The sequence below is a fragment of the Acipenser ruthenus genome, chromosome 35, assembly GCF_902713425.1.
Source record: "Acipenser ruthenus chromosome 35, fAciRut3.2 maternal haplotype, whole genome shotgun sequence".
NCBI classification, from domain to species: Eukaryota; Metazoa; Chordata; class Actinopteri; order Acipenseriformes; family Acipenseridae; genus Acipenser; species Acipenser ruthenus.
Genome location: NC_081223.1, coordinates 4711367 through 4974476, shown reverse-complemented (window position 1 = coordinate 4974476; position 263110 = coordinate 4711367). Strand labels below are relative to the sequence as shown.

At 41.9% G+C, this 263110-nt stretch overlaps 2 protein-coding genes, 2 long non-coding RNA genes and 86 other non-coding genes across 90 annotated transcripts; 23 read left to right on the top strand and 67 right to left on the bottom strand.

Annotated features, from left to right (window-relative positions):
• The first annotated feature begins 34443 nt into the window (after positions 1–34443).
• trnae-uuc (transfer RNA glutamic acid (anticodon UUC)) lies at positions 34444–34515 on the top strand. Its single transcript has one exon. It is a non-coding gene; the product is annotated as a tRNA-Glu (tRNA).
• A 15053-nt stretch (positions 34516–49568) lies between these two features.
• On the bottom strand, positions 49569–49640 carry trnae-uuc (transfer RNA glutamic acid (anticodon UUC)). Its single transcript has one exon. It is a non-coding gene; the product is annotated as a tRNA-Glu (tRNA).
• An 8917-nt stretch (positions 49641–58557) lies between these two features.
• trnaw-cca (transfer RNA tryptophan (anticodon CCA)) lies at positions 58558–58629 on the bottom strand. The gene has a single exon. It is a non-coding gene; the product is annotated as a tRNA-Trp (tRNA).
• A 400-nt stretch (positions 58630–59029) lies between these two features.
• trnae-uuc (transfer RNA glutamic acid (anticodon UUC)) lies at positions 59030–59101 on the bottom strand. Its single transcript has one exon. It is a non-coding gene; the product is annotated as a tRNA-Glu (tRNA).
• A 3165-nt stretch (positions 59102–62266) lies between these two features.
• trnae-uuc (transfer RNA glutamic acid (anticodon UUC)) lies at positions 62267–62338 on the top strand. The gene has a single exon. It is a non-coding gene; the product is annotated as a tRNA-Glu (tRNA).
• A 4012-nt stretch (positions 62339–66350) lies between these two features.
• On the bottom strand, positions 66351–66422 carry trnae-uuc (transfer RNA glutamic acid (anticodon UUC)). Its single transcript has one exon. It is a non-coding gene; the product is annotated as a tRNA-Glu (tRNA).
• A 5389-nt stretch (positions 66423–71811) lies between these two features.
• trnaw-cca (transfer RNA tryptophan (anticodon CCA)) lies at positions 71812–71883 on the bottom strand. The gene has a single exon. It is a non-coding gene; the product is annotated as a tRNA-Trp (tRNA).
• Positions 71884–72282: 399 nt separating this feature from the next.
• trnae-uuc (transfer RNA glutamic acid (anticodon UUC)) lies at positions 72283–72354 on the bottom strand. Its single transcript has one exon. It is a non-coding gene; the product is annotated as a tRNA-Glu (tRNA).
• A 3101-nt stretch (positions 72355–75455) lies between these two features.
• On the top strand, positions 75456–75528 carry trnak-uuu (transfer RNA lysine (anticodon UUU)). Its single transcript has one exon. It is a non-coding gene; the product is annotated as a tRNA-Lys (tRNA).
• Positions 75529–113588: 38060 nt separating this feature from the next.
• trnae-uuc (transfer RNA glutamic acid (anticodon UUC)) lies at positions 113589–113660 on the top strand. The gene has a single exon. It is a non-coding gene; the product is annotated as a tRNA-Glu (tRNA).
• Positions 113661–115766: 2106 nt separating this feature from the next.
• Positions 115767–115838, bottom strand: trnaw-cca (transfer RNA tryptophan (anticodon CCA)). Its single transcript has one exon. It is a non-coding gene; the product is annotated as a tRNA-Trp (tRNA).
• A 393-nt stretch (positions 115839–116231) lies between these two features.
• trnae-uuc (transfer RNA glutamic acid (anticodon UUC)) lies at positions 116232–116303 on the bottom strand. Its single transcript has one exon. It is a non-coding gene; the product is annotated as a tRNA-Glu (tRNA).
• Positions 116304–118490: 2187 nt separating this feature from the next.
• On the bottom strand, positions 118491–118564 carry trnan-guu (transfer RNA asparagine (anticodon GUU)). The gene has a single exon. It is a non-coding gene; the product is annotated as a tRNA-Asn (tRNA).
• A 1902-nt stretch (positions 118565–120466) lies between these two features.
• trnaw-cca (transfer RNA tryptophan (anticodon CCA)) lies at positions 120467–120538 on the bottom strand. Its single transcript has one exon. It is a non-coding gene; the product is annotated as a tRNA-Trp (tRNA).
• A 644-nt stretch (positions 120539–121182) lies between these two features.
• Positions 121183–121254, bottom strand: trnae-uuc (transfer RNA glutamic acid (anticodon UUC)). The gene has a single exon. It is a non-coding gene; the product is annotated as a tRNA-Glu (tRNA).
• A 1720-nt stretch (positions 121255–122974) lies between these two features.
• On the top strand, positions 122975–123046 carry trnae-uuc (transfer RNA glutamic acid (anticodon UUC)). Its single transcript has one exon. It is a non-coding gene; the product is annotated as a tRNA-Glu (tRNA).
• A 2194-nt stretch (positions 123047–125240) lies between these two features.
• Positions 125241–125312, bottom strand: trnaw-cca (transfer RNA tryptophan (anticodon CCA)). Its single transcript has one exon. It is a non-coding gene; the product is annotated as a tRNA-Trp (tRNA).
• Positions 125313–125965: 653 nt separating this feature from the next.
• trnae-uuc (transfer RNA glutamic acid (anticodon UUC)) lies at positions 125966–126037 on the bottom strand. The gene has a single exon. It is a non-coding gene; the product is annotated as a tRNA-Glu (tRNA).
• A 1730-nt stretch (positions 126038–127767) lies between these two features.
• On the top strand, positions 127768–127839 carry trnae-uuc (transfer RNA glutamic acid (anticodon UUC)). Its single transcript has one exon. It is a non-coding gene; the product is annotated as a tRNA-Glu (tRNA).
• Positions 127840–130536: 2697 nt separating this feature from the next.
• trnae-uuc (transfer RNA glutamic acid (anticodon UUC)) lies at positions 130537–130608 on the bottom strand. Its single transcript has one exon. It is a non-coding gene; the product is annotated as a tRNA-Glu (tRNA).
• Positions 130609–132100: 1492 nt separating this feature from the next.
• Positions 132101–132172, bottom strand: trnaw-cca (transfer RNA tryptophan (anticodon CCA)). The gene has a single exon. It is a non-coding gene; the product is annotated as a tRNA-Trp (tRNA).
• Positions 132173–134859: 2687 nt separating this feature from the next.
• Positions 134860–134970, bottom strand: trnas-cga (transfer RNA serine (anticodon CGA)). The gene is made up of 2 exons: positions 134933–134970; positions 134860–134898 (listed from the first exon to the last, which is right to left on the bottom strand). It is a non-coding gene; the product is annotated as a tRNA-Ser (tRNA).
• Positions 134971–136316: 1346 nt separating this feature from the next.
• trnam-cau (transfer RNA methionine (anticodon CAU)) lies at positions 136317–136388 on the bottom strand. The gene has a single exon. It is a non-coding gene; the product is annotated as a tRNA-Met (tRNA).
• A 1954-nt stretch (positions 136389–138342) lies between these two features.
• LOC131705327 (zinc finger protein 626-like) lies at positions 138343–142386 on the top strand. Its single transcript, XM_059007758.1, has 3 exons — positions 138343–138531; positions 140218–140538; positions 141593–142386. Exons 2-3 carry the CDS (start codon positions 140328–140330, stop codon positions 142090–142092), a joined length of 711 nt encoding a protein of 236 aa, XP_058863741.1. The 5' UTR covers positions 138343–138531; positions 140218–140327; the 3' UTR covers positions 142093–142386.
• Positions 142387–160576: 18190 nt separating this feature from the next.
• Positions 160577–162913, top strand: LOC131705148 (reticulon-4 receptor-like 2). Its single transcript, XM_059007396.1, has 3 exons — positions 160577–160709; positions 161144–161433; positions 162083–162913. Exons 1-3 carry the CDS (start codon positions 160577–160579, stop codon positions 162911–162913), a joined length of 1254 nt encoding a protein of 417 aa, XP_058863379.1.
• A 4613-nt stretch (positions 162914–167526) lies between these two features.
• On the bottom strand, positions 167527–167600 carry trnai-aau (transfer RNA isoleucine (anticodon AAU)). The gene has a single exon. It is a non-coding gene; the product is annotated as a tRNA-Ile (tRNA).
• A 163-nt stretch (positions 167601–167763) lies between these two features.
• trnal-cag (transfer RNA leucine (anticodon CAG)) lies at positions 167764–167845 on the bottom strand. The gene has a single exon. It is a non-coding gene; the product is annotated as a tRNA-Leu (tRNA).
• Positions 167846–168523: 678 nt separating this feature from the next.
• LOC131705380 (small nucleolar RNA U3) lies at positions 168524–168742 on the bottom strand. The gene has a single exon (XR_009310335.1). It is a non-coding gene; the product is annotated as a small nucleolar RNA U3 (small nucleolar RNA).
• A 2151-nt stretch (positions 168743–170893) lies between these two features.
• Positions 170894–170975, top strand: trnas-aga (transfer RNA serine (anticodon AGA)). The gene has a single exon. It is a non-coding gene; the product is annotated as a tRNA-Ser (tRNA).
• Positions 170976–171145: 170 nt separating this feature from the next.
• On the bottom strand, positions 171146–171219 carry trnai-aau (transfer RNA isoleucine (anticodon AAU)). The gene has a single exon. It is a non-coding gene; the product is annotated as a tRNA-Ile (tRNA).
• A 299-nt stretch (positions 171220–171518) lies between these two features.
• Positions 171519–171600, bottom strand: trnal-cag (transfer RNA leucine (anticodon CAG)). Its single transcript has one exon. It is a non-coding gene; the product is annotated as a tRNA-Leu (tRNA).
• Positions 171601–172278: 678 nt separating this feature from the next.
• Positions 172279–172493, bottom strand: LOC131705418 (small nucleolar RNA U3). Its single transcript, XR_009310375.1, has one exon. It is a non-coding gene; the product is annotated as a small nucleolar RNA U3 (small nucleolar RNA).
• A 2141-nt stretch (positions 172494–174634) lies between these two features.
• trnas-uga (transfer RNA serine (anticodon UGA)) lies at positions 174635–174716 on the top strand. The gene has a single exon. It is a non-coding gene; the product is annotated as a tRNA-Ser (tRNA).
• Positions 174717–174886: 170 nt separating this feature from the next.
• trnai-aau (transfer RNA isoleucine (anticodon AAU)) lies at positions 174887–174960 on the bottom strand. The gene has a single exon. It is a non-coding gene; the product is annotated as a tRNA-Ile (tRNA).
• Positions 174961–175259: 299 nt separating this feature from the next.
• Positions 175260–175341, bottom strand: trnal-cag (transfer RNA leucine (anticodon CAG)). The gene has a single exon. It is a non-coding gene; the product is annotated as a tRNA-Leu (tRNA).
• A 677-nt stretch (positions 175342–176018) lies between these two features.
• On the bottom strand, positions 176019–176238 carry LOC131705422 (small nucleolar RNA U3). Its single transcript, XR_009310379.1, has one exon. It is a non-coding gene; the product is annotated as a small nucleolar RNA U3 (small nucleolar RNA).
• Positions 176239–178392: 2154 nt separating this feature from the next.
• On the top strand, positions 178393–178474 carry trnas-uga (transfer RNA serine (anticodon UGA)). Its single transcript has one exon. It is a non-coding gene; the product is annotated as a tRNA-Ser (tRNA).
• A 170-nt stretch (positions 178475–178644) lies between these two features.
• trnai-aau (transfer RNA isoleucine (anticodon AAU)) lies at positions 178645–178718 on the bottom strand. The gene has a single exon. It is a non-coding gene; the product is annotated as a tRNA-Ile (tRNA).
• A 299-nt stretch (positions 178719–179017) lies between these two features.
• trnal-cag (transfer RNA leucine (anticodon CAG)) lies at positions 179018–179099 on the bottom strand. The gene has a single exon. It is a non-coding gene; the product is annotated as a tRNA-Leu (tRNA).
• Positions 179100–179777: 678 nt separating this feature from the next.
• Positions 179778–179998, bottom strand: LOC131705430 (small nucleolar RNA U3). The gene has a single exon (XR_009310386.1). It is a non-coding gene; the product is annotated as a small nucleolar RNA U3 (small nucleolar RNA).
• A 2154-nt stretch (positions 179999–182152) lies between these two features.
• Positions 182153–182234, top strand: trnas-uga (transfer RNA serine (anticodon UGA)). The gene has a single exon. It is a non-coding gene; the product is annotated as a tRNA-Ser (tRNA).
• A 170-nt stretch (positions 182235–182404) lies between these two features.
• Positions 182405–182478, bottom strand: trnai-aau (transfer RNA isoleucine (anticodon AAU)). Its single transcript has one exon. It is a non-coding gene; the product is annotated as a tRNA-Ile (tRNA).
• Positions 182479–182777: 299 nt separating this feature from the next.
• Positions 182778–182859, bottom strand: trnal-cag (transfer RNA leucine (anticodon CAG)). The gene has a single exon. It is a non-coding gene; the product is annotated as a tRNA-Leu (tRNA).
• A 677-nt stretch (positions 182860–183536) lies between these two features.
• LOC131705429 (small nucleolar RNA U3) lies at positions 183537–183757 on the bottom strand. Its single transcript, XR_009310385.1, has one exon. It is a non-coding gene; the product is annotated as a small nucleolar RNA U3 (small nucleolar RNA).
• Positions 183758–185898: 2141 nt separating this feature from the next.
• Positions 185899–185980, top strand: trnas-uga (transfer RNA serine (anticodon UGA)). Its single transcript has one exon. It is a non-coding gene; the product is annotated as a tRNA-Ser (tRNA).
• A 170-nt stretch (positions 185981–186150) lies between these two features.
• Positions 186151–186224, bottom strand: trnai-aau (transfer RNA isoleucine (anticodon AAU)). Its single transcript has one exon. It is a non-coding gene; the product is annotated as a tRNA-Ile (tRNA).
• Positions 186225–186523: 299 nt separating this feature from the next.
• On the bottom strand, positions 186524–186605 carry trnal-cag (transfer RNA leucine (anticodon CAG)). Its single transcript has one exon. It is a non-coding gene; the product is annotated as a tRNA-Leu (tRNA).
• A 677-nt stretch (positions 186606–187282) lies between these two features.
• Positions 187283–187503, bottom strand: LOC131705428 (small nucleolar RNA U3). The gene has a single exon (XR_009310384.1). It is a non-coding gene; the product is annotated as a small nucleolar RNA U3 (small nucleolar RNA).
• Positions 187504–189647: 2144 nt separating this feature from the next.
• trnas-uga (transfer RNA serine (anticodon UGA)) lies at positions 189648–189729 on the top strand. The gene has a single exon. It is a non-coding gene; the product is annotated as a tRNA-Ser (tRNA).
• Positions 189730–189899: 170 nt separating this feature from the next.
• Positions 189900–189973, bottom strand: trnai-aau (transfer RNA isoleucine (anticodon AAU)). Its single transcript has one exon. It is a non-coding gene; the product is annotated as a tRNA-Ile (tRNA).
• Positions 189974–190272: 299 nt separating this feature from the next.
• On the bottom strand, positions 190273–190354 carry trnal-cag (transfer RNA leucine (anticodon CAG)). The gene has a single exon. It is a non-coding gene; the product is annotated as a tRNA-Leu (tRNA).
• Positions 190355–191031: 677 nt separating this feature from the next.
• On the bottom strand, positions 191032–191251 carry LOC131705421 (small nucleolar RNA U3). The gene has a single exon (XR_009310378.1). It is a non-coding gene; the product is annotated as a small nucleolar RNA U3 (small nucleolar RNA).
• Positions 191252–193405: 2154 nt separating this feature from the next.
• trnas-uga (transfer RNA serine (anticodon UGA)) lies at positions 193406–193487 on the top strand. The gene has a single exon. It is a non-coding gene; the product is annotated as a tRNA-Ser (tRNA).
• Positions 193488–193657: 170 nt separating this feature from the next.
• On the bottom strand, positions 193658–193731 carry trnai-aau (transfer RNA isoleucine (anticodon AAU)). The gene has a single exon. It is a non-coding gene; the product is annotated as a tRNA-Ile (tRNA).
• Positions 193732–194030: 299 nt separating this feature from the next.
• Positions 194031–194112, bottom strand: trnal-cag (transfer RNA leucine (anticodon CAG)). Its single transcript has one exon. It is a non-coding gene; the product is annotated as a tRNA-Leu (tRNA).
• A 677-nt stretch (positions 194113–194789) lies between these two features.
• LOC131705406 (small nucleolar RNA U3) lies at positions 194790–195008 on the bottom strand. The gene has a single exon (XR_009310362.1). It is a non-coding gene; the product is annotated as a small nucleolar RNA U3 (small nucleolar RNA).
• Positions 195009–197148: 2140 nt separating this feature from the next.
• trnas-aga (transfer RNA serine (anticodon AGA)) lies at positions 197149–197230 on the top strand. The gene has a single exon. It is a non-coding gene; the product is annotated as a tRNA-Ser (tRNA).
• Positions 197231–197400: 170 nt separating this feature from the next.
• Positions 197401–197474, bottom strand: trnai-aau (transfer RNA isoleucine (anticodon AAU)). Its single transcript has one exon. It is a non-coding gene; the product is annotated as a tRNA-Ile (tRNA).
• Positions 197475–197772: 298 nt separating this feature from the next.
• Positions 197773–197854, bottom strand: trnal-cag (transfer RNA leucine (anticodon CAG)). Its single transcript has one exon. It is a non-coding gene; the product is annotated as a tRNA-Leu (tRNA).
• Positions 197855–198531: 677 nt separating this feature from the next.
• LOC131705602 (small nucleolar RNA U3) lies at positions 198532–198746 on the bottom strand. Its single transcript, XR_009310552.1, has one exon. It is a non-coding gene; the product is annotated as a small nucleolar RNA U3 (small nucleolar RNA).
• Positions 198747–206503: 7757 nt separating this feature from the next.
• Positions 206504–206575, top strand: trnae-uuc (transfer RNA glutamic acid (anticodon UUC)). Its single transcript has one exon. It is a non-coding gene; the product is annotated as a tRNA-Glu (tRNA).
• A 2129-nt stretch (positions 206576–208704) lies between these two features.
• Positions 208705–208776, bottom strand: trnaw-cca (transfer RNA tryptophan (anticodon CCA)). Its single transcript has one exon. It is a non-coding gene; the product is annotated as a tRNA-Trp (tRNA).
• A 399-nt stretch (positions 208777–209175) lies between these two features.
• On the bottom strand, positions 209176–209247 carry trnae-uuc (transfer RNA glutamic acid (anticodon UUC)). Its single transcript has one exon. It is a non-coding gene; the product is annotated as a tRNA-Glu (tRNA).
• A 1735-nt stretch (positions 209248–210982) lies between these two features.
• Positions 210983–211054, top strand: trnae-uuc (transfer RNA glutamic acid (anticodon UUC)). The gene has a single exon. It is a non-coding gene; the product is annotated as a tRNA-Glu (tRNA).
• A 2137-nt stretch (positions 211055–213191) lies between these two features.
• On the bottom strand, positions 213192–213263 carry trnaw-cca (transfer RNA tryptophan (anticodon CCA)). Its single transcript has one exon. It is a non-coding gene; the product is annotated as a tRNA-Trp (tRNA).
• A 396-nt stretch (positions 213264–213659) lies between these two features.
• On the bottom strand, positions 213660–213731 carry trnae-uuc (transfer RNA glutamic acid (anticodon UUC)). The gene has a single exon. It is a non-coding gene; the product is annotated as a tRNA-Glu (tRNA).
• A 2039-nt stretch (positions 213732–215770) lies between these two features.
• On the top strand, positions 215771–215842 carry trnae-uuc (transfer RNA glutamic acid (anticodon UUC)). The gene has a single exon. It is a non-coding gene; the product is annotated as a tRNA-Glu (tRNA).
• Positions 215843–218138: 2296 nt separating this feature from the next.
• trnam-cau (transfer RNA methionine (anticodon CAU)) lies at positions 218139–218210 on the bottom strand. Its single transcript has one exon. It is a non-coding gene; the product is annotated as a tRNA-Met (tRNA).
• Positions 218211–219706: 1496 nt separating this feature from the next.
• Positions 219707–219779, bottom strand: trnaf-gaa (transfer RNA phenylalanine (anticodon GAA)). Its single transcript has one exon. It is a non-coding gene; the product is annotated as a tRNA-Phe (tRNA).
• Positions 219780–220020: 241 nt separating this feature from the next.
• Positions 220021–220092, bottom strand: trnam-cau (transfer RNA methionine (anticodon CAU)). The gene has a single exon. It is a non-coding gene; the product is annotated as a tRNA-Met (tRNA).
• Positions 220093–221586: 1494 nt separating this feature from the next.
• On the bottom strand, positions 221587–221659 carry trnaf-gaa (transfer RNA phenylalanine (anticodon GAA)). Its single transcript has one exon. It is a non-coding gene; the product is annotated as a tRNA-Phe (tRNA).
• A 241-nt stretch (positions 221660–221900) lies between these two features.
• trnam-cau (transfer RNA methionine (anticodon CAU)) lies at positions 221901–221972 on the bottom strand. The gene has a single exon. It is a non-coding gene; the product is annotated as a tRNA-Met (tRNA).
• A 1493-nt stretch (positions 221973–223465) lies between these two features.
• On the bottom strand, positions 223466–223538 carry trnaf-gaa (transfer RNA phenylalanine (anticodon GAA)). The gene has a single exon. It is a non-coding gene; the product is annotated as a tRNA-Phe (tRNA).
• Positions 223539–223779: 241 nt separating this feature from the next.
• trnam-cau (transfer RNA methionine (anticodon CAU)) lies at positions 223780–223851 on the bottom strand. Its single transcript has one exon. It is a non-coding gene; the product is annotated as a tRNA-Met (tRNA).
• A 1490-nt stretch (positions 223852–225341) lies between these two features.
• trnaf-gaa (transfer RNA phenylalanine (anticodon GAA)) lies at positions 225342–225414 on the bottom strand. The gene has a single exon. It is a non-coding gene; the product is annotated as a tRNA-Phe (tRNA).
• A 241-nt stretch (positions 225415–225655) lies between these two features.
• On the bottom strand, positions 225656–225727 carry trnam-cau (transfer RNA methionine (anticodon CAU)). The gene has a single exon. It is a non-coding gene; the product is annotated as a tRNA-Met (tRNA).
• Positions 225728–227020: 1293 nt separating this feature from the next.
• trnan-guu (transfer RNA asparagine (anticodon GUU)) lies at positions 227021–227094 on the top strand. Its single transcript has one exon. It is a non-coding gene; the product is annotated as a tRNA-Asn (tRNA).
• Positions 227095–227229: 135 nt separating this feature from the next.
• On the bottom strand, positions 227230–227302 carry trnaf-gaa (transfer RNA phenylalanine (anticodon GAA)). Its single transcript has one exon. It is a non-coding gene; the product is annotated as a tRNA-Phe (tRNA).
• A 241-nt stretch (positions 227303–227543) lies between these two features.
• trnam-cau (transfer RNA methionine (anticodon CAU)) lies at positions 227544–227615 on the bottom strand. The gene has a single exon. It is a non-coding gene; the product is annotated as a tRNA-Met (tRNA).
• A 1493-nt stretch (positions 227616–229108) lies between these two features.
• On the bottom strand, positions 229109–229181 carry trnaf-gaa (transfer RNA phenylalanine (anticodon GAA)). The gene has a single exon. It is a non-coding gene; the product is annotated as a tRNA-Phe (tRNA).
• Positions 229182–229422: 241 nt separating this feature from the next.
• trnam-cau (transfer RNA methionine (anticodon CAU)) lies at positions 229423–229494 on the bottom strand. Its single transcript has one exon. It is a non-coding gene; the product is annotated as a tRNA-Met (tRNA).
• A 1494-nt stretch (positions 229495–230988) lies between these two features.
• trnaf-gaa (transfer RNA phenylalanine (anticodon GAA)) lies at positions 230989–231061 on the bottom strand. The gene has a single exon. It is a non-coding gene; the product is annotated as a tRNA-Phe (tRNA).
• Positions 231062–232866: 1805 nt separating this feature from the next.
• trnaf-gaa (transfer RNA phenylalanine (anticodon GAA)) lies at positions 232867–232939 on the bottom strand. The gene has a single exon. It is a non-coding gene; the product is annotated as a tRNA-Phe (tRNA).
• Positions 232940–233180: 241 nt separating this feature from the next.
• Positions 233181–233252, bottom strand: trnam-cau (transfer RNA methionine (anticodon CAU)). Its single transcript has one exon. It is a non-coding gene; the product is annotated as a tRNA-Met (tRNA).
• A 1494-nt stretch (positions 233253–234746) lies between these two features.
• trnaf-gaa (transfer RNA phenylalanine (anticodon GAA)) lies at positions 234747–234819 on the bottom strand. Its single transcript has one exon. It is a non-coding gene; the product is annotated as a tRNA-Phe (tRNA).
• Positions 234820–235060: 241 nt separating this feature from the next.
• trnam-cau (transfer RNA methionine (anticodon CAU)) lies at positions 235061–235132 on the bottom strand. Its single transcript has one exon. It is a non-coding gene; the product is annotated as a tRNA-Met (tRNA).
• A 1291-nt stretch (positions 235133–236423) lies between these two features.
• trnan-guu (transfer RNA asparagine (anticodon GUU)) lies at positions 236424–236497 on the top strand. Its single transcript has one exon. It is a non-coding gene; the product is annotated as a tRNA-Asn (tRNA).
• A 135-nt stretch (positions 236498–236632) lies between these two features.
• trnaf-gaa (transfer RNA phenylalanine (anticodon GAA)) lies at positions 236633–236705 on the bottom strand. The gene has a single exon. It is a non-coding gene; the product is annotated as a tRNA-Phe (tRNA).
• Positions 236706–238155: 1450 nt separating this feature from the next.
• LOC131705343 (uncharacterized) lies at positions 238156–243630 on the top strand. Its single transcript, XR_009310315.1, has 4 exons — positions 238156–238929; positions 240630–241164; positions 242465–242533; positions 242753–243630. It is a non-coding gene; the product is annotated as an uncharacterized LOC131705343 (long non-coding RNA).
• Positions 243631–244331: 701 nt separating this feature from the next.
• On the top strand, positions 244332–246758 carry LOC131705345 (uncharacterized). The gene is made up of 3 exons (XR_009310317.1): positions 244332–244346; positions 244962–245015; positions 246008–246758. It is a non-coding gene; the product is annotated as an uncharacterized LOC131705345 (long non-coding RNA).
• Positions 246759–263110: the final 16352 nt, after the last annotated feature.

The following is a 263110-nucleotide window of genomic DNA, read 5'->3' as shown; positions in this document are numbered from 1 at the left end:
AGAATTATTGCAGTATTGTTATACAAACTATATGACTACATGCAGTGAGTAACACATTGGATCTGTGAGTGGTCATAGAAAATAGAAGTAACTAAACAGTGACCAGCCAGCCCATAGAGCCGTCAATGAAACACTAACAATAAAACACAGTTACAGTAAAATACAGCTACAGTAAAATATAACATTCATATATACAAAATCCTCTTAATGTTCTGGAATCTGAACACGTGGTAAAGCAGAGTGTCCTGTGAGTGGAGAGAGTGCTCTGTTCCAAACATCTTAGTGTTTATATTATAAATAAAAATAAAATAGAAGTTTAAATTCATTATTTTCCTCAATCCCTGATTCCAGTGCAACATACAGGAGCAGACTACTTCTAAATGAGATTTGGCATCAGCAAGCAGCCACATTGCTCTCCCTAAGACAATATGCAGGGTGGTTATTATTAACTGCAACCAGGCCCTAGACTGATACCTACAGTAGTACTAACATTAGTTGTATTTTGCAAGCTTCTGTTAACCAGACAGTTTTTCACGCTTCTGTTTATGTCTCGAAATATGTGTTGTAAACTTCTACAACTACACGTCATTTGCTTGTGCTTGTAAGTCTTCTCGCTGATGACCCACGTTGCAGTCAGACAGGAGGGATCACTGGCTTCTTAGTAATAATAGTCAATCTGAAATGCAAAGTGCTGGATCACAGTTTTAGTGGGGCATGCAGAGTTTTAATTGTGTTGTTTGCAAAAAGTATATACAGCCCAAACTTTCACTACCTTCTGCTTCACTACAGATAAACAATTTCCTATAATATTCATTGTCCATTTACTTGCTCTCAGTTTGTCTTCTGGCTTGCAACCTATGTTTTGACATCTCTTTATATTTTCTTATTTTCTAAATACCGTATGTGTAAACCACACAGTCTAAGAACAGTCATACCCTTAGCAGCCTCGCGCCCTATAGGGTCACTGTGTGTTCAGATTTCCTATTCATAACAGACTATGGAAGATAGTTTATTTGTCTTTTTAAGTCTCTGATTAGTTCTTGGTGCCCTGGTGTCCACAGGGAGTGTCATATACAGAATACATCAATCTATTAACTGTGTTGTTACTACCCAGACTGAGACTTCCCAATGCAGTGTATCAACATGTTCTGATCATATAATAGGTTCAATTTGAAATGTAAAGTTAATTTCCCTTCTGAAGTGTAACAAAGGATAATTGCAAACTGAATGCACCGGCTGTTAAAATAGCTAATTGAATAAACCTGTGAAAGGATTGGGGCACGGGTTCAATAAAAGCTCACAGCTGTATGAACAAAACAGCTTTTATTTTTGAGTGGGATCGTGTAACAGGGCGACAAGCCCTGTACGTATTATTTTTTTTTGTTTTGTTTTCTTTATATATATATATATATATATATATATATATATATATACATATATTGTAATAAAGAGCGGTGTCGCCTTTAAGAAATGGCGACGCCATTTGAAAGATTACACAACCCAAGAACCTTAGCACTAATGGCAAGGCGGGGTTTCTGGGTATAAAAGGAAATGGAGCGGGACAGCAGGTGGTGATCGTGGGGAACACCGCCGCATGGTTCTGCTGAATAATACCCAGATAGTTAAAATGTGTTACGAGGAATTAGAAAAGGTAAAGTGAACGGTTTTGTTCTTTTGAATCATAAAGCTGTATTGTGTCTACCGCTAGCATTTTTCCTCTTGGTGAGGTAGTCTTTTGTTTTGATTAAGTTTTTCCTCTTGGTGAGGTATTCTTTGTTTTGGGGAAGTTTAATTTTATGATGATGAACTGTGAGCAAAAAGAAACTGCTGCGCGGTAGTTTAAAAACAGTTCCGCAGTTTCCGGGGCGGTTCAGGACTATTGTGGCTGATGTGTATATTAGACCCGGGACACAGAGGGGAACATTGCGCACTATTGCACTGCAGTAGCAGAGGCAGTAATACAGGGAACTGAGACAACAGACTGGTTTGCAGGACAGGGTTTATTGTGGAAAATACACAACAACAGTTTATGTGTGTGGTGCAAACCATTGGGATCTGGCACGTGAACTCTGTGACGCTCTTGGATTTTGGGGTCACCCGGGACATTAGCTGCAGGGGTCCGTCCCCACAGCTTGGATACAACTCTTTTATAATCCGTGAGCACGTCTTCAGCAGGTGCTTGGGTCCCGGGAGTGGTTTTCTTGGAGCTCTTCTGAAGAGGGCCCTCTCCACACTTAATGGTGTTTACTTGTGTTGCAGCAATACCCCAGCAAAGGGAGGCTGCAGCGTTCTTACCTGTGTTACAGAGACACTCCAGCAGAGGGTGTCTTCATTGTCCTTACCTGTGTTGCAGAGATACTCCAGCAGAGGGTGTCGTCGTTGTCCTTACCTGGGTTGCAGAGAATACTTCAGCAGAAGGTATCTTCTTGGCTTTTACCTGTGTTGCAGCAGTACCCCAGCAGAGGGAGCTGCGCCACTCTTTTCTGTGGTACCAAGGAATTCCAGCAGGGAGAGACTGTTCCATACGTACGAGTGGTGCAGAACCGTTCCAGCCGGGAAGGGCCTCATCTAATTATCGGGAATACAAAGCCACCACCGCAGGGAGGGCCTGCAGTGAACATACAAGCTTTTCGGGACTCACGCAGGCCTCGGCCTTCTGGATACTGTATTCTGGAATAGTTAGAGAGGGGCGAAAAAGTGAGCCAGTTAGTGACCCGTACAGGGCAACAATCTATACAACACAAGTATTGACGTGTGTGAATATTGTAAATAAAAATTACTTGTCTGAACGTTCCTCGTGTCTGTGCCAGTCGGTGGAAAAATAGTAGGGTAGCATGCAGGGCTACTCTACTGGTTTGTTACTATATAATTTCTAGTGAGTTGTTGGTCCCAAACTTAAATGAAGGTCTTTAATAAGGATGATAGCAGTAGACCATGTAGTTAAGGTATTAGCACTGGCCTGGTGCAATCTTGCTGTCGACCTCTCCATAAGTGAGATATCTAAGAGGAAGTGTAACCATGCGCAGTTATAGACTATACCAGGTTCCAACCAGCCCTTCAAAATAACCTTCTTTGCTGTCGTCAGCCCCGCAAGAAAGAGTCGACTTGTCTGTAAATTAAGCACAATTTGAGAATCATCTCACAGGAGCAGACCTGGACACAGAGGCACCTCTATATTAATAAGTTTAGAGGGAACTGTAACTACAAACTTCCAGACACTTTGGATACGTGGACATTCCCAAAACATATGGAGGTAAGTGCCGACTGCCCCTAGGGTGCACCCATGGCACAGATTATCAGTAGAGATATTAATTTGAAATCGACAATATGGGGTAGCATAAAATATGTGTACAAATTTAAAATTAATCAACTGGTGTGCTAAGTTTTTAGAAGATGTAAATATATTTTCCCAAATTCTATCCCAGACAGGGCTAACACCCAGCTTGTTGAGTTCCCTATCCCAAACAGAAGTTACAGCAAGATAACTGATATTGTGAGTTACAAAGTTATTCCACAAAAAAAAATATTGCACATAGAATTAATTTCTTCCAAATATTTGTGAGGGAGAGTGGCAATGTGCTCCGCCCCTGTGTATGTGTGTGTGTTATATGGTTTATGTTGTGTGTGTTAATGTTGGTGTATAGAGATTGGTACACAGGATATAAACGGGTCTGTGTTTCACATGTGATTTAAATTGTATAATTGTATTTAGGCACGAGGATGGCACAAATCACTTCACGGGCATTTAAAGTATGTAATATGTGAGCACGGGGTTGCACGTAATTCATTCACGTGCTGGGATTCAAGTGAATAATTAATTAGTAATTGAATTGCAGCACAACAGTATATATAGACACATTTTCATTCACTCGGGGTTGGGTGTTCAGAGCGAAAGAATGGGAGAGAGAAGGTAAAAAGAATAATAATAATAATTATGATAATAATAATAATAAGTGTTTCTCACCGTGTTTGTTCGTCCCTGTTTGTTAGTGTCTGTCCGTTTTGTTTGTCTCTTTTATTTTGGCGTGAAGTGCCGTGTCCTGTTTTGTGTTACAACCTGTGAATTCAGAAATTGCTTAATCCTATTCAAATCAGAAAAAGCTTCAGATTTGTAAAGCTGAGAGTAAAAAAATTGAAAAACTTTATTAACTTGGGATGAAATAAATGAATACAAAACTGGGGCGTGATCTGAAATAAGGATTGGAAATAATATAATGCAAAATACTAGGGGAGATAAATATATAATCAATGCGAGAGTATGTCTTGTGGCGATAGGAAAAGGAAGAAAAATCTTTTACATTCGGATTTCTAATGTGCCATGCGTCCCATACATTTAAATCCTGTATAAAGTTCTGGAAAGATTTTGAAACTGCTACACAAGGCTCTGTAGCACTGTGTGAGGTATCGAGCGTCGGGTTAAAAAACAAATTGAGGTCACCAGCTAAGAGAATTACAGCATCAGGAAATTCAGATAATTTGAGTCTAACGTTTTCTAAAAACTGAGAATCAAATACATTGGGTGCATATAAAGACCCAAGACACAATTTCCCATTGAAAGTAACAAAATCTACCTTCTGCATCGCCCCCAGAGATGCCCACAGCAATGTTGAGTTTCCTATCTACCAGGATCAAAACTCCCTTTGATTTCTTCCGGGCACATGAATAGGCAATAATTGTATAATGTTTGTTTTGGAATCTGTGTATGTCGGCAGCTTTAGTATGGGACTCCTTAATAAAAGCAATAGCAACACGCGTGTTCAAGCCACACACATTCCAAGATTAAATATTACAGTTATTCATTAAAGGAGGTCTAATATTTGCAATAGAAAGCCCATCCCCCAGGTGCTGCGCAACATCACATTTTATCGCACCAAAAACCAAAGGAGATCCAGATTACACATCTCAATCCAGATTACAATACAGCCCATAGAAGTCCAAACGCCCAGTTGTCCAGAGCAGAATTATCCTATAGTGGCGGCACTATTCCTCAGGCCAGGCATCCATTAAGTACAAGTAAGCGGCAGACCAGTCATCAAGTAAAGAACCGACTGATTGTAGAACAAGCTTGCAATAAATCAGCAGTCCCGTCCCGTAGGTTAGGCTTTCCACTTCAGCTCCAGAACAAACTGCTGGGCATCCTGGGGGGTGCTGTACACATTGGATTGGCCGTTTTGCACTATTTTAAGCTTCAATGGGTATAAAAGAAAGCTCTGGATGCCCATTTGTTTAAGAGACGATTGGATCGGTGCAAAGGCTTTAAATCCGAATTAAATCCATGTCATTGCGTATAGCTTTAACATCAACAGAGAGTTCGGACAGCGCACCTTTTATATCCTTGATGGAATTGGCGAAAAAGACCTTCAATTGCTCCACCTGAGAGTCAGGTAACCAAGGCAAGTCTTCTCCATGTGGCCCCGTGCTAGAGTCAGTCAATGTATCCGACGACAAGGTGAGCTGCTTTCTTGCTTTTTTACCCTTGTTTTTAATCAAAAGGGAGGGTGTATGGTGTTCCATTTCCAAAGATGTTCTCTTATCTGCGGTATTCATGAGCAGAAATATCCGTTGAAAAATGCCCACAGTAAATAGGAATAGTAAAATATTCAATAAATTGGGCTGTTAAGTGTGCGAGTCGAAAACTATGCGACCATCTTTCACACACCGACTTTTAAGACTGTCTTGTTTATTTTATTTTTAGAACAGGGTCTCCCCCTCCGCCCCTGTGCAGTCTATTTTATATTATTATTATTATGGTGAGACTGCAAAGCGCCTTTTGTTTTTGTTTTAAAATACCTTGTGGGAATGTGTGACTGTCAGCTAGTGATTATTGAATTAGCTGGCAGTCACACATAATAATTCAACTCATGCAGATTGTGGCCGAGGTGTAATAGAATAATTGCTAGCTAGTTAAACCCCTCGGCCACGGTATAAAAAGAGAGGAGTGAGAAAGAAACGAAACTTAAAAAAATTAGTAATACAGGAACAGTGACAGCAATTGCCCAGCCTGACCTGTGTTTTGTTTGTTTTATGTTCGAGACTTCTTATGTTTAAACCTTTTATTTTCAGTCTTTGAGCAAGTGTTTTGTGTTTAAACTTTTTATTTATTTTTTGTATTATTTAAATAAAAACAGCGGTGTCGCGTCTTTTTGTTTTGAATCTGCAGTACTTGGTGTCAGAGTTTTTTCCCTTCCTGCTTCTGGCCTAACGTCACAACTCAGCCACCGTGTCACAGAGCGTAACAAACAACAGGATCGTTATGGAGAAATGATACGGACTGAAACCGAGTATTCCCCTGCCAAGTACGTGAGACCTCCTCTGAATTTTAACTTGTGGCTGACCCTCTTTTTATCATTGTATATTCTAATAATTTTAATGTATTTAAAATTATAATTAAAAATAAATCAATAAATAAATAATTAAAAAAAGGTCAAAAAAGAAAATGCAGTTTAGATTGTAAAATAGGAATACTAAGATAAAAATAAGTGGTCAGTCATGATTTAATAAACAGTAAGAGTCCCAGCTTCCCTGACAAAAGAAGGCAGAGCATTCCATAATGTAAGAGCTTCACAAGAAAAGGCCCTACCTCCTGTGTGAATAACCAGCAGCCCTGCAATCTGTGATCTAAACGGCACACAGAGTCAGTGTAAAGAGGCCAACACAGGATTTGGTTTCAGTCACAATTCTAGCGGCAGTATTCTAAATGAGCTCTAAGCGAGTCACCACACGTTTTGTGATACTAGAGGAAAGTGCCCTACAATAAAGAAAAGTGCATTACAATAAGGAGGCCGAGGAGGAGGAGGAGTGAATTTTCAGACCCTGCAAACTCTCTTACACCTCACTGAGGTGGAGGAGGTTGGGAAGGTTCTCTGTGTGACTCTCAAATGAGAATTCTGAATGTGATCGTGCCCACAGCTGTTATATACGAAGAATATTGGGGAACAACTGTAGGTCCTTGTTTATGAAACTTGGGACCTGTGTGTGTGCCCTGCCTTTTATCTCCTGTCCATTTTGCAAAGCTCGATTTGTTAATGTTTTTTTTTTTATTATTATTTTTGTATTTGATGCTGGGATTTAATTTAAAAGCAAATAATCTAGTGTTTTTATGTTTCCAGGGTTTTAGATCCTACTACGACATCTGTTAGGCTATTTCATGTATTTCTAACTCTGTGTAAAAAAGTGCTTCCTAACTTCTGATCTAAACTCTACTCGGCTGCCATTCATGCCCTCTTGTTCTTCTCTCTGAGCTAAATGTGAAGTGGTGTCTTTGGTTTACTTCATCTATGTCAATTTAGATTTAAACAGGTTACTTTAATTGACCTGGTTCAACTTGCAATGAGGCAAAGTAAATTAGTCTCTTTAACCCATGTATTTCACACAGCCTGGCAACCAACACAATTCAGACATTTGCATAGATCACAAACACCTTGTATTTTGATTAATGGTGTATATTTTGACCCGAGCATCTAGACACTAGAAACTGGTTTTGCAGCTTCAGCATTCCTGTACAGCTAACGAGAGCTGGGTGTTCACGCTTCAAGGAAAAAAAACAGAGGGATTGCATAAGAAAGCAAATAACCCCTCTGTCATCACCTTGCAAAAAGTACATGAAAAACAGGCAGGGCACCAGAGAGGCACATGATACAAGAGAAATGCACATAAAGGAGGCTTGGTGGTCCAGTGGTTAAAGAAAGGGGCTTGTTACCAGGAGGTTTCAGGTTGAAACCCAGCTCAGCCACTAATTAACCCCCTAGTCTTTGTAAGTTGCTTTGGATAAAAGCGTCTGCTAAATGACTAATTAATAAAGGCTTCTGCACATTCTTATTTTTGGCTGACTACATGAAGAAAAAGCCACGTCATGCTTTATTATTATTATTATTTTTATTATTTAGTCATTTAGCAGACAATTTTATCCATAGCAACTTACAGAGACTTGGGGGCGAACTATGCATCACAATAGCTGCTGCAGAGTCACTTACAATAGGAGCACAAGGAGGTTAAGTAACTTGCTTGGGGTCACACACAGTGAGTCAGTGGCTGAGTTGGGAACCTCCTCATAACAAGCACCTTTCTTAACCACTGGGCCACCAAGCCTCCTGTTTTGTATAATGCTCTAGTGTTGTCTAGTCTCTGTTTTAATAAATAATCTATTGCATGAGTTTCCTGACTCAAATGGGGTAGTTGAAAAAGGTGGCTGTTGGGGCAGGTTGAGGGATGTAAAAAAATGGAATGAAAACAGGTGAATTGATATTTGTTACCATTGACAAAAACACAGTTTTGAGCTCTGTGTCTAAACTGAACAAACCAGGAAGTTATTTTTCCACATTGGGCTCAGTTGGGAGTCATTTTCTGGGGGTTTGAGAGGTTTTAATTCACGCCCCCACCCCACAGAAGAGGTATTACCACTGGAATTATTTTAGCCCTGTCATGGAGTTGTCAAGTGTTGCATAAATTAGATATTGGCCATTATTGACTTTCATGAAATTATTGTCAGAATTTTAAATAATTGTTAAAACTATAATGGTATCCAAAAGCAGAAGTAAAAAGCAGGAATGCATTCTTCATTTTTTTATTAATAATTCTAGAACTTAAAGCCATAGGGGGTATATATAAATAAGGGTTACATTTGCATTAAAAAAAATCTATGAAAGCTTTATTTATCTAGTCCAAACCAAAATATTCGTTTACATTTCTGAAGTGTCAAAATTTTGCTTAACACTATACAAGTAAACTTTGTTCACTGTTACTGTATGTGTGAGTTATTGTGGTAAAGGTTTTGTGAAGGAAACATGTTTTAAGAGATGATAATGTTCAAAACACTGTGAAGCATAGGAACAGTATCATTTATGAATATAGTGCCATGTTGATATTTTTCAGCTTTAGAGCCAGGTTGCCTAGTCACTTTCATCACACATGCTGACTTGCAGAAGAAGCATAAAACCCAGAAATTTCCTGTGTATCATCATTAGAGCAGCTAGACTAAAGTAGATTGCCTAAAAATGGCTTGTGGTAAAGGACCAGCAAGTCCACTAAAGCTATTAAGAAAAAGACAAAAACTGACTACAAGCTGGGAAAAATGTGTGTTCTGTCAGGGAGAAAGAGGTGAGAAATTGCACGGTCAAGAGCAACACAATCATAGCTAGCATTCAGCAAAGAAAGGATGGTGTCTACATGCATCTTATACATGACATGTCAGACATCTCTGAATTGAAGTATAAATATTCTCTACCATAGATCATGCTATCAGAGCTATACAAGTAAGTCAAATCTTCTTCACACTTCTGTTCAAGAACTCACCATGAAAGGAACCCCTGAAAGTGAAGTTCATAGCAGAGAAATAAGATCTAAAACAGACTGGAATGTTTGTATTTTTTGTTTGAAGCAGTCATATAAAAAAAGACAAAAATCTGTGTAAGGTGAAAACTTATACTGTCCAACAAAATATTGCAGAAGCGATTGGAACATCATTATGGTTCTGATATAATTATTCAAGACCAATATGGTCAGTCTAAGTCCAGCCTTGTTTTCAATAGCAAGATCACCCTTGCTGATGCTGTTAAGGCAGCTGCTGCACTGAAAGATGAAATCAATTAAATCAATGTGCTGAAGATACATGAAAATCTATGAGGCGGTTAAGAGCAAATGTCTGATGACTATAAAATATTGTACCATGCTGTATACATTTTACAAAAGGAACCTGATAAGAGAACCAAAATAATACCCAACTCCAGATGAGCTATCTCTCAACATTCGCTGAAATATGTGCTATCCCTTCTTTTTTTTAACATTTTTTTTTATTTGCTTTCCATAACAAGAAAGTAAAATAATTGGGCATAGTACACATGAATAAAAACTAACAATTGGGAGCTCTAAAACAAGTAAAACAATGACAGAGAGAAAAAAGGGGGGGAGGTTAGGGCCTAATTAAAATAAACTTCTGAGATAAGAAAAGGCATCTGCCGATGCCGTTACAGTTTTTGCACTGGCATGATGTAATCTAGCTGTATTTCTCTCCACCAGCCCAAAGTCAATTGTAGGATTGACTTTTTAGCTGCTGTTAGTGCTGCCAACAAGAGCCGTCGTGTCTTAAGGCTAACAATCATTTGGGAGTCATTGCTGAGAAGGAGCAGTCGGGGACTCAGTGGCACTTTAACACCAATCATGTCAGAAAGCACAGTGGCCACATATTTCCATAAACATTCAATTTCAGGACATTCCCAGAACATATGTAGATACGTTCCGGCCACACCCCAAGGTCATTTCAGTAGTTCGGGACAAACACCAATCACAAAATGTTTTAGTACAAATATTTATTGTAGAGAATGCGGAGTATGCGATTTAACAGAAAAGTATGCTGTATATACACATTCATTTGGCATCAAACCTAACTTGGTTTGAGGGTTCGCTGCCTGGCCAACTGGACGAGGCTGAGACCCCCATTTGATAAAACATAAAAACTGTTATTAAGAAAGGAGGAGATGGGGAGGTGGTGGGTTACGATGAAATCAAAACACAACTGAGAGATAAGTGAAGCGGGTATTTATAGTGCTAACAATTTAAATTAGCTAATGTGTAAATTGAATGATTCAATTTGGTGACGCAGAGATTGGTGTCTGACCCTCCTCCCGAACTTTAATTATAAATTTCATTTCAGTAGTTTGGGACAAACACCAATCACAAAATGTTTTAGTACAAATATTTATTGTAGAGAATGCGGAGTATGCGATTTAACAGAAAAGTATGCTGTATATACACATTCATTTGGCATCAAACCTAACTTGGTTTGAGGGTTCGCTGCCTGGCCAACTGGACGAGGCTGAGACCCCCAGAAAGAACAAGCCGGTCTCAATGCCACAATTAGAATTGAATATAGCCCACTTGAAGGTTTAGCCAACCTTTAACAAATGATCATCAGCACGCAGGAGAGGAAAACAAAACCCATTTTTGGGAAATAAACCTCTGGGAATCCATGGCTGATTCGATTGCCCTTCCTCCAGGCAGGCTACTAACACTTAAGAGCACATTTCTGTAAAGGCATTTTTAGGCTCCATAATATTTGTTATAATGTAAACTTGGTAAGCACTGGAGGACCAACAACCTAACCGTTTGATAAGAGAGTCTGGAACTCAGTGGAAAAAAGCTGCTACGATTCTGAAGGAAGGACCGGAAAACTGCTCAGCTGCGAATCCGGACCTGGAAATAAATCAGGTGAAAAGGTGAAAAAAGAACAAATGTTGAGTGACGATTGTTCAGTTTTCATTAATAAACAGCGGGCCTGAGGGTGATGCGCCCTGAGAAAGATGGAGATGGACAAGAGAGAAAGGGGTCATATTGGCTAACATGGGAGTTTAATTTATAAACAAATTGAAAAGCTTTCTCTAATCTTCCTGGTCCGTTTTACTTCTTTTGAGCAGGAAGGAAAGGGTATCAGATGAGGGGATTGCTAGGTCAGAGATTAAGGGGTGAATCTGGGGGTTGAATTTGAGAGCGATGTAGACTCCCAGCACCTATGGGAACCCAAGAAGGCTAAGAGAAAGAGCTGTAAGGTTTTATCTAAAAAAACAGACAGGAGTAGCTGGAGCAGATGAGAGGCACCAAGAGAGTACGTTGATGGCAATAGGTAGGCAAGCAGGAGGAGAAAGAGATTCTGATAGTTGAAGCCCTTTCAGGATTAGTGAAATTTGTGAGTTGCAGAGTGTAGAGCTGGGACACTGAAATTGAGTTGAGATTGTAGAAAAACTTGATGCCGGAAATTCAAATCTTATAGCTCTGTTCTTAAGGGACATAAAATAGGATGACGCTACGGGCACTGAAAATGATGGAAAGGAATGTTGAATACAAAGTGAAATTTTAAAGCAATTCCAGGATGACCAGTACATTTGCAGTGAGCGGGGAGTGATGCTGAGAAGAGTTGTTTCTTGAGCCTGCAGAAATCAGGGAATGCAGCAGGTGTCTCACATGAATGTCAGGTCTGAAAAATGAGGAATCTGAATTTGCAGGAGGTCGTCTTCGGAAGCCAATGCTCTGAATCTCTGCGTTTGGAAACAAGAAAGATAATCGATTATATTCAGGTGGCCGAGAATGTGTTGAGCTCTGAAAAGGAACTGATGAGTAACAGATAAACAGGTAATCCTTCTGAATATTCTCATTATATGGTGGGAGAATGAACGATCTTGTTAAAGATTTAGACTGTAGGTGAATTATGTAAGTGGAGAAGAATGGATTTTGAGCCCAGGAAGACCCCCAAAAGGAGTGTGGCTACAGCAAATGGACACATTTTGCGCAATGACGAGGCGTGATCGGTTATAGGAATAATGCTGAATTCGTTGGGCCATGGAGCAGAAAACCAATTTGTCCTTGTAGTATCCTCCAAAGCCAAGAGAGGGAGCTGCATCTTTGAACGGCTGAATGTCTTTGTGCAGCAGGAGACAGTTGTCGTAAAAGAAAGTACTGCCATTCCTTTCTTTTAGTAGGAGCTCCCACAGGCGGAGTTCCTTGCGAAAAAAAGGAACCAAACCATGAGTATGACATCATTGAGGGAATCGACAGAAAGGATCAAACAGAGAGAAGGTAGGAGATAAAAGCTCTGCCTCGAGGATTTATCCATATTGCAAAGCATATGACATGGTTTATTTAAATTTTCAGAAAGCTTTTGACAAAGTCCCACATAAAAGATTAATTTCTCATATTGAACGCAGTAGGGATTCGATGAAATGCATGCACGTGGATTAGGGAGTAGTTAACATGTAGAAAACGGAAGGCCTCCAGAGTATGCAGTATTGCGGCCCTGACTGATATTCAAAGAAATGGGAACGGTTTTGAAAGTGTTTGAATAAACTGCAGATAAGCTGAAAGAAGAAAAGCATCTCACAGAGAAGAGACCACTATGGGGTCATGTTGGACACCCACAGCGGCCAAGGAGGTCACTGCAGGGGCCTGCCGAATGCCTGCAGTGAGGGGAGGGTAACCTAAAAGGTTACATTTGGAAGACCGCGGAGGTAAGGAATAGAAGGGGGCTGTGGGGACCTGTTGAAGCTCACAGCTGGTAGAAAACCATTTGACAGAGAAGGGAGCACTATGGGGGCCTGCTGGACGCCCATAGTGGCCAGCGAGGTCACTGCAGGGGCCTGCAGCGATGGGGGGTGGGGAACGCGGGAGCAGCCACTCCCAACTGTAATTACTGATTAGAGGAGACATCAAAATGGAGCAAGGTAACCAGTGTTGTATCACAGGGATCAGTATTAGGTCCTCTGCTATTCCTAATCTACATAATGATTTAGATTATGGCATAGTAAGCAGACTTGATATATTTGCACACAACACAAAAATAGGTGGAGTGGCAAACACTGTTGCAGCAGCGAAGGTCATTCAAAATGATCTAGACAGCATTCAGAACTGGGCAAGCACATGGCAAATGACATTTAATAGAGAAGTGTAAAGTACTGCACACAGGCAAGAAAAATGTGCATTATAAATATCATATGGAAGATACTGAAATTGAAGGAATCTTTGAAAAAGACCTAGGAGTTTATGTTGACTCAGATATGTCTTCACCTAGACAATGTGGGTTAGCTGTAAAAAGTCCAACAAGATGCTCGGATATATTGTGAAAAGTTTTGAATTTAAAATCAAGGGAAGTAATGTTAAAAATGTACAATGCATTAGGAAGACCTCACCTAGAATATTGTGTTCAGTTCTGGTCACCTTGTTACAAAAAGGATATTGCTGCTCTAGAAAGAGTGCAAAGAAGAGCAACCTGAATTGTCCCAGATTTAAAAGGCATGTCGTATGCAGACAGGCCAAAAGAAATAAAGCTATTCAGACTTGAACAAAGACTACGCGGTGATCTGATTCAAGCATTCAAAATCCTAAAAGTTATTGACAAAGTCAACCCAGGAGACTTTTTGAACCAGGACCAGGGGTCATAAATGGAGATTAGATAAAGGGGCATTCAGAACAGAAAATAGGAGGCACTTTTTTACACAGAGAATTGTGAGGGCCTGGAACCAACTCCCCAGTAATGTTGTTGAAGCTGTCACCCTGGGATCCTTCAAGAAGCTTCGTGATGATTATTTTTTTTTTTTTTTTCTTAGCTGACGCCCTTAACCAGGGCGACTTACAATTGTTACAAGGTATCACATTATTTTTACATACAATTACCCATTTATACAGTTGGGTTTTTACTGGAGCAATCTAGGTAAAGTACCTTGCTCAAGGGTACAGCAGCAGTGTCCCCACTGGGGATTGAACCCACGACCCTCCGGTCAAGAGTCCAGAGCCCTAACCACTACTCCACACTCATTTCCGCTACTCCGAGATCAATAAGCTATTAACAACCAAACGAGCAAGATGGGCTGAATGGCCTCCTCTTGTTTGCAAATCCTCCCATGCTCCCATGTAGTTTAAATGGCCTAGGAGGGACAGAAGATTGCGTTTAGTGGGGGGGGGGTTGGGGGTTGGGGGTTGGGGGTTGGGGGTTGGGGGTTGGGGGTTGGGGGGGACCGGACAGAAAAGTGGAAATATAAAAAATACAATCCCCTAAGGACAGACTCAATGGGCATGATTTTAAATGTGTTTGATATATTGGCTTTAGCCAGTCATGCGTTTTTCCCAGCAATTTTGATTAAGAATATGGCGTGGTTGATTTGCATATTGCAGGGAGCAATCTTCATGTGGGACTGTTGATGCTGGGTGTGATGGAGTTACGGTGAGCGGAAATGAAGGAAGTTACAGGCGGAATAGCACAGGTTCCTTCAATGAAGTTATTACAAATCTGGCAAAACAATCTCTAGATACAAATGCTCAAAACTGCCGATGAGCAAAAAGAAAAGCATTTCACAGAGAAAGAATCACTATGAGGGCCTGCTGGACGCCCATAGTGGCCAAAGATGTCACTGCAGGGGCCTGCTGGACGCCTGCAGTGAGGGAAGGGTTCCAGAGAGGTTATAGTTAGAGGTGAAGGGAGCACTATGGGGGCCTGCTGGACGCCCATAGTGGCCAAAGAGATCACTGCAGGGGCCTGCTGGACGCCTGCAGTGAGGGAAGGGAACCAGAAAGGTTATAGTTGGAGGTGAAGGGAGCACTATGGGGGCCTGCTGGACGCCCATAGTGGCCAAAGAGATCACTGCAGGGGCCTGCTGGACGCCTGCAGTGATGAGGGGGTGTAATCAGAAAGGTTACAGATGCATATTATACAACAGTGGCGGGTGTCGAAACCCCAGGATAGATCGTGGGAGCAGCCGCTCCTAACTGTAAAAACAATCTCTGGATACAAATGCTCAAAACTGCTGAAGCGCAGAAAGAAAAGCATTTCACAGAGAAAGGATCACTATGAGGGCCTGCTGGACGCCCATAGTGGCCAAAGAGGTCACTGCAGGGGCCTGCTGGACGCCTGCAGTGAGGGGAGGTAACCTGAAAGGTTATAGTTGGAGCCAGAATGCTCAGGAACTGCTAAATGAGCCTTTGATTGACAGGTGCGATGGTCCTGCTCTCTGATTTTTCCGGTAGTAGAAGCGCTTCGTGGAGATGCAGTCGGTGCGGGCGAGGTGTTTCAAGTCCGCTTATAATACGCGGAAATTGGGCTTGTTTCTTGAGTCGCAGGTTGGAATTTGTAAAAACACCCATACTGACATGGGTTGGGCTTGTTTTGTCGTGAGACTTGGCAACACTGGGTAAAGCAACGATCAGTGCTGACGTCATAGCGCCTGCGACGGGAAGGATGAAATGAAGTAAACAAATTCATCTTACGTGCTGTAGATTTGAATGGGATGTTGTTGCGACGAAGATAAAGCTGGAGCCGGGAGATCGTCCAGTCTCTGATGTCAGGAGTTGCGGAGGAACGAGTGGCCAGGCAGGAGCCATGGCAGACAGGAGAAGCAGACATCTGGGAAGAGAAGTTTGGAGTGGTAATACCGCCGACCGAAGTTGTCGTGGGGAGGGCTGTTTGAACTGGTTGCGTGGATCTCAGCTCCGCTGAAACGGAATAATTCAGAATACTGACCATAATACGTGCATGTACGATGAAATCAAAACACAACTGAGAGATAAGTGAAGCGGGTATTTATTGTGCTAACAATTTAAATTAGCTAATGTGTAAATTGAATGATTCAATTTGGTGACGCGGAGATTGGTGTCTGACCCTCCTCCCGAACTTTAATTATCAATTTCATTTATAGCAGAGAGGATCTGAAACAATCTTCATCTGGAATCGTCGGTATGGTGTAGCATATATTCTATGTGCTAGTTTAAAGTGAATTAGCTGGTGTGCTAGATTTTTTGAGGACGAAAAGACATTGTCCCATACTGCTTCCCAATCAAGACTACCGCCCAGTTTATCAAGCTCTCTATCCCATATTAAGGTAACTGGAAGGGAGCTATTTTTAAAAGAAAGAAAAAAGTGATATAAAGAAGAAACTAAGCCTCTTGAGGTGACTGTTGAAGCAAATATATTAGGCACAGGGTGGATAGGTAACAGAGTCCAATGACACCCCATAGGCGCGAAGGGCTGAGCGGAGTCTGAGGTACATGAAATAGGTAAAACCAGGGAACAAGTGATTATCCTTAAGGTCCTGGAACGTGCGAAGACCATTATCATCAAAGATATCACTAAGAATATGAATATGTCTGGAGGACCAGGGTGGATGAGTAAAAGGCTGAGAGCCTGTCAGTAAAAAGGGATTGTTCCATATAGGTGAAAGCTTGTGAAGTTTTGGGGGGCTGCCAAGAAATCAGTTAACTTTCTTCCAAATATCTAATGAGTTTGCAATGATTGGACCCATTCGAAGAGAAATAGCCCTGTCCTTGGGGGCGGAAAATAAAAGATCCTGGAGTCTGATTGGCTTAACTAAGGCTTCCTCAATTGGCCGCCAAGAAGCTGTAGACCCTGAATCCAGCCTCGTTTTAAATACCCTTAGCTGAAAAGCCCAGTAGTAATATTTAAAATTGGGTACTGCCAGGCCGCCCAATGTTTTAGGGCGCTGCAAAGTAGTCAACCGAATCCTTGGTCGCCTATCCTTCCAAATAAAAACAGTTATAATAGAATTTATTTGTTCAAGGTACTTTTGTGGTAATGAAATGGGGATCATAGAAAATAAGAAATTAATACGAGGAAGTATATTCATTTTTATAACAGAAATCCTACCATGTAATGAAACCTGTAATGGAGACCATCTAGTCAGATCTGTTTTGATTTTATTTAGGACTTCAAGCATTTTCTTTACGAATCTGCTGGAAATTAGGGGATATCTTAATGCCCAAATATGTAAAGCCTGTGAGCTGCGGACAAATAGAGATATGAGGAGAAGAGGGGTTGTTGTGGCGATACGATTCAAAGGCATATAAACAGATTTAGATCAGTTTATTTTATATCCAGAGAGTTTACCAAAATTATCAATTAAATGCAGTGCGTTAGGGACGGAATCAGAAATATCAGATAGAAACAATAAAATGTCATCAGCATAGAGTGATATACGGTGTTTGGAGCCCTGTACAGTAATGGGAGCTATATTGTTACTTTGTCTAATAGCTTGCGCCAATGGTTCTAAGGAAAGAACAAATAATAATGGTGACAATGGGCAGCCCTGTCGGGTACCTCTGCCGAGTGCAAACTGAGGGAATAACATTGACCCAGTCTGCACACATGCAGTAGGATTGCTGTATAAAGTGCGGCTCATATTGATAAAAGAATGGCCGAAGCCAAAGCGTTCTAGAACTGCCCACAGATAGTTCCATTCCAGGCGATCAAATGCCTTCTCGGCATCCAGAGAAAATACAGCACAAGAGGTGGGTTGATGGGGGGCTTGGTCTATAATATGAAAAAGACGCCATATGTTGTCTGAAGCAAGGCGGCTCTTTAAAAACCCGGTCTGATCATGATGTATTAGGTTACACATATATTTTTCCAACCGCCTAGAAAGAGCTTATATCTGAATTTAAAAGTGAAAGGGGCCTGTAGCTGGCACAGTCTAAAGGGTCTTTTCCTTTTTTGATAAGCAACGAAATCAAAGCCGATTTCTGATCTGTTTGTAAAGAGCCAGTTTGCAATGAAAAATTTATAGAATGGAGTATTAATGAACCAGCTTGATCCCATACTCCCAGCAATAACTCAGGTGGAATGCCATCCAACCCAGGGGACTTTCACTTCTGCATGGATCGAGCTGCTGCCTCTAATTTTTGCAACGTTAAAGGAGTGTCCAAGTGTGCCGCCTGTTCAGCAGTTAATTTAGACAATTCCAATGGGTTTAAAAATCCTCAATTTTTCCAAGTCAGCACCAGCTTCAGAGGTGTAAAGTTGAGAATAAAAATCTTTGCTAACCTGCTCTAGTTTAGAAAGTACAACATTATTACTGTCCCTGATTGCCTCAATAGAAGCCAAGTGTTCTGATTGTTTTAATCGCAATGCAAGTAATCTGCTAGGTCGCTCTGCATACTCATAATAGAGCTGTCTTGTCTTGTGTACCAAGAATTCTGCTCTGTTGCTAGTAAGATTTTTGAATTCAGTCTTTAAGGTGGCTAATTGTTTTGCTTTACTTTTTAAGAAGTTACACTTCTGATCTTTTACTAACTGTGAAATAGTAGTTTCTAGCTGGAGAATGTTTTTGTTTCGTGTTTTTTTCAAGTTAGAAGAAAAGGCTGTACAGCAGCCCCTAATGAAGCATTTAGTAACCTCCCATAATGAATGTGGGCTGGCTGCAGTATTAGAGTTGATTTCTAGGAAATCTCTCAAACTCTCTGTGAGATGTTTTAAGAAAGCTTCATGCTGAAGTACAAATGAGTTAAAACTCCAGTGTTTAGCACGTTTTATTCCTGGGACCAAGTCAAATGAATACAAAACTGGAGCATGATCAGAAATAAGAATTGGCAATATATCTGTGGAAATAATATTATGCATAATTGGGGAGATAAATGTAGTCGATGTGAGAGTATATTTTGTGTCTATGCAAAAAGAATGTGAAATCTTTAACACCATTGTTTCTCAGACGCCAAGCATCATGTACATTTAAGTCTTGCGCAAAGTTTTGTAAGTATTTAGAGGCAGGGGTAAGAGACAGGGCAGTGCCCTGTGATGAAGTATCAAGAGCTGGGTTCAAAGTCAAATTAAAATCCGCCAATAGCTTAAACCTGATGTTCTCAAAAAATTGAGGATCAAAAACATTGGGTGCATAAACTGATGTTAACCACAGTTTAACACTGTTAAGTGTTGCTATTACTTGACAGAAACGGTCTTCAGTATCATTGCTTGAACTATTAATGGTAATATTTATCTTTCTGTTAATCACAATCAGTATCCCTTTTGTTTTATTCAAGGCGCAGTAGAGAGCAATTACTTTATAGTGTTTATTTTGAAATCTATTGACATTAGCAGATTTGAGATGGGTCTCCTGAATTAATGCAATTGTAACGTTTTTACGATGTAAAAAATCTAAACATTTGTCTCTTTTAATGGGTGAGTTAAGACCACGCACGTTCCTGGACATACAATTATAATTAGCCATTATGGAGGTTTAAAATAGGCAGTACGGGGCCACTCCTCCCATGTGTACTGAGCATGTATAACAGAGATTGCATAATGAACAGAATGAAAGAAGTAAACATATCTCCCTTATCCAGGGAGACTTACAATCGTAGGACAGGTCAAATAAAACGAAAGTAAAAAAATGTTTTAAATAGCTATTCACTGGTATAACAATGTGCTCCCAAGCGATTGCATAATAAATCTAATCTAATATACAAAAACAAACACAGAACTATTTTTACAAAACTGACTAGCTGAGAGAAGCAGCAGCCCATAGCGCCGCCGTGACACTCATTGCCAGAACAAAAACAAAAAATATTAGCTTCCATGGTTTCGAACCAAGATGCAAAACCCACACCCAAAAACCAAAACATAATGCACTTCAGGAAGGTAGAAATAAATAATAGGTTAATACAACGTAGAAAAGAAAATCAGGGTGTCTGTATTGCAGTACAATTAAATTAAATAATAGTGCATAAGTAACCCCATCCCGATATATAAATAGATATACTGTAATACAAAAACAATTACACCCCAACATACACTTCCATGTGGATGTAACTTACATACCGTCCTGATTAAGCAAATCCTGAGAAGCCAGTGATGAGTCTTGGGAGATGGTACGACTGGGATCTAAAGGACACAGTTCGTGTGGGAGAAGTTAGACAACAAGCAGTGGAAGGGTTGAAGAGCATAGACAGCAGCGCACTACCAGGCAAACTAAAACTCTGGTGCTTTCAGTTTGGTCTACTGCCGAGGTTGCTGTGGCCACTGACTGTGTACGAGGTTTCTTTGACAACAGTAGAGAAGCTGGAAGCTTTAATCAGTTCATACATCAGGAAATAGTTGGGAGTTCCACGCTGCCTCAGCAGAGTGGGACTTTATGGTAAAGGAATACTGCAGCTACCAGTCTCTGCTCTAACCGAGGAGTTTAAGTGCGCCAAGGTCCGACTGGAAATGACATTACTAGAGTCACGCGACAAATGCATAAGGGAGGCAGTACCTGTGTTGAAAACTGGAAGAAATTGGACGACAAAAGCTGCCTTTCAAATAAGTGATATCATGGGCAACTTCACCATGGAAGAGGTGGTCTTGGTCTCAGTTCAGCTCATCCTACATGGCACAAAGTAGCTCCAGCTCAACGGAGGAAGCTGGTAGTCAATGAGGTGCAAAAGCAGGAGGAGAGCATGAGGAGCGAAAAGGCTGTTTCCCGGGCCAAGCAAGGAGAATGGATGAGATGGGAGAGTGTGGAACAACAACATTAAGACACATTTTGACAGGATGTAAGGTGGGTCTTAACCAAGGATGGTTTATTTGGCGCCATGACCAGGTGCTGCGATGTTTGGCCTTAGCATTGGAAGACAAGCTTAACATGACCAATAAGTTGCCACCTGTTCCATCAAAACATTACACACAAAAGACAACATTCCTCTGCCCAGGAGAGCAACCGCCAAGAAAAGGTGTTAAAACCAATCCTCGCCCAGGACAACTGAAAGCTGCAAGAGACTGGAAATTTCTGGCAGATGTTGGGCAATGGCTTATTTTTCCACCTGAGATTGCCACCACTAACCTTCGACCAGATATTGTCTTGTGGTCTGGATCAGCACGCCTTGTTCACCTGGTAGAGTTAACAGTGCCATGGGAGGATGCTGTAGATGAGGCGTATGAGAGGAAGAAACTGCGGTATGCTCAACTAGCCACTGAAGTGGAACAGCGAGGATGGAGAGTCCGGGTTTACCCAGTGGAAGTGGGTTGTCGAGGATTTGTGGCACACTCTACAACCCGGTTTCTCAGAGACGTCAGATTCAGTGGCCAAGAGTTGCGTCGCACAGTTGAGAACTTGTCTGAAGCAGCAGAGAGGAGCAGCAACTGGCTGTGGTTGAGACGGAAAGATTCTGGCTGGGGATCTCAAGAACAATAGAAAGAAAGAAATGCTGATGTACAGGTAAGTAAGCTGTGCTGAGTTGAGTGGGGGACGGAGGGGGGTGATGCTGGGACGCCAGAATCACCATCGAGCCCTCTTGAGGTGTCGTGGGCTAGTCGATGAAACACTGAGGATGGAAGGTGCCCACTTGAAGACCCCAGAGATGTACCCTACTTAGCTCAATCCAGACGATTGTCATGTTGATGCGCTGGGGAGGCCACACTGTGGTTGATCCCCGGAGCCAGCATCGCAGCCGTTGTGTGTGCTGATGCGCCAGGGAGGCAAAATAAGCTGATCCCTGGAGCCAGCATTACACTTCAGCCATTAACACCAAACAGAAGGATATCTACATCATCATATGGAAGGAAACGTAAATGGATGGAGACACATATGGATCACATTAGTTTACTGTAAAGCTACGTCTTAGTTGGTGCTTATCTTGGCGAGAGCCGAGTTCAAATCAGCATGAAGTTTTAACATCTACTCTCGTGTAATGGAAATCTGTGCTGTTGGGTTCAGTTAACCATATTAGAGAAGTAGTGTTTTCCAAAAGCAAGAGAAGAAAAAAAAACAAAACAAAACACACATTTCTGGTGTCTGAGATAATGTGGCAGATTTAATCCATAGATTGAATATTAGATAATCCCAAAACAAATCTTTCCGCTTCCTTCGCCGAGTCAAACATACTGGGTTGGCCGCTGTGAATGATCTTCAGTTTTGCCGGGTACAACAAGAAGTTCTGGACTCCAAGCTGCCCCGAGAGATTTCTGAACTGGGGCAAAACATTTTCTTCGCTGGGCAGTAAAGGCGGAGTAATCAGGCAAGAAAAGTAGAGAGCTTCCATCTAGCCAGGGTGGTGTAGACACATTCCTGGCAGCCCTAAGAATGAGCTGCCGATCGGTATAGCGAAGTAATTTAAAAATGAAGGTGCGAGGCCTGTCCCTGCGAGCGCTAAATCCATCATAGATGCGATGGGCCCTCTCAATTTCAATAGGCCCAGTCAAAGATGGCAGCCACATTGGTAGGGATTTTTGCAGGAAGTAAATAGGGTTCCTCCATGGGTACCCTCTAGCAAGCCCACGATCCGCAAATTTGATTGGCGGTTTCTATCCTCTAACTCAGCCAGATGAGATTTAAGCAAGGCAATCTCCGTTTCAGATTCTTTAATGCTAGCCCAGTTTTGGCACTGGGCAGCCTGGAGAATATCTATGCGCTTATTCTGCTTGTCAACAGTGGAGAAAGTAACAGACATCTTCTCCTCGGTTTGCTGCAGCCGAGACTGGATGGACTTAATTTCTGTACAAACAGTTTTAATCTCAGCAGTGATTTCGCTTTTTAAACACTCCCTGATGCATTTCAAAATACAATCTCTCAGCAAATGAAGCTGGGACTATGTTAGCCAGGGCAGCGTCTGGCCCTGTGGATCCTCGCGGCTGGGCTCAGTCGCGTTCTGTGCTGCACACTCACACTCACTGCACACTGCTTTCTGGCTTTTTTACTCTTGGCTTTCATAGTTGGGGAAGGGGTATTCGGGTCCATGGCTGATGAATCCCTTTTCTCTGGTGTCTCCATTGTGTAATGGTAGTAGCAAAACGTGCCCTTCACTGAAATAATAAGTATATTTTTTAATAAATCGGCCAATGAGTGTGGGAGCTCTCACAACTAAGCCGCATATCTTGGGTGGAAGCCACCGGAAGTCCTCGTGCCATCACTTCTTTATCCAGCACTGCTGTGGCTTTTGCAGGAGTAAGTGATGACTATGAGCCTCGTCATGACTTATGAAGAAGAGCTTAGCTGTTTCTGAAAGCATTATCTACATTAGCCGAAAGATCTTAACTCGAATGGCAAAAGTTGAGTACATAAGAAAGTTTACAAACAAGAGGAGGCCATTCAGCCCATCTTGCTCGTTTGTAGCTTATTAGTATTTGTAAATTTATCAGATGCCTTTATCCAAGGCGACTTACAGAGACTAGGGTGTGTGAACTATGCATCAGCTGCAGAGTCACTTACAATTACGTCTTACCCGAAAGACGGAGCACAAGGAGGTTAAGTGACTTGCTCAGGGTCACACAATGAGTCAGTGGCTGAGGTGGGATTTGAACAGGGGTCCTCCTGGTTACAAGCCCTTTTCTTTAACCACTGGACCACACAACCTCCTCTCTTATTGAGCCTAGAATCTCATAAAGCAGCTTCTTGAAGGATCCGAGGGTGTCAGCTTCAACAACATTACTGGGGAGTTGCCTCCTATTTTCTGTTCTGAATGCCCCTTTACCTAATCTCCATTTGTGACCCCTCATCCTTGTTTCTTTTTTCAGGTCAAAAAAGTCCCCTGGGTTGACATTGTCTATACCTTTTAGGATTTTGGATGCTTGAATCAGATCACCGGGTAGTCTTCTTTGTTCAAGACTGAATAGATTCAATTATTTTAGCCTGTCTGCATACAACATGCCTAAGTTTTTACACTTATAACTCTGTTTCAAAGCTCTTTTCAAAATGTCCATTCTGTCTTCTAAATCACTGCAGGAAGAGCGATTTCTGTTCCGTACCACATCTGAATTGTTATTGCTGTGTTACCTGTTTGACAATGTGGGCAATAACCTGACACTAGTGTACTAGAGCAGACATTTATAAACCTGAAAGTTACTGTTTTTATAATGATTTTTTTTCAGATTTTTCCAATCGAATAAAATATGCTTTTAATACAGTCGTTTGTTTTACGACTCATCCGAAGGACGGAGCACAAGAAGGTTAAGTGATTTGCTCAGAGTCACTCACACACCTCCTGGTTTCAAGCTATTTTCTTTAATTACTGAACCACCAAGCCTCTTTAATTCATGCTTTTGTCATATAGGCTTCATTACTGCAGTGCTATTTTTGCTGATTTACCAGATCATACCTTTAACGGTTACAGCTTAACCTGGTAAAGAAGTGTGCGTGTTACCAGGAGCTTCCTCCCCAGTTCAATCCCAGCTTAGCCAGTGACTCATTGTGTGTGACCATGAGCAAGTCACCGAACCTCCTTTTGCACAGTCCTTCGGATGAGACGTCAAACAAACAAGGTCTTATTGGAAGTGACTCTGCAGCAGCAGTTGTGATGAAGCATAGTTCACCCCCTAGTCTCTGTAAGTCGCGTTGGATAAAAGTGTCTCCTAAATGACTCAACAACAACAATAATAATAATAATAATAATAATAATTATTATTATTATTATTATTATTATTATTATTATTATTATTATTATTATTATTATTATTATTATTGTTTGATTCCCCCTTTGCAGATATGATCTCAGTCAAGATAGCTGGCAAGAGCCGCCAGACATGAAGGAACCTTGCAATTACTGCTCTGCGATGATTCAGAACGAGCACATCTACATACTGGGAGGAGATATTGACATAGAACACAGTCTTGGCAGTGTGGAGTGTCACAACCCCACCACAAACTCTTAGCAGTAAGACGCTGTTACCAGGATAGCTGAAGGGTGTCACCAGACCCGGAAGTGAATGGAACACACAACAGGCGAGACACAAATGCACTAGTTTCTTTATTAAATAGGTTTCAACAAAACAGAAACACTTTACAAAACAAAATGGCACAGTAGCTAAAATAAACAGACAAAACAGACATGGAACAAACAAAGTACCATGCGGGTGTATACCCAGCACGTGTAGCAATGGTTTACTTTAAGTTTCACTTTAGGTTTCTCTCCTACTCACTACTCCCATTCCACCTCTGAACACACCAACCAAGTTCAGCCAAAGCTGCTTGTTTTTATATTGGCAGAGGGATTTAACTGGCTATCAATCACCTAGTTTATCCCCCAACCACATTCAGCACTGGTATTTCTCATATGCGTGGTCAACAGCCAGTTTATCAATAAGCACTCGCTGTTGACCACGCATTCTCACGATTATATTTGGATGGGGCATTTAACCCCATCCAGGCTGTCAAACAGTAATAACAGTAAAACAGTTTAACACACTAAAACTATACATTTTTAAATAATACAACAAATAATACAATACACACAGGGGCGGGGTGTACCCGTCACAGACGCGTTCTGCGGTAACTAAGACTTTTAAAGAACAAGTAGCAGGGTTCCCAAAAATATAGCGTTACCTATCCCCATGTGTTCCTACAACTGTTTAAATAACATACTTGTGACTTTTATTTTCATTGTTAACATCCTGACAACTTTTGACACATCTAACTTTAAAGTCTGTTTCAAAGCTCTTTTCAAAATTTCCGCTCTAATGCACTAACAGTGTAAGGGTTATTGCCCACCTTGTCAAACAAGTAACACAGCAATAATGACCACTCTTGCACTAGAGCAGATATTTAGAAAAGACCTTCGAAACAGACGTTAGTTATAATACAGGTATGATAATTAAACAGTTGCAGCAACGTGGGGACATGTACGCTATATTTGTCAGACCCCTGCTACTTACTCTTTAAAGCTGTAACGGGTTGCAACCACTTTGAAACTCTACGCACTGTATCATCAATCACCAAAGAACACAAGATTGCTTAATGGAGCTGTAGCCAGTCTTGAAATTTATTGGAATAATTGGTGACGTTTTAACTATTCACAGATTTTATAACAGCTATAATACAGTAAAGGCAGTTTGGAAAGATTATTATTATTATTATTATTATTATTATTATTATTATTATTATTATTATTATTATTATTATTATTATTATTATTATTAGTCATTTAGCAGATGCTTTTATCCAAAGTGACTTACAAAAACTAGGGGGTAAACTACTGCTGCTCCAGAGTCACGTACAATAGGACCTAATAAGTCTCATCTGAAGGACGAAGCACAAGGAGGTTAAGTGCTTATGGTCACATACAGTCGGTGGCTGGTAACAAGCCCATTTATTTAACCAGTGGACCGCCATATAGTTATGCTTTATTGTTTCTGCCCATCTAAAGCTCACAGCAGTATACCTACCCAATTTAACTCATTATATGTATGTATGTATTTGTCCTAGCCAGAATTTGGAGGTTTTAGGACCCTGGGGTTAGGAGAGGTGCACTCCCCATCTTGTTAAAGGTGAAGGTACCAGGAGGCGATGTTGGTGAAGGCCTCCTAAATTGTATAATTTATTGTTTAATTGATAATGGGTAAATGCTGATCAGTGGGGGTAATAAATGGCCACAGTTTGTTTATTTGGAGGTGGGGGTTGGAGAGAGATTAGTGGTACGAAGAGTGAGTGAGTGAGTTGTCAGGAGTTGTCAGGTTCTTTATATATGTGCTCTGAGCACACTCTTAAACTCAGGGGAGACGTTCACGAGGACATTAAGAAGTTTCAAACTCCTGTAAGCAGATAGTTCGTGCACTGGGCTTGCAACATATCCAGATGACTTAATAATCAAGAAATTCACACAGACTAATTCGATTTGAAGTTTTAACGAATCAGATTAGTATTAGTACCCCTTCGGTTTATCAAATGCTAAAAAATGGATTGAGTAGTTACAGACTATGTCAAATCCCAGCTGACAGGCAATCTGGGCAGTCCAGTGCCTTAACAGGTGTTAGCATTAATACTTAAAATGCATAAAACTAAAAAACCCCACCGCTGAGTCCTAAAACATTCAATATATCAATCTCATACACTAATAATAAGCCATATACCTTATAGCACTGCATCAATAAAGAGAGATATAGAGATATAGATTCCAAATAGTTCTTACCTCCCAAAAATATATATATGGAAGTGTAGAATATACTGCAAGGAAATGAACTGTCTTCAAAGGCAAATATTTCTGAACATGACACCAACAGCAATCAGCTCGATCAGAGCTTTTCAGAGCATGGATCACATCAGCTTGTAGTTAGCAAGAGGAGTGACACTTGACTAAGATTTTACCTCGTTTTTTATAGTTTTTTGCCTCGCTTCTTACGTCAGAAGTCTCAATTAAGTCTTAAACATTAATCAGCCTTAAAAGCTCCTGTCCTTTAAGTTAATAACATTTTCAAAACACCCAGAAGCTCCTTCCATAAAATTAATTAGCCATCATCCCCTAGTCCACCTCTCCTACATCTCCAAAATATGTAAGGTTAACTTTCTTGGTACCAGGGAGTTCCTGAACACAGCATGTATGTGAATACAGTACAAGTATATGAAGAATACAGAAAAAAGGATGTGTTTAATATGTAACACCTACTTTGGTGTAATTATTCCCAATCCTGTGTCAATTTATTATATATATATATATATATATATATATATATATATATATATATATATATATATATAATGTACAGTGCCTATAGAAAGTCTACACCCCCTTTCAAAATGTTCACCTTTTGTTGCCTTATAACCTGGAATTAAAATGCATTCAAATAGTTTTTTTTTTCATTTATCTACACATCCTACCCCACAACTTCCAAGTGGAAAAAATATTCTAGAAATTTGTAGAAAATTAATTAAAAATAAAAACTGAAATAGCTTGGTAGGATAAGTGTCCACCCCCCTTGTAATAGCAATCCTAAATTAGCTCAGGTGTAACCAGTCGCCTTCAAAATCATACACCAAGTTAAGTGGCCTCCTCCTATGTTAAATTGTAGTGATTCACATGATTTCAGGATAAATTCAGCAGTTCCTGTAGGTTCCCTCTGCTGGGTAGTGCATTTCAAAGCAAAGACTCAACCATGAGCACCAAGGCGCTTTCAAAAGAACTCCGGGACAAAGTTGTTGAAAGGCACAGATCAGGGGATAAGTATAAAAAATATCAAAGGCAATGAATATCCCTTGGAGCACGGTCAAGACGATTATTAAGAAGTGGAAGGTGTATGGCATCACCGGGACTCTGCCTAGATCAGGCCGTCCTTCCAACCTGGATGACTGAGCAAGGAGACTGATCAGAGAGGCTACCAAGTGGCCAGTGGCAACTTTGCAAGAGCTTTTATGGCCAAGACTGGTCAAAATGTGCATGTGACAACAATATCCTAAGCACTCCACAAATCTGGCCTGTATGGTAGAGTAGCAAGAAGGAAGCCATTATTCAAGAAATCCCACCTTAACCCATTTGAAGTATGCAAAAAAATACACACAGGAGATTCGGTAGTCATGTGACAAAAAGTTTTGTGGTCTGACGAAACTGAAATGGAACTTTTTGGCCTAAATGCAAAGCATTATATTTAGGGCAAACCCAACACAGCGCATCACCCAAAGAACACCATTCCTGCTGTGAAGCATGGTGGTGGCAGCATGATGTCCTTGAGGAAAACCTGCTGCCCTCTGCAAGAAAGCTGAAACTGGGACGGAAGTTCACCTTTCAGCATGACAACGACTCAAAGCACACAGCCAAAGCGACACTGGACTGGCTAAAGAACAAAAAGGTAAATGTCCTTGAGCGGCCCAGTCAGAGCCCCGTCCTAAATTCAATCAAAAATTTGTGGCACGACTTGAAGATTGCTGTCCATTAACGCTCCAAGGAACTTGACAGAGCTTGAACAGTTTTGTAAGAAGAATGGTCAAATATTGTCAAATCTAGGTGTGCAAAGTTGGTAGAGACCTATCCCAACAGACTCACAGCTGGAATTGCTGCCAAAGGTGCTTCCACCAAGTATTAACTCAGTGGGGTGGAGACTTATCCAATTATGATCTTTCAGTTTTTGTATTTAAAACATAATCTTTTTCTCAATAAATTTTTTTTCCCCTTAACAATGTGGAATATGGTGTGTAGATGAGTGGAAAAAAAATCATAATTTAAAATGCATGAAACTCTGAGGCACTGACACAACAAGATATGAAAAAAGTTCAAGGGGGTGTAGACTTTCTATAGACACTGAGATATATATATATATATATATATATATATATATATATATATATATATATATATATATATATATATATATATATATACTGTAGTTCCGTTGATCAGATGTAACTCAGTTCAGATAACACGTTGCAATTGAAAAGTTATGAAGTTCGTAGAAGTGTTCTCATTGTAGTTCTTCTGTACGGCTAGTACATGACCTTAGGCCCAGCTGCTGGCTATGCTTCTGTCCGTTTCGTGGAGCGACATGGAAACCAAGACCCGCTTTCAGATCAAGGCAGTGTCCCATTTACTGTTCCAGTCTCTCGTATGGCAAAGCTATGGCTCTCTTCAAAAGGTTATTTTAGTCATTCTTCAAAACATTGGTTCTTCCTTGCCTTCCGTGTATTCAAGAAATTATGCCCCCATGACTTCAAAAACTTTCTTCAGAACAGTTCAACTTCCATTTCTTCCTCAGCACTCCTGATTGTCAAAGTTCAGAGACTTGTTCCTTGTGTGGAGCCTTAGGTGCATTCACTGACACGGGAGACAGAAGGTTTTATTATTAATTTATTTGAGCCCACAGAGGGCGCTGTTGTCCGTGGTCTGTTTACTCTCGACAGTAAAACAGGTCCACGGGGTTACCAATACAGGTATACCATTCTGTGCATATACAAGTGCTCGAAAATAATAATGAAAACAGAAGGTGAAAGAAAGTGAAAATAAAACACAGTAATAAAACTACAAACAAGTGCTCCTTACGCAGTGCCCCCACACTTCCTGTAATAGCCCGCTAGTCCAAGAAAGAACGTACCTGGTTTTGTTCGTAGGGACCGGCCAGTCAGCCAAGGCTTTCACCTTAGCAATCAGCGGTCTGATCTGGCCGCTCCCTATTCGATACCCCAAATACTATGACTCACTCTTCCCAATGGCACATTTCTTTGGGTTAGCAGTGAGCCCAGCCTCCCGCAAGGATTGCAGGACTGCCGCTACCTTACACAGATGACTCGGCCATCCAGTGTCATCATAAAATGAGCCGTGCCAAGACGTACCCGGGGCATGGGATAAGCATCAAACTTCGATTTTTCATTAACTCGCCTGAAATCAATGCAAAATCGAGTTGACCTTTCCGGCTCATCCACTTAAACAATCGGACTGTTCCAGTCACTTTGGGACTCCTCTATTACTTCCAGTCTAAGCATCTCATCAATCTCTGCCTTTATTACCTGCCGTTTGCGCTCAGGTATGCTGTACGGCCTCTGGCGAACTAGCGGCCCCGGCTCAGTCTCAATGTAATGGTGGGCTACTCGAGTCTGCCCTGGGACGGGAGAAAACACATCAGGAAATTCCGCCACCAGCGCCCGTGCCTGACATTTCTGTGCTGGTGTCAGATTATCTGCAATCTGTACCGACCCTGTTTTCACCAACACAGAACGATCAGGTCCCAGGTCGGTGACGTCATCTGCTTGCGCCACTAACAAAGCCTCCCCAAGGCTTCAACATGTTACATGGTAAATATGCTTTTCTCTCTGTCGCTCCGGCTGGCAGATCTCATAATCCACGGTCCCAACCTGACATGTAATCTCAAAAGGTTCTTGCCACTATGCCAGAAGTTTGGACTCAGGGCTAGGTAACAATAGAAGCACCTTATCCCCCGGCTGAAACATGCACAACCGGGCCCCTCTGTTATATTGGGTCTCCTGTCTGTGCGGAGCCTGCTGCAAATTGTCATGCGCCCATTTTCCCACAGTCTCAAGACATTTGCGCTGGTCCAACACATACCGGACAGTATTGGTTGAATTGTCCTGCTGCTCCTCCCACATCTATCTGACCAGATCGAGCACACCCCGGGGTCTCCGCCCATACAGCAGCTCGAATGGTGAAAACCCAGTAGAAGCCTGAGGTACCTCTCTGATCGCAAAGAGAAGGGGCGGAATCAGTTGGTCGCAGTAGCGCATGTCACTGTTTATAAATCTGCGCAACATATTTTTGAGGGTCCTTTCTAGCGGTCCCACTATATCTACTCCAATACGCTCAAACAGAGCTTCCACTAGGGGCAATGGCACCAGTGGAGCTCGTGGGACGGCTCTAGGGCTAGCTTTCTGACATTCCACACAGTGTTCGCAAAACCACCTGACGTCACCATCCAACCCCAGCCAATAGAACCATGTCATGAGCCTCGCTTTAGTCTTGTCCCTTCGCAAATGACCAGACAGGGGAATAGCATGAGCCAGCTGCAACAAGTCCTCCTTAAAGGGCTGAGGAATGAGCAACTGGTGACACACTTCCCCCGTCTGGGGTAATTTTCCAACATGGTACAAAATGTCTCGATCAATTTCAAAGTGAGGGTACGTGGCGGCATGTCTGGGCTCGACCACCCGACCATTAACCACAGCTGCCTGGTCAAAGAGTCAGCTCAGCATGTCGTCACGCCCTTGCTCGAGTCAGAAGTCATGGGAATGAGCTAAAAAATCAGCTCCCATGGCTTCCAACTCGGGATCAGGTCGGTCCTGAGTGGAGGCAGCCGAGCCTGACCCCTGCGCTGACTCCTCGGCCTCCCCCTAGTCTCTTCACCAATCGCCCCCACCTGAAACCTCTCGGATTCCCTACATTGTCAGCCCTCATTCTTAGCGACCCGATGTTCCCATTTAGTTTTGCGGGGTCTAAATCTATGGCACTAGTAATCCGGGTCACGAAAGGGAAAGATCTTGCCAATTACTTCCTCTTTCTTAGCCAATAAGGAGGACGGGGCTGTCACAGCAGCAAACCAATCTTTAAACTGCTCGCAGTCCCATCCCAGAACTACCAGTACCGGCAATCAAGGACACAAACCCAATTGCACTCGCGTCACCTGCTGGCCAATTTTCAGATTGACATACATTTTGAGATAAGTGCGCACATCCCCATGAATACATTTTATATGCACCTGTCCCGTTATTTGCTTATGCCCTGGTGAGATTAAGCTCTCTTGTATCAGGGACTGACTACACTCTGAATCTAAGAGAGCCTGGGTTTGTGTATCATCCTGTGACAGGGTGGCTGAGTGGTGACGTCACGGCAGAAGCAGGCACGAAAACAAACTGACACCAGGGACGTACTGCAGGTAAAGGCGCTCGCGCCGTTTTTATTAAACAAAATAACAAAAATAAATAAAAGGTTTTAACAAAAACACTGCTCACAGAGCAAAAGAAAATATTTAAACAAAAAACAATTCTCGAACACAAAATAAATGCAACACAGGTCAGGCTGGGCAGATTGCCTTCACTGTTCCTATGTTTAATTTCTTTATCTCGTTTCTCCATCACTCCTCTCGCTCACTCTCTCCTTCTGACACACACCCCGAGTGCCGAGAGCTGCAGGCTTTTATTAAGGTGAACCATCTCCCAATTAGCAATAAAATTAATCCCGTAATTAATTCGGGAGATGGTTCACCTTCTGCACGAGACTACCCATCCACGCTAAACAAAATATAAAACAAAACACGGCAAATAAATAAAATAACACGGCGGTTCGCTGTTGTATAATAAATAACAAAACAACAATAACAATAATAATAATAATAATAATAATAATAATAATAATAATAATAATAATAATAATAATAATAATAATACAAAACAAATACAAAATAACACAGCACAGCACAGGGGCAGAGGGAAGAACCCCGTTCTAAAAATAAACAAATACACTTGTAATCAGCAAGGCTGACTAGCGCCCTGCTACATATCCAATGACACAGTGTGGCAATGTGCCCCGCCCCTGTGTGCAATTGTGTGTTATGTGTTGTATGTTGCGTGTGTAAATGTTGGTGTATAGTCATTGGTACACGGGATATAAACGGGTCTGTGTTTCACGTGTATTTAAAAAGTGTATATTTGTATTTAGGCACGGGATTGCACATCACGCACGTGCATTTAAAATGTAATATGTGAGCACGGGGTTGCACAGAATTAATTCACGTGCTGGGATTCAAGTGAATAATTAATTAGTAATTGAATCCCAGCACAACAGTATATATAGAGACACGTAGCACTCAGTCGGGGTTGGGTGTTCGGAAGAGGAGAACGGGTGAGAGAGAGAGGAGAGTTAAAATAAGTAAAATCGTAAACGTAAAGTGTTTTGTTTGTACTCACCGTGTTTGTTTGTCTCTCCGTGCACCGTTTGTTTAGTGTTAGTCCGTTTTGTCTACCTATTTATTTTGGCTACCAGTGCCGTGTCCTGTGTTTTTGTGCTGTTTACAACCCTTTTATTTGTTAATAAACGCTGAGTGCAGCCATTGCACTCAGCTCATCACCATCACCGTCTGTCTGTGTTTGAATTCCTTCCTGCTTCCGGTCTGACGCCACCCACTCTGGCCGTCTTTGTGACAGCATCCAAATGGCTGAATAATGTGTGTTGGTTTCCGAATGGAGGCGTGGGTTCAAATCTCAATTCTGACAGTTGACTTTTACTTATTTTTAAAATGAATAAATGTGTTCATTTTATATAAAAGATTTTCAAGGAAATCAACAACTGATACCAAACTCTTGTCAGCACTCAATACCATTTTAATTTCTGCCTCGTCAAACAAGCTCGAGCCACAGCACAGTGCTGCTGCATTGGGACAGAAGTGGATTTTAAAGCGACTGAATCAACGAGCTGAGACTACTTTTTAAAGAAATTGAAAACACCTCTAGTCGAAATATTTGCTATTTAGTTAATCCATTTATTTTTTGAATTTGCAAATGGCAGACTACATTGCCAAAAATCTGACAATCTGAATTGCTCATATCAAGCTGCGATGTAGCCTATGAGAATCACTGGCATAATTCGAGGGGAATTAGCTCAAATGGTAGAGCGCTCGCTTCGCATGCGAGAAGTAGCGGGATCGATGCCCGCATTCTCCAAATAGTTTTAATATATCTGCGTATTTAGTCCCAACGCATTATGGAGATACATACAGTGTGACGCTTCTTTGTAACAGAGTCGCCCGCCCTACATGTGTATTTTAAAGCAGTCTGCTAATTTGTAATATTCCCGCAGACTGAAAAACTGCAGTGCGCCCTCCATCGTATGCCTTCCGAGAAGCACAAAGGGAGATTTTTTATATTTTTTAGCAATTGAAGAGTTTGTGTTAATTGAGAATAAATATAAATGGCTTGAAGTTTGCTTTAATTTGTAACGTGTTTGTAATGAATGTTTTACTCATTGTACTGTATACTAGCTACTGTTGCATGTCCAGGAGCTTGTTAGACAGCTTCCCATATGGTCTAGCGGTTAGGATTCCTGGTTTTCACCCAGGTGGCCCGGGTTTGACTCCCGGTATGGGAACGTCATTGTTATTGTCATTTTGTTAGAGAACTGTGGTCATGTGTAATGTGTTTTCATTATGGTGATAAACCTACAGTTACTTGAAATTATATATATATATATATATATATATATATATATATATATATATATATATATATATATACACACAGAATGATGCAATGCATTTGACTCTAATCACATCACCTCACATTTAACTGGTTGCCTACGAGGGCTTGAGAGGGGTGACGTAAAAGTGAGAGAGAAAGAGCAAATTTTAAACACATAACGTACAACAATCTGACACTCGCTCCCGACGGGTCAGGCAGCATCCTCTGGCTGCTGATCATTTAGTGGAACAAGAGACAGGAAGGGGACCAACAGGACAAATGGACAGATCCTTCACAACTCAGTGCGGCATCCTCAGGCAGCTAAGCTGTCAGCTGGGCAGCGTGGAGAGCTTAGGAATTGTGTCTCGGGTCCGTTTAGGAGAGACAAAAACAGAGAACCCCCTCCGTTTTGGACAGACGGAAACAGAGAAACGATGGAATGCTGTCAGTAGTGTGCAGTGGCCTGCTGTAGAGAGCAAAGAGCTGCTGAATGCAGTGGAAATTGGTATTTGAGAGTTAAGGCGTTTAAGATGATGTCGGAGATGGGTCTGCCTTTGGGCAGAGATGAAGAATGCGTAGATCTGAGGCCTCTGCAGAACCTGAGAGGATGAGAATGCGTTGCTCGGAGGCTGCTGCAAAACCTATTGATTTGATCAGGAGCAGTCTAAGAGTGTATTGTCTATTGCGGTGTTGGAGGACTCTTGACTGAAATGTTGATAATCGTAGGACATAGTTTCCGTATGTGCCTGGAAGCTCAAATTGAATGAAATGGACTTTCAAAGTATTAAGTGCCTTGATGAAGTTGGGGGCAAATGAGGAAGTGCAAATCCGGGAGCAAGAAGGTTGCAGGAATGGCCTGATGCAAGGAAGCTGGAAAATTAATGTGACAGTGGATTCTTAACATCTCAGAAAGCAGATAAGCATGGCTTCATGACCAGATCCTCGAAGGGAGGGGTTTTGATTTGAAATAATCAAGTTAATATATGAAGCAAAAGAGGTTGAGGCAGGACGGGACTGAGAATCCCTCGGAAAGACAACGAACTGCAGGAATTGATAGAAAGTTTGGAGTGTGCGAGATTCGCAGCGATAGCAAATCAGTTTAAATTATGTAGTTTGTGGTGTTATGCTGCCATCTCGAGGTTGCGATTGGAATTGAAACTATTGGCTTCAGTGAAGCAGGGTAGCATATATTTGGTTATTGCGATTCAAATCCTTGTCTATGGATAAAACGTTTGCTTTAGAACAGTTAGTGATGATATAAGTAAGTTAACGTAGGTCTAGAAGAGGAGCCTGCAGTATTTAGATGTCATAATTCGGCGAGTTGAAGCTCTCATGTTGCAAAAGCGCAGCAGGAGGAGCCAGAAGATTGCAGTAGTGAGGCACAGGCTCGCATTGCCTGTTAAAGCTGCCTGGTCGCCATGGCAACTTACCACTCCCAGTAGTCACTCGATGAGGCGTTGCCGTGGTAACCATGGTCTGTGAGGCACCGGTGTCATGGCAAATTTCGCCCCCCTGCCAAATTTGTCCCCCCCTGAGTCATGTGACATATTAGCGTACGAGTCACGTGACGATTAAGTTTCGCGATGCGAAGAGAGGATAGGGTCAAACATCTAGGCATTTTACTTACTGAATATTACGTTTGCTTTTTTATTGGCATTTATTCGTATTATATATTTTTTTTATATTTATCAATGTTTTTTGTATCATAAATGGTTGTATTTAATTTGATTGCTTTTGTTTTACTTACTCAAAATTACGTTTGCGTGTTTTTTTACATTTATTCGTATTACTATTAGATTTATTTTTAATATTTAACAATGTTTTTTGTATCAATGGTTGTATTGCATTTGATTGCTCTTCACGTGATTACATAATAGCTTTTACAGTAAATATAAAATACATTAAATATTTTTTAATTACATATATATGCTAATAAATAATAATAATAAAGTAGAACAGCTTAAATGATCACAACTGTAACGCAAACGTTATATTAAAATTGTAACTTTTCAAATAAACAAAATGTTTATAACAAACAATAAGTTAGAAGTATAGTCTGGTAATAATTTCTACACATTTGTGGGTAGTCATGTTGATGTTTAGTCTTGCTATACTTATGGATCACAATCAGGGAGTTGTCATGATTACATACAGTTGCAGACAAAATTATTGACACCCTTAACTAAAGATCATTCAAGACTCTTTTTATTTTTTTTTTGAATTGTTGTCAAATCTGGTTACCATTAAGGTAGCGTATAAGCCTTTTGTGTTTAGATGACTTTGTATAGTTATTTCATACACTGCTATACCAGATATTTCTTTAAATCCTTGGCTGTTAATGGTGGATTTTTGCGAGCTGCTCGAACAATTCTTTATGCTATAGTCGTAATTTTCTTGGGACGTCCACTTCTTTCCATCGTTTCAGTTGAATTAGTCTTCAAATACTTCTTGATTATTGTGGATTTTTGTATTACGATTTTTTTTTATCCACAACACTTTATCGATTCCCCTGCTGCTGTAGTAGTTTCTGTAACAAGTGCTTTTCTCACATCTAGATCCAACTCCTTTGTTTTGACCATGCTGTGCTAAGTGGACAAACTATTTTGCTTCAGTTTCTGTGCATGTTTTACAGCTAATGTTTTTTTTTTTTGTTTTTTTTAATAATATTGCTAAATTGATAAGTAGCGGTTTCTAATTGATTAATAGTGACTAACTCAATTAAGACTAACCTTAACTTACAGACTTTAATTGAAAATGTGCCAATAAGTTTGTGATCAACAAATATTGTTATTTACTCCAATAAGGCAGTATGATTAATATATGTTATACAGTAGCTTCAGTGTATATTGTGAGAAATATTTAGGGAATGTTAAAAATTAAAGGAATTAACAGGTCAAAAGGTTTAATATTTAGCATTATTCATGCATGGTCTTGCAATAAATCTGCAAACAAATTTCTCTTAGTTTAACCATATAACTTGTCATAAAAAAATGAAGTAATACACCCTCATTGTATGTATTGCCACTTCCTACAGTGTTTGTCAGATCATTGGCATCATCCTAGAATGGAGCCTGTCATTTCTCAAAGCAGGTCTGCAGATTGGTTGTTGTTCCTTTGTTATCAGTAATACTGTATATGCATTTGTTAAATATGTATGAAGCCAAATTATATCATATGCTATAAAATAAGAATGTTTCTTCCATAACTTCGAACACTCAAAAGTACAAATTTGGAACTAGAAGCAATGTGATTGTTAACCACTACATATTTCCCTGACTTTAGTGTCTATAATTCAGGCTCTTAACTAATGAAGCATAGAGGATGTCAGATTTGTGTAAATGCTAGAGTAGAAGTCAATCTAGATCCAAGTTGTCCACTGAGAGCACTGCATGGCGAGCAGAAATCTGAACTCAATCATTTAGTGAGTTGTGTATCAGTTGTAGTAGTCAGAACCAGAAAGACATTCACAAAAAAGGCACAAGATGTTGAAAAATGTAACAAACTTTATTTTCTGTATTCTTCACAATAAAACATGATCAGTACATGATCAGATTGCATATTTCCATTGTAAAGTGCTATCCAGGACTTAATGCGTAAGCAGTGGTGAAAAAAAAAAAAAAAAAAAAGCTATACTGCAGGTCAGCTTTGGTAAAAAGCCCACTCACCACGTCAAGGTCTTGACCTATGGAGTGGGGTGTTAGGAGCAGGTTTAACAGAACTTTAAAATGCCTTCTCACATAACCCACAAAAAAAGAAGGACTTTAGAGGCTGCCTGTCTAAAAATGACATTTCATACTCTTAACTTGTATAGTATGTAATTGTCTAATATCATTTAATAGGAATGGAAATCGAATTTGAAATTTAAGCATTACATGTACTGTCTGAAACATGTACATGTAAAATGTGAAGTTGTTTATTACTTCAGAATTACATTTACTGTACTTTTATATCATGTTACACCCACCTTATTTGGCACAATTTCACTTCAATACAGTGAATCAACCCCTCCCCCAGCTGGTTCACAATAACTACATTAAACAAGGTGGGTGTTAGAACTGACATCCAGTTTACTTTGGATATCTCTGCCCTGGAAATACTCAAGTCAGGCAATAATTCAGTAGCTCAGAAACTAAGACTACCATACCAATTAAAAATGAAAGTGCAAAAGCATCTGCAATATTTCTCCAAATAAAAACGTCTCAATACAGAATCAAGGTCTCCTGAAAAAAAAAAGTCTTCAAAATAAGTAGTTGTGTGCTCATGAAAAATAAACACTGAAGACAATTAGCCTTATTAACAATGCCCTACTGTACATATGTAAATAGCTATAAATTATGGTAAAGTTGTTTGACAGGCATTACCAAATTTTAGTGTTAGTATAATATACTAAGCTGGAATGCTTAGTATAAAATGTTCAAAAAAACATATAGTAAAAAACAAAATAATAAATCTGTTTCACCTTTACTTACATGCTTACCCATGTGTGTAACTCTGCAAATGGAGCACATATACTCCTCCATACTTATGAGGTCATCTGGCTGTAGATCTTCACACTGGCCATGGAACCATTTGCCACACCTCCCGCATTCCACCATCAGCTCCAGTCCAATACTGTATGGTCTCCTGCATGTGCAGTAGACCTCCACATCACAGAAATGTACCTCTGGGAGGGGAGTTCTCTCACAGCTTGGGAAAGGAGTAAGAGATCCTGCTACAAAACAAAAAAAAGATGATCACGCATTTGCTTTTGATCATAACATAACTTACCTGGATCTTCACCCATGCAGAGTGTGAGGCTGTTTGCAATGGTAAACAGTCCACAGTCACTACATCCCTGCTGCTGCTGTACATGTGGCCACACGATCCAAACTGACTTTCCACTGTACTGCAGCAGTGATACGACCTGGGAACGGAAATCATGGTTATTATTAATTCCCAAAGAGTCAAACACATTTAAATGGGGCACCCTTTTTTTTTGGTCAGTCATTGTTGTCAATGGGTGTTGCATCTTTTTGTACTAGAAATTGTCCTGATGCACCTATCTGTACAAAACATAGCAGATTTCCACCCCCTGTGGATGACACATTAATCACATTACAGATGTATGTCATGTGACAATGTGACACTTGCTCTAATTAGTCTGTAAACTGCAACCTGTTGTCAAATGATGTTTTGTGAGCACATGCTTACAATCTGTTTAACTGGCTATCAAGAAAGTTTGTTACCAGATTAAGCTCTTAGTTTTCTACATATTACAGACTGTGTTTAAATTATGTATGTTCTTCCATTCTTTGTCTGACCTCACTATAAAAGTTTAATTATGTAATACTCACCGATCATGTACCATGGCTTCAGTTCTGGGGCAACAGTCTTCACCCTCTCAAATCTCTGGCATGCTTCACAATTCAGGATCTTAAGGGAAACAGTAATGATGAAACAAGTAATACTTAAATCATGAATGGAAAAGCGACAAAAAGCAAAAAAATTAGGTTTTTAAGAAATAAAAAAGTACCCATTGCTCCACGTCCTTTATAATCCCTTTCCAGTAAAATCGTTGAATGATTTTCACCATCATTCTCTTGATCCCAAAGTGTCCTGCGTGAACTTCATTGAGAATGGCAGTCTTCTCCTCTTCATTGGTCACAACCCTACAGAGACACTCTCCATTCTATATATATATATATATATATATATATATATATATATATATATATATATATATGTATTCTTTAATACAAATTCTGTTTTCTGGTACTCACATTTCTGCTACTAGTTATATATATAGAGATATTTTAATCTTTTAAACCTTTTCTTTCATATTATATATATATATATTGTAATAGATTCCGCAACTCACTTGATTCGTTGCCCCTTTAAAAATAGACCCAACACACTAGAATGGATTTTTAAGTGCGGTTGCACAATTTTTAATAAGCACAAAAATAAACAAACACAAAATAAACACCTAGCTCTTTACGAGCCCTAACTAAACAAACAGGTACACCCTGACTACCACGGGACAGCTAAGCTGTTTCCCCGTCCTTACACCAAAACACTGGTTAAATACCACACTTTTTATTTACTTTGGCTACTCTGAGACAGAGCACCTCTTCTGTCTCCTTCTCCTTAGCAGCCATGAGCAGACTAGCTGCCTCTCTTAAATACCCTGCACCTGGTTTTAATTTAACAATAGCTACCAGGTGCAGGGGATAATTAATAATAAAACAATTAACAAATCAATGAAACAATAAACCAAAACAATTAAACTAAACAAATGTGCATTCTGCACATGTTTTCCACTCAGGGAGGCTTTAACCCCCTCCCTGCTGTGTTACACTTCCCCCCCCTTGTCTTTTCAAGACACCGGCCACTCGACGGCCACCTCCCTCCACCCTTAAAAGACCACCCACCCTCAAGTCCAGCAATGTCAATTGTCGCCCTCTTCCACGGGCGGGCTTGAGGGTGGGTTGGTCCCTCCGGCGTTTCCAGGGAGGGACCTAGGACCGACGAGGAGGGACCCAGACGGCTTGTCCAGGGCGACCACAGCGCATGCCGGTGACCGGGAGCCAGGACTGGCAGGCAGAGGCGCGTGGCTGTGGACCGGCGCAGCGACGTCTTTAATCTCAGGGGGAGCAGAGCAGTAGGTATGTGGAATGGAGCAATCAGCAGGGGGAGCGCCAGCGACGTCTGCCTTTTGCGCAGTGACATCTTCCTCCTGCGCAGCGACGTCTGGGATTCCAGGGGGAGTGAAGCAAGGGACCAGGCAGACGACTGTGCCTGGCTGTACTGCGACTTGGGAGCCAGGTCAAGCGGAGGGAGGTCTGGGCATTCCGGCCAGGTGTCCACGCTGTCGGGACAAGGGACCTCCCTCGGCAACGCCGGACTGGCTTGCAGGGGAGGCGGCACATCCTCCCCCTTGACTTCCACCGGTGACTCTGGCAACAGTGGCTCCTCCCCTCTGGGCTCTGGAAGCGGCGGCTCCTCCCCTCTGGGCTCTGGAAGCGGCGGCTCCTCCCCTCTGGGCTCTGGAAGCGGCGGCTCCTCCCCTCTGGGCTCTGGAAGCGGCGGCTCCTCCCCTCTGGGCTCTGGAAGCGGCGGCTCCTCCCCTCTGGGCTCTGGAAGCGGCGGCTCCTCCCCACTGGGCTCTGAGGCTGGAGTCAGCGGGGCTCCTCTCGCTTGCTCCCACCTTTGGAACAACAGCTCCAGTTCGGTCGGCTCCCGCACTTGTCTCTTCAGCGGGGCCAACCCCAGCTCTCTCTCCCATCTCTCATTTTGCTCTTTTTGAGCGGCTGTATTTTTATTGATCTTCTCGATCAGTTCTTTAAAATCCATTTTCTGGGTCTCTAGGGGCGCCCACACACGCTGCCACCACATGTAATAGATTTGCAACTCACTTGATTCGTTGCCCCTTTAAAAATAGACCCAACACACTAGAATGGATTTTTAAGTGCGGTTGCACAATTTTTAATAAGCACAAAAATAAACAAACACAAAATAAACACCTAGCTCTTTACGAGCCCTAACTAAACAAACAGGTACACCCTGACTACCACGGGACAGCTAAGCTGTTTCCCCGTCCTTACACCAAAACACTGGTTAAATACCACACTTTTTATTTACTTTGGCTACTCTGAGACAGAGCACCTCTTCTGTCTCCTTCTCCTTAGCAGCCATGAGCAGACTAGCTGCCTCTCTTAAATACCCTGCACCTGGTTTTAATTTAACAATAGCTACCAGGTGCAGGGGATAATTAATAATAAAACAATTAACAAATCAATGAAACAATAAACCAAAACAATTAAACTAAACAAATGTGCATTCTGCACATGTTTTCCACTCAGGGAGGCTTTAACCCCCTCCCTGCTGTGTTACAATATATATATATATATATATATATATATATATATATATATATATATATATATATATATATATATATATATATATATATATATATATATATGCAAGATTGGCTGGCAAGACCTATGGTCAATGGAACAGAGCAGGATCAGTTTCCTCATCAGGTCAACATATGATGTTCTCCCATCACCACAGAACCTAAACCTCTGGGTAGGAGAGGATCCCTCATGTCCTTTGTGTTCAACACCTGCAACATTAAGGCACATTTTGACAGGATGTAAGGTGGCTCTTAGCCAAGGACGGTTTACTTGGCGCCATGACCAGGTGCTGCAATGTTTGGCCTTAGCATTGGAAGACAAGCGTAACATGACCAATAAGTTGCCACCTGTTCCATCAAAACATTACACACAAAAGACAACATTCCTCCGCCCAGGAGAGCAACCACCAAGAAAAGGTGTTAAAACCAATCCTCGCCCAGGACAACTGGAAGCTGCTAGAGACTGGAATATGCTGGCAGATGTTGGTCAACGGCTTATTTTTCCACCTGAGATTGCTACCACTAACCTTCGACCAGATATTGTCTTGTGGTCTGGATCAGCACGCCTTGTTCACCTGGTAGAGTTAACAGTGCCATGGGAGGATGCTGTAGATGAGGCGTATGAGAGGAAGAAACTGCGGTATGCTCAACTAGCCACTGAAGCGGAACAGCGAGGATGGAGAGTTCGGGTTTACCCAGTGGAAGTGGGTTGTCGAGGATTTGTGGCACACTCTACAACCCGGTTTCTCAGAGACGTCGGATTCAGTGGCCAAGAGTTGCGTCGCACAGTGAAGAACTTATCTGAAGCAGCAGAGAGGAGCAGCAACTGGCTGTGGTTGAGACGGAAAGATTCTGGCTGGGGACAGGTAAGTAAGCTGGGCTGAGTTGAGTGGGGGACGGAGGGGGGTGATGCTGGGACGCCAGAATCACCGTCGAGCCCTCTTGAGGTGTCGTGGGCTAGTCGACGAAACACTGAGGATGGAAGGTGCCCACTTGAAAACCCCAGAGATGTACCCTACTTAGCTCAATCCAGATGGTTGTCATGCTGATGCGCTGGGGAGGCCGCACTTTGGTTGATCCCCGGAGCCAGCATCGCAGCCGTTGTGTGTGCTGATGCGCCAGGGAGGCAAATAAGCTGATCCCTGGAGCCAGCATTACACTTCAGCCATTAACACCAGACAGAAGGATATCTACATCATCATATGGATGGAAACGTAAATGGATGGAGACGCATATGGATCACATTAGTTTACTGTAAAGCTACGTCTTAGTTGGTGCTTATCTTGGCGAGAGCCGAGTTCAAATCAGCATGAAGTTTTAACATCTACTCTCGTGTAATGGAAATCATGAAGATCTGGATACGTCCAGTGACTGCTGTGAATAGTGCAGCTGGCAACAAGGGAAAGACCTTGTGACAGCCTGGAGAGACAGCTGACAGGAGGAAAGAGACCCCATTGGGGCTGGTAAGGGTTAGCTACCCTTGTCGGCAGTATCCAGCTCTGTGTTTACAGGATGCTGGAGACACCCGCCCAAGGCTTCTAAGAAATTAAAGAGAAAAATACCCCTAGAGTCTGCGAGAGCGGGGGCGGAAGATGACTCAACGTTGGACAACACGGTTAACGACTTAGGAACGGAAACGGATATGAGTATGGAGAGTACTTCACAAAAGACTAGTTCAAGATCTGCAGTTAACAAAGACATGGAACTCCAGGTTTGTGTCTGCGGCTGGAGCAAGGCGACAATGGTCAGGGGTTTGAAGATTCATCAAGGGAGAATGAAATGCTTGAGGGAGAAGGGACAAGGGCCTCGCATTGATCAATACTTCTTACGAAGTCAGTCAAGTCAGTCGAATGAAATCCAGCGACAGGAAGCAAACCACAGTTCGCAGGATATCAGCACCCCTGTCATAGATGTGAGGAGGACTTGCATGGACACAGTTAGTGATGAACCTAATGATCCTTGTGAACCCGGTCAGACAAACCAGCATAAGAGAGAAAAGAACCTCAACGGGCACAAGCCTGGAGTTAAATGGCCAAGAGCTTGTGAGAAAACTGCATGGGACACAGTAAACACAGATCTCTGCGTTGCATTGGAAAGATTAAGTGGAACAGTTGAAAAGAAGCTGGATAAATTTGGGGACATCATCTACGCATATGGAAGTGAGAGGTTTGGAGTTGAAAAAAGGAAGGAAAAAGTACAAACTATTCCTGGAAAGTCTAGACGGCAGCAGGAGATTGAACGCTTAGTTAGAGAAAGGAGACAGCTGAGGAACCAATGGAGAAGAGCAGAACAAAGTCAGAAGGAGGGACTCAATCTCTTACAAAGGGTCATAAAAGATAAGCTTGCAACATTGCGCAGAGCTGAGCGCCTACGGAAACGCTACAAAAGAAGGAGCGTGCGAGAGGTAACTTTTATAAAGACCCATTCAAATTTGTAAAGAAGTTATTCACCAGTGAGAAGAATGGCACACTAAAAGCATCTAAGGTTGAGCTGGAGAGATATTTGGAGGAAACACATACAGATTCAAAAAGGCAGGAGCCTATGTCAATTCCGTCAGACATCCCACCTATCAATCCACCAGAATACCAAATGGAGGACTGTGCACCTAAGTGGAAAGAAATAGAGCAAGCTGTGAAAAAAGCAAGGGCTTCATCATCTCCAGGGCCTAATGGAGTTCCGTACAGAGTGTACAAGAGTGCTTCAGGAGTTCTACGAATTCTGTGGAAATTGATGAAAGTGGCATGGGAAAAACAGGTTGTACCAAGAGCATGGCGCCGAGCAGGTGGAGTCTTTATACCTAAAGAAAAAGATTCTACAAGCATCAGTCAGTTTCGTCCCATTTCCCTATTAAACGTAGAAGGCAAGATTTTCTTCAGCATTATTGCTCAGAGATTGTCAGCTTACCTATTAAAGAACTGCTTCATTGACACTTCAATACAAAAAGCAGGCATTCCAGGTTTCCCAGGTTGCTTAGAACACATCAATGTGATCTGGCAACAAATTCAATCAGCTAAAAAGGAGAGGAAGGAGCTCCATGTGACATTCCTGGATTTGGCTAATGCATATGGTTCAGTGCCACATGAACTACTTTGGGCAGCATTTGATTTTTTCAGTGTACCGATGACAATAACAAATTTAGTGAAAGCCTATTTTGGAGATTTGCAATTCAGTTTTTCGACTTCAGAATTCAGCACTACATGGCAATGCCTAGAGGTTGGAATAATGGCAGGATGCACCATTTCTCCACTGGCTTTTACCATGGCAATGGAAGTAATCATTAGGGCATCAAAATGGGTAGTAGGAGGAGAGCGCTTGGCTTCTGGAATGCGACTACCACCAATTCGAGCATACATGGATGACATGACAACCATGACTACAACAGTAGCCTGCACTAATCGATTATTGGGCAAATTAACCAATAACATTGAATGGGCACGAATGCAATTCAAGCCCACTAAATCAAGGAGCATCTCTATAATTAAAGGCAAAGTAGTAGTTAAAACATTCTTCATTAATGGTGAGGCAATACCAACAGTGTCTGAGAAGCCAGTGAAGAGTCTTGGGAGATGGTACGACGGGGATCTAAAGGACACAGTTCGTGTGGGAGAAGTTAGACAACAAGCAGTGGAAGGGTTGAAGAGCATAGACAGCTGCGCTCTACCAGGTAAACTAAAACTCTGGTGCTTTCAGTTTGGTCTACTGCCGAGGTTGCTGTGGCCACTGACTGTGTACGAGGTTTCTTTGACAACAGTAGAGAAGCTGGAAGCTTTAATCAGTTCATACATCAGGAAATGGTTGGGAGTTCCACACTGCCTCAGCAGAGTGGGACTTTATGGTAAAGGAATACTGCAGCTACCAGTCTCTGCTCTAACCGAGGAGTTTAAGTGCGCCAAGGTCAGACTGGAAATGACATTAGTAGAGTCACGCGATAAATGCGTAAGGGAGGCAGCACCTGTGTTGAAAACTGGAAGAAAGTGGGCGGCAAAGAAAGCTGTGGAAGATGCAAAGGCTGCCCTTCGAATTGGTGATATCATGGGGCAAGTTCAGCATGGAAGAGGGGGTCTTGGTTTCAGTTCAACTCCTCCTACATGGCACAAGGCGGCCCCAGCTCAAAGGAGGAAGCTGGTAGTCAACGAGGTGCAAAAGCAGGAGGAGAGGATGAGGTGTATAAAGGCCATTTCCCAGGCCAAACAGGGAGAATGGATGAGATGGGAGAGTGTGGAACAACGCAAGATTGGCTGGCAAGACCTATGGTCAATGGAACAGAGCAGGATCAGTTTCCTCATCAGGTCAACATATGATGTTCTCCCATCACCACAGAACCTAAACCTCTGGGTAGGAGAGGATCCCTCATGTCCTTTGTGTTCAACACCTGCAACATTAAGGCACATTTTGACAGGATGTAAGGTGGCTCTTAGCCAAGGACGGTTTACTTGGCGCCATGACCAGGTGCTGCAATGTTTGGCCTTAGCATTGGAAGACAAGCGTAACATGACCAATAAGTTGCCACCTGTTCCATCAAAACATTACACACAAAAGACAACATTCCTCCGCCCAGGAGAGCAACCACCAAGAAAAGGTGTTAAAACCAATCCTCGCCCAGGACAACTGGAAGCTGCTAGAGACTGGAATATGCTGGCAGATGTTGGTCAACGGCTTATTTTTCCACCTGAGATTGCCACCACTAACCTTCGACCAGATATTGTCTTGTGGTCTGGATCAGCACGCCTTGTTCACCTGGTAGAGTTAACAGTGCCATGGGAGGATGCTGTAGATGAGGCGTATGAGAGGAAGAAACTGCGGTATGCTCAACTAGCCACTGAAGCGGAACAGCGAGGATGGAGAGTTCGGGTTTACCCAGTGGAAGTGGGTTGTCGAGGATTTGTGGCACACTCTACAACCCGGTTTCTCAGAGACGTCGGATTCAGTGGCCAAGAGTTGCGTCGCACAGTGAAGAACTTATCTGAAGCAGCAGAGAGGAGCAGCAACTGGCTGTGGTTGAGACGGAAAGATTCTGGCTGGGGACAGGTAAGTAAGCTGGGCTGAGTTGAGTGGGGGACGGAGGGGGGTGATGCTGGGACGCCAGAATCACCGTCGAGCCCTCTTGAGGTGTCGTGGGCTAGTCGACGAAACACTGAGGATGGAAGGTGCCCACTTGAAAACCCCAGAGATGTACCCTACTTAGCTCAATCCAGACGGTTGTCATGCTGATGCGCTGGGGAGGCCGCACTTTGGTTGATCCCCGGAGCCAGCATCGCAGCCGTTGTGTGTGCTGATGCGCCAGGGAGGCAAATAAGCTGATCCCTGGAGCCAGCATTACACTTCAGCCATTAACACCAGACAGAAGGATATCTACATCATCATATGGATGGAAACGTAAATGGATGGAGACGCATATGGATCACATTAGTTTACTGTAAAGCTACGTCTTAGTTGGTGCTTATCTTGGCGAGAGCCGAGTTCAAATCAGCATGAAGTTTTAACATCTACTCTCGTGTAATGGAAATCATAATAATAACACACACACGTTTATCATTTATTTAAATGTCTATGTACATCTTCAAAAATACAGGACGGCTTCAATAACTTATAATGTATTAATATTAATTTTCGATATTTATTTATTTTTTTTACCTTTCAAAACGAATGTACTGGCTTTCTTTCTGATACCCCTCTCCTCTTCTTTGGTGGCTTTTTCAGGATACTCACCTGTGCTGAGGTAGCGATATACCGCTCTCAAGTGATCCATATCGATTGATAAATGTAGTTTTCTGAGGGGGAAAAAACACAGTATTACAAATTTGTACTGTAAAAAGAAAAATGATTTGCTTACAATTGTATGACGGCGCCAACGAACTCCAACTGTCAGTGTTAAGATCTGTGGAGCAAAAGCAGTGACGCGCATAGCAACAGAACGCTGACATGTCACATGACTCAGGGGGGGACAAATTTGGCAGGGGGGCAAAATTTGCCATGACACCGGTGTGAAAGAGTTGCAGTGCAGCGGTGACGTCGGAACAGTCTTTCTGATGAAAACGCAGAGCAAGCTGAGAATGACGCTGCGCTTTGAACGGCGCTGTAGCTGCGCTGGAGACTGGAGGGAGCAGAAAAGACTAACGATGGAGCTCCTGCTGAAAAATACAAAAGCTGAATGATGAAAAGAATCACCTGAGCAGGTAGGAAAATAGCTGATACTGTCTACCAGCGCTGAGCAGAGAAATGACCTGCAGTGAAAGGAGCGAACAACAAAAAAACAAACACAGACCAAAAACAAACACAGACGAAGGGCGGAAGCAGTGCTGGGTGTATAAATAGAAAAGAAGGAGAGATTGACATGCAAGCTACCTAACGGGATTGCCCATACCGCTCTGGTCACGCCCTTTTTACCTGACCAAACACAGCAGCGCAAGATAATGGCAGAGAGACTGGAACTTGATTGAAATTTGTTTGTCGCTATATAATCAATAAATTGTATAAATAAATGTCCGGAAACATTCAAATCCAGGCACGTTAAAAAATGAAATACAGTGGAATAGAAATAAAGACGGCTTTGACCTCGACGTGATTTGAACACGCAACCTTCTGATCTGGAATCAGACGCGCTACCGTTGTGCCATGAAGTCCTGTCGTACTGCATGCTTGTTATGCAATCCTAGAGTGCACAGCGTGACATGACAGAATGCAATAATGTGTTAATTTACCCAAAAAAAGAAACATAAATAAATGTGTAGGTATTTATTTGTGAATAAACTATCTTGTTTCTATGATGGGACCGGAGACCTTACATCCGCATTGTAATGATCGTCCCACCCCAGAGAGACTTTGTCTTGACCAGGGATTAATATAATTTAAAAACAAACTGCGATGGTTCCACGCGATGGGAATGTGAATAGAGTCAAATACATTTGCATCATTCTGTATATATATATATATATATATATATATATATATATATATATATATATATATATATATATATATATTCGAGTAACTGTAGCTTTATTATCATATTGAAGACACATTACACATTACCACAGTTCTGTAACAAATCGACAATAACAAGAACGTTCCCATACCGGGAGTCGAACACGGGCCGCCTGGGTGAAAACCAGGAATCCTAACCACTAGACCATATGGGAAGCTGAGGAACAAAATCATGGATATGCAATAGTAGCTAGTATACAGTACAATGATTGTTAAAAACACAAGAACCGATATTTCATTATAAACACGTTACAAATGAAAGCAAACTTCAAGCCATTTATTTTTATTCTCAATTAACACAAACTCTTTAATTGCTAATAAATAAATAAATAAATAAATAAATAAATAAATAAATAAATAATCTCCCTTTGTGCTTCTCGGAAGACATAAGATGGACGGCGCACTGCAGTTTTTCATATTACATATTAGGAGACTGTGCTTTAAAATACACATGTAGGGCGGGCGTCTCTGTTACAAAGAATTGTCACACTTTGTATTTATCTCCATAATGCGTTGGGACTAAATACGCAGATACGTTAAAACTATTTGGAGAATGCGGGCATCGATCCCGCTACTTCTCGCATGCAAAGCGAGCGCTCTACCATTTGAGCTAATTCCCCTCGAATTATGCCAGTGATTCTCATAGGCTACATCGCAGCTTGATATGAGCAAAAACTGAGTGTAGAGGGAGACTTACCCTCATCTAACAGCTTCTGCAGAAACTGTAATATCACTGCCATAGGGCAGGAGACCGGGTCATGGCCCTCAGCCAGACACCAACTCTGAAACAATTGCCACTTATACGCATATTGCGACCGAGTAGAGGGCGCTCTCGCACTCTGAATGGTGGATATAACCGCCGTCGAAAAGCCCTAAGGCTGACAGGCGCTCCCGCTCAGGGGCCAAGCCCATAGCTGCATGAGCTTGGGGTTCGGGTGCCATAGCCCTCCTTGGGCTTGGGACAACAGGTCCGCTCGCAGAAGGAGCTCCCTCAGGAACCATATCCTCCGAGGCCACCGAGGACCGATCAGGATCACTGTCGCTTGCTCTACCCTGACCTTCTCCAAGAAGGCGGGGAGCATCGGAATCGGTGGAAATGCGTACAGGAGCCCTGGCGGCCATTTGTGAGCCAGTGCATCGACTCCTATGGGGCTGTCGAGGTCCTTCACCGAGAACCATAGGGGGCAGTGCGTGGTCTCTCGCGAAGCGAAGAGATCGACTTGCGCTGTGCCGAACCAGTCCCAAATGCGCTCTACCACCCGAGGGTGAAGACGCCATTTGCCTGCAAGAGGACCTGCTCTGGACAGGAGATCCGCTGCGTAATTGACTCTGCCCGGTAGGTGAACCGCCCGCAGAGAGGCTAAACGCGGTTGAGCCCAAAGCAACAGCCGTGTTACCAACCGGTGAAGACCGGGGGACCGCAAGCCGCCCTGGCGGTTGATATACGCCACTACCGTGGTGTTGTCTGACCGCACTAACACGTGCTTGCCTAGAAGCACTGGCAAGAAGTGCCGAAGGGCGAGGTCCACCGCTCTGAGTTCCAGAGCATTGATGTGGGCCGACCTCCAGGGTCCTGACCACACTCCGCGAGTCCCCGACCCGTTCCAGACTGCTCCCCAACCTTGGTTGGAAGCGTCGGTCGTAATAACCTCCCTTCGGAAGATGGGACCCAAGCGTACGCCCTGGCGGATGTTCGACGGAACTTTCCACCAGCGCAGTGCTTCCCAGCAGGTTCGGGATACCCTCAACCTGTGGTGTTTGTCTCTCCGCGGATGCAACGCGAAGGCATTGAACCAGGCCTGCAGAGGTCTCTGGTGTAGTAAGCCCAAAGGAAGGGCTTGCGAGGCGGCAGCCATCAACCCCAGCATGCACTGACACAGCTCCATGCTGACTGTTTCTCTCAACCTGAATAGGGAGAGACACCGCTCCAGTGAGGCAACTCTTTGTGTCGACAGGGTCGCTTCCATGGACACAGAGTCCAGATGCAGACCCAAGGATTCGGTCTGTTGGCTCGGCACGAGGCGGCTCTTTTCTGAATTGACCTTCAGACCTAGCCGCTGAAGATGGTCTGTAACCATCACTGTGTGCTGTGCCAACTGCTCCTTTGACTGCGCGCAGACGAGCCAGTCGTCCAGATAGTTCAGCAGTCGGATGCCTTGAGCCCGCAAGGGGGCTAAAATGGCGTCCATACACTTCAAAAAGGTTCGAGGAGCTAGAGACAGGCCGAATGGCAGGACACAAAACTCGTAGACCCTGCTCTGAAATGCGAAACGTAGGTACTTCCTGTGACCCGGACAGATGGGAACGTGAAAGTATGCATCTGTGAGGTCTACGGTGGTAAACCAGTCGCCCTGCCGGACAGACTGGACAATGTGCCTGTGCGTAAGCATCTTGAACGACAACACCCGTAGGTATTTGTTCAGTAGTCGCAGATCTAAAATAGGGCAGAGCCCGCCGTCCTTTTTTGGCACTAGGAAGTACTTGGAGTAGAACCCCTGGTCGGTCAGAGCAGGGTCTACTAGTTGAATGGCACGCTTCTTGAGCAATGCCTGTATTTCTGCATTTAGAGCTGAGGACTGAACCGAGTCCTTCACTGCAGTTACCACCACTCCCCTGAAGGGGGGGGGGGGTTTAACCGGAATTGAAGCTTGTACCCGGTGAGTATAGTCTTGCGCACCCAGATGTCGTTGGTGCATTGTTGCCAGAACAGAAGCTGTGGAACAGTGTAGGGGTGGGTTAATGGCTGCCAGGGTTTCTCAGGGCTGCTTAGGCTGCGCTCGCTCACGAGGGGCCTGACCAGAGCCACGAGGGCGTGGTCTGCTACCTCCTCTGGGGCGCCACCCTCCGCGCTGCGGTCTTGCAAACGCGGGTTGGCTGCGTGCTGAAACCCCCAAAGGGGCGGTTTTACTGCCCTGTGAGTGCGCTTGCTGCTGCGGCGGCGCCCTGCGCCATTGGCGCTCCTGCGGCCGCCTTGGCTGGAAAGGCTTGCTTGGCCACATCTTAGCCAACTGCTGCGACGCCTCACGCACCTTGACGGAGCGTTGCAGCATCTCCTCCACCGCTGGGCCAAACGTGTGCCCCGGGGATATAGGAGCATCTAGCAACGGGGCCTTATCAGGCTCCTGTACCCTGGCCTGTGAGAGCCAGAGCTGCCTCCTTGCCACTACAAGGGAAGCAATGCTCCTGCCCTGTGCTCGCGCATTCAGCTGAGCCAGCTTAACCAAAAGCTGTGCAACTGCACCCAGCTCGGTTCTAAGTCCGACGGATGGGGACTCAGGCAGGTCGCGAATCAGCGCCGCCTGGTAGACTGTCAGGAGGCTGGCCACGTTAGACAGTCTAACTGCCTCTGTAGCCGCGGCATAACCCTTTTTTAGGTGGGCCTCCGTAATCCTACACTGCCTTTTAGGGCAGGAAGGGTCCTTAGCCAGCCCCGATAATGTCGGCGCCTTTACTAGCACGGCGAACGCGGCGCCCACTGGCGGAAAGGACGCTAATCCAGCTTCGCTCGCCCCGTGCATGGTAAAAGCCGAAGCCTTGTGAGAAGTCGCCGGGGCGGAGGCCGGGGCTCCCCAGGTGGACTGCACCTCCTTAATAAAATCCGGGAACGCCGGGAGCATCCTGGACTGAAGCGGCGGAGCCGATGGCAACTCAAATAAAGAGCGTCGTGTTGGCTCTGACGCAGGCCAGTCCACGCCTCAGTGACGGGCTGCCCTCTCCACCACTGACCAGATAGGGTCATTAGTATCCAGCACTTCAGGGTCGTCCTGCCCAGAGTGCTGGGATGCCACCTCAGGCTCTGTGTCTTCAAAGAGCGGGTCTGCATCAGATGCGTCCCTTGAGACAGCATCGGCGTCCCACTCTACTTCCTGGGGCACTGGTGGAGGAACCGTCAGCTGACTAGTGCTGGGTCCGGTTACTAGCTCTGGGGCCCGAGGCGCCACATTTGCTAGGGTCATAAGGAGGGATTGTTGTCCCATCATGAGCTCCATAAATTGTGACATCTTGGAGGTGAGCTCAGCCACCCCAGATGTGTCCTGGTAACGCCTACCCCTCCGAGGGGAGCGAGAGTGCCTTCTCCGGCAAGGCGATCGAGACCTGGATCGAGACTCCCGACGGGGGCATGCCCCGCGAGAGGAGGGACTAACGGGAACGTTCCCGAGCACGCCTGGCTGGAGATCTCTGACCAGCTGTAAGCTGGGAAGATGGGCTCAGAGGGAGCTGAGACGTCGCCGGCAGCGACACGATCGATGACGGTGGGGCCGAGACGGTGTGGGACGAGCCCAAGGATGGGGAACGACCTCCAACTGCCTTCCTCGCTCTCTGGCGAAGGGTGCGTGTCTGAAACCCTGCACATAGCTGGCAGTATGCCCAATCTACCAGGGCAGATGCGGCATGGTCCGGCCCCAAGCATGCGACGCAGTCTTCATGAGGGTCGCTGGCAGGCAACTTGGCCTGACAGGTCACGCAACGGTGGAACCCAGACATAGTAGAACGCCGAAGCGTCTAGTATTGACGTCAAGCACCAAAGAGTGTGCGTTGAGCACTGTCGCGTCAAACGCCGAGGTGCGCGCGTCGGACGCCTAAGCGTCGGACACCAAGCGTCGAGCACCTGAAGTGTGTGCGTCAAGCGCCGCCGCGTTGAGCGCCGAGGTGCGTGCGTCGAGCATCGAGGGTGCGTACGTCGAGCACCGAGTGCCGAAGCGTCGAGCACCGAGGTGCGTGCGTCGAGCGTCGAAGGTGCGCGCGTCGAGGCGTCGAAGCGTCGAGCGTCGAGCGCCGAAGCGTCGAGCACCGAGCGTCGAGCACCGAGCGTCGAGCGTCGAGGTGCGTGCGTCGAGCGTCGAGGGTGCGTGCGTCGAGGCGCCAAGCGCCGAGCACCGAGCGTCGAGCGCCGAAGCGTCGAGCGTCGAGCACCGAGCGTCGAGCACCGAGCACCAAGCGCTGATGGAACGTGCACCGAGCGTCGAGCACCGAGCGCCGAAGCGTCGAGCGTCGAGCACTGAGCCCCTAGTGCAGAAGCACTAAGCACCAAGCTCAGAAGCGCTGCACAAAGCGCCGAAGCGCTGCACCAAGCGCACAAGCGCTGACACCAAAAGCGCCGGAGCTCGAGCGCCGAAGCGCGAGTACCGAGCGTGGAACGCTAGCACAGACGCCTAAGCGTCAGCTGACCCGCCAAGCGGAGACGCAAAGTGCTGGTACAGTGTCTGATGCTGTGCAATACCTACCTGAAAGGTGCTGGGGATTTTGCACGTTGGTGGTTGTCTTCCTCTGTATATTGAAGGGAATTTTTTTTTTTTTTGTGGACGCTGCAGAAGGTAAGGGAGTGTAGTGCAATACCACGTGGAGGGAACGCGCCGCGGGGGGGAACACTGCAGAGCAGACTACCCGCACACACACACGGTCTAGCCTAAGCTAGACCGAGGATGCAAAATGCGCGTGGGCCAAGGCCAACGCAACACGCGTCCGAACACACAATATACAATATATATATAACAAAATATATATATACAATAAAATATAAATATATATACAAAATATATATATACAAAAAACCCACACAATAATAATTAAGAATAGAGGAAAGATGGAGACCACGAAGAACACGATGCCGAAGCAAAGCGAAAAGGAATATATAATGTTAAACAATATATAATCCTAAATAATAATACAATAACAATAATAATAAACAATAATAACTCCGGAGAGTATAACTGAAATAAACTCGGAGAAGGGGATAAACCATCTACTCAAGCCTAAGCTTTAGTGAGTACAATCAGTTAAATAGCTCTAAGTCCTACCGCTACTGATGCTGAAGGCAAAAGAGGAAGTGACTCTCCGCGCGCTGCGTATAGTAAGCTCCCAGGGGGGTGGGCTTACACGGCAGCTTGCGCGGAGGCCTATCGGCAGCTTTGACATAAAGCTCAGCCAATCCCTACTGCCTGAAGGCAATGTCCCATACCTTGATGGTTATTTTCGACTTGAAAGGGAACTAACTTGCTGCAGCACTCTAGCACAAGCAAGGACTTTGTAAAGAATTGTGTTTTTTGGTTTCCAAATGGAGGCGTGGGTGCAAATCTCACTTCTGACAGTTGACTTTTACTTATTTTTAAAATGAATAAATGTGTTCATTTTATTATAAAAGATTTTCAAGGAAATCAACAGCTGATACCAAACTCTTGTCAGCACTCAATACCATTTTAATTTCTGCCTCGTCAAACAAGCTCGAGCCACAGCACACAGTGCTGCTGCATTGGGACACAGAGGTGGATTTTAAAGCGACTGAATCAACGAGCTGAGACTACTTTTTGAAGAAATTGAAAACATACCTCTAGTCGAAATATTTGCTATTTAGTTAATCCATTTATTTTTTGAATTTGCAAATGGCAGACTACATTGCCAAAAATCTGACAATCTGATTTGCTCATATCAAGCTGCGATGTAGCCTATGAGAATCACTGGCATAATTCGAGGGGAATTAGCTCAAATGGTAGAGCGCTCGCTTCGCATGCGCGAAGTAGCGGGATCGATGCCCGCATTCTCCAAATAGTTTTAATATATCTGCGTATTTAGTCCCAACGCATTATGGAGATACATACAGTGTGACAATTCTTTGTAACAGAGTCGCCCGCCCTACATGTGTATTTTAAAGCAGTCTGCTAATTTGTAATATTCCCGCAGACTGAAAAACTGCAGTGCGCCCTCCATCGTATGCCTTGCGAGAAGCACAAAGGGAGATTTTTTATATTTTTTAGCAATTGAAGAGTTTGTGTTAATTGAGAATAAATATAAATGGCTTGAAGTTTGCTTTAATTTGTAACGTGTTTGTAATGAATTAGTAGTTTTTTACCATCATTGTACTGTATACTAGCTACTGTTGCATGTCCAGGAGCTCATTAATCAGCTTCCCATATGGTCTAGCGGTTAGGATTCCTGTTTTTCACCTAGGTGGCCTGGGTTTGACTCCCGGTATGGGAATGTCTTTGTTATTGTCATTTTGTTACAGAACTGTGGTCATGTGTAATGTGTTTTCATTATGATGATAAACCAACAGTTACTGCTGCAATGTTACTGCAGAATGATGCAATGTATTTGACTCTATTCACATCACCTCACATTTCACTGGTTGCCTACGAGGGCTTGAGAGGGGTGACGTAAAAGTGAGAGAGAAAGAGCAAAGTTTAAACACATAACATACAACAATCTGACACTCGCTCCCGACGGGTCAGGCAGCATCCTCTGGCTGCTGGGCATTTAGTGGAACAAGAGACAGGAAGGGGACCAACAGGACAAAAGGACAGATCCTTCGCAACTCAGTGCGGCATCCTCAGGCAGCTAAGCTGTCAGCTGGGCAGCGTGGAGAGCTTAGGAAATGTGTCTCGGGTCCGTTTAGGAGAGACAAAAACAGAGAACCCCCTCCGTTTAGGACAGACAGAAACAGAGAAACGATGGAATGCTGTCAGTAGTGTGCAGTGGCCTGCTATAGAGAGCAGAGAGCTGCTGAATGCAGTGGAAATTGGTATTTGAGAGTTAAGGCGTTTAAGATGATGTCGGAGATGGGTCTGCCTTTGGGCAGAGATGAAGAATGCGTAGATCTGAGGCCTCTGCAGAACCTGAGAGGATGAGAATGCGTTGCTCGGAGGCTGCTGCAAAACCTATTGATTTGATCAGGAGCAGTCTAAGAGTGTATTGTCTGTTGCGGTGTTGGAGGACTCTTGACTGAAATGTTGATAATCGTAGGACATAGTTTCCGTATGTGCCTGGAAGCTCAAATTGAATGAAATGGACTTTGAAAGTTGTATTAAGTGCCTTGATGAAGTTGGGGGCAAATGAGGAAGTGCAAATCCGGGAGCAAGAAGGTTGCAGGAATGGCCTGATGCAAGGAAGCTGGAAAATTAATGTGACAGTGGATTCTTAACATCTCAGAAAGCTGATAAGCATGGCTTCATGACCAGATCCTCGAAGGGAGGGGTTTTGATTTGAAATAATCAAGTTAATATATGAAGCAAAAGAGGTTGAGGCAGGAGGGGAATGAGAATCCCTCGGAAAGACAACGAACTGCAGGAATTGATAGAAAGTTTGGAGTGTGCGAGATTCGCAGCGATAGCAAATCAGTTTAAATTATGTAGTTTGTGGTGTTATGCTGCCATCTCGAGGTTGCGATTGGAATTGAAACTATTGGCTTCAGTGAAGCAGGGTAGCATATATTTGGTTATTGCGATTAAAATCCTTGTCTATGGATAAAACGTTTGCTTTAGAACAGTTAGTGATGATATAAGTAAGTTAACGTAGGTCTAGAAGAGGAGCCTGCAGTATTTAGATGTCATAATTCGGCGAGTTGAAGCTCTCATGTTGCAAAAGCGCAGCAGCAGGAGCCAGAAGATTGCAGTAGTGAGGCACAGGCTCGCATTGCCTGTTAAAGCTGCCTGGTCGCCATGGCAACTTACCACTCCCAGTAGTCACTCGATGAGGCGTTGCCATGGTAACCATGGTCTGTGAGGCACCTTTGTGAAAGAGTTGCAGTGCAGCGGTGATGTCGGAACAGTCTTTCTGATGAAAACGCAGAGCAAGCTGAGAATGACGCTGCGCTTTGAACGGCGCTGTAGCTGCGCTGGAGACTGGAGGGAGCAGAAAAGACTAACGATGGAGCTCCTGCTGAAAAATACAAAAGCTGAATGATGAAAAGAATCACCTGAGCAGGTAGGTAAATAGCTGATACTGTCTACCAGCGCTGAGCAGAGAAATGACCTGCAGTGAAAAGAGCGAACAACAAAAAAACAAACACAGACCAAAAACAAACACAGACGAAGGGCGGAAGCAGTGCTGGGTGTATAAATAGAAAAGAAGGAGAGATTGACATGCAAGCTACCTAACGGGATTGCCCATACCGCTCTGGTCACGCCCTTTTTACCTGACCAAACACAGCAGCGCAAGATAATGGCAGAGAGACTGGAACTTGATTGAAATTTGTTTGTCGCTATATAATCAATAAATTGTATAAATAAATGTCCGGAGACATTCAAATCCAGGCACGTTAAAAAATGAAATATAGTGGAATAGAAATAAAGACGGCTTTGACCTCGACGTGATTTGAACACGCAACCTTCTGATCTGGAGTCAGACGCGCTACCGTTGCGCCACGAAGTCCTGGCGTAGTGCATGCTTGTTATGCAATCCTAGAGTGCACAGCGTGACGTGACAGAATGCAATAATGTGTTAATTTACCCAAAAAAAGAAACATAAATAAATGTGTAGGTATTTATTTGTGAATAAACTATATTGCTTCTATGATGGGACCGGAGACCTTACATCCGCATTCTAATGATCGTCCCACCCCAGAGAGACTTTGTCTTGACCAGGGATTAATATAATTTAAAAACAAACTGCGATGGTTCCACGCGATGGGAATGTGAATAGAGTCAAATACATTTGCATCATTCTGTATATATATAATATATATATTTCGAGTAACTGTAGCTTTATTATCATATTGAAGACACATTACACATGACCACAGTTCTGTAACAAAATGACAATAACAAGAACGTTCCCATACCGGGAGTCGAACCCGGGCCGCCTGGGTGAAAACCAGGAATCCTAACCGCTAGACCATATGGGAAGCTGAGGAACAAACTCATGGACATGCAACAGTAGCTAGTATACAGTACAATGATTGGTAAAAACACAAGAACCGATATTTCATTATAAACACGTTACAAATGAAAGCAAACTTCAAGCCATTTATTTTTATTCTCAATTAACACAAACTCTTTAATTGCTAATAAATAAATAAATAAATAAATAAATAAATAAATAAATAATCTCCCTTTGTGCTTCTCGGAAGACATACGATGGACGGCGCACTGCAATTTTATCAGTCTAGTGAATATTACAAATTAGGAGACTGTGCTTTAAAATACACATGTAGGGCGGGCGTCTCTTTTACAAACAATTGTCACACTTTGTATTTATCTCCATAATGCGTTGGGACTAAATACGCAGATACGTTAAAACTCTTTGGAGAATGCGGGCATCGATCCCGCTACTTCTCGCATGCTAAGCGAGCGCTCTACCATTTGAGCTAATTCCCCTTTAATGGTACCAGCGATTCTCATAGGCTACATCGCAGCTTGATATGAGCAATTCAGATTGTCCTAATGTCTGCCATTTGCAAATTCAAAACATTTTTTTAATTAAATAGCAAATATTTCGACGAGAGGCATGTTTTCAATTTCTTCAAAAAGTAGTCTCAGCTCGTTGATTCAGTCGCTTTAAAATCCACCTCTGTGTCCCGATGCAGCAGCGGTGTGTGCTGTGGCTCAAGCTTGTTTGACGAGGCAGGCAATGCAAAAATGCCAAAACTTGCTTTTGTATCACATGACAAACTTAAGGTCTGCTTTAACGGCTTGGCTGTCTCAAGTTAGTTTGTATTGTTAATGTAACACCTCGTTGTTGCCCAGTCATTGTATCATATGAAGAAGAGCTTGCCAGGTGGGGGCGACGGTCTGCCAATAAAAGTTAAGACTATATTTGCAAGTATCATTTCTAGAGTGAAACATGTTTTGAATGGATTGGTCTCGGTATCCACCAGGAGGAGTGGGAGTGTTTTCTTCTCAGCACCGAGCTGACAATAAGTTCAGTTGTTTAAATCATTAAGCAAATTTCAAATGGATCACTGCTAATGTTAAAACAATTTAAGAACACTTTAAACAGTAATGTGATTTGCACTATGCAGGACTAGATTGAGCTTAAATAAAGACATTACATCTGAAAATAACTTGTGCTTACCCCCACTTACAAGGAAAGTGTCAAACTTTGTATTCGACAGCAGTTGGAGAATGCCGAAGTCGATCATCCTAGCATGTTAAACGAGGGCATTTCTCATGTAAGCTACTTCCACTAATTGATCGTTTATACTGTTCTCAATGGTCCGCATCCCAGCCTGAGACCATGATCCAGTGGTAGACGGAGATGTTTTTCAAAGTAATGTGTTATTTGGAATATTAAAACAATCAAGTTAAATAACACATGTTTGGACACAAAATATTTTTCAGTGACGTTAACAAGTAGTCTGTTTACAACAAAATGCAATCTGTGTTAGGAACACTATTTTAGTCAGATTTAAAATGGAAATTAAAATGGTATTGAGTGCTGAGAAGAGTGTGGTATCAGCTGTTGATTTCCTTGAAACAATCTTTTATAGTAAAATGAACACATTTATTCCTTTTAAAAATAAGTAAAATTGAACTGTCAGAAGTGGGATTTGAACCCACATCTCCACTCGGAGACCAGAACACACAATTCTTTGGAAAGACAGAGTTCTTGTAGATGCCTGTAGATGCCAGGCATTCCGGTTCAGATCTGAAATTCTGTGTCATACAAAAAATCATTTCAAGATCGCGGTGGTGGTGATCTCGATCAAAAACTATTACAATGTGAATCAAAAAGGATCTTCTATCTCCATAAATAAATTATAGCGCTTTGAGATTATATATGTTACTTGCGGATTGTTTAGAAATGTACTTAATTATATTAAAGCTGTTCTAAAAAAGAATGTTATCTCGAAAATGGAGTCTTGTCAAGCTGAAATAGCGTTAGACTGACAATCTAAAGGTCCCTGGTTTGATCCCAGGTTTCGGCAAACAGCAAGAATTTTTTTGTTTTGTATTATTTTGAACTAAAAAACAGAGCACATTTTTTTCTTCAGTGTAATTGGAAGAAATAACAACGTATCAGAGTGCCATTTACTAAAGTGATTAAGAAATGCAAAAAGCATCGTCCCTGGGTGGGCTTGAACCACCAACCTTTCGGTTAACAGCCGAACGCGCTAACCGATTGCGCCTCAGAGACCAACCTGTCAAACTACAAAAACTAACTTGCTGCAGCACTCTAGCACAAGCAAGGACTTTGTAAAGAATTGTGTGTTGGTTTCCAAATGGAGGCGTGGGTTCAAATCCCACTCTGACAGTTGACTTTTACTTATTTTTAAAATGAAAAAATGTGTTCATTTTATTATAAAAGATTTTCAAGGAAATCAACAGCTGATACCAAACTCTTGTCAGCACTCAATACCATTTTAATTTCTGCCTCGTCAAACAAGCTCGAGCCACAGCACACAGTGCTGCTGCATCGGGACAGAAGTGGATTTTAAAGCGACTGAATCAACAAGCTGAGACTACTTTTTGAAGAAATTGAAAACATACCTCTAGTCGAAATATTTGCTATTTAGTTAATCCATTTATTTTTTGAATTTGCAAATGGCAGACTACATTGCCAAAAATCTGACAATCTGAATTGCTCATATCAAGCTGTGATGTAGCCTATGAGAATCACAGGCATAATTCGAGGGGAATTAGCTCAAATGGTAGAGCGCTCGCTTAGCATGCGAGAAGTAGTAGGATCGATGCCCGCATTCTCCAAATAGTTTTAATATATCTGCGTATTTAGTCCCAACGCATTATGGAGATACATACAGTGTGACAATTCTTTGTAACAGAGTCGCCCGCCCTACATGTGTATTTTAAAGCAGTCTGCTAATTTGTAATATTCCCGCAGACTGAAAAACTGCAGTGCGCCCTCCATCGTATGCCTTCCGAGAAGCACAATGGGAGATTTTTTTTATATTTTTCAGCAATTGAAGAGTTTGTGTTAATTGAGAATAAATATAAATGGCTTGAAGTTTGCTTTAATTTGTAACGTGTTTGTAATGAATTAGTGGTTTTTTTTACCATCATTGTACTGTATACTAGCTACTGTTGCATGTCCAGGAGTTTGTTAATCAGCTTCCCATATGGTCTAGCGGTTAGGATTCCTGTTTTTCACCCAGGTGGCCCGGGTTCGACTCCCGGTATGGGAACGTCTTTGATATTGTCATTTTGTTACAGAACTGTGGTCATGTGTAGTGTGTTTTCTTTATGATGATAAACCTACAGTTACTTGAAATTATATATATATATATATATATATATATATATATATATATATATATATATATATATATACAGAATGATGCAATGTATTTGCCTCTATTCACATCACCTCACATTTCACTGGTTGCCTACGAGGGCTTGAGAGGGGTGACGTAAAAGTGAGAGAGAAAGATCAAAGTTTAAACACATAACATACAACAATCTGACACTCGCTCCCGACGGGTCAGGCAGCATCCTCTGGCTGCTGGCCATTTATTGGAACAAGAGACAGGAAGGGGACCAACAGGACAAAAGGACAGATCCTTCGCAACTCAGTGCGGCATCCTCAGGCAGCTAAGCTGTCAGCTGGGCAGCTTGGAGAGCTTAGGAAAAGTGTCTCGGGTCCATTTAGGAGGGATGAAAACAGAGAACCCCCTCCGTTTAGGACAGACGGAAACAGAGAAACGATGGAATGCTGTCAGTAGTGTGCAGTGGCCTGCTGTACAGAGCAGAGAGCTGCTGAATGCAGTGGAAATTGGTATTTGAGAGTTAAGGCGTTTAAGATGATGTCGGAGATGGGTCTGCCTTTGGGCAGAGATGAAGAATGCGTAGATCTGAGGCCTCTGCAGAACCTGAGAGGATGAGAATGTGTTGCTCGGAGGCTGCTGCAAAACCTATTGATTTGGTCAGGAGCAGTCTAAGAGTGTATTGTCTATTGCGGTGATGGAGGATGCTTGACTGAAATGTTGATAATCGTAGGACATAGTTTCCGTATGTGCCTGGAAGCTCAAATTGAATGAAATGGACTTTGAAAGTTGTATTAAGTGCCTTGATGAAGTTGGGGGCAAATGAGGAAGTGCAAATCAGGGAACAAGAAGGTTGCAGGAATGGCCTGATGCAGGGAAGCTGGAAAATTAATGTGACGGTGGATTCTTAACATTTCAGAAAGCTGATAAGCACGGCTTCATGACCAGATCCTCGAAGGGAGGGGTTTTGATTTGAAATAATCAAGTTAATATATGAAGCAAAAGAGGTTGAGGCAGGACGGGACTGAGAATCCCTCGGAAAGACAACGAACTGCAGGAATTGATATAAAGTTTGGAGTGTGCGAGATTCGCAGCGATAGCAAATCAGTTTAAATTATGTAGTTTGTGGTGTTATGCTGCCATCTCGAGGTTGCGATTGGAATTGAAACTATTGGCTTCAGTGAAGCAGGGTAGCATATATTTGGTTATTGCGATTAAAATCCTTGTCTATGTATAAAACATTTTCTTTTGAACAGTTAATGATGATATAAGTAAGTTAACGTAGGTCTAGAAGGAGAGCCTGCAGTATTTAGATGTCACAATTCGGCGAGTTGAAGCTCTCATGTTGCAAAAGCGCAGCAGCAGGAGCCAGAAGATTGCAGTAGTGAGGCACAGGCTCGCATTGCCTGTTAAAGCTGCCTGGTCGCCATGGCAACTTACCACTCCCAGTAGTCACTCGATGAGGCGTTGCCGTGGTAACCATGGTCTGTGAGGCGCCGGTGTGAAAGAGTTGCAGTGCAGCGGTGACGTCGGAACAGTCTTTCTGATGAGAACGCAGAGCAAGCTGAGAATGACGCTGCGCTTTGAACGGCGCTGTAGCTGCGCTGGAGACTGGAGGAGCAGAGAAGACTAACGATGGATCTCCTGCAGAAAAATACAAAAGCTGAATGATGAAAAGAATCACCTGAGCAGGTCGGAAAATAGCTGATACTGTCTACCAGTGCTGAGCAGAGAAATGACCTGCAGTGAAAGGAGCGAACAACAAAAAAACAAACACAGACCAAAAACAGACACAGACGAAGGGCAGAAGCAGTGCTGGGTGTATAAATAGAAAAGAAGGAGAGATTGACATGCAAGCTACCTAACGGGATTGCCCATACCGCTCTGGTCACGCCCTTTTTACCGGACCAAACACAGCAGCGCAAGATAATGGCAGAGAGACTGGAACTTGATTGAAACTGAACTGCCCCACCCCAGGAAGTAATTTGTTTGTCGCTTTTTAACACCGTGTAACAATTTTTTTTATTTTTTTTGGTTCCTGGGTAGTAAGTGTTATTTCCTAATTGCTTATGCCTCAAAAGTATAGAAAATGGCTATTATTCCCCACAAACTTTGCTTTTGTGACCAGGACAGTGATATTTTGAAATTTACCTATTTTCCAGAACATTCCAGATAGATTCATTGCTGAGTAAACTTGGAGTAACTTCTAGAACTTTCTAGAACTTTTCAGTAATATAAATAGTAGTATAAATACAGGGACCTTAAGCCCACCAGTTCAGTTTAGTTCCAGCTGCCTAAGTGGATACATATCTGCATTTTTATGAGATGGCATCAAGGTCATAGGAGACTTCAAAATGGTGGCATTCCTGATGGGTCTCCAAGGTGTTTTTACCAAGTTTCCCTGCTATCTTTGCCTTTGGGACAGCAGGGACACCAAGGCGCACTACCACAGGCGGGACTGGCCACAGCGGACCGAGTTCTCTGTGGGGAGGAACAACGTCAAGTGGGAGCCACTGGTGGACCCCCGGAAGGTGCTGATGCCACCACTGCACATCAAATTGGGCCTTATGAAACAATTTGTCAGAGCTCTAGGTAAGGAGTCGGCAGCCTTCAAGTACCTTCAAGACTTCTTCCCTAAGCTGTCTGAGGCAAAGGTCAAAGCCGGTGACTTCGTCAGACCACAGATAAAGAAGATCCTGGAGTGCAATGAATTCCCCAAGAAGCTCACTAGTAAGGAGAAAGCGGCTTGGAACAGCTTTGTCGCAGTGGTTCGGGGCTTCCTGGGCAATCACAAGGCTGAAAACTATGTGGAGCTGGATGAGACTGGTGAAGAACTACGGCACAATGGGCTGTAGGATGTCCCACATAGTCCATATCCTTGATGCTCATCTTGATAAATTCAAGGAGAACATGGTAGCGTACTCGGAGGAGCAAGGCCAGCGCTTCCACCAGGATATACTGGACTTTGAACGCCGCTACCAAGGACAGTATAACGAGAACATGATGGGAGACTACATTTGGGGGCTGATTCGTGAAAGTGATTTACAGTATAATCGTAAATCTCGAAAAACTACTCACTTCTAAATCTTTTGTAGTCATTTTTGTATTACTTTAGTATAAATACATGTTAATTTGGATTCATATGTTGTTTTTTTCTGACTTTATGTGAACGAAAAGACACAAATTTGCTTGTTTTCTCATTGGAAATAGGTAAATTTCAAAATATCACTGTCCTGGTCACAAAAGCAAAGTTTGTGGGGAATAAAGCCATTTTCTATACATTTGAGGCATAAGCAATTAGGAAATAACACCTACTACCCAGGAACAAAAATTGTGTTACATAGTGTAATCAATATGTTGTGTAGGCTAAATTGTATAAATAAATGTCCGGAGACATTTAAATCCAAACACGTTAAAAAATGAAATATAGTGGAATAGAAATAAAGACGGCTTTGACCTCAACGTGATTTGAACACGCAACCTACTGATCTGGAGTCAGACGCGCTACCGTTGCGCCACAAAGTCCTGGCGTAGTGCATGCTTGTTATGCAATCCTAGAGTGCACAGCGTGACATGACAGAATGCAATAATGTGTTAATTTACCAAAAAAAGGAACAAATAAATGTGTAGGTATTTATTTGTGAATAAACTATCTTGCTTCTATGTTGGGACCGGAGACCTTACATCCGCATTCTAATGATCGTCCCACCCCAGAGAGACTTTGTCTTGACCAGGGATTAATATAATTTAAAAACAAACTGCGATGGTTCCACGCGATGGGAATGTGAATAGAGTCAAATACATTTGCATCATTCTGTATATATATATATATATATATATATATATAATTTCAAGTAACTGTAGGTTTATCATCATAAAGAAAACACATTACACATTACCACAGTTCTGTAACAAAATGACAATAACAAGAACGTTCCCATACCGGGAGTCGAACCCGGGCCGCCTGGGTGAAAACCAGGAATCCTAACCGCTAGACCATATGGGAAGCTGATTAACAAGCTCCTGGACATGCAACAGTAGCTAGCATACAGTACAATGATTGGTAAAAACACAAGAACCGATATTTCATTATAAACACGTTACAAATGAAAGCAAACTTCAAGCCATTTATTTTTATTCTCAATTAACACAAACTCTTTAATTGCTAATAAATAAATAAATAAATAAATAAATAAATAAATAAATAATCTCCCTTTGTGCTTCTCGGAAGACATACGATGGACGGCGCACTGCAGTTTTTCAGTCTGGGGAATATTACAAATTAGGAGACTGTGCTTTAAAATACACATGTAGGGCGGGCGTCTCTGTTACAAAGAATTGTCACACTTTGTATTTATCTCCATAATGCGTTGGGACTAAATACGCAGATACGTTAAAACTATTTGGAGAATGCGGGCATCGATCCCGCTACTTCTCGCATGCTAAGCGAGCGCTCTACCATTTGAGCTAATTCCCCTCGTATTGTGTCAGCGATTCTCATAGGCTACATCGCAGCTTGATACGAGCAATTCAGATTGTCCTATTTTTTTTTTTTTTTTTTTGGGGGGGGGCAAGGCAATGTAGTCTGCCTTTTGCAAATTCAAAACATTTTTTTAATTAAATAGCAAATATTTCGACGAGAGGCATGTTTTCAATTTCTTCAAAAAGTAGTCTCAGCTCGTTGATTCAGTCGCTTTAAAATCCACCTCTGTGTCCCGATGCAGCAGCGCTGTGTGCTGTGGCTCGAGCTTGTTTGACGAGGCAGACAATGCAAAAATGCCAAAACTTGCTTTTGTATCACATGACAAACTTAAGGTATGCTTTAACGACTTGGCTGTCTCAAGTTAGTTTGTATTTTTAATGGAACACCTCGTTGTTGCCCAGTCATTGTATCATATGAAGTAGAGCTTGCCAGCTGGGGGTGACGGTCTGCCAATAAAAGATAAGACTATATTTGCAAGGATCATTTCTAGAGTGAAACTGTTTTGAAGGGATTGGTCTCGGTATCCACCAGGAGGAGTGGGAGTGTTTTCTTCTCAGCACCGAGCTGACAATAAGTTCAGTTGTTTAAATCATGAAGCAAATTTCAAATGGATCACTGCTAATGTTAAAACAATTTAAGAACACTTTAAACAGTAATGTGATTTGCACTACGCAGGACTAGATTGATCTTAAATAAAGACATTACATCTGAAAATAACTTGTGCTTACCCCCACTTACAAGGAAAGTGTCAAACTTTGTATTCGTCCTCATAACGTGTTAGAAAATGTAAACAGCAGTTGGAGAATGCCGAAGTCGATCTTCCCAGCATGTTAAACGAGGGCATTTCTCCTGTAAGCTACGTCTAGTAATAGATCGTTTATACTGTTCTCAATGGTCCGCATCCCAGCCTGAGACCACGATCCAGTTGTAGACGGAGATGTTTTTCAAAGTAATATGTTATTTGGAATATTAAAACAATCAAGTTAAATAACACATGTTTGGACACAAAATATTTTTCAGTGACGTTAACAAGTAGTCTGTTTACAACAAAATGCAATCTGTGTTAGGAACACTATTTTAGTCGGATTTAAAATGGAAATTAAAATGGTATTGAGTGCTGAGAAGAGTGTGGTATCAGCTGTTGATTTCCTTGAAACAATCTTTTATAGTAAAATGAACACATTTATTCCTTTTAAAAATAAGTAAAATTGAACTGTCAGAAGTGGGATTTGAACACACATCTCCACTCGGAGACCGGAACACACAATTCTTTGGAAAGACAGAGTTCTTGTAGATGCCTGTAGATGCCAGGCATTCCGGTTCAGATCTGAAATTCTGTGTCATTCAAAAAATCATTTCAAGATCGCGGTGGTGGTGATCTCGATCAAAAACTATTACAATGTGAATCAAAAAGGATCTTCTATCTCCATGAATAAATTACAGCGCTTTGAGATGATATATGTTACTAGCGGATTGTTTAGAAATGTACTTAATTATATTAAAGCTGTTCTAAAAAAGAATGTTATCTCGAAAATGGAGTCTTGTCAAGCCGAAATAGCGTTAGACTGAAAATCTAAAGGTCCCTGGTTTGATCCCAGGTTTTGGCAAACAGCAAGAATTTTTTTGTTTTGTATTATTTTGAACTAAAAAACAGAGCACTTTTTTTCTTCAGTGTAATTGGAAGAAATAACAACGTATCAGAGTGCCATTTTCTAATGTGATTAAGAAATGCAAAAAGCATCGTCCCTGGGTGGACCTGAACCACCAACCTTTCGGTTAACAGCCGAAAGCGCTAACCGATTGCGCCACAGAGACCAACCTGTCAAACTACAAAAACTAACTTGCTTCAGCATTCTAGCACAAGCAAGGACTTTGTAAAGAATTGTGTGTGTTGGTTTCCGAATGGAGGCGTGGGTTCAAATCCCACTTCTGACAGTTGACTTTTACTTATTTTTAAAATGAATAAATGTGTTCATTTTATTATAAAAGATTTTCAAGGAAATCAACAGCTGATACCAAACTCTTGTCAGCACTCAATACCATTTTAATTTCTGCCTCGTCAAACAAGCTCGAGCCACAGCACACAGTGCTGCTGCATCGGGACAGAGGTGGATTTTAAAGCGACTGAATCAACGAGCTAAGACTACTTTTTGAAGAAATTGAAAACATACCTCTAGTCGAAATATTTGCTATTTAGTTAATCCATTTATTTTTTGAATTTGCAAATGGTAGACTATTGCCAAAAATCTGACAATCTGAATTGCTCATATCAAGCTGCAATGTAGCCTATGAGAATCACTGGCATAATTCGAGGGGAATTAGCTCAAATGGTAGAGCGCTCGCTTAGCATGCGAGAAGTAGCGGGATCGATGCCCGCATTCTCCAAATAGTTTTAATATATCTGCGTATTTAGTCCCAACGCATTATGGAGATACATACAGTGTGACAATTCTTTGTAACAGTGTCGCCCGCCCTACATGTGTATTTTAAAGCAGTCTGCTAATTTGTAATATTCCCGCAGACTGAAAAACTGCAGTGCGCCCTCCATCGTATGCCTTCCGAGAAGCACAAAGGGAGATTTTTTTATATTTTTTAGCAATTGAAGAGTTTGTGTTAATTGAGAATAAATATAAATGGCTTGAAGTTTGCTTTAATTTGTAACGTGTTTGTAATGAATTAGTGGTTTTTTACTGGTTTTCACCCAGGCGGCCCGGGTTCGACTCCCGGTATGGGAACGTCTTTGTTATTGTCATTTTGTTACAGAACTGTGGTCATGTTTAGTGTGTTTTCTTTATGATGATAAACCTACAGTTACTTGAAATTATATATATATATGTATATATATATATATATATATATATATATATATATGTATATATATATATATATATATATATATATATATATATATATATATATATATATATATATATATATATATAAGAATGATGCAATGTATTTGCCTCTATTCACATCACCTCACATTTCACTGGTTGCCTACGAGGGCTTGAGAGGGGTGACGTAAAAGTGAGAGAGAAAGATCAAAGTTTAAACACATAACATACAACAATCTGACACTCGCTCCCGACGGGTCAGGCAGCATCCTCTGGCTGCTGGCCATTTAGTGGAACAAGAGACAGGAAGGGGACCAACAGGACAAAAGGACAGATCCTTCGCAACTCAGTGCGGCATCCTCAGGCAGCTAAGCTGTTAGCTGGGCAGCGTGGAGAGCTTAGGAAAAGTGTCTCGGGTCCGTTTAGGAGGGATGAAAACAGAGAACCCCCTCCGTTTAGGACAGACGGAAACAGAGAAACGATGGAATGCTGTCAGTAGTGTGCAGTGGCCTGCTGTAGAGAGCAGAGAGCTGCTGAATGCAGTGGAAATTTGTATTTGAGAGTTAAGGCGTTTAAGATGATGTCGGAGATGGGTCTGCCTTTGGGCAGAGATGAAGAATGCGTAGATCTGAGGCCTCTGCAGAACCTGAGAGGATGAGAATGTGTTGCTCGGAGGCTGCTGCAAAACCTATTGATTTGATCAGGAGCAGTCTAAGAGTGTATTGTCTGTTGCGGTGTTGGAGGACGCTTGACTGAAATGTTGATAATCGTAGGACATAGTTTCCGTATGTGCCTGGAAGCTCAAATTGAATGAAATGGACTTTGAAAGTTGTATTAAGTGCCTTGATGAAGTTGGGGGCAAATGAGGAAGTGCAAATCCGGGAGCAAGAAGGTTGCAGGAATGTGACAGTGGATTCTTAAAATCTCAGAAAGCTGATAAGCATGGCTTCATGACCAGATCCTCGAAGGGAGGGGTTTTGATTTGAAATAATCAAGTTAATATATGAAGCAAAAGAGGTTGAGGCAGGACGGGACTGAGAATCCCTCAGAAAGACAACGAACTGCAGGAATTGATAGAAAGTTTGGAGTGTGCGAGATTCGCAGCGATAGCAAATCAGTTTAAATTATGTAGTTTGTGGTGTTATGCTGCCATCTCGAGGGTGCGATTGGAATTGAAACTATTGGCTTCAGTGAAGCAGGGTAGCATATATTTGGTTATTGCGATTAAAATCCTTGTCTATGGATAAAATGTTTGCTTTAGAACAGTTAGTGATGATATAAGTAAGTTAACGTAGGTCTAGAAGAGGAGCCTGCAGTATTTAGATGTCATAATTCGGCGAGTTGAAGCTCTCATGTTGCAAAAGCGCAGCAGCAGGAGCCAGAAGATTGCAGTAGTGAGGCACAGGCTCGCATTGCCTGTTAAAGCTGCCTGGTCGCCATGGGAACCTACCACTCCCAGTAGTCACTCGATGAGGCGTTGCCATGGTAACCATGGTCTGTGAGGCGCCTTTGTGAAAGAGTTGCAGTGCAGCGGTGACGTCGGAACAGTCTTTCTGATGAAAACGCAGACCAAGTTGAGAATGACGCTGCGCTTTGAACGGCGCTGTAGCTGCGCTGGAGACTGGAGGGAGCAGAAAAGACTAACGATGGAGCTCCTGCAGAAAAATACAAAAGCTGAATGATGAAAAGAATCACCTGAGCAGGTAGGAAAATAGCTGATACTGTCTACCAGCGCTGAGCAGAGAAATGACCTGTAGTGAAAGGAGCGAACAACAAAAAAACAAACACAGACCAAAAACAAACACAGACGAAGGGCTGAAGCAGTGCTGGGTGTATAAATAGAAAAGAAGGAGAGATTGACATGCAAACTACCTAACGGGATTGCCCATACCGCTCTGGTCACGCCCTTTTTACCTGACCAAACAAAGCAGCGCAAGATAATGGCAGAGAGACTGGAACTTGATTGAAATTTGTTTGTCGCTATATAATCAATAAATTGTATAAATAAATGTCCGGAGACATTCAAATCCAGGCACGTTAAAAAATGAAATATAGTGGAATAGAAATAAAGACGTCTTTGACCTCGACGTGATTTGAACACGCAACCTTCTGATCTGGAGTCAGACGCGCTACCGTTGCGCCACGAAGTCCCGGCGTAGTGCATGCTTGTTATGCAATGCTAGAGTGCACAGCGTGACGTGACAGAATGCAATAATGTGTCAATTTACCAAAAAAAGAAACAAAAATAAATGTGTAGGTATTTATTTGTGAATAAACTATCTTGCTTCTATGACGGGACCGGAGACCTTACATCCGCATTCTAATGATCGTCCCACCCCAGAGAGACTTTGTCTTGACCAGGGATTAATATAATTTAAAAACAAACTGCGATGGTTCCACGCGATGGGAATGTGAATAGAGTCAAATACATTTGCATCATTCTGTATATATATAATATATATATTTCGAGTAACTGTAGCTTTATTATCATATTGAAGACACATTACACATGACCACAGTTCTGTAACAAAATGACAATAACAAGAACGTTCCCATACCGGGAGTCGAACCCGGGCCGCCTGGGTGAAAACCAGGAATCCTAACCGCTAGACCATATGGGAAGCTGAAGAACAAAATCATGGACATGCAACAGTAGCTAGTATACAGTACAATGATTGGTAAAAACACAAGAACCGATATTTCATTATAAACACGTTACAAATGAAAGCAAACTTCAAGCCATTTATTTTTATTCTCAATTAACACAAACTTTAATTGCTAATAAATAAATAAATAAATAAATAAATAAATAATCTCCCTTTGTGCTTCTCGGAAGACATACGATGGACGGCGCACTGCAGTTTTTCAGTCTGGGGAATATTACAAATTAGGAGACTGTGCTTTAAAATACACATGTAGGGCGGGCGTGTCTGTTACAAAGAATTGTCACACTGTATTTATCTCCATAATGCGTTGGGACTAAATACGGAGATACATTAAAACTATTTGGAGAATGCGGGCATCGATCCCGTTACTTCTTGCATGCTAAGCGAGCGCTCTACCATTTTAGCTAATTCCCCTCGAAATGTGTCAGCGATTCTCATAGGCTACATCGCAGCTTGATATGAGCAATTCAGATTGTCAGATTTTTGGCAATGTAGTCTGCCATTTGCAAATTCAAAAAATAAATGGATTAACTAAATAGCAAATATTTCGACTAGAGGTATGTTTTCAATTTCTTCAAAAAGTAGTCTTAGCTCGTTGATTCAGTCGCTTTAAAATCCACCTATGTCCCAATGCAGCAGCACTGTGTGCTGTGGCTCGAGCTTGTTTGACGAGGCAGAAATTAAAATGGTATTGAGTGCTGACAAGAGTTTGGTATCAGCTGTTGATTTCCTTGAAAATCTTTTATAATAAAATGAAAACATTTATTCATTTTAAAAATAAGTAAAAGTCAACTGTCAGAGTGGGATTTGAACCCACGCCTCCATTCGGAAACCAACACACACAATTCTTTACAAAGTCCTTGCTTGTGCTAGAATGCTGAAGCAAGTTAGTTTTTGTAGTTTGACAGGTTGGTCTCTGTGGCGCAATCGGTTAGCGCTTTCGGCTGTTAACCGAAAGGTTGGTGGTTCAGGTCCACCCAGGGACGATGCTTTTTGCATTTATTAATCACATTAGAAAATGGCACTCTGATACGTTGTTATTTCTTCCAATTACACTGAAGAAAAAAATGTGCTCTGTTTTGTAGTTCAAAATAATACAAAACAAAAAAATTCTTGCTGTTTGCCGAAACCTGGGATCAAACCAGGGACCTTTAGATTTTCAGTCTAACGCTATTTCGGCTTGACAAGACTCCATTTTCGAGATAACATTCTTTTTTAGAACAGCTTTAATATAATTAAGTACATTTCTAAACAATCCGCTAGTAACATATATCATCTCAAAGCGCTATAATTTATTTATGGAGATAGAAGATCCTTTTTGATTCACATTGTAATAGTTTTTGATCGAGATCACCACCACCGCGATCTTGAAATGATTTTTTGTATGACACAGAATTTCAGATCTGAACCAGAATGCCTGGCATCTACAGGCATCTACAAGAACTCTGTCTTTCCAAAGAATTGTGTGTTCCGTTCTCCGAGTGGAGATGTGGGTTCAAATCCCACTTCTGACAGTTCAATTTTACTTATTTTTAAAAGGAATAAATGTGTTCATTTTACTATAAAAGATTGTTTCAAGGAAATCAACAGCTGATATCAAACTCTTCTCAGCACTCAATACCATTTTAATTTCCATTTTAAATCCGACTAAAATAGTGTTCCTAACACAGATTGCATTTTGTTGTAAACAGACTACTTGTTAACGTCACTGAAAAATATTTTGTGTCCAAACATGTGTTATTTAACTTGATTGTTTTAATATTCCAAATAACATATTACTTTGAAAAACATCTCCGTCGACCACTGGATCGTGGTCTCAGGCTGGGATGCGGACCATTGAGAACAGTATAAACCATCTATTACTAGACGCAGCTTACATGAGAAATGCCCTCGTTTAACATGCTAGGATGATCGACATCGGCATTCTCCAACTGCTGTTTACATTTTCTAACACGTTATGAGGACGAATACAAAGTTTGACAGTTTCCTTGTAAGTGGGGGTAAGCACAAGTTATTTTCAGATGTAATGTCTTTATTTAAGCTCAATCTAGTCCTGCGTAGTGCAAATCACATTACTATTTAAAGTGTTCTTAAATTGTTTTAACATTAGCAGTGATCCATTTGAAATTTGCTTAATGATTTAAACAACTGAACTTATTGTCAGCTCGGTGCTGAGAAGAAAACACTCCCACTCCTCCTGGTGGATACCGAGACCAATCCCTTCAAAACAGTTTCACTCTAGAAATGATCCTTGCAAATATAGCCTTATCTTTTATTGGCAGACCATCGCCCCCAACTGGCAAGCTCTACTTCATATGATACAATGACTGGGCAACAACGAGGTGTTACATTAACAATACAAACTAACTTGAGACAGCCAAGTCATTAAATATTTCGACTAGAAGTCCCATGTGCAAACGATAACGATCCAATTCTGGCACGTAATTGGGCCAATATAGTCAAATTGGCCTGTCAGCATTGCACCATTACTGATGAAAAGGTTTGCCAATATTGGTCCAGTATTGACCCATTTCATACATGTTTACTGGGTACCAACTACCAGCTATTTATTTATTTATTTATTTATTTATTTATAATTTTGGCTTAGAATATCCTCCATAGGCTACAAGCCGTCTAACCTGTTCTTAAGAGCCTAAATATGTAAATGTGCCTGCGTTTGAAACAATGTCTCGCAGGAAGCCTGTCCCTGGACAGTGTGGTTCAGCACCTGTTACATAGAACAGCTCCAACGATAATAAACACATTGAAACCGTTTCAAATAAAAGCTGAATTGACGAGCATCCCTGCAATGAGGACCCTGTATGGGAGGTGCCGACTAGCGATTCAACACATGATCCAGAGAAGCGGCTCTGTGTGCTTTCCAAATATCTGTTTACAGAAGAACAGGAACATCGTCCTTCAGATGAACCAGGATATTTTTTCCCTCTGTTACAGCGTCATTCAATTGATTTTCATGTTCCTGTAAAATGTCCTCTCGGGTTGGATTTAACTTACTGAATGCTCTTGTGTTAAGAAAGCGCAGCAGCTGTGAAAGAGCCCGGATAGCTCAGTCGGTAGATCATCAGACTTTTAATCTGAGGGTCCAGGGTTCAAGCCCCTGTTCGGGCGATGTTTATTTTAGGACTATGGATACATATAGCATGACAATAAAACAATGACGTCACGATTTTAACACGCTGACGTGTTCCCGTGTCAGTCTTGTTCGCAGCTGATTTACAGTCAGCAGTTCTGCAGGCACACAGCATGCTGAGATGCAGGTCACTTTTTCTTTTTTGAAGCCCCCTTGCGCGCCGCGCTGCAGACCGGTGTTTATATTGCCAAATAAATTACAGGCGAGTTTGGATATTTACTTTTAAATTAGTATACGTTACCATTCAAGTATAAACGGTATGAATGTGTTTATCGATTGAGCGTTTAACCCATTACATCCCTAGAAGGAACATAGTATAATTAAAAAAATGCCATGTAATGCTTTTGCTAACCAGTAGCTTTTTCTTTCTCGTATATAAAAGCTGCACGTCACATTTTGTAGAAGCTTGTCGTTCCTTGCTAGTGCCGCTCTATAGAACCTCCGGACTTGACCACGTTTGATAAAAACATAGAAACACAATTTTGTTGGCCCAGCCAGCCCTAGCAGTGTGGGGCAGCAGTGTGGAGTAGTGGTTAGGGGTCTGGACTCTTGACCGGAGGGTCGTGGGTTCAATCCCAGTTGGGGGACACTGCTGCTGTACCCTTGAGCAAGGTACTTTACCTAGATTTCTCCAGTAAAAACCCAACTGTATAAATGGGTAATTGTATATAAAAATAATGTGTAAAAAAATAAATGTAATTGTATGTAAAAAAAAAAAATAATGTGGTGTCTTGTAACAATTGTAAGTTGCCCTGGATAAGGGCGTCTGCTAAAAAATAAATAATAATAATAATAAAAGCCCGGACGGCAGTGGAAACAAGGTATAAATCCTAACCACTAGAGCACCAGGGAAACTGATTACTGATGCGAACATCTGGAGTGGAATGAATTATTATTCACTGAGAAAAGAAGCAGGAATCCTGCTGAACAACATGAGCAGCATGCTGCTGGGATGTGGAATTACTCTCTCCCTCTTGTGGTCACAGAGTGTGGTGCAGTCCGTGCTGCTGGGATGTGGAATTACTCTCTCCCTCTTGTGGTCACAGAGTGTAGTGCAGTCAGTGCAAGGGGATAATCATTGTTTTTAAAATGCTGGTCTGCTGAAGGGACATTTTAACATTCTTTAATATTCACTGGCAGGGGTGGAAGTTGCAGATGTTGAGATATTAGAGTCAGTGTTTCCCAGAATGCATCACTGTGAGCAGCTCCTTCCTCCAGACACAGACCACACTGTAGTGTTTAGATGACTGGGTGTGAGGAGCCTTGTGTTAACAATGGGAGAACTGGGCTGACTGGGGAGGTAACTGCTGCCTATTTCCATTGTCATGTTACTGTACTGTTATAGTGTGGAGTAGTGGTTAGGGCTCTGGACTCTTGACCGGAGGGTTGTGGGTTCAATCCCAAGTGGGGGGATACAGCTGCTGTACCTTTGAGCAAGGTACTTTACCTAGATTGCTGCAGTGAAAACCCAACTGTATGAATGGGTAATTGTATGTAAAATAAACTTATAAAATATCTTATAAGAATTGTAAGTCACCCTGGATAAGGGTGTCTGCTAAGAAATAAATAAATAATAATATTACATTAATGACAGCAGTGGTGCTCTGGCTCCCTCGTGTGGTCAGTATTAATATATGCAGTGTGTCTCTCCGAGGTCACATTAATGAGTGCACTTTATTCACTTGAACACAGAGCAGCTCCTGTGTTAGCTGTCACTGAATCTCTTTATTCCATGATTTGCTGTATTGAGCTGGAGGCTCAGAGAGTGTTTCCTCTTTCCTATCAGCTGTGTGTTTTGTGTTTAAAGCTCAGAGCACTCTGGATATTTACTGACACCCTCCTCCCCTTTCCCAACTTGCTTTTTGCTCTTTCTTTTTGCATTAGGACTCTATAGAGTCCTTTTATGTAACTGTAACACCCGCTAGGCAGGGCTTACGCAGAATTGAAATACATAATCACATTTGGAGTCGGTCTACTCCAGATTAGTGTGTAAGACACTGGACAAATAAAACAGTTACAGGTTATTTTATTCTGAAAGCAAATCAAGGATGGGATCAGAAACACGGCCTCTTCCAATTAAAAAATAATCTTTTTTTATTGCAGATAAAAAGAAATGGAATGTTAGCAGCAGATTAATACACAGCAGGAAACGTTCAGCACCAGAAGCACACTAAAGTGCGCGGTGCAATAAATACCTGTGAAAAATGATTGATTTAACATTGCAATCATTACAAATAAATACAAATATAAACAACGACCGCTCTGAAAACAACACACAACACAAAACACAGCAGTGCGCGCAGGCAGGGGATGTCGGAGAGCTGCATGCATCATTTTCTGCTGCAGATCAATCTGTAACCCCATTCAACATCATCTCCTGCTTTACCAGACAAGGAGCAGACAAAAGCCTCACAAGACTTGACTAGCTCCTTGCTTACAGTATATCACTCTGTTACCCCAGTCTACTCGTTGACTGACAATGTCCTGTATGGTTGACAATGAAGTCAGAATGGTTTCTTCCTCTTTCAATGTGATGCATTGGTTGTATCAGCCTGTGAAAGCATGCATTCCACACAGAGCTTCACACTGATAGTGCCAAGTCCTTGCACATATAGCAGCTTCCACAGCTAAACATCTGGGTGTGTTCCTGTCAATGCTACACTTTATAGCAGGAAAACAAAACTGGTTAATTCACCATTGTGATATTTCAAACATTATACATTCATTTAAAAACAGAGACCAAAACTTCAAACAACAGACGATATTAAATTGCTTTGAATACATGTAAAAAAAAATCTTGTATATTAATATTGAAATATGTTAATATGTGTTTTAAACCATAGATTGCTTTAAAACTTGTAACGCAATAGAAATATGTTGGATTGTAATATGCTATGTATGTATGTATGAATGCATGTATATATTTATTTATTTCCTTTAAGAGGAGTAAAGTGTCTGATTTAGTTTATTTTCAGTTTGTATTTAATTATCAGAAAATTAACAATGCTCACCTTTATCTTTTCCTTACTAGACATAAATCAAGAATTATATTTTCATTTTTATTTTAAACTAAATTAGTAAATATAAATCCAATGACAGCCATTCAGCCTCTGCAATGTATTAGAATACAAGAATAATCAAGATATTTACCAGATTGATCTTGTCTTTTATTTTGAACCCTTGTTATTGAGCTCAGTGTGTTTGTGTGCAGTTGAGCTCCTCCACAGGCCGTGTCCCGTTTCATTGCCTTCACCCTCAGCACCTGCAGTAGGTCCCAGCTGCAGCAGTGCAGTCACTGTGGAGTCCTGCTGAGGGAGGTTTTTGTACGGGTGTGTAGCACTGTGTGAACACAGCTCTACTGCTGGTGTAGTGGAAACTCTGACAATAGTAATCTCCTGCATCTTCAGCCTGGACTCCAGTTGTCACGGGTGACCTCGAACCAGTTATTATGTGTAGTAAGAAATTGGATTCCTTTGCATGGAGAATTTCAGTGGCTAGAGTTCACGGCTCCTCGATTGATTCAGATTCAGTTGTATTAAGTCTGCCCACTAATAATGTAGAGCAAAATAGGTATTGTGGTGTTTGCAGAGCCGACCCGAGCTGAACCCAAGACAGAAGTGGAGTCCTGCTGGGAACGAGCTGAAACATTGGACATGGACTGGATGATTTAAAAATGAAATGTATTAATGAGATGATATGTGCTGTAACCATTTGTAATGTTTGAATAATCTTTAGTCTGTAACAAATACTGTAAAGTGCTCTCTCTGTAAGACCGTATAACAGATTCTGGTACAACTTGATACACTGGCCCGCCTTGAGCAGTCTCTTATTAAAATTGGCATGATTCCCAGAATTTAGTGCTGAAATCTCTGTTAAGACTTTTCAGCTTGACTACAGAATAATGCTGTACTAATAGATGTATGTTAATATGCTTGTTTTAAATGGTATAGATTGTTGTGGTAACATATAATCATAGGTAGTGATAATTATTGTTAGTATGAAATACTATGAACAATTTTTATGTATAAGATCATATGATTCACTTTGCTTAATATGATAGCATACCTGAAGCTGTTTTCTATCAAGATGAGCATAGTTAAAAACTGAGTCCTAATTCAATGAAAAGAATTACTGTGTGCTTACACTCAAGAATTATAACTTCTGAATATAAAGGGAAAAGGAGTTAGGAGTATTCTTAAGGGAAAGAGAAAAACAGAAAAGGATTAAAAGACCTCGCTTTGAGTAGGTTTCTGCTTGTAATTCAGTTTTAAAATAAGTAGGTGAGTAAGAACAACCTAGAGTAAAAGCAGACTATAACTTAAGAAAAATAAGCATTGTCAGAAGATACACCACAAATAGAGAGCAGAAAAATTGAATAAAATCCTATTGTAATATTGCGGATATACTGCTGCTAGCAGAAAGTAATAAGGTTAGCAGCCATACACTATAAGAAGTAATGTACTAGTTTGACTCTGAAGTTAAAAGACGCAGCATAAAAAGATGTTGTGTTTAAAATACAAAATAAAAAGATTGAAAAAATATTGAAGAATAACTTTATAAGCAAAAGATAGGCTTTGGAAAAGTAAACTCTGTGTAACCTGCTTTATCGAACTTTCTACAAGCCTGCCCTTGGAGGGATCAGTGCTTGAGGCCAAGAGGTCTTCATTGGCAAGAGAAGCGGGGATTCTCTTATCAGGAATTTACGGTGTCAAGGCTAGAAGTATTTTTCAATTTAGAAGAAGGAAGGACAGAATAGAAATGGTCTAATTCCAAAATATATTAAGATAGTTAGTTGCCGGGTGGAACAAGCACGTAAGATACAGGTGTAAGGAAAGTTCTAGGGAACATTAATCACTATTAAACTTGGCAAGAAAAGAGGTGTCTCCAGCAAGCTGGTTTTAGCCAGTATGTGTATAGCTGAAAAATACAGGGTCATCTGGATGTAAATTAAGTTCAAGCTACCAGGGGCCCATAGGAGAAAAACATTACAGCTTTACAGCTCAGTAAAAGATTTAGGTTTTCCATAAGGAGAAAACTCTACATTAAAAAGATATAAGATGGAAGTTCCCTATAATACCTGCTAAACACACACCTGTAAGGAAAGAATGAAATTAATTTGAGAGTGAGATGACATGAGGGAATATATTTTTGAAAGCCAAGTTCATGTAATCAATTATAATCATTATAACTATAACTGCTATATTATGATATAATTATTGGTGTTGCATATATTCAAAAAACACCACTTTTCTTATATTGGTGTTGCATATATTTAAAACACCACTCCTTTTTATAATGCACCCATATTAAGTAGTGAATCAAGGTTGCAGGGATTTTGTGAACTCTGCTTCACCTAACTTTTCAGATGAAGGAGGGGGGCCAAGAATGAGTGGATGAGAACATGGGCTAGTGTTGATTTGTTGGCATATGACTTTAATTGAGTCTGAGGAGTTGGTTAACTTCTTTAGAGATTACTGTTTGCCAAGAGATAAGGAGTGTCCATATAGATTGATGACTGGATCTAATTGGGGCTTCCCATTGCTTTCAATGGGACGTAAATTGTATAAAAACCCTGGGCCGATCACACTGAGACCACCACAATCAAGCTTGGCAGAGCTATGTGGTCCATCCTTTGCAGATCTCTACAGAACAGTCCTTCTCTTTTGTTCACGCTACTCTTCCTTATAATAGGAGGTAAGCATATTAATGGTATTATTGTATCTCGCATTTATTGGTTATATTGCTATGAGGTTTTAAAACTATGTTTTAGAATTGAGAGTGTTATATTGAATGTGCTAAAATATAGCAGTGGGTGCTTGTAGGCTTTGTGCTTAACCAGCCTGAGGGCTGCACTGAATACATATAATTGTATTATGTTATTGAAGTATTAAATGCTGAAGCTTGTAATAAACTTAGGATTGCTAATTATTGTTACATGTTTTCGGGTTTTGGTAGTATGTGCAAACTACTAAACCAATATTAAAGGCATTTTAATAAAACGAAGGAGCGCTGATGTTGCTCTGATTCGTAAAACTTTGAATAAATGAGTCTGAGTGATTTTCTTGATTAAATAAAAAGGTTTTAAGGACACACCGCTCGTCCAGTGCTCGAACATAAACCACTAGGAGTTTTAAACATCTCTGTCCTCCTTAACGTCTCCCCTGAGTTAAGAGTGTGTGCAGAGCAAATAATATAATAAAAGAGAACGTGAAAAGTGAAAACGTGACACAGTGATGGTCAGAGTGAAGTCAGTCCCAGATCCACTGCCCCTGAAACGAGTTGGAATCCCAGACTGAAGTTTACTTGCTTCATAGATCAGGAGTTTGGGAGCTTCTCCAGATTTCTGTTGGTACCAGTGTAGGTAGCTGTTACCATGCACTGCGCTGCTGATTTTACAGCTCAGAGCGACTGTGTCTCCTGGGAGAACAGATTTCACTGATGGAGTCTGAGTCACAGTATACTGTCCACTGGATTCTGAAAATAATAAATAATAATATTAACATTTATAGTAAATGATTGAAATAAATGATGAAAGCAGATTATATTTCAAGACTTTTTCATTTGATTTCATTCAGTTTGCCTGTTTTACTTCTAATACTTATATATTAAGAATTGTCCCACAAATAGTGGAGTGCAGATGACAAGTGCCCAGATGAAGATGCTGATAAAAGTCATTGTTGTTGTGGATTCTGTTGCCATGAAGGGCAGCTCTCAATCATGAAGTGTTAAACTCACAGGGCTATAAACACTCCCAGAGCACTGAAGCATGTGCTGCCAATGCAAAGTGTCTTTTCTATGCAAATTGTCTTCCTTGGCACAGCAGCCACTTGTAGCCAAGCAGTGGTGTAAACACAGGCTTGGTGCTATGTGTTCTGACAGAGCAAGATTAGCAGTTTAGCACGAACACTCCCAGGACAGCAGGACTAGACAAAGAACAGCTTTAATAGGAGCATATGTGGAGAGCCAATCAGCCGAGCCCTTATTCCACTCAACACAGCTGGAATGGAGTCAAGTGTGGAGTGTGTTTTTAAAGCAGTACTTGCACTGTGTGCTCAGACAGAGCAAGATTAGTAACTGCCCTGGCATTAACACTCCCAGTACAGTAGGACTATACAATAGAGCCCAGCTATTAAGAGTAGCATTGGAACCTGATTAGCACAGTCCTTAATGCACTCATTAAAGTGTAATGCAGCAGTATTGCTTATTAAACAGCAGCACCGTCATGATTGAAGTGCAGTGAAGTTCTCACTGGCTTCAGTAACACTAGAAGACACTAAGCCTGCTGTAGTAGAGATTGCCAGTCCTTGTTTGGTTCTGTGTTGAGTGGCTCTTGCGATGCTGTAGGTAGTTCATCCACAATGTCAAACACTCCATCAGAAAGCCTTCAGGAACAGTAGAAGACACTGTGTCTGGAGTCCAAACTGTTCCTTCTAGTGTTACTGAAGAGCTCTCACTGGCACTGAGGGCAGCACTACTGCCCCACTGGCACCTTTGGGATGGGAAGGGTCAGAATGGCAGGAGAAACATAATGGCACTGGGATTCCTGTCAGTCTGGGGTTCTGCTGTAATGTCTTATTACTGTGTTATTACATTATAAAAAGGAGGGCTGTTCTGGCTTTCTCTTTTGGTCAGTGTAAATATTTGCAGTCTGTGTTGTGTGTCTGGTAGGATTGTGTCTGATGGTTTGATTTACTTTGTATAAAATGAAGTCAAATCCTAAAGGAGTTTCATGATAAGTAAAGGATCTGTTTCTATCCCTCACTGCCAGGGGTGGAATCAAGGGGAAATGAATTCCAAGTGTGGAGATATTAGAGTCAGTGTTTCCCAGCATGCATTACTGTGAGCAGCTCCTTCTTCCAGACACAGACCACACTGTAGTGTTTAGATGACTGGGTGTGAGGAGCCTTGTGTTAACAATGAGAGAACTGGGCTGACTGGGGAGGTAACTGATGCCTATTTCAATTGTCTTATTACTGTGTTATTACATTATGGACAGCAGTGGTCCCCAGCCTCTAAAGTGGTCATCGCATTGCATCACCTCAAACATGCCGCCAGGACCCAACTGTTGCTGTCCTTCGCCTGGTGACCACGCAAGCTGCCACACCTGGACCAGGTCAGTGCTTCCTGGGCCAGAAACTGCTGACAGGAGAAATATGCTTACTCGCGAGCAGAGAGAGAGAGAGAGCACACCTTTTATTTTAATTCGCAGGTGGTGCCACTCTATCTCACTCTAAAACAAACACACAGAGAACAGGGGGTCTTACACAATTATGAGTAAGGATGTTCCAATTGTATTTCACATTTGAAAGTCGCCCAGCTGTGCTTACACCACGTGACCGCTGTCTCCACATAAGGAAAACACTCCATGTGAGATTCTAGAGCTCCTTGCTGTGAGATTTTCTCTTGGAGTCGAAAGCAGTGCAACCAAGCTGGAAAGTGTGTTTCCCCCTCAGCTGCCATGGTAACGGACGACACGTCATCGTGTACAGCGTAAGGTAAAACAATGGCAGCGTCACCCTCATCATCAGCAGTCATCATTAACAAGGCCAGCAGGGGGCGTTAAAGGCACAGTCTGCACAGCATGGTACATTTCCTGTTGTGTGTTGTTCCTTTTTTATATATAGTATATTTGATTCAATTGTACTTTGTTTTTAAATGCAGTGGTGCATTTTGTCTTGAACTGTGAGCGGTGTATGTGGTACATTGCAAACTTAATATTGTATGGCTGCTCCCTTTGTATGGAGGATACTCTGCGTCAAAATAAAAATAAATAAATGAAGAAATAAACGCACAGACATGTATTTATGCATTCATTTATTTTAATATGTATTTATGTCACAATTTACGCAAACCTATTTTTCTGCTTTTTAGATTTCTATGCTTTTCTGTTTTGTTTTACATTTCACTGTGCAAAACTACTTCTGTCAATAAATATTTAAATAAATAAATATAGAAATAAATGAACGAATAAATAAATGTCTGTGAATGTATTTATTTATTTCGCTATATATTCATTTAGCAGTCTATTCGAATTATCCGTACTGCAACCCCTGAGTACCTGACTGAGCTTTTTAAAAAATAGAATATTCTCCTCCCCAACATTTGGTGCATAAATATTAATAAAATCAATTAAAAAAATACCAGCGTGTTTTATCTGTACTTTTAAAAGTCGACCTTGAATAATCTCAATATATAAAATCTCCGCCCAAATCCTGGAGAAAATAAAACAGCAACCCCAGCACTAAAATTAGAACTGTGTCTTAAAATACAGTCGCGCCTCCACTCAGACTGCCAGTGAGACTGATTACACCGTGTAACAATTATTTATTTATTTTTTTTTGTTCCTGGGTAGTAAGTGTTATTTCCTAATTGCTTATGCCTCAAAAGTATAGAAAATGGCTATTATTCCCCACAAACTTTGCTTTTGTGACCAGGACAGTCATATTTTGAAATTTACCTATTTTCCAGAACATTCCAGATAGATTCAGTGCTCAGTAAACTTGGAGTAACTTCTAGAACTTTCTAGAAATTTCCAGTAATATAAATAGTAGTATAAATACAGGAGCCTTAAGCCCACCAGTTCAGTTTAGTCCCAGCTGCCTAAGTGGATACATATCTGCATTTTTCTGAGATGGCATCAAGGTCATAGGAGACTTCAAAATGGTGGCATTCCTGATGGGTCAATGTGATGGGGTGCCAGCTCGCCCCTATAATTTGTGTTTTGTTGTTGTTGTTATTTTTACTGTTTTCATTATGTTTTTGTGATTCTTGGTTTGTTCTGGATTGGCAGGGAGGGGGTTAAATTCCTCCCTGTAAAAGTAACAACAACAACAAAACACAAATTATAGGGGCGAGCTGGCACCCATCACAGTCTCCAAGGCGGTTTTACCAAGTTTCCCTGCTATCTTTGCCTTTGGGACAGCAGGGACACCAAGGCGCACTACCACAGGCAGGACTGCCCACATCGGACCGAGTTCTCTGTGGGGAGGAACAACGTCAAGTGGGAGCCACTGGTGGGAGGCACTGGGCTCCATAATGGTAACAAGTACCCGTCTCTTCCCCTGGCTCACTCGGTGCACCTCAAAGAGGATTACAACAGCATCAAGACCTTGCTGGACGCCTTGAAGTATGATGAGTACGGCTGGGACCCCCGGAAGGTGCTGATGCCACCACTGCACATCAAATTGGGCCTTATGAAACAATTTGTCAGAGCTCTAGATAAGGAGTCGGCAGCCTTCAAGTACCTTCAAGACTTCTTCCCTAAGCTGTCTGAGGCAAAGGTCAAAGCCGGTGTCTTCGTTGGACCACAGATAAAGAAGATCCTGGAGTGCAATGAATTCCCCAAGAAGCTCACTAGTAAGGACAAAGCGGCTTGGAACAGCTTTGTCACAGTGGTTCGGGGCTTTCTGGGCAATCACAAGGCCGAAAACTATGTGGAGCTGGTTGAGACTCTGGTGAAGAACTACGGCACAATGGGCTGTAGGATGTCCCTCAAAGTCCATATCCTTGATGCTCATCTTGATAAATTCAAGGAGAACATGGGAGCGTACTCGGAGGAGCAAGGCGAGCACTTCCACCAGGATATACTGGACTTTGAACGCCACTACCAAGGACAGTATAACCAGAACATGATTGGAGACTACATTTTGGGGCTGATTCGTGAAAGTGATTTACAGTATAATCGTAAATCTCGAAAAACTACTCACTTCTAAATCTTTTGTAGTCATTTTTGTATTACTTTAGTATAAATACATGTTAATTTGGATTCATATGTTGTTTTTTTCTAACTTTATGTGAATGAAAAGACACAAATGTGCCCATTTTCTCATTGGAAATAGGTACATTTCAAAATATCACTGTCCTGGTCACAAAAGCAAAGTTTGTGGGGAATAATAGCCATTTTCTATACTTTTGAGGCATAAGCAATTAGGAAATAACACTTACTACCCAGGAACCAAAAAAAAATAAATAAAATTGTTACACGGTGTAATCTTTCCGTCTCAACCACAACCAGTTGCTGCTCCTCTCTGCTGCTTCAGATAAGATCTTCACTGTGAGACGCAACTCTTGGCCACTGAATATAAAGAATGCCGTGTTCAGAGCTAACTCTATGATTTAGCGTGTGGATATATTGAAACCACTGAAGTTGTTTAAAAAAAAGGAAAGGAAATGTAGGTGATCTCTAACTCGCTGTTTTTACAAACAAAAATTCAAAAATGAAAGCATGTGTGACACTTATTTCCCTACAGGTATGCAAAGCACCTTCCTTTATACAAATCCTGTCCCAGGCAGTTAGATGAGATCTGAGCCGTGAGCACCAGTGTGGCTTCATAGGGTTGGGCCACTTTTACTGTTTTCTTCTATTTTTACCCCAGTCAAAGCTCTCAGTATATCACTGCTGTCTAATCTGTGTGTCTGTCTAAACTGACAATAATGTTTGTGTTTGTGTCATTATTTCAATCCTATTGAGAATTAAAGTGTATGTAGTGCCCTACCCCTAACCCTAGTGTTATACCTTCCCATGTGTTGCTGCTGTACAAGTAATGGGCCTGTCATTTTTCTTTTCATTGTTCTCATTTTGACAGCTTCTTACTCTTCTAAATGGAACATCTATTTTGTTCTCATTTCTAGACATGCTCATTCTCTAATGTATTTGTAATCTCAAACAGCATTTCCTTGCTGTGTGTTACTCTGCAGTCCCAGTTCTTCCCCATGTCTGTGTCCTGCAGCCCCCGAATCACTGCTGCTCTTCATGAAGCCCCAGAGTGTGCAGTATGGGACAGGGGGTCAGTGTGAGGGGCAGTGCTGCACTGGGGGTGCTGGGGAGGGGCTGGGGGCACTTTTAGATTGTTTTGAAATCTGTTCATAAATATTGTGCTGTTCATAAAGGAAGGGTTGTGGCTGTGAAAGGCGCTATAAAATGAGCCGTGGTCACTGTGTGAAGCCACAGAATCCAGGTTTAAAAGAGCCCCCCTCTGTGAGGTTGGAGCAGTGCAGTGTCAGTGTGCAGAGCTGCTGTGTTTGCAGTGAGCTGTGTGATGTGTGGAGTCAGTGGAGCCCTTTAGATAGCTGGAATACTGGACTGACACTGAGAGAAGAGGGGCTCCACCGTGTACGACTGCTCTTCACTGCTGCTCTGTTCTTGTACAATAACTCTCCTCATGGCATTTATTTATTTATTTAGCATTTTTATATAGTGCCACTTGCAATTAGTATCAGAGCTCTGTGCAAAAAAAAAAAAACATTAAAATCATTTAACATAGTGATAAAAAACATGGTACATCATAAATAATCTAAAACACACAGAACAGTACAATCGAAATATATTGCACAAAATTATACCCTTTCAAATCATGTGTTACATTATTAAAACCATTCCAGCTCGCTAAAAATACCCAAATATTCTTTGATAAAGCCAAGTTTTTAATTGCTTTCCAAACTGAAGAAAGCTAGAAAAGGTTCTAATTTCCACTGGAAACAAATTCCATAGATAAGCTGCTCTGGCCTGAAAGGTGCGGCTTCCCAAATTAACTGGAGAGAAAAAAAGGAGGAGAACTATGGAGGGAACCATTCGAATGTAAATCCCTGGTATTGATTCGAAACAGGAAGAACATTGAAGATAGGCTGGTCCAACTCCATTTAATGCTTTAGAAACAGCACAAAGGGTCTTGAAATCCATTCTCCCACGGACTGGGAGTGAGTGTAGCTCCTCAGAACTGGAGCCGCCATGTTTTCAATCCTCTGAAGTCTATTACACTGGACCACAGAGGAGCCTGAATAAAGGGAGTTGCAGTAGTCCAGCTTTGGGCTTAACAGTGTTTGCACAAGTGTCAGAAAAACGGAACCTGATAAAAATGATTTTATAACTTTAAAATTATGCAAGAGAAAAGTAGAGGAACTAACCACCTTGTTAATTTGGGGATAAATGAAAGGTGGTTATCAATAATCACTCCCAGGTTCCTACCTTTAGGAACTACAATAGGTGTGGTCACATTAATAATCAGAGGGATAAAATTATTCTCGAGCTTCTTGAGAGTCGATCCCAATAGGGAAACCTCTGTTCGTGAAGGGTTTAGTTTCAACCATTTTAAATTAAGCCAGGTATCCACCTTTGACAGGCAGCACTGCAGACCAGCCCTGGACTCCTCAACATTGCCTGAGACATGCACATACAGCTGGGTGTCATCAGCATACTGGTGGTACTGGAGTCCACATGCCTCAGTGATCTCCCCCAGGGGCTCTATATAAAGACTGAATAAAATGGGAGAAGTTCGGAACTGACAATCTTTTATCAAGAGTTAAGGTCTTAAAAACAAAAGGCAAGATATTTGTGAAAATGCTTGTGTTTCCACAATCCACAAGGTTACCTGCAAAACATTCTTTCACAAAACATTCTCCATTCTCCCTCACTACTGCATCCCAGCTCCTGACTGAGGGCTGACTGGATTCAACTCATTCCTCTCCTGTGTCTTTAATCACACACACTGGCTCCCTTCAGTCGCTGCTCAATGTTGAGGAGCCACAGCAGATCCTGTACAGCAGAAATTACACTTTCTTTAGCTTTGAAAAAGGGACCTGTGGCTTTTTATATCAGAGCATTCATTCATTTCTTAACATCTTCCATATCCTTAATTAAAAGTTTAGGCATCACGATTCATGAACATCTTCATATGAGAATCAGATATAAAAAATGTGAGTACATAGTTTAAATTATTTGAATAATTGAATGATGTTTTGGAATTCTTGAATACATTTAGAATAGATGCTATCATCACTACATTACTAGATGACCCTGTAGTCACAACAAAATCAGTTTGTTTATGGATATTGAATCCATACCTTCATGTAACTGTGTGTTGTTATTGAGCTCAGTGTGTTTGTGTGCAGTTGAGCTCCTCCACAGGCTGTGTCCCATTTCATTGCCTTCACCCTCAGCACCTGCAGCAGTGCAGTCGATGTGCAGTCCAGCTGAGGGAGGTTTTTGTACGGGTGTGTAGCACTGTGTGAACACATGTATACTGCTGGTGTGGTGTAAACTCTGACAGTAGTAATCTCCTGCATCTTCAGCCTGGACTCCACTGATGGTCAGAGAGAAGTCAGTCCCAGATCCACTGCCACTGAAACGAGTTGGGATCACAGACTGAAGGGTACTTGCAGCATAGATCAGGAGTTTGGGAGCTTCTCCAGGTTTCTGTTGGTACCAGGCTTGGTAGTTGTTATTGTACACTGTGCTGCTGACTTTACAGCTCAGAGCGACTGTGTCTCCTGGGAGAACAGATTTCACTGCTGGAGTCTGAGTCACAGTATACTGTCCACTGGATTCTGAAAATAATAAATAATAATATTGACAATTACAGTAAATGATTGAAATAAATGATGAAAACAGATTACATTTCAAGACTTTTTCATTTGATTTTGTTCAGTTTGCCTGTTTTACTTTTAATACTTATATAATTGTCCCACAAATTAAAGTGTTTTCTAAATGGTTCTTACCCTGAGTGCAGATGACAAGTGCCCAGATGAAGATGCTGATAAAAGTCATTGTTGTTGTGGATTCTGTTGCCATGAAGGGCAGCTCTCAATCATGAAGTGTTAAACTCACAGGGCTATAAACACTCCCAGAGCACTGAAGCATGTGCTGCCAATGCAAAGTGTCTTTTCTATGCAAATTATCTTCCTTGGCACAGCAGCCACTTCTAGTCAAGCAGTGCTCTTAAATTTAAACTCATTTTCAGATGATGCAGTTTCTTTGCCTTTCAGAAAACAACCAGTTTTCTCTGGCAATCAAAAAGAAAAAAATAGCTTAGTTTTCTTTGTGTTGAGTTTGTACAAACACAACTATTTCTCTCTCTTCTCCCTTATCTCAAACAATTCATCTTAGCCACAGCTGTGATTATGTAGCTTTGTTACACAGTATAAATAATTATTAATTGTAAAATATTAAAATCAGAGCTGCAGGTTAATAGAAGTCCAATGCGCAACCCACTGCACCTCTGATGTTGGCTGCCATTTCTGCAAAATCTTCGGGGGTGGAGGGGGAGCTTTATATATAGACACACACACACACACACACACACACACACACACACACACACACACACACACACACAGAGCTGTGCAAAAGCCTCAGACACATTCAGGAGTTGCAATGTATATGGATGTTGTAGCATTGGCGGTTTACTCCGGGCCTCCGCTAGTGTTTGCTGCTGTTGTGCAGCTTTGAGTGTTGTTGATGCAGCTTGGCTTGGGTGGGGGAAATCAGGCTTGTTGTTTAGAGGTCTTTGTCTGTTGTTGATGCAGCTTGGTTTGGGTGGGGGAGGTCAGGCTTGTTGTTTAGCGGTCTTTGACTGTTGTTGATGCAGCTTGGTTTGGGTGGGGGAGGTCAGGCTTGTTGTTTAGAGGTCTTTGTCTGTTGTTGATGCAGCTTGGTTTGGGTGGGGGAGGTCAGGCTTGTTGTTTAGCGGTCTTTGTCTGTTGTTGATGCAGCTTGGTTTGGGTGTGGGGAGGTCAGGCTTGTTGTTTAGCGGTCTTTGACTGTTGTTGATGCAGCTTGGTTTGGGTGGGGGGAGTCCAGGCTTGTTGTTTAGCGGTCTTTGTCTGTTGTTGATGCAGCTTGGTTTGGGTGGGGGAGGTCAGGCTTGTTGTTTAGCAGTCTTTGAGTGTTGTTGATGCAGCTTGGTTTGGGTGTGGGGAGGTCAGGCTTGTTATTTAGCGGTCTTTGACTGTTGTTGATGCAGCTTGGTTTGGGTGGGGGAGGTCACGCTTGTTGTTTAGCGGTCTTTGAGTGTTGTTGATGCAGCTTGGTTTGGGTGGGGGGAGGTCAGGCTTGTTATTTAGCGGTCTTTGACTGTTGTTGATGCAGCTTGGTTTGGGTGGGGGGAGACCAGGCTTGTTGTTTAGCGGTCTTTGACTGTTGTTGATGCAGCTTGGTTTGGGTGGGGGGAGGCCAGGCTTGTTGTTTAGCGGTCTTTGGTTCGTGTTGATCAGGGTCTTCATGAACTTGTGATCATGGCAGCTCAGGGTGAAGTGTGCATGGCAGCTGGTGTGAGGTGTTGTGGTGGTGCGTCCATCACATGTACCCAGTGGTTCTCAATGGGCTTGTGACCAAGAGGTCCCCAGTTCAAATCCCACCTCAGCCACTGACTCATTGTGTGATCCTGAGCAAGTCACTTAACCTCCTTGTCCTCCGTCTTTCGGGTGAGACGTAGTTGTAAGTGACTCTGCAGCTGATGCATAGTTCACACACCCTAGTCTCTGTAAGTCACCTTGGATAAAGGCGTCTGCTAAATAAATTAATAATAAGGGGGGGGGGGGGCTAGCAGGGTGAGAAGCAATACAAGGGGAACTCAAGAAGCATCCAAATAATAAATAAAAAAGTAAAATTTAAAATGACCATTAAAAATCCTTTAAAATGCTAAACTGAAGCAGCTGAGTCCACCTGACAAAAAAAGCAGAGACTCTGTTGACAGGAGAGAGAGAGAGAGAGAGAGAGAGAGAGAGAGAGAGAGAGAGAGAGAGAGAGAGAGAGAGAGAGAGAGATTGTAAAATTTTAATTCTAGCTGGTGCCACTCTATCGCACTTTAACAGTAGGGCCAGCAGGGGGCGTTAAAGGCACAGTCTACACAGCGTGGTGCATTTCCTTTTGTGTGTTATTCCTTTTTTATATATTATATATACATGTGTATGTGTGTGAGTTAATTGTACTTTGTTTTTATTTATTTTATTATTTTTTTATTATTATTATTTTATAAATTTAGTCGTTGCCAATGATTTTTATTATTTTCTCCCCAATTTGGAAATGGCCAAATATTTTTAGGCTCAGCTCACCGCTACCACCCCTGTGCTGACTCGGGAGGGTGAAGTTGAACACACGCTGTCCTCCGAAGCGTGTGCTGTCAGCCTACTGCTTCTTTTTCACACTGCGGACTCACCACACAGCCAACCAAGGGCTACAGTGTCGGAGGACAACGCAGCTCTTGGGCAGCTTACAGGCAAGCCCGCAGGCGCTGGCCAGACCACAGGGGTCGCTAGTGTGCGGTGAGCCGAGGACACCCTGGCCGACCTAGCCCGCCCTCCGTCCCCCCTGTCGGTGCTCGGCCAATTGAGCGCCGCCCCCTGGGAGCTCCCGTCCTCGGTCGGCTGTTGAATAGCCTGGACTTGAACTCACGACGTCCAGACTATGGAGCGCATCCTGCACTCCACGTGGAGCGCCTTTACTGGGTACTTTGATTAAATGTGGTGCATTTTGTCTCGAACTGTGGAATAACAGCAGTGTATGTGGTATATTGAGAACTTAATATTGTATGGCTACTCCCTTTGTATGGAGGATATTCTACGTCAAATTTAAAATAAATAAATGAAGAAAAATAAATAAAGAAAGAAAGAAATAAACACACAGACATGTATTTATGCATTAATTTATTTCAAAATGTATTTATTTCACAATTTCCGCAAACCTATTTTTCTGCTTTTCTTTTTAGATTTCAATGCCTTTCTGTTTTGTTTTACATTTCACAAAACTACTTCTGTCAATAAATATCTAAATAAATACATCTAGAAATAAATGAATGAATAAATAAATGTTTGTGAATGTATTTATTTATTTCGCTATATATTAATTTAGGGGTCTTTTCACATTGTAGTGTTTAGATGACTGGGTGTGAGTAGCCTTGTGTTAACAATGGGAGAACTGGGCTGACTGGGGAGGTAACTGCTGCCTATTTCAATTGTCTTAATACTGTGTTATTACATTATGGACAACAGTGGTGCTCTGGCTCCCTCTTGTGGTCAGTGTGAATGATGGCAGTGTGTGCAGCTTGGCAGGGCACTGATTCCTGTTTCCAGGCTATACAAACACAGAGAGGGATTCAATCAAACACTAAGTTCACAGTTTAATAGAAGAGTGGATTAGTTCTATTTGTATATGTGTTCTAAGCACTGCACTTCTGTTTCAATAAGTGTCACAGACAGTTCTATGAGATCTGAGCTGTGAACACAGGTGGGACTTGATAGGGTTGGGTGACTCACAGTACAGTTAGATTATCCTTCCTGTAGTTTTATGTTTAGCCTCTCAGTGCTTTCCTGCTCTCTAGGAGGGGCATTAGAAATCTGCCTGTTCAGAATGAACTGGCCCATAAGTGTTGAGACATGTGTGCCAGGGAGCTGCTGCACACATAAGGAATGAAGGAGACCAGGTGGGTAACAAGGATGACACAGGAGGCAAGACAATGAAGAATAAACTGCCTTCAATAACACTGATGTGCTGCTCCTTAATAAAAAATAAGAATTCACTCAGGAATTTATTAATACTCCATTTATTTATTTTTATTTCAATTTAGATACATTGTTTTTTTAATGTAATAAGTTATAATCTGAGGTATATCAATAGAGTATTCATATCTTTTTCAGTAACTAAGAATAACGTGTAAAATTCTATTTCAAAAGAAGACATGGTTTGTTCATTGTAAGTAACAGTAATTTGTGTCTTGATTTTCATCTTAAGATATGTTAAAGTTCATTGTTATTCATTTATTTCATAGTAGTTTTGAAAATACATTTAATCACATCAGATTGACACAATGAGAAATATACAGCTGGACTCCACAGAGACAGAAAGTGTAACTACACATCACTGCAATACTGGGCTTTGCTGTTTGCTGGACTTATTTTTTAATATGTTGTCCAGTGGATCATAGATAAATCAATCTCAATATGCATACAGTTCAATTGCTTTAAAAAAATAAACATCATTCTGTTTGTATATAGAATGTGTTGCTGATGAAGTGGAATCATTAAAAGAGTAAAATGAAAAAAAAGGAAATAATACAATTTGAAGTTAAATATGCAATTTATTTATATATACATTTCCTGAAAGAGAAGTAAAATGTTTGGTTTACTTTATTTTCAGCTTGTATTTAAGTATCAGAAAATGTACAAAGTTCACCTGCAGTCCTGCTGAGGGAGGTTTTTGTACGGGTGTGTATCACTGTGTGAACACCCAGCTACTGCTGGGGATGTGTAAACTCTGACAGTAGTAATCTCCTGCATCGTCAGCCTGGACTCCACTGATGGTCAGAGTGAAATCAGTCCCAGATCCACTGCCACTGAAACGAGTTGGGATCCCAGACTGAAGGGTACTTGCCAAGTAGATCAGGAGTTTGGGAGCTTCTCCAGGTTTCTGTTGGTACCAGTGTAGGTAGCTATTACCATGCACTGCGCTGCTGACTTTACAGCTCAGAGCGACTGTGTCTCCTGGGAGAACAGATTTCACTGCTGGAGTCTGAGTCAAAGTATACTGTCCATTGGATTCTGGAAATAATAAATAATAATATAGGAAATTATAATAATGATTGAATTAATTATGAAAACACATTAAACGGCAAGACTTTTCCTTTTTTTGCCTGTTTTACTTTTGACACTTTTGTAAATTATTCAACAAACAGATATTTTTTGTAAATGCATTTTTCTAAATGATTCTTACCCTGAGTGCAGATGACAAGTGCCCAGATGAAGATGCTGATAAAAGTCATTGTTGTTGTGGATTCTGTTGCCATGAAGGGCAGCTCTCAATCATGAAGTGTTAAACTCACAGGGCTATAAACACTCCCAGAGCACTGAAGCATGCGCTGCCAATGCAAAGTGTCTTTTCTATGCAAATTGTCTTCCTTGGCACAGCAGCCACTTCTAGCCAAGCAGTGCTCTTAAGTTTAAACTCATTATCAACTGATGCAGTTTCTTTGCCTTTCAGAAAAAACAAGTTTTCTCTGGCAATCAAAAAGAAAAAAAAATTGCTTATAGTTTTGTTTATGTTGAGTTTGTACAAACACAGCTATTTCTCTCTCTTCTCCCTTCTCTCAAACAATTCATCTTAGCCACAGCTGTGATTATGTAGCTTTGTTACACAGTATAAATAATTATTAATTGTAAAATATTAAAATCAGAGCTGCAGGTTAACAGATCCATCATAAACTCTGTGAAATCAAATCCATTCAAGAAGCAAACATTTTGATTTTGCACATTGCTAATGTTGAGTGAAAAGTTTCCAGTATTTTCCTGTGATCCCCCTGGACTGTCTCTGAGGATGTTAAGAATAGGGGTTCTGATTTTAGGGTTTTACTCGATTTAAACAGATTTCTCCATCGAAAGCTTATCTCTGCATTAGGGTTAAACCTGAAACCTCCCTGAATAGGCAGGACTGTATATGCTCAGTTGTCTGTGATTCAAAAGCAGTGCATACAGAAAGAGCTGGCACTGGTGACGCTAAGTACATTTTTACCTGATTTCTACCTGAATATTTATTCTTTCTTAATTATTACAAAATCTACCTAATATCACCTTATTTATTCACTAAATAATAATAAAAAAAACATTCAACTGAATTAAAAAAATATATATTTCACCTGAAAATCAGAACCCCCCACTGCTCTGGATTAAAGAGCATCATTTTATTACTCTCTCTCCCTCTTGTGGTCACAGAGTGTAGTTCAGTGGGTGCTGCTTGCTGTGGAATTGCAATAGGAATCCCTTCCCATGCTGTTGGAATGACATGCTGTATCAAACCATCAATCAATCTTTATTTGATATAGCGCACTTCACAATACATCGTCTCAAGATAGTGTGTAACAAAGTGTAACAAAACAGTCATTTTTGTTTGGTAATAAATAAATAAATGAATAAATAAATAAAAACAGGCAATAATCATACAGGCAATAACAGATAATAAAAATATTCAATATAGAGATCAATTAAAATGCAGTACAGTACAGACAATAATTAATATTAAGATGTGAATGATAAATTATAAAAGTATGTCTTTAATCGGGTTTTAGAAACTGCAACAGTTGGAGCCTCCCTTATAGAAACAGGCCATCGATTCCATAGTTCGGGGGCCCTAAAACCAAATGCTCTCGCACCTGCGTTCTTTAAAAAATCTGAGGGACAGTCCTGGGATCGCAGTGGTCATCTAGGTATATATGGGATCAAAATATCATTTACATAGGAGGGAGCCAAACCGTTTAATGCTTTGTAAGTAACAAGAATGACCTTAAAATCCCCCCTGACCCTTACAGGAAGCCAGTGCAGGGCTGCCAATACCGGTGTAATGTGGTCATGTCTTCTACTTCCTGTTCAAACCCTGGCAGCAGCGTTTTGCACAAGCTGCAGTCGGGATAACACAGATCTGGGAATACCAGAGGAAAGAGCATTGCAATAATCTAGTCTGGATGTTATGAAAGTATGCATCACCCTCTCTGCATCTTCCATGGAATGAAAGCACCTTAGCTTAGCAATATTTCTCAAATGAAAAAAAGGACACTTCAGTTAATTTTTCTAATATGAGGTACAAACATATGTGGCATGTATAAGAGGCTTTGGGGGGCTAAGCCTCCTCAAAATAAATTGCCAAAACCCTCACAGGAAATTGTTCTGACTAACACAAAAATATTTGTGAGAGAAGAAGATCATTTTTTTTCCCTGCAAGCAGGTCTAACAAACATATTTCTCATTTTTCTACTGCGCAACCACCAGACCGCTAGGGCAGCTGGGATATCAAAATCAACACTGTAGTTGAGATACAGGATTTAGTTGCATTTCATGTCATTGGAGGAAACAGTGCTTGGCTGGTTAAATGTCAATTCTTCCTGCTGATCTGAGCCCCCCATACCACTGCAGGAGGCTGCCGATGAAAACTCTGAATCCTTTTCGCTCATTAACTTACCTGGAACATCCTCTTAGCAATTTCTACATTTATTCAAATTGTTGTTATCTATACACACAGCTTGAATCGAATATAATTTGTATTGTTGAATTGATTTTGTTATTCCAATAACATTACCTCTGTTTTATCAGAGTTCAACAACAGATAGTTCCTTGACATCCATTGCCCAATGTCGGCAAGACAGATAGTAAAGATATTTACAATTCAGGTGTCACCTTGTTTAAGGGATAAATATAATTGAGTATGATCTGAATAGCAATGAAAATTGACACCATGTCTACAGATAACTTCACCCAAATCTGTAACCTCTATGCTGACACACACTGATGTGAGTCTGCAGAAATAACTGGGGTGTGGGACAGACAGCTTACAGCAACTCTCAGAGAGGAGAGTAAGGGGAGAATCATTGTGTTTAAAATGCTGGCCTGCTAAAGGGGCATTTTAACATTCTTTAATATTCACTCTTGAGATATTAGAGTCAGTGTTTCCCAGCATGCATCACTGTGAGCAGCTCCTTCCTCCAGACACAGACCACACTGTAGTGTTTAGATGACTGGGTGTGAGGAGCCTTGTGTTAACAATGGGAGAACTGGGCTGAATGGGCTGTTACTGTGTTATTACATTATGGACAGCATTGGTGCTCTGGCTCCCTCTTGTGGTCAGTGTTAATATCTGCAGTGTTTCTCTCTGAGGTCATATTAATGGAAGCTATAGTGCTGCTGACAGTAGTAATCTCCTGCATCTTCAGCCTGGACTCCACTCATGGTCAGCATGAAGTTTGTTCTTGACCTGCTGTCAGTGAATGGAGCTGGAGCTCCAGAGACTCGGCTATTCAGTGAAGAGAAGAGGAGTTTAGGAGCTCCTCCGGGTTTCTGCAGATACCAGCCTAGACTGCTGGTAAAACCAGAGCTACTGGATCTGCAGTTCAGAGTGACACTCCCTCCTATAGAGACAGACTCCACTGTGGTGAGTCAGGACAATCTGACCGCTGGATTCTGAAAATAAAAACACAGAACATCAACCCACCGAGTCAACAGCCTCGTCCATTAACTGCATTCCACTGTGTGCTGAGGAAGCGCTGATATTAATAATAATTAATAATAATGAGGATTTCTTACCATGAGCACAGAGTGCCAGTGTGCAGAGGAGGAGCCCCAAGGAAGCCATGTTCTCTGTGTGTCTCAGTGACTGTGAAAGGGCTGAACTGTCAGCTTTAAAAACCCTGAGCAATGGAGCAGTGCAGTTATTGTAGCTGTTGTGTAGAGCAGTGAGGCAGGCACCGGTATGCAAAGCACCTTCCTTTATACAAATCCTGTCCCAGGCAGTTAGATGAGATCTGAGCCGTGAGCACCAGTGGGGCTTCATAGGGTTGGGCCACTTTTACTGTTTTCTTCTATTTTTACCCAAGTCAAAGCTCTCAGTATATCACTGCTGTCTAATCTGTTTGTCTGTCTAAACTGACAATAATGTTTGTGTTTGTGTCATTGTTTCAATCCTATTGGGAATTAAAGTGTATGTAGTGCCCTACCCCTAACCCTAGTGTTATACCTTCCCATGCATTGCTGCTGCTGTACAAGTAATGGACCTGTCATTTTTCTTTTCATTGTTCTCATTTTGACAGCTTCATACTCTTCTAAATGGAACATCTACTTCACTGTCTTTCACAGGCCTTACCTGGTGCAACTAGTGTCAATGTAGTAATGTGTCAAATTAAAGTTAGTAAGACTTATGCTATAGCTAAGCTAAGTAAGAACTTACACACATCTAGTGCAACCCTGCCCAGGATTCATGGACATCTTCATATGAGAATCAGATATATCAAAACATGAGTTACATTTTTACAATTCTTGGAATAACTGAATGATGTTTCAGAATTTAGAATAGATGGTATCATCACTACATTATTAGATGACCCTGTAGTCACAACAAAATCAGTTTGTTTAAATAGACTAATACTGAATCCATACCTCCATGTAACTGTGTGTTGTTATTCAGCTCAGTGTGTTTGTGTGCAGTTGAGCTCCTCCACAGGCCGTGTCCCATTTCATTGCCTTCACCCTCAGCACCTGCAGTAGGTCCCAGCTGCAGCAGTGCAGTCGCTGTGCAGTCCAGCTGGGGGAGGTTTTTGTACGAGTGTGTAGCACTGTGTGAACACAGGACCATTGTGTACACTTTGACAGTAATAATCTCCTGCATCTTCAGCCTGGACTCCACTGATGGTCAGAATGAAGTCAGTACCAGATCCACTGCCACTGAAACGAGTTGGGATCCCAGACTGAAGGGTACTTGCCCAATAGATCAGGAGTTTAGGAGCTTCTCCAGGTTTCTGTTGGTACCAGATTAGACAGGGTTTACTGCTGCAAGTGCCCACTGCGCTGCTGACTTTACAGCTCAGAGCGACTGTGTCTCCTGGGAGAACAGATTTCACTGCTGGAGTCTGAGTCACAGTATACTGTCCACTGGATTCTGAAAATAATAAATAATAACATAGACAATTATAGAACATTATTGATTTAAACAACAAAAACACATTACATATCAAGCCATTGTTATTTTGTTCATTTCCCCATTTTACTATTAAAAATTATTTATTAAGAATTGTCCCAGAAACAGATATTTTTTTAAACATGTATTTTCTAAATGATTCTTACCCTGAGTGCAGATGACAAGTGCCCAGATGAAGATGCTGATAAAAGTCATTGTTGTTGTGGATCCTGTTGCCATGAAGGGCAGCTCTCAATCATGAAGTGTTAAACTCACAGGGCTATAAACACTCCCAGAACACTGAAGCATGTGCTGCCAATGCAAAGTGTCTTTTTTATGCAAATTGTCTTCCTTGGCACATCAGTCACTTCTAGCCAAGCAGTGCTCTTAAGTTTAAACTCATTTTCAGATGATGCAGTTTTTTTGCCTTTCAGAAAACAACAAGTTTTCTCTGGCAATCAAAAAGAAAAAATAACTTAGTTTTCTTTGTGTTGAGTTTTTACAAACACAGCTATTTCTCTCTCTTCTCCCTTCTCTCAAACAATTCATCTTAGCCACAACTATGATTATGTAGCTTTGTTACACCGTATAAATAATTATAAAATCAGAGCTGCAGGTTAACAGATCCATCATAAACTTTGTGAAATCAAATCCATTCAAGAAGCAAACATTTTGATTTTGCACATTGCTAATGTTGAGTGAAAAGTTTCCAGTTTTTACCCTGTGGACCCCCTGGACTGTCCTGAGGACCCCAGGTTAAGAACCACTGCTCTGGATTAAAGAGCATCATTTTATTACTCTGTCTCTCTCCCTCTTGGGGTCATAGAGTGTAGTGCAGTATGTTCTGTTTGGTGTTTTCTCATTTTAAGGTTGTGGAGAGATATTCTCATGCCATAAGAGACAAGCTCAACTTACCGTGAATATTTTCAAAGTGTAAGGATCAGGAAAATTCCCCTAAAAGATGTATTGGCATCTTCATGAATTCAACGTTTTAATTGGCTGAGAGACTCCAATTGATTTATATTGTCCTTTGAGCCAATTTGTGTGATTCATTGACCTAATAAAAGTTTAGTCACCCCAGCAAGTTAAACCAGTTGCTTCCAGATTGTTTTAATACATGCACTCCTTTTCCAGTAGACTCCAGTGTGTGGAACTGTCACAAAGACGGCCAGAGTGGGTGGCGTCAGACCGGAAGCAGGAAGGAATTCAAACACAGACAGACGGTGATGGTGATGAGCTGAGTGCAATGGCTGCACTCAGCGTTTATTAACAAAATAAAAGGTTTCAAACAGCACAAAAACACGGGACACGGCACTACACGCCAAAATAAAAAGACAAACAAAACGTACTAAACACTTAACAAACGGTGCACGGAGAGACAAACAAACACGGTGAGTACAAACACGTCTAGATATTATTTTTACTTTACTACTTTATGTTCTCCTTCTCTCTCACCCGTTCTCCACTCTCGAACACCCAACCACGAGTGACTAACCGTGCATCTATTTATACTGTTTGTGCTGGGATTCAATTACTAATTAATTATTCACTTGAATCCCAGCACGTGAATTAATTACGTGAAACCCCGTGTTCACATATTATATTTTAAATGCACGTGCGTGATGTGCAATCCCGTGCCTAAATACAAATATACACTTTTTAAATACACGTGAAACACAGACCCGTTTATATCCCGTGTACCAATGACTATACACCAACATTTACACACGCAACACGCAACACATACAACATAGAACACACAAATGCACACAGGGGCGGGACACTTTGCCACAGGAACACTCTGTTTTTCACAGAACAGGACAGGTATAGAAGCCCCTAACCTGTTCTTAAGAACCTGATTATGCACGTGTGCTTGTAGTTTAAACAATGGCTCACAGGAAACCTGTCCCTGGAAGATGAACGGATGTGGTTTCAGCACCTGTTACATAGGACAGCTCCAGACATAATACATTGAAAATCTGAAGTACTGTAGCAGTCTCATATAATCAACAAAGCACCTTCACTTCACACGCGAGTAACAAAACACCAATACATCACCACACACAGTACATTAACAACAATAAATAATATACAGGAACCAGGGACTGAGGCAGATAGGCAAGTTCCTGCTTCAAGTAATTTTTAATTAACTACATTTGGTAACTTTGTAAGGTGGTGTTTGAATTAGCTGAGTTGGTGTGTGATTAGTACCAGGTGAGTGGTTTAATTGAATAGAAGTTGATTTGCTATCTGATTGGTTTCCACGCAGTTGTTTTTTTATATATTAAGCAGCCTATTTCTGCGCCAGCAAGAAGCGCCAGCAAACCGAAGAGCCTCAACAAAAGAGCCGGGAGTCTAGCTGTGGGAGTCCAGCAAGGGGAGGCCTGCACTGAGATGCTATTCCAATAGATCCAAACCTAACGGGGCTTTAGAACAAGCTATCTACTAGTCAGGTCTGTACCCTCCACCCTACTGCTCCTACTGTGTCTTTTGTCCTGCTTGCCCTGCTATGACTGTCTCTCACATCCCTGTTCTGTCCTCCCGTCCTCGTCCTCTGCCCTCCCTCCACTGCTGCTCCTCCAACCCCTCTAACCTCATTTCTCTGCCTCTCCCCCCCTCCCGCACACTCTCTGGTGCACTGTGGAACTGTCACTCTTCTGCTAACAAAGCTGATTTCATATCTGCCTTTGCCTCCCACCTCTCGCTCAATTGCCTTGCTCTCACTGAAACCTGGCTGTCCCCTGATAACACTGTTAATCCTGCTGCCCTGTCCTCTCTCTACGTCCTGTCCCATACCCCGCGTCTCACTGGACGGGGAGGTGGGACGGGTCTTCTCCTCTCTCCCTCCTTACTCTTTTCTGTCCCCTCCGATCTCATCTCACTCTCTGTCAATACCTTTGAATTTCATGCAGTCCAACTAACCTTTCCCTGTCAACTCCTGCTCATTGTTCTGTACCGCCCCCCTGGGCCTCTCACTCACTTTCTGGATGAACTCGACTATCTACTCTCCTCCCTCCCCTCTCTGTCTACCCCGACTGTCCTGTTGGGTGACTTCAACATCCATCTCTCCAACCCCAGCCACTCTGCTGGATTCCTCCCTCTCCTGCACTCCTTCGACTTCTGTCTCTCTCCGTCCCCTCCTACCCACAAAGCTGGCTGTCAACTGGACCTCACCTTCTCCAGGGCCTGCTGCCCCTCCACCCTCTCTGTCACCCCCTGGACCTCTCTGATCACTATTTCATCTCTTTTTCTCTGTCTCTTCCCCCTCTCCCTGCTCCTCCTACCCCCACTGTCACCTCTCGCCGTAACCTCCGCTCTCTCCCCCTCTGTCCTTGCCTCCACTGCTCTCTCTCACCTCCCTCCTATCGACTCCTTTTCACAACTCTCCGTAGACTCTGCTAACTCCACCCTCTTCTCCTCACTCACCTCCTCCCTCGACTCCCTCTGTCCCCTCACCTCCCGTCCTGCTCGCCCCTCCCCTCCCCATCCCTGGCTCTCCTCTGCGCTCCGCTCGGCAAGAATCACACTGCGATCTGCTGAAAAGAAATGGAAGAGAACCAAACTCCCTGCTGCCCTAGACCTTTACCGCACTCTCCTCTCCTCCTTCTCCTCTACTCTCTCCTCTGCTAAATGTGCTTATTTCCAATCTGTAATCCAAGCCTCCACTAACAACCCACGTAAACTATTCTCTACCTTCTCCTCCCTCCTAAACCCTCCCCCCTCCTCCTCCCTCCTCTATCTCCCCTGATGACTTTGCCTCCTTCTTATCTTCTAAAATCTCAGATATCCGCAAACTATTTAACACCTCTCCCTCCCCCGCACCCCCTCCTGCTCCAACCCCTACACCCACTGCAACCTCTACTAACTCACCCTCCTTCTCCACCTTCTTGCCCCTCTCAGACTCTGACTTCTCCTCCCTGCTCCATGGTCACAAACCCACCACGTGTGCCTTGGACCCCCTCCCCACTCACCTCTTTCAAGCTGCTGCTCCTGCTCTACTCCCCTTCATCTCCTCCCTCCTCAACACCTCTCTACTTTCTGGTATCTTTCCCTCTGCCTTCAAAAAAGCCTCTATCACTCCCCTCCTCAAAAAACCTACCCTTGACCCCACCTCCCTCCAGAGCTACCGTCCTGTCTCCCTTCTACCCTTCCTCTCCAAAACCCTCAAGCGGACTGTACACCGCCAGCTCTCTGCTTTCCTGTCCAACCACTCTCTGCTTGACCCTCTCCAATCTGGCTTCCGCTCTGCTCACTCCACTGAAACCGCCCTCCTGTCTGTCACCAACTCACTAAAGTGTGCCCGAGCTGCCTCTCTCTCCTCTGTCCTAATTCTCCTCGACCTCTCTGCTGCCTTTGACACTGTTGATCACTCTATTCTACTATCATCTCTTGCTGACCTGGGGATCTCTGGCACTGCTCTGGCCTGGTTCTCCTCCTACCTCTCCAACCGCACTTACTAGGTAACCTGGCGTGGAGCAACCTCCACACCTCACCCTCTCTTAACTGGAGTCCCCCAAGGGTCAGTCTTGGGTCCTCTCCTGTTCTCTCTCTACACCCGCTCCCTGGGCCCCCTCATCGCATCCTATGGTTTCTCATACCATTTCTATGCTGATGATGCTCAGATTTTCCTCTCTTTCCCCACCTCTGACTCCACCATCTCCTCCCGTACCTCTATCTGTCTGTCTGCTATTTCCTCCTGGATGCACTTGCATCACCTCAAACTCAACCTCTCTAAATCTGACCTCCTTTTCTTTCCCTCCTCCTCCGCTCCTCTGATCTCTCTATCTCTGTTCCTCTGGAATCTACCACACTCTCTCCCTCTTCCTCAGTTAAGAACCTTGGAGTCACCCTGGACCCCTGCCTCTCTTATTCCCAGCACATCTCCACTCTGGCACGCACTTGCCGATTCCTACTGAGCAACATCCGAAGAATCCGACCCTTCCTCACCAACTATGCTACCCAGCTCCAGGTCCAGGCCCTGGTACTCTCCCGCCTAGACTACTGCAACTCCCTCCTGGCTGGCCTCCCTGCGTCCACCACCCGTCCGCTCCAGCTCATCCAGAACTCTGCTGCCCGCCTGGTGTTCTCTCTGCCTCGCTTCGCCCACGCTACTCCACTACTCCGCTCGCTCCACTGGCTCCCGATCACCACTCGCATCCAGTTCAAGACTCTTGTACTAGCCTACAGATGCCTTGACCAGACTGCACCCAGCTACCTCCAGACCCTCATCTCTCCCTACACCCCCACTCGACCTCTCCGCTCTGCCTGCACTAGAAGACTAGCTCTACCTCCGCTATGCTCCCCTGCCTCCAGAGCCCGCTCCTTCTCCACCCTTGCTCCGCAGTGGTGGAATGACCTTCCTACAGATGTCAGGACTGCCCAGTCCCTGACCACATTCCGGCGCCTCCTCAAGACTCACCTCTTCAAAGAGCACCTGTAGAACTCCTCTGTTTGTATCCTGGGACACTGTCACCCTTCATGTAAATGTGCTTTATTTTGCTCTCATCTGCCGCTTATTTTACTGCATTTAATCCTGTACTTCAGAATACTGTAATCTGCCAAGTGTTTAACCTGTAGTACTTTGTATTTAATCATATCCTGATGTAACTATCACTACTTAATCATATCCTGATGTAACTATCACTATTATCTGCTGTATTATTGAATTGTGGTTTGTCACACTTGTACTTTGCTTGAACAAAAGTTATTGTATTTCTTGCTCTTATTGTATTACTTGTATTGTAACACTTGAAATGTATTTGCTTACGATTGTAAGTCGCCCGGGATAAGGGCGTCTGCTAAGAAATAAATAATAATAATAATAATATGTGCTTATTTCAATATTTATTTATTCCTTTATTTATTTGTTTGTTTTGATAATTATTTAGGTATCTATTTATTTCGATATTTATTTATTGATACATAAATTAATTAAATAAATATTGAAATAAACAAATAAATGCCTGTGTAGCTATTTATTTATTTGTTTATTTATTTGTTTTTAATTTTGGCATGGATTATCCTCCATAGTTGCTATGTGCGAGAATTTAAAAAAATCTAGTTGGAGATACAAGGATATTTTTAGAAATATGTGGGGAAATAGCGCCCCCTGCCGAGCTGCAGAAAGAAAAGCTCACAGCACCTGGTAATACATACATACTTACATACATACATACATACATACATACATACATACATACATACATACATTTTGAAATAAATGAATTAATAAGTGAATTATTGCATATACGGTTCAGGTCCGGTCTGGCCGACTTGCTGCAATTGTATTTCTCGTTTGAAAGTCGCCCAGCTGTGCTTACACCACGTGACCGCTGTCTCCACATAAGGAAGACACTCCATGTGAGATTCTAGAGCTCCTTGATGTTAGACTTTCTCTTGGAGTCGAAAGCAGTTCAATCAAGCTGGAAAGTGTGTTTCCCCCTCAGCTGCCATGGTCCTCGTGTACTGCGTGAGGTAAAACAATGACAGCGTCACCCTCATCATCAGCAGTCATCATTAACAAGGCCAGCAGGGGGCGTTAAAGACACAGTCTGCACAGCCTGGTACATTTCCTGTTGTGTGTTGTTCCTTTTTTATATATAGTATATGTGATTTAATTGTACTTTGTTTTTAAATGCAGTGGTGCATTTTGTCTCGACCTGTGGTATAACAGCGGTGTATGTGGTATAATGAGAACTTAATATTGTATGGCTGCTCCCTTTGTATGGAGGATATTCTACGTCAAAATTATAATAAATAAATAAATAATTGAACAAATAAATATTTGTCTGTGAGAGTATTCATTTATGTCGCTATATATTCATTTATGGGTCTATTCAAACTGTAGTGTTTAGAATACTGGGTGTGAAGAGCCTTGTGTTAATAATGTGAGAACTGGGCTGACTGGGGAGGTAACTGCTGTCTATTTCAATTGCCTTATTACTGTGTTATTACATTATGGACAGCAGTGGTGCTCTGGCTCCCTCTTGTGGTCAGTGTGAATGATGGCAGTGTGTGCAGCTTGGCAGGGCACTGATGCCTGTTTCCAGGCTATACAAACACAGAGAGGTATTCAATAAAACACTAAGTTCACAGTTTAATAGAAGAGTGGATTAGTTCTATTTGTATATGTGTTCTAAACGCTGCACTTGTGTTTCAATAAGTGTCACAGACAGTTCTATGAGATCTGAGCTGTGAACAAAGGTGGGACTTGATAGGGTTGGGTGACTCACAGTACAGTTAGATTATCCTTCCTGTAGTTTTATGTTTAGCCTCTCAGTGCTTTCCTGCTCTCTAGGAGGGGCATTAGAAATCTGCCTGTTCAGAATGAAATGGCCCATAAGTGTTGAGACATGTGTGCCAGGGAGCTGCTGCACACATAAGGAATGAAGGAGACCAGGTGGGTAACAAGGATGACACAGGAGGCAAGACAATGAAGAATAAACTGCCTTCAATAACGCTGATGTGCTGCTTCTTATTAAAAAATAAGAACTCACTCAGAAATGTATGAATTCCTCATTTAAAAAATGTGTCTTAAATTGAGATAACTTCATTTTTATTATTTTCAGTTATAACCTGAGTTAGATAAAGAAGCCTCACAAACTCAATCTTCAATCTATTTGAGGTGCATACCATGTTAATATATACAATTGAATTGAATCAGAAGTACTTTACTTTCGTTTTATTTCAAGCAAGATAAAAAGTCAGTTCTCTCAATCCAGTGTGTGAGAAGTGTGTGTTTCACAGTGGTTGAGACAGGCAGGCAGGCAGGTGAGAGGCACAGAGACACAGGCACTCAGGATTTATTCACACACACACTCACGTGACGCTACCAACTATGGGAACTCATGGAGGACATACAGCCCAGTGTACAAAAAGCAAAGCAAAACATCCAGAAACTCCAAATCAAAGTTCCAGTGAAGGCGGCGTGCGCTGCTCCTCTAAACGGAGGCCCCGCTCACAGAAGTCCTGTGGCTTTGCACAGTCAAAAATATAATGCCAGACTCCACACAGACACAAACAGCCTGATTTTAAAAGAGGCAAAATAAGAACTAGTTCCCGCAGTGATTTCCAAAAGCTGATGAGGGTCACTGAGTTTATGGCTTTCAATGGGTTTCTATTAAACGAGTCGTGTAAACACTTAGTGAACGTTCAACACATCGAAATAAAGAGATTTGGAAACATTGAAATCACTTTGTGATTTAATTATTAGTTTGCTGATTTTGAAACTCAGGCTGAAAGTGTATATAATACACATCTCTGCAATTTTGTGATTCAGGCTTTACTGTTCTTCTTGTTTAATATGCTGTCTAGAGGATCATAACATATACAACAACACTGCCATCAATACTGTATTAAACAAAGCATCAATCACCTTTCATTGGTTATCAATAACTCATTCTAAATGCATCACTATTAATGAAATAGATTATAAATAACTGAACAAAATATTACATATATTAATGAAAAAAACAACCAAATTATAAAGGATGCCAAATTCTAAATTATACAAAGCTGCCAAATCCTGTTCCTCGCTCATCCCAATTGGTGACAGTGTATTCAGGGGGTGTGTCCAAAAAGACTCCCATTGAACTCATTTTGTATGTAGGTCTCCACCTCTACGATTCAGAATCACTTTTTCAATGCCAATCCATCTGAAATCAGGTACGTTATGGCTTCTCTCCATGAAATGTTTTGCTGCAGCTGAAGTTTCATCTTTTTGTCTAATTGCACTCTTGTGCTCACTCAGATGAATTTTTAATTGTTGAAGTTTTCCCCACATATCCTTTCCCACACGGGCATGACAACAAGTAAAGCACATTAGTACTGGTGCATGTAATACGAGATTTAATCTTGAAACGTTTACCTGTAGTGGGATGAACGCAGAATCACATCGAGTCAAATTCTCTGCATTATTTATTTATTTATTTCCTTTAATGGAAATACATTGTGTGATTTTCTTTATTTTCACTTTGTATTTTAGTTTCAGTATCTTTTCTTTTCCTTACTGCAGAGTAATCAATAATTATATTTTCATTTTCATTTAGTAAAACTAAATTAGTAAATATAAATCCAATGACAGCCGTTCAGCCTCTGCAATGTATTAGAATACATGAATAATCAAGATATTTATCAGATTGATCTTGTCTTTTATTTTGAACCCTTGTTATTGAGCTCAGTGTGTTTGTGTGCAGATGAGCTCCTCCACAGGCCGGGTTCCGTTTCATTGCCTTCACCCTCAGCACCTGCAGTAGGTCCCAGCTGCAGCAGTGCAGTCGCTGTGCAGTCATGCTGAGGGAGGTTTTTGTATGGGTGTGTAGCACTGTGTGAACACCCAGCTACTGCTGGGATAGTGGAAACTCTGACAGTAGTAATCTCCTGCATCTTCAGCCTGGACTCCACTGATGGTCAGAGTGAAGTCAGTCCCAGATCCACTGCCACTGAAACGAGTTGGGATCCCAGACTGAAGGGTACTTGCCCTATAGATCAGGAGTTTGGGAGCTTCTCCAGGTTTCTGTTGGTACCAGGCTAGGTAGTTCCCATAGCTATCGCTTTACACTGCGCTGCTGACTTTACAGCTCAGAGCGACTGTGTCTCCTGGGAGAACAGATTTCATTGCAGGAGTCTGAGTCACAGTATACTGTCCACTGGATTCTGAAAATAATAAATAAAAATATAGAAGATTAGAATACATTAACCAACTAAATTATGACAACATATTCAATTTCAAGGCATTGTCATATTTTTTTTCAGTATATCCTGTTTTACTTGTAATAATTATATATTAACCCTTTGCGGTCCATTGTCGGACTGGGTCCGACATTGCAATTATTCCTCACAGGTCCTTTGTCGGACTGGGTCCGACATCATTATAGCAACGCAATAAACGGGTGTTTAGTCGTTTTTTCTCCGGAAAAAGCCGAGAAAACCATTCAATTGCCGAGTGGTAGCGACAGGAGCCGAGACAAGTCGGAAAAAAAAAAAAAAAAAAAAAAAAGGCGTATTTCATGAATAGTCATACATGGTATCAGGTATCAGATAATGGGCGTCCATAATAAACAAGCTGGCTAAGTGCGTCAGCGCACTGAGACTATCATGGATATTTGCAGAGCTTTTTTCAGATGTTATAGTAATAAAATAATGACTTTGATCGCATTATTGAGGAGTTTGGTGATAAAACGAGTGATCTGGAGATGATCGATCGGTATGTACGACTATTATTATTATTATTATTTATTTCTTACACAGCTGAACGCTATAGCAAACAAAAGGCTGGGGAGGGGCTGGAGATGCCTAGTGTGTGCTTTGTTGATATGCAGGGCCATTTAAACCCGTTTGACTGTGAAAAAAAATACTTTTAAACAGCGCGTATAAAATTAACTGCGCGTGTGAAAATTAATTATTCCTGGCGTGCCTGACGCGCGATTAATAAATGGACCGCAAAGGGTTAAGAGCTGTCACACATTTTTTAAAGTGTTTTTCTAAATGGTTCTTACCCTGAGTGCAGATGACAAGTGCCCAGATGAAGATGCTGATAAAAGTCATTGTTGTTGTGGATTCTGTTGCCATGAAGGGCAGCTCTCAATCATGAAGTGTTAAACTCACAGGGCTATAAACACTCCCAGAGCACTGAAGCATGTGCTGCCAATGCAAAGTGTCTTTTCTATGCAAATTGTCTTCCTTGGCACAGCAGCCACTTCTTGTCAAGCAGTGCTCTTAAGTTTAAACTCATTTGCAGCTGATGCAGTTTTTTTCTAAATCAGAAGAAAAAGTGGAAAACAGGAAAAAGTTTTATCTGGCCAACAAAAACAAATAGCTTATAGTTTTCTTTGTGTTGAGTTTGTTCAAACACAGCTATTTCTCACTCTTCTCCATTCTCTCAAGCAATCAATCTTAGCTACAGCTGTGATTAAGTAGGTTTGTTACACAGTATAAATAATTATTAATTGTAAAATATTAAAATCAGAGCTGCAGGTTAACAGATCCATCATAAACTTTGTGAAATCAAATCCATTCAAGAAGCAAACATTTTGATTTTGCACATTGCTAATGTTGAGTGAAAAGTTTCCAGTTTTTTTTCTTGTGGACCCCCTGGACTGTCTCTGAGGACCCCAGGTTAAGAACCACTGCTCTGGATTAAAGAGCATAATTTTATTACTCTCTGTCTCCCTCTTGTGGTCACAGAGTGCAGTGCAGTTTGTGCTGTTTTGTGTTTTCTCATTTTAAGGTTATGGAGAGATATTCTCATGCCATAAGAGACAGGCACAGCTGACTCAACTTACCGTGAATATTTTCAAAGAGTAAAGATCAGAAAAATTCTCCTAAAAGATGTATTGGCATCTTCATGAATTCAGCGTTTTAATTGTCTGAGAGACTCTAATTGATTTATATTGTCCTTTGAGCCACATTGTGTGACTCAATGACCTAATAAAAGTTTAGTCACCCCAGCAAGTTAAACCATTTGCTTCCAGATTGTTTTAATACATGCACTCCTTTTCCAGTAGACTCCAGAGTGTGGAACATTTCCTGTTTTTCACCGAACAGGACAGGTATAGAAGCCTCTAACCTGTTCCTAAGAGCGGGATTATGCACATTTGCTTCCAGTTTAAACAATGGCTCACAGGAAACCTGTCCCTGGAAGATGAACGGATGTGGTTTCAGCACCTGTTACATAGGATAACTCCAGATATAATACATTGAAACCGTTTCAAATAAAAGCAAAATTGATGAGAGTCCCTGCAACATGGGACCTGCATTGGTGGTTAGCACTCTGGACTCTGAATCCAGTGATCCTGGTTCATATCTCAGTGGAACCTGTTGTAATCATGTTGTAGTTGTCTTACAAAAACACCTTATAGTCTGGTTTTGTTTAAAAATAACTAAAGCTTTGAACTCTTACAGCTAGTCCAAATAAATGAGTGGTGGGACTGTGTCAAAGTGGCTGCTGAGTGAGAACAGGTGCAGAGGCGATGCAGTGCAGGAATAATCACAACCAGAATCTGGAATCTGTTTGGAAAAGGGCTCTTTTATTTGTAATCCCGGTCTGACGACCAAACAATAAAAATCTGGCAATACACAGCAATGTGTAAACCACGGAGGTAACAATAATAATGGGTTGCATCCCAAATAATAAACTGTATAGTGAACACGGTCACCAATCTGGGGGCTCCTGGAGGGTGATAACAATTAGAGTTCTAGAGTTCTCAAATTGCCACGTGATCGCTATGTCTACAGAAGTCGTCAGGAGGTGATTCTAGACAGCATTCAGAACTGGGCAGACACATGGCAAATTACATTTAATAGAGAAGTGTAAGGTACTGCACACAGGCAATGCATTTCTCCCCCCTTCCTTTCTATATTGGTTAAATGTGGGCTCTAGTCTTTTTTTAACATCACTGAGTCCCTTGTCCCTGTGCAACCACAATGTAGAAACATACAGAGAATGTATGGGATAATAAACATCACTGCTGTTTGTCTTAAAGCGTGTTTATTTATTTATAATACTGGAACCTGTCTTAATACTGTATTACATTCTGAATATGAATATAGCTGAATTATTAATTGTAGATAATACTTAGAATACCAGATATATATTTAGCATTAAAAAGCAATACATGTGATTTATTTAATAGTCGTTCATTATTTTGTGTATCAGCCGCCACACAAAGCTGAGCGCAGTGCGGTATACTGTAATGATGCTCCAGTCAGTCTGCCCGGACTGCACCTGAACCATCTTAAAAACACGAAGCCCCTAATAAGCTAATTTGTAAAAGTTAGTAAAGAATTGCGTTAATATAACGAAGCTAAATTTGAACTCTTAGCTGGAGCAACGAGAGAGGGCGAGAGGGCGGTGCAGAGAAGGAGGGGGAGACGCTGCTAGGCAACCGGCTCGTGAACATTCCACTCCGCTGAGCAGAGACCGTTAGAATTTAAAAATGCGAAAGTTCCGAGCGGCGTTAGGCGCTTCGTTAAATTAACACACCGTTGCTGGCATTTTAATTTTGAACAAAACCATATTTTAAATACTCAAATAGCACTGTATTTAAAAAATACTTTACTTCAGTTCCAGACCGTTTTCCAATAAATATTATTATTATTATTATTATTATTTATTTCTTAGCAGACGCCCTTATCCAGGGCGATTTACAGTCGTAAACAAATACATTTCAAGAATCACAGTACAATTAATAATACAATTAAGAGCAAGATAAAAAAATACAATGAGGCAGGAGGGGACTGAGAATCCCTCGGAAAGACAACGAACTGCAGGAATTGATAGAAAGTTTGGAGTGTGCGAGATTCGCAGCGATAGAAATCGCCTTAAATTATGTATGCCAAAAATCTGACAATCTGAATTGCTCATATCAAGCTGCGATGTTGCCTATGAGAATCACTGGCATAATTCGAGGGGAATTAGCTCAAATGGTAGAGCGCTCGCTTCGCATGCGAGAAGTGGCGGGATCGATGCCTGCATTCTCCAAATAGTTTTAATATATCTGCGTATTTAGTCCCAACGCATTATGGAGATACATACAGTGTGACAATTCTTTGTAACAGTCGCCCACCCTACATGTGTATTTTAAAGCAGTCTGCTAATTTGTAATATTCCCGCAGACTGAAAAACTGCAGTGCGCCCTCCATCGTATGCCTTGCGAGAAGCACAAAGGGAGATTTTTTATATTTTTTAGCAATTGAAGAGTTTGTGTTAATTGAGAATAAATATAAATGGCTTGAAGTTTGCTTTAATTTGTAACGTGTTTGTAATGAATTAGTGGTTTTTTACCATCATTGTACTGTATACTAGCTACTGTTGCATGTCCAGGGGCTCATTAATCAGCTTCCCATATGGTCTAGCGGTTAGGATTCCTGGATTTCACCTAGGTGGCCCAGGTTCGAATCCCGGTATGGGAACGTCTTTGTTATTGTCATTTTGTTACAGAACTGTGGTCATGTGTAATGTGTTTTCATTATGATGATAAACCTACAGTTACTGCTGCAATGTTACTGCAGAATGATGCAATGTATTTGACTCTATTCACATCACCTCACATTTCACTGGTTGCCTACGAGGGCTTGAGAGGGGTGATGTAAAAGTGAGAGAGAAAGAGCAAAGTTTAAACACATAACATACAACAATCTGACACTCGCTCCAGACGGGTCAGGCAGCATCCTCTGGCTTCTGGGCATTTAGTGGAACAAGAGACAGGAAGGGGACCAACAGGACAAAAGGACAGATCCTTCGCAACTCAGTGCGGCATCCTCAGGCAGCTAAGCTGTCAGCTGGGCAGCGTGGAGAGCTTAGGAAATGTGTCTCGGGTCTGTTTAGGAGAGACAAAAACAGAGAACCCCCTCCGTTTAGGACAGACGGAAACAGAGAAACGATGGAATGCTGTCAGTAGTGTGCAGTGGCCTGCTATAGAGAGCAGAGAGCTGCTGAATGCAGTGGAAATTGGTATTTGAGAGTTAAGGCGTTTAAGATGATGTCGGAGATGGGTCTGCCTTTTGGCAGAGATGAAGAATGCGTAGATCTGAGGCCTCTGCAGAACCTGAGAGGATGAGAATGCGTTGCTCGGAGGCTGCTGCAAAACCTATTGATTTGATCAGGAGCAGTCTAAGAGAGTATTGTCTATTGCGGTGTTGGAGAACTCTTGACTGAAATGTTGATAATCGTAGGACATAGTTTCCGTATGTGCCTGGAAGCTCAAATTGAATGAAATGGACTTTGAAAGTTGTATTAAGTGCCTTGATGAAGTTGGGGGCAAATGAGGAAGTGCAAATCCGGGAGCAAGAAGGCTGCAGGAATGGCCTGATGCAAGGAAGCAGGAAAATTAATGTGACAGTGGATTCTTAACATCTCAGAAAGCTGATAAGCATGGCTTCATGACCAGATCCTCGAAGGGAGGGGTTTTGATTTGAAATAATCAAGTTAATATATGAAGCAAAAGAGATTGAGGCAGGAGGGGACTGAGAATCCCTCGGAAAGACAACGAACTGCAGGAATTGATAGAAAGTTTGGAGTGTGCGAGATTCGCAGCGATAGCAAATCAGTTTAAATTATGTAGTTTGTGGTGTTATGCTGCCATCTCGAGGTTGTGATTGGAATTGAAACTATTGTCTTCAGTGAAGCAGGGTAGCATATATTTGGGTATTGCGATTAAAATCATTCTCTATGTATAAAACATTTGCTTTAGAACAGTTAGTGATGATATAAATAAGTTAACGTAGGTCTAGAAGAGGAGCCTGCTGTATTTAGATGTCACAATTCGGCGAGTTGAAGCTCTCATGTTGCAAAAGCGCAGCAGCAGGAGCCAGAAGATTGCAGTAGTGAGGCACAGGCTCGCATTGCCTGTTAAAGCTGCCTGGTCGCCATGGCAACTTACCACTCCCAGGAGTCACTCGATGAGGCGTTGCCGTGGTAACCATGGTCTGTGAGGCGCCGGTGTGAAAGAGTTGCAGTGCAGCGGTGACGTCGGAACAGTCTTTCTGATGAAAACGCAGACCAAGTTGAGAATGACGCTGCGCTTTGAACGGCGCTGTAGCTGCGCTGGAGACTGGAGGGAGCAGAGAAGACTAACGATGGAGCTTCTGCAGAAAAATACAAAAGCTGAATGATGAAAAGAATCACCTGAGCAGGTAGGAAAATAGCTGATACTGTCTACCAGCGCTGAGCAGAGAAATGACCTGCAGTGAAAGGAGCGAACAACAAAAAAACAAACACAGACCAAAAACAAACACAGACGAAGGGCGGAAGCAGTGCTGGGTGTATAAATAGAAAAGAAGGAGAGATTGACATGCAAGCTACCTAACGGGATTGCCCATACCGCTCTGGTCACGCCCTTTTTACCTGACCAAACACAGCAGCGCAAGATAATGGCAGAGAGACTTAAACTTGATTGGAATTTGTTTGTTGCTATATAATCAATAAATTGTATAAATTGTATAAATAAATGTCCGGAGACATTCAAATCCAGGCACGTTAAAAAATGAAATATAGTGGAATAGAAATAAAGACGGCTTTGACCTCGACGTGATTTGAACACGCAACCTTCTGATCTGGAGTCAGACGCGCTACCATTGCGCCACAAAGTCCTGGCGTAGTGCATGCTTGTTATGCAATCCTAGAGTGCACAGCGTGACGTGCAATAATGTGTCAATTTACCAAAAAAAGAAAGAAAAATAAATGTGTAGGTATTTATTTGTGAATAAACTATCTTGCTTCTATGATGGGACCGGAGACCTTACATCCGCATTCTAATGATCGTCCCACCCCAGAGAGACTTTGTCTTGACCAGGGATTAATATAATTTAAAAACAAACTGCGATGGTTCCACGCGATGGGAATGTGAATAGAGTCAAATACATTTGCATCATTCTGTATATATATATAATATATATATTTCGAGTAACTGTAGCTTTATTATCATATTGAAGACACATTACACATGACCACAGTTCTGTAACAAAATGACAATAACAAGAACGTTCCCATACCGGGAATCGAACCCGGGCCGCCTGCGTGAAAACCAGGAATCCTAACCGCTAGACCATATGGGAAGCTAAGGAACAAAATCATGGACGTGCAACAGTAGCTAGTAGTATACAGTACAATGATTGGTAAAAACACAAGAACCGATATTTCATTATAAACACGTTACAGATGAAAGCAAACTTAAAGCCATTTATTTTTATTCTCAATTAACACAAACTCTTTAATTGCTAATAAATAAATAAATAAATAAATAAATAAATAATCTCCCTTTGTGCTTCTCGGAAGACATACGATGGACGGCGCACTGCAGTTTTTCAGTCTGGGGAATATTACAAATTAGGAGACTGTGCTTTAAAATACACATGTAGGGCGGGCGTCTCACACTTTGTATTTATCTCCATAATGCGTTGGGACTAAATACGCAGATACTTTAAAATTATTTGGAGAATGCGGGCATCGATCCAGCTACTTCTCGCATGCTAAGCGAGCGCTCTACCATTTGAGCTAATTCCCCTTGAATTATGCCAGCGATTCTCATAGGCTACATCGCAGCTTGATATGAGCAATTCAGATTGTCTTTTTTTTTGTGGGGGGGGGGCAAGGCAATGTAGTCTGCCATTTGCAAATTCAAAACATTTTTTTAAATTAAATAGCAAGTATTTTGACGAGAGGCATGTTTTCAATTTCTTCAAAAAGTAGTCTCAGCTCGTTGATTCAGTCGCTTTAAAATCCACCTCTGTGTCCCGATGCAGCAGCGCTGTGTGCTGTGGCTCGAGCTTGTTTGACGAGGCAGGCAATGCAAAAATGCCAAAACTTGCTTTTGTATCACATGACAAACTTAAGGTCTGCTTTAACGGCTTGGCTGTCTCAAGTTAGTTTGTATTGTTAATGGAACACCTCGTTGTTGCCCAGTCATTGTATCATATGAAGAAGAGCTTGCCAGTTGGGTGCAACCGTCTGCCAATAAAAGATAAGACTATATTTGCAAGGATCATTTCTAGAGTGAAAATGTTTTGAAGGGATTGGTCTCGGTATCCACCAGGAGGAGTGGGAGTGTTTTCTTCTCAGCACCGAGCTGACAATAAGTTCAGTTGTTTAAATCATTAAGCAAATTTCAAATGGATCACTGCTAATGTTAAAACAATTTAAGAACACTTTAAACAGTAATGTGATTTGCACTACGCAGGACTAGACTGAGCTTAAATAAAGACATTACATCTGAAAATAACTTGTGCTTACCCCCACTTACAAGGAAAGTGTCAAACTTTGTATTCGTCCTCATAACGTGTTAGAAAATGTAAACAGCAGTTGGAGAATGCCGAAGTCGATCATCCCAGCATGTTAAACGAGGGCATTTCTCCTTTGAGCTACGTCTAGTAATAGATCGTTTATACTGTTCTCAATGGTCCGCATCCCAGCCTGAGACCACGATCCAGTGGTAGACGGAGATGTTTTCAAAGTAATATGTTATTTGGAATATTAAAACAATCATGTTAAATAACACATGTTTGGACACAAAATATTTTTCAGTGATGTTAACAAGTAGTCTGTTTACAAGAAAATGCAATCTGTGTTAGGAACACTATTTTAGTCGGATATAAAATGGAAATTAAAATGGTATTGAGTGCTCAGAAGAGTGTGGTATCAGCTGTTGATTTCCTTGAAACAATCTTTTATAGTAAAATGAACACATTTATTCCTTTTAAAAATAAGTAAAATTGAACTGTCAGAAGTGGGATTTGAACCCACATCTCCACTCGGAGACCAGAACACACAATTCTTTGGAAAGACAGAGTTCTTGTAGATGCCTGTAGATGCCAGGCATTCCGGTTCAGATCTGAAATTCTGTGTCATACAAAAAATCATTTCAAGATCGCGGTGGTGGTGATCTCGATCAAAATCTATTACAATGTGAATCAAAAAGGATCTTCTATCTCCATAAATAAATTATAGCGCTTTGAGATTATATATGTTACTAGCGGATTGTTTAGAAATGTACTTAATTATATTAAAGCTGTTCTAAAAAAGAATGTTATCTCGAAAATGGAGTCTTGTCAAGCCGAAATAGCGTTAGACTGAAAATCTAAAGGTCCCTGGTTTGATCCCAGGTTTCGGCAAACAGCAAGAATTTTTTTGTTTTCTATTATTTTGAACTAAAAAACAGAGCACATTTTTTTCTTCAGTGTAATTGGAAGAAATAACAACGTATCAGAGTGCCATTTTCTAATGTGATTAAGAAATGCAAAAAGCATCGTCCCTGGGTGGGCTTGAACCACCAACCTTTCGGTTAACAGCCGAACGCGCTAACCGATTGCGCCACAGAGACCAACCCGGCAAACTACAAAAACTAACTTGCTGCAGCACACTAGCACAAGCAAGGACTTTGTAAAGAATTGTGTGTTGGTTTCCAAATGGTTGTGTGGGTTCAAATCCCACTCTGACAGTTGACTTTTACTTATTTTTAAAATGAATAAATGTGTTCATTTTATTATAAAAGATTTTCAAGGAAATCAACAGCTGATACCAAACTCTTGTCAGCACTCAATACCATTTCAATTTCTGCCTCGTCAAACAAGCTCGAGCCGCAGCACACAGCGCTGCTGCATCGGGAAACAGAGGTGGATTTTAAAGCGACTGAAGCTGCTGAATGTAGTGGAAATTGGTATTTGAGAGTTAAGGCGTTTAAGATGATGTCGGAGATGGGTCTGCCTTTGGGCAGAGATGAAGAATGCGTAGATCTGAGGCCTCTGCAGAACCTGAGAGGATGAGAATGCGTTGCTCGGAGGCTGCTGCAAAACCTATTGATTTGATCAGGAGCAGTCTAAGAGTGTATTGTCTATTGCGGTGCTGGAGGACTCTTGACTGAAATGTTGATAATCGTAGGACATAGTTTCCGTATGTGCCTGGAAGCTCAAATTGAATGAAATGGACTTTGAAAGTTGTATAAAGTGCCTTGATGAAGTGGGGGGCAAATGAGGAAGTGCAAATCCGGGAGCAAGGAGGTTGCAGGAATGGCATGATGCAAGGAAGCTGGAAAATTAATGTGACGGTGGATTCTTAACATCTCAGAAAGCTGATAAGCATGGCTTCATGACCAGATCCTCGAAGGGAGGGGTTTTGATTTGAAATAATCAAGTTAATATATGAAGCAAAAGAGGTTGAGGCAGGACGGGACTGAGAATCCCTCGGAAAGACAACAAACTGCAGGAATTAATAGAAAGTTTGGAGTGTGCGAGATTCGCAGCGATAGCAAATCAGTTTAAATTATGTAGTTTGTGGTGTTATGCTGCCATCTCGAGGTTGCGATTGGAATTGAAACTATTGGCTTCAGTGAAGCAGGGTAGCATATATCTGGTTATTGCAAATTAAAATCCTTGTCTATGGATAAAACGTTTGCTTTAGAACAGTTAGTGATGATATAAGTAAGTTAACGTAGGTCTAGAAGAGGAGTCTGCAGTATTTAGATGTCATAATTCGGCGAGTTGAAGCTCTCATATTGCAAAAGCGCAGCAGCAGGAGCCAGAAGATTGCAGTAGTGAGGCACAGGCTCGCATTGCCTGTTAAAGCTGCCTGGTCGCCATGGCAACCTACCTCTCCCAGTAGTCACTCGATGAGGCGTTGCCGTGGTAACCATGGTCTGTGAGGCACCGGTGTGAAAGAGTTGCAGTGCAGCGGTGACGTCGGAACAGTCTTTCTGATGAAAACGCAGAGCAAGCTGGGAATGACGCTGCGCTTTGAACGGCGCTGTAGCTGCGCTGGAGACTGGAGGGAGCAGAGAAGACTAACGATGGAGCTCCTGCAGAAAAATACAAAAGCTGAATGATGAAAAGAATCACCTGAGCAGGTAGGAAAATAGCTGATACTGTCTACTAGCGCTGAGCAGAGAAATGACCTGCAGTGAAAGGAGCGAATAACAAAAAAACAAACACAGACCAAAAACAAACACAGACGAAGGGCGGAAGCAGTGCTGGGTGTATAAATAGAAAAGAAGGAGAGATTGACATGCAAGCTACCTAACGGGATTGCCAATACCGCTCTGGTCACGCCCTTTTTACCTGACCAAACACAGCAGCGCAAGATAATGGCAGAGAGACTGGAACTTGATTGAAATTTGTTTGTCGCTATATAATCAATAAATTGTATAAATTGTATAAATAAATGTCCGGAGACATTCAAATCCAGGCACGTTAAAAAATGAAATATAGTGGAATAGAAATAAAGACGGCTTTGACCTCGACGTGATTTGAACACGCAACCTTCTGATCTGGAGTCAGACGCGCTACCGTTGCGCCACGAAGTCCTGGCGTAGTGCATGCTTGTTATGCAATCCTAGAGTGCACAGCGTGACATGACAGAATGCAATAATGTGTCAATTTACCAAAAAAAGAAACACAAATAAATGTGTATTATTTGTGAATAAACTATCTTGCTTCTATGATGGGACCGGAGACCTTACATCCGCATTCTAATGATTTACTCACATCCTGATGTAACTATCACTATTTAATCATATCCTGATGTAACTATCACTATTACCTGCTGTATTATTGAATTGTGGTTTGTCAAACTTGTACTTTACTTGAACAAAAGTTATTGTATTTCTTGCTCTTATTGTATTACTTGTATTGTAACGCTTGAAATGTTTTTGCTTACGATTGTAAGTCGCCCTGGATAAGGGTGTCTGCTAAGTAATAAATAATAATAATAATAATAATAATGATCGTCCCACCCCAGAGAGACTTTGTCTTGACCAGGGATTAATATAATTTAAAAACAAACTGCGATGGTTCCACGCGATGGGAATGTGAATAGAGTCAAATACATTTGCATCATTCTGTATATATATATAATATATATATTTCGAGTAACTGTAGCTTTATTATCATATTGAAGACACATTACACATGACCACAGTTCTGTAACAAAATGACAATAACAAGAACGTTCCCATACCGGGAATCGAACCCGGGCCGCCAGGGTGAAAACCAGGAATCCTAACCGCTAGACCATATGGGAAGCTGAGGAACAAAATCATGGACATGCAACAGTAGCTAGTAGTATACAGTACAATGATTGGTAAAAACAAGAACCGATATTTCATTATAAACACGTTACAAATGAAAGCAAACTTAAAGCCATTTATTTTTATTCTCAATTAACACAAACTCTTTAATTGCTAATAAATAAATAAATAAATAAATAAATAAATAAATAATCTCCCTTTGTGCTTCTCGGAAGACATAGGATGGAGGGCGCACTGCAGTTTTTCAGTCTGGGGAATATTACAAATTAGGAGACTGTGCTTTAAAATACACATGTAGGGCGGGCATCTCACACTTTGTATTTATCTCCATAATGCGTTGGGACTAAATACGCAGATACGTTAAAACTATTTGGAGAATGCGGGCATCGATCCCGCTACTTCTCGCATGCTAAGTGAGCGCGCTACCATTTGGGCTAATTCCCCTTGAATTATGCCAGCGATTACCATAGGCTTCATCGCAGCTTGATATGAGCAATTCAGATTGTCTTTTTTTTGTGGGGGGGAGCGTTAGACTGAAAATCTAAAGGTCCCTGGTTTGATCCCAGGTTTCGGCAAACAGCAAGAATTTGTTTTGTATTATTTTGAACTAAAAAACAGAGCACATTTTTTTCTTCAGTGTAATTGGAAGAAATAACAACGTATCAGAGTGCTATTTTCTAATGTGATTAAGAAATGCAAAAAGCATCGTCCCTGGGTGGGCTTGAACCACCAACCATTCAATTAACAGCCAAACGCGCTCACCGATTGCACCACAGAGACCAACCTGTCAAACCTCAAAAACTAACTTGCTGCAGCACTCTAGCACAAGCAAGGACTTTGTAAAGAATTGTGTGTGTTGGTTTCCAAATGGAGGCGTGGGTTCAAATCTCACTTCTGACAGTTGACTTTTACTTATTTTTAAAATGAATAAATGTGTTCATTTTATTATAAAAGATTTTCAAGGAAATCAACAGCTGATACCAAACTCTTATCAGCACTCAATACCATTTTAATTTCTGCCTCGTCAAACAAGCTCGAGCCACAGCACACAGTGCTGCTGCATCGGGACAGAGGTGGATTTTAAAGCGACTGAATCAACGAGCTAAGACTACTTTTTGAAGAAATTGAAAACATACCTCTAGTCGAAATATTTGCTATTTAGTTAATCCATTTAATTTTTGAATTTGCAAATGGCAGACTACATTGCCAAAAATCTGACAATCTGAATTGCTCATATCAAGCTGCGATGTAGCCTATGAGAATCACTGGCATAATTCGAGGGGAATTAGCTCAAATGGTAGAGCGCTCGCTTCGCATGCGAGAAGTAGCGGGATCGATGCCCGCATTCTCCAAATAGTTTTAATATATCTGCGTATTTAGTCCCAACGCATTATGGAAATACATACAGTGTGACAATTCTTTGTAACAGAGTTGCCCGCCCTACATGTGTATTTTAAAGCAGTCTGCTAATTTGTAATATTCCTGCAGACTGAAAAACTGCAGTGCGCCCTCCATCGTATGCCTTCCGAGAAGCACAAAGGGAGATTTTTTATATTTTTTAGCAATTGAAGAGTTTGTGTTAATTGAGAATAAATATAAATGGCTTGAAGTTTGCTTTAATTTGTAACGTGTTTGTAATGAATTAGTGGTTTTTTACCATCATTGTACTGTATACTAGCTACTGTTGCATGTCCAGGAGTTTGTTAATCAGCTTCCCATATGGTCTAGCGGTTAGGATTCCTGGTTTTCACCCAGGTGGCACGGGTTCGACTCCCGGTATGGGAACGTCTTTGTTATTGTCATTTTGTTACAGAACTGTGGTCATGTGTAATGGAAATCATTATGATGATAAACCTACAGTTACTTGAAATTATATATATATATATATATATATATATATATATATATATATATATATATATATATATATATACACAGAATGATGCAATGTATTTGTCTCTATTCACATCACCTCACATTTCACTGGTTGCCTACGAGGGCTTGAGAGGGGTGACGTAAAAGTGAGAGAGAAAGAGCAAAGTTTAAACACATAACATACAACAATCTGTCACTCGCTCCCGACGGGTCAAGCAGCATCCTCTGGCTGCTGGGCATTTAGTGGAACAAGAGACAGGAAGGGGACCAACAGGACAAAAGGACAGATCCTTCGCAACTCAGTGCGGCATCCTCAGGCAGCTAAGCTGTCAGCTGGGCAGCGGGGAGAGCTTAGGAAATGTGTCTCGGGTCCGTTTAGGAGAGACAAAAACAGAGAACCCCCTCCGTTTAGGACAGACGGAAACAGAGAAACGATGGAATGCTGTCAGTAGTGTGCAGTGGCCTGCTGTAGAGAGCAGAGAGCTGCTGAATGTAGTGGAAATTGGTATTTGAGAGTTAAGGCGTTTAAGATGATGTCGGAGATGGGTCTGCCTTTGGGCAGAGATGAAGAATGCGTAGATCTGAGGCCTCTGCAGAACCTGAGAGGATGAGAATGCGTTGCTCGGAGGCTGCTGCAAAACCTATTGATTTGATCAGGAGCAGTCTAAGAGTGTATTGTCTATTGCGGTGCTGGAGGACTCTTGACTGAAATGTTGATAATCGTAGGACATAGTTTCCGTATGTGCCTGGAAGCTCAAATTGAATGAAATGGACTTTGAAAGTTGTATAAAGTGCCTTGATGAAGTGGGGGGCAAATGAGGAAGTGCAAATCCGGGAGCAAGGAGGTTGCAGGAATGGCATGATGCAAGGAAGCTGGAAAATTAATGTGACGGTGGATTCTTAACATCTCAGAAAGCTGATAAGCATGGCTTCATGACCAGATCCTCGAAGGGAGGGGTTTTGATTTGAAATAATCAAGTTAATATATGAAGCAAAAGAGGTTGAGGCAGGTTGGGACTGAGAATCCCTCGGAAAGACAACGAACTGCAGGAATTGATAGAAAGTTTGGAGTGTGCGAGATTCGCAGCGATAGCAAATCAGTTTAAATTATGTAGTTTGTGGTGTTATGCTGCCATCTCGAGGTTGCGATTGGAATTGAAACTATTGGCTTCAGTGAAGCAGGGTAGCATATATCTGGTTATTGCAAATTAAAATCCTTGTCTATGGATAAAACGTTTGCTTTAGAACAGTTAGTGATGATATAAGTAAGTTAACGTAGGTCTAGAAGAGGAGTCTGCAGTATTTAGATGTCATAATTCGGCGAGTTGAAGCTCTCATATTGCAAAAGCGCAGCAGCAGGAGCCAGAAGATTGCAGTAGTGAGGCACAGGCTCGCATTGCCTGTTAAAGCTGCCTGGTCGCCATGGCAACCTACCACTCCCAGTAGTCACTCGATGAGGCGTTGCCGTGGTAACCATGGTCTGTGAGGCGCCGGTGTAAAAGAGTTGCAGTGCAGCGGTGACGTCGGAACAGTCTTTCTGATGAAAACGCAGAGCAAGCTGAGAATGACGCTGCGCTTTGAACGGCGCTGTAGCTGCGCTGGAGACTGGAGGGAGCAGAGAAGACTAACGATGGAGCTCCTGCAGAAAAATACAAAAGCTGAATGATGAAAAGAATCACCTGAGCAGGTAGGAAAATAGCTGATACTGTCTACCAGCGCTGAGCAGAGAAATGACCTGCAGTGAAAGGAGCGAATAACAAAAAAACAAACACAGACCAAAAACAAACACAGACGAAGGGCGGAAGCAGTGCTGGGTGTATAAATAGAAAAGAAGGAGAGATTGACATGCAAGCTACCTAACGGGATTGCCCATACCGCTCTGGTCACGCCCTTTTTACCTGACCAAACACAGCAGCGCAAGATAATGGCAGATAGACTGGAACTTGATTGAAACTGAACTGCCCCCCCCCCCAGGAAGTAATTTGTTTGTCGCTTTATAATCAATATGTTGTGTAGGCTAAATTGTATAAATAAATGTCCGGAGACATTCAAATCCAGGCACGTTAAAAAATGAAATATAGTGGAATAGAAATAAAGACGGCTTTGACCTCGACGTGATTTGAACACGCAACCTTCTGATCTGGAGTCAGACGCGCTACCGTTGCGCCACGAAGTCCTGGCGTACTGCATGCTTGTTATGCAATCCTAGAGTGCACAGCGTGACATGACAGAATGCAATAATGTGTCAATTTACCAAAAAAAGAAACAAAAATAAATGTGTATTATTTGTGAATAAACTATCTTGCTTCTATGATGGGACCGGAGACCTTACATCCGCATTCTAATGATTTACTCACATCCTGATGTAACTATCACTATTTAATCATATCCTGATGTAACTATCACTATTACCTGCTGTATTATTGAATTGTGGTTTGTCAAACTTGTACTTTACTTGAACAAAAGTTATTGTATTTCTTGCTCTTATTGTATTACTTGTATTGTAACGCTTGAAATGTTTTTGCTTACGATTGTAAGTCGCCCTGGATAAGGGTGTCTGCTAAGTAATAAATAATAATAATAATAATAATAATAATAATAATGATCGTCCCACCCCAGAGAGACTTTGTCTTGACCAGGGATTAATATAATTTAAAAACAAACTGCGATGGTTCCACGCGATGGGAATGTGAATAGAGTCAAATACATTTGCATCATTCTGTATATATATATAATATATATATTTCGAGTAACTGTAGCTTTATTATCATATTGAAGACACATTACACATGACCACAGTTCTGTAACAAAATGACAATAACAAGAACGTTCCCATACCGGGAATCGAACCCGGGCCGCCTGGGTGAAAACCAGGAATCCTAACCGCTAGACCATATGGGAAGCTAAGGAACAAAATCATGGACATGCAACAGTAGCTAGTAGTATACAGTACAATGATTGGTAAAAACAAGAACCGATATTTCATTATAAACACGTTACAAATGAAAGCAAACTTAAAGCCATTTATTTTTATTCTCAATTAACACAAACTCTTTAATTGCTAATAAATAAATAAATAAATAAATAAATAAATAAATAATCTCCCTTTGTGCTTCTCGGAAGACATACGATGGAGGGCGCACTGCAGTTTTTCAGTCTGGGGAATATTACAAATTAGGAGACTGTGCTTTAAAATACACATGTAGGGCGGGCGTCTCACACTTTGTATTTATCTCCATAATGCGTTGGGACTAAATACGCAGATACGTTAAAACTATTTGGAGAATGCGGGCATCGATCCCGCTACTTCTCGCATGCTAAGCGAGCGCTCTACCATTTGAGCTAATTCCCCTTGAATTATGCCAGCGATTACCATAGGCTTCATCGCAGCTTGATATGAGCAATTCAGATTGTCTTTTTTTTTTTTTTTTGTGGGGGGGAGCGTTAGACTGAAAATCTAAAGGTCCCTGGTTTGATCCCAGGTTTCGGCAAACAGCAAAAATGTGTTTTGTATTATTTTGAACTAAAAAACAGAGCACATTTTTTTCTTCAGTGTAATTGGAAGAAATAACAACGTATCAGAGTGCCATTTTCTAATGTGATTAAGAAATGCAAAAAGCATCGTCCCTGGGTGGGCTTGAACCACCAACCATTCAATTAACAGCCGAACGCGCTAACCGATTGCACCACAGAGACCAACCTGTCAAACCTCAAAAACTAACTTGCTGCAGCACTCTAGCACAAGCACGGACTTTGTAAAGAATTGTGTGTGTTGGTTTCCAAATGGAGGCGTGGGTTCAAATCTCACTTCTGACAGTTGACTTTTACTTATTTTTAAAATGAATAAATGTGTTCATTTTATTATAAAAGATTTTCAAGGAAATCAACAGCTGATACCAAACTCTTATCAGCACTCAATACCATTTTAATTTCTGCCTCGTCAAACAAGCTCGAGCCACAGCACACAGTGCTGCTGCATCGGGACACAAAGGTGGATTTTAAAGCGACTGAATCAATGAGCTAAGACTACTTTCTGAAGAAATTGAAAACATACCTCTAGTCGAAATATTTGCTATTTAGTTAATCCATTTATTTTTTGAATTTGCAAATGGCAGACTACATTGCCAAAAATCTGACAATCTGAATTGCTCATATCAAGCTGCGATGTAGCCTATGAGAATCACTGGCATAATTCGAGGGGAATTAGCTCAAATGGTAGAGCGCTCGCTTCGCATGCGAGAAGTAGCGGGATCGATGCCCGCATTCTCCAAATAGTTTTAATATATCTGCGTATTTAGTCCCAACGCATTATGGAAATACATACAGTGTGACAATTCTTTGTAACAGAGTTGCCCGCCCTACATGTGTATTTTAAAGCAGTCTGCTAATTTGTAATATTCCTGCAGACTGAATAACTGCAGTGCGCCCTCCATCGTATGCCTTCCGAGAAGCACAAAGGGAGATTTTTTATATTTTTTAGCAATTGAAGAGTTTGTGTTAATTGAGAATAAATATAAATGGCTTGAAGTTTGCTTTAATTTGTAACGTGTTTGTAATGAATTAGTGGTTTTTTACCATCATTGTACTGAATACTAGCTACTGTTGCATGTCCAGGAGTTTGTTAATCAGCTTCCCATATGGTCTAGCGGTTAGGATTCCTGGTTTTCACCCAGGTGGCACGGGTTCGACTCCCGGTATGGGAACGTCTTTGTTATTGTCATTTTGTTACAGAACTGTGGTCATGTGTAATGGAAATCATTATGATGATAAACCTACAGTTACTTGAAATTATATATATATATATATATATATATATATATATATATATATATATATATATATATATATATATATATATATATATACACAGAATGATGCAATGTATTTGTCTCTATTCACATCACCTCACATTTCACTGGTTGCCTACGAGGGCTTGAGAGGGGTGATGTAAAAGTGAGAGAGAAAGAGCAAAGTTTAAACACATAACATACAACAATCTGACACTCGCTCCCGACGGGTCAAGCAGCATCCTCTGGCTGCTGGGCATTTAGTGGAACAAGAGACAGGAAGGGGACCAACAGGACAAAAGGACAGATCCTTCGCAACTCAGTGCGGCATCCTCAGGCAGCTAAGCTGTCAGCTGGGCAGCGGGGAGAGCTTAGGAAATGTGTCTCGGGTCCGTTTAGGAGAGACAAAAACAGAGAACCCCCTCCGTTTAGGACAGACGGAAACAGAGAAACGATGGAATGCTGTCAGTAGTGTGCAGTGGCCTGCTGTAGAGAGCAGAGAGCTGCTGAATGTAGTGGAAATTGGTATTTGAGAGTTAAGGCTTTTAAGATGATGTCGGAGATGGGTCTGCCTTTGGGCAGAGATGAAGAATGCGTAGATCTGAGGCCTCTGCAGAACCTGAGAGGATGAGAATGCGTTGCTCGGAGGCTGCTGCAAAACCTATTGATTTGATCAGGAGCAGTCTAAGAGTGTATTGTCTATTGCGGTGCTGGAGGACTCTTGATTGAAATGTTGATAATCGTAGGACATAGTTTCCGTATGTGCCTGGAAGCTCAAATTGAATGAAATGGACTTTGAAAGTTGTATTAAGTGCCTTGTTGAAGTTGGGGGCAAATGAGGAAGTGCAAATCCGGGAGCAAGAAGGTTGCAGGAATGGCCTGATGCAAGGAAGCTGGAAAATTAATGTGACAGTGGATTCTTAACATCTCAGAAAGCTGATAAGCATGGCTTCATGACCAGATCCTCGAATGGAGGGGTTTTGATTTGAAATAATCAAGTTAATATATGAAGCAAAAGAGGTTGAGGCAGGACGGGACTGAGAATCCCTCGGAAAGACAACGAACTGCAGGAATTGATAGAAGGTTTGGAGTGTGCGAGATTCGCAGCGATAGCAAATCAGTTTAAATTATGTAGTTTGTGGTGTTATGCTGCCATCTCGAGGTTGCGATTGGAATTGAAACTATTGGCTTCAGTGAAGCAGGGTAGCATATATTTGGTTATTGCGATTAAAATCCTTGTCTATGGATAAAACGTTTGCTTTAGAACAGTTAGTGATGATATAAGTAAGTTAACGTAGGTCTAGAAGAGGAGCCTGCAGTATTTAGATGTCATAATTCGGCGAGTTGAAGCTCTCATGTTGCAAAAGCGCAGCAGCAGGAGCCAGAAGATTGCAATAGTGAGGCACAGGCTCGCATTGCCTGTTAAAGCTGCCTGGTCGCCATGGCAACTTACCACTCCCAGTAGTCACTCGATGATGCGTTGCCATGGTAACCATGGTCTGTGAGGCGCTGCCATGGTAACCATGGTCTGTGAGGCGCCTTTGTGAAAGAGTTGCAGTGCAGCGGTGACCTCGGAACAGTCTTTCTGATGAAAACGCAGAGCAAGCTGAGAATGACGCTGCGCTTTGAACGGCGCTGTAGCTGCGCTGGAGACTGGAGGGAGCAGAAAAGACTAACGATGGAGCTCCTGCTGAAAAATACAAAAGCTGAATGATGAAAAGAATCACCTGAGCAGGTAGGAAAATAGCTGATACTGTCTACCAGCGCTGAGCAGAGAAATGATCTGCAGTGAAAGGAGCGAACAACAAAAAAACAAACACAAACCAAAAACAAACACAGACGAAGGGCGGAAGCAGTGCTGGGTGTATAAATTGAAAAGAAGGAGAGATTGACATGCAAACTACCTAACGGGATTGCCCATACCGCTCTGGTCACGCCCTTTTTACCTGACCAAACACAGCAGCGCAAGATAATGGCAGATAGACTGGAACTTGATTGAAACTGAACTGCCCCCCCCCCAGGAAGTAATTTGTTTGTCTCTTTATAATCAATATGTTGTGTAGGCTAAATTGTATAAATAAATGTCCGGAGACATTCAAATCCAAACACGTTAAAAAATGAAATATAGTGGAATAGAAATAAAGATGGCTTTGACGTCGAAGTGATTTGAACATGCAACCTTCTGATCTGGAGGCAGACGCGCTACCGTTGCGCCACGAAGTCCTGGCGTAGTGCATGCTTGTTATGCAATCCTAGAGAGCACAGCGTGACATGACAGAATGCAATAATGTGTTAATTTACCAACAAAAGAAACATAAATAAATGTGTAGGTATTTATTTGTGAATAAACTATCTTGCTTCTATGATGCGACCGGAGACCTTACATCCGCAATCTAATGATCGTCCCACCCCAGAGAGACTTTGTCTTGACCAGGGATTAATATAATTTAAAAACAAACTGCGATTGTTCCACGCGATGGGAATGTGAATAGAGTCAAATACATTTGCATCATTCTGTATATATATATATCGAGTAACTGTAGCTTTATTATCATATTGAAGACACATTACACATGACCACAGTTCTGTAACAAAATGACAATAACAAGAACGTTCCCATACCGAGAGTCGAACCCGGGCCGCCTGGGTGAAAACCAGGAATCCTAACCGCTAGACCATATGGGAAGCTGAGGAACAAAATCATGGACATGCAACAGTAGCTAGTATACAGTACAATGATTGGTAAAAACACAAGAACCAATATTTCATTATAAACACGTTACAAATGAAAGCAAACTTCAAGCCATTTATTTTTATTCTCAATTAACACAAACTCTTTAATTGCTAATAAATAAATAAATAAATCAATAAATAAATAAATAAATAAATAAATAATCAATCTCCCTTTGTGCTTCTCGGAAGACATACGATGGACGGTGCACTGCAGTTTTTCAGTCTTGGGAACATTACAAATTAGGAGAATGTGCTTTAAAATACACATGTAGGGCGGGCGTCTCTGTTACAAAGAATTGTCACACTTTGTATTTATCTTCATAATGCGTTGGGACTAAATACGCAGATACGTTAAAACTATTTGGAGAATGCGGGCATCGATCCCGCTACTTCTCGCATGCTAAGCAAGCGCTCTACCATTTGAGCTAATTCCCCTCAAATTCTGCTAGCGATTCTCATACGCTACATCGCAGCTTGATATGAGCAATTCAGATTGTCCTATTTTTTTTGTGGGGGGGGGCAAGGCAATGTAGTCTGCCATTTGCAAATTCAAAACATTTTTTTTAATTAAATAGCAAATATTTCGACAAGAGGCATGTTTTCAATTTCTTCAAAAAGTAGTCTCAGCTCGTTGATTTAGTTGTTTTAAAATCCACCTCTGTGTCCCGATGCAGCAGCACTGTGTGCTATGGCTCGAGCTTGTTTGACGAGGCAGGCAATGCAAAAATGCCAAAACTTGCTTTTGTTTCACATGACAAACTTAAGGTATGCTTTAACGGCTTGGCTGTCTCAAGTTAGTTTGTATTGTTAATGGAACACCTCGTTGTTGCCCAGTCATTGTATCATATGAAGAAGAGCTTGCCAGGTGGGGGCGACGGTCTGCCAATAAAAGATAAGACTATATTTGCAAGGATCATTTCTAGAGTGAAACTGTTTTGAAGGGATTGGTCTCGGTATCCACCAGGAGGAGTGGGAGTGTTTTCTTCTCAGCACCGAGCTGACAATAAGTTCAGTTGTTTAAATCATGAAGCAAATTTCAAATGGATCACTGCTAATGTTAAAACAATTTAAGAACACTTTAAACAGTAATGTGATTTGCACTACGCAGGACTAGATTGAGCTTAAATAAAGACATTACATCTGAAAATAACTTGTGCTTACCCCCACTTACAAGGAAAGTGTCAAACTTTGTATTCGTCCTCATAACGTGTTAGAAAATGTAAACAGCAGTTGGAGAATGCCGAAGTCGATCATCCCAGCATGTTAAACCAGGGCATTTCTCCTGTAAGCTACGTCTAGTAATAGATCGTTTATACTGTTCTCAATGGTCAACATATACAATCAATATGTTGTATAGGCTAAATTGTATAAATAAATGTCCGGAAACAGTCAAATTCAAACACGTTAAAAAATGAAATAGTGCGGAATAAAAAAAAGGCGGCTTTGACCTCGACGTGATTTGAACACGCAACCTTCTGATCTGGAGTCAGACGCGCTACCGTTGCGCCACGAAGTCCAGGTGAAATGGCAGCTTGTTATGCAATGCTAAAGTGTACAGCAAGCATGCCAAACACATGGTAATGCCGACTCTGATACTAGGAAAACACGCGGTATCACCAGGGTCATGGGAAACAGCCGACTCAATACTTGTTCGTAGCCAGCAGGGCTATGAAGTTGTCGGAAGTGTGTTTGATTCTCAGCTTTAAAAGTAAAGAAAACATAAAACAATACGATTTGCTTTTAGAAATTTCATTATTTGAAACGTGGGCATAAACACAGTTGTATTGGCTGGGAATCATATGCCTGTGTTTATTTATTTATTTTCTGCACGTATTAATTAGTATTGTGTGAATATTTTATTTAGATCGTGTGTGAACATTTTATTTAGATCGTTTTTTTTTTCTTTTCATAATTTTCATAATTTTCTGTTTGCTTTGCACTGTGTTTTTGCTGTGTTGATTATTATTTGTCTGTTTTGTTTGGTGCACGGGTGAAACGGAGTTCGTAATTAAAGTATTTTTTTGTTTTGTTTATCACAAGCACTGAGCACACGGACCTCAGGTCCCGCCCCAAACAATTGCTGGTACCTGTACACACCTGGAATTAGAAGGGCTTTGAGGTATAAAAAGAGTGAGGAACTAAGAGACTGGGAGCATGGAACTAGGAGATACCGGAATAGGAAAGAGAGAGAAGCTGAGGGAAGTAAACGAAAATAAAGAGGACGAGATTAGACAGCGAGTGGTTGGGGTTTTTTTTGTGCACGGACAGTGTCAGTTTCGTTTTGTTATTTTTTCTCGTAGACTCACTCTGGGAGGACTGCGGAATTTGGCGATTGAAGACATTTGAAAAGAGGTACTGACAAGAACCTTTGCGTTCGTGGTTTATGTCAGGATATCAGGATCTCTCCTGAGGACTTCAGCTGAAGCGCAGCACCCTATGGAGAGGGCTGCCCAAACAGGCGTCTGGACAGGAGCCCTAAGAGGAGGTCTGGACCAGAGAGTGGATGACGTATGGTTAAGTGAACAAATATACATTAAAATGCATCTAATGCTCAAAAATAAAACAATAATTCAAATAAACAAACTGTGCAAAAAAGGAAAACCAATCCAATTCAAATTCAAAAATCATATGTGATAACACTGAATAAAATAATAATCAACACATTCGTCACCCGTGACATTACCACCACTGCGATCTTGAAAATGTTTGTATGCCACAGAATTTAAGATCTGAAACGGAATGTTTGGCATCTACAAAATGTCTAGCTAGTGGTGGATGAATATATTTTCTCCTAATTGAACTTTTATGTTCGCTCATTAATGCGCAATTGTAACTGTCTAGTAGTTTTACCATCATATTGCAAATGGCTAGGACAAGAAATCACATTAATGACATGAGCTGAAGCACAATCACTTGTAAGATACTGTACTCTTTTTTTCGTTGTATGGCTTGTGCATTTTCTTAGTTTTAAATGTATTATCACAGGCGGTACACTTACGATTTGGAAAAAATCCAGTAGATTTGTCCAGTACACCTAGATCTCTCGAACATCTAAACGAGTCAGCCCTTAATAAAGACCGTCCGTGTTCATTTCGGCGTTTATGACATTGTCTATACACAACAGCTCTTATGTAATCCTATTGGTATCGAATCGATCGCAATAAATGTGTTCCATGTTTCCAGTCAGTTTGATAGTTTTAATACTGTATTACATTCTGAATACGAATATAGCTGAATTATTAATTGTTGGTAATACTTAGAATACCAGATACATATTTAGCATTAAAAAGCAATACATGTGATTTATTTAAACAGTCGTTCATTATTTTGTGTATCAGCGGCCACACAAAGCTGAGCGCAGTGCGGTATACTGTAATGATGCTCCAGTCAGTCTGTCCGGACTGCACCTGAACCATCTTAAAAACACGAAGCCCCTAATAAGCTAATTTGTAAAAGTTAGTAAAGAGTTGCGCTAATATAACGAAGCTAAATTTGAACTCCTAGCTGGTACAACGAGAGAGGACGAGAGGGCGGGGCAGAGAAGGAGGGGGAGACGCTGCTAGGCAACCGGCTCGTGAACATTCCGCTCAGCTGAGGAGCGACCGTTAGGATTTAAAAATGCGAACGTTCCGAGCGGCGTTCAGCGCTTCGTTAAATTAACACAGTGTTGCTGGCATGTGAATATAACCATATTTTAAATACTCAAATAGGACTGTATTAAAAAATATATATGTTTTTCAAAGTAATATGTTATTTGGAATATTAAAACAATCAATTTAAATAACACATGTTTGGACACCAAAATATTGTTTTTCCTTATAACGTGTTAGAAAATGTAATCAGCAGTTGGAGAATGCCGAAGTCGATCATCCTAGCATGTTAAACGAGGGCATTTCTCCTGTAAGCTGCGTTTAGTAATAGATGGTTTATACTGTTCTCAATGGTCCACATCCCAGCCTGAGACCACGATCCAGTGGTAGACGGAGATGTTTTTCAAAGTAATATGTTATTTGGAATTTTAAAACAATCAAGTTAAATAACATGTTTGGACACAAAATATTTTTCAGTGACGTTAACAAGTAGTCTGTTTACAACAAAAATGCAATCTGTGTTAGGAACACTATTTTAGTCCGATTTAAAATGGAAATTAAAATGGTATTGAGTGCTGAAATTTATTATTTTTAAAAATAAGTAAAAGTCAACTATCAGAAGTGGGATTTGAACCCACGCCTCCATTCAGAGAACAGAACACACAATTCTTTAGAACGACAGAGTCCTCGAGTCTGACGCCTTAGACCACTCGGCCATTGTGACAAGCTGCGTTTGTTAATGTAGAAAACCGCATTATTTATTTCAGCACACACTAGGGGGTCGTATCAAGGCCCGATTGGGTTTATTACGCACATACCAACTGATGCTCCATGAATGATGTTAAGACAATTCTAAAAAAAGAAACGGATTGAAGTCAACCCAAAAAAGTAAGATTATTTATTTCAATATCGTTATAGCTATAAACGATGCATGCTTTTTACAATAGCAATTGCTATTTGACAATGACCAATAAGTAATTTTGTTGCAATACTGTATAAAATGTGAACAGAATCAGACTTTGCTCCGTTGTCTCGAAGAAACATCTTCAATTTGTATTTAAAAAGGACGCCAAACGTGGGGCTCGAACCCACGACCCTGAGATTAAGAGTCTCATGCTCTACTGACTGAGCTAGCCGGGCTGACTTTTCGAGGTTTCTTTCACTGTAACCAACTGAGCTATTAATTTGTCATCTTATTTGAGAAGATAGTGAATGACAGAACCAAAGATTCCAAATATAATCCACTGAACTGTAGTTTTCTTATCATAATGAAAACAGATTACACATGACCACAGTTCTGTATCAAAATTAAGTCGTAAGTATATGGTTTCCATTGTAGCTATTTACACACACTGCTCTGTTGTCTCCCAGGGTGTTATCTAACAAAACGACATATGCTGTGCTGCCATAATTGATTACATAGACTTTCCTGCCCCGTGTTGCTTTCTTCTTAGATGTGATCTCAGGTTCTGATGAGTTCTGCTCCCTCGATCACGTTCTGCAGCATCTCGCCTTGCTCATCACTCCCGTATGCTTTGGCTGCTTAACAGGATGGTCTCTGTGGCGCAATCGGTTAGCGCGTTCGGCTGTTAACCGAAAGTTTGGTGGTTCAAGCCCATCCAGGGACGGTGCTTTATGCATTTCTTAATCACATTAGAAAATGGCACTCTGATACGCTGTTATTTCATCCAATTACTGAAGAATAAATGTGCTCTGTGTTTTTAGTTCAAAATAATACAAAACCAATATCGTCTTGTTGTTTGCCGAAACCCGGGATCGAACCAGGGACCTTTAGATCTTCAGTCTAACGCTCTCCCAGCTGAGCAATTTCGGATTGTCAAGCCTCCTTTTTCGAGATAACATTCTTTTTTAGAATAGTTGTAATATAATTACGTACATTTCTAAACAATCCGTTAGTAACATAATATCAAAGCGCTATAATTTATTTCAGCTCTTATGAGACAAGTATCTTTGCGCATTATATCATCCTTGATTACGATATGTAATATTAATTAATTGCTTCAGTTAATATTTAAAAAAAACTACTTTGCTAACAGAAGAAAAACAAGCTAGCAGAGGATGGTTTCGATCCATCGACCTCTGGGTTATGGGCCCAGCACGCTACCGCTGCGCCACTCTGCTACAGTTGTCTCATGACTGAATTACCAAGCAGCAGAAAAAAAAAAAAAACTGAACATCGTTTTAACCAGACACACGGCAGTGGCCGGGCCGAACCATGGAAACGTTGCAAATCAGAGATGATCCGTTTTCTTTTCTCCCAAATACGGTATGCAAAGTATGCAACTTTTCTGCCCACTTTGATCACAGGCAGTTTTATCCCCCAGTTTCGGCTGCCAATTCCAATATTCTGTCTCTCTAAAGCATCTTAAATCGTGGAAAGCGCTCTTTGTTTAAAATTACACTGAAGACTTATTTTGTTCGACCAGCCTTACAATTAGATATTTTGTTGTTTTTAAGTAGATTTTGTGAAGCGCATATCGGGCGCTATAGAAAATATATATGATTAATAGATAGATTGATTAATTGAATGTTAGCCTGCGTTCGATCTGGCAGGTTTAATTCTTCAAAAGACAACGCCGAAGGGTCTGATAAATGACACTGTAATTATCTGAGATGATGCATGTAGACAATAATGTAAAAATTATTATTATTTATTTATTTCTTAGCTGACGCCCTTATCCAGGGGGGACTTACAATTGTTACAAGATATCACATTATTTTTACATACAATTACCCATTTATAGAGTTGGGTTTCTACTGGAGCAATCTAGGTAAAGTACCTTGCTCAAGGGTACAGCAGCAGTGTCCCCACCGGGATTTGAACCAACGATCCTCCGGTCAAGAGTCCAGAGCCCTAACCTCTACTCCACAAATGGTTGTTTTCGAATTTGTATTATTTAATTTCATTTTTCTTTTTAAATGTAGAGCTGTTTTATAGTTGTTAATGTATTATTATTAGGTTTGTGGTATTAATATTATTTATAATGTTCATTATTAACGTCGGTATTGTCGGTATTAAACACAGACAGATATGAGGTTCAGTCCAAACAGAGCGCCGAACTCAGCGAGGTCCAGCAGGGGACAGTAACTTCACACGGGGGCCATTTCATCAACCATCACCTCACAAACACAAACAAGCAAATCATTATTATTCTCCATTTTTAAAAGTCGCTCAGCGCTCTCCTGTAGCAGAGCGTTAAGTCATTTAAATTCAGCTCCGTGTGCTTTCTGAGCGGCTCACTTACTTAACGCGCCTGAATGCATCGCATTGAACACAGCGCTGAAGAGCCAACATGGCGAACTCTGACATCCAGTTTCATAACCGCCCAGACAGGGAGGCCAGCCAATCAGGCTCACGTGCTGGGGATAGAGTGTTTCTACAGCAAATCAGGCTCACATGCTGGGGATAGAGTGTTTCTACAGCCAATAATACGCGATGGTTCCAACCAGACCCGCCTTCTGCTAGTGACGCTTCCATTTCAGTACAGGAAATAGAGAGGTTTGTTTTGTTCATGTGTGGAGAGGTGGTTGCAGTCAGTGATGATTTTACAACACGCTGTCTCCTGCTGTTTAAAGTATTTAGGCTGGGATGAAATGTTTTCTAATAATTAGTGATTTTTGTGTTTGTTTATTACCTGCACGGAGTTCCGTGAAAAGGAAAGCATCCCTTTTCTGTGTTGAATTTCTCACACAGAGCGGAGCGCGTCAGTCGCAGCTACAGACAAGTCGAGCTTTTCAATGAGATGAATTACTGAGAAACTAACGCGTTGAAGCTCCAGCAGAGCTCTGCGCGATTCTGAAAGACCAAAGTAAAGTTACTCCTTGCAAAGCATGTTGTTTGTGTTCTTTCTTTATCACACCAGAAGAAGTGATGAATATATTTGAATGGGAAGGCTACAGTAAAAAATAAATATTACTAAATACAAACCGCAGGCGGTGTTTCTGATTGAAAAGAGGATTCCGCTAGACCAGTGTGAAACTCAAACCAGTGAAGATGGACGCGTCAGTGTGTCCGTGTCGCTCAAGACGAGCTCGCCTCTACCATCGAGCACGCAGTGAAAGCGGCTCTACACACCGTCTTGTGTGCGATTACTAAAGCTGTCGGCAGCAAATTCACTGAATTCAGAGTGGAAATGGAACAAAAAGGAGAAAGAGAATGAAAGTCTGAAGCTGAGATTGGAAATATCAGAGAACGAGCTGAAAGCTGTGCGAGCGTGTATAAACGCTGCAGATGCAGACATTAAACAGCCTTTAATATTTCAAGGTAAGATTGATTTTATTGTGTGGTATTGCTTGGTCAATCCAGCACCTTAAACTACCTTCTGTTGGAAAGATCTTGGTTAGAATTTCTCTTCGGACACGTTTTAAAGTGTTTGATTATTATAAGCGTTGTTAATAACACAGTTCTGTCCTAATATTGGTTATAAGGAGTCTAATCAAGACATTGTATTATTTTATATGTTTAAATAGGTAGTCTAGAAATTAATAAAGTACTAGATTGGTAAATCTTAGCCAGTCTAATTTAAGAGCCTTCAATGGTATCCTTCTGGTAAAGTGATGTCTTGTATAGAGTCCCACTGAGACAGTCACAGACCATATTGCAGAGGGTTAGAATAATGATTTGTGATTTAATATCAACATACAGGCAGCAGCACATCGGGTTTCAGTGTTTGATTGAACTGTTTGACTGCGAATCTATTGTTAGATAAATGGTTTCATTGTATTCCGCTCCAGTGCTGTTGAGTTTGTCTTTGGTACAGTCGCGGCTCATTCGCTGCTCGTTCTTGTGCTTTAGTCCTGTTTCCTTCTTGTTCCACACACACACATTTACACGATCTTTCCAGACCTCACTGTGTGAATAAAGGGGGCGGCAGCAGCACCCTGCCTGCACCAATCCGCTGTAAGATTTTGGACCCGAGTGGTTCCACAAATTCAATTAAGGGTTGAAGTTGGAGGAAGTAAATACAACACAGTAAGGTGTCAACTGAATTGTATCATTTTATTGAGTCTCTAGATTGAGTCTCTAAATAAAGTACTTTGTTCAGCTGATGGTAAGCAGAATTAGGAAACGGTCGCTCATATTGCTTATAAACATTTACTAATCCAGGTTATTATTTAAGAGCAGAGATGAGTTTGCACAGGATACATACAATAGGGAGAGCCACACCATTACAAATGTATTTTAATACTACAAGGGATGTTATTGGATTTATATCTACAGGTCACCTGACATTGCACAAGTAAGCTTCCAGTGTTGTTGCTAATGATTATTACACAGGTGGAGTTTGTACAAAAAACATATTGCTGCACTTGAAAAAGTTTGAGTTGTGTAAATCACGTGTTTAAATGAAACTGCTTTGAGAATAAGCAGGTTATCCTGCTGCAGTCGCTTGTCTGCTCATCTTGCATCCTGCGTTGACCATTTCCTTCAAAACCGTTCTCACAATACAGTATCAGGTAACAAAAAGACATTCCTCAGACACTTTGCTAAGACTGCAAGTCTCCTGGCTTGGTTTCTAAGCATGTTTGCAGTAGAGAAATGGATGTTTGCATTAGAACAATGCAAAGGCAGAACTGTGGTCATGATGGTGATTGACAGGGAGGTAGAAGTGGATGCAATGCTCCAGTGTGAGGCTACAGGAGGTGAGAAAGCCCAGCAGCACTGAGGCTTGTTTTGTACAGGACGTAGAATAAAAAGATGTTCATATGAAAATGCCTTTTCCTTCACTTTGTTCATATTAACACAAACACAGCGTTAACCGATAATTGCAATGTAGAATAACAGGAATGGTATCAATGCCATCATGTACCTAAACCACCAAACTATTATACCGGCTCAACCCTATACGAAATAACTGAGGAACAGTAACTTTAAATCCCTGATCAAATCAACTAACAAACCTAGCTAGTAAGTAAGAGATCTAATTGTATACAATTTTGTTTCCCACAGATCCCAAAGAGACCCACGCTATCCCTGAATCTGAAGCACAGGAGGTGCCAAAGATAGAAGCAGATTACACACAAGAGGAGTCCTTTGAGCAGGAGTGGTGTGCAAGTCTAATGCAGGTTACAGAGCTGGCATGTGTTAAAGATGAAGAGGTCCCTCAACAGGAATGTGTTCCTATTAAAGAGGAATTCATAGAGCAGGAATGTGTCCCCATCGCAGAGGAACTTCCTCATGAAAATCATGTCTGTACACTTGAGGAGAACAACAAGCTAGGATCCAACCTGTGTGATGACTCTCCATCTGAATGTGAACTGGGATTTAGAGGTAATCCTACAAAACAAGCAGCATTGAGCTGCCTATTCATCCTGCAGAACCTGGTACTGAACACCAGCAGTGTGCTTGAGTTTCATATTTTAACCAAGGGGAGCTGCCCAATCACTATGTCAACAAGGACATCACTGTGCTTGCTTCTGAGGTACCTGCTAGATGTGCAGCCGCTGCCACGCCTCTTTAGAATGCTGTGAGATCAGCGGTGTCCAATCACGCTCCTGGAGGCCTTTCCACTCCACATTGAACAGGTTCAGTTATATAAAGTGATACTCCTGTGTCTGGATGGACACCCCTGTGTTAGATCTTTGCCTTTCCTCATTCCTGGTAGGCTGTTTGCAGTTCTGCTCCCACAGCTTTACAGAGCTGCAGGGATCACATGTCCCATCACTGGGTGATGCCAAATCCAGTCGGGTTGCTCAGCGTCACCAGAAGAAACATTTCAGTAGAGAATTTCTGTGGAGAATGTATGCAGCAGGATCACCAACATGAGTCTTATTTTATTTCTTACACTTTATGCAAATACAATATTATTTTTTTTTAACGCTCATCTCATGGCAGCTATCCCGAGGACTGTAATGTTTGCTCGCAACGCCACATTTCACTTTTGTGTGTCTCACAGTAAGCATTGCTGTGTTATTATTGTCACAGTACAGTAAATATGTGTGTGGAGGTGTTCTGTACAGCAGACCAGCTCAACAGATAATTTCTATATTAATTATTAATTATCAAAAAACAAATTAAATATTAGATACATTGCAGTACTATCAAAATGCAGGTACTAAATAGGATTTTTCATGATGCTCTGTTGGCTCGATTTAAAATATTCCATTTTAAACATTAAAAAAAGCATGTTTTTTCATTTTCCACTTGGCTGACATGTTGACATCATTTTTGCTGTGACTGAAACTTGCGGGACACTAACTGGTGAATGAATCCACCTCATCTCAAGCAACCAATCACTGAACTGCTCATTCACTTGTGTTCAGAACAGTGCATGTGGAAGAATGCTGTACAATAACCTTTGTCTCTCTTCTCTTTCTTTCTTTAGCTTCTAAAGTAGATGAAGGAGAACACGACTCCACTCTATCACCCCAGTGCAAAAACGCTTCTAGAGGCAAACCACAGTGTAAGAAACACAGAGAAACAACACCCCAAGAAGAAAATGTGAAGACATTGAGAACTCACTCAGTTACAATTCCTTCTTTACAAGACAGACACCCACTTACTGTGGAGAGTACAGAGACGGCACATTCTGTATGTTTTAACAATTCTGAAACCCAGGGCAACTTGAAGACCTTACCTCATACTATTAAAGGTGGGAAGAGTTCCTGTCAATTAGATGTTCCTAAAACTCACAACGGAAATCCCACAGGAGGGACTCCGTGTTCCTGGGCTGATTGTGGGAAGAGTTTCAATCATATATCACTGCTTAAAAGGCACCAGCGCATTCACACAGGAGAGAAACGTTATCACTGTGCTGTTTGTGGGAAGAGATTCAGTCAGTTAGGAAACCGCACAAGACACCATAACATTCACACATATGTGTAATCCTATCCCTGCACTTAGTGTGAAGAAGTTAAGTCAGTTGCAGGCTCTTACAGGACTTGAGAACATTCTCAGAAATGCAGACACTTGGGGACACCTAAACAACAGGAGTGCATTCGACTAAATACAGAAATATTAACTGAAAACAAAAGAATAAACTTGCTTGATAAATAGGGTCACCCCTAATCACAATCTGTTCAGATCAAAAACTCACCAAAATCTGTGTTCATCATGTTGTTGAGCATTCTGATTGTGTTACATCACATTAGTAATATATTAAATAGATTGTTATTATGAGTGCAAGTTTCTCTTTTTTTTCCTCCTGCATTGCTCAGCCTCTTGCAGTGTGTTGTGTGGAATCTTCCCTGATACCATGGTGAATCTGCGGTACCTCAAGACGCAGCACAGTATACCACAGTTATCATGCGGGCAGCTTGAAGTGTAAAATCAATACTGTTTCCAGCAGGGTGTGCCAGAGACCTTTTAGCACTTTAATGGGCTGCATACCATTGCTTCTTAACAAGGTGATTTCTGCTCCTGATGTGTTGAATACTCCCCTCTCTCTCTGGGGGACTCTATTAAACAAACAGGCACAAGGTATTTAGAAATCACAGCTTTATTACATCAGCTTAGATTCTCTCGTGTACCAGTTCTCTGTGCATGGAAACAACATTTTCATGAGCCATCTGTGAAAACAGCACAAGAACTTTACACATGGCTAATTTATATGGCAACCCCTACCTTTCCCCTTCATTTACATGACGTCTGATGAAAGCCAGGTTTTCTCAAGTAAAGTAAACTGAGCGAATGGGAACCCGAAAAAGCATTTTGCGCAAGATATTTTTATTAAGCAATTCCAGTGGTTTGCAGAAGTATTCACCCCCCTACAAAGTTTTCACATTTTGTTGGCACCTGAGCGTACTCCACGACGCTTTCAAATTAGACTTTACATGTAGAATCTACACAAACTACTCCACATTGATAAAGTTAAAGGTCACAAAATTAGTGAAATAGTTTTAGCCTGTATGTACTCAAAGTGGTTTAACTTGTAGATAATTACATTCAGGCATATAAAGACTTTCAAGCTGCAACTCACATAGTGAACCAACAAAGCAACCATGAAGACCAAGGAGCTTTTGATACAAGTCAGGGATAAAGTGGTAGAGAGGCACAGAGAAGGGTACAAGAACATTTCAAAGGCTCTGATTATCCCTCTCAGCACAGTGAAGGCCATCATTAAGAAGTGGAAGATGCATCATACCACCCAGACACTACCCAGATCAGGTCGCCCTCCCAAACTGAGCAGCTGGACAAGCAGGAAACTGGTTCGGGATGTCACTGAAGCCACCAATGACCTTGAGAAATCTGCAAAGTTCTGTGTCTAAGGTGGGAGTCAGCATTCACACATCAACAATAAGCCAGTCCCTACACAAAGCTGGCCTGTATGGATGGGTGGCAAGAAAGAAGCCATTACTCAAAAAGCAATTGAACTACTGGTGACACATTTGTTTTTTATATTTCCATATTTCAGCACATGCATCAGTGATGTGATATCCATCAAAGTTCCTTTGAAATGCACAATCAGGTGTTCAGTGGGAGCAGTGGTCACGCTTCATTTGAAGTGCTGCTTGTTTAGTCTAGTAACTGTTAGCAACGAGCTCATTAAAACTATCAAACATTGTTCATTGTGTTCTTAATGGTTGGTTAATTAAAAAGTAACCTATTTATGTACTAATAATGTCATATTATTGGAATTGGGAGAGGTTTGTTTAAAGGAATTATTGAAGCTAGTACTGTAGTAATGTTTAGCAATGAGATCAAGTTTAGTTTTATTACCGTATACTCACTAGGAATTGACACATGCGCTTATACTTGAGTATGTGCTGTTTTCTGTGCAGGTGCAGTTACTCCTTTGGTTTCATATAGAAGCTTATGCACCTGCATTTGAGTGTAATGCAAGGTGTGGAGGCTCACATGTTCATATATTGCACTACAAGTTAAACACCATATTTATTCTTTCTCTTTGAATTCCAAATGTTGTAAGACGGATAAGGGTGTCTGCTAAGAAATAAATAAATAATAATCTTTTTAGCTTGTAATAATATAATAATAATATCATTATTTTTATATAGCACCTTTCATAGTGGACCACCATCTCACAGTACTTTACAGAGGTAGGCTGTGAACTGTGCATTATATGCAGAGTCACTTACAATAGGGCATTGATTTAATAATATAAGAAAAGTTATGAACAAAATCAGGGAATTTAATGCGTCAATACTTTTCTAGTAGCTGACTGATCCCTGGCTTTCATCTAGTTGGCTTTTAAAGACATCCTAATGACTCTGCAGCAGCACCATTCTAGTGACCCATTTCAAACACTCCCAACTCTGTGAGAAGTGTCTCCTCTAATCCTTCTTTGTTCCAGGCTAAATAGATTCAGTTCTCTTGTCTGTTGATTGTCTGTTAACTCCACTGCAAGGGATGTTGCCCAGTCGGAGGAGCACGTCAACCCGAGCCCTTTTTGACTCTGGGTGTAATAATAAATGTGTCAATTAGCAGACGCTGTTATCCAAAGCAACTACACAGACTAGGGAATGAACTATACACCAACAATTTCTGCTGCAGAGTCACTTCCAATAGGACCTCGGTTTTACATCTCATCCGAAGGACGGAGAACAAGGAGGTTAAGTAACTTACTGTGAGAAGATGTGTCTCCTAACCTCTGTCCTAAGTCTGTCTCCACTCAGTTTATAACTGTGTACTCTAGTCCTGGTCTCTCTGCTGTGCTTAAAAGAGTGACTACAGTTAACTCCAACTTTTTAAAAGCTTTTTAGTCTCCTCTAGTCTTTTTTTGTTCCAGACTGAATTGATTTAGTTCCCTCAACTGTTCTCTCAACATATTTAGGATTGGTTGAGTGTACAAGGAAAACAACTGACTCTGGAGAGGAGTTACCAATCAATGCCAGCACACTGGAGATCCAGAATTCAGAACACAGAACCAGGGAGGACATTCGGCCCATCAGTGCAGCAGCTGATTGATCTCAAACCTGTTAAGTCGGGTCTTAAAGGATCCCAGCCCTAACAACATGACTTGGTAACCCATTCCATCCCCTCACCACACTCTGTGAGAAGGTGTCTCCTACCCTCCGTCCTATAGCTATCCACACTTAATTTCCAACAGTGCCCTCTGACCCTGGTGTCAGTGCTATGCTTGAGGTATTAGTTTGGGTTAACTTTGTCAACACCTTTCAAGTTTTTAAAGACTTCAGTCAAGTCCGCCTAATTGTTCTGTGTTCAAGCTAAACAAATTCAGTACCCTCTTCACAGCTCGTTCCTTTAAGCCCCGGGATTAGTCTTCACCTTTATGATTGCATCCCTGTTGCTGGTAGAAATGAGTCTATCACAACACCAAGGTCTTTCTCTCACACCCACTGTGTATTTCAATCCTACTTTTTTCCTTCTAAAAAGAGACTTGGTAATACATTTGTGAAATGTTTCAATAAGACACATGCACTCCACACTGTACAGCAGCTGATTGATTTGCTAATGAAAGAAGCAGCTCAACCACAACACCTGGTATAATGAACATGTTTGTGAGCCAGGTGTTTGCAGTACTGTGCTGTAGATATGAAATTCCAGAGAAGGCTTCATTTTGCATGACTGATAACTAATCATTCTATTGCCTTTAATACTGTATATGGGGCCACCTGTCTGCACCTGCTGATCCCAGCACTGATCCTGCTCTGTGTTAAGAGAACAATGAAGATCACTGACACTGTGTCAATAGATTTGGATCATAGGGTATAGAGGAAATAGTTTTCAAGTGAAGTATGGAAATTTGGAAGAGGAGGGCATCACACAGTATCACAGTGTAGAGAAAGAAAGGGTCCTTGATGAGGGTTTAGTGGTGAAGGAGTGCATTTGCCTGGGAGAGGGTATAAAACAGAGCAGGGTGGAGGGACCAGAGCAGCTGAAGAGTGGAAAAGCAGCATCAGCACCTTGTCAAGATGAAAGCCTGGACTACAAGAGCCATTCTCCTCTCGGTCCTGACAGCATGTCTTCTGTCAGGGGCTGGTAAGACTGCCTTTCTCCTGAGTAACATGGGGAGGGAGGGAGGGATTGCATTGATTGCCTTCAACCTAAAATAAATGGGGGAAGAGATGGCATTGACTGACTTTCATCAGAATAACAGAAGGGTAGGGAGATAGCAGACAGTCTTCCATGGGATAACATAGTGGAGAAGGCAGGCTTTTCCTCAATGCTGCATCATTGAATAATCAACTTACCATAAGAATATCCTTCTTTGTTCTTAATTTGTACATTGCCATTTAAAAGAATGATTCCACCCCCTCCATTTCCTATGTGTGCAGATGCAAGGAGCCTCCTTGAGGACTCTGAAGAGCTGGGAGATGATGGTTACCAGGCCAGCAAGAGAGAACTGGGTAAGATCCATTCTTCCAGAACTCAATCCTATATTCTCAACACAGAGGTTTGTCTACTTGTCTTGGGGATTGATTTGATGAGCCTGTACTCCACTAGAATAAGACACAGCATTTAAAGAACTTGAAAACTCCCATGTGTTGCATCAACCACCTCCCACCATGGGGACCCCTTATTAAGAGGCTGCTTCAGACCAGAAGGATTCCCTGGTATTGTAAAATGCAGCTGTGGCTTATCCACGTGAATAGCCAAATCAACTCGTCGTTTCTTATCATTTATAAGAACTTATTAGAAATGAAACAGTCATAAACAGTAAATATTTAAATATATTGGGGGGGGGGAAAAACAAATCAAGGTTTGCATTTGAAATTTCCCTTCGAGTCGATCTTGCCTCCTGCTCATCTCTTCTATAAACCATTGCAGGGTGTGAATAAAATACACTGAGATTTTAAAATGTTCATTCAGTTTGATTTACCTTTTTCACAAAATATACATATCCTTGAAACATATAGACCTGCTCTTTCATTTATTGTGCTAATATTCAAACCACTTTTTATACAGCAGATTTAATATAATAATTTATTTAAGAGATATTAAAAATGCAAACTGTTTACTGCAAGTTGATTTATTACAATTCTTTGCCTTATATAATATGTGGCACTTTAAAGTGGTTTATTTATATAATATTAATTCAACTATTCTACACTGTTGCAGTTATTAACAAAAGTGCAGAATTTTATGACCATAATTACATGTTTTCAATACAGATACAAAAATCTTAATACAATTTTAAAAAATCCCAGTTTTCCTAATCGGTCTGTTTGCATTCTCCATTCCATGCTGTCATTCCTTTCATAGCACTGGATACAACACAGGACTGCTCTCATTAAAAATGTAACCACAGCCTGTGTTTACAGATCTCAGCAACACTTTGGAAGACTCAGAGGAGCAGGAAGGAGCACTGGAGAACAAGAGAGCACTGGGTAAGGAAAGAAAGAAAGAAAGAAAGAAAGAAAGAAAGAAAGAAAGAAAGAAAGTTTCTTATTTGCAGGATTTAAGTTAAGCAATGACAAAAAAGCACAGTCCTGGACAGACCACACATTTGTTTAGAAACTTAACCTGACTAATCATCGCTTATCATGCATAACATCAAGGGCTACTGTATATCCAGAAATCTCCTGGTTAAACCTCACAGCTCTGCATTGCAATGTAATGGGGAACTCTCTGCCTCCCTGTGTTGAGTGTCCTATGAAGCTGTTCACTGCAGTCGAGGGAATCCTTCATTGCTTCATGAAGCTCTCTTCTCCCTGTTCCAGAGGCAGAGGATTCAGGTGACAGTGATGCTGAACTGGACAGTGATGGACTCAAAGGAGAGCGGGAGTTGGGTGAGTCCTTTGAAAAGCACGTCTGGGTAGTGTGTGGGTACAACGTTAAACCTTGTGAATTACAGATGATAGACTTAAGGCCAAACCCCAGTGAATCTGAGCATATTTAGCTGCTGTTTCTCTACTGGCACTAACACAAAGTGCCCAGATCTGTTTCCTAATGTACGTCTAACTGTATAAACCTATTTCTGTTTTACCTGATAGGAGACAATATGATGGAGAAAAGAGCTGACAGTGAGTACAGAAAGCCTGTAGCTTCTTCGGTTGAGTGTCTGTCTGTCTGTCTGTCTGTCTGTCTGTCTGTCTGTCTGTCTGTCTGTCTGTCTGTCTGTCTGTCTGTCACACTGATGCGGAAGAGGAAAACACAAAGCTTGAGGGATATACACTTTGAAAATATTTCACCTGTTTGCATTTAACATGTGCATTTAAATGTGTTGATGCAGCACCTTTAATAAGACGTATTGTATTAATTGATCACCTTAAATGTCAGTAAGAAGGATCGCCCAACTGAGATATAATAACTTGACTAAAAGGTTGTCCTGTTCCCTTACCTTTTTATCAATCAATATTTATTTTATATAGCACCTTTCATAGTTCACCACAGTTGTTTTGTGCATAAGTCTGTGTGATTCTTTTCATATGTAATGCAGACTGAAATATCTTTCTGTTAGTAAGTGCCATCACCATCTAGTGCATAGCAGTGAATTGAAAGCAGAAGGAAGCGTGATCCAGTCACTGGCTCTTCTATAAAGACACTTTGACTGATCCAGCCTACATTATGTACATATATCTAAGACAGGCAACTAGAACTGAAGAGCAGCTCCTGAACTCAGGTGAAAACATTGTAACACACACTCTAACAAAATGAAATCTGAAGCTCCTTACTGTTCAGCAATCTTCTTTAATGTACATTGAAATCCTAATCCAAATTTGGAGAGTTCCTCAACATGGTCTGTGTTTAAATAGAAGGGATGCAACCTACTGTTTGTTTAATGATCTTCACGTGCTTTCTGTCTCCTGAAGTGGATTCTGAAGTGGTCCTGACACAGTCCATGGTAGTGAAGAAGGATGCCCTGTCCAAAAGATACTACAGAAGTAAGTGTGTGTCTCTCTGGAGCTGGCTCCTGGTTTGGGTGAACTGCATGGATTGTAGACTGAAGGTCAATTGATTGAAGACATTGAGAAACACTTCAGTATTACAACATATTCTACCATGGAGTGGTTTCATAGTTTTGGACAGACTGGAGGAAACACTTTGAAATGTGCCCCTTGGTGTCTTCATTAAGCCTGTAACAGCTATCAAAATCAACTGATATTCTCAGAGGAACAGAAAACATTCCAGTAAATGGAACTCAAACATGAATATAAAGTGAACTATTAAAAATAACCACTGTTTCTGTTTTTCTTTTTCTTTGGAACAGCTTACTGTTGTAAGTATTTTATTTTATTATGGTACATTAATATGTAGAAATGAATTGTATATATATTTTTAAATTGTATTTAATGGTGTATGTTTATTTCATTTCCAGATTATAGCATCTGTGCTCGTGGTAAGTGTGAATCTGATATTTTAATAAAAATGTGACTGTACACTACAATACAATACACATGTACTGTGCGCGTCACAAGAAATGAATACATGTTAACAATGGGGCCTCCTACAGCTGATGTTGAGAATATGGAATGGGGTATTATTGTATAATAGTATGAATTAGCTGCTCTTAATATGAAATGCCATCTTTATTTAATACATACTCACATAGTGAGGTGTTCTGTATCCTGTGGGAGGGGATATAAAGAAGGAGCCCTGTCTTTGGATTTTGCCAATAATAGAAATGTACAAATAGAGAGACACTCCTTTGAATTATATAGCTCTCTAATACACTACTGAGGCCCCATTCTTGTACAAAGCAGCCACTGCAGTGACTTCAAATGGATTGAACTCAATATATCACTTGTATCTTTCACAGTAAGGTACAGATGCTACTATGGTAAGTAAATGGATTCTACTTTATTTTATGCAGCAATCAGTGGGTTTTATTTATTATTTTCAATCAGGGCATGAATTGTTTATCAGTGTAGCTTTGCTGAGAGGCTTCGGTGACACAGTGACTAGAGTGCAGAGCTGCAGTGTGGAAGGTAGTGGGTTTGAGCAGTTTAGTGGTTAGTGCTGGGCTGTAGTATAGGAGTTAATGGGTTTGATAGCTCAGTGTTTAGAGAAAGTGGTGCCCTGCAGAGTGGAAGGCAATGTGCATGCTTGTGGATCTGAGTATTACTTTTTTATTCATTAGTCTTTTAGCAGTCGCTTTTCTCCAAAGTGCCTTCGAGACTAGGGGGTGTACTATGCATCAACAACTGCTGCTGCAGTCACTTACAATAGGACTCCAGTTTTACGTTTTGACTTGCTCAGGGTCACACACAGTGAGTGAGTGGCTGAGCCGGGATGTGAACCTCCTGATAACAAGCCCTTTTCATTAACCACTGGGCCACTGTCCCTGGGTAGCTCAGGGGGTTGAGTTCTGGGCTACAGTGTGGAAGGCAGTGGGTTTAAGAAGCTCTGTGTTAAAAATAGACTGTTCCTAATTATCTTTTCTTTTTTTGTGTAGCTCATCACTATCACTACTATTTCTACTACCGTCATGGGTACCGCTGCGCTCGCTGTGAGTATGCCTTATTATTTCTGTATACATTGGTTGTGGGATATATTAGAACAATTTGAAATGGAAAACCAAGTGTCATTCCATAACAGTTTAGAACATGAGGTCGACCAGGTCAAATATGGATGGAACTCCAAGAGAGACACAGAATTGTTGGAATAAGTTTTATAACAGATGCCATCCATCATAATCCTTCAACTGGAAATATCAAGATGAGTTTATGATTCATCTTTCTACAGCATTGTCTCAAACTATTGATCGATTTGAGGCCATTCGTAACTTATTGGAAAGAGGAAAGTCTAACCTGTCTCCTGCAATCAAGAAATGTATACTTAAACTTATTACATGTGTGTGATCTCATGCTGGAGTAACCAACTCCACAAATAATCCCAGGAGATCTGATGAATGGGATTGCTGCTGTTTTATGGTGTGTGTACAGTAGTTCTCTGTGGGAGGTCATTATGTCAGGGTTGGCTTTGAGTTGAGAAGAAGGGTCCACTGACCTCAATCTCATGTGGAACTTTTGTCATTTCAGTGAAACAAAATATAAAAGCAGGGGACAAAACAGAGGAGCTTTGATCTAGGATTGCTCTGAATAAAACCTCAGAAGCATGTTTGGCATTTGAACTAGTATAGAGGGTTTCCGTGTTTTTTATTGATAGGATTGTATTGAGAGGTTGTGGTGGCTCCACAGTTTAGCAGTTGATTCCATACCCTTTGGGATTGTGAAATTGCATGCTGAATTACACAAAGCTTATTTTTCAAATTTGTAATTCAAAGGAGTGCAATACAAAGAGTGTGGAGGATGCTATCTACACATGGGAGGGAGTTCAATTCTGCAGCTCAGTGTGACACTGATTGTCTATATTATTAGACAATGCTGACCATTACCACCCCACAATCTCATTACCTAGCTGTGCAATGCTCTGTAGGGTATGGATCAGAACAATAGCTTTTCTGCCCAGGTTGCTGATAATGTCTTCAATTGGTTTCAGACCGGCGTACCTACCGCTGCAGGCGATGCCAGCACTACTGAGCTGCAGCAGCACCCAGGGATCACAGTGCTGGAGTTTACCTGACAGCAGACCTGCAAGCAAAGCTTAAACACACCAGCAACCTTCTTTTATAGCATCACTGTAACCTTTCTGTTCTGGTCCCTCTCCCCACACACAGCTACAGACCCATACTTATTTCTATCAGGCCATTCACAGCTTGTTTAAAACAGCTGCTCCCTGTTGTGCATTTGGTCAATCTCTTCAAGGATATATAATAGAGACAACATTATTTTTCTATTGGGTGATTCCCTGCCTCTCATGAAGCAGGTCTTTACATTGTATGGAATGGTGTCCTTATTTAACATGTAGTCTCAGATTCTCAGTGAGATCACATGCTCACACATGTTTGAATAGAAATACAACTCCACCTGGGCACATATACAAAGCGTTACTTGGAGAGCGTGCTTGATTGATTTGCCCCAGCTCATAATCACTGCACCGAGTCAGGTTTGACCAGTAGACTCCTTTCTTCTCCCAGCTCCTCACAGCCACCCTGTGATGTCACAAGTGACCCGTGACAGACCTTGTTCACAGACTGACAAAAACATTGTGTTTATGTAGAGATTATCTTCATCTCTCACTTATTTTAAAATCTCTTTATTTGCATTCATGACAACAAATGCTCCAACTGTTGACCAGTATAAATGCTGTCCTGCCAAAACAACACTATCTGCTGTTACATGAAACTGGGTAAAAGCCTGTCTCTTTCTGTAAAGCTTTTTAAGCAATAAAACTATTAGCATCAATGTCTCGTTTTGGACTGGTTTATTTCACATGACATGCATTCTTGTCAAACTGCCACCACTGAAAGCCCCGAACCACTGCGACAAAGCTGTTCCAAGCCGCTTTCTCCTTACTAGTGAGCTTCTTGGGGAATTCATTGCACTCCAGGATCTTCTTTATCTGTGGTCCGACGAAGACACCGGGTTTGAACTTTGCCTCAGACAGCTTAGGGAAGAAGTCTTGAAGGTACCTGAAAGACCCTTCTCTTTACTTCTAAAGACGGCTGCTCTCTCTCCGGAGGAGTGGGTACGGGGAGCTCATGGCAGTGTGGCACCGGGGCGATGGATGAAGGAAGGTCCGAATACGTGATAGCAGGTGCATTCTTGCCAGTCCGACATTTGGAAGGGTCCACCATGCAGATGTAGCAGTTGCTTGAGTGGTCAGTGGGTTCCCGCCAAATTCTTGTCATAGCAAACTTCATGGCTCTCTTTTCCCCTCTGTACCATCCTACAAAAATAGATTTATTTCACCCATGACTAATGTGTAAGAGATTCTCGCAACATTTTTCATATATGATATATTTATTCAATAACATTGAAAATTGTAAAACATTTTAAAATTAAAAACTTATACAATTTAAAAAATTTTAACAAATTTTATAACATAAAATTCAGAGCAACAATTGTCCATCTTACCTTCCAGAGTTTTTTTGCAGTGCTCGCAGGTGAAATGAGGTGCCCAGGGTTTGTCTTGATCCCCGACAGGCATGCCGAAATAGGCCTTGTAGGCCTCACACATCTTAGCAGATGCTTCCACGGAGTACGTTTTCACTCTTGTCTTGATAAATTGGCCGCAGACATAGCAAAATGCGTCTGCCGGATGCTTGCAGCCTCTTGATGCCATCTCAGAAAAATGCAGATATGTATCCACTTAGGCAGCTGGAACTAAACGTAACTGGTGGGCTTAAGGCCCCTGTATTTATACTACTATTTATATTACTGGAAAGTTCTAGAAAGTTCTAGAAGTTACTCCAAGTTTACTCAGCACTGAATCTATCTGGAATGTTCTGGAAAAAAGGTACATTTCAAAATATCACTGTCCTGGTCACAAAAGCAAAGTTTGTGGGGAATAATAGCCATTTTCTATACTTTTGAGGCATAAGCAATTAGAAAATAACACTTACTACCCAGGAACCAAAAAAAAAAAATAATAATTGTTACACGGTGATATCTGCCTCCCGTGGCTTCTTTGAGGATTGCGAACAAATTATGACTGAAAAAAGATCAAGAATGTACCAATCTGGCGAGAAGAAGCGTAAAAAGAAAAAAACTGAGGAAGAAAAACAACATGAGAAAGGTATTGTATTATTTGATTTAGCTCCGTTTTTATTGCTGTAGCTTGCTTGCATGCTGGCTGTGCCCAGGCGCGTAGTCACAGTGTACACATTGAGGCAGCCGAGGCCCTCGGTAAAAATCGACTCAATTCTTAATTTTGAAGACCAAAATAATAATAAAAAATGTACCCACTTTCTTTTTTAAGAATGTAAAATTTATATATATATATATATATATATATATATATATATATATATATATATATATATATATATATATATATATATATAAAATGTTATTTTTAATTTCTTCACATTACTATAATCTCGGGCTGTGTATTTGCATCTATAGCGACCCGGCCTGTGCGCCAGGCAGTACCGGGACCTCTGCGACCGGTTTCCCCCGCCTGAAGTACTATACTACTTCCTATCATCGATTTATACAGACAAAAGAATATTAGAATTGAGTGAGAAACTGTGTGCTAAACTCGTTCAAAGCACGAGTCACAGTGTCAGCACCAGTCCCAGCAGTATCAGCACCAGTCTTACCGGTCAGCAGCAGTTACCAGTCCCAGCAGTGTAAGGCAACTTAAGTAGCAGTGAACCAAATGCAAGTCAATAAAGGTATGAACCCATCTACTTATTAATACTGATGTTATATTCTTGTCCTTTTAAAATTACATATTTCTGACAGTGTGAATATGGTCATTGTAGATTGCTGTGGTTTTGCTGGGAGACAATTAGTTTTAATCTTTGAAATAATATGGGTCATCAAATTTTAACATTAACATCATCATCCAAGAGACTTAATATTGCTTTGCAGTTTACATGAACAGTCTCCAGGCTTTGTAAGATGATAACTTTTACCTTTGTAACATGAACAGGATCTGCAAGAGGTTTGTTCATTTTTTTTTTTTTTGCCTCAGTAAAAATCTAAATGTTTATTTGTACATTGTATGTTTGCTCGTACATATGTGTGCTCATACAAACGTTTCAAGAAAGACAGTAGTCTTAAGCCTATGTTGTTTTGATGTCGTGCCAAGTGGAGTGTGCTACTGGGGGGGGTGGGGGGGGGGGCAAACCAAATCCTGCTTAGGGCCCCCAAAAGGCTAGAAACAGTCCTGTCTATTACCAGTACAAAACACACACACACAAACACACCCCCCCACACACACACACACACACACACACAGAGGCAGCAGTTGTACAGTGTTATACAAGGAAAATAAAAAGATATACTCATGACACGTTAAGTGTTGAGATGACGATATCACATTATTTTTACATTAGTAGCCTATTATTTATTTTACAGTTGTCACACACAGCCTACATAAAATAATAATAATAATACACATTTCAAGAATCACAAATGTATACAAATTCTGCCACCCTTTTATACAGTTGGGTTTTTACTGGAACAATCTAGGAGGTAAAGTAGTTGCTTGCTAGCTGTCTGTCTGTCCATCCATCTAGTTCAGGAGTCGCTAACCCATGGTCCTAAAGAGAGCCTCAATCCTGCAGCGGCTCCCCTATAACTTTCCTGCCGTATCGGAGCGCCTGTCAGTCTGCGAGTGAACGGCGGTGTGAGCCGTGTCTTAGAGCGCAGAACCTTCAAAGTAAAAAAAATAAGATCCGTATTAATTTGGAATAGCATTAAAAAATTGACGCAGACGTCTTCTTTTCATCCTTTCTTCATTCATCCCTTCCTCTTTTCTTTTGATATTTAGCGGAGAAATTGATCTTTTTATAGACCTCCTCGGAGTCTCCTCCCCCCTCCCTCGCTTCTGAGCTCCGTCAGCGGGCACAGTGCCGGGTTTTGTCCCCCGCCTTTAGCGCACAATGCCCCGGCTTGGCCCGTGTGGGTTTCCCGTCGCAGCCCCCAAGTGCTTCGTAGGCAGTGGCCCTCTATAATAGGTGCAGTCGAGCCGAAAGAGAGCACCAGACTCCAGCGGAGAGATAGCAGCAGCAGCGCCGCACACGAATACACCCGGCACAGAGTAGAAATGGGGACTCGGTCGAATTTACGAAGCGGTTCCCGTACTCGAAATGTCAAAGGTAAGTAAAAATAAATACTTAATCTTATAGAAGTATGGATTTACATTGACAATGATGTGTTTTATTTATTTATTTATTGTCATTTATTTTAAGTCTTTGTTAAGTTTAACACGCAGTGAGGAGCAACTAATAACATAAATGAGCAGATAGACTTCGTTTGTTTATTTTTTTTTCATCTCTTTTCAAATATTCAGTTATGTACTTTGAAATGTTATATATTTGATCATTCACATATATATTCAACAAAATCTATATTATATTATTAAATATACGGGTTTGGTCTATGTATGTATTTCTTTGTATCGCTTGTTTTGAGTTTGCGAACATGGTCTTTTAGTATTCCTTATTTTTAGTCGTTTTTCCGTTTGATAGAAATGTCAGACATGCTCAATCAATATCAATATCTGCTGCTGTGTATTATAAAGAGATTTCAGACATGCTCAATCAATATCAGCATCTGCTGCTGTGTATTATAAAGAGATTTCAGACATGCTCAATCAATATCAGGGTCTGCTGCTGTGTATTATAAAGAGATTTCAGACATGCTCAATCAATATCAGGGTCTGCTGCTGTGTATTATAAAGAGATTTCAGACATGCTCAATCAATATCAGCATCTGCTGCTGTGTATTATAAAGAGATTTCAGACATGCTCAATCCATATCAGTATCTGCTGCTGTGTATTATAAAGAGATTTCAGACATGCTCAATCAATATCAGGGTCTGCTGCTGTGTATTATAAAGAGATTAAAGACATGCTCAATCAATATCAGGGTCTGCTGTTGTGTATTATAAAGAGATTTCAGACATGCTCAATCCATATCAATATCTGCTGCTGTGTATTATAAATAGATTTCAGACATGCTCAATCAATATCAGGGTCTGCTGCTGTGTATTATAAAGAGATTTCAGACATGCTCAATCAATATCAGGGTCTGCTGCTGTGTATTAAAGAGATTTCAGACATGCTCCATCCATATCAGGGTCTGCTGCTGTGTATTATAAAGAGATTTCAGACATGCTCAATCCATATCAATATCTGCTGCTGTGTATTATAAAGAGATTTCAGACATGCTCAATCAATATCAGTATCTGCTGCTGTGTATTATAAAGAGATTTCATACATGCTCAATCAATATCAGGGTCTGCTGCTGTGTATTATAAAGAGATTTCAGACATGCTCAATCAATATCAGGGTCTGCTGCTGTGTATTATAAAGAGATTTTAGTCATGCTCAATCCATATCAGTATCTGCTGCTGTGTATTATAAAGAGATTTCAGACATGCTCAATCAATATCAGGGTCTGCTGCTGTGTATTATAAAGAGATTTCAGACATGCTCAATCAATATCGGTCTGCTGCTGTGTATTATAAAGAGATTTCAGACATGCTCAATCAATATCCAGGTCTGCTGCTGTGTATTATAAAGAGATTTCAGACATGCTTAATCAATATCCGGGTCTGCTGCTGTGTATTTTAAAGAGATTTCAGACATGCTCAATCCATATCAGTATCTGCTGCTGTGTATTATAAAGAGATTTCAGACATGCTTAATCAATTTCATCGATTTCAGATGTCGCAATCAATATCTGGAGCAGCAGTGTGGAGTAGTGGTCAGGGGGGCTCTGTACTCTTGACCGGAGGCTCTTGTATGGGTTCAGTCCCAGGTGGGGACACACACACTGCTGCTGTACCCTTGAGCAAGCAGGTACTTTACCTAGATTGCTCCATTAAAAAATCCAACTGTATAAATGGGTAATTGTATGTAAATAATAATATCACAATTGTAAGTCACCCTGGATACGGGTGTCTGCTAAGAAATAAAATATCAGAGTCTGCTAAACAGTAGAATGTATGCTGTGCCATAGGAGTCTCAGTAAAACTGCTGTGCCATAGGAGTCTCATTGAAACTGCTGTGCCACAGGAGTCTCATTGAAACTACTGTGCCATAGGAGTCTCATTGAAACTGCTGTGCCATAGGGAGTCTCATTGAAACTGCTGTGCAATAGGGAGTCTTATTGAAACTGGCATAGTCTTTTTTTACTGAAGTTTATGCCATAGGGCTTCATCAGCAGGTTACAAGCTGACAAGCTAATTATTAAGTTGTATACCCTCTGTGTGTGTGTGTGTGTTCGTGTCTCAGTGAGTGTGTGTGTGTTTCCCTGTGTGTACGCGTGTTCATGTCTCTCTGTGTGTCAGTGTGCGTATTTCTCTGTGCATGAGTCACTGTGTGCGTGTTTCAGAATGTGCACCTGCGTCTCTGTGTTTGCGTGTCTATGATGTAAATCAATCATTTTGGTTTTCAAACAGCTTGCAGGGCAATAGTGAATCACTCAAATTGTGAATGAATGTGTAAATAAATAAATTAAACAAACTACTGAGAGAGTGGGAGGGAGAGGGAGGGAGGAAAAGGAAGTGAGAGAAAGAACAGCAAGAGGGAAAGCGAGAACGAGTGACTCGTTTGGAAGTGTAAAGGGATGAACTAATGAATGAATCAACAAATTAATCACTGGAATTCTGTAGACTAAAAGATAAATAGAAGTTTATAACCGTTTGTCTGAGGGATGCTGTGACAGGAAATGACCGAGGTTGAGACTCAGAGACATTTTCAACGTTCAAAAATAACGTTTTTAATAAACAAAAATACAAAATAAACCGACACAAGGGCCAAACAAAAAGGTTTTAAACATAAAATAAACACAAAACAAAAAAAGCAAAATTTACAAAAATAAAGGTTTCCAGGCTGGGCGTTGCCTTCACTGGATTCAAAAACAAACAAACAGAAAAACAGCACACACAAAACAGTCTTGTTTCTTCTCCTTCTAGAACACTCCCCCTAGCCAGGGCCTCTCCCCTGGCTTTTATCCCCTGTGGCTGGAGCCCAATTAATCAATAATTGCTGATTATTCAATTAGGGCTCCAGCCACATTCTCACATGTTTTCCTGGCACGGAGGAATTTAACCCCCTCCCTGCCAGTCCCAACCACGTTCATAAAGACGGGGCAGTCCCCCGTCGCAGATGCCTTTTCAAGCAGTCACCCCCTTAAATGTTAACATCAAAGCATATCAAAGTTTAGTTTCTTTTTCTTTTGGAATCGTCAATTATTTTTACCCCGTGATTTCTCCCCAATTTGGAATGCCCAATTGTTTTTAAGACAGCCCCTGTCTCACTGCTTCTACAACCCCCCACACCACCCCACCTCCACACCTCCCCCCCCCCCCCCCCACCCCCGCAGTGATGCCTCCTCGGCTGGGAGAGGCTGGAGACAGACAAGCGCACTCAAGCTTTAGTCCTCTGAAACAACACCGTACTTCAAGCTGTCAAGTCAAGCTGTCCACTTTCTTCTTTCTTTGTTTTTTTGTTTCTTTCTTTCACACTGCAAGCCCAGTGTAACACAGCCGGCTCACAGGCAGGCAGGCAGGCAGGCAGGCGGGCGTCTGGCCACCCACAGGAGTCACTGGTGTGCGGTGAGACCGTGATTACCCAGCTGACTTGAGCCCCCCTGCCTGGGTGGCACTCTGCTAATTGTGCACTGTCCCTGGGAGCCCCTTGGAAATCCTCTAGGAATCCCCTAGGTACCTCCTAGGAGCTCCTGGCCACAGCTGGCGATGGCATAGGCCCTGATTCGAAACAGTGCATTCTGCAGTCCAGGGTGTGCCTTTACAGGATGCACCACTCGGGAGTCCCCTATTATTGTTAAAGATAATAAAATATTATAATCAGATTTGTAGGTCAACAGATCCACCATAAATAAAGCGGCTTCTTGTTCCTGATGAAGTCATTTCCACCGTGCTGCTGATGTGCTGCTGTGTGAGAGTGCTAATCTGGAGTGAAATGTGTTCAGGCTTTCACACACGCACATTGAGAGAGACACACACATTGAGAGACACACATACGCACACTGGAGCACACACACACATTGAGAGAGACACACACTGAGACACACACACATTGAGAGACATACACTCACTGGAACACACACACATTGCAAGAGTAACACACTGAGACACACACACACATTGAGAGAGAAACACACTGAGACACACATTGAGAGAGAAACACACTGAGACACACACACACATTGAGAGAGAAACACACTGAGACACACATTGAGAGAGAGACACACACACACATTGAGAGAGACACACACCGAGACACACACACACACAATGAGACACACACACACATTGAAATAGACACACACACACATTGAGAGAGACACACACACACATTGAGAGAGACACACACTGAGACACACACACTGAAGCACACACACACACACACATTGAGATAGAAACACACCGAGACACAGACACACATTGAGAGACATACACACACACACACACACACACACACACACACACACACACACATTGACAGTGTTCTCCTCTATTCATTGTCTTCCCTGAATTATAGAAGGCGTTCCTGTTTTTCCGAGTATTCGGGTTCCTCTATAAATGTCACCAAAGTTTCCGAGCCTCTCTCTGAGTGACTGTTCGCCCAGTCAGTTCTGTTATGTGCTGAGAATATTATATCATTGGGTCACTCGGGGTCAGGGGTCACTCTTAGAGAGATCTATGACAGACAACTGAATAAATGTTCATTGAGACATGACTTCAAATCTGTCTGTATATTGGTTTATCTGCCTTTCTGTCTTGTCTGTCATTCTGTTTATCTATCAGTCTATCTCTCTCCCCTCCCTTCTCCTCTCTCACACTCTCTCCTCTCTCTCCCCACTCAGGCTCGGTGTCTGTCTGGCTGTTGCTCTGGCTGGCAGTCTGCTCTCCTAGCCCTGCCTATTCCTGCCCCAGGCTGTGAGTCTGTTACCCCTCCCCGATGACGGTCAGCTGCCAGTCTCAGAACTTCTCGGCGGTGCCGGCCGGCATTCCCTACGACAGCCAGAGAGTATTCCTCCAAAACAACCGCATCACAGAGCTGCGGGCGCAGTCCTTCAGCTTCGTCTTGCCCTGTTCACACTTCACAATTATTTGTAACCCCCTTTTCTCCCCCAATTTATAAATTGTTTTTAAGACTATGTCTGCCTCACCACTGCTGCTGCTGCTGCTGCGATCTCCCCCGCAGTGACTCCTTCTCGGCTGGGAGAGGCTGGAGATAGACAAACGCACTCAAGCTTTTGTCCTCCGAAACAACAACTTGCAAGCCCACACAATAATCTAAATGTAATTCAATTCCAGTACTTATTTTGTTCATATATGTAGTTTTTTACAGAGTTTTTTAAACATACATATATAATTACAGGAAGGTAGGATGTCGGAGACAAATAGAAAATGTATGGGGGGGTCCCTCTTTTAAGAGACACTATTTAACTGTCCCTTGAGTGCAGGTCTCTTAATCGAGATTTGACTGTAACTCGAAATTGAGCTTGAAAATGATCTTCCTCTCTCTCCCCCACCTCTCTCTCTACCTCTCATCAGGTCCTGTGGCTGTACTCCAACAACATCAGCTCCATCAAACCCGATTCCTTCAGCGACATGCGAGATCTGGAGGAGCTGGACCTGGGGGATAACCCCTCCCTGCGCACCCTCCATCCTGACTCCTTCCGGGGGCTGGACAAGCTGCAGAGCCTGCACATATACCGCTGCCAGCTGGGGACCCTGCCCGGAAACATCTTCAAAAAACTCTACAGCCTGCAGTTCCTTTACCTGCAGGACAACCTGCTGCAACACATCCAGGTGAGAGAGAGAGAGAGAGAGAGAGAGAGAGAGAGAGAGAGAGAGAGAGAGAGAGAGAGAGAGAGAGAGAGAGAGAGAGAGAGAGAGAGAGAGAGAGAGAGAGAGAGAGAGAGAGAGAGAGAGAGAGAGAGAGAGAGAACCTCCTATCTAATACAGTGCGCCTCCAACCCTGCTCCTGGAGCCCCCCCCATCCCCCCCCCATCCTATCTAATACAGTGTGTCTCCAACCCTGCTCCTGGAGAGCCCCCCATCCTATCTAATACAGTCTGTCTCAATCCTGCTCCTGGAGAGCCCCCCATCCTATCTAATACAGTGTGACTCCAACCCTGCTCCTGGAGCCCCCCCCCAATCCTATCTAATATAGAGTGTCTCCAACCCTGCTCCTGGATAGCCCCCTCTATCCTATCTAATACAGTGTGTCTCAATCCTGCTCCTGGATAGCCCCCTCTACCTATCTAATACAGTCTGTCTCAACCCTGCTCCTGGGGGGGAAGGGGTGACAGGAGGCAGATACATACAGGAGAGCTATAACACAAATAATTTTAATTTCATAATTTAACATACAACTTTTTGGTAGTACTGAATTTTCATGTGCCAAATATCAATCTCTGTCCCTCCCCTTCCCCCTCCCTCTCTCTCCCCCTCTCAGGACAATCTCTTCTCAGACCTGGTGAATCTCACTCACCTCTTCCTCCACGGCAACCAAATCCGAGTCCTGTCTGAAAATGTCTTCAGAGGGCTGGTCAACCTGGACAGGCTCCTCCTCCACGAGAACCGAGTGCGACAGGTCAACCACAAAGCCTTCAGGGACCTGGGTCACCTCACCACCCTCTTCCTCTTCAACAACGCCCTAACAGACCTCCCTGCTTCGGCCCTATCCGATCTCTCGTCCCTGCAGTTCCTCAGACTCAACGGAAACCCCTGGAGCTGCTCCTGCCAGGCCCGCCCTCTCTGGGAATGGTTCCGTCAGGTCTGGATCTCCAGCTCCGAGCTCCTCTGCGCCGGTCCCGAGGAGAGGAAAGGTCTAGATTTGAGGTTCTTGAGAGAAATCGATTTCGCTCCCTGCCCCATGATGCCTTACTATCCGAGAGCCCGCGTCACTTACACCTTCAGCACCAGAAAGAGATGGTGGTTCCCCAAATCGGGCAAGGCAAGCGGTGGGAATTCGGACAAATCTAAAGGCTTGGATGGAAAGAAAGGACAACAGCAAGACAACAGTTACATCAGTCCAGATAAAAGTCAAACCAAAAGTTACGAAGCTGAGTCCACATTGACGAAAGTTAAAGAGCAAGACTACTGGGAGAAATATGAAAACGAAGACTCCACTATTCGTTGTTACAAGTTGGATTGTTTGAAAGAAGCAAACGGGAAATCCAGAGGCGTTTGTCCAGACGCGTCCCTCTTTCTCCTCTCTCTCTCCCTCACTCTCACCCTCTCCCTCTCTCTCACCCTTCACTTTCTTATTCCTGAAACCATGTGAAGAGCATTTGTGAATTTCCCCTTAAAGTCTATATTGAAAAGATATTACGATTCAATCACTGCTCTGCAGTGTTGAGTTTCCTATAGACCAGCTCTGCTCTGAAACTGCTGTGCGATAATGAGTCTTATTGAAACTACTGTGCGATAATGAGTCTTATTAAAACTGCTGTGCGATAATGAGTCTTATTGAAACTGCTGTGTGATAGGGAGTCTCATTGAAACTGCTGTGTGATAGGGAGTCTTACTGAAACTGCTGTGCAATAGGGAGTCTCATTGAAACTGCTGTGCATTAGGGAGTCTTATTGAAACTGCTGTGCAATAGGGAGTCTTATTGAAACTGCTGTGCAATAGGGAGTCTTATTGAAACTGCTGTGCAATAGGGAGTCTCATTGAAACTGCTGTGCAATAGGGAGTCTCATTAAAACAGCTGTGCAAAAGGGAGTCTTATTGAAACTGCTGTGTGATAGGGAGTCTTATTGAAACTACTGTGCGATAGGGAGTCTTATTGAAACTGCTGTGTGATAGGGAGTCTTATTGAAACTGCTGTGCGATAGGGAGTCTCATTAAAACTGCTGTGTAATAGGGAGTCTTATTGAAACTGCTGTGCAATAGGGAGTCTTATTGAAACTGCTGTGCAATAGGGAGTCACATTGAAACTGCTGTGCAATAGGGAGTCACATTGAAACTGCTGTGCGATAGGGAGTCTTATTGAAACTGCTGTGCAATAGGGAGTCTTATTGAAACTGCTGTGTGATAGGGAGTCTCATTGAAACTGCTGTGCAATAGGGAGTCTTATTGAAACTGCTGTGCAATAGGGAGTCTTATTGAAACTGCTGTGCAATAGGGAGTCTTATTGAAACTGCTGTGCAATAGGGAGTCTTATTGAAACTGCTGTGAAATAGGATGAGTCTCATTGAAACTGCTGTGTGACAGGGAGTCTCATTGAAACTGCTGTGCGATAGGGAGTCTCATTGAAAGCGTTTGAGAGAGACCCAGGGAAAGCACTGTTTTAAAAGGAACTAATCGAAAAATGTATATAAAAAAATGAAATTTTGTCTTTCCTATAGACCTGCTCTGTGCAGCTCTGCAGTGTTGAGTTTCCTACAGACCTGCTCTGTGCATCTCTACAGCGTTGAGTTTCCTATAGACCTGCTCTGTACAGCTCTGCAGTGTTGATCTCTCTTTCCTTTTAACCTGCTCTGTGCAGCTCTGCAGTGTTAAGTTTCCTATAGACCTGCTCTGTGCAGCTCTGCAGTGTTGAGTTTCCTATAGACCTGCTCTGTGCAGCTCTGCAGTGTTGAGTTTATTATAGACCTGCTCTGTGCAGCTCTGCAGTGTTGAGTTTCCTATAGACCTGCTCTGTGCAGCTCTGCAGTGTTGAGTTTCCTATAGACCTGCTCTGTGCAGCTCTGCAGTGTTGAGTTTCCTATAGACCTGCGTTACTGTGTTACTTTGTACTTTTTTTTTAAAGGTGTTGGATTGACTGAATTTGTGTAATTTTAGGAATTTGTTTATAAAGTTGTGTATTGATTTTTTCATTTATGTATTTATTTGTTTATTTTGTTCATTCATTTTCATAAGTGTTAGATCTCAGGAATTTAAGATTTACAACATTTTATGGATTTTAAAAACAGCAGTCCAGTCTAATCTAACAGCACGGTACTGTACTGGTGATCTGAGAGCCAGCTAATTCAATACAGTCCAGTCTAATCTAACAGCACAGTACTGTACTGGAGATATGAGAGCCAGCTAATGCAATACAGTCCAGTTTATTCTAACAGCACGGTACTGTACTGGTGATCTGAGTGCCAGCTAATTCAATACAGTCCAGTCTAATCTAACAGCACGGTACTGTACTGGAGATATGAGAGCCAGCTAATGCAATACAGTCCAGTCTAATCTAACAGCACGGACATTTTGGTAGGGAATGTGTTCACATGCGACAATTGACAATCTCTTACCAAGATGGCAGCCCAACAACAAACAGAAAAAAAACGAAAAAATATTTTAACTTTTGTCATTATTTTAACAAAAAAGAAAACATTCTGTGTTGTATTGTGTTGTATTTTTATGTATTTTTGTAAAAAAAAACAAAAAAAAAAACATGTTGAATAAATGCTTTATTTAAAAAAGAAAAACCTAAAAAACACCTTTTGTGTTTCCTCTTTTCAAGCAAAATCCAATGGGACTTTATTTGATTTCATGCCAAACACACATACATCAAATATATTTCTGTCAATATAAACATAATTTTTAAAGGTTATTAAATTAGTTTTATCTTTTCTTAATGAATGTCTTTTAAATTTGTAAAATTATAACCCATTAAAATAGAACAAATCGACAGAAATTAATGCATTTGTCGCTCGTTACCCTTTTTCATTTTTTTATTATTATAAAGTCCAGCCACTGTAAAATATCAGAAATTATCTTGATCGCTAAAACCCAGCCCATCACAGATGCATCATGGGAACAAAGAACAGTCGTTTGAAATTGAATACGAATATATTCAATATTTGACCAAAAAAGAGACGATATGGCAGGAAGACAAGTAAGAGAATAATCTTTTTTTATTGTATTTTCTTAATTAAACAGAAAATAGGAAACTTTTTTTTTTCTCAGCGTCTTTTCTGTGTTTTCAACGTGTTGTGTTGTCAGGTTACCATACACACTTAACTCGCTCAGTCAAAAATAGATTTTTTGAAGCTTAACTATTTAATTTTTTTGTTGTAATATTTAAAAAAATCTCCCAATTTGGAATATCCAATTGTTTTGTTTATGGCGCTGCTGCAACTTCCCGTATCGACTCGGCAGAACGAAGACTCATCATGCGCATCCTCTGAAACAAACGCCGTCAGCCACCCTCCTCTTGTCACACTGCAACAGCAAAGACAACCGCACCTGGCTGTAGCGGTGTTGGAGGAAACGCAGTTCCGCCCACAACTCGCAGGCAACCGGTCGCCACAGGAGTTGCTGGAGCTTGTTGAGACAATGATTACCAAGCTGACCTAAGACAACCCAACCCGGGTAGCAGTCGGCCAACTGTGCGCCGCCCCCTCGGAGATGGCATAGTCTGGATTGGAACCAGCGATCTCCAGGCTATAGGGCACACCCTGCATTTCAGATGAAGCGCCTCAGCTGGATGCGCCATTCTCCCCCCAACAATTCAGCAATTCAGTAGGCTACATTTGACAAGTTCAGGTAATCAATGCAGTGTTTTTCACTAGTTTTCTGTTAGGTTCTCATCTGTTTTCTTTCTCAGTATTAGCCGTGATTTCCTGGAAAATGTGACAGTGGCGACCTGCAAGTTTGGTCCATCCATAATTAAATACTCTACTGCAGTTACTACTTCCTCTTAAATATAACTCTATTTAATGTATTGCAGCTGCTCTTATTTAAACTGCCTTTACATTGATTTCCGCATTCCATTTTGCACTTGTTATTCGTCCGATTTGATCTCCATTCTGCTTCCAAGCTGATGGCTGGGAAGCCTATTGTTTCTGTTAGGATTAATATTATAGACTAACTTTTTTGTAACAACTGTTCCTCTGGAAACTACCACACTCTCTCCCTCCTCCTCAGCTAAGATTCGGAGTCACCATGGACCCCTGCCTCTCTTATTCCCAGCACATCTCCACTCTGGCACGCACTTGACGATTCTTCCTGAGCAACATCCGAAGAATCCGACCCTTCCTCACCAACTATGCTTCCCAGCTCCTGGTCCAGGCCCTGGTACTCTCCTGCCTAGACTACTGCAACTCCCTCCTGGCTGGCCTCCCTGCGTCCGCCACCCGTCCGCTCCAGCTCATCCATAACTCTGCTGCCTGCCTGGTGTTCTCTCTGCCTCGCTTCGCCCACGCTAGTCCACTACTCCAATCGCTCCACTGGCTCCCGATCACCACTCGCATCCAGTTCAAGACTCTTGTACTAGCCTACAGATGCCTTGACCAGACTGCACCCAGCTACCTCCAGACCCTCATCTCTCCCTACACCCCCACTCGACCTCTCCGCTCCGCCTGCACTAGAAGACTAGCTCTACCACCGCTACGCTCCCCTGCCTCCAAAGCCCGCTCCTTCTTCACCCTTGCTCCGCAGTGGTGGAATGACCTTCCTACAGATGTCAGGACTGCCCAGTCCCTGACCACATTCCGGCGCCTCCTTAAGTCTCACCTCTTCAAAGAGCACCTGTAGAACTCCTCTGTTTGTATCCTGGGACACTATCACCCTTCATGTAAATGTGCTTTATTTTGCTCTTATCAGCCCCTATTTTACTGCATTTAATCCTGTACTTCAGAATACTGTAATCTGCCAAGTTTTTAACCTGTAGTACTTTGTATTTACTCACATCCTGATGTAACTATCACTATTTAATCATATCCTGATGTAACTGTCACTATTACCTGCTGTATTATTGAATTGTGGCTTGTCAAACTTGTACTTTACTTGAACAAAAGTTATTGTATTTCTTGCTCTTATTGTATTACTTGTATTGTAACGCTTGAAATGTTTTTGCTTACGATTGTAAGTCGCCCTGGATAAGGGCGTCTGCTAAGAAATAAATAATAATAATAATAATAATAATAGTAACACTCTGCTGTGTTTAAAGAAGAAAAGCCATGGCCCGTACGGGGATCGAACCCGCGACCTTGGCGTTATTAGCACCACACGCTAACCAACTGAGCTAACCAGCCACACACAAGACTTGATACTAGAACCCGAGGAAAATAAGTCCTGCGGACATTATGATTGTTCTACCAAGATGTTCTCATGTTAAACTGAACAATAACACAGAAAAACAAATCAAATTACCAAGCATTCGGTGGACGTTTTAAGAAATAAATAAACAAACAGATTTGTCAGAAGTGGGATTAGAACCCACGCCTCCAGAGAGACTGCGACCTGAACGCAGCGCCTTAGACCGCTCGGCCATCCTGACTTACACCGACGACTTTGCCCAACACTGCAGTACACTGCTGAACCTCCAATGTCTGACGCTGCAGTAAATCACCTGGGGTGTGTGTGAACTTATTCTTTATCTGTTTATATTAAGGAGGGCGACCTGTTTCGTCGCATTCTATATGGGATCACAAGGACACTCCTCTTACAGACAGAAAATATACGGCAAACAGAGCGATCGCTTCACGGTTAGAAACAAATCAGAACAGTCTGTTAGCAAATTAACTTCATGAAAAAACCACACAGGCATTACATAAATGTTACAGATATGTTTCGTAGACACAAAAGTTGTAACATAATTGAGTACATTTGTAAACTATCCGCCAGTAACAGACATTATCTCACATTATTTCTAGTTTCAAACGCATTATCACAGGCGGCACAATTACGACATGGAAAAAATCCAGTATATTTGTCCAGTACACCGAGATCTCTCGAACGTTTCAACGAGTCAGCCCTTAATAAACACTGTCCGTGTTCATTTCTGTGTATATGACATTGTCTATACACAATACCTGTCATGTAAGCCTATTGGTATCAAACCAATCACAATTAATGTGATCCGTTTTTCCGGTCAGATTGATAGTTTTAATCAATCGTCGAAAAAGCAGCAGTGCTTTGCAACTGTAGTTCGTCTTGCGTATCTTTTGGTAAGATACCCACTCAGAACGTGTCCGCTTCCTCCAGCCCCCTAAGGAACACTGGAGCGGTCATCAATAACAGGGAGCAGTTGGCCAAAAAAAAAAAACACTCGCTTTCTCCTTCACGCTCAAAAACGAACACTCTCACTCTTCCTCGTGGATAGCGAGTCCAAACACTATATAAACGCATTTCGCTGGCAAATCACTATAGAAATGATCCCGGAAAGTATTGTTTTATGGGCAAGTGGCCGACCGTCTCCCTCCAACTCTGAGTGGCACCGGTAGCTGTGCCGCTGACAAATAAACATGAGCTTTCATATAATCCAATTGCTGTTGCCCAGTGAGGTGTTACAACAACATTTCAAACTCATTCCACACTGCAGGCGGTTAAAAGCTTAATTGGGTTCAAGTTTCTCGTATGATTTAAAAAGTAGGAGCCAGTTGCCTCATTTGCATTGTCTGCCTTCCTCCTTTGCACTGTGAAGTCTATCAAATTTGTGCTTAAAATCTGAATACGATTCCCATTTGAATCGTATATATTTGGTTTCCATTTTAGCTCTATGCATACACACTGTTCTGTCGAGCTCCCAGGGTGTTATCTAATAAAACACGATAATCGGTTAGCACATTCGGCTGTTAATCGAAATTTTGGTGTTTCAAGCCCACGCAGAGATGAAGCTTTTTGCATTTCTTTATCGCATTAGAAAATGGCACTATAATACGTTTTTATTTCCTCCAATTACACTGAAGAAAAAATGTGCTGTTTTTTTAATTCAAAAAATTAATTACTAAAAAATAACCCTAGTCGTGCTGTTTACAAAACCCGCTATCGAAGCAGAGACCGTTAATAGTCTAATGCTCTCCCAAAAGAGCTATTTCAGCTTGACGCGATTTTGCTATCGAGACAGCATTCTTTTCGTCAATCGCCTTTTTGTCAAGCCAGTAAACCTGCATGTAATGAGAAACGTTCAACAGTTCGGAAACACCACAATAGAATCCAATGCCTTTGCAAATGTGTTTCCAAACTGTTAGTTTTTCTCCCAAATGCGGTTTCTCAAAAAATGGTTAATGCCTACTTTTTATTATTATTATTACTTTTTCCAGAGTAAGACCAAAAGGCAAACATCCAGGAAATATTTAAACACTGCTACAGCGCTTGAACTGTCTCAACAAACGTTTAGCTCTAAAACGTGTACATTAAAAATCTATTAACATCTTTAACACAATCATCTGTGTTCCAATAGCGGTTAATCCACATGGTGATCAATAAAGTGAATGCTGGCTTTGTTCACATATTGGCAAGATGTTTTCACGATTCACGCATATTCTGAACAAGCACACTAGAATATGGTAATGAAAGGACAGGAAAATAACTGCTTTATTGGCTCTGGTCTTGTAGCGTCACCTTGATTACTGTCCGTAAGAAACTGGCATTAATCAAAAACCTAATTATGTAAGGTTCCCAATGCGCAAATACGCAGCATATTTAAACTTCTTCACAATCTTAAATCTTCCCACATGAATGTCAAATACGTACTGACAAGTACGGCCCTTTCCCAATGTAACACTCTGCTGTGTTTGAACACCAACGTTGGCTTGGATATGATGTATTAAACCACGATACTATTGTTCCCACTTTCTTTATTACTACCAAATGTGCTTTTCGTGTCAGCCCTTGTGGCCTAATGGATAAGGCACTGGTTTTCTAAGCCATGGATTGTGGTTTCGAGTCCCACCTGGGGTGTGATTTTGTTATAGGAGGCTGTGTGTTCCAGTGGTTAAAGATAAAGGGCTTGTAACCAGGAGGTCCCCCGGCACAAATCTCACCTCAGCCACTGACTCATTGTGTGACCCTGAGCAAGTCACTTAACTTTCTTGTGCTCCGTTTTCGGGTGAGATGTAACTGTAAGTGACACTGCATCTGATGCATAGTTCACACACCATAGTCTCTGTAAGTCGACATGTATAATAAAAACGAACATAATTATGGTATGTTTTATTAGCATGTGATATTTTGTAGATCTTGTTATCTGCTAAGTCCGCTCACGCTAGCCAGAACGTGCTCGAGTGCTATGGCAACAGCCGTGAAGCAAGTCAATTTTTCAGTTGAAATAAAAACTACTTTGTTTTTGTGGATGGGGGTGTTTTTTGAAAAGATCAGTTAAATAGCTACGTATTTTGAAATAAAGATGTATTCATTATTATGAACGTTAACAAAAATTATATTGTATTTACATTTCCCACGTGTGCTTGCCTTGTACAAATCTGACAGTTTCAACAAAGGCATTTGACTTCGGTTCATTAGTTATCCTATACTGCCATCTACAGCATTACTGCGGGTTTCGTTTACTTCTTTTGGACATTTTCACAGATAATTGAGCGAGCATGTAGTCGTGGCCGAGTGGTTAAGGCGATGGACTAGAAATCCATTGGGGTTTCCCCGCGCAGGTTCGAATCCTGCCGACTACGTAAGCTTTGTTTTTAATTGATTGTATGTGTTCATTGTTAATACATGTTTAAAGCTCAGGAAGTCTGAAATATTACTGGTTGTACTTCATATCGCTTCGGTTAATTTTGTTAAAGATTGTTCATTTTGGCACCATTACAAATGCTGTGGTTTCTTTAAAAAAGAAAAGCCATGGCCCGTACGGGGATCGAACCCGCGACCTTGGCGTTATTAGCACCACGCTCTAACCAACTGAGCTAACCGGCCACACACGCAAAGCTTGTTACTAGAAGCCGAGGAAAATAAGTCCTGCGGACATTATGATTGTTCTACTAAGATGTTCTCATGTTAAACTCAACAATAACACATTCAAAGTATCGGAAAGGCATAATTAGAGGCCTCGTCATAATGAGGCAGTTTAACAGTGTGAAGGATGTGGTGAGGTGCAGGCTTGCGGTGACTTTCTCTCATTTAACGACCTTGTGATTTGAATACTAACAAGAAAAACAAATCAAATTACCAAGCATTCAGTGGACGTTTTAAGAAATAAATGAACAATAAAGATTTGTCAGAAGTGGGATTCGAACCCACGCCTCCAGAGAGACTGCGACCTGAACGCAGCGCCTTAGACCGCTCGGCCATCCTGACTGACACCGTCGACTTTGCCCAACACTGCAGTACACTGCTGAACCTCCAATGTCTGACGCTGCAGTAAATCACCTGGTGTGTGCGTGAACTTATTCTTTTTCTGTTTATATTAAGGAGGGCGACCTGTTTCGTCGCATTCTATATGGGATCACAAGGACACTCCTCTTACAGAAAGAAAATATACGGCAAACAGAGCGATCGCTTCACGGTTAGAAACAAATCAGAAGAGTCTGTTAGCAAATTAACTTCATGAAAAAACCACACAGGCATTACATAAATGTTACAGATATGTTTCGTAGACAAAAAAGTTGTAACATAATTGAGTACATTTGTAAACAATCCGCCAGTAACAGACATTGTCTCACATTATCTCTAGTTTCAAACGCATTATCACAGGCGGCACAATTACGACATGGAAAAAATCCAGTATATTTGTCCAGTACACCGAGATCTCTCGAACGTTTCAACGATTCAGCCCTTAATAAACACTGTCCGTGTTCATTTCTGTGTATATGACATTGTCTATACACAATACCTGTCATGTAAGCCTATTGGTATCAAACCGATCACAATTAATGTGATCCGTGTTTTCAGTCAGATTGATAGTTTTAATCAATCGTCGAAAAAGCAGCAGTGCTTTGCAACTGTAGTTCGTCTTGCGTACCTTTAGGCAAGATACCCACTCAGAACGTGTCCGCTTCCTCCAGCCCCCTAAGGAACACTGGAGGGGTAATCAATAACAGCGAGCAGTTGGCCAAAAACAACACTCACTGTCTCCTTCACACTCAAAAGCGAACACTCTCACTCTTCCTCGTGGATAGCGAGTCCAAACACTTTAAAAACGCATTTCGCTAGCAAATCGCTATAGAAATGATCCCTGAAAGTATTGTTTTATGGGCAAGTGGCCGACCGTCTCCCTCCAACTCTGAGTGGCACCGGTAGCTGTGCCGCTGACAAATTAACAGGAGCTTTCATATAATGCAATTGCTGTTGCCCAGTGAGGTGTTACAACAACATTTCAAACTCATTCCAGACTGCAGGCGGTTAAAAGCTTAATTGGGTTCAAGTTTCTCGTATGATTTAAAATGTAGGAGCCAGTTGCCTCATTTGCATTGTCTGCCTTCCTCCTTTGCACTGTGAAGTCTATCAAATTTGTGCTTAAAATCTGAATACGATTCCCAGTTGAATCGTGTATATTTGGTTTCCATTTTAGCGATATACATACACACTGTTCTGTCGAGCTCCCAGGGTGTTATCCAATAAAACACCATAATCGGTTAGCACGTTCGGCTGTTAATCGAAAGGTTGGTGTTTCAAGCCCACGCAGGGATGATGCTTTTTGCATTTCTTAATCGCATTAGAAAATTGCACTATAATACGTTTTTATTTCCTCCAATTACACTGAAGAAAAAATGTGCTGTTTTTTTTAATTCAAAAAATTAATTAAAAAAAAAACCCTAGTCGTGCTGTTTGCAAAAACCCAGCATCGAAGCAGGGACAGTTACAGTCTAACTCTGAGCTATTTCAGCTTGACGCGATTTTTCTATCGAGACAGCATTCTTTTCGTCAATCGCCTTTTTGTCAAGCCAGTAAACCTGCATGTAATGAGAATCGTTCAACAGTTCAGAAACACCACAATAGAATCCAATGCCTTTGCAAATGTGTTTCCAAACTGTTAGTTTTTCTCCCAAATGCGGTTTCTCAAAAAATGGTTTTGCCTACTTTTTAGTATTATTAATACTTTTTCTAGAGTAAGACCAAAAGGCAAACATCCAGGAAATAGTTAAACACTGCTACAGCGCCTGAACTGTCTCAACAAACGTTTAGCTCTAAAACGTGTACATTAAAAATCTATTAACATCTTTAACACAATCATCTGTTTTCCAATAGCGGTTAATCCACATGGTGATCAATAAAGTGAATGCTGGCTTTGTTCACATATTGGCAAGATGTTTTCACGATTCACGCATATTCTGAACAAGCACACTAGAATATGGTAATGAAAGGACAGGAAAATAACTGCTTTATTGGCTCTGGTCTTGTAGCGTCACCTTGATTACTGTCCGTAAGAAACTGGCATTAATCAAAAACCTAATTATGTAAGGTTCCCAATGCGCAAATACGCAGCATATTTAAACTTCTTCACAATCTTAAATCTTCCCACATGAATATCAAATACGTACTGACAAGTACGGCCCTTTCCCAATGTAACACTCTGCTGTGTTTGAACACCAACGATGGCTTGGATATGATGTAGTAAACCACGATACTATTGTTCCCTCTTTCTTTAGTACTACCAACTGTGTTTATCGTGTCAGCCCTTGTGGCCTAATGGATAAGGCACTGGGCTTCTATGCCAGGGATTGTGGGTGCGAGTCAAATCTGGGGTGTGATTTTGTTATAGGAGGCTGCGTGGTCCAGTGGTTAAAGATAAAGGGCTTGTAACCAGGAGGTCCCCCGATACATATCCCACCTCCACCACTGACTCATTGTGTGACCCTGAGCAAGTCACTTAACTTTCTTGTGCTCCGTTTTCGGGTGAGATGTAACTGTAAGTGACACTGCAGCTGATGCATAGTTCACACACCCTAGTCTCTGTAAGTCGCCATGTATAATAAAAACGAACATAATTATGGTATGTTTTATTAGCATGTGATATTTTGTAGATCTTGTTATCTGCTAAGTCCGCTCACGCTAGCCAGAACGTGCTCGAGTGCTCTGGCAACAGCCATGAAGCAAGTCAATTTTTCAGTTGAAATAAATAACTACTTTGTTTTTGAGGATGGGGGTGTTTTTTGAAAAGATCAGTTAAATAGCTACGTATTTTGAAATAAAGATGTATTCATTATTATGAACGTTAACAAAAATTATATTGTATTTACATTTCCCACGTGTGCTTGCCTTGTACAAATCTGACAGTTTCAACAAAGGCATTTGACTTCGGTTCATTAGTTAGCCTATACTGCCATCTACAGCATTACTGCGGGTTTCGTTTACTTCTTTTGGATATTTTCACAGATAACTGAGCGAGCATGTAGTCGTGGCCGAGTGGTTAAGGCGATGGACTTGAAATCCATTGGGGTTTCCCCGCGCAGGTTCGAATCCTGCCGACTACGTAAGCTTTGTTTTTAATTGATTGTATGTGTTCATTGTTAATACATGTTTAAAGCTCAGGAAGTCTGAAATATTACTGGTTGTACTTCATATCGCTTCGGTTAATTTTGTTAAAGATTGTTCATTTTGGCACCATTACAAATGCTGTGGTTTCTTTAAAAAAGAAAAGCCATGGCCCGTACGGGGATCAAACCCGCGACCTTGGCGTTATTAGCACCACGCGCTAACCAACTGAGCTAACCGGCCACACACTCAAAGCTTGTTACTAGAAGCCGAGGAAAATAAGTCCTGCGGACATTATGATTGTTCTACTAAGATGTTCTCATGTTAAACTGAACAATAACACATTCAAAGTATCGGAAAGGCATAATTAGAGGCCTCGTCATAATGAGGCAGTTTAACAGTGTGAAGGATGTGGTGAGGTGCAGGCTTGCGGTGACTTTCTCTCATTTAACGACCTTGTGATTTGAATACTAACAAGAAAAACAAATCAAATTACCAAGCATTCAGTGGACGTTTTAAGAAATAAATGAACAATAAAGATATGTCAGAAGTGGGATTCGAACCCACGCCTCCAGAGAGACTGCGACCTGAACGCAGCGCCTTAGACCGCTCGGCCATCCTGACTGACACCGTCGACTTTGCCCAACACTGCAGTACACTGCTGAACCTCCAATGTCTGACGCTGCAGTAAATCACCTGGTGTGTGCGTGAACTTATTCTTTTTCTGTTTATATTAAGGAGGGCGACCTGTTTCGTTGCATTCTATATGGGATCACAAGGACACTCCTCTACAGAAAGAAAATATATGGCAAACAGAGCGATCGCTTCACGGTTAGAAACAAATCAGAACAGTCTGTTAGCAAATTAACTTCATGAAAAAACCACACAGGCATTACATAAATGTTACAGATATGTTTCGTAGACAAAAAAGTTGTAACATAATTGAGTACATTTGTAAACAATCCGCCAGTAACAGACATTGTCTCACATTATCTCTAGTTTCAAACGCATTATCACAGGCGGCACAATTACGACATGGAAAAAATCCAGTATATTTGTCCAGTACACCGAGATCTCTCGAACGTTTCAATGAGTCAGCCCTTAATAAACACTGTCCGTGTTCATTTCTGTGTATATGACATTGTCTATACACAATACCTGTCATGTAAGCCTATTGGTATCAAACCGATCACAATTAATGTGATCCGTGTTTTCAGTCAGATTGATAGTTTTAATCAATCATCGAAAAAGCAGCAGTGCTTTGCAACTGTAGTTAGTCTTGCGTACCTTTTGGTAAGATACCCACTCAGAACGTGTCCGCTTCCTCCAGCCCCCTAAGGAACACTGGAGCGGTCATCAATAACTGGGAGCAGTTGGCCAAAAAAAAAAAAACACTCGCTTTCTCCTTCACGCTCAAAAACGAACACTCTCACTCTTCCTCGTGGATAGCGAGTCCAAACACTTTATAAACGCATTTCGCTGGCAAATCACTATAGAAATGATCCCGGAAAGTATTGTTTTATGGGCAAGTGGCCGACCGTCTCCCTCCAACTCTGAGTGGCACCGGTAGCTGTGCCGCTGACAAATAAACAGGGGCTTTCATATAATGCAATTGCTGTTGCCCAGTGAGGTGTTACAACAAGATTTCAAACTCATTCCAAACTGCAGGCGGTTAAAAGCTTAATTGGGTTCAAGTTTCTCGTATGATTTAAAATGTAGGAGCCAGTTGCCTCATTTGCATTGTCTGCCTTCCTCCTTTGCACTGTGAAGTCTATCAAATTTGTGCTTAAAATCTGAATACGATTCCCATTTGAATCGTGTATATTTGGTTTCCATTTTAGGAATATGCATACACACTGTTCTGTCGAGCTCCCAGGGTGTTATCCAATAAAACACCATAATCGGTTAGCACGTTCGGCTGTTAATCGAATGGTTGGTGTTTCAAGCCCACGCAGGGATGATGCTTTTTGCATTTCTTAATCGCATTAGAAAATGGCACTATAATACGTTTTTATTTCCTCCAATTACACTGAAGAAAAAATGTGCTGTTTTTTTTTAATTCAAAAAATTAATTTAAAAAAAAAACCCTAGTCGTGCTGTTTGCAAAAACCCCGGTATCGAAGCAGGAACCGTTACAGTCTAACGCTCGCCCAACTGAGCTATTTCAGCTGGACGCGATTTTTCTATCGAGACAGCATTCTTTTCGTCAATCGCCTTTTTGTCAAGCCAGTAAACCTGCATGTAATGAGAAACGTTCAACAGTTCGGAAACACCACAATAGAATCCAATGCCTTTGCAAATGCGTTTCCAAACTGTTAGTTTTTCTCCCAAATGTGGTTTCTCAAAAAATGGTTTTGCCTACTTTTTAGTATTATTATTACTTTTTCTAGAATAAGACCAAAAGGCAAACATCCAGAAAATAGTTAAACACTGCTACAGCGCCTGAACTGTCTCAACAAACGTTTAGCTCTAAAACGTGTACATTAAAAATCTATTAACATCTTTAACACAATCATCTGTTTTCCAATAGCGGTTAATCCACATGGTGATCAATAAAGTGAATGCTGGCTTTGTTCACATATTGGCATGATGTTTTCACGATTCACGCATATTCTGAACAAGCACACTAGAATATGGTAATGAAAGGACAGGAAAATAACTGCTTTATTGGCTCTGGTCTTGTAGCGTCACCTTGATTACTGTCCGTAAGAAACTGGCATTAATCAAAAACCTAATTATGTAAGGTTCCCAATGCGCAAATACGCAGCATATTTAAACTTCTTCACAATCTTAAATCTTCCCACATGAATATCAAATACGTACTGACAAGTACGGCCCTTTCCCAGTGTAACACTCTGCTGTGTTTGAACACCAACGATGGCTTGGATATGATGTATTAAACCACGATACTATTGTTCCCTCTTTCTTTAGTACTACCAACTTTGTTTATCGTGTCAGCCCTTGTGGCCTAATGGATAAGGCACTGGCCTTCTATGCCAGGGATTGTGGGTGCGAGTCAAATCTGTGGTGTGATTTTGTTATAGGAGGCTGTGTGGTCCAGTGGTTAAAGATAAAGGGCTTGTAACCAGGAGGTCCCCCGATACATATCCCACCTCCGCCACTGACTCATTGTGTGACCCTGAGCAAGTCACTTAACTTTCTTGTGCTCCGTTTTTCAGGTGAGATGTAAATGTAAGTGACTCTACAGCTGATGCATAGTTCACACACCCTAGTCTCTGTAAGTCGCCATGTATAATAAAAACGAACATAATTATGGTATGTTTTATTAGCATGTGATATTTTGTAGATCTTGTTATCTGCTAAGTCCGCTCACGCTAGCCAGAACGTGCTCGAGTGCTCTGGCAACAGCCATGAAGCAAGTCAATTCTTCAGTTGAAATAAATAACTACTTTGTTTTTGTGGATGGGGGTGTTTTTTGAAAAGATCAGTTAAATAGCTACGTATTTTGAAATAAAGATGTATTCATTATTATGAACGTTAACAAAAATTATATTGTATTTACATTTCCCACGTGTGCTTGCCTTGTACAAAGCTGACAGTTTCAACAAAGGCATTTGACTTCGGTTCATTAGTTAGCCTATACTGCCATCTACAGCATTACTGCGGGTTTCGTTTACTTCTTTTGGATATTTTCACAGATAACTGAGCGAGCATGTAGTCGTGGCCGAGTGGTTAAGGCGATGGACTTGAAATCCATTGGGGTTTCCCCGCGCAGGTTCGAATCCTGCCGACTACGTAAGCTTTGTTTTTAATTGATTGTATGTGTTCATTGTTAATACATGTTTAAAGCTCAGGAAGTCTGAAATATTACTGGTTGTACTTCATATCGCTTCGGTTAATTTTGTTAAAGATTGTTCATTTTGGCACCATTACAAATGCTGTGGTTTCTTTAAAAAAGAAAAGCCATGGCCCGTACGGGGATCAAACCCGCGACCTTGGCGTTATTAGCACCACGCGCTAACCAACTGAGCTAACCGGCCACACACTCAAAGCTTGTTACTAGAAGCCGAGGAAAATAAGTCCTGCGGACATTATGATTGTTCTACTAAGATGTTCTCATGTTAAACTGAACAATAACACATTCAAAGTATCGGAAAGGCATAATTAGAGGCCTCGTCATAATGAGGCAGTTTAACAGTGTGAAGGATGTGGTGAGGTGCAGGCTTGCGGTGACTTTCTCTCATTTAACGACCTTGTGATTTGAATACTAACAAGAAAAACAAATCAAATTACCAAGCATTCAGTGGACGTTTTAAGAAATAAATGAACAATAAAGATATGTCAGAAGTGGGATTCGAACCCACGCCTCCAGAGAGACTGCGACCTGAACGCAGCGCCTTAGACCGCTCGGCCATCCTGACTGACACCGTCGACTTTGCCCAACACTGCAGTACACTGCTGAACCTCCAATGTCTGACGCTGCAGTAAATCACCTGGTGTGTGCGTGAACTTATTCTTTTTCTGTTTATATTAAGGAGGGCGACCTGTTTCGTCGCATTCTATATGGGATCACAAGGACACTCCTCTTACAGACAGAAAATATACGGCAAACAGAGCGATCGCTTCACGGTTAGAAACAAATCAGAACAGTCTGTTAGCAAATTAACTTCATGAAAAAACCACACAGGCATTACATAAATGTTACAGATATGTTTCGTAGACAAAAAAGTTGTAACATAATTGAGTACATTTGTAAACAATCCGCCAGTAACAGACATTGTCTCACATTATCTCTAGTTTCAAACGCATTATCACAGGCGGCACAATTACGACATGGAAAAAATCCAGTATATTTGTCCAGTACACCGAGATCTCTCGAATGTTTCAATGAGTCAGCCCTTAATAAACACTGTCCGTGTTCATTTCTGTGTATATGACATTGTCTATACACAATACCTGTCATGTAAGCCTATTGGTATCAAACCGATCACAATTAATGTGATCCGTGTTTTCAGTCAGATTGATAGTTTTAATCAATCATCGAAAAAGCAGCAGTGCTTTGCAACTGTAGTTCGTCTTGCGTACCTTTTGGTAAGATACCCACTCAGAACGTGTCCGCTTCCTCCAGCCCCCTAAGGAACACTGGAGCGGTCATCAATAACTGGGAGCAGTTGGCCAAAAAAAAAAAAAACACTCGCTTTCTCCTTCACGCTCAAAAACGAACACTCTCACTCTTCCTCGTGGATAGCGAGTCCAAACACTTTATAAACGCATTTCGCTGGCAAATCACTATAGAAATGATCCCGGAAAGTATTGTTTTATGGGCAAGTGGCCGACCGTCTCCCTCCAACTCTGAGTGGCACCGGTAGCTGTGCCGCTGACAAATAAACAGGAGCTTTCATATAATGCAATTGCTGTTGCCCAGTGAGGTGTTACAACAAGATTTCAAACTCATTCCAAACTGCAGGCGGTTAAAAGCTTAATTGGGTTCAAGTTTCTCGTATGATTTAAAATGTAGGAGCCAGTTGCCTCATTTGCATTGTCTGCCTTCCTCCTTTGCACTGTGAAGTCTATCAAATTTGTGCTTAAAATCTGAATACGATTCCCATTTGAATCGTGTATATTTGGTTTCCATTTTAGGAATATGCATACACACTGTTCTGTCGAGCTCCCAGGGTGTTATCCAATAAAACACCATAATCGGTTAGCACGTTCGGCTGTTAATCGAATGGTTGGTGTTTCAAGCCCACGCAGGGATGATGCTTTTTGCATTTCTTAATCGCATTAGAAAATGGCACTATAATACGTTTTTATTTCCTCCAATTACACTGAAGAAAAAATGTGCTGTTTTTTTTTAATTCAAAAAATTAATTTAAAAAAAAAACCCTAGTCGTGCTGTTTGCAAAAACCCCGGTATCGAAGCAGGAACCGTTACAGTCTAACGCTCGCCCAACTGAGCTATTTCAGCTGGACGCGATTTTTCTATCGAGACAGCATTCTTTTCGTCAATCGCCTTTTTGTCAAGCCAGTAAACCTGCATGTAATGAGAAACGTTCAACAGTTCGGAAACACCACAATAGAATCCAATGCCTTTGCAAATGCGTTTCCAAACTGTTAGTTTTTCTCCCAAATGTGGTTTCTCAAAAAATGGTTTTGCCTACTTTTTAGTATTATTATTACTTTTTCTAGAATAAGACCAAAAGGCAAACATCCAGAAAATAGTTAAACACTGCTACAGCGCCTGAACTGTCTCAACAAACGTTTAGCTCTAAAACGTGTACATTAAAAATCTATTAACATCTTTAACACAATCATCTGTTTTCCAATAGCGGTTAATCCACATGGTGATCAATAAAGTGAATGCTGGCTTTGTTCACATATTGGCATGATGTTTTCACGATTCACGCATATTCTGAACAAGCACACTAGAATATGGTAATGAAAGGACAGGAAAATAACTGCTTTATTGGCTCTGGTCTTGTAGCGTCACCTTGATTACTGTCCGTAAGAAACTGGCATTAATCAAAAACCTAATTATGTAAGGTTCCCAATGCGCAAATACGCAGCATATTTAAACTTCTTCACAATCTTAAATCTTCCCACATGAATATCAAATACGTACTGACAAGTACGGCCCTTTCCCAGTGTAACACTCTGCTGTGTTTGAACACCAACGATGGCTTGGATATGATGTATTAAACCACGATACTATTGTTCCCTCTTTCTTTAGTACTACCAACTTTGTTTATCGTGTCAGCCCTTGTGGCCTAATGGATAAGGCACTGGCCTTCTATGCCAGGGATTGTGGGTGCGAGTCAAATCTGTGGTGTGATTTTGTTATAGGAGGCTGTGTGGTCCAGTGGTTAAAGATAAAGGGCTTGTAACCAGGAGGTCCCCCGATACATATCCCACCTCCGCCACTGACTCATTGTGTGACCCTGAGCAAGTCACTTAACTTTCTTGTGCTCCGTTTTTCAGGTGAGATGTAAATGTAAGTGACTCTACAGCTGATGCATAGTTCACACACCCTAGTCTCTGTAAGTCGCCATGTATAATAAAAACGAACATAATTATGGTATGTTTTATTAGCATGTGATATTTTGTAGATCTTGTTATCTGCTAAGTCCGCTCACGCTAGCCAGAACGTGCTCGAGTGCTCTGGCAACAGCCATGAAGCAAGTCAATTCTTCAGTTGAAATAAATAACTACTTTGTTTTTGTGGATGGGGGTGTTTTTTGAAAAGATCAGTTAAATAGCTACGTATTTTGAAATAAAGATGTATTCATTATTATGAACGTTAACAAAAATTATATTGTATTTACATTTCCCACGTGTGCTTGCCTTGTACAAAGCTGACAGTTTCAACAAAGGCATTTGACTTCGGTTCATTAGTTAGCCTATACTGCCATCTACAGCATTACTGCGGGTTTCGTTTACTTCTTTTGGATATTTTCACAGATAACTGAGCGAGCATGTAGTCGTGGCCGAGTGGTTAAGGCGATGGACTTGAAATCCATTGGGGTTTCCCCGCGCAGGTTCGAATCCTGCCGACTACGTAAGCTTTGTTTTTAATTGATTGTATGTGTTCATTGTTAATACATGTTTAAAGCTCAGGAAGTCTGAAATATTACTGGTTGTACTTCATATCGCTTCGGTTAATTTTGTTAAAGATTGTTCATTTTGGCACCATTACAAATGCTGTGGTTTCTTTAAAAAAGAAAAGCCATGGCCCGTACGGGGATCAAACCCGCGACCTTGGCGTTATTAGCACCACGCGCTAACCAACTGAGCTAACCGGCCACACACTCAAAGCTTGTTACTAGAAGCCGAGGAAAATAAGTCCTGCGGACATTATGATTGTTCTACTAAGATGTTCTCATGTTAAACTGAACAATAACACATTCAAAGTATCGGAAAGGCATAATTAGAGGCCTCGTCATAATGAGGCAGTTTAACAGTGTGAAGGATGTGGTGAGGTGCAGGCTTGCGGTGACTTTCTCTCATTTAACGACCTTGTGATTTGAATACTAACAAGAAAAACAAATCAAATTACCAAGCATTCAGTGGACGTTTTAAGAAATAAATGAACAATAAAGATATGTCAGAAGTGGGATTCGAACCCACGCCTCCAGAGAGACTGCGACCTGAACGCAGCGCCTTAGACCGCTCGGCCATCCTGACTGACACCGTCGACTTTGCCCAACACTGCAGTACACTGCTGAACCTCCAATGTCTGACGCTGCAGTAAATCACCTGGTGTGTGCGTGAACTTATTCTTTTTCTGTTTATATTAAGGAGGGCGACCTGTTTCGTTGCATTCTATATGGGATCACAAGGACACTCCTCTACAGAAAGAAAATATATGGCAAACAGAGCGATCGCTTCACGGTTAGAAACAAATCAGAACAGTCTGTTAGCAAATTAACTTCATGAAAAAACCACACAGGCATTACATAAATGTTACAGATATGTTTCGTAGACAAAAAAGTTGTAACATAATTGAGTACATTTGTAAACAATCCGCCAGTAACAGACATTGTCTCACATTATCTCTAGTTTCAAACGCATTATCACAGGCGGCACAATTACGACATGGAAAAAATCCAGTATATTTGTCCAGTACACCGAGATCTCTCGAACGTTTCAATGAGTCAGCCCTTAATAAACACTGTCCGTGTTCATTTCTGTGTATATGACATTGTCTATACACAATACCTGTCATGTAAGCCTATTGGTATCAAACCGATCACAATTAATGTGATCCGTGTTTTCAGTCAGATTGATAGTTTTAATCAATCATCGAAAAAGCAGCAGTGCTTTGCAACTGTAGTTCGTCTTGCGTACCTTTTGGTAAGATACCCACTCAGAACGTGTCCGCTTCCTCCAGCCCCCTAAGGAACACTGGAGCGGTCATCAATAACTGGGAGCAGTTGGCCAAAAAAAAAAAAAACACTCGCTTTCTCCTTCACGCTCAAAAACGAACACTCTCACTCTTCCTCGTGGATAGCGAGTCCAAACACTTTATAAACGCATTTCGCTGGCAAATCACTATAGAAATGATCCCGGAAAGTATTGTTTTATGGGCAAGTGGCCGACCGTCTCCCTCCAACTCTGAGTGGCACCGGTAGCTGTGCCGCTGACAAATAAACAGGAGCTTTCATATAATGCAATTGCTGTTGCCCAGTGAGGTGTTACAACAAGATTTCAAACTCATTCCAAACTGCAGGCGGTTAAAAGCTTAATTGGGTTCAAGTTTCTCGTATGATTTAAAATGTAGGAGCCAGTTGCCTCATTTGCATTGTCTGCCTTCCTCCTTTGCACTGTGAAGTCTATCAAATTTGTGCTTAAAATCTGAATACGATTCCCATTTGAATCGTGTATATTTGGTTTCCATTTTAGGAATATGCATACACACTGTTCTGTCGAGCTCCCAGGGTGTTATCCAATAAAACACCATAATCGGTTAGCACGTTCGGCTGTTAATCGAATGGTTGGTGTTTCAAGCCCACGCAGGGATGATGCTTTTTGCATTTCTTAATCGCATTAGAAAATGGCACTATAATACGTTTTTATTTCCTCCAATTACACTGAAGAAAAAATGTGCTGTTTTTTTTTAATTCAAAAAATTAATTAAAAAAAAAAAACCCTAGTCGTGCTGTTTGCAAAAACCCAGCATCGAAGCAGGGACAGTTACAGTCTAACTCTGAGCTATTTCAGCTTGACGCGATTTTTCTATCGAGACAGCATTCTTTTCGTCAATCGCCTTTTTGTCAAGCCAATAAACCTGCATGTAATGAGAAACGTTCAACAGTTCGGAAACACCACAATAGAATCCAATGCCTTTGCAAATGCGTTTCCAAACTGTTAGTTTTTCTCCCAAATGCGGTTTCTCAAAAAATGGTTTTGCCTACTTTTTAGTATTATTATTACTTTTTCTAGAGTAAGACCAAAAGGCAAACATCCAGGAAATAGTTTAACACTGCTACAGCGCCTGAACTGTCTCAACAAACGTTTAGCTCTAAAACGTGTACATTAAAAATCTATTAACATCTTTAACACAATCATCTGTTTTCCAATAGCGGTTAATACACATGGTGATCAATAAAGTGAATGCTGGCTTTGTTCACATATTGGCAAGATGTTTTCACGATTCACGCATATTCTGAACAAGCACACTAGAATATGGTAATGAAAGGACAGGAAAATAACTGCTTTATTGGCTCTGGTCTTGTAGCGTCACCTTGATTACTGTCCGTAAGAAAGTGGCATTAATCAAAAACCTAATTATGTAAGGTTCCCAATGCGCAAATACGCAGCATATTTAAACTTCTTCACAATCTTAAATCTTCCCACATGAATGTCAAATACGTACTGACAAGTACGGCCCTTTCCCAATGTAACACTCTGCTGTGTTTGAACACCAACGATGGCTTGGATATGTATTAAACCACGATACTATTGTTCCATCTTTCTTTAGTACTACCAACTGTGTTTATCGTGTCAGCCCTTGTGGCCTAATGGATAAGGCACTGGCCTTCTATGCCAGGGATTGTGGGTGGGAGCCAAATCTGGGGTGTGATTTTGTTATAGGAGGCTGCATGGTCCAGTGGTTAAAGATAAAGGGCTTGTAACCAGGAGGTCCCCCGATACATATCCCACCTCCGCCACTGACTCATTGTGTGACCCTGAGCAAGTCACTTAACTTTCTTGTGCCCCGTTTTCGGGTGAGATGTAACTGTAAGTGACACTGCAGCTGATGCATAGTTCACACACCCTAGTCTCTGTAAGTCACCATGTATAATAAAAACGAACATAATTATGGTATGTTTTATTAGCATGTGATATTTTGTAGATCTTGTTATCTGCTAAGTCCGCTCACGCTAGCCAGAACGTGCTCGAGTGCTCTGGCAACAGCCATGAAGCAAGTCAATTCTTCAGTTGAAATAAATAACTACTTTGTTTTTGTGGATGGGGGTGTTTTTTGAAAAGATCAGTTAAATAGCTACGTATTTTGAAATAAAGATGTATTCATTATTATGAACGTTAACAAAAATTATATTGTATTTACATTTCCCACGTGTGCTTGCCTTGTACAAAGCTGACAGTTTCAACAAAGGCATTTGACTTCGGTTCATTAGTTAGCCTATACTGCCATCTACAGCATTACTGCGGGTTTCGTTTACTTCTTTTGGATATTTTCACAGATAACTGAGCGAGCATGTAGTCGTGGCCGAGTGGTTAAGGCGATGGACTTGAAATCCATTGGGGTTTCCCCGCGCAGGTTCGAATCCTGCCGACTACGTAAGCTTTGTTTTTAATTGATTGTATGTGTTCATTGTTAATACATGTTTAAAGCTCAGGAAGTCTGAAATATTACTGGTTGTACTTCATATCGCTTCGGTTAATTTTGTTAAAGATTGTTCATTTTGGCACCATTACAAATGCTGTGGTTTCTTTAAAAAAGAAAAGCCATGGCCCGTACGGGGATCAAACCCGCGACCTTGGCGTTATTAGCACCACGCGCTAACCAACTGAGCTAACCGGCCACACACTCAAAGCTTGTTACTAGAAGCCGAGGAAAATAAGTCCTGCGGACATTATGATTGTTCTACTAAGATGTTCTCATGTTAAACTGAACAATAACACATTCAAAGTATCGGAAAGGCATAATTAGAGGCCTCGTCATAATGAGGCAGTTTAACAGTGTGAAGGATGTGGTGAGGTGCAGGCTTGCGGTGACTTTCTCTCATTTAACGACCTTGTGATTTGAATACTAACAAGAAAAACAAATCAAATTACCAAGCATTCAGTGGACGTTTTAAGAAATAAATGAACAATAAAGATATGTCAGAAGTGGGATTCGAACCCACGCCTCCAGAGAGACTGCGACCTGAACGCAGCGCCTTAGACCGCTCGGCCATCCTGACTGACACCGTCGACTTTGCCCAACACTGCAGTACACTGCTGAACCTCCAATGTCTGACGCTGCAGTAAATCACCTGGTGTGTGCGTGAACTTATTCTTTTTCTGTTTATATTAAGGAGGGCGACCTGTTTCGTTGCATTCTATATGGGATCACAAGGACACTCCTCTACAGAAAGAAAATATATGGCAAACAGAGCGATCGCTTCACGGTTAGAAACAAATCAGAACAGTCTGTTAGCAAATTAACTTCATGAAAAAACCACACAGGCATTACATAAATGTTACAGATATGTTTCGTAGACAAAAAAGTTGTAACATAATTGAGTACATTTGTAAACAATCCGCCAGTAACAGACATTGTCTCACATTATCTCTAGTTTCAAACGCATTATCACAGGCGGCACAATTACGACATGGAAAAAATCCAGTATATTTGTCCAGTACACCGAGATCTCTCGAACGTTTCAATGAGTCAGCCCTTAATAAACACTGTCCGTGTTCATTTCTGTGTATATGACATTGTCTATACACAATACCTGTCATGTAAGCCTATTGGTATCAAACCGATCACAATTAATGTGATCCGTGTTTTCAGTCAGATTGATAGTTTTAATCAATCATCGAAAAAGCAGCAGTGCTTTGCAACTGTAGTTCGTCTTGCGTACCTTTTGGTAAGATACCCACTCAGAACGTGTCCGCTTCCTCCAGCCCCCTAAGGAACACTGGAGCGGTCATCAATAACTGGGAGCAGTTGGCCAAAAAAAAAAAAAACACTCGCTTTCTCCTTCACGCTCAAAAACGAACACTCTCACTCTTCCTCGTGGATAGCGAGTCCAAACACTTTATAAACGCATTTCGCTGGCAAATCACTATAGAAATGATCCCGGAAAGTATTGTTTTATGGGCAAGTGGCCGACCGTCTCCCTCCAACTCTGAGTGGCACCGGTAGCTGTGCCGCTGACAAATAAACAGGAGCTTTCATATAATGCAATTGCTGTTGCCCAGTGAGGTGTTACAACAAGATTTCAAACTCATTCCAAACTGCAGGCGGTTAAAAGCTTAATTGGGTTCAAGTTTCTCGTATGATTTAAAATGTAGGAGCCAGTTGCCTCATTTGCATTGTCTGCCTTCCTCCTTTGCACTGTGAAGTCTATCAAATTTGTGCTTAAAATCTGAATACGATTCCCATTTGAATCGTGTATATTTGGTTTCCATTTTAGGAATATGCATACACACTGTTCTGTCGAGCTCCCAGGGTGTTATCCAATAAAACACCATAATCGGTTAGCACGTTCGGCTGTTAATCGAATGGTTGGTGTTTCAAGCCCACGCAGGGATGATGCTTTTTGCATTTCTTAATCGCATTAGAAAATGGCACTATAATACGTTTTTATTTCCTCCAATTACACTGAAGAAAAAATGTGCTGTTTTTTTTTAATTCAAAAAATTAATTAAAAAAAAAAAACCCTAGTCGTGCTGTTTGCAAAAACCCAGCATCGAAGCAGGGACAGTTACAGTCTAACTCTGAGCTATTTCAGCTTGACGCGATTTTTCTATCGAGACAGCATTCTTTTCGTCAATCGCCTTTTTGTCAAGCCAATAAACCTGCATGTAATGAGAAACGTTCAACAGTTCGGAAACACCACAATAGAATCCAATGCCTTTGCAAATGCGTTTCCAAACTGTTAGTTTTTCTCCCAAATGCGGTTTCTCAAAAAATGGTTTTGCCTACTTTTTAGTATTATTATTACTTTTTCTAGAGTAAGACCAAAAGGCAAACATCCAGGAAATAGTTTAACACTGCTACAGCGCCTGAACTGTCTCAACAAACGTTTAGCTCTAAAACGTGTACATTAAAAATCTATTAACATCTTTAACACAATCATCTGTTTTCCAATAGCGGTTAATACACATGGTGATCAATAAAGTGAATGCTGGCTTTGTTCACATATTGGCAAGATGTTTTCACGATTCACGCATATTCTGAACAAGCACACTAGAATATGGTAATGAAAGGACAGGAAAATAACTGCTTTATTGGCTCTGGTCTTGTAGCGTCACCTTGATTACTGTCCGTAAGAAACTGGCATTAATCAAAAACCTAATTATGTAAGGTTCCCAATGCGCAAATACGCAGCATATTTAAACTTCTTCACAATCTTAAATCTTCCCACATGAATATCAAATACGTACTGACAAGTACGGCCCTTTCCCAATGTAACACTCTGCTGTGTTTGAACACCAACGATGGCTTGGATATGATGTAGTAAACCACGATACTATTGTTCCCTCTTTCTTTAGTACTACCAACTGTGTTTATCGTGTCAGCCCTTGTGGCCTAATGGATAAGGCACTGGGCTTCTATGCCAGGGATTGTGGGTGCGAGTCAAATCTGGGGTGTGATTTTGTTATAGGAGGCTGCGTGGTCCAGTGGTTAAAGATAAAGGGCTTGTAACCAGGAGGTCCCCCGATACATATCCCACCTCCACCACTGACTCATTGTGTGACCCTGAGCAAGTCACTTAACTTTCTTGTGCTCCGTTTTCGGGTGAGATGTAACTGTAAGTGACACTGCAGCTGATGCATAGTTCACACACCCTAGTCTCTGTAAGTCGCCATGTATAATAAAAACGAACATAATTATGGTATGTTTTATTAGCATGTGATATTTTGTAGATCTTGTTATCTGCTAAGTCCGCTCACGCTAGCCAGAACGTGCTCGAGTGCTCTGGCAACAGCCATGAAGCAAGTCAATTTTTCAGTTGAAATAAATAACTACTTTGTTTTTGAGGATGGGGGTGTTTTTTGAAAAGATCAGTTAAATAGCTACGTATTTTGAAATAAAGATGTATTCATTATTATGAACGTTAACAAAAATTATATTGTATTTACATTTCCCACGTGTGCTTGCCTTGTACAAAGCTGACAGTTTCAACAAAGGCATTTGACTTCGGTTCATTAGTTAGCCTATACTGCCATCTACAGCATTACTGCGGGTTTCGTTTACTTCTTTTGGATATTTTCACAGATAACTGAGCGAGCATGTAGTCGTGGCCGAGTGGTTAAGGCGATGGACTTGAAATCCATTGGGGTTTCCCCGCGCAGGTTCGAATCCTGCCGACTACGTAAGCTTTGTTTTTAATTGATTGTATGTGTTCATTGTTAATACATGTTTAAAGCTCAGGAAGTCTGAAATATTACTGGTTGTACTTCATATCGCTTCGGTTAATTTTGTTAAAGATTGTTCATTTTGGCACCATTACAAATGCTGTGGTTTCTTTAAAAAAGAAAAGCCATGGCCCGTACGGGGATCAAACCCGCGACCTTGGCGTTATTAGCACCACGCGCTAACCAACTGAGCTAACCGGCCACACACTCAAAGCTTGTTACTAGAAGCCGAGGAAAATAAGTCCTGCGGACATTATGATTGTTCTACTAAGATGTTCTCATGTTAAACTGAACAATAACACATTCAAAGTATCGGAAAGGCATAATTAGAGGCCTCGTCATAATGAGGCAGTTTAACAGTGTGAAGGATGTGGTGAGGTGCAGGCTTGCGGTGACTTTCTCTCATTTAACGACCTTGTGATTTGAATACTAACAAGAAAAACAAATCAAATTACCAAGCATTCAGTGGACGTTTTAAGAAATAAATGAACAATAAAGATATGTCAGAAGTGGGATTCGAACCCACGCCTCCAGAGAGACTGCGACCTGAACGCAGCGCCTTAGACCGCTCGGCCATCCTGACTGACACCGTCGACTTTGCCCAACACTGCAGTACACTGCTGAACCTCCAATGTCTGACGCTGCAGTAAATCACCTGGTGTGTGCGTGAACTTATTCTTTTTCTGTTTATATTAAGGAGGGCGACCTGTTTCGTCGCATTCTATATGGGATCACAAGGACACTCCTCTACAGAAAGAAAATATATGGCAAACAGAGCGATCGCTTCACGGTTAGAAACAAATCAGAACAGTCTGTTAGCAAATTAACTTCATGAAAAAACCACACAGGCATTACATAAATGTTACAGATATGTTTCGTAGACAAAAAAGTTGTAACATAATTGAGTACATTTGTAAACAATCCGCCAGTAACAGACATTGTCTCACATTATCTCTAGTTTCAAACGCATTATCACAGGCGGCACAATTACGACATGGAAAAAATCCAGTATATTTGTCCAGTACACCGAGATCTCTCGAACGTTTCAATGAGTCAGCCCTTAATAAACACTGTCCGTGTTCATTTCTGTGTATATGACATTGTCTATACACAATACCTGTCATGTAAGCCTATTGGTATCAAACCGATCACAATTAATGTGATCCGTGTTTTCAGTCAGATTGATAGTTTTAATCAATCATCGAAAAAGCAGCAGTGCTTTGCAACTGTAGTTCGTCTTGCGTACCTTTTGGTAAGATACCCACTCAGAACGTGTCCGCTTCCTCCAGCCCCCTAAGGAACACTGGAGCGGTCATCAATAACTGGGAGCAGTTGGCCAAAAAAAAAAAAACACTCGCTTTCTCCTTCACGCTCAAAAACGAACACTCTCACTCTTCCTCGTGGATAGCGAGTCCAAACACTTTATAAACGCATTTCGCTGGCAAATCACTATAGAAATGATCCCGGAAAGTATTGTTTTATGGGCAAGTGGCCGACCGTCTCCCTCCAACTCTGAGTGGCACCGGTAGCTGTGCCGCTGACAAATAAACAGGAGCTTTCATATAATGCAATTGCTGTTGCCCAGTGAGGTGTTACAACAAGATTTCAAACTCATTCCAAACTGCAGGCGGTTAAAAGCTTAATTGGGTTCAAGTTTCTCGTATGATTTAAAATGTAGGAGCCAGTTGCCTCATTTGCATTGTCTGCCTTCCTCCTTTGCACTGTGAAGTCTATCAAATTTGTGCTTAAAATCTGAATACGATTCCCATTTGAATCGTGTATATTTGGTTTCCATTTTAGGAATATGCATACACACTGTTCTGTCGAGCTCCCAGGGTGTTATCCAATAAAACACCATAATCGGTTAGCACGTTCGGCTGTTAATCGAATGGTTGGTGTTTCAAGCCCACGCAGGGATGATGCTTTTTGCATTTCTTAATCGCATTAGAAAATGGCACTATAATACGTTTTTATTTCCTCCAATTACACTGAAGAAAAAATGTGCTGTTTTTTTTTAATTCAAAAAATTAATTTAAAAAAAAAACCCTAGTCGTGCTGTTTGCAAAAACCCCGGTATCGAAGCAGGAACCGTTACAGTCTAACGCTCGCCCAACTGAGCTATTTCAGCTGGACGCGATTTTTCTATCGAGACAGCATTCTTTTCGTCAATCGCCTTTTTGTCAAGCCAGTAAACCTGCATGTAATGAGAAACGTTCAACAGTTCGGAAACACCACAATAGAATCCAATGCCTTTGCAAATGCGTTTCCAAACTGTTAGTTTTTCTCCCAAATGTGGTTTCTCAAAAAATGGTTTTGCCTACTTTTTAGTATTATTATTACTTTTTCTAGAATAAGACCAAAAGGCAAACATCCAGAAAATAGTTAAACACTGCTACAGCGCCTGAACTGTCTCAACAAACGTTTAGCTCTAAAACGTGTACATTAAAAATCTATTAACATCTTTAACACAATCATCTGTTTTCCAATAGCGGTTAATCCACATGGTGATCAATAAAGTGAATGCTGGCTTTGTTCACATATTGGCATGATGTTTTCACGATTCACGCATATTCTGAACAAGCACACTAGAATATGGTAATGAAAGGACAGGAAAATAACTGCTTTATTGGCTCTGGTCTTGTAGCGTCACCTTGATTACTGTCCGTAAGAAACTGGCATTAATCAAAAACCTAATTATGTAAGGTTCCCAATGCGCAAATACGCAGCATATTTAAACTTCTTCACAATCTTAAATCTTCCCACATGAATATCAAATACGTACTGACAAGTACGGCCCTTTCCCAGTGTAACACTCTGCTGTGTTTGAACACCAACGATGGCTTGGATATGATGTATTAAACCACGATACTATTGTTCCCTCTTTCTTTAGTACTACCAACTTTGTTTATCGTGTCAGCCCTTGTGGCCTAATGGATAAGGCACTGGCCTTCTATGCCAGGGATTGTGGGTGCGAGTCAAATCTGTGGTGTGATTTTGTTATAGGAGGCTGTGTGGTCCAGTGGTTAAAGATAAAGGGCTTGTAACCAGGAGGTCCCCCGATACATATCCCACCTCCGCCACTGACTCATTGTGTGACCCTGAGCAAGTCACTTAACTTTCTTGTGCTCCGTTTTTCAGGTGAGATGTAAATGTAAGTGACTCTACAGCTGATGCATAGTTCACACACCCTAGTCTCTGTAAGTCGCCATGTATAATAAAAACGAACATAATTATGGTATGTTTTATTAGCATGTGATATTTTGTAGATCTTGTTATCTGCTAAGTCCGCTCACGCTAGCCAGAACGTGCTCGAGTGCTCTGGCAACAGCCATGAAGCAAGTCAATTCTTCAGTTGAAATAAATAACTACTTTGTTTTTGTGGATGGGGGTGTTTTTTGAAAAGATCAGTTAAATAGCTACGTATTTTGAAATAAAGATGTATTCATTATTATGAACGTTAACAAAAATTATATTGTATTTACATTTCCCACGTGTGCTTGCCTTGTACAAAGCTGACAGTTTCAACAAAGGCATTTGACTTCGGTTCATTAGTTAGCCTATACTGCCATCTACAGCATTACTGCGGGTTTCGTTTACTTCTTTTGGATATTTTCACAGATAACTGAGCGAGCATGTAGTCGTGGCCGAGTGGTTAAGGCGATGGACTTGAAATCCATTGGGGTTTCCCCGCGCAGGTTCGAATCCTGCCGACTACGTAAGCTTTGTTTTTAATTGATTGTATGTGTTCATTGTTAATACATGTTTAAAGCTCAGGAAGTCTGAAATATTACTGGTTGTACTTCATATCGCTTCGGTTAATTTTGTTAAAGATTGTTCATTTTGGCACCATTACAAATGCTGTGGTTTCTTTAAAAAAGAAAAGCCATGGCCCGTACGGGGATCAAACCCGCGACCTTGGCGTTATTAGCACCACGCGCTAACCAACTGAGCTAACCGGCCACACACTCAAAGCTTGTTACTAGAAGCCGAGGAAAATAAGTCCTGCGGACATTATGATTGTTCTACTAAGATGTTCTCATGTTAAACTGAACAATAACACATTCAAAGTATCGGAAAGGCATAATTAGAGGCCTCGTCATAATGAGGCAGTTTAACAGTGTGAAGGATGTGGTGAGGTGCAGGCTTGCGGTGACTTTCTCTCATTTAACGACCTTGTGATTTGAATACTAACAAGAAAAACAAATCAAATTACCAAGCATTCAGTGGACGTTTTAAGAAATAAATGAACAATAAAGATATGTCAGAAGTGGGATTCGAACCCACGCCTCCAGAGAGACTGCGACCTGAACGCAGCGCCTTAGACCGCTCGGCCATCCTGACTGACACCGTCGACTTTGCCCAACACTGCAGTACACTGCTGAACCTCCAATGTCTGACGCTGCAGTAAATCACCTGGTGTGTGCGTGAACTTATTCTTTTTCTGTTTATATTAAGGAGGGCGACCTGTTTCGTTGCATTCTATATGGGATCACAAGGACACTCCTCTACAGAAAGAAAATATATGGCAAACAGAGCGATCGCTTCACGGTTAGAAACAAATCAGAACAGTCTGTTAGCAAATTAACTTCATGAAAAAACCACACAGGCATTACATAAATGTTACAGATATGTTTCGTAGACAAAAAAGTTGTAACATAATTGAGTACATTTGTAAACAATCCGCCAGTAACAGACATTGTCTCACATTATCTCTAGTTTCAAACGCATTATCACAGGCGGCACAATTACGACATGGAAAAAATCCAGTATATTTGTCCAGTACACCGAGATCTCTCGAACGTTTCAATGAGTCAGCCCTTAATAAACACTGTCCGTGTTCATTTCTGTGTATATGACATTGTCTATACACAATACCTGTCATGTAAGCCTATTGGTATCAAACCGATCACAATTAATGTGATCCGTGTTTTCAGTCAGATTGATAGTTTTAATCAATCATCGAAAAAGCAGCAGTGCTTTGCAACTGTAGTTCGTCTTGCGTACCTTTTGGTAAGATACCCACTCAGAACGTGTCCGCTTCCTCCAGCCCCCTAAGGAACACTGGAGCGGTCATCAATAACTGGGAGCAGTTGGCCAAAAAAAAAAAACACTCGCTTTCTCCTTCACGCTCAAAAACGAACACTCTCACTCTTCCTCGTGGATAGCGAGTCCAAACACTTTATAAACGCATTTCGCTGGCAAATCACTATAGAAATGATCCCGGAAAGTATTGTTTTATGGGCAAGTGGCCGACCGTCTCCCTCCAACTCTGAGTGGCACCGGTAGCTGTGCCGCTGACAAATAAACAGGAGCTTTCATATAATGCAATTGCTGTTGCCCAGTGAGGTGTTACAACAAGATTTCAAACTCATTCCAAACTGCAGGCGGTTAAAAGCTTAATTGGGTTCAAGTTTCTCGTATGATTTAAAATGTAGGAGCCAGTTGCCTCATTTGCATTGTCTGCCTTCCTCCTTTGCACTGTGAAGTCTATCAAATTTGTGCTTAAAATCTGAATACGATTCCCATTTGAATCCTGTATATTTGGTTTCCATTTTAGGAATATGCATACACACTGTTCTGTCGAGCTCCCAGGGTGTTATCCAATAAAACACCATAATCGGTTAGCACGTTCGGCTGTTAATCGAATGGTTGGTGTTTCAAGCCCACGCAGGGATGATGCTTTTTGCATTTCTTAATCGCATTAGAAAATGGCACTATAATACGTTTTTATTTCCTCCAATTACACTGAAGAAAAAATGTGCTGTTTTTTTTTAATTCAAAAAATTAATTAAAAAAAAAAAACCCTAGTCGTGCTGTTTGCAAAAACCCAGCATCGAAGCAGGGACAGTTACAGTCTAACTCTGAGCTATTTCAGCTTGACGCGATTTTTCTATCGAGACAGCATTCTTTTCGTCAATCGCCTTTTTGTCAAGCCAATAAACCTGCATGTAATGAGAAACGTTCAACAGTTCGGAAACACCACAATAGAATCCAATGCCTTTGCAAATGCGTTTCCAAACTGTTAGTTTTTCTCCCAAATGCGGTTTCTCAAAAAATGGTTTTGCCTACTTTTTAGTATTATTATTACTTTTTCTAGAGTAAGACCAAAAGGCAAACATCCAGGAAATAGTTTAACACTGCTACAGCGCCTGAACTGTCTCAACAAACGTTTAGCTCTAAAACGTGTACATTAAAAATCTATTAACATCTTTAACACAATCATCTGTTTTCCAATAGCGGTTAATACACATGGTGATCAATAAAGTGAATGCTGGCTTTGTTCACATATTGGCAAGATGTTTTCACGATTCACGCATATTCTGAACAAGCACACTAGAATATGGTAATGAAAGGACAGGAAAATAACTGCTTTATTGGCTCTGGTCTTGTAGCGTCACCTTGATTACTGTCCGTAAGAAAGTGGCATTAATCAAAAACCTAATTATGTAAGGTTCCCAATGCGCAAATACGCAGCATATTTAAACTTCTTCACAATCTTAAATCTTCCCACATGAATGTCAAATACGTACTGACAAGTACGGCCCTTTCCCAATGTAACACTCTGCTGTGTTTGAACACCAACGATGGCTTGGATATGTATTAAACCACGATACTATTGTTCCATCTTTCTTTAGTACTACCAACTGTGTTTATCGTGTCAGCCCTTGTGGCCTAATGGATAAGGCACTGGCCTTCTATGCCAGGGATTGTGGGTGGGAGCCAAATCTGGGGTGTGATTTTGTTATAGGAGGCTGCATGGTCCAGTGGTTAAAGATAAAGGGCTTGTAACCAGGAGGTCCCCCGATACATATCCCACCTCCGCCACTGACTCATTGTGTGACCCTGAGCAAGTCACTTAACTTTCTTGTGCCCCGTTTTCGGGTGAGATGTAACTGTAAGTGACACTGCAGCTGATGCATAGTTCACACACCCTAGTCTCTGTAAGTCACCATGTATAATAAAAACGAACATAATTATGGTATGTTTTATTAGCATGTGATATTTTGTAGATCTTGTTATCTGCTAAGTCCGCTCACGCTAGCCAGAACGTGCTCGAGTGCTCTGGGAACAGCCATGAAGCAAGTCAATTTTTCAGTTGAAATAAATAACTACTTTGTTTTGTGGATGGGGGTGTTTTTTGAAAAGATCAGTTAAATAGCTACGTATTTTGAAATAAAGATGTATTCATTATTATGAACGTTAACAAAAATTATATTGTATTTACATTTCCCACGTGTGCTTGCCTTGTACAAATCTGACAGTTTCAACAAAGGCATTTGACTTCGGTTCATTAGTTAGCCTATACTGCCATCTACAGCATTACTGCGGGTTTCGTTTACTTCTTTTGGAGATTTTCACAAACAACCGAGCGAGCATGTAGTCGTGGCCGAGTGGTTAAGGCGATGGACTAGAAATCCATTGGGGTTTCCCCGCGCAGGTTCGAATCCTGCCCACTACGTAAGCTTTGTTTTTAATTGATTGTATGTGATCATTGGTAATACATGTTTAAAGCTCAGGAAGTCTGAAATATTACTGGTTGTACTTCATATCGCTTCGGTTCATTTTGTTAAAGATTGTTCATTTTGGCACCATTACAAATGCTGTGGTTTCTTTAAAGAAGAAAAGCCGTGGCCCGTACGGGGATCGAACCCACGACCTTGGCGTTATTAGCACCACGCTCTAACCAACTGAGCTAACCGGCCACACACTCAAAGCTTGTTACTAGAAGCCGAGGAAAATAAGTCCTGCGGACATTATGATTGTTCTACTAAGATGTTCTCATGTTAAACTCAACAATAACACATTCAAAGTATCGGAAAGGCATAATTAGAGGCCTCGTCATAATGAGGCAGTTTAACAGTGTGAAGGATGTGGTGAGGTGCAGGCTTGCGGTGACTTTCTCTCATTTAACGACCTTGTGATTCGAATACTAACAAGAAAAACAAATCAAATTACAAAGCATTCGGTGGACGTTTTAAGAAATAAATGAACAAAAAGGTTTGTCAGAAGTGGGATTCGAACCCACGCCTCCAGAGAGACTGCGACCTGAACGCAGCGCCTTAGACCGCTCGGCCATCCTGACTGACACCGTCGACTTTGCCCAACACTGCAGTACACTGCTGAACCTCCAATGTCTGACGCTGCAGTAAATCACCTGGTGTGTGCGTGAACTTATTCTTTTTCTGTTTATATTAAGGAGGGCGACCTGTTTCGTCGCATTCTATATGGGATCACAAGGACACTCCTCTACAGAAAGAAAATATATGGCAAACAGAGCGATCGCTTCACGGTTAGAAACAAATCAGAACAGTCTGTTAGCAAATTAACTTCATGAAAAAACCACACAGGCATTACATAAATGTTACAGATATGTTTCGTAGACAAAAAAGTTGTAACATAATTGAGTACATTTGTAAACAATCCGCCAGTAACAGACATTGTCTCACATTATCTCTAGTTTCAAACGCATTATCACAGGCGGCACAATTACGACATGGAAAAAATCCAGTATATTTGTCCAGTACACCGAGATCTCTCGAACGTTTCAACGAGTCAGCCCTTAATAAACACTGTCCGTGTTCATTTCTGTGTATATGACTTTGTCTATACACAATACCTGTCATGTAAGCCTATTGGTATCAAACCGATCACAATTAATGTGATCCGTGTTTTCAGTCAGATTGATAGTTTTAATCAATCGTCGAAAAAGCAGCAGTGCTTTGCAACTGTAGTTCGTCTTGAGTACCTTTAGGCAAGATACCCACTCAGAACGTGTCCGCTTCCTCCAGCCCCCTAAGGAACACTGGAGGGGTCATCAATAACAGGGAGCAGTTGGCCAAAAACAACACTCACTGTCTCCTTCACGCTCAAAAGCGAACACTCTCACTCTTCCTCGTGGATAGCGAGTCCAAACACTTTAAAAACGCATTTTGCTAGCAAATCGCTATAGAAATGATCCCTGAAAGTATTGTTTTATGGGCAAGTGGCCGACCGTCTCCCTCCAACTCTGAGTGGCACTGGTAGCTGTGCCGCTGACAAATAAACAGGAGCTTTCATATAATGCAATTGCTGTTGCCCAGTGAGGTGTTACAACAACATTTCAAACTCATTCCAGACTGCAGGCGGTTAAAAGCTTAATTGGGTTCAAGTTTCTCGTATGATTTAAAAAGTAGGAGCCAGTTGCCTCATTTGCATTGTCTGCCTTCCTCCTTTGCACTGTGAAGTCTATCTAATTTGTGCTTAAAATCTGAATACGATTCCCATTTGAATCGTGTATATTTGGTTTCCATTTTAGCAATATGCATACACACTGTTCTGTCGAGCTCCCAGGGTGTTATCCAATAAAACGATAGGTTGCGGATGCAACCCCGGTTCCCTGAAAGAGAAAATAACCATCAAGGTATGGGACATTGCCGTCAGGCAGTAGGGATTGGCTGAGCTTTATGTCAAAGCTGCCGATAGGCCTCCGCGCAAGCTGCCGTGTAAGCCCGCCCCCCTGGGAGCTTACTATACGCAGCGCGCGGAGACTCACTTCCTCTTTTGCCCTTCAGGCCGTGAAGGCCTCCAGAGCGACCTGGCGGCTTGATGGTTATTTTCTCTTTCAGGGAACCGGGGTTGCATCCGCAACCTATCGTTCCCTTTCAAGTCGAAAATAACCATCAAGGTATGGGAACAGTGTACCCAAGCCGTCGCGAGGGAGGATTCTCGGCAGTAGGACAGCCTTACGTCATAACGCAACTGCGTAGGCAGTACATCTACACATATGCGGAGCTGCGCCTCAGCGTCTATGCTCGCAATGACACCTGTCCCAAGGTGGAATTGTCACACCATATTGTCAACCACTCTAGACGTCCGCAACCTGAGGCGTCATAGAGTGCAACACAGATGCTCCAAATGACGGAGCAGAGGATTCCAGTACATTTAACCGGTAGAACCTCGTAAATGTATGCGTTGTAACCCAACTGGCTGCAGCGCCAATGTCAGACATCGGCACCCCTCTAAAGAGGGCCCAGGATGTTGCCATACCCCTAGTGGAATGTGCCTTCAACTGCCCTGGTGGCGGAAGGCCCATAGTATCATATGCTAACTGAATAGCATCCACTATCCAATGAGAAAGGCGTTGCTTAGACAGCGGCTGACCCAAAGTTTTAGAACCATGGCATATGAACAGCTGTTCTGTTTGCCTCACAGTCTTTGTGCGATCAATATAACACCTCAATGCCCGCACAGGGCAGAGCATGTGTAACCGCTCTTCCTCTGGGGAAGAAAAAGGAGGAGGATGGAACGCCATCAACTCGACTGTTTGGTTCATGTGAAACGGGGATATTGAGGCAGGACCTTGGGTAAAAAGGCCGGATTTGGACGCATGGAGACCTTAGAACCGTCTCCTGCGAAACGAGTACATGATGGATGCACCGAGAGTGCATGTAACTCGCCCACACGTTTTGCTGATACCACTGACAGCAAAAACGCAGTCTTAATAGACACGAACTTCATATCCACACTGTGGAGAGGATCGAACGGTGCCTTGGTAAGGGCTTCTAGCACCACATCAAGGCTCCAAGACGGTAAACTGGTCGACCTTGGAGGCCGCAAGCGTCTTGCGCCCTTTAGGAACTGAGATGCCAGGAAATGGCAACCAGGTGATAACCCGTCAATGCGTACATGGCAAGCCGAAATAGCGGCCAAATACACTTTAAGTGTAGAGGGAGACTTACCCTCATCTAACAGCTTCTGCAGAAACTGTAATATCACTGCCATAGGGCAGGAGACCGGGTCATGGCCCTCAGCCAGACACCAACTCTGAAACAATTGCCACTTATACGCATATTGCGACCGAGTAGAGGGCGCTCTCACACTCTGAATGGTGGATATAACCGCCGTCGAAAGCCCTAAGGCTGACAGGCGCTCCCGCTCAGGGGCCAAGCCCATAGCTGCATGAGCTTGGGGTTCGGGTGCCATAGCCCTCCTTGAGCTTGGGACAACAGGTCCGCTCGCAGAGGGAGCTCCCTCGGGCGACCGTGCAACAACTGCACTAGACTCGGGAACCATATCCTCCGAGGCCACCGAGGAGCGATCAGGATCACTGTCGCTTGCTCTACCCTGACCTTCTCCAAGAAGGCGGGGAGCATCGGAATCGGTGGAAATGCGTACAGGAGCCCTGGCGGCCATTCGTGAGCCAGTGCATCGACTCCTAGGGGGCTGTCGAGGTCCTTCACCGAGAACCATAGGGGGCAGTGCGTGGTCTCTCGCTCTACCACCCGAGGGTGAAGATGCCATTCGCCTGCAAGAGGACCTCCTCTGGACAGGAGATCCGCTGCGTAATTGACTCTGCCCGGTAGGTGAACCGCCCGCAGAGAGGCTAAACGCGGTTGAGCCCAAAGCAACAGCCGTGTTACCAACCGGTGAAGACCGGGGGACCGCAAGCCGCCCTGGCGGTTGATATACGCCACTACCGTGGTGTTGTCTGACCGCACTAACACGTGCTTGCCTAGAAGCACTGGCAAGAAGTGCCGCAGTTCAAGGTCCACCGCTCTGAGTTCCAGAGCATTGATGTGGGCCGACCTCCAGGGTCCTGACCACACTCCGCGAGTCCCCGACCCGTTCCAGACTGCTCCCCAACCTTGGTTGGAAGCGTCGGTCGTAATAACCTCCCTTCGGAAGATGGGACCCAAGCGTACACCCTGGCGGATGTTCGACGGAACTTTCCACCAGCGCAGTGCTTCCCAGCAGGTTCGGGATACCCTCAACCTGCGGTGTTTGTCTCTCCGCGGATGCAACGCGAAGGCATTGAACCAGGCCTGCAGAGGTCTCTGGTGTAGTAAGCCCAAAGGAAGGGCTTGCGAGGCAGCAGCCATCAACCCCAGCATGCACTGACACAGCTCCATGCTGACTGTTTCTCTCAACCTGAATAGGGAGAGACACCGCTCCAGTGAGGCAACTCTTTGTGTCGACAGGGTCGCTTCCATAGACACAGAGTCCAGATGCAGACCCAAGAATTCGGTCTGTTGGCTCGGCACGAGGCGGCTCTTTTCTGAATTGACCTTCAGACCTAGCCGCTGAAGATGGTCTGTAACCATCACTGTGTGCTGTGCCAACTGCTCCTTTGACTGCGCGCAGACGAGCCAGTCGTCCAGATAGTTCAGCAGTCGGATGCCTTGAGCCCGCAAGGGGGCTAAAATGGCGTCCATACACTTCAAAAAGGTTCGAGGAGCTAGAGACAGGCTGAATGGCAGGACACAAAACTCGTAGACCCTGCTCTGAAATGCGAAACGTAGGTACTTCCTGTGACCCGGACAGATGGGAACGTGAAAGTATGCATCTGTGAGGTCTACGGTGGTAAACCAGTCGCCCTGCCGGACAGACTGGACAATGTGCCTGTGCGTAAGAATCTTGAACGACAACACCCGTAGGTATTTGTTCAGTAGTCGCAGATCTAAAATAGGGCACTTTTTTGGCACTAGGAAGTACTTGGAGTAGAACCCCTGGTCGGTCAGAGCAGGGTCTACTAGTTGAATGGCACGCTTCTTGAGCAATGCTTGTATTTCTGCATTTAGAGCTGAGGACTGAACCGAGTCCTTCACTGCAGTTACCCCCACTCCCCTGAAGGGGGGGGGGGGTTAACCGGAATTGAAGGGTGTACCCGGTGAGTATAGTCTTGCGCACCCAGATGTCGTTGGTGCATTGTTGCCAGAACAGAAGCTGTGTAACAGTGTAGGGGTGGGTTAATGGCTGCCAGGGTTTCTCAGGGCTGCTTAGGCTGCACTCGCTCACGAGGGGCCTGACCAGAGCCACGAGGGCGTGGTCTGCTACCTCCTCTGGGGCGCCACCCTCCGCGCTGCGGTCTTGCAAACGCAGGTTGGCTGCGTGCTGAAACCCCCAAAGGGGCGGTTTTACTGCCCTGTGGGTGCACTTGCTGCTGCGGCGGCGCCCTGCGCCATTGGCGCTCCTGCGGCCGCCTTGGCTGGAAAGGCTTGCTTGGCCACATCTTAGCCAACTGCTGCGACGCCTCACGCGCCTTGACGGAGCGTTGCAGCATCTCCTCCACCGCTGGGCCAAACGTGTGCCCCGGGGATATAGGAGCATCTAGCAACGGGGCCTTATCAGGCTCCTGTACACTGGCCTGTGAGAGCCAGAGCTGCCTCCTTGCCACTACAAGGGAAGCAATGCACCTGCCCTGTGCTCGCACATTCAGCTGAGCCAGCTTAACCAAAAGCTGTGCAACTGCACCCAGCTCGGTTCTAAGTCCGACAGATGGGGACTCAGGCAGGTCGCGAATCAGCGCCGCCTGGTAGAGTGTCAGGAGGCTGGCCACGTTAGACAGTCTAACTGCCTCTGTAGCCGCGGCATAACCCTTTTTTAGGTGGGCCTCCGTAATCCTACACAGCCTGTTAGGGCAGGAATGGTCCTTAGCCAGCCCCGATAATGTCGGCGCCTTTACTAGCACGGCGAACGCGGCGCCCACTGGCGGAAAGGACGCTAATCCAGCTTCGCTCGCCCCGTGCATGGTAAAAGCCGAAGCCTTGCGAGAAGTCGCCGGGGCGGAGGCCGGGGCTCCCCAGGTGGACTGCACCTCCTTAATAAAATCCGGGAATGCCGGGAGCATCCTGGACTGAAGCGGCGGAGCCGATGGCAACTCAAATAAAGAGCGTCGTGTTGGCTCAGACGCAGGCCAATCCACGCCTAAGTGACGGGCTGCCCTCTCCACCACTGACCAGATAGGGTCATTAGTATCCAGCACTTCAGGGTCGTCCTGCCCAGAGTGCTGGGATGCCACCTCAGGCTCTGTGTCCTCAAAGAGCGGGTCTGCATCAGATGCATCCCTTGAGACAGCATCTGCGTCCCACTCTACTTCCTGGGGCACTGGTGGAGGAACCGTCAGCTGACTAGTGCTGGGTCCGGTTACTAGCTCTGGGGCCCGAGGCGCCACATTTGATAGGGTCATAAGGAGGGATTGTTGTCCCATCATGAGCTCCATAAATTGTGACATCTTGGAGGTGAGCTCAGCCACCCCAGATGTGTCCTGGTAACGCCTACCCCTCAGAGGGGAGCGAGAGTGCCTTCTCCGGCAAGGCGATCGAGACCTGGATCGAGACTCCCGACGGGGGCGTGCCCCGCGAGAGGAGGGACTAACGGGAACTTTCCCGAGCACGCCTGGCTGGAGATCTCTGACCAGCTGTAAGCTGGGAAGATGGGCTCAGAGGGAGCTGAGACGTCGCCGGCAGCGACACGATCGATGACGGTGGGGCCGAGACGGTGTGGGACGAGCCCAAGGATGGGGAACGACCTCCAACTGCCTTCCTCGCTCTCTGGCGAAGGATGCGTGTCTGAAACCCTGCACATAGCTGGCAGTATGCCCTATCTGCCAGGGCAGATGCGGCATGGTCCGGCCCCAAGCATGCGACGCAGTCTTCATGAGGGTCGCTGGCAGGCAACTTGGCCTGACAGGTCACGCAAAGGTGGAACCCAGACATAGTAGAACGCCGAAGCGTCTAGTATTGACGTCAAGCACCAAAGAGTGTGCGTCGAGCACTGTCACGTCAAACGCCGAGGTGCGCGCGTCGGACGCCTAAGCGTCAGACACCAAGCGTCGAGCACCTGAAGTGCGTGCGTCAAGCGCCGCCGTGTCGAGCGCCGAGGTGCGTGCGTCGAGGGTGCGTGCGTCGAGCACCAAGCGCCGAAGCGTCGAGCACCGAGGTGCGTGCGTCGAGCGTCGAGGGTGCGTGCGTCGAGGCGCCAAGCGTCGAGCACCGAGCGTCGAGCGCCGAAGCGTCGAGCATCGAGCACCGAGTGTCGAGCACCGAGCACCAAGAGCTGATGGAACGTGCACCGAGCGTCGAGCACCGAGCGCCGAAGCGTCGAGCGTCGAGCACTGAGCCCCAAGTGCAGAAGCACTAAGCACCAAGCGCAGAAGCGCTGCACAAAGCGCCGAAGCGCTGCACCAAGCGCACAAGCGCTGACACCAAAAGCGCCGGAGCGCGAGCGCCGATGCGCGAGTACCGAGCGTGGAACGCTAGCACAGACGCCTAAGCGTCAGCTGACCCGCCAAGCGGAGACGCTAAGTGCTGGTACAGTGTCTGATGCTGTGCAATACCTACCTGAAAGGTGCTGTGGATTTTGCACGTTGGTGGTTGTCTTCCTCTGTATAGTGAAGGGATTTTTTTTTTTGTGGACGCTGCAGAAGGTAAGGGAGTGTAGTGCAATACCACGTGGTGGGAACGCGCCGCGCGGGGGAAGACTGCAGAGCAGACTACCCGCACACACACACGGTCTAGCCTAAGTTAGACCGAGGATGCAAAATGCGCGTCGGCCAAGGCCAACGCAACACGCGTCCGAACACACAATATACAATATATATAACAATATATATATATACAATAAAATATAAATATATATACAAAATATATATATATACAAAAAACCAACACAATAATAATTAAGAACAGAGGAAAGATGGAGACCACGAAGAACGCGATGCCGAAGCAAAGCGAAAAGGAATATATAATGTTAAACAATATATAATCCTAAATAATAATACAATAACAATAATAATAAACAATAATAACTCCGGAGAGTATGACTGAAATAAACACGGAGAAGGGGATAAACCAGCTTCTCAAGCCTAAGCTTTAGTGAGTACAATCAGTTAAATAGCTCTAAGTCCTACCGCTACTGATGCTGAAGGCAAAAGAGGAAGTGACTCTCCGCGCGCTGCGTATAGTAAGCTCCCAGGGGGGTGGGCTTACACGGCAGCTTGCGCGGAGGCCTATCGGCAGCTTTAACATAAAGCTCAGCCAATCCCTATTGCCTGACGGCAATGTCCCATACCTTGATGGTTATTTTCGACTTGAAAGGGAACTAACTTGCTGCAGCACTCTAGCACAAGCAAGGACTTTGTAAAGAATTGTGTGTTCTGACAGTTGACTTTTACTTATTTTTAAAATGAATAAATGTGTTCATTTTATTATAAAAGATTTTCAAGGAAATCAACAGCTGATACCAAACTCTTGTCAGCACTCAATACCATTTTAATTTCTGCCTCGTCAAACAAGCTCGAGCCACAGCACACAGTGCTGCTGCATCGGGACAGAGGTGGATTTTAAAGCGACTGAATCAACGAGCTAAGACTACTTTTTGAAGAAATTGAAAACATACCTCTAGTTGAAATATTTGCTATTTAGTTAATCCATTTATTTTTTGAATTTGCAAATGGCAGACTACATTGCCAAAAATCTGACAATCTGAATTGCTCATATCAAGCTGCGATGTAGCCTATGAGAATCACTGGCACAATTCGAGGGGAATTAGCTCAAATGGTAGAGCGCTCGCTTCGCATGCGAGAAGTAGCGGGATCGATGCCCGCATTCTCCAAATAGTTTTAATATATCTGCGTATTTAGTCCCAACGCATTATGGAAATACATACAGTGTGACAATTCTTTGTAACAGAGTTGCCCGCCCTACATGTGTATTTTAAAGCAGTCTGCTAATTTGTAATATTCCTGCAGACTGAAAAACTGCAGTGCGCCCTCCATCGTATGCCTGCCGAGAAGCACAAAGGGAGATTTTTTATATTTTTTAGCAATTGAAGAGTTTGTGTTAATTGAGAATAAATATAAATGGCTTGAAGTTTGCTTTAATTTGTAACGTGTTTGTAATGAATTAGTGGTTTTTTACCATCATTGTACTGTATACTAGCTACTGTTGCATATCCAGGAGTTTGTTAATCAGCTTCCCATATGGTCTAGCGGTTAGGATTCCTGGTGTTCACCCAGGTGGCCCGGGTTCGACTCCCGGTATGGGAACGTCTTTGTTATTGTCATTTTGTTACAGGACTGTGGTCATGTGTAATGTGTTTTCATTATGATGATAAACCTACAGTTACTTGAAATTATATATATATATATATATATATATATATACACAGAATGATGCAATGTATTTGTCTCTATTTACATCACCTCACATTTCACTGGTTGCCTACGAGGGCTTGAGAGGGGTGACGTAAAAGTGAGAGAGAAAGAGCAAAGTTTAAACACATAACATACAACAATCTGACACTCGCTCCCGACGGGTCAAGCAGCATCCTCTGGCTGCTGGGCATTTAGTGGAACAAGAGACAGGAAGGGGACCAACAGGACAAAAGGACAGATCCTTCGCAACTCAGTGCGGCATCCTCAGGCAGCTAAGCTGTCAGCTGGGCAGCGGGGAGAGCTTAGGAAATGTGTCTCGGGTCCGTTTAGGAGAGACAAAAACAGAGAACCCCCTCCGTTTAGGACAGACGGAAACAGAGAAACGATGGAATGCTGTCAGTAGTGTGCAGTGGCCTGCTGTAGAGAGCAGAGAGCTGCTGAATGTAGTGGAAATTGGTATTTGAGAGTTAAGGCGTTTAAGATGATGTCGGAGATGGGTCTGCCTTTGGGCAGAGATGAAGAATGCGTAGATCTGAGGCCTCTGCAGAACCTGAGAGGATGAGAATGCGTTGCTCGGAGGCTGCTGCAAAACCTATTGATTTGATCAGGAGCAGTCTAAGAGTGTATTGTCTATTGCGGTGCTGGAGGACTCTTGACTGAAATGTTGATAATCGTAGGACATAGTTTCCGTATGTGCCTGGAAGCTCAATTTGAATGAAATGGACTTTGAAAGTTGTATAAAGTGCCTTGATGAAGTGGGGGGCAAATGAGGAAGTGCAAATCCGGGAGCAAGAAGGTTGCAGGAATGGCCTGATGCAAGGAAGCTGGAAAATTAATGTGACAGTGGATTCTTAACATCTCAGAAAGCTGATAAGCATGGCTTCATGACCAGATCCTCGAAGGGAGGGGTTTTGATTTGAAATAATCAAATTAATATATGAAGCAAAAGAGGTTGAGGCAGGACGGGACTGAGAATCCCTCGGAAAGACAACGAACTGCAGGAATTGCTAGAAAGTTTGGAGTGTGCGAGATTCGCAGCGATAGCAAATCAGTTTAAATTATGTAGTTTGTGGTGTTATGCTGCCATCTCGAGGTTGCGATTGGAATTGAAACTATTGGCTTCAGTGAAGCAGGGTAGCATATATTTGGTTATTGCGATTAAAATCCTTGTCTATGCATAAAACGTTTGCTTTAGAACAGCTAGTGATGATATAAGTAAGTTAACGTAGGTCTAGAAGAGGAGCCTGCAGTATTTAGATGTCATAATTCGGCGAGTTGAAGCTCTCATGTTGCAAAAGCGCAGCAGCAGGAGCCAGAAGATTGCAGTAGTGAGGCACAGGCTCGCATTGCCTGTTAAAGCTGCCTGGTCGCCATGGCAACTTACCACTCCCAGTAGTCACTCGATGAGGCGTTGCCGTGGTAACCATGGTCTGTGAGGCGCCGGTGTGAAAGAGTTGCTGTGCAGCGGTGACGTCGGAACAGTCTTTCTGATGAGAACGCAGAGCAAGCTGAGAATGACGCTGCGCTTTGAACGGCGCTGTAGCTGCGCTGGAGACTGGAGGGAGCAGAGAAGACTAACGATGGAGCTCCTGCAGAAAAATACAAAAGCTGAATGATGAAAAGAATCACCTGAGCAGGTAGGAAAATAGCTGATACTGTCTACCAGCGCTGAGCAGAGAAATGACCTGCAGTGAAAGGAGCGTACAACAAAAAAACAAACACAGACCAAAAACAAACACAGACGAAGTGCGGAAGCAGTGCTGGGTGTATAAATAGAAAAGAAGGAGAGATTGACATGCAAGCTACCTAACGGGATTGCCCATACCGCTCTGGTCACGCCCTTTTTACCTGACCAAACACAGCAGCGCAAGATAATGGCAGAGAGACTGGAACTTGATTGAAATTTGTTTGTCGCTATATAATCAATAAATTGTATAAATTGTATAAATAAATGTCCAGAGACATTCAAATCCAGGCACGTTAAAAAATGAAATATAGTGGAATAGAAATAAAGACGGCTTTGACCTCGACGTGATTTGAACACGCAACCTTCTGATCTGGAGTCAGACGCGCTACCGTTGCGCCACGAAGTCCCGGCGTAGTGCATGCTTGTTATGCAATGCTAGAGTGCACAGCGTGACGTGACAGAATGCAATAATGTGTCAATTTACCAAAAAAAGAAACAAAAATAAATGTGTAGGTATTTATTTGTGAATAAACTATCTTGCTTCTATGACGGGACCGGAGACCTTACATCCGCATTCTAATGATCGTCCCACCCCAGAGAGACTTTGTCTTGACCAGGGATTAATATAATTTAAAAACAAACTGCGATGGTTCCACGCGATGGGAATGTGAATAGAGTCAAATACATTTGCACCATTCTGTATATATATAATATATATATTTCGAGTAACTGTAGCTTTATTATCATATTGAAGACACATTACACATGACCACAGTTCTGTAACAAAATGACAATAACAAGAACGTTCCCATACCGGGAGTCGAACCCGGGCCGCCTGGGTGAAAACCAGGAATCCTAACCGCTAGACCATATGGGAAGCTGAGGAACAAAATCATGGACATGCAACAGTAGCTAGTAGTATACAGTACAATGATTGGTAAAAACACAAGAACCGATATTTCATTATAAACACGTTACAAATGAAAGCAAACTTAAAGCCATTTATTTTTATTCTCAATTAACACAAACTCTTTAATTGCTAATAAATAAATAAATAAATAAATAAATAAATAATCTCCCTTTGTGCTTCTCGGAAGACATACGATGGACGGCGCACTGCAGTTTTTCAGTCTGGTGAATATTACAAATTAGGAGACTGTGCTTTAAAATACACATGTAGGGCGGGCGTCTCACACTTTGTATTTATCTCCATAATGCGTTGGGACTAAATACGCAGATACGTTAAAACTATTTGGAGAATGCGGGCATCGATCCCGCTACTTCTCGCATGCTAAGCGAGCGCTCTACCATTTGAGCTAATTCCCCTTGAATTATGCCAGCGATTCTCATAGGCTTCATCGCAGCTTGATATGAGCAATTCAGATTGTCTTTTTTTTTTTTTTTTTTGTGGGGGGGGAGCGTCAGACTGAAAATCTAAAGGTCCCTGGTTTGATCCCAGGTTTCGGCAAACAGCAAGAATTTTTTTGTTTTGTATTATTTTGAACTAAAAAACAGAGCACATTTTTTTCTTCAGTGTAATTGGAAGAAATAACAACGTATCAGAGTGCCATTTTCTAATGTGATTAAGAAATGCAAAATGCATCGTCCCTGGGTGGGCTTGAACCACCAACCTTTCGATTAACAGCCGAACGCGCTAACCAATTGCACCACAGAGACCAACCTGTCAAACCTCAAAAACTAACTTGCTGCAGCACTCTAGCACAAGCAAGGACTTTGTAAAGAATTGTGTGTGTTGGTTTCCAAATGGAGGCGTGGGTTCAAATCTCACTTCTGACAGTTGACTTTTACTTATTTTTAAAATGAATAAATGTGTTCATTTTATTATAAAAGATTTTCAAGGAAATCAACAGCTGATACCAAACTCTTGTCAGCACTCAATACCATTTTAATTTCTGCCTCGTCAAACAAGCTCGAGCCACAGCACACAGCGCTGCTGCATTGGGACAGAAGTGGATTTTAAAGCGACTGAATCAATGAGCTAAGACTACTTTTTGAAGAAATTGAAAACATACCTCTAGTCGAAATATTTGCTATTTAGTTAATCCATTTATTTTTTTGAATTTGCAAATGGCAGACTACATTGCCAAAAATCTGACAATCTGAATTGCTCATATCAAGCTGCGATGTAGCCTATGAGAATCACTGGCATAATTCGAGGGGAAATAGCTCAAATGGTAGAGCGCTCGCTCCGCATGCGAGAAATAGCGGGATCAATGCCCGCATTCTCCAAATAGCTTTAATATATCTGCGTATTTAGTCCCAACGCATTATGGAGATACATACAGTGTGACAATTCTTTGTAACAGAGTCGCCCGCCCTACATGTGTATTTTAAAGCAGTCTGCTAATTTGTAATATTCCCGCAGACTGAAAAACTGCAGTGCGCCCTCCATCGTATGCCTTCCGAGAAGCACAAAGGGAGATTTTTTATATTTTTTAGCAATTGAAGAGTTTGTGTTAATTGAGAATAAATATAAATGGCTTGAAGTTTGCTTTAATTTGTAACGTGTTTGTAATGAATTAGTGGTTTTTTTACCATCATTGTACTGTATACTAGCTACTGTTGCATGTCCAGGAGTTTGTTAATCAGCTTCCCATATGGTCTAGCGGTTAGGATTCCTGGTTTTCACCCAGGTGGCCCGGGTTCGACTCCCGGTATGGGAACGTCTTTGTTATTGTCATTTTGTTACAGAACTGTGGTCATGTGTAATGTGTTTTCATTATGATGATAAACCTACAGTTACTTGAAATTATATATATATATATATATATATATATATATATATATACACAGAATGATGCAATGTATTTGTCTCTATTTACATCACCTCACATTTCACTGGTTGCCTACGAGGGCTTGAGAGGGGTGACGTAAAAGTGAGAGAGAAAGAGCAAAGTTTAAACACATAACATACAACAATCTGACACTCGCTCCCGACGGGTCAAGCAGCATCCTCTGGCTGCTGGGCATTTAGTGGAACAAGAGACAGGAAGGGGACCAACAGGACAAAAGGACAGATCCTTCGCAACTCAGTGCGGCATCCTCAGGCAGCTAAGCTGTCAGCTGGGCAGCGGGGAGAGCTTAGGAAATGTGTCTCGGGTCCGTTTAGGAGAGACAAAAACAGAGAACCCCCTCCGTTTAGGACAGACGGAAACAGAAAAACGATGGAATGCTGTCAGTAGTGTGCAGTGGCCTGCTGTAGAGAGCAGAGAGCTGCTGAATGTAGTGGAAATTGGTATTTGAGAGTTAAGGCATTTAAGATGATGTCGGAGATGGGTCTGCCTTTGGGCAGAGATGAAGAATGCGTAGATCTGAGGCCTCTGCAGAACCTGAGAGGATGAGAATGCGTTGCTCGGAGGCTGCTGCAAAACCTATTGATTTGATCAGGAGCAGTCTAAGAGTGTATTGTCTATTGCGGTGCTGGAGGACTCTTGACTGAAATGTTGATAATCGTAGGACATAGTTTCCGTATGTGCCTGGAAGCTCAATTTGAATGAAATGGACTTTGAAAGTTGTATAAAGTGCCTTGATGAAGTGGGGGGCAAATGAGGAAGTGCAAATCCGGGAGCAAGAAGGTTGCAGGAATGGCCTGATGCAAGGAAGCTGGAAAATTAATGTGACAGTGGATTCTTAACATCTCAGAAAGCTGATAAGCATGGCTTCATGACCAGATCCTCGAAGGGAGGGGTTTTGATTTGAAATAATCAAATTAATATATGAAGCAAAAGAGGTTGAGGCAGGACGGGACTGAGAATCCCTCGGAAAGACAACGAACTGCAGGAATTGCTAGAAAGTTTGGAGTGTGCGAGATTCGCAGCGATAGCAAATCAGTTTAAATTATGTAGTTTGTGGTGTTATGCTGCCATCTCGAGGTTGCGATTGGAATTGAAACTATTGGCTTCAGTGAAGCAGGGTAGCATATATTTGGTTATTGCGATTAAAATCCTTGTCTATGCATAAAACGTTTGCTTTAGAACAGCTAGTGATGATATAAGTAAGTTAACGTAGGTCTAGAAGAGGAGCCTGCAGTATTTAGATGTCATAATTCGGCGAGTTGAAGCTCTCATGTTGCAAAAGCGCAGCAGCAGGAGCCAGAAGATTGCAGTAGTGAGGCACAGGCTCGCATTGCCTGTTAAAGCTGCCTGGTCGCCATGGCAACTTACCACTCCCAGTAGTCACTCGATGAGGCGTTGCCGTGGTAACCATGGTCTGTGAGGCGCCGGTGTGAAAGAGTTGCTGTGCAGCGGTGACGTCGGAACAGTCTTTCTGATGAGAACGCAGAGCAAGCTGAGAATGACGCTGCGCTTTGAACGGCGCTGTAGCTGCGCTGGAGACTGGAGGGAGCAGAGAAGACTAACGATGGAGCTCCTGCAGAAAAATACAAAAGCTGAATGATGAAAAGAATCACCTGAGCAGGTAGGAAAATAGCTGATACTGTCTACCAGCGCTGAGCAGAGAAATGACCTGCAGTGAAAGGAGCGTACAACAAAAAAACAAACACAGACCAAAAACAAACACAGACGAAGTGCGGAAGCAGTGCTGGGTGTATAAATAGAAAAGAAGGAGAGATTGACATGCAAGCTACCTAACGGGATTGCCCATACCGCTCTGGTCACGCCCTTTTTACCTGACCAAACACAGCAGCGCAAGATAATGGCAGAGAGACTGGAACTTGATTGAAATTTGTTTGTCGCTATATAATCAATAAATTGTATAAATTGTATAAATAAATGTCCAGAGACATTCAAATCCAGGCACGTTAAAAAATGAAATATAGTGGAATAGAAATAAAGACGGCTTTGACCTCGACGTGATTTGAACACGCAACCTTCTGATCTGGAGTCAGACACGCTACCGTTGCGCCACGAAGTCCTGGCGTAGTGTATGCTTGTTATGCAATCCTAGAGTGCACAGCGTGACGTGACAGAATGCAATGTGTCAATTTACCAAAAAAAGAAACAAAAATAAATGTGTAGGTATTTATTTGTGAATAAACTATCTTGCTTCTATGATGGGACCGGAGACCTTACATCCGCATTCTAATGATCGTCCCACCCCAGAGAGACTTTGTCTTGACCAGGGATTAATATAATTTAAAAACAAACTGCGATGGTTCCACGCGATGGGAATGTGAATAGAGTCAAATACATTTGCACCATTCTGTATATATATAATATATATATTTCGAGTAACTGTAGCTTTATTATCATATTGAAGACACATTACACATGACCACAGTTCTGTAACAAAATGACAATAACAAGAACGTTCCCATACCGGGAGTCGAACCCGGGCCGCCTGGGTGAAAACCAGGAATCCTAACCGCTAGACCATATGGGAAGCTGAGGAACAAAATCATGGACATGCAACAGTAGCTAGTAGTATACAGTACAATGATTGGTAAAAACACAAGAACCGATATTTCATTATAAACACGTTACAAATGAAAGCAAACTTAAAGCCATTTATTTTTATTCTCAATTAACACAAACTCTTTAATTGCTAATAAATAAATAAATAAATAAATAAATAAATAAATAAATAAATAAATAAATAATCTCCCTTTGTGCTTCTCGGAAGACATACGATGGAGGGCGCACTGCAGTTTTTCAGTCTGGAGAATATTACAAATTAGGAGACTGTGCTTTAAAATACACATGTAGGGCAGGCGTCTCACACTTTGTATTTATCTCCATAATGCGTTGGGACTAAATACGCAGATACGTTAAAACTATTTGGAGAATGCGGGCATTGATCCCGCTACTTGTCGCATGCTAAGCGCTTTTTTGTGGGGGGGGGAGCGTTAGACTGAAAATCTAATGGTCCCTGGTTTGATCCCAGGTTTCGGCAAACAGCACGAATTTTTTTGTTTTGTATTATTTTGAACTAAAAAACAGAGCACATTTTTTTCTTCAGTGTAATTGGAAGAAATAACAACGTATCAGAGTGCCATTTTCTAATGTGATTAAGAAATACAAAAAGCATCGTCCCTGGGTGGGCTTGAATCACCAACCGTTCGATTAACAGCCGAACGCGCTAACCGATTGCACCACAGAGACCAACCTGTCAAACCTCAAAAACTAACTTGCTGCAGCACTCTAGCACAAGCAAGGACTTTGTAAAGAATTGTGTGTGTTGGTTTCCAAATGGAGGCGTGGGTTCAAATCTCACTTCTGACAGTTGACTTTTACTTATTTTTAAAATGAATAAATGTGTTCATTTTATTATAAAAGATTTTCAAGGAAATCAACAGCTGATACCAAACTCTTGTCAGCACTCAATACCATTTTAATTTCTGCCTCGTCAAACAAGCTCGAGCCACAGCACACAGTGCTGCTGCATCGGGACAGAGGTGGATTTTAAAGCGACTGAATCAACGAGCTAAGACTACTTTTTGAAGAAATTGAAAACATACCTCTAGTCGAAATATTTGCTATTTAGTTAATCCATTTATTTTTTGAATTTGCAAATGGCAGACTACATTGCCAAAAATCTGACAATCTGAATTGCTCATATCAAGCTGCGATGTTGCCTATGAGAATAACTGGCATAATTCGAGGGGAATTAGCTCAAATGGTAGAGCGCTCGCTTCGCATGCGAGAAGTAGCGGGATCGATGCCCGCATTCTCCAAATAGTTTTAATATATCTGCGTATTTAGTCCCAACGCATTATGGAAATACATACAGTGTGACAATTCTTTGTAACAGAGACGCCCACCCTACATGTGTATTTTAAAGCAGTCTGCTAATTTGTAATATTCCTGCAGACTGAAAAACTGCAGTGCGCCCTCCATCGTATGCCTTCCGAGAAGCACAAAGGGAGATTTTTTATAGTTTTTAGCAATTGAAGAGTTTGTGTTAATTGAGAATAAATATAAATGGCTTGAAGTTTGCTTTAATTTGTAACGTGTTTGTAATGAATTAGTGGTTTTTTACCATCATTGTACTGTATACTAGCTACTGTATACTAGCTACTCTTCAAACAGCACCTGTAGAACTCCTCTGTTGTATCCTGGGACACTATCACCCTTCATTTAAATATGCTTTATTTTGCTCTTATCTGCCCCCTATTTTACTGCATTTAATCCTGTACCTCAGAATATTGTAATCTGCCAAGTGTTTAATCTGTAGTATTTTGTACTTAATCATATCCTGATGTAACTTTCACTATTATCTGCTGTATTATTGAATTGTGGTTTGTCACACTTGAGAATTATTGTATTTCTTGTTCTTATTGTATGACTTATATTGTAACACTTGAATGTATTTGTATTTGCTTGCGATTGTAAGTCGCCCTGGATAAGGGCGTCTGCTAAGAAATAAATAATAATAATAATAATAATAATACTGTTGCATATCCAGGAGTTTGTTAATCAGCTTCCCATATGGTCTAGCGGTTAGGATTCCTGGTTTTCACCCAGGCGGCCCGGGTTCGACTCCCGGTATGAGAACGTCTTTGTTATTGTCATTTTGTTACAGAACTGTAGTCATGTGTAATGTGTTTTCATTATGATGATAAACCTACAGTTACTTGAAATTATATATATATATATATATATATATATATATATATATATATATATATATATATATATATATATATATATATACACAGAATGATGCAATGTATTTGTCTCTATTCACATCACCTCACATTTCACTGGTTGCCTACGAGGGCTTGAGAGGGGTGACGTAAAAGTGAGAGAGAAAGAGCAAAGTTTAAACACATAACATACAACAATCTGACACTCGCTCCCGACGGGTCAAGCAGCATCCTCTGGCTGCTGGGCATTTAGTGGAACAAGAGACAGGAAGGGGACCAACAAGACAAAAGGACAGATCCTTCGCAACTCAGTGCGGCATCCTCAGGCAGCTAAGCTGTCAGCTGGGCAGCGGTGAGAGCTTAGGAAATGTGTCTCGGGTCCGTTTAGGAGAGACAAAAACAGAGAACCCCCTCCGTTTAGGACAGACGGAAACAGAGAAACGATGGAATGCTGTCAGTAGTGTGCAGTGGCCTGCTGTAGAGAGCAGAGAGCTGCTGAATGTAGTGGAAATTGGTATTTGAGAGTTAAGGTGTTTAAGATGATGTCGGAGATGGGTCTGCCTTTGGGCAGAGATGAAGAATGCGTAGATCTGAGGCCTCTGCAGAACCTGAGAGGATGAGAATGCGTTGCTCGGAGGCTGCTGCAAAACCTATTGATTTGATCAGGAGCAGTCTAAGAGTGTATTGTCTATTGCGGTGCTGGAGGACTCTTGACTGAAATGTTGATAATCGTAGGACATAGTTTCCGTATGTGCCTGGAAGCTCAATTTGAATGAAATGGACTTTGAAAGTTGTATAAAGTGCCTTGATGAAGTGGGGGGCAAATGAGGAAGTGCAAATCCGGGAGCAAGAAGGCTGCAGGAATGGCCTGATGCAAGGAAGCTGGAAAATTAATGTGACAGTGGATTCTTAACATCTCAGAAAGCTGATAAGCATGGCTTCATGACCAGATCCTCGAAGGGAGGGGTTTTGATTTGAAATAATCAAATTAATATATGAAGCAAAAGAGGTTGAGGCAGGACGGGACTGAGAATCCCTCGGAAAGACAACGAACTGCAGGAATTGATAGAAAGTTTGGAGTGTGCGAGATTCGCAGCGATAGCAAATCAGTTTAAATGATGTAGTTTGTGGTGTTATGCTGCCATCTCGAGGTTGCGATTGGAATTGAATCTATTGGCTTCAGTGAAGCAGGGTAGCATATATTTGGTTATTGCGATTAAAATCCTTGTCTATGGATAAAACGTTTGCTTTAGAACAGTTAGTGATGATATAAGTAAGTTAACGTAGGTCTAGAAGAGGAGCCTGCAGTATTTAGATGTCATAATTCGGCGAGTTGAAGCTCTCATATTGCAAAAGCGCAGCAGCAGGAGCCAGAAGATTGCAGTAGTGAGGCACAGGCTCGCATTGCCTGTTAAAGCTGCCTGGTCGCCATGGCAACTTACCACTCCCAGTAGTCACTCGATGAGGCGTTGCTGTGGTAACCATGGTCTGTGAGGCGCCGGTGTGAAAGAGTTGCAGTGCAGCGGTGACGTCGGAACAGTCTTTCTGATGAAAACGCAGAGCAAGCTGAGAATGACGCTGCGCTTTGAACGGCGCAGACTGAGCAGGTAGGAAAACAGCAGATACTATCTCGCGAGCGCTGAGCAGAGAAACGGCCTGCATTGAAAGAAACGAACAACAAAAAACAAACAAGGAAGCGGAAATCGTGCTGGGTTAAAGTAGAAAAAGAGAGAGAGATAGACAGGACGGGCAGCCAATAACATACGTGGAGCAGCGCTGGCCCTGCCCTAAAATATGACGAGTTGAGCGCTGCATTGTGTGATTGGCTGGAAATACTAAATGAGGCTGAACCTGGATCAGCTTCCACCCGGAAGAGATCGCGGACATTACCGGGCAGGACGCCACGGAGGGAAGGAAAGACAGACTAAAGAAAATAATTTAGGATAAGAAAAAAGCAGCGCCAAGCGGGAGAGAGCCCTCTACGGCATCCCCCGAATTACACCTAAAGGCTATCATTTAAGTACATTTCTAAACAATCCGCTAGTAACATATATAATCTCAAAGCGCTATAATTTATTTCAGCTCTTATGAAAGACAAGTATCCTTGCGCATTATATGATCCTTGATTGCGAAATGTAATATTAATTAATTGCCTTCAGTTAATATTTTAGAAAAACTACTTTGCTAACAGAAGAAAAACAAGCTAGCAGAGGATGGTTTCGATCCATCGACCTCTGGGTTATGGGCCCAGCACGCTTCCGCTGCGCCACTCTGCTACAACTGCCTCATCACTGAATTACCAAGCAACAGAAAAAAAAAACTGAACATCGTTTTAACCAGTCACACGGCAGTGGCCGGGCCAAACCATGGAAACGTCGCAAATCAGAGATGATCCGTTTTCTTTTCTCCCAAAAAAGGTATGCAAAGTATGCAACTTTGCTGCCCACTTTGATCACAGGCAGTTTTATCCCCCAGTTTCGGCTGCCAATTCCAATATTCTGTCTCTAAAGCATCTTAAATCGTGGAAAGCGCTCTTTGTTTAAAATTACACTGAAGACTTATTTTGTTCGACCAGGCTTACAATTAGATATGTTCTTGTTTTTAAGTAGAGTTTGTGAAGCGCATATGGGGCGCTATAGGATACCGAGACCAATCCCTTCAAAACGTGTTTCATTCTAGAAATGATCCTTGCAAATATAGTCTTAACTTTTATTTGCAGACCGTCGCCCCCAACTGGCAAACTCTACTTCATATGAAACAATGACTGGGCAACAACGAGGTGTTACATTAACAATACAAACTAACTTGAGACAGCCAAGCCGTTAAAGCATACCTTAAGTTTGTCATGTGATACAAAAGCAAGTTTTGGCATTTTTGCACTGTCTGCCTCGTCAAACAAGCTCGAGCCACAGCACACAGCGCTGCTGCATCGGGACACAGATTGTGGATTTATAAGCGACTGAATAAACGAGCTGAGACTACTTTTTGAAGAAATTGAAAGCATACCTCTCGTTGAAATATTTGCTTTTTATTTTATTTATTTATTTTTTGAATTTGCAATTGGCAGACTAGTCAGACAATCTGAATTGCTCGTATCAAGCTGCGATGTAGCCTATGAGAATCACATGCTCAATTCAAGGGGAATTAGCTCAAATGGTAGAGCGCTCGCTTAGCATGCGAGAAGTAGCGGGATCGATGCCCGCATTCTCCAAATAGTTTTAATGTTTCTGCGTATTTAGTCCCAACGCATTATGGAGATAAATACAAAGTGTGCCAATTCTTTGTAACAGAGACGCCCGCCCTACATGTGTATTTTAAAGCACAGTCTCCTAATTTGTAATATTCCCCATACTGAAAAACTGCAGTGCGCCCTCCATCGTATGCCTTCCGAGAAGCACAAAGGGAGATTTTTAAATATTTTTTAGCAATTGAAGAGTTTGTGTTATTTGGGAATAAATATAAATGGCTTGAAGTTTGCTTGCATTGGTTTGTATACATGTAATTGAGATTAGACTTTCGTCCAGTGTTGCTTTCTTCTTAGATGTGGTCTCAGTTTTGGCTGAGCAGGATGGTCTCTGTGGCGCAATCGGTTAGGCTGTTAACCGAAAGGTTGGTGGTTCAAGCCCACCCAGGGACGATGCTTTTTGCATTTCTTAATCACATTAGAAAATGGCACTCTGATACGTTGTTATTTCTTCCAATTACACTGAAGAAAAAAATGTGCTCTGTTTTTTAGTTCAAAATAATACAAAACAAAAAAATTCTTGCTGTTTGCCGAAACCCGGGATCGAACCAGGAACCTTTAGATCTTCAGTCTAACGCTCTCCCAGCTGAGCTATTTCAGCTTGACAAGGCTCGTTTTTCGAGATAACATTCTTTTTTAGAACAGTTATAATATAATTGGGTACATTTCTAAACAATCCGCTAGTAACATATAATCTCAAAGCGCTATAATTTATTTCAGCTCTTATGAAAGACAAGTATCCTTGCGCATTATATGATCCTTGATTGCGAAATGTAATATTAATTAATTGCCTTCAGTTAATATTTTAGAAAAACTACTTTGCTAACAGAAGAAAAACAAGCTAGCAGAGGATGGTTTCGATCCATCGACCTCTGGGTTATGGGCCCAGCACGCTTCCGCTGCGCCACTCTGCTACAGCTGCCTCATCACTGAATTACCAAGCAGCAGAAAAAAAACTGAACATCGTTTTAACCAGTCACACGGCAGTGGCCGGGCCAAACCATGGAAACGTCGCAAATCAGAGATGATCCGTTTTCTTTTCTCCCAAAAAAGGTATGCAAAGTATGCAACTTTGCTGCCCACTTTGATCACAGGCAGTTTTATCCCCCAGTTTCGGCTGCCAATTCCAATATTCTGTCTCTAAAGCATCTTAAATCGTGGAAAGCGCTCTTTGTTTAAAATTACACTGAAGACTTATTTTGTTCGACCAGGCTTACAATTAGATATGTTCTTGTTTTTAAGTAGAGTTTGTGAAGCGCATATGGGGCGCTATAGGATACCGAGACCAATCCCTTCAAAACGTGTTTCATTCTAGAAATGATCCTTGCAAATATAGTCTTAACTTTTATTTGCAGACCGTCGCCCCCAACTGGCAAACTCTACTTCATATGAAACAATGACTGGGCAACAACGAGGTGTTACATTAACAATACAAACTAACTTGAGACAGCCAAGCCGTTAAAGCATACCTTAAGTTTGTCATGTGATACAAAAGCAAGTTTTGGCATTTTTGCACTGTCTGCCTCGTCAAACAAGCTCGAGCCACAGCACACAGCGCTGCTGCATCGGGACACAGATTGTGGATTTATAAGCGACTGAATAAACGAGCTGAGACTACTTTTTGAAGAAATTGAAAGCATACCTCTCGTTGAAATATTTGCTTTTTATTTTATTTATTTATTTTTTGAATTTGCAATTGGCAGACTAGTCAGACAATCTGAATTGCTCGTATCAAGCTGCGATGTAGCCTATGAGAATCACATGCTCAATTCAAGGGGAATTAGCTCAAATGGTAGAGCGCTCGCTTAGCATGCGAGAAGTAGCGGGATCGATGCCCGCATTCTCCAAATAGTTTTAATGTTTCTGCGTATTTAGTCCCAACGCATTATGGAGATAAATACAAAGTGTGCCAATTCTTTGTAACAGAGACGCCCGCCCTACATGTGTATTTTAAAGCACAGTCTCCTAATTTGTAATATTCCCCATACTGAAAAACTGCAGTGCGCCCTCCATCGTATGCCTTCCGAGAAGCACAAAGGGAGATTTTTAAATATTTTTTAGCAATTGAAGAGTTTGTGTTATTTGGGAATAAATATAAATGGCTTGAAGTTTGCTTGCATTGGTTTGTATACATGTAATTGAGATTAGACTTTCGTCCAGTGTTGCTTTCTTCTTAGATGTGGTCTCAGTTTTGGCTGAGCAGGATGGTCTCTGTGGCGCAATCGGTTAGGCTGTTAACCGAAAGGTTGGTGGTTCAAGCCCACCCAGGGACGATGCTTTTTGCATTTCTTAATCACATTAGAAAATGGCACTCTGATACGTTGTTATTTCTTCCAATTACACTGAAGAAAAAAATGTGCTCTGTTTTTTAGTTCAAAATAATACAAAACAAAAAAATTCTTGCTGTTTGCCGAAACCCGGGATCGAACCAGGAACCTTTAGATCTTCAGTCTAACGCTCTCCCAGCTGAGCTATTTCAGCTTAACAAGGCTCGTTTTTCGAGATAACATTCTTTTTTAGAACAGTTATAATATAATTGGGTACATTTCTAAACAATCCGCTAGTAACATATAATCTCAAAGCGCTATAATTTATTTCAGCTCTTATGAAAGACAAGTATCCTTGCGCATTATATGATCCTTGATTGCGAAATGTAATATTAATTAATTGCCTTCAGTTAATATTTTAGAAAAACTACTTTGCTAACAGAAGAAAAACAAGCTAGCAGAGGATGGTTTCGATCCATCGACCTCTGGGTTATGGGCCCAGCACGCTTCCGCTGCGCCACTCTGCTACAGCTGCCTCATCACTGAATTACCAAGCAGCAGAAAAAAACTGAACATCGTTTTAACCAGTCACACGGCAGTGGCCGGGCCAAACCATGGAAACGTCGCAAATCAGAGATGATCCGTTTTCTTTTCTCCCAAAAAAGGTATGCAAAGTATGCAACTTTGCTGCCCACTTTGATCACAGGCAGTTTTATCCCCCAGTTTCGGCTGCCAATTCCAATATTCTGTCTCTAAAGCATCTTAAATCGTGGAAAGCGCTCTTTGTTTAAAATTACACTGAAGACTTATTTTGTTCGACCAGGCTTACAATTAGATATGTTCTTGTTTTTAAGTAGAGTTTGTGAAGCGCATATGGGGCGCTATAGGATACCGAGACCAATCCCTTCAAAACGTGTTTCATTCTAGAAATGATCCTTGCAAATATAGTCTTAACTTTTATTTGCAGACCGTCGCCCCCAACTGGCAAACTCTACTTCATATGAAACAATGACTGGGCAACAACGAGGTGTTACATTAACAATACAAACTAACTTGAGACAGCCAAGCCGTTAAAGCATACCTTAAGTTTGTCATGTGATACAAAAGCAAGTTTTGGCATTTTTGCACTGTCTGCCTCGTCAAACAAGCTCGAGCCACAGCACACAGCGCTGCTGCATCGGGACACAGATTGTGGATTTATAAGCGACTGAATAAACGAGCTGAGACTACTTTTTGAAGAAATTGAAAGCATACCTCTCGTTGAAATATTTGCTTTTTATTTTATTTATTTATTTTTTGAATTTGCAATTGGCAGACTAGTCAGACAATCTGAATTGCTCGTATCAAGCTGCGATGTAGCCTATGAGAATCACATGCTCAATTCAAGGGGAATTAGCTCAAATGGTAGAGCGCTCGCTTAGCATGCGAGAAGTAGCGGGATCGATGCCCGCATTCTCCAAATAGTTTTAATGTTTCTGCGTATTTAGTCCCAACGCATTATGGAGATAAATACAAAGTGTGCCAATTCTTTGTAACAGAGACGCCCGCCCTACATGTGTATTTTAAAGCACAGTCTCCTAATTTGTAATATTCCCCATACTGAAAAACTGCAGTGCGCCCTCCATCGTATGCCTTCCGAGAAGCACAAAGGGAGATTTTTAAATATTTTTTAGCAATTGAAGAGTTTGTGTTATTTGGGAATAAATATAAATGGCTTGAAGTTTGCTTGCATTGGTTTGTATACATGTAATTGAGATTAGACTTTCGTCCAGTGTTGCTTTCTTCTTAGATGTGGTCTCAGTTTTGGCTGAGCAGGATGGTCTCTGTGGCGCAATCGGTTAGGCTGTTAACCGAAAGGTTGGTGGTTCAAGCCCACCCAGGGACGATGCTTTTTGCATTTCTTAATCACATTAGAAAATGGCACTCTGATACGTTGTTATTTCTTCCAATTACACTGAAGAAAAAAATGTGCTCTGTTTTTTAGTTCAAAATAATACAAAACAAAAAAATTCTTGCTGTTTGCCGAAACCCGGGATCGAACCAGGAACCTTTAGATCTTCAGTCTAACGCTCTCCCAGCTGAGCTATTTCAGCTTGACAAGGCTCGTTTTTCGAGATAACATTCTTTTTTAGAACAGTTATAATATAATTGGGTACATTTCTAAACAATCCGCTAGTAACATATAATCTCAAAGCGCTATAATTTATTTCAGCTCTTATGAAAGACAAGTATCCTTGCGCATTATATGATCCTTGATTGCGAAATGTAATATTAATTAATTGCCTTCAGTTAATATTTTAGAAAAACTACTTTGCTAACAGAAGAAAAACAAGCTAGCAGAGGATGGTTTCGATCCATCGACCTCTGGGTTATGGGCCCAGCACGCTTCCGCTGCGCCACTCTGCTACAGCTGCCTCATCGCTGAATTACCAAGCAGCAGAAAAAAAACTGAACATCGTTTTAACCAGTCACACGGCAGTGGCCGGGCCAAACCATGGAAACGTCGCAAATCAGAGATGATCCGTTTTCTTTTCTCCCAAAAAAGGTATGCAAAGTATGCAACTTTGCTGCCCACTTTGATCACAGGCAGTTTTATCCCCCAGTTTCGGCTGCCAATTCCAATATTCTGTCTCTAAAGCATCTTAAATCGTGGAAAGCGCTCTTTGTTTAAAATTACACTGAAGACTTATTTTGTTCGACCAGGCTTACAATTAGATATGTTCTTGTTTTTAAGTAGAGTTTGTGAAGCGCATATGGGGCGCTATAGGATACCGAGACCAATCCCTTCAAAACGTGTTTCATTCTAGAAATGATCCTTGCAAATATAGTCTTAACTTTTATTTGCAGACCGTCGCCCCCAACTGGCAAACTCTACTTCATATGAAACAATGACTGGGCAACAACGAGGTGTTACATTAACAATACAAACTAACTTGAGACAGCCAAGCCGTTAAAGCATACCTTAAGTTTGTCATGTGATACAAAAGCAAGTTTTGGCATTTTTGCACTGTCTGCCTCGTCAAACAAGCTCGAGCCACAGCACACAGCGCTGCTGCATCGGGACACAGATTGTGGATTTATAAGCGACTGAATAAACGAGCTGAGACTACTTTTTGAAGAAATTGAAAGCATACCTCTCGTTGAAATATTTGCTTTTTATTTTATTTATTTATTTTTTGAATTTGCAATTGGCAGACTAGTCAGACAATCTGAATTGCTCGTATCAAGCTGCGATGTAGCCTATGAGAATCACATGCTCAATTCAAGGGGAATTAGCTCAAATGGTAGAGCGCTCGCTTAGCATGCGAGAAGTAGCGGGATCGATGCCCGCATTCTCCAAATAGTTTTAATGTTTCTGCGTATTTAGTCCCAACGCATTATGGAGATAAATACAAAGTGTGCCAATTCTTTGTAACAGACGCCCGCCCTACATGTGTATTTTAAAGCACAGTCTCCTAATTTGTAATATTCCCCATACTGAAAAACTGCAGTGCGCCCTCCATCGTATGCCTTCCGAGAAGCACAAAGGGAGATTTTTAAATATTTTTTAGCAATTGAAGAGTTTGTGTTATTTGGGAATAAATATAAATGGCTTGAAGTTTGCTTGCATTGGTTTGTATACATGTAATTGAGATTAGACTTTCGTCGTGTTGCTTTCTTCTTAGATGTGGTCTCAGTTTTGGCTGAGCAGGATGGTCTCTGTGGCGCAATCGGTTAGGCTGTTAACCGAAAGGTTGGTGGTTCAAGCCCACCCAGGGACGATGCTTTTTGCATTTCTTAATCACATTAGAAAATGGCACTCTGATACGTTGTTATTTCTTCCAATTACACTGAAGAAAAAAATGTGCTCTGTTTTTTAGTTCAAAATAATACAAAACAAAAAAATTCTTGCTGTTTGCCGAAACCCGGGATCGAACCAGGAACCTTTAGATCTTCAGTCTAACGCTCTCCCAGCTGAGCTATTTCAGCTTGACAAGGCTCGTTTTTCGAGATAACATTCTTTTTTAGAACAGTTATAATATAATTGGGTACATTTCTAAACAATCCGCTAGTAACATATAATCTCAAAGCGCTATAATTTATTTCAGCTCTTATGAAAGACAAGTATCCTTGCGCATTATATGATCCTTGATTGCGAAATGTAATATTAATTAATTGCCTTCAGTTAATATTTTAGAAAAACTACTTTGCTAACAGAAGAAAAACAAGCTAGCAGAGGATGGTTTCGATCCATCGACCTCTGGGTTATGGGCCCAGCACGCTTCCGCTGCGCCACTCTGCTACAGCTGCCTCATCACTGAATTACCAAGCAGCAGAAAAAAAACTGAACATCGTTTTAACCAGTCACACGGCAGTGGCCGGGCCAAACCATGGAAACGTCGCAAATCAGAGATGATCCGTTTTCTTTTCTCCCAAAAAAGGTATGCAAAGTATGCAACTTTGCTGCCCACTTTGATCACAGGCAGTTTTATCCCCCAGTTTCGGCTGCCAATTCCAATATTCTGTCTCTAAAGCATCTTAAATCGTGGAAAGCGCTCTTTGTTTAAAATTACACTGAAGACTTATTTTGTTCGACCAGGCTTACAATTAGATATGTTCTTGTTTTTAAGTAGAGTTTGTGAAGCGCATATGGGGCGCTATAGGATACCGAGACCAATCCCTTCAAAACGTGTTTCATTCTAGAAATGATCCTTGCAAATATAGTCTTAACTTTTATTTGCAGACCGTCGCCCCCAACTGGCAAACTCTACTTCATATGAAACAATGACTGGGCAACAACGAGGTGTTACATTAACAATACAAACTAACTTGAGACAGCCAAGCCGTTAAAGCATACCTTAAGTTTGTCATGTGATACAAAAGCAAGTTTTGGCATTTTTGCACTGTCTGCCTCGTCAAACAAGCTCGAGCCACAGCACACAGCGCTGCTGCATCGGGACACAGATTGTGGATTTATAAGCGACTGAATAAACGAGCTGAGACTACTTTTTGAAGAAATTGAAAGCATACCTCTCGTTGAAATATTTGCTTTTTATTTTATTTATTTATTTTTTGAATTTGCAATTGGCAGACTAGTCAGACAATCTGAATTGCTCGTATCAAGCTGCGATGTAGCCTATGAGAATCACATGCTCAATTCAAGGGGAATTAGCTCAAATGGTAGAGCGCTCGCTTAGCATGCGAGAAGTAGCGGGATCGATGCCCGCATTCTCCAAATAGTTTTAATGTTTCTGCGTATTTAGTCCCAACGCATTATGGAGATAAATACAAAGTGTGCCAATTCTTTGTAACAGAGACGCCCGCCCTACATGTGTATTTTAAAGCACAGTCTCCTAATTTGTAATATTCCCCATACTGAAAAACTGCAGTGCGCCCTCCATCGTATGCCTTCCGAGAAGCACAAAGGGAGATTTTTAAATATTTTTTAGCAATTGAAGAGTTTGTGTTATTTGGGAATAAATATAAATGGCTTGAAGTTTGCTTGCATTGGTTTGTATACATGTAATTGAGATTAGACTTTCGTCCAGTGTTGCTTTCTTCTTAGATGTGGTCTCAGTTTTGGCTGAGCAGGATGGTCTCTGTGGCGCAATCGGTTAGCGCGTTCGGCTGTTAACCGAAAGGTTGGTGGTTCAAGCCCACCCAGGGACGATGCTTTTTGCATTTCTTAATCACATTAGAAAATGGCACTCTGATACGTTGTTATTTCTTCCAATTACACTGAAGAAAAAAATGTGCTCTGTTTTTTAGTTCAAAATAATACAAAACAAAAAAATTCTTGCTGTTTGCCGAAACCCGGGATCGAACCAGGAACCTTTAGATCTTCAGTCTAACGCTCTCCCAGCTGAGCTATTTCAGCTTGACAAGGCTCGTTTTTCGAGATAACATTCTTTTTTAGAACAGTTATAATATAATTGGGTACATTTCTAAACAATCCGCTAGTAACATATAATCTCAAAGCGCTATAATTTATTTCAGCTCTTATGAAAGACAAGTATCCTTGCGCATTATATGATCCTTGATTGCGAAATGTAATATTAATTAATTGCCTTCAGTTAATATTTTAGAAAAACTACTTTGCTAACAGAAGAAAAACAAGCTAGCAGAGGATGGTTTCGATCCATCGACCTCTGGGTTATGGGCCCAGCACGCTTCCGCTGCGCCACTCTGCTACAGCTGCCTCATCACTGAATTACCAAGCAGCAGAAAAAAACTGAACATCGTTTTAACCAGTCACACGGCAGTGGCCGGGCCAAACCATGGAAACGTCGCAAATCAGAGATGATCCGTTTTCTTTTCTCCCAAAAAAGGTATGCAAAGTATGCAACTTTGCTGCCCACTTTGATCACAGGCAGTTTTATCCCCCAGTTTCGGCTGCCAATTCCAATATTCTGTCTCTAAAGCATCTTAAATCGTGGAAAGCGCTCTTTGTTTAAAATTACACTGAAGACTTATTTTGTTCGACCAGGCTTACAATTAGATATGTTCTTGTTTTTAAGTAGAGTTTGTGAAGCGCATATGGGGCGCTATAGGATACCGAGACCAATCCCTTCAAAACGTGTTTCATTCTAGAAATGATCCTTGCAAATATAGTCTTAACTTTTATTTGCAGACCGTCGCCCCCAACTGGCAAACTCTACTTCATATGAAACAATGACTGGGCAACAACGAGGTGTTACATTAACAATACAAACTAACTTGAGACAGCCAAGCCGTTAAAGCATACCTTAAGTTTGTCATGTGATACAAAAGCAAGTTTTGGCATTTTTGCACTGTCTGCCTCGTCAAACAAGCTCGAGCCACAGCACACAGCGCTGCTGCATCGGGACACAGATTGTGGATTTATAAGCGACTGAATAAACGAGCTGAGACTACTTTTTGAAGAAATTGAAAGCATACCTCTCGTTGAAATATTTGCTTTTTATTTTATTTATTTATTTTTTGAATTTGCAATTGGCAGACTAGTCAGACAATCTGAATTGCTCGTATCAAGCTGCGATGTAGCCTATGAGAATCACATGCTCAATTCAAGGGGAATTAGCTCAAATGGTAGAGCGCTCGCTTAGCATGCGAGAAGTAGCGGGATCGATGCCCGCATTCTCCAAATAGTTTTAATGTTTCTGCGTATTTAGTCCCAACGCATTATGGAGATAAATACAAAGTGTGCCAATTCTTTGTAACAGAGACGCCCGCCCTACATGTGTATTTTAAAGCACAGTCTCCTAATTTGTAATATTCCCCATACTGAAAAACTGCAGTGCGCCCTCCATCGTATGCCTTCCGAGAAGCACAAAGGGAGATTTTTAAATATTTTTTAGCAATTGAAGAGTTTGTGTTATTTGGGAATAAATATAAATGGCTTGAAGTTTGCTTGCATTGGTTTGTATACATGTAATTGAGATTAGACTTTCGTCCAGTGTTGCTTTCTTCTTAGATGTGGTCTCAGTTTTGGCTGAGCAGGATGGTCTCTGTGGCGCAATCGGTTAGGCTGTTAACCGAAAGGTTGGTGGTTCAAGCCCACCCAGGGACGATGCTTTTTGCATTTCTTAATCACATTAGAAAATGGCACTCTGATACGTTGTTATTTCTTCCAATTACACTGAAGAAAAAAATGTGCTCTGTTTTTTAGTTCAAAATAATACAAAACAAAAAAATTCTTGCTGTTTGCCGAAACCCGGGATCGAACCAGGAACCTTTAGATCTTCAGTCTAACGCTCTCCCAGCTGAGCTATTTCAGCTTGACAAGGCTCGTTTTTCGAGATAACATTCTTTTTTAGAACAGTTATAATATAATTGGGTACATTTCTAAACAATCCGCTAGTAACATATAATCTCAAAGCGCTATAATTTATTTCAGCTCTTATGAAAGACAAGTATCCTTGCGCATTATATGATCCTTGATTGCGAAATGTAATATTAATTAATTGCCTTCAGTTAATATTTTAGAAAAACTACTTTGCTAACAGAAGAAAAACAAGCTAGCAGAGGATGGTTTCGATCCATCGACCTCTGGGTTATGGGCCCAGCACGCTTCCGCTGCGCCACTCTGCTACAGCTGCCTCATCACTGAATTACCAAGCAGCAGAAAAAAAACTGAACATCGTTTTAACCAGTCACACGGCAGTGGCCGGGCCAAACCATGGAAACGTCGCAAATCAGAGATGATCCGTTTTCTTTTCTCCCAAAAAAGGTATGCAAAGTATGCAACTTTGCTGCCCACTTTGATCACAGGCAGTTTTATCCCCCAGTTTCGGCTGCCAATTCCAATATTCTGTCTCTAAAGCATCTTAAATCGTGGAAAGCGCTCTTTGTTTAAAATTACACTGAAGACTTATTTTGTTCGACCAGGCTTACAATTAGATATGTTCTTGTTTTTAAGTAGAGTTTGTGAAGCGCATATGGGGCGCTATAGGATACCGAGACCAATCCCTTCAAAACGTGTTTCATTCTAGAAATGATCCTTGCAAATATAGTCTTAACTTTTATTTGCAGACCGTCGCCCCCAACTGGCAAACTCTACTTCATATGAAACAATGACTGGGCAACAACGAGGTGTTACATTAACAATACAAACTAACTTGAGACAGCCAAGCCGTTAAAGCATACCTTAAGTTTGTCATGTGATACAAAAGCAAGTTTTGGCATTTTTGCACTGTCTGCCTCGTCAAACAAGCTCGAGCCACAGCACACAGCGCTGCTGCATCGGGACACAGATTGTGGATTTATAAGCGACTGAATAAACGAGCTGAGACTACTTTTTGAAGAAATTGAAAGCATACCTCTCGTTGAAATATTTGCTTTTTATTTTATTTATTTATTTTTTGAATTTGCAATTGGCAGACTAGTCAGACAATCTGAATTGCTCGTATCAAGCTGCGATGTAGCCTATGAGAATCACATGCTCAATTCAAGGGGAATTAGCTCAAATGGTAGAGCGCTCGCTTAGCATGCGAGAAGTAGCGGGATCGATGCCCGCATTCTCCAAATAGTTTTAATGTTTCTGCGTATTTAGTCCCAACGCATTATGGAGATAAATACAAAGTGTGCCAATTCTTTGTAACAGAGACGCCCGCCCTACATGTGTATTTTAAAGCACAGTCTCCTAATTTGTAATATTCCCCATACTGAAAAACTGCAGTGCGCCCTCCATCGTATGCCTTCCGAGAAGCACAAAGGGAGATTTTTAAATATTTTTTAGCAATTGAAGAGTTTGTGTTATTTGGGAATAAATATAAATGGCTTGAAGTTTGCTTGCATTGGTTTGTATACATGTAATTGAGATTAGACTTTCGTCCAGTGTTGCTTTCTTCTTAGATGTGGTCTCAGTTTTGGCTGAGCAGGATGGTCTCTGTGGCGCAATCGGTTAGGCTGTTAACCGAAAGGTTGGTGGTTCAAGCCCACCCAGGGACGATGCTTTTTGCATTTCTTAATCACATTAGAAAATGGCACTCTGATACGTTGTTATTTCTTCCAATTACACTGAAGAAAAAAATGTGCTCTGTTTTTTAGTTCAAAATAATACAAAACAAAAAAATTCTTGCTGTTTGCCGAAACCCGGGATCGAACCAGGAACCTTTAGATCTTCAGTCTAACGCTCTCCCAGCTGAGCTATTTCAGCTTGACAAGGCTCGTTTTTCGAGATAACATTCTTTTTTAGAACAGTTATAATATAATTGGGTACATTTCTAAACAATCCGCTAGTAACATATAATCTCAAAGCGCTATAATTTATTTCAGCTCTTATGAAAGACAAGTATCCTTGCGCATTATATGATCCTTGATTGCGAAATGTAATATTAATTAATTGCCTTCAGTTAATATTTTAGAAAAACTACTTTGCTAACAGAAGAAAAACAAGCTAGCAGAGGATGGTTTCGATCCATCGACCTCTGGGTTATGGGCCCAGGACGCTTCCGCTGCGCCACTCTGCTACAGCTGCCTCATCACTGAATTACCAAGCAGCAGAAAAAAACTGAACATCGTTTTAACCAGTCACACGGCAGTGGCCGGGCCAAACCATGGAAACGTCGCAAATCAGAGATGATCCGTTTTCTTTTCTCCCAAAAAAGGTATGCAAGTATGCAACTTTGCTGCCCACTTTGATCACAGGCAGTTTTATCCCCCAGTTTCGGCTGCCAATTCCAATATTCTGTCTCTAAAGCATCTTAAATCGTGGAAAGCGCTCTTTGTTTAAAATTACACTGAAGACTTATTTTGTTCGACCAGGCTTACAATTAGATATGTTCTTGTTTTTAAGTAGAGTTTGTGAAGCGCATATGGGGCGCTATAGGATACCGAGACCAATCCCTTCAAAACGTGTTTCATTCTAGAAATGATCCTTGCAAATATAGTCTTAACTTTTATTTGCAGACCGTCGCCCCCAACTGGCAAACTCTACTTCATATGAAACAATGACTGGGCAACAACGAGGTGTTACATTAACAATACAAACTAACTTGAGACAGCCAAGCCGTTAAAGCATACCTTAAGTTTGTCATGTGATACAAAAGCAAGTTTTGGCATTTTTGCACTGTCTGCCTCGTCAAACAAGCTCGAGCCACAGCACACAGCGCTGCTGCATCGGGACACAGATTGTGGATTTATAAGCGACTGAATAAACGAGCTGAGACTACTTTTTGAAGAAATTGAAAGCATACCTCTCGTTGAAATATTTGCTTTTTATTTTATTTATTTATTTTTTGAATTTGCAATTGGCAGACTAGTCAGACAATCTGAATTGCTCGTATCAAGCTGCGATGTAGCCTATGAGAATCACATGCTCAATTCAAGGGGAATTAGCTCAAATGGTAGAGCGCTCGCTTAGCATGCGAGAAGTAGCGGGATCGATGCCCGCATTCTCCAAATAGTTTTAATGTTTCTGCGTATTTAGTCCCAACGCATTATGGAGATAAATACAAAGTGTGCCAATTCTTTGTAACAGAGACGCCCGCCCTACATGTGTATTTTAAAGCACAGTCTCCTAATTTGTAATATTCCCCATACTGAAAAACTGCAGTGCGCCCTCCATCGTATGCCTTCCGAGAAGCACAAAGGGAGATTTTTAAATATTTTTTAGCAATTGAAGAGTTTGTGTTATTTGGGAATAAATATAAATGGCTTGAAGTTTGCTTGCATTGGTTTGTATACATGTAATTGAGATTAGACTTTCGTCCAGTGTTGCTTTCTTCTTAGATGTGGTCTCAGTTTTGGCTGAGCAGGATGGTCTCTGTGGCGCAATCGGTTAGGCTGTTAACCGAAAGGTTGGTGGTTCAAGCCCACCCAGGGACGATGCTTTTTGCATTTCTTAATCACATTAGAAAATGGCACTCTGATACGTTGTTATTTCTTCCAATTACACTGAAGAAAAAAATGTGCTCTGTTTTTTAGTTCAAAATAATACAAAACAAAAAAATTCTTGCTGTTTGCCGAAACCCGGGATCGAACCAGGAACCTTTAGATCTTCAGTCTAACGCTCTCCCAGCTGAGCTATTTCAGCTTGACAAGGCTCGTTTTTCGAGATAACATTCTTTTTTAGAACAGTTATAATATAATTGGGTACATTTCTAAACAATCCGCTAGTAACATATAATCTCAAAGCGCTATAATTTATTTCAGCTCTTATGAAAGACAAGTATCCTTGCGCATTATATGATCCTTGATTGCGAAATGTAATATTAATTAATTGCCTTCAGTTAATATTTTAGAAAAACTACTTTGCTAACAGAAGAAAAACAAGCTAGCAGAGGATGGTTTCGATCCATCGACCTCTGGGTTATGGGCCCAGCACGCTTCCGCTGCGCCACTCTGCTACAGCTGCCTCATCACTGAATTACCAAGCAGCAGAAAAAAAACTGAACATCGTTTTAACCAGTCACACGGCAGTGGCCGGGCCAAACCATGGAAACGTCGCAAATCAGAGATGATCCGTTTTCTTTTCTCCCAAAAAAGGTATGCAAAGTATGCAACTTTGCTGCCCACTTTGATCACAGGCAGTTTTATCCCCCAGTTTCGGCTGCCAATTCCAATATTCTGTCTCTAAAGCATCTTAAATCGTGGAAAGCGCTCTTTGTTTAAAATTACACTGAAGACTTATTTTGTTCGACCAGGCTTACAATTAGATATGTTCTTGTTTTTAAGTAGAGTTTGTGAAGCGCATATGGGGCGCTATAGGATACCGAGACCAATCCCTTCAAAACGTGTTTCATTCTAGAAATGATCCTTGCAAATATAGTCTTAACTTTTATTTGCAGACCGTCGCCCCCAACTGGCAAACTCTACTTCATATGAAACAATGACTGGGCAACAACGAGGTGTTACATTAACAATACAAACTAACTTGAGACAGCCAAGCCGTTAAAGCATACCTTAAGTTTGTCATGTGATACAAAAGCAAGTTTTGGCATTTTTGCACTGTCTGCCTCGTCAAACAAGCTCGAGCCACAGCACACAGCGCTGCTGCATCGGGACACAGATTGTGGATTTATAAGCGACTGAATAAACGAGCTGAGACTACTTTTTGAAGAAATTGAAAGCATACCTCTCGTTGAAATATTTGCTTTTTATTTTATTTATTTATTTTTTGAATTTGCAATTGGCAGACTAGTCAGACAATCTGAATTGCTCGTATCAAGCTGCGATGTAGCCTATGAGAATCACATGCTCAATTCAAGGGGAATTAGCTCAAATGGTAGAGCGCTCGCTTAGCATGCGAGAAGTAGCGGGATCGATGCCCGCATTCTCCAAATAGTTTTAATGTTTCTGCGTATTTAGTCCCAACGCATTATGGAGATAAATACAAAGTGTGCCAATTCTTTGTAACAGAGACGCCCGCCCTACATGTGTATTTTAAAGCACAGTCTCCTAATTTGTAATATTCCCCATACTGAAAAACTGCAGTGCGCCCTCCATCGTATGCCTTCCGAGAAGCACAAAGGGAGATTTTTAAATATTTTTTAGCAATTGAAGAGTTTGTGTTATTTGGGAATAAATATAAATGGCTTGAAGTTTGCTTGCATTGGTTTGTATACATGTAATTGAGATTAGACTTTCGTCCAGTGTTGCTTTCTTCTTAGATGTGGTCTCAGTTTTGGCTGAGCAGGATGGTCTCTGTGGCGCAATCGGTTAGGCTGTTAACCGAAAGGTTGGTGGTTCAAGCCCACCCAGGGACGATGCTTTTTGCATTTCTTAATCACATTAGAAAATGGCACTCTGATACGTTGTTATTTCTTCCAATTACACTGAAGAAAAAAATGTGCTCTGTTTTTTAGTTCAAAATAATACAAAACAAAAAAATTCTTGCTGTTTGCCGAAACCCGGGATCGAACCAGGAACCTTTAGATCTTCAGTCTAACGCTCTCCCAGCTGAGCTATTTCAGCTTGACAAGGCTCGTTTTTCGAGATAACATTCTTTTTTAGAACAGTTATAATATAATTGGGTACATTTCTAAACAATCCGCTAGTAACATATAATCTCAAAGCGCTATAATTTATTTCAGCTCTTATGAAAGACAAGTATCCTTGCGCATTATATGATCCTTGATTGCGAAATGTAATATTAATTAATTGCCTTCAGTTAATATTTTAGAAAAACTACTTTGCTAACAGAAGAAAAACAAGCTAGCAGAGGATGGTTTCGATCCATCGACCTCTGGGTTATGGGCCCAGCACGCTTCCGCTGCGCCACTCTGCTACAGCTGCCTCATCACTGAATTACCAAGCAGCAGAAAAAAACTGAACATCGTTTTAACCAGTCACACGGCAGTGGCCGGGCCAAACCATGGAAACGTCGCAAATCAGAGATGATCCGTTTTCTTTTCTCCCAAAAAAGGTATGCAAGTATGCAACTTTGCTGCCCACTTTGATCACAGGCAGTTTTATCCCCCAGTTTCGGCTGCCAATTCCAATATTCTGTCTCTAAAGCATCTTAAATCGTGGAAAGCGCTCTTTGTTTAAAATTACACTGAAGACTTATTTTGTTCGACCAGGCTTACAATTAGATATGTTCTTGTTTTTAAGTAGAGTTTGTGAAGCGCATATGGGGCGCTATAGGATACCGAGACCAATCCCTTCAAAACGTGTTTCATTCTAGAAATGATCCTTGCAAATATAGTCTTAACTTTTATTTGCAGACCGTCGCCCCCAACTGGCAAACTCTACTTCATATGAAACAATGACTGGGCAACAACGAGGTGTTACATTAACAATACAAACTAACTTGAGACAGCCAAGCCGTTAAAGCATACCTTAAGTTTGTCATGTGATACAAAAGCAAGTTTTGGCATTTTTGCACTGTCTGCCTCGTCAAACAAGCTCGAGCCACAGCACACAGCGCTGCTGCATCGGGACACAGATTGTGGATTTATAAGCGACTGAATAAACGAGCTGAGACTACTTTTTGAAGAAATTGAAAGCATACCTCTCGTTGAAATATTTGCTTTTTATTTTATTTATTTATTTTTTGAATTTGCAATTGGCAGACTAGTCAGACAATCTGAATTGCTCGTATCAAGCTGCGATGTAGCCTATGAGAATCACATGCTCAATTCAAGGGGAATTAGCTCAAATGGTAGAGCGCTCGCTTAGCATGCGAGAAGTAGCGGGATCGATGCCCGCATTCTCCAAATAGTTTTAATGTTTCTGCGTATTTAGTCCCAACGCATTATGGAGATAAATACAAAGTGTGCCAATTCTTTGTAACAGAGACGCCCGCCCTACATGTGTATTTTAAAGCACAGTCTCCTAATTTGTAATATTCCCCATACTGAAAAACTGCAGTGCGCCCTCCATCGTATGCCTTCCGAGAAGCACAAAGGGAGATTTTTAAATATTTTTTAGCAATTGAAGAGTTTGTGTTATTTGGGAATAAATATAAATGGCTTGAAGTTTGCTTGCATTGGTTTGTATACATGTAATTGAGATTAGACTTTCGTCCAGTGTTGCTTTCTTCTTAGATGTGGTCTCAGTTTTGGCTGAGCAGGATGGTCTCTGTGGCGCAATCGGTTAGCGCGTTCGGCTGTTAACCGAAAGGTTGGTGGTTCAAGCCCACCCAGGGACGATGCTTTTTGCATTTCTTAATCACATTAGAAAATGGCACTCTGATACGTTGTTATTTCTTCCAATTACACTGAAGAAAAAAATGTGCTCTGTTTTTTAGTTCAAAATAATACAAAACAAAAAAATTCTTGCTGTTTGCCGAAACCCGGGATCGAACCAGGAACCTTTAGATCTTCAGTCTAACGCTCTCCCAGCTGAGCTATTTCAGCTTGACAAGGCTCATTTTTCGAGATAACATTCTTTTTTAGAACAGTTATAATATAATTGGGTACATTTCTAAACAATCCGCTAGTAACATATAATCTCAAAGCGCTATAATTTATTTCAGCTCTTATGATGGACAAGTACCCTTGCGCATTATATGATCGTTGATTGCGAAATGTAATATTAATTAATTGCCTTCAGTTAATATTTTAGAAAAACTACTTTGCTAATAGAAGAAAAACAAGCTAGCAAAGGATGGTTTCGATCCATCGACCTCTGGGTTATGGGCCCAGCACGCTTCCGCTGCGCCACTCTGCTACAACTGCCTCATGACTGAATTACCAAGCAACAGAAAAAAACTGAACTCATCGTTTTAACCAGTCACACGGCAGTGGCCGGGCCGAACCATGGAAACGTTGCAAATCAGAGATGATCCGTTTTCTTTTCTACCAAATACAGTATGCAAAGTATGCAACTTTTCTGCCCACTTTGATCACAGGCAGTTTTATCCCCCAGTTTCGGCTGCCAATTCCAATATTCAGTCTCTCTAAAGCATCTTAAATCGTGGAAAGCGCTCTTTGTTTAAAATTACACTGAAGACTTATTTTGTTCGACCAGCCTTACAATTAGATATTTTGTTGTTTTTAAGTAGATTTTGTGAAGCGCATATCGGGCGCTATAGAAAATATATATGATTAATAGATAGATTGGTTAATTGAATGTTAGCCTGCGTTCGGTCTGGCAGGTTTAATTTTTCAAAAGACAACGCCGAAGGGTCTGATAAATGACACTGTAATTATTTGAGATGATGCATGTAGACAATAATGTAAAAATGGTTGTTTTCGAATTTGTATCATTTAATTTCATTTTTCTTTTTAAATGTAGAGCTGTTTTATAGTTATTAATGTATTATTATTAGGCTTGTAGTATTAATATTATTCATAATGTTCATTATTAACGTCGGTATTGTCGGTATTAAACACAGCCAGATATGAGGTTCAGTCCAAACAGAGCGCCGAACTCAGCGAGGTCCAGCAGGGGACAGTAACTTCACACGGGGCCATTTCATCAACCATCAGCTTAGAAACACAAACAAGCAAATCATTATTATTCTCCATTTTTAAAAGTCGCTCAGCGCTCTCCTGTAGCAGAGCGTTAAGTCATTTAAATTCAGCTCCGTGTGCTTTCTGAGCGGCTCACTTACTTAACGCGCCTGAATGCATCGCATTGAACACAGCGCTGAAAGAGCCAACATGGCGAACTCTGGCATCCAGTTTCATAACCGCCTCCGACAGGGAGGCCTGCCAATCAGGCTCACATGCTGGGGATAGAGTGTTTCTACAGCCAATCAGGCTCACATGCTGGGGATAGAGTGCTTCTACAGCCAATAATACGCGATGGTTCCAACCAGACCCGCCTTCTGCTGGTGACGCTTTCATTTCAGTACAGGAAATAGAGAGGTTTGTTTTGTTCATGTGTGGAGAGGAGGCTGCAGTCAGTGATGATTTTACAACACGCTGTCTCCTGCTGTTTAAAGTATTTAGGCTGGGATGAAATGTTTTCTAATAATTAGTGATTTTTGTGTTTGTTTATTACCTGCACGGAGTTCCGTGAAAAGGAAAGCATCCCTTTTCTGTGTTGAATTTCACACACAGAGCGGAGCGCGTCAGTCGCAGCTACAGACAAGTCGAGCTTTTCAATGAGATGATTTACTGAGAAACAAACGCGTTGAAGCTCCAGCAGAGCTCTGCGCGATTCTGAAAGACCAAAGTAAAGTTACTCCTTGCAAAGCATGTTGTTTGTGTTCTTTCTTTATCACACCAGAAGAAGTGATGAATATATTTGAATGGGAAGGCTACAGTAAAAAATAAATATTACTAAATACAAACCGCAGCCGGTGTTTCTGTTTGAAAAGAGGATTCCGCTAGACCAGTGTGAAACTCAAACCAGTGAAGATGGACGCGTCAGCGTGTCCGTGTCGCTCTTTCAAGACGAGCTCGCCTCTACCATCGAGCACGCAGTGAAAGCGGCTCTACACACCGTCTTGTGCGCGATTACTAAAGCTGTCGTCAGCAAATTCACTGAATTCAGAGTGGAAATGTAACAAAAAGGAGAAAGAGAATGAAAGTCTGAAGCTGAGATTGGAAATATCAGAGAACGAGCTGAAAGCTGTGCGAGCGTGTATAAACGCTGCAGATGCAGACATTAAACAGCCTTTAATATTTCAAGGTAAGATTGATTTTATTGTGTGGTATTGCTTGGTCAATCCAGCACCTTAAACTACCTTCTGTTGGAAAGATCTTGGTTAGAATTTCTCTTCGGACACGTTTTAAAGTGTTTGATTATTATAAGCGTTGTTAATAACACAGTTCTGTCCTAATATTGGCTAGAAGGAGTCTAATCAAGACATTGTATTATTTTATATATTTAAATAGGTAGTCTAGAAATTAATAAAGTACTAGATTGGTAAATCTTAGCCAGTCTAATTTAAGAGCCTTCAATGGTATCCTTCTGGTAAAGTGATGTCTTGTATAGAGTCCCACTGAGACAGTCACAGACCATATTGCAGAGGGTTAGAATAATGATTTGTGATTTAATATCAACATACAGGCAGCAGCACATGGGGTTTCAGTGTTTGATTGAACTGTTTGACTGCGAATCTATTTTTAGATAAATGGTTTCATTGTATTCCGCTCCAGTGCTGTTGAGTTTGTCTTTGGTACAGTCGCGGCTCATTCGCTGCTCGTTCTTGTGCTTTAGTCCTGTTTCCTTCTTGTTCCACACACACACATTTACACGATCTTTCCAGACCTCACTGTGTGAATAAAGGGGGCAGCAGCAGCACCCTGCCTGCACCAATCCGCTGTAAGATTTTGGACCCGAGTGGTTCCACAAGTTCAATTAAGGGTTGAAGTTGGAGGAAGTAAATACAACACAGTAAGGTGTCAACTGAATTGTATCATTTTATTGAGTCTCTAGATTGAGTCTCTAAATAAAGTACTTTGTTCAGCTGATGGTAAGCAGAATTAGGAAACGATCGCTCATATTGCTTATAAACATTTACTAATCCAGGTTATTATTTAAGAGCAGAGATGAGTTTGCACAGGATACATACAATAGGGAGAGCCACACCATTACAAATGTATTTTAATACTACAAGGGATGTTATTGGATTTATATCTACAGGTCATGTGATGTTGCTCAAGTAAGCTTCCAATGTTCTGCCTAATGATTATTACACAGGTGGAGTTTGTACAAAAAACATATTGCGGCACTTGAAAAAGTTTGAGTTGTGTAAATCACGTGTTTAAGTGAAACTGCTTTGAGAATAAGCAGGTTATCCTGCTGCAGTCGCTTGTCTGCTCATTGTATTTGACACATTGAAACTTGTATTCTGTGTTGACCGTTTCCTTCAAAACCGTTCTCACAATACAGGATCAGGTAACAAAAAGACATTCCTCAGACACTTTGCTAAGACTGCAAGTCTCCAGGCTTGGTTTCTAAGCATGTTTGCAGTAGAGAAATGGATGTTTGCATTAGAACAATGCAAAGGCAGAACGGCAGTCATGATGGTGATTGACAGGGAGGTAGAAGTGGATGCAATGCTCCAGTGTGAGGCTACAGGAGGTGAGAAAGACCAGCAGCACTGAGTCTTGTACAGGACGTAGAATAAAAAGATGTTCATATGAAAATGCCTTTTCCTTCACTTTGTTCATAGGAACACAAACACAGCGTTAACCGATAATTGCAATGTAGAATAACAGGAATGGTATCAATGCCATCATGTACCTAAACCACCAAACTATTATACCGGCTCACCCCTATATGAAATAACTGAGGAACAGTAACTTTAAATCCCTGATCAAAGCAACTAACAAACCTAGCTGGTAAGTAAGAGATCTAATTGTATACAGTTTTGTTTCCCACAGATCCCAAAGAGAGCCACGCTATCCCTGAATCTGAAGCACAGGAAGGGCCAAAGATAGAAGCAGGAGTGGTGTGCAAGTCTAATGCAGGTTACAAAGCTGGCATGTGTTAAAGATGAAGAGGTCCCTCAACAGGAATGTGTTCCTATTAAAGAGGAATTCATAGAGCAGGAATGTGTCCCCATCGCAGAGGAACTTCCTCATGAAAATCATGTCTGTACACTTGAGGAGAACAAGAAGCTGGGATCCAACCTGTGTGGTGACTCTCCATCTGAATGTGAACTGGGATTTAGAGGTAATCCTACAAAACAAGCAGCATTGAGCTGCCTGTTCATCCTGCAGAACCTGGTACTGAACACCAGCAGTGTGCTTGAGATTCATATTTTAACCAAGGGGAGCTGCCCAACCATTATGTCAACAAGGACATCACTGTGCTTGCTCCTGAGGCACCTGCTAGATGTGCTGCCGCTGCCACGTCTCTTGAGAATGCTGTGAGATCAGCGGTGTCCAATCACGCTCCTGGAGGCCATTCCGCTGGGTAAGGAATGAAAGAATGAAAGAAAGAAAGAAAGAAAGAAAGAGCAAAAGAGAGAGAAAGAAAGAAAGAAAGAGAGAGAAAAAAAGAAAGAAAGAAAGAAAGAGCAAAAGAGAAAAAGAAAGAGAGAAAGAAAGAAAGAAAGAAAGAGAAAGAAAGAGAAAAAAAGAAAGAAAGAAAGAGAGAAAGAAAGAAAGAAAGAGCAAAAGAGAGAGAGAGAAAGAAAGAGAGAGAAAGAAAGAAAGAAAGAAAGAGAGAAAGAAAGAGAGAAAGAAAGAAAGAGAGAAAAAAAGAAAGAAAGAGAGAAAGAAAGAAAGAAAGAGAAAGAAAGAAAGAAAGAAAGAAAGAGAAAGAAAGAAAGAAAGAAAGAGAAAGAAAGAGAGAAAGAAAGAAAGAGCAAAAGAGAGAGAAAGAAAGAAACAAACAAAGAAAGAAAGAGAGAAAGAAAGAAAGAGAGAAAGAAAGAGAGAAAGAAAGAAAGAGAGAAAAAAGAAAGAAAGAAAGAGAGAGAAAGAAAGAGCAAAAGAGAGAGAAAGAGAGAAAGAAACAAACAAAGAAAGAAAGAAAGAGAGAGAAAGAAAGAAAGAAAGAAAGAAAGAAAGAAAGAAAGAACAAAAGAGAAAGAAAGAAAGAGAGAGAAAGAAAAAAAGAGAGAAAGAAACAAACAAAGAAAGAAAGAGAGAAAGAGAAAAAAATAAAGAGAGAAAGAAAGAGAGAAAAAAGAGAGAAAGAAAGAGAGAGAAAGAAAGAGCAAAAGAGAGAGAAAGAGAGAAAGAAACAAACAAAGAAAGAAAGAAAGAGAGAGAAAGAAAGAAAGAAAGAAAGAAAGAAAGAAAGAAAGAAAGAACAAAAGAGAAAGAAAGAAAGAGAGAGAAAGAAAAAAAGAGAGAAAGAAACAAACAAAGAAAGAAAGAGAGAAAGAGAAAAAAATAAAGAGAGAAAGAAAGAGAGAAAGAAAGAGAGAAAGAAACAAAGAAAGAAAGAAAGAAAGAAAGAAAGAAAGAAAGAAAGAAAGAAAGAAAGTTTCTTATTTGCAGGATTTAAGTTAAGCAATGACAAAAAAGCACAGTCCTGCACAGACCACACAATTTGTTTAGAAACTCAACCTGACTAATCATCGCTAATCATGCATAACATCAAGGGCTACTGTATATCCAGAAATCTCCTGGTTAAACCTCACAGCTCTGCATTGCAATGTAATGGGGAACTCTCTGCCTCCCTGTGTTGAGTGTCCTATGAAGCTGTGCACTGCAGTCGAGGGAATCCTTCATTGCTTCATGAAGCTCTCTTCTCCCTGTTCCAGAGGCAGAGGATTCAGGCGACAGTGATGCTGAGCTGGACAGTGATGGACTCAAAGGAGAGCGGGAGTTGGGTGAGTCCTTTGAAAAGCACGTCTGGGTAGTGTGTGGGTACAACGTTAAACCTTCAAGAGGAACACATTGTGAATTACAGATGATAGACTTAAGGCCAAACCCCAGTGAATCTGAGCACATTTAGCTGCTGTTTCTCTACTGGCACTAACACAAAGTGCCCAGATCTGTTTCCTAATGTACTTCTAACTGTATAAACCTATTTCTGTTTTACCTGATAGGAGACAATATGATGGAGAAAAGAGCTGACAGTGAGTACAGATGGCCTATAGCTTCTTCTGTTGAGTGTGTTTCTGCCTGCCTGTCTGTCTGTCTGTCTGTCTGTCTGCCCGTCTGTCTGTTACACTGAAGCAGAAGAGGAAAACACAAAGCTTGAGGGATATACACTTTGAAAATATTTCACCTGTTTGCATTTAACATGTGCATTTAAATGTGTTGATGCAGCACCTTTAATAAGACGTATTGTATTAATTGATCACCTTAAATGTCAGTAAGAAGGATCACCCAACTGAGATATAATAACTTGACTAAAAGGTTGTCCTGTTCCCTTACCTTTTTATCAATCAATGTTTATTTTATATAGCGCCTTTCATAGTTGACCACAGTTGTTTTGTGCGATTGTTCTGTGTGATTCTTTTCATATGTAATGCAGACTGAAATATCTTTCTGTTAGTAAGTGCCATCACCATCTAGTGCATAGCAGTGAATTGAAAGCAGAAGGAAGCGTGATCCAGTCACTGGCTCTTCTATAAAGACACTTTGACTGATCCAGCCTACATTATGTACATATATCTAAGACAGGCAACTAGAACTGAAGAGCAGCTCCTGAACTCAGGTGAAAACATTGTAACACACACTCTAACAAAATAAAATCTGAAGCTCCTTACTGTTCAGCAATATTCTTTAATGTACATTGAAATCCTAATCCAAATTTGGAGAGTTCCTCAACATGGTCTGTGTTTAAATAGAAGGGATGCAACCTACTGTTTGTTTAATGATCTTCACATGCTTTCTGTCTCCTGAAGTGGATTCTGAAGTGGTCCTGACACAGTCCATGGTAGTGAAGAAGGATGCCCTGTCCAAAAGATACTACAGAAGTAAGTGTGTGTCTCTCTGGAGCTGGCTCCTGGTTTGGGTGAACTGCATGGATTGTAGACTGAAGGTCAATTGATTGAAGACATTCCAGTAAATGGAACTCAAACATGAATATAAAGTGAACTATTAAATCCAATAACCACTGTTTCTGTTTTTCTTTTTCTTTGGAACAGCTTACTGTTGTAAGTATTTTATTTTATTATGGTACATTAATATGTAGAAATGAATTGTATATATATTTTTAAATTGTATTTAATGGTGTATGTTTATTTCATTTCCAGATTATAGCATCTGATATTTTAATAAAAATGTGACTGTACACTACAATACAATACACATGTACTGTGCGCGTCACAAGAAATGAATACATGTTAACAATGGGGCCTCCTACAGCTGATGTTGAGAATATGGAATGGGGTATTATTGTATAATAGTATGAATTAGCTGCTCTTAATATGAAATGCCATCTTTATTTAATACATACTCACATAGTGAGGTGTTCTGTATACTCTGGGAGGGGATATAAAGAAGGAGCCCTGTCTTTGGATTTTGCCAATAATAGAAATGTACAAATAGAGAGACACTCCTTTGAAATATATAGCTCTCTAATACGCTACTGAGGCCCCATTCTTGTATAAAGCAGCCACTGCAGTGACTTCAAATGGACTGAACTCAATATATCACTTGTATCTTTCACAGTAAGGTACAGATGCTACTATGGTAAGTAAATGGATTCTACTTTATTTTATGCAGCAATCAGTGGGTTTTATTTATTATTTTCAATCAGGGCATGAATTGTTTATCAGTGTAGCTTTGCTGAGAGGCTTCAGTGACACAGTGACTAGAGTGCAGAGCTGCAGTGTGGAAGGTAGTGGGTTTGAGCAGTATAGTGGTTAGTGCTGGGCTGTAGTATAGGAGTTAGTGGGTTTGATAGCTCAGTGTTTAGAGAAAGTGTTGCCTTGCACAGTGGAAGGCAATGTGCATGCTTGTGGATCTGAGTATTACTTTTTTATTCATTAGTCTTTTAGCAGTTGCTTTTCTCCAAAGTGCCTTCGAGACTAGGGGGTGTACTATGCATCAACAACTGCTGCTGCAGTCACTTACAATAGGACTCCAGTTTTACGTTTTGACTTGCTCAGGGTCACACACAGTGAGTGAGTGGCTGAGCCGGGATGTGAACCTCCTGGTATCAAGCCCTTTTCTTTAACCACTGGGCTACTGTCCCTGAGTAGCTCAGGGGGTTGAGTTCTGGGCTACAGTGTGGAAGGCAGTGGGTTTAAGAAGCTCTGTGTTAAAAATAGACTGTTCCTAATTATCTTTTCTTTTTTTGTGTAGCTCATCACTATCACTACTATTTCTACTACCATCATGGGTACCGCTGCACTCGCTGTGAGTATGCCTTATTATTTCTGTATACATTGGTTGAGGGATATATTAGAACAATTTGAAATAGAACACCAAGTGTCATTCCATATCAGTTTAGAACATGAGGTCGACCAGGTCAAATATGGATGGAACTCCAAGAGAGACACAGAATTGTTGGAATAAGTTTTATAACAGATGCCATCCATCATAATCCTTCAACTGGAAATATCAAGATGAGTTTATGATTCATCTTTCTACTGCATTGTCTCCAACTATTGATCGATTGAGGTCATTCGTAACTTATTGGAAAGAGGAAAGTCTAACCTGTCTCCTGCAATCCTAAAATGTATACTTAAACTTATTACATGTGTGTGATCTCATGCCGGAGTAACCAACTCCACAAATAATCCCAGGAGATCTGATGAATGGGATTGCTGCTGTTTTATGGTGTGTGTACAGTAGTTCTCTGTGGGAGGTCATTATGTCAGGGTTGGCTTTGAGTTGAGAAGAAGGGTCCACTGACCTCAATCTCATGTGGAACTTTTGTCATTTCAGTGAAACAAAATATAAAAGCAGGGGACAAAACAGAGGAGCTTTGATCTAGGATTGCTCTGAATAAAACCTCAGAAGCATGTTTGGCATTTGAACTAGTATAGAGGGTTTCCGTGTTTTTTATTGATAGGATTGTATTGAGAGGTTGTGGTGGCTCCACAGTTTAGCAGTTGATTCCATACCCTTTGGGATTGTGAAATTGCATGCTAAATTACACAAAGCTTTTTTTTTCAAATTTGTAATTCAAAGGAGTGCAATACAAAGAGTGTGGAGGATGCTATCTACACATGGGAGGGAGTTCAATTCTGCAGCTCAGTGTGACACTGATTGTCTATATTATTAGACAATGCTGACCATTACCACCCCACAATCTCATTACCTAGCTGTGCAATGCTCTGTAGGGTATGGATCAGAACAATAGCTTTTCTGCCCAGGTTGCTGATAATGTCTTCAATTGGTTTTAGACTGGCTTACCTACCGCTGCAGGCGATGCCAGCACTACTGAGCTGCAGCAGCGCCCAGTGATCACAGTGCTGGAGTTTACCTGACAGCAGACCTGCAAGCAAAGCTTAAACACACCAGCAACCTTCTTTTATAGCATCGCTGTAACCTTTCTGTTCTGGTACCTCTCCCCACACACAGCTACAGACCCATACTTATTTCTATCAGGCCATTCACAGCTTGTTTAAAACAGCTGCTCCCTGTTGTGCATTTGGTCAATCTCTTCAAGGATATATAATAGAGACAACATTGTTTTTCTATTGGGTGATTCCCTGCCTCTCATGAAGCAGGTCTTTACATTGTATGGAAAGGTGTCCTTATTTAACGTGTAGTCTCAGATTCTCAGTGAGATCACATGCTCACACATGTTTGAATAGAAATACAACTCCACATGGGCACATATACAAAGAGTTACTTGGAGAGCGTGCTTGATTGATTTGCCTCAGCTCATAATCACTGCACCGAGTCAGGTTTGACCAGTAGACTCCTTTCTTCTCCCAGCTCCTCACAGCCACACTGTGATGTCACAAGTGACCCGTGACAGGCCTTGTTCACAGACTGACAAAAACATTGTGTTTATATAGAGATTTTCTTCATCTCTCAATTATTTTAAAATCTCTTTATTTGCATTCATGACAACAAATGCTCCAACTGTTGACCAGTATAAATGCTGTCCTGCCAAAACAACACGATCTGCTGTTACATGAAACTGGGTAAAAGCCTGTCTCTTTCTGTAAAGCTTTTTAAGCAATAAAACTATTAGCATCAATGTCTCGTTTTGGACTGGTTTATTTCACATGACATGTATTCTTGTCAAACTGCCACCACTGAAATCATTCAAAAAGCACTCTTTATTGACAACAAAGAACTCTTAACAGTGCAAGGGAGGATTCATGTATTTCCTCTTTCTTCTGCATTGCATATTTAGTAAAGGAGAAAGTGCCTGATTGTTTCTATAATGTCATCGGTTTAGCCATTCAGAAGCACGCTGCTCTTTCCCAGGTAATTGTTACTTGCATATTGTGGGTAAACCAAGAGGCATGATGGGATGCTGGAGGCGTTATGGCAAACCCTGCTTTTACTTTACTGTGTGCTCCCTACATTAAACTGGTTATTGAACCTGGACCATCTCTCATCTTTCACTTCTACTAATGAATTACTCTCCAACTTTGGGGAAACAAATCACAAATGTGTGTATTGTATTATCATGATGTGCTAGAATTGACCTTGCTCTAAAGACTCACTGTGCTGTCTGTAATAACTTGTATTATAACAAGGTCAAGTTTATCGATTAATGTCAGTGAACATTTGGACAGCATTTAAATACTCCCCTTCTCGAACATAAGAAAGTTTACAAACAAGAGGAGGCCATTCAGCCCATCTTGCTCGTTTGGTTGTTAGTAGCTTATTGATCCCAGAATCTCATCAAGCAGCTTCTTGAAGGATCCCAGGGTGTCAGCTTCAACAAAATTACTAGGGAGTTGGTTCCAGACCCTCACAATTCACTATGTAAAAAAGTGCCTCCTATTTTCTGTTCTGAATGCCCCTTTATCTAATATCCACGTGTGACCCCTGGTCCTTGTTTCTTTTTTGATGTTGAAAAAGTCCCTTGGGCCAACATTGTCAATACCTTCTAGGCCGTCTTTGTGACAAGCAGCAATATCCTTTTTGTAGCGAGGTGACCAGAATTGAACACAATATTCTAGATGAGGTCTTACTAATGCATTGTAAAGTTTTAACGTTATTTGATTTAAATTCAACACTTTCCACTATATATTTGAGCATCTTGTTGGCCTTTTTATAGCTCCCCACATTGTCTAGATGTAGACATTTCTGAGTCAACATAAACTCCTTGGTCTTTTTCATAGATTCCTTCTTCAATTTCAGTATCTCCCATATACAGTCACAGACCACACTGTAGTGTTTAGATGACTGGATGTGAGGAGCTTTCTGTTAACAATGGGAGAACTGGGCTGACTGGGGAGGTAACTGCTGCCTATTTCCATTGTCTTATTACTGTGTTATTACATTATGGACAGCAGTGGTGCTCTGGCTCCCTCTTGTATTCAGTGTGAATGATGGCAGTGTGTGCAGCTTGGCAGGGCACTGATGCCTGTTTCCAGGCTATACAAACACAGAGAGGGATTCAATCAAACACTAAGTTCACAGTTTAATAGAAGAGTGAATTAGTTCTATTTGTATATGTGTTCTAAGCGCTGCACTTGTTTCAATAAGTGTCATATTATGATATTTATAATGCACATTTTTATTACCTGCGTGCACTTTTCTCTATTAAATGTAATTTGCCATGTGTCTGCCCAGTTCTGAATGCTGTCTAGATCATTTTGAATGACCTTTGCTCCTGCAACAGTGTTTGCCACTCCTCTTATTTTTTGTGTTTGTAAATTTAACAAGTTTGCTTACTATACCAGAATCTAAATCATTAATGTAGATTAGGAGTAGCAGAGAACTCAATAATGATCCCTGTGGTACACCACTGGTTACCTCACTCCATTTTGAGGTTTCTCCTCTCATCAGTACTTTCTGTTTTCTACATGTTAAATACTCTCTAATCCATGTGCATGCATTTCCTTGAATCCCTACTGTGTTCAGTTTGAGAAATAATCTTTTATGCGGGACTTTGTCAAAAGCTTTCTGGAAATCTAAATAAACCATAAAATATGCTTTGCAATTATCCATTGTAGATGTTGCATTCTCAAAAAAAATCAAGCAGGTTAGTTAGACACGATCTCCCTTTCCTAAAACCATGCTGACTGTCTCCCAGGATATTGTTACCATATAGGTAATTTTCCATTTTGGATCTTATTATAGTTTCCATAGGTTTACATATAATTGAAGTCAGACTTATTGGTCTGTAGTTACCTGGTTTGGTTTTGTCTCCCTTTTTGTGGATTGGTATTACGTTTGATATTTTCCAGTCTGTCGGTACAACCCCTGTGTCAAGGGACTGTTGCATGATCTTGGTTAGCGGTCTGTAAATAACATCTTTCATTTCTATGAGTACTATTGGGAGGATCTCATCCGGCCCAGGGGATTTGTTTATTTTAAGAGCTCCTAGTCCCTTTAACACTTCTGCCTCTGTTATGCTAAAGTTATTTAAAACTGGATAGGAACAGGATGACATGTGAGGCATGTTGTCCGTATCCTACTTTGTAAAAACTTGTGAAAAGTAATCATTTAATATATTTGCTATTTTTTTTTCATAGTCTATGATTAGACATTTAACCTCCTCTTTGAATGTTCTCTTGCTGTTAAAACATTTTGGAATTGGTTTTAGCCCCCTTAGCAATGTTCATTTATATCTATCTCTCTTGGCCTTTCTAACTTCCTTTTTGACTTGTGTTTGCAGTTCCAGATAGGAGGAGTGGCAAACACTGTTGCAGCAGCAAAGGTCATTCAAAATGATCTAGACAGCATTCAGAACTGGGCAGACACATGGCAAATGACATTGTGTTACAAAAGTGTAAGGTACTGCACACAGGCAATACATTTCTCCCGCCTTCCTTTCTATATTGGTTAATTGTGGGGTCTATTTTTTTTTTTTTTTTAACATCACTGAGTCCCTTGTCCCTGTGCAACCACATTGTAGAAACATATAGAGAATGTATGGGAATGGTCAATAAACATCACTGCTGTTTCTCTTAAAGCGTGTTTATTTATTTATAATACTGGGCCCTGTCTTAATACTGTATTACATTCTGAATATGAATATAGCTAAATTATTAATTGTTGATAATACTTAAAATACCAGATACATATTTAGCATTAAAAAGCAATACATGTGATTTATTTAACATTCGTTCATTATTTTGTGTATCAGCCGGCACACAAAGCTGAGCGCAGTGCGGTATACTGTAATGATGCTCCAGTCAGTCTGCCCGGACTGCACCTGAACCATTTTAAAAACACGAAGCCACTAATAACCTAATTTGTAAAAGTTAGTAAAGAATTGAGCTAATATAACGAAGCTAAATTTGAACTCATAGCTGGAGCAACGAGAGAGGGCGAGAGGGCGGGGCAGAGAAGGAGGGGGAGACGCTGCTAGGCAACCGGCTCGTGAACATTCCACTCCGCTGAGCAGAGACCGTTAGAATTTAAAAATGTGAATGTTCCAAGCGGTGTTAGGCGCTTCGTTAAATTAACACACCGTTGCTGTCATTTTAATTTTGAAGAAAACGATAGGTTGCGGATGCAACCCCGGTTCCCTGAAAGAGAAAATAACCATCAACATGAGATATTGCCGTCAGGCAGCACCGGTAGGCTGAGCTTTTATAGCAAAGCTGCCGATAGGCCCCCACGCCAGCTGCAGTGTAAGCCCGCCCCCCTGGGAGCTTACTTAACTGCGCGCGCGGGGATGCACTTCCTCTTTTGCTCTTCAGGCCGTGAAGGCTACCGGAGCGACCTCGCAGCTTGATGGTTATTTTCTCTTTCAGGGAACCGGGGTTGCATCCGCAACCTATCGTTCCCTTTCAAGTCGAAAATAACCATCAACATGGGATACAGTGTACCCTAGCTGTCGCGAGGGAGGATTCTCGGCAGTAGGACAGACTTACGTCATAACGCAACTGCGTAGGCAGTACATCTAGGCATATGCGGAGCTGCGCCTCAGCGTCTATGCTCGTAATGACACCTGTCTTAAAGGTGGAACATTCAACACCATGCTATCAATCACTCTATACGTCCGCATCCTGAGGCGTCGTAGAGTGTAAAACAGATGCTCCAAACAGTGGAGCAGAGGAATCCAGTACATTTAACCTGTAAAACCTCATGAAAGTATGCGGCGTAGCCCAACTGTCTGCCGCGCAAATATCAGACACCGGCACCCCTCGAAAGAGGGCCCAGGATGTCGCCATACCCCTGGTAGAATGCGCCTTCAACTGCCCTGGTGGTGGAAGGCCTGCAGATTCATACGCTAATTTAATAGCATCCACTATCCAGTGGGAAAGGCGCTGTTTAGACAGCGGCTGACCCAAAGATCTAGAACCATGGCATATGAACAACTGTTCTGTCTGCCTCACAGTCTTTGTACGGTCAATATAACACCTCAATGCCCTCACGGGGCAGAGCATGTGTAACCGCTCTTCCTCTGGGGAAGAAAAAGGAGGAGGATGGAACGCCATCAACTCGACTGACTGGTTCATGTGGAACGGGGATATGACCTTTGGTAAAAAGGCCGGATTAGGGCGCATGGAGACCTTAGAACCGTCTCCTGCAAAACGAGTACAAGAAGGATGCACTGAAAGTGCATGTAACTCGCTCACGCGTTTTGCTGATACCACAGCCAGCAAAAATGCAGTCTTAATAGATATGAGCTTCATATCCACGCTGTGGAGAGGCTCAAACGGTGCCTTGGTAAGGGCTTCTAGCACCACATCAAGGCTCCACGACGGTAAACTGGTCGTTCTTGGAGGCCGCAAGCGTCTTGCGCCTTTCAGAAACTGAGATGCCAAAAAATGGCAACCAGGTGGTAAACCGTCAATGCGTACATGACAAGCCGAAATGGCGGCTAAATACACTTTAAGTGTAGAAGGAGATTTCCCTTCATCCAGCAGTTTCTGCAGAAACTGCAATATTACTGCCATAGGACAGGAGACTGGGTCGTGGCTCTGAGCCAGACACCAACTCTGAAACAACTGCCACTTATACGCATACTGCGACCTAGTAGAGGGGGCTCTCGCACTCTGGATGGTCGATATAACTGCAGTCGAAAGCCCTAAGGCTGACAGGCGCTCCCGCTCAGGGGCCAAGCCCATAACTGCATGAGTTTGGGGTTCGGATGCCAAAGCTTCCTTGAGCTTGGGACAACAGGTCCGCTCGCAGAGGGAGCTCCCTCGGGCGACCGTGCAACAACTGCACTAGACTCGGGAACCATATTCTCCGAGGCCACCGAGGAGCGATCAGAATCACTGTCGCTCGCTCTACCCTGACCTTCTCCAAGAAGGCGGGGAGCATCGGAATCGGTGGAAAGGCATACAGGAGCCCTGGCGGCCATTCGTGAGCCAGTGCATCCACCCCCAGGGGGCTGTCGAGGTCCTTCACCGAGAACCATAGAGGACAGTGCGTGGTCTCTCGTGAAGCGAAGAGATCGACTTGCGCTGTGCCGAACCATTCCCAGATGCGCTCTACCACCCGAGGGTGAAGACGCCATTCGCCCGCAAGAGGACCTCCTCTGGACAGGAGGTCCGCTGCGTAATTGACTCTGCCCGGCAGATGAACTGCACGCAGAGAGGCTAAACGCGGTTGAGCCCAGAGCAACAGCCGCGTTACCATCCGGTGAAGACCGGGGGACCGCAATCCGCCCTGGCGATTGATATACGCCACTACTGTGGTGTTGTCTGACCGCACTAACACGTGCTTGTCTAGAAGCACTGGCAAGAAGTGCCGAAGGGCGAGGTCCACTGCTCTGAGTTCCAGAGCATTGATGTGGGCTGACCTCCAGGGTCCTGACCACACTCCACGGGTCCCTGTCCCGTTCCAGACTGCTCCCCAACCTTGGTTGGAAGCGTCGGTTGTGATAACTTCCCTTCGGAAGACGGGACCCAAGCGCACGCCCTGGCGGATGTTCGACTGAACTTTCCACCAGCGTAATGCTTCCCAGCAGGTTCGGGGTGCTTGTCTCTCCGCGGGTGCAACGCGAAGGCATTGAACCAGGCCTGCAGAGGTCTCTGGTGTAGTAAGCCCAAAGGAAGGGCTTGCGAGGCGGCAGCCATCAACCCCAGCATGCGCTGACACAGCTCCATGCTGACTGTTTCTCTCAACCTGAATAGGGAGAGACACCGCTCTAATGAGGCAACTCTTAGTGTCGATAGGGTCGCTTCCATGGACACTGAGTCCAGATGCAGACCCAAAAACTCGGTCTGTTGGCTGGGCACGAGGCGGCTCTTGTCTGGATTGACCTTCAGACCTAGCCGCTGAAGATGGTCTGTAACCATCACTGTGTGCTGTGCCAGCTGCTCCTTTGACTGCGCGCAGACGAGCCAGTCGTCCAGATAGTTCAGCAGTCGGATGCCTTGAGCCCGCAAAGGAGCTAAAATGGCGTCCATACACTTCGAAAAGGTTCGAGGAGCTAGAGACAGGCCGAATGGCAGGACGCAAAACTCGTAGACCCTGCTCTGGAATGCGAATCTTAGATACTTCCTGTGACCCGGACAGATGGGAACGTGAAAGTACGCATCTGTCAGATCTATGGTGGTAAACCAGTCGCCCTGCCGGACAGACTGGACAATGTGCCTGTGCGTGAGCATCTTGAACGACAACACCCGTAGGTATTTGTTCAGTACCCGCAGGTCTAGAATAGGGCGGAGCCCGCCGTCCTTCTTTGGCACAAGGAAGTACTTGGAGTAGAACCCCTGGTCGGTCAGAGCAGGGTCTACTAGTTGAATGGCAAGCTTCCTGAGCAATGCCTGTATTTCCACATTCAGAGCTGAGGACTGAACCACGTCCTTCACCACAGTTACCACCACCCCCCTGAAGGGGGGGGGGGGGTTTAACCGGAACTGAAGGGTGTACCCAGTGAGTATAGTTTTGCGCACCCAGATATCGCTGGTGCATTGTTGCCAAAACAGAAGCTGTGGAACAGTATAGGGTTGGGTTAATGGCTGCCTGGTTTTCTCAGGGCTGCTTAGGTTTCGCTCGCTCATGAGGGGCCTGGCCAGAGCCACGAGGGCGTGGTCTGCCGCCTCCTCTAGGTCGCCACCCTGTGCGCTGCGGTCGTCCCCTTGGGATTTGGCCACGCGCTGCTGTATCCGCCGGGGAGGTCTTAGTACCCCCTGGACGGGGCTGGTGTTGCGGTGGTGTTCTACGCCACTGATGTTCTTGTGGGCGTTTGACCTGGAAAGGCCTACGCGGCCATATCGTAGCCAACTGCTGTGATGCCTCTCTAGCCTTAGCTGAGCTTTGCAGAATCTCTTCCACCGCTGGGCCAAATGTGTGCCCCGGTGTAATTGGGGCATCCAACAATGGAGCTTTGTCATGCTCCTGGACTCTCGCCTGCGAGAGCCAGAGCTGTCGTCTGGCCACCACCAGAGACGCGATGCTCCTGCCCTGGGCCCGCACGTTAAGCTGGGCTAGCTTGACCAGCAGCTGGGCAACTAGCCCCAACTCCGCTCTCAGAGACACTGAAGGGTAGTCTGGGAGATCCTTTATTAGCGCAGCCTGATAAACTGAGAGGAGGCTGGCCAGATTGGACAGCCTAACTGCCTCTGTAGCCGCCGAATAGCCCCTCTTGAGGTGCACCTCAGTGATCCTGCACTGCTTGTTAGGGCAGGTGGGGTCTTTCACCAACCCAGAGAGTGTTGGTGACTTCACCAACGCTGCGAACGCAGCGCCAACTGGCGGAAATGACGCCAGACCCGCTTCACTCGCACCTTGCATGGTAAAGGCAGCCGCCTTACGCGAGGTTGCCGGGGCGGAGGCTGGAGTCCCCCAAGTGGACTGCACCTCCTTAACAAAGTCTGGGAAGGCCGGAAGCATCCTAGACTGCTGGCCCTGTGCCAAAGGCGACTCAAAAAGAGAGCGCCTAGGTTCTTCAGTGGCAGGCCATTCTAAGCCCAGGTGGCGAGTCACCCGCTCTACTAAGGACCATAAAGAGTCATCTACGCCTACCTCCATCTCAGACTCTGAGTGGTGGGACGTGAGCTCTGCCTCCACACTATCCTCTCCGTGGAGAGGCTCACCCTCTGATGCATCTCGAGAGATAGCATCCACGTCCCATGCGTCCTGTTGCGCAACTGGAACGGACAGGGGTTGTGGTAGGATGATCGGCTGGTTGACAGCCGGTCTGACTGGCTCCTCTGCGGCCCGAGCTGTGGCCAGGGACATGAGCAGCGATTGCTGCCCCATCATAAGGTCCATAAACTGAGACATCTTAATAGTAAGCTCAGTTACACCACCACGCCTGTCGCGACGAGGAGAACGGGAACATCCTCTCCTTCGGGGCGATCTAGAGCGGGATCTCGAGATCTGACGGGGGCGTTCGCCGCGAGGAGAAGGGCCTCGCCTTACAGAAAGGCTGTGGGAGCGGTCTCTCTTGCGCCTAACGTCAGGAGATCGTTGACCAGGGGTAACCTGGGAAGGCGAACTCCTGGAAAAAGGCAGCTTCGCTGGCGGGGAAGCCAAAGAAGGCTGCGGGGTGGAAAGGGTGTGTGACGACCCAGATGAAGGGGAGCGATCCCCGACTGCTCTCCTCGCCCTACGACGCAGAGTGCGCGTCTGAAAGCTTGCACATAACGTGCAAAAAGCTTTGTCTGCCAAAGCAGATGCCGCAAGCTCCGGCCCCAGACAGGACACACAGTCCTCATGCAGGTCATTAGCCGGTAACTTCGTCTGACAGGTGACACAGCGGTGAAATGACATGGTGCAGCACGTTGTATGCCGAAGCGTACCGTGCCAGTAATAGGAGCGCCGAGCGTTAAGCACTGAGCACCAAGAGAACAGCTTTAAGGTGCGTTGAGGCGCGTGCACCAAGCACTGAAAAGACAAACGTCAAGTGCGTGCACTGAGGCACCGAGCGGCGAGGTGCGTGCACCGAGCACCGAGCGTCGAGTTGCGTGCACCAAGGCACCAAGCACCGAGTGTCGAGGCGCGTGCACCGAGGCACCGAGCGCCGAGCGTCGAGGTGCGTGCACCGAGCACCGAGCGTCGAGGTGCGTGCACCAAGGCACCGAGCGTCGAGGTGCGTGCACCGAGGCACCGAGCACCGAGCGTCGAGGTGCGTGCATGAGGCACCGAGCACCGAGCGTCGAGGTGCGTGCACCGAGGCACCGAGCACCGAGCGTCGAGGTGCGTGCACCGAGGCACCGAGCACCGAGCGTCGAGGTGATTGCACCGAGGCACCGAGCACCGAGCGTCGAGGTGCGTGCACCGAGGCACCGAGCACCGAGCGTCGAGGTGCGTGCACCGAGGCACCGAGCACCGAGCGTCGAGGTGCGTGCACCAAGGCACCGAGCACCGAGCGTCGAGGTGCGTGCACCGAGGCACCGAGCACCGAGCGTCGAGGTGCGTGCACCGAGGCACCGAGCACCGAGCGTCGAGGTGCGTTCACCGAGCACCGAGCGTCGAGGTGCGTGCACCGAGCACCGAGCGTCGAGGTGCGTGCACCGAGGCACCGAGCGTCGAGGTGCGTGCACCGGGCACCGAGCACCGAGCGTCGAGGTGCGTGCACCGAGGCACCGAGCACCGAGCGTCGAGGTGCGTGCACCGAGGCACCGAGCACCGAGCATCGAGGTGCGTGCACTGAGGCACCGAGCGTCGAGGTGCGTGCACCGAGGCACCGAGCACCGAGCATCGAGGTGCGTGCACAGGTGCGTTGCGTGCACTGAGCCCAAGCACTAGGCGCCGAAGCGCTACACCAGGCGCCTAAGCGCTGACACCGAAAGCGCCGGAGCGCGTGTACTGCACCAGACGATCCACGTCAGCTGACCCGCAAAGCGGAGACGCTATGTGCTCTAGTACTGTGTCTGAGTCTCGAAAGACAAGGTGTTGTGCTGCTTATAAGGGCAACAGTTAATGCACTTGGTGGTCGTCTTCCTTATACTGTATGGGAAAAAAACTTTTTTTTTTTTTGTTTGTTTGTTTGGACGCTGCAGCAGACACTACGTATGGTGTAAAACAGTGGGGCTATACTCAATAGCAGCCACGTGGCGGTAGAACGCGCCGCGGTGGGGGGGAGACTGCAATGCAGGCTGCACGCACACACACACACACACACGGTCTAGCCTAAGCAAGACCGAGGCTGCAATAATGCGCGTGGCCTAAGGCCAACGCACACGCGTCCCAAACAATATACAATAAAAAATATATATAACAATATATATATATATACACAAAAACCCAAATAATAAATATAATATAGTTATATATTATAATAATAACAATAAGAAAAGGAAGACGGGGACCACGAAGACGCGATGCCGAAGCAAAGCGAAAGGAAAAATATATTAAAGAAATATATATAATCCTAAATAACACAATAACTGAAAAAAACTCAGAGAAGGGGTAATTAAACAGCTTCTCAAGCGTAAAGCTTATCGAGTACAATCAGTTAACAAGCTCTATTATCTATTACCTACCGTACCAAGGCTGAAGACAAAAGAGGAAGTGCATCCCCGCGCGCGCAGATAAGTAAGCTCCCAGGGGGGCGGGCTTACACTGCAGCTGGCGTGGGGGCCTATCGGCAGCTTTGCTATAAAAGCTCAGCCTACCGGTGCTGCCTGACGGCAATATCTCATGTTGATGGTTATTTTCGACTTGAAAGGGAACCATATTTTAAATATTCAAACAGCACTGTATTAAAAAAATCCTTTACTTCAGTTCCAGACCGTTTTCCAACAAATAAAAGGAGGTACATATTTATAATAAGTATATTTGTTATGATATTAAGACTAAAGAAATGTGCTACAGTTTGGTGTATAATTTATTTATTTATTAAATGTTGCAGTATTTCTTTTTTTAATACTGTATTGTTTTCACAAAATAACATCCATACATTATCAGTTCATCTGCTAGAGTAATCGAATCACAAATATTACTCGTCAGTAATTCATACATAGAAGTTCAAATGTAAGGCTGGATTAAAGTTTAACCAAATAAATAAGTAAATACATTAATAACGACATGAAGCAAAAATACGTTTTGGTAGCTCATAAGTAGTCCTATTTAAATTACAAAATGCGACCTGTTTTAGAAATTGATTTATATACTACCTGCCATTTAAATCTAAATTATATTTAAAATTGTTTGAGGGGCAGACTAGCATAGATGATTTCTAAAAGCCATTAATATGTTAAATTATAACACCATATTAGCACTCTGGGAAATATAGAAATTGATCATTTGTAAAGAATTAGCTGTAAGATTATTTAGATAAATAATCAGAATTATGGACACATGGATTTTTGATTAAAATATACCCACATGTATTTTTGTTTCATGTCGTAATTTATTTATTAATTTCATTGTAACCCCTTGCTGGTGCCATGGCTTGTCTCTGTATCAATTCAGTGATATTTGAGGTTTTGTTTAGTACACACTAGCAGGTGATTTGATAATCTTATTGATGTTATTTTGTGAAAACAATAACACGTTAATACTGTGCTACAAAAAATGACTCGAGGTGTTGTAACTTCTGCGGGTGATGTCATGGGTTGTCATGGCAGCGCCGATCATCACGGGAGAGGTTATCCGGGACAAACACTTCCTTCGCTGGGTCGGAGAAACGCTGTTCCGCTGGCTTCTGAGGTATCCAACCAGAATATCTAAATCAATACAGTGACAACAAAGTAATGTGACATATAAACCTAATGACTACATTAATGAAGCAGTAATACACGACAGTGTGTGTGTGTGTTATCACACACACACAGCAGTGTGGAGTAGTGGTTAGGGCTCTGAACTCTTGATCGGAGGGTTGTGGGTTCAATCCCCAGTGGGGGACACTGCTGTTGTACCCTTGAGCAAGGTACTTTACCTAGATTGCTCCAGTAAAAACCCAACTGTATAAATGGGTAATTGTATGTAAAAATAATGTAACAATTGTAAGTCGCCCTGGATAAGGGCGTCTGCTAAGAAATAAATAATAATAATAATAATTATCAAGAGGTAATATCACCACGCCTTGGGTGCGTTGGGAGGCACTAGACGAAGTTGAGTTCTTCAACCGCCCAGGAAGTGGTGATATATCTCATGATAACACACAGACCCTGGAGTGTATTATTGCTCTTATTAAATGGGGCTATGAGTGTGGTGTTGTTGGTAAATAAAGAAGACTTTAAACCTTATTTTAATAATTTTTATTTGTGTTACCTGAGAGAAGTAGTTCCACAGTATCTAAAAATGGTTTTATTAACAATTAAACATTTGATTTTAAACCGTTTTGTATAATATTTACTTTTTCAGGGCTTCGCTAATAGTTTCTTGTTTAGTCTTTGTAGATATTGAACTGGATAATTGTTTTAACGTGCATGTCTGGGTTTTGTCCAGTAGATGGCACTGCTGCTGCTGTTGTGATGTTTTGTTTAGCAGAATGCAGTTCACGTACCGTGTTACAAACGGGACGGCGCTGCACAGAGCGGTACAAACTGTGCAATTAAAATCTCCGGTAGTACCACAGACGGGCCGCCGATAGTCATCTCTGATTAACCCAACATGAATATAAATACGAACTCAGTCTGTTTCAAAGAGCACTCAGAGTGACGGCGCCGGAGAGTCTGATAGCAGGTTTAATAACACTATGTAACACAATTTTTGTTCCTGGGTAGTAAGTGTTATTTCCTAATTGCTTATGCCTCAAAAGTATAGAAAATGGCTATTATTCCCCACAAACTTTGCTTTTGTGACCAGGACAGTGATATTTTAAAATTTACCTATTTCCAATGAGAAAACGGGCGAATTTGTTTCTTTTCGTTCACATAAAGTCAGAAAAAAACAACATATGAATCCAAATTAACATGTATTTATACTAAAGTAATACAAAGATGACTACAAAAGATTTAGAAGTGAGTAGTTTCTCGAGATTTACGATTATACTGTAAATCACTTTCACGAATCAGCCCCCAAATGTGGTCTCCCATCAGGTTCTCGTTATACTGTCCTTCATCGACAGCTCATCCAGGAGCCTCAAAGCCGTGCTGCTCCATAATGGTAACAAGTACCCGTCTCTTCCCCTGGCTCACTCGGTGCACCTCAAAGAGGATTACAACAGCATCAAGACCTTGCTCGACGCCTTGAAGTATGATGAGTACGGCTTGGACCCCCGGAAGGTGCTGATGCCACCACTGCACATCAAATTAGGCCTTATGAAACAATTTGTCAGAGCTCTAGATAAGGAGTCGGCAGCCTTCAAGTACCTTCAAGACTTCTTCCCTAAGCTGTCTGAGACAAAGGTCAAAGCCGGTGTCTTCGTCGGACCACAGATAAAGAAGATCCTGGAGTGCAATGAATTCCCCAAGAAGCTCACTAGTAAGGAGAAAGCGGCTTGGAACAGCTTTGTCACAGTGGTTTGGGGCTTCCTGGGCAATCACAAGGCCGAAAACTATGTGGAGCTGGTTGAGACTCTGGTGAACAACTACGGCACAATGGGCTGTAGGATGTCCCTCAAAGTCCATATCCTTGATGCTCATCTTGATAAATTCAAGGAGAACATGGGAGCGTACTCGGAGGAGCAAGGCGAGCGCTTCCACCAGGATATACTGGACTTTGAATGCAGCTACCAAGGACAGTATAACGAGAACATGATGGGAGACTACATTTGGGGGCTGATTCGTGAAAGTGATTTACAGTATAATCGTAAATCTCGAAAAACTACTCACTTCTAAATCTTTTGTAGTCATTTTTGTATTACTTTAGTATAAATACATGTTAATTTGGATTCATATGTTGTTTTTTTCTGACTTTATGTGAACGAAAAGACACAAATTCACCCGTTTTCTCACTGGAAATAGGTACATTTCAAAATATCACTGTCCTGGTCACAAAAGCAAAGTTTGTGGGGAATAATAGCCATTTTCTATACTTTTGAGCCATAAGCAATTAGGAAATAACACTTACTACCCAGGAACCAAAAAAAAAAAAAATAAAAAAAAAAATAAAAAAAAATAATTGTTACACAGTGTAATATGAATGTGCCTGTGTCTGATCGAGTCTCGCATCAAACTCTCCGTCTTCTTTATAATATAAACACATTACACCCCCCGTACTACACACGGGGTTTCCAGTGTAGTGAATTCAGTTCCAATAACTCACACACTCAAACATGAAGAGAACAACATGTTGTTAAGAAGCACTTTTTTGTGATACTAGAACAAGGTATATATAAGGAGTATTGATAATTTCACCCTAAACTTGCATATTGAAAGTAGCATGTCAAAGCAAGAAGGAATCTAATACGTAGATTATGCCTGTGTAATCACAACTCAGAGGCAGCCAGACCTATGGCATCACACATGGGACTACAGAAACTGGCAAGGGATTCTGGGAATTGTAGTTTGTTTGCAGTTTTACCGTTTTGTGGCTGAACGCTGGAGGCTGCATTAGCCACTGTATTCGATTTTTTTTTAATCTAACGGGAGTAATACAAACTACACTAAGCAAAAATGTAAGAGATATATTAATGTTTTATATTTTGCATGTATATGTACAGAACTGTATAATAAAGTTTGTTTCTAGAATTCTGTTCTTTGCATGTGTGTGTTTTATAATATGCATACCTGTCAGCACTGAGCTTTCAAAGTAAGGGAGACTGCATGGGGCAGAACTCTGAAACAGGCCTTCATGGGCAGGGTTACCATATGACTTCATGCACACTAGAACACACTGGGATAGTTTAGGCTCTTCAACTCACACCCCAATACATTATGGGAAGTGTAGTCCTGCTGTGAACAGTGACCAAGAGGTGTAGAATGTACCACAATGCATTGCAATTGGAAAAGCCTGAATTGTCCCAATAAACAAGGAGTCACATGGTAACCAGAATGCATGCCTGCCACAGGCTTCCCATGGGCCCTAAAGTATGACCAATACAGACAGGGAGGAACTGCACTGCTGGAAATAGTGATTTTAGAACCTGAAATGTTAGCAAAAATAATTGCTTTTGCAAAAACTTATGTAGGAGCTGAACTGGAATTTTGATTATTAAAAAAAGGAATTGTCACGGACAGCTGAGTTGGGTGGAGGTGTAAAAATAATCAAGTCCAGACAATGGTATGATATGACACAAGTTGTTTTCTTTTCCTTTATTAGTGTCTGCAAACAGTGGTAATCAGGACAACAAACAAAAGAAAATGTCCAAACAAAAGAGAAACGCTAACTGAAATGTGGAGAGACAAAACAAACAACAAAGTAAAATTATCCAGACTCTGGGTGGCTGTCCTTGCCTTTCTGGCCATTCTGGTGTCCAACCTCCTGGTTGGTTGTCTCTCTTTTGAATTAGTTTGTTTATGTCTGTCAAAAAAGTCACAGTGAGCATTTGTTTGGTTTTATCCCTCAGTACCTCTCCCACACTCCTTTGTGCTTTCAGATACCACCCTCAACTGCTACAACACAGCCCCATTTTATGTGCTGCGGAACGCCGCCTGATCAGCGGAACACCAATCAGCAATTTTAATCTCCTCCCAATTCTGGGACTTTGCAGGACATTCCGTGTTGTTGCCCTCAACAAAGATGGAACTGCCATGTCACACCATGTCACACCATCTCTGTTGGGGCCTTCTAGGCTGGCTCACAGCCCGCTGGCGGCTGGGAGGAAGGCTTACAGCACGGGATCGCTTTATCTCGTCACAGGAATGTATTCTTATTTTAGTTTATTTAGGCGTGTATAATTATGATTTATGGATTGGTATGTGCTCCTTTTCTATGCACTGCACCCTCAAGTGGTAGTTTTCTTTATAGCTAATGAATTACAGAATTCAGTGTGGAAAGTAAACAATAAAGAACACAGATGACACAGTGAGGAGGAGCAGCAGCAAATACAGTTCAACTGAAGACAATTAGTTTCTACTTTTGAAAGGAGTTCCTGGTATGGAACATATTGCTGTAGTGGAAGGATTTTCCACTAGTTTTATTATTGGATGTAAGTTAATAAAAGCTTACTGTATTCTGAAGATTGGGAAGTTTACACACCTGGAATTATTCTAGAAGTTAAGAGCTGGAAGTGATGTGAAGCACAGTGACTGTATGATGAGTCGTAATGTAGAGGATACCTAGCCTACAAAAATTAACAAGTGGGAAAATTATTTATGAAGCCACCACAATGTAAATTTAAAAGAGACAAGAGAATCTGTCAGGGAGAAGGGCCCAACATAAGGGAAAGTGGACAAGCCTGGCTTTGGTGGACAGCTTTTAACTTTACACCAGCTTTTGTTTTCAAATGAACCCCCCCCTCCATTACTATTTCTACACACGAGGCTTCAAAATAATTAACAGTTAAACATATATTCTTAAATCAGTGATGCAGGGCTCTAGTTTGTTTCTTGTTGAAGCCTGGTTCATGACAATATATAAATTGTATACTGAAATAGAATTTCTATATGAAAATTGTTACCTAATACATA

Excerpts from the sequence above, each read along its gene's own strand:
- LOC131705327 (XM_059007758.1), top strand. The coding sequence starts at position 140,328 with ATGCAGGTTACAGAGCTGGCATGTGTTAAAGATGAAGAGGTCCCTCAA. Across the intron at positions 140,539-141,592 it reads ATGTGAACTGGGATTTAGAG|CTTCTAAAGTAGATGAAGGA; the intron begins GTAATCCTACAA and ends TTCTTTCTTTAG.
- LOC131705148 (XM_059007396.1), top strand. The coding sequence starts at position 160,577 with ATGACGGTCAGCTGCCAGTCTCAGAACTTCTCGGCGGTGCCGGCCGGC. Across the intron at positions 160,710-161,143 it reads CTTCAGCTTCGTCTTGCCCT|TCTCCCCCACCTCTCTCTCT; the intron begins GTTCACACTTCA and ends GATCTTCCTCTC. Across the intron at positions 161,434-162,082 it reads ACCTGCTGCAACACATCCAG|GACAATCTCTTCTCAGACCT; the intron begins GTGAGAGAGAGA and ends TCCCCCTCTCAG.